Raw genomic sequence first — 288,358 nt, forward strand, 5'->3', positions numbered from 1 at the left:
CCAACAAGGACTTCCCCTCGGTTGTCCAAAGTTCCACCCGTAACTCCCCCTCCCGCTGAGGCTGAGAGGGTGGTACAACCCTGTGTGGTAGAATTAGACTCTGAAGAAGAGCTAATGGAAGGCCAGGAACTCATTGGAGATCTGGATCCTGTTGACCATCCTGAGCTGCAGTCTTTACTGGCAGAAGGTGGACCCAACAGGGCAGACTTCAGTAAGGGACAGAGAGAATGTCCAACTCCGGAAGGTCTTCGCCACCAGGCAGAAGCTCAAGCTGAAGGGCAAGAGCCTGGGAAATATCGGTTGCACTGGGAAGATGGCCTCTTCTACAGTGAACCGACCGAGTCTGCACCTGGAGACTACAAACGACTTGTAGTACCCCAAGAGAACAGACAACAGTTCTTGCAGTTAGCCCACGAGATTCCTTTGGCTGGTCACTTGAGTTTCAAGAAGACCAAGGATACGCTCTCTCTCTACTTTTATTGGCCGAAGATGGAGGTCGAAGTAGAAAAACACTGCAGGAGCTCACACACCTGCCAGACCTCTGGTAAGGTTGGCTCCAAGAATGTGGCACCTTTAGTGCCTCTCCCAGTTGTGGGAGTCCCATTTGAGAGAGTAGGGATTGACATTGTTGGTCCCCTTGATCCTCCAACCTCCTCAGGCAACAGGTTTATACTTGTTGTAGTAGACCATGCTACTAGGTATCCTGAGGCAATTCCTATGAGGACTGTTACAGCTCCGGCTGTGGCTAAGGCCCTCCTTGGTATTTTTACCAGGGTCGGGTTTCCTAAGGAAGTAATCTCTGACAGGGGGTCAAACTTTATGTCCCACTACATGAAAGCCATGTGGAAAACCTGTGGAGTTACTTACAAGTTCTCAACAGCTTATCACCCACAAACCAATGGGTTGGTAGAAAGGTTCAACCGAACCATGAAGAGCATGATAGGTGCTTTAGAAGAACCCCTTAAACGGAAGTGGGACCTTCTACTGCCATGCCTTGTCTTTGCTTATAGAGAAGTCCCTCAGGAGGGAGTAGGTTATTCTCCCTTTGAGCTCCTCTATGGTCATACCGTCAGAGGCCCATTGGCCCTGATTGAGAAGGGGTTGGAGAGTGCTCCTTCCCCTAAGCCAGTCAGAGTGACTGACTACGTGATAGGTCTCCGGAGGAGAATGTCGCACATGATGACAGAAGCAAGTGATAACTTGAAAGCTGGACAAGCATTGGTCAAGCACTGGCATGATCAAAAGGCTAACATGGTTGAGTTCACTCAAGACCAGCTAGTTCTCGTTATGATCCCAACAAGGCAGAGGGCCTTGCAAGACAAATGGATGGGACCCTTCAGAGTTGTGGGTAAACTCGGTGAGGTCAACTATCAGGTGGACTTGGCCAATCCCAAGGAGGCTCCGACAGTCTTCCACACCAACAGACTCAAAGCGTATGTCTCGAGACCTGATGTAGAAGCGTTGCTTCTAGCATCATCAGAGGAAGAAGAAGAGAGTGAAGCTCTTCCTGATCTCCTCAGAGGCTTACCTTTAGACGAAAAAATTTAAGGAGTAAATCTCTCTTCAAATCTGACACCTGAGCAACAAGAAGAGTGCAAATCTATGTTGAATCAGTTTGCCTCTCTGATCTCACTTTCACCAGGCTTGACCCCTTGGGGGCAGCATGACATACTCACTGGTGACTGTCTGCCAGTCAAAAGCAAAGGATACAGAATGTCAGAAAATGTACAACCCTGTGTGGGTGAATTAGACTCCGAAGAAGAGCGAATGAAGGCCAGGAACTCATTGGAGATCTGGATCCTGTTGACCATCCTAAGCTGCAGTCTTTACTGGCAGAAGGTGGACCCAACAGGGAAGACTTCAGTAAGGGACAGAGAGAATGTCCAACTCTGGAAGTTCTTCGCCACCAGGCAGAAGCTCAGGCTGAAGGGCAAGAGCCTGGGAAATATAGGTTGCACTGGGAAGATGTCCTCTTCTACAGTGAACCGACCGAGTCTGCACCTGGAGACTACAAACGACTTGTAGTACCCCAAGAGAACAGACAACAGTTCTTGAAGTTATCCCACAAGATTCCTTTGGCTGGTCACTTGAGTTTCAAGAAGACTAAGGAAAGGCTCTCTCTCTACTTTTATTGGCCGAAGATGGGGGCCGAAGTAGAAAAACACTGCAGGAGCTGCCACACCTGCCAGACCTCTGGTAAGGTTGGCTCCAAGAATGTGGCACCTTTAGTGCCTCTCCCAGTTGTGGGAGTCCCATTTGAGAGAGTAGGGATTGACATTGTTGGTCCCCTTGATCCTCCAACCTCCTCAGGCAACAGGTTTATACTTGTTGTAGTAGACCATGCTACTAGGTATCCTGAGGCAATTCCTATGAGGACTGTTACAGCTCCGGCTGTGGCTAAGGCCCTCCTTGGTATTTTTACCAGGGTCGGGTTTCCTAAGGAAGTAATCTCTGACAGGGGGTCAAACTTTATGTCCCACTACATGAAAGCCTTGTGGAAAACCTGTGGAGTTACTTACAAGTTCTCAACAGCTTATCACCCACAAACCAATGGGTTGGTAGAAAGGTTCAACCGAACCATGAAGAGCATGATAGGTGCTTTAGAAGAACCCTTTAAACGGAAGTGGGACCTTCTACTGCCATGCCTTCTCTTTGCTTATAGAGATGTCCCTCAGGAGGGAGTAGGTTATTCTCCCTTTGAACTCCTATATGGTCATCCCGTCAGAGGTCCATTGGCCCTGATTAAGGAGGGGCTGGAGAGTGCTCCTTCCCCCAAGCCAGTCAGAGTGACTGACTACCTGACAGGTCTCCGGAAGAGAATGTCGCACATGATGACAGAAGCAAGTGATAACTTGAAAGCTGGACAAGCATTGGTCAAGCACTGGCATGATCAAAAGGCTAACATGGTTGAGTTCACTCAAGACCAGCTAGTTCTCGTTATGATCCCAACAAGGCAGAGGGCCTTGCAAGACAAATGGATGGTACCCTTCGGAGTTGTGGGTAAACTCAGAGAGGTCAACTATCTGGTGGACTTGGGCAATCCCAAGGAGGCTCCGACAGTCTTCCACACCAACAGATTCAAAGCGTATGTCTCGAGACCTGATGTAGGAGCGTTGCTTCTAGCATCATCAGAGGAAGAAGAAGAGAGTGAAGCTCTTCCTGATATCCTCAGAGGCTTACCTTTAGACGAAAAAATGGAAGGAGTAAATCTCTCTTCAAATCTGACACCTGAGCAACAAGAAGAGTGCAAATCTATGTTGAATGAGTTTGCCTCTCTGTTCTCACTTTCACCAGGCTTGACCCCTTGGGGCCAGCATGACATACTCACTGGTGACTGTCTGCCAGTCAAAAGCAGAGGATACAGAATGTCAGAAAATGTACGAACCCACATCAAAGGTGAGGTCAGCGAGATGCTTGATCTCAGGGTAATAGAGCCCTCTACTAGTCCATGGTCTAGCCCAGTTGTGTTAGTACCAAAGGCAGGATCTAAAGAACTTAGATTCTGCGTGGATTATAGAGCTCTTAATGCAGTCACCAAGACTGATGCCCACCCTTTGCCAAGAACAGATGAGTTGGTGGATAGACTTGGTTCAGCCAAGTTCCTCAGCACATTTGACTTGATGTCAGGCTATTGGCAAATAGCCCTAACAGACCATGCCAAGTAGAAAACTGCATTTTCTACCTCAGTGGGCTTATACCAGTTTAAGGCAATGCCTTTCGGATTGAAAAATGCACCTGCTACATTTCAACGGATGGCAAACCAGGTTCTGAATGGGATGGAGGACTTCTGCATGGCATACTTGGATGACATAGCATTGTTCAGCAATTCCTGGGAAGAACATGTAACCCACCTAAGAGATGTTTTGCAGGCTCTTGGACGAGCCAATCTGACCATAAAGGCGAGTAAATGCCGAATTGGACAGAGTAAGGTAGTCTATCTTGGACATGAGGTAGGAGGTGGAGAAATAAGGCCTTTGCTCAGTAAGATTGAAGCTGTGCAAAATTGGACAACACCTACTACTCAGACCCAGGTGAGAGCCTTCCTAGGCCTCACTGGGTATTACAGGAATTTCATTGAGAATTATGGAAACATTGCTTCTCCTCTGAATGTCATCTCCTCTCCAAAATTCCCTAAAAAGGTTAGATGGAACGAGGAGTGCAATCAGGCTTTTGAAAACCTGAAAAAGGCTCTTTGCCAAGCCCCAGTACTCAGAGCTCCGGATTACCACCAAACTTTCATTGTGCAGACAGATGCTTCAAATGTAGGAATAGGTGCAGTACTCAGTCAACTGGATGGGAAAGGTAGGGAGCACCCCGTTTGCTTCATCAGCCGCAAGCTGAAGGATCCTGAAACAAGGTGGGCAACAATCGAAAGAGAGTGCTTTGCTATCGTGTGGGCTCTGAAGAAGTTTAGGCCATACTTGTATGGTTCTACTTTTGTCATTCAGACTGACCAGCAACCCTTGAGATGGTTAATGCAAATGAAAGGGGAAAACCCAAAACTACTGAGATGGTCAATCTGCCTGCAAGGGTTTGATTTCACCATTGAGCACAGGTCAGGGTGTCACCACCAAAATGCTGATGGTCTCTCTAGGATGTATGTCATCGACTAGAGGTATGAGATTCATCCAGGAGTGGATTAAATCCTCCTGTCCCTTAGTCTGGGGGGGGAGAGTGTTAGGGATAATTCTCTGTTCAGGCTGAATTTCCTAACCTAAGTGAGTCCCCCAGCAGCTTTGCTGGATTTCTGGAGTTTGTTTTTTCCATCCTGCCAAGAGTGAGACTCTTTTCTCCCACTCTTGGACATGAATGTGGTTGATTCCTGTGAATGTCAATGTGTTCTATGGGTTATGTGGTCTTTTACTCCATAGGGTCTCATATGTTTTGCTATGTGTGTTACACCGCACCCTCTGTGTCGTAACACTGGGGTGTCCTAGAGGATCCCCACCATAGACTCCATACCCTGGGACTGACTACTGTCTCCCCGTGCATGTAAAGTCACCATTGGCTTTACTAGACCTAATTTTACTAACAGAACTAGTACAAACCATCCTATTGTGGACGTACTGGTAGGGGTAATTCGATTACCCCTGGGTCTGTTGTTCGAGGGGGCACTGTCCCGTCCCCCTCTTCGAGTTTAGGCTGGTGGCAGTGGAAACTACTTTTTATATTCGACCCCGAATATATTCCTATGGGATTCTTCCCATTGTTGGAGGCTTACACTTTTTCACGTTAGTCTCTAACCTACCGCCGGTTTATTTGTCTTTAATAAATCTACCGGTTGGTATTTTCTGCCAGAACTCGGTTTTTAAAATGGTGTAGGTGTTCGCCTCTGTAACTCCGAACCAAAGGTTGAGCCCTTTGTTCCACTTTTGGCTGGCTTCTGCACAGAAGCCCTCCAAAGTGGTGCCGTTCTGTCTGGGTACCACAGGGGGTGTGGGTGGGGGTTTAGGCACCCTGGACTGAGTTGCCTTGCCAACTCAAGTCGCACTCTGGTGTGATTGGCCCAAGTGGTGAGCCACCCCGCTCACCACTTAGCGTGTTTTGATTGACAGCTAGGCTGAATGAATGGGGGTTTTCTGCATAAAAGCAGGGCTTTTGGGACTGGATCTTGAGAAGTCGCCACAGGACCTAAGAATCCGACGAGGGTAAAGCTGAGCCGACCTGCAATGACGACACCTCCGGTGGAGCCCTGCTGAACCGACTCACCACTTCCCAACGACAGAGGAGATGTTCCTGCTGGAGAGTCTTCTTCTCCTGACTGGTGGGAACAACCAGTCCCTTTGCTTTTTCTTCGCTTCCAGGGCGTAGTGGCCGAATTGCCCGTGCTGAGCACCCCGGCACCGGATAGCCACTAGCCCGTACCGCGACCAAAAGGTGGTGCCTTGTGACGGAGCACTCCGCGGCTGGTCTCTTCCCTGGTGGTGCAACGATCTTCAACTTTCCTTCGACGACGAGACCATCTCATCTCTTGGCAAAGCCCCGACTTGCATCCACCACCAGGAACAACTGCCCCCGGCGGAGCTGTCCCTTCACTTACAAGGTACTGTGTCCGTCTGGCTTCCCTTGTGACGGTTAGCGTGAGGTGTCTTAAATCCTTACCTTTCCATTGGGTCGCCTCCAGACCTTCTTAACTTTTTGTTCTAAACTGGTCCAACCTTTCGGTGACAATTTGCTACAGAGACTCGAAGTGCATTTCCACTGTGATACTTTTTGGGACATATCGCCTTGCGTCTCTCCGAGTGGGCCTGGCCTCTGAACTTTGTGATCTACAGTACACCCTGCCTTACTTTCCTTGCATTTGCTTCGTAAAAGTGTTGGTACTGAGTTGGTTTCATACCCTGCCTTTTCTCTCCCGTGCTAATACTAGAGTGCCATCTAGGTTAAAGCATTCACCTCTGTCTGCAAATAAGTGGTGCCGTTGAACCTAGACGTGTCGAAATATTGTTAGGGGATTGATATATACTTATAGTAACTGTGATTGAAGTTGTTTGCCATATTAGTGCCAGAGTGTTTTCAGTAGATGTGTTTTTAAATAAATAATTATATATCTTTACACCAAAGCTCTGTTCCGTGTCTGCTTGTTCTACTGTGTAAATTGCCCTATCTTGTATACTCCACATACTGCCCAACTCATCTTGAGGGAAGTCTGACTGCTCAGCCACAGCTACCAGGTAAATCTGGGTGGTACAGACTGCTACCAAGTGGGTTTACTGCTAACACCTGTAGTCATAAGTCTTTTGCAGTGGCCCCAGAGGGAACTGCACAGGTTTCTGCCTAACACCCGGGCAGCACATCTATCACCACACACGCATCAACAGAACCGACTGCTACACCTCTGCAATCACCTCAAACATCACTGCCTAGGCAAATGCATCCGAGCACCATGGGCAGGCAAGACTCCTTTCTGGACACTAACGCTCTTGTATTTGCATTAGAAATAGAGATCATGGTACTTCCGGTGTGCGCTCAGCAACACAACAGCAACTCTATCATGCATTTTCCCTCCCTCCACGCTCACCTAATGCACGCCCTTGCCTTTCAGATCCACCCAGTTTGCTTTATTCAATGTATAATGTTCTTTTGCAGTTGTCATTTCATCTGGATTTTTCTTTAGAGGGAAACATCACAATATGATCTCCATCTCCTGGCAGTTCCTGTTTCAGCTCCAGCGCACTCCATCAGGAGGAATCATTAAAAATGTGCGTATTGAAAATATTGATTGAATAATGAGCAGAACCCCTTTTTTCTCTTTGTTAATAAATATTGATCAATGTAATTAAGTCCATTAACCGTCCTGTGAATATTTCAGTGCAGGAAGTGTACATTAGCGAACGAAGGGTCGAGGAGGGTACAGGGCAGGCAGTGCTAGATTTCCAGTGGTGCTCAGAGAATCACTCAAGCGTGATGCGTGCCTGGGGGTACTATAGCCCAGGGTCTTTTCAAGACCTAGCAACTCCCCTGACTCAAGGAGCCCAGTGTCAGGGCTCTGGGAAGTCATTCGGTTGGCAATTGATGCCAGAAGCCAGGTGCACCTGTGGCAGGCCAGTAAGGCTGGGGCAGAGGCAGTTGCATGTCAGAGGAGCCCTGGGCACAGCTCGGAGTTCAGCTGTGTGTTCAGAAATAGTGATAATGCCGTGGTATCAGAGTTACTACTGCATTACCACCACATTACTGCACCGCCACACTATGCGTTTGGAGGTACGGAGAAGAAAACAAATCATTCTGTCACCCTACTGCCAAAAAACGGCCATTTTGGAAGAATTACCGCTGGCGGTAATTCTGCTGAAATCCCTGTGGAGTCCTAAGGACACCATAAATGGGAACCAATACCTCCATAGCTCCACTGTTAACCCTGCGGTAATTCCGCCAGACCAAGTGGCAGTAACGGTAAATCCGTTCAGTGGAACCTCGCCAGATTTACCATCAAGATGCCAGCAAACTTGTAATGATGCCGAGTGCCGGGTGGATGGAAGTCAGGAAAAGCCGTTTCTTCAAAGCAGTTCCCTTTCTAATTTTTAAGACCTTTGCCTGGTGCAGACAGCGTTATCACGGCACTTTATCACAAAGTGGCCAGGATGTAAGTGGGTACGCCACAATGCAGAGAACCGGACGGGGCCTGTGTGGCAGGAGCAGAAGGAACTCGCCCCCCTGACCCCCCTCCCAAACACTGCCGGGCGCTCTGCTTCCCGCAAGCTCGTGTTTGCTCTCTTTCAAAGGGCCCTGCCTGGCTTTGATCCTCCCTGCACTGGGTGGGGGCCACGCGCGCATCTGCAGGTCCCAATAGTGCCGGCATGCGGGCATTTATAGGAACAACGTCACGCTGGCATGAGGAACTTGCTGTCGGATTCCTCCCTCCCCTTCCAAGCGCTGCAACAATAGCTATTAAAATGTGCCCTCCAGTACCACCTTTTCACATTTGCACTGAGACCAGTGGGCAGTGCTAGGCCCATCGAGTCAGCGGCATTGGGCAAAGCCAGAACAATCCACTCAGCCATGCTCTGCCCTCACGTGAGGGCAGTCCAAGATCTCGTCACAAGGGAATCCCAGGGCCATCCAGGGCCCGTCCACTCAGCCAAGGCCTGCACTCACGTGAGGGCAGCCCAAGATCCCCTCTCTACAGGCAAGTGACTCCGCCCAGGGCCAGCCCACTCAGCCAAGGCCTGCACTCACGTAAGGGCAGCCCAAGATCTCGTCACAAGGCCAGGGCCATCCAGGGCCCGTCCACTCAGCCATTCTCTGCCCTCACGTGAGGGCAGCCCAAGATCCCTGCTCTACAAGCACGTGAATCCATCCAGGGCCATCCAGGGCTCGTCCACTCAGCCAAGATCTGGACTCACGTGAGGGCATCCCAAGATCCCCTCTCTACAGGCAAGTGACTCCGCCCAGGGCCAGCCCACTCAGCCAAGGCCTGCCCTCACGTAAGGGCAGCCCAAGATCTCGTCACAAGGGAATCCCAGGGCCATCCAGGGCCCGTCCACTCAGCCAAGGCCTGTACCCACGTGAGGGCAGCCCAAGATCCCTGCTCTACAAGCACGTGAATCCAACCAGCGGCCACCCAGGACCCGTCCACACCAATCTAGACTTTAAGTGGGCTGGGGCTCGCACCTGGTAAAGTCCATTTCATTTAAATGTACCTTGTCCCCCGTACAGTCACGTAATTCTCCATTCGTCTCACTATGACCCTCATTATAAGTGAGATGAGTTACCAGCATCTTTCACGGAGTAGCTCACTTCGAGTATTCTTCTAGGGGCTGTGAACTACTGGCCGGCATGAACTCCCGGTACTTCTAGCCCCTACCAGCTGAGTTTTCACTGAAGCACCAGCACCGTTTCTAGCAGAACTACCGGCCACCATGATGTCCGGTACTTCTGGACCCTACCGGAAGATTTTTCACTGAAGCACCGCACCTGCACCGTTTCTAGCGGAACTACTGGCCGGCATGATGTGTGGTACTTCTAGACCCTACCAACAGAGTTTTCACTGAAGCACCTGCACCGTTTCTAGTGGAACTACTGGCTGGCATGACCGTCCGGTACTTCTAGACCCTACCAGCAGATTTTTCATTGAAGCGCTGGCACTGTTTCTAGCAGAACTACCGGCCGGCATGACTGTCCGGTACTTCTAGGCCTTACCAGCAGAGGTTTCATTGAAGCACTGGCACCGTTTCTAGCGGAACTACTGGCCGGCATGATGTCCGGTACTTCTAGATCCTACCAGCAGTGTTTTCACTGAAGCACCTGCACCGTTTCTAGCTGAACTACCAGCTGGCATGACCGTCCGGTACTTCTAGCCCCTACCAGCAGAGTTTTCACTGAAGCACCGCCACCGTTTCTAGCAGAACTACTGGTCGGCATGACATCCGATACTTCTAGACCCTACCAGCAGAGTTTTCATTGAAGCACTGGCACTGTTTCTAGCAGAACTACTGGCTGGCATGACCGTCTGGTACTTCTAGGCCCTATCACCAGAGGTTTCATTGAAGCACTGGCACCGTTTCTAGCGGAACTACCGGCCGGCATGATGTCCGGTACTTCTAGACCCTACCGGCAGAGTTTTCACTGAAACACCTGCACCGTTTCTAGCTGAACTACCGGCCGGCATGATGTCCAGTACTTCTAGACCCTACCAGCAGAGTTTTCACTGAAGCACCTGCACCGTTTCTAGCTGAACTACCGGCCGGCATGATGTCCAGTACTTCTAGACCCTACCAGCAGAATTTTCACTGAAGCACCTGCACCGTTTCTAGCGGAACTACCGGCCGACATGATGTCTGGTACTTCTAGACCCTACCAGCAGATTTTTCATTGAAGCACTGGCACTGTTTCTAGCAGAACTACTGGCTGGCATGACCGTCTGGTACTTCTAGGCCCTACCAGCAGATTTTTCACTGAAGCACCTGCACCGTTTCTAGCTGAACTACCTGCCGGCATGATGTCCAGTACTTGTAGACCCTACCAGCAGAATTTTCACTGAAGCACCTGCACCGTTTCTATCTGAACTACTGGCCGGCATGATGTCTGGTACTTCTAGACCCTACCATCAGAGTTTTCACTGAAGCACCTGCACCGTTTCTAGCTGAACTACCGGCCGGCATGATGTCCAGTACTTCTAGACCCTACCAGCAGAGTTTTCACTGAAGCACCTGCACCATTTGTAGCTGAACTACCGGCCGGCATGATGTCCAGTACTTCTAGACCCTACCAGCAGAATTTTCACTGAAGCACCTGCACCGTTTCTAGCGGAACTACCGGCCGGCATGATGTCTGGTACTTCTAGACCCTACCAGCAGATTTTTCACTTGAGCACCAGCACCGTTTCTAGCGGAGCCGGTGCTTCAGGGTAGCCATTCCCGTCCAGTCCAATGGGACTCTACGGGAATGGGAACATACCGTTCCTTCGCCGCCTGTAATAGCCTGGTGGCACCAGGTTATCAGGCGGTAGAAACAGTAAGGCGAGTCTGGGGTAACCTGCCGCTAGCACCAGCGCATTAGCGGCAGACTCGTGATGATATGTGCGTTGCACGATCTATCTGTAGCAGGTTTTGTTTGTTTCTCTCCCCACTCATCTCCACTCTAATCAGATTTTCACCCCCTCTTTCACTCGGTTGAAGCCCCTTTTTTCTGTTCTGAGCTTTGGGTCTTGGGACTCTGGCACACTGAAAGATTGCAATCAGTGATTACAACAGAAGTCTCAGTGTAATGCTGTGCCTTTGAGGCATGCACTTGACATGTGATCTGTCAGCCTAGTGCAGGCATCCCTCAAAGATGCGCAGTAATCACAGAAGGAACTTGCCCTCTTTTGGCAGTAGTATTGTGATGTATACAAAATGTCTAGGCTTTGCGAGAAAGGCCGGTCTGAAACAAAAAGAATACTCTCCTTACAAATAGGGGTGCCCGAGACAAAAGTCACGGATAAACTCTCTCAACGTAATCATAGAAACCACTCAAGAAACATATCCAGCAAAGTATCAATACACGTGTATTTTAGCCATCCTGACTAGGACATGACAACAAAATCCTACAAGTGCCGGAGTTGTTAAAACAGTTTTCTCAGTGAAAAGAAAAGTCCATGCATAGCCATGTAATTTGCGGCAGTCGTTATTTAACACAGTGTGAAAAGTTTTGTTTTTCTTCCTTTATTACCACCCCCATTGATTCTTCACCCCCTAAAGGACAGTAGTCCTTCCTCTGGTACCTGTACTCTCCTCTACCCTGGAGACATCCCGCCCCTCAAAATAACCAAAAATGAGAAGCGCAGGTACCGAGGGCCGGCTCGGGCCGGCTCACTTAAAGCTCTGCGCTTGTTCAGACCGATGCACTCCTTAAGGGCAGGCCAAGCTCATCCACTTAGCCGTTCCCCAGAGCAGTGCTATTCAATCCTTTTAATACTGTCCCCACCCTCCGTGAGTAAAGATATGGCCTCTGGGCCCCAAACAAGCTTCAGCTGCGTATAGATTGTATTTAAAGCTGTAAACCAGAATACCTTTCTAAAGAGCCCTGTGCCCCCACTTGACATCCCGCAGGCCTCCCTGGATGTGCCACCATGGGACACCCTGTCCTGCAGGCCTCCCTGGAGGTGCCCCCACGGGACATCCCGCAGGCCTCCCTGGAGGTGCCCCCACTTGACATCCCGTAGGCCTCCCTGGATGTGCCCCCACGGGACATCCCCCGCCACGGGACATCCCGCAGGCCTCCCTGGATGTGCCGCCACGGGACATCCCGCAGGCCTCCCTGGATGTGCCACCATGGGACACCCTGTCCTGCAGGCCTCCCTGGAGGTGCCCCCACGGGACATCCCGCAGGCCTCCCTGGAGGTGCCCCCACTTGACATCCCGCAGGCCTCCCTGGAGGTGCCCCCATGGGACATCCTGTCCTGCAAGCCTCCCTGGAGGTGCCCCCACGGGACATCCCCCAACCCTCCCTGGAGGGTGCCCCACGGGACACCCCGCAGGCCTCCCTGGAGGTGCCCCCACTTGACATCCCACAGGCCTCCCTGGAGGTGCCCCCACGGGTCATCCCGTAGGCCTCCCATGAGGTGCCCCCACGGGACATCCTGTCCCGCAGGCCTCCCTGGATGTGCCCCCACGGGACATCCAGCAGGCCTTCCTGGAGGTGCCCCCACTTGACATCCCGCAGGCCTCCCTGGAGGTGCCCTCACTTGACATCCCACAGGCCTCCCTGGAGGTGCCCCCCCTTGACATCCCGCAGGCCTCCCTGGAAGGTGCCCCACGGGACATCCCGCAGGCCTCCCATGAGGTGCCCCCACGAGACATCCTGTCCTGCAGGCCTCCCTGGAGGTGCCAGCCCCACCGTTTGAAACCCCTGCTAGAGACACATGAAGCCAATGCAGGCCCCTAGAATGAGTCATCATCTACAGATAACAGAGGCCAATACAGGCCCATTCACTCAGCCATTTCGGAAAATAAGGATGGTTGGTGCCCCTGGCGTGCGGGAAAATAAGGATGGTTGGTGCCCCTGGCGTGCTTATTTCCCTTCAGGTAAAGACCCCTGCCCCATCCAGTCTGTCTGCCCATCATGCCTGCCCATTACCGACCCCTGCCCCTTCCAGTCTGCCCATTACCGACCCCTGGCCCTTCCAGTCTGCCCATTACCGACCCCTGCCCCACCCAGCCTGCCCATTACCGACCCCTGGCCCTTCCAGTCTGGCCATTACCGACCCCTGCCCCATCCAGCCTGCCCATTACCGACCCCTGCCCCATCCATTCTGCCCATTACCGACCCTGGCCCATCCAGTCTGCCTATTACCGACCCCTGTCCCATCCATTCTGCCTATTACCGAGCCCTGCCTCATCCAGCCTGCCCATTACCGACCCCTGCCCCTTCCAGTCTGCCCATTTCCGACCCCTGCCCCATCCAGCCTGCCCATTACCGACCCATGCCCATCCATTCTGCCCATTACGGACCCACCCATTTAGCCTGCCCATTACAGACCACTGCCCCTTCCAGTCTGTCTATTACCGACCACTGCCCCTTTCAGACCGTCCATTACCGACCCCTGGCCCATCCAGCCTGCCTATTACCGACCCCTACCCCATCCTGCCTGCCCATTACTGACCCCTTCCCCTTCCGGGCTGTCCATTACAGACCCCTCCCCCTTCCAGTCTGCCCATTACCGACCCCTTCCCATCCAGTCTGTCCTTTACCGACGCCTGCCCCATCCAGTCTGTCCTTTACTGACCCCTGCCCCTACCAGTCTGTCCTTTACTGACCCCTGCCCATCAAGTCTGTTCGTTACCGACGCCTGCCCCTTCTAGTCTGTCCTTTACCGACCCCTGCCCCTTCCAGTCTGTCCTTTACCGACCCCTGCCCCTACCAGTCTGTCCTTTACTGACCCCTGTCCCTTCCAGTCTGTCCATTACCGCCCACTGAACCTTCCAGTCTGTCCTTTACTGACCCCTGCCCCTTCCAGACTGTCCATTAATGACCCCTGCCCCTACTGTCGGAATTGAAACAACATTATGCCTCCTATCGCAACAATTGTATGTGTATTGGCCTACGCCAAGTTGTCTAAACATCCTATGTGAACAAACTCCACGGCAAGGTCTTGACCTTAGAGAAAGTAATGTAAGTCGCCATCTTGGCTTAAGCCGCCATTTTAGGTTCTCTTGTTATATGGAAGTCACCCTGAACATCAAAATGGAGGCCGAATGACATTCTGAGTAAGATTCTGGCCGTTGTGACCTCCGTACACATGAATAATTAATATGCCTGCAGGCCACTTGTCGGGGTCGCGAACTGAGACCTTGTCCTACTGTTGACCTATGTGTAACTGTACAACTATATCAGCGAAACTAATCAAAATGCATATATTAAAGGATTGACCTGGCAAGGAACCCATAGGCCCGGCTCCCAGAATGGTTTACCCGCGAGAGGGTTGGCCAAGGGCTGGACAAAGAGTATAAAAGACCCAAGTATTCCAATGTACGGTCTCTCTCACTAACGCATTGAACTCTCGTTGAAGTTCGTTATGTTACTCTGAGAGCCGAATAGCTATCCGTTTGTCAATTGACTTTGGTAACTGTTGTAGCTTTTAAATAAAGCACTTCTATGTTCTTTGTAACCTGTGTTGGTGTGTTTCCTTTTTGGGCTTCCCGGCCTCATATTATTTTTCTGTTTCCACACTACCAGTCTGTCCATTACCGACCCCTGTCCCTTCCTGACTGTCCTTTACTGACCCCTGCCCTTCCAGTTTGTCCATTACCGACCCCTGCCCCTTCAGTCTGTCATTTACCGACCCCTGCCCTTATCAGTCTGTCCTTTACCGACCCCTGCCCCTTACAGTCTGTACATTAATGACCCCTGCCCCATCCTGTCTGTCCTTTACTGACCTCTGCCCCTTCCAGTCTGTCCATTACCGACCCCTGCCCCTTCCTGCCTGTCTTTACTGACCCCTGCCCCTTCCAGTCCGTCCATTACCGACGCCTGCCCCTTCCTGTCTGTCCTTTACTGACCACTGCCCCTTCCAGTCTGTCTATTACCGACCCCTGGCCCTTCCTGCCTTCCTTTACTGACCCCTGTCCCTTCCAGTCTGTCCATTACCGACCCCGGCCCCTTCTTGTCTGTCCTTTACCAACCCCTGCCCCATCCAGCCTGCCCATTACCAGCCACTGACCCCTGTAGCCTGTCCGTTACAGACCCCTGCCCCATGGAACATTCCCATTGCCACCCCCTGCCACATCCAGTATGCCCATTATCAACCCCTGCCAATTCCAGTCTGTCCATTACAGACCGTTGTCCCATGCAGCCTTCCCATTACCTGTGATAAATCAACTTCCGAGGCATCAGTGATCCAGGGATGAATATTTGTTTCTAAACCATCAATCAGCCTCACACCTCTAGTACAGCAGAACGGATCTGAACAGATTGGAAACACAATTAAATGATAACCCTCCTTGTCCAATTTTGGTAACGTGGATCGAACAGCAGGCTTATCTCTGCAAGGTCGTGGATCGCTGGTTACCTGTAACACAGTGAAAATACAATTATTGACCAATAATAAAAGGGACTGTTTAGTCAAGGTTGTATACAAATATTTACTTTATTATTATTACAACAGACAGTTCTAGCAACACTACAAAATACAACCCACCCTATAAAGGAACTCACAGGACAGTTTCATAAAGGATAGGGATGCACTCTGGATACTGACAGGAGGGTAGTCGGTAAAACAATCAGTCTTAACTGTTCAAGGTTACTTGGTTTCAGCACCAAGGGAGCAATTAGTCATAAATGTCACTAGGGACCTTGGGAGAAGAGCCATGGGGACAGAACCACAATGTACCTGGTGCTTGAGATGATCTGATGCTTGACAGCGCCAAGTCAGTTCCAGGATGCTTTGCAGCTTCTGCGACAGAGTTCAAGATGGGAGACAGCTGTGGGTATCAGGTGGCAGGCAGTTTGGCAATCAAGTCTAGACATACGGCTGCAGACTAGCCTACACAGCAGCTCAGGGTCAAGAATTGTCTCTGTGTTGGTTGGCAGATCTGGAATGCTGGTTTGAGGCGCCTTGGACTGCTTTAGTGACCGCAGCATGACACCAGTCATTGGTCCATCCGGTAGCGGTCCGAGGGCTTAACTGTCTCGAAAATATCCTTAAAAGATGGATGCTGGTTGATGCTTGTGTGGCACTCCTCCTAGCTTCTTGGCAGGGCTTGTGTCATCCTTTAAGGCGTTTGGCCCAAAGCTGAGGAGAACGTTTACAGGCATCAGCCGTGTCCTTTGTTCAGAGATGCTGTGGCATTTCCCACCTAAGAAGTTTGATGGTAGAACCTAGCAGGGTATGCTGTGTGCTTGCTGGGCACTGGTTCTGGGGCTGCAGGACTGGTCCTCGTGAGTCCAGTATCTCCTTCTGTTCCCTAGGAGATGTTTAGGGGAGGGATCTCTTGGAAATCCTAGTGTTCCTTCACTGACAGAACCTATAAGGCAGACTGTACCTTCAGCCAGGGTACAATTGAGTCCTTCATCTTACTCCTTTCAAAGTAGTCGGATGATCTGATAAGTGAGGCCCCAGTGATTGGTGCAGGCTAAGCCTACCTTAACAAACCAATCCTGGGTCCCCACCAACAATCGTCTGTTATGTGTGAGGTCATAACCAGTGTTTTGCAACTGAAAAGGTAAGGGGTGGCAATGTGTACTACTAAGTCTCACCCATCTTCCTGTCTGTTGTGGATCAAAGTGTCTATATGGTAAATTGAGCTCTCTGTGACTACTGATCAAAGGGTAGGTCTCTCTTGACGTTTGTGGTGAGAACAGACTTTCTGTCTCCATCAAATCACATACTTCTTCCAACTGAAAGGGGGTTCCAAGCAGGGGTTTCCTACAGTAAACAGTTGTCCCATACATGACATTCACTGCCTTCATACAGGGGGGTGGGAGCTAGCTTCAACCTGACACATTGCATATCAAAGAGGTGTTGGTGTTTCCTGTCCCTTCTTCGCAGGTCTCTTTTAATTTAACTCTCATTAGTATGCGCTGCCACCGCACAGGACTTTGACAATAGAACATGACTGATCCATGGAGACTTTGATATTTTATTTAGACTGGCCATGGCCGGAGGAAGGTTTTACCTTCCTCCTTCAAAGATGTGTTGATGTACCCGTGGCTGTCACATTCCAGCTAAATGTGACAGCGAGGACTGTAGTCTGTGTCCCCCCGGAGTACACTTGACTATGTGTTTGTTGTGCTGCGAGCATAGGAAAATGTGTGCAGATTAGCCCACACATTTTCTGATATTGATCTCGCATCATTAATTTTATTTACAGAACCACCACCATACTGAGGGTATGATTCATCATCAAGGCGAAAGCACTGGCTGAAGCCATCTTCATTTCCATGCTGGGAGCCTGGCTTGTGCTGGATGTCTATATCTAATCCTTGTAGGGATATGGCCCAACGCAAAAGGTTAGGGTTCTCCCCTTGCATGGCTATAAACCATCACAGAGACTGGTGCTCTGTCAGGATCATAAAGTGAGACCCAATGATGTAGGGTATCAGCTTCTTTATGGCCTACACGACCACGTAGGCCTCTTTTTCTATGACAGCCCAGTTTATTTCCCTTGCTGTAAACCGCCTGCTAATATAGGAGGCAGGTTGCTCTACCCTTGCAGAGTTCATCTGCACTAGCTCCAATCCCAATATCACTAGCTTCTGTCTGGTTAACAAACTGGCACTTTCAGAACTGGGGCCCTGCACAATCCATCCTTTAAATCCTGAAAGGAGTTTTGACATGCTGGGGTCCAAGTTACCCTTTTCAGCATCTTCTTGGAAGTTACATCATTGAGTGGTATGACAATGGTCCCATACCATCTGATGAACGACCAGTAGTACCCGGTGAGACCTAGAAAGGCTCTCGCCTGCGTCTGTGTGGTGGTGGTGTCCCAATCGTTCACAGACTGTATCTTTGCTTCAAGAGGTTGTTTCTTACGTCCCCCGACAAGTTGGCCTAAGTAAGTGATGGTACCATGCTCTGTCTGAAACTTTGTTGCCTTGATAGTCAGATATGCATTCTGTAGCACCTGAAGCACTTGTTTTAGGTGGGATAAGTGATCCTCCAAGGTGTAGCTTAACACAGCAATGTCATCTAAATAGGTGACTCTGAAGTTTTCCAGACCAGACAAAACCTGTTTAACCATCTGCTGAAAAGTGGCAGTGGCATTCTTCAATCTGAAGGGCATCACTGTGAACTGATGATGTCCTTCCGGGGTTGAGAATGCTGACCTCTCTCTCGCTCCATCTGTCAAGCCGACCTACCAATACCGTGCTGTGAGGTAAAAGATACTCATGTACTTGGCAGCACCGAGCTTGTCAATGAGCTCATCTGCCTGAGAAATAGGGTGAGCAACTGTCTTCGTGACAGAATTGAGCCCCATTTAGTCGGAACCAAAACAAACTTCAGTCTTCCCACCACTGGTCTTTTTAGGGTCCAGTACCACTGGGCTGGTTTATGGGCTGTGGGATGGCTCTATCACTCCTAGGGACAACATCTTGGAAACTTCCTCCTTGATGGTGTCTGTGACCTTATCGGACATCCAGTGAATCCTACTCTTCACCGGCTACTGTCTCCAGTGTCCACATCATGGTTGCAACAATTTGTGCGACCTTAAGTCAGAGAATACAGACCGGCAAACTGTCCCAGTAAACGGCGAGAGTCTGTCAGTCACTGTTCTGACAGGTCTCTTGCAAGGTTGACACCTTCAACTGACCCTTCTGTGGCTTCAGTGTACAAGAGGTCTGGGAGGGGATTGATTGCCTCCTCAGTCTCTCCATCAGTCACTAATGCCATGACCAAGTCATCCCGGCTATAATGGGGTTTTAGCCAGTTAGGGTGCATGAACCTACACATCTGTTTAAGTTCTTTCACGTCAATGAGATAATTCGCCTCAATGATCTTTTCTAGCGCACAGTACTGATGAGTCCACTTGTCCTGAAGAGCCCTGGGTTTGAAAGGCTCCATAATCCACGCTCACTGGCCTTGAGAATAGACTCTCAATATGGCGTTCTGGTCATGTCAGTGCTTCATCAGCTCCTGACTGGCCTTTTGGTTCTTTGTCGACTGTTCCATGTACTTTGCCATTCTAGACCGAAGGCCAAGTACATAGTCCACCACATCTCGTGTAGGTGATGAGGGTTTGTTTTCCGATCCCTTTTTCACTAGAGTGAGGGGACCTCGTACAGTGTGTTCAAACAGAAGCTCAATGGGGCTAAACCCTACTCCATTCTGTGGCACCTCCCTGTAGGCGAACAGAAGGCATGGCAGGAGAATATCCAATTTTCTCCTCAGGTGTTCTTCCAAGCCAGCTATCACACCTTTCAGGGTCTTGTTGAACTGCTCAACAAGCCTATTTGTTTGTGGATGGAAGGATGAAGAGAACCTATAGGTGACTCCACACTCTTCCCACATGGCCTTCATATACTTTAATATGAAGTTTGATTCCCTGTCAGAAACAACTTACTTGGCGAATCCAAAACAGGATAATATCCCAATCAGAGCCTTAGCAACCACAGGGGCTTTGATGCTCTTCAGAGGGACAGCCTCAACGTCACTTGTGGTGTTGTCTACCACCACCAAGATATATCTGTTCCGAGAGCAGGTTTGAGGATCCAAGGGACCCACAATACCCATGCCTATTCTCTCAAAAGGCAGCCAACCACGGTTAGTGGAATTAAGTGGGCCATTGTGGCACCATCTGACTTGCCAGAAGATTGACAAGTCGGGAAGTTCCGGACAAATTCCTTAATGTTTAGGCTGAACTGCAACCAGTAAAAGTATGCAGGCAACCAGTCTGATGTCTTAGTCAATCCCAAGTGACCCGCTAAAGGAATTTGGTGAGCCAAATGCAAAAGGAACTTTCTGTGGCATTGGGGAATCACCAATCTCCTGGTGCCCTCGCCCTCAGAGTCTTTTGGCTTGTTGTACAGGAGTCCATCTTCCCAGTACACTTTGAAAAGGCCTTGTGAAGATTAAGCTAAAATGTAAATCAAACTCAGTTTGGGAAGTGATGAACCTGTCGGAATAAAAAGTATATTGTGCCTCCTATTGTAATAAATATATTAATATTGGCCTACGCCAAGCTGCTCGAAAGTCACTTGCGAGATCTGTGTTACAAGGTCCTGACCTTTAATCTATGTAGGCCGCCATTTTAGGTCAGACCCCCATTTTAGGATTCATGTGGAAAAGTCACCCTGTGAGCTAAAATGGTGGACGATGTCATTGCAAAAATACAACATGGCCGTCTTGACCTCTGTACATCGCTAATGTGTAATCTGCCTGCAGGCTACTTGTTGAGGTCATGAACTGAGACCTCGTCCTACGTTGACCTATGTGTAAAAGGACTACCCACGTAATGAAACCAATCCACGAGTATATATTATGATAATGTATTTACACATTGAGCAAAGAACATCGGTTTTACTACATTGTATTAATGTTTAAGAAGACTTGCAATACGAAACTTAGAATACACAGTTAATGCATACGCTTATTGTTACATGTAATAAAGAACAAACCAGTTAGATGCGGTTATTTGAGACTCGGCAACAAACCCTAAAATTGGTGATGTATAAGGTAGAATATTAACCCGAAGAGGGGTTGGACATAATGCTCACAAAATGTATAGCAAGCGAATGCATTCTAATGTACAGTCTCTCACTGAACACACTGAACCACGCTGGAGTTCGTTGTGTTGTACTGAGGGCCGATAGCTATCTGACTTTGCACTGTTTTGTAATTGAATTCGATAGAGAATAAAGTATGTTGTATGTTCCTTTGTAACCTGTGTATGGTGAATTTCCTTTTGGGGGACTCAGCCTCGATATTTTGTTTCTGTTTTCACAAACTAGTGTGAATTGTTTTGGCAAGTTGAGTGGATACTGATAGGTATTTGCTGGGAAAAGAGAAGGAATTGTTTCCTGGAGTGTTCAGAGAGGTTATTGGAAGGCTCAAGGGATACTCTCATAAAAACAAGCTTTTAGATGGGTAGAGAACCCATGTCACATGCTGTTAGACATATACATATTGCTTTGACTGAAGAAGTGAAGGGGGAGCTCTGTAGGTTGAAGAGAGAAGGAGTGATTGAGGAAGTGGATGCATCTGAGTGGGTTTTGCCTATAGTCAGAGGCGTTGCTAGGGGGGGCTGAGGGGATGTAGCCCTGGGTCTTTTGGTTGTAGCCCCGGATAGAAGCTCAGGAGCTACAACCAAAAGACTAGCTATCCCCAAGTCTCGACAGTCCTGACATTAGTGTAGCCCCAGATCATTTCTAGAAAAAGCAACACCCCTGCCTATAGTTGTAGCCAGAAAGACAAATGGTAAAGGAAGAATTTGCATGGACCTAAGAGAGTTAATTAAAATGATTGTGGTGGAGATGTATCCTTTACCTGTCATATCTGAGATGCTCAACCTAGTAGCTGAAGCCAACGCATTTTCCACTATTGACCTATCAGCAGCAAATCACCAGATACAATTGCATTCTGAGTCAAGGAATTATGCCACATTTATTACAGCTTTTGGACTGTATCATTATGTATGTATGCTTTTTGGCCTAGCACTGGAAGCTACTGTTTTGCAAAGAGTTCTGGTCCGATAACACAGCGAGTAGAGCACTCGCTTTGACATCTTTGCAAAGCCTGCTGACGCAGGTTCGAATCCCGGCAGGGCCAAACTCAGCCTTTCATACTTCCGCGGTCGATAAACAAGCACCACACACTGTGGGTAATAATAAGCAGTGCTCAGATACCTGAGGGTTCGTAGTGCTATATAAATGCTAAATTATTATTATTATTAGTTATGACACATATGTAAGAAGAAATATCATGTGTAGAAGTATTGAAGGATGATATCTTGGTGTATTGGCAAGGTGAAAAGAAAGATAATGAGACGTTTTGTATGGTTTTAGGAAAGCTATAAGAGAAAGGATTGATGGTAGAACACAGAAAATGCAAATTTGGTAAGATTGAGGTAGATTATTTGGGTGGGGAGTTATGGTCAAGTCCAACCCTCCAGCACCTGATGTACCAGCTTGCGTGCTGCTAGCTAGTGGAAACAGGGTCCAAGCGTGCCAACCAATTGTAGAGAGCCACATAGCAAAGAGCCTTATAGTTTGAGAGCCAATGAAACATTGTGTATTTCATGACAACAAAGATGACTTGCACTAGGGGTGGGAATAGCTGTCCACCTGACCTTAGAGACCCAATCACAACCTGTCACTATATAGAAAGTATACTTAGATGCTCCCCTTAAGGCAATCCCGACCCTTAGTAGGTTTTCTTATTTTTCCACGTAGTATGACGTCACATATGACACATTTTTGCTGTAAAAGTAATGTTTTTTATTAAACGCATTGTGACTTATGCTGTGGGGTGTTAGTTGATGCCCGTTGTACTCCATGTTTTAGACAATTGAAATTAAAAACACTTATGTTTTGACAACTTACTCAGTCAGTCTAATTATTGGTGCAAGAGTAAAATCTGCATCACCATCCATCCCATAGAGCGCCACCTCTCTTAAAGGGCCTGCAGGTTCACATGGTAGCAGAGGGAGGATGGTTCAATAAGATCCATTGATTAGTAAGTCTCAAGATTTTCAGATAACCAAATACCCTTCGCCATTTAGCCGGAAGATTGTGAAGTTTCCTGTGGAGAGTGGCCGATATAGAACTCTTGAAAGAAAATCTATACAGGTGGGATGAAATCCCTCCTGGTTTCCACAGGCACTGAACGGACTGAAGGCGACAGTGTTCGATTGGAGGAGGGGAGATGATACAGAAGGCCTAGAGCTGAAGAACGAATGGTGAGTAGATTAAGGGGACTGGAAAAATAAGGGGATGGGATTGTGGTAACAGAGAAAAGTAATGGGGATTGTTTAATACAAACGAGGAATGTTTAAAAGAGGAACGTTTCATAAAGCCCGGTTTCCTAACTCATGGCAGGTCTAGAAGGAGTCATTTCAAAACCCCAAGGGGGTAATCAGGCGGCACATAAACAGGTTCATGATAGGGAATGACTCAAACTCCAATCGGGGTATTTTAGGGGCTAGGAGAAAGGGGGTTCCATGGTGAATATGTTTACAGTCGACTAGTTTGTCTGTTTGTATATTTTGTCATTAAAAAGAGGTGTCGAAAAGTGATGAGAAGTAAACTGTGATGTTAAAGAAGAGATAAAAAGTTGTTTTCTATTCTAGGTTATTGTCGGCGCCGACTGAATAGATGGATTAAGATAATTGGGAAGTAGAGGCTTTGAGCGGCATAGGTTGGAGCGTGCTCATATTTGTTGTTTTTCTGAAAACGTATCTGTGTACTTAACAGTAAGTATTAACAGTCGATGGAGACTTGTCACAATGGGGGATGTTACTCCACGATGCATCTGTGCAAGAAGCTCCCAGAACATGCGCCCAAGCTCAGACAGTATAGTGCAGAGTGGGTAAAGGGCACAGCAGATAAAATGTTCACAATGGCCACAAGGGAGATTGCTGTTAAAGGCGGGTTTGCAACACATGACCACATACTTGCACGCTGCGTACATAGGGAAGAAACTGGAAAAAATGTTAGCTGTTTTGGAGCTTTGGAAAATGTACCAGGAGGAGCGGGATGTAAGTGACTTCAAATCAGCAATCCAACTAAGCCAATGCCTAGTCTGGGATGCCCAATGGAAGCCCTTATTTATATAGTTTTATGTCAAGTTCTTAAATCTGGATGATGAACCCTTATATAACACCCCTCTCTTTGAATCCCCCTGACCTCACTGAGCCAAGAAGTAGTTTTGTTTTGCAAATTAAAAGATTTATTGGAAAAATTAAACAATATATATATATATATATATCACACTTTTATGAATAAATTAATATTTGATAGCACACTTATGAGTATGAACAGTGATCAACAATGGATAATATTACAGTAGCACAATTCCTTAATTACTTAGGAGTTGGTATAGAAAGGATAAGGTAGCAGAGAATACTTTGTATGGTTTCAAGGAAAAGCAATGATGGAAAGAATGCAGCACAGAAATAAACTGGATATGGTTTCAACAAGAGATAATCTGATCCCTTTTTCCTTTGTGACAACTCACTCCCCCCCTATGCAATATGAAGAGATGGAAATGAGGGCACACAGGTTTTCAGAAATACAATCAGAAGCAGTTCAGTTCCCGTTCCCCCCAGCAACACTGGCCAAATACTTTTAAATATGGTTGCAATGAAGTGAAAAGTATGCTAAAATTGATTTTAATGTCCTATAGAAGATTCAGGGTAGATGATAGCTACTTTGAATTAGTTCAGGTGAACACTAGCAATTATTAAGGAATGATTATCAGAGTGAAAATGAATTTCAGCAGTGGAAAGCAAGAAGCAGCTATTTTTACAAGTTGTGAAATTGAGTCAAATTGCAAATCGCGGCAGAGTTGGAAGGTGGAAAGCTCAGGTTCTTAGCTTTAAAATGACAGTTAAATATCGCTTCTAGGACATACGGTTCAAAAGATACAGACGTGTTTGTGGAGGTAGATTTTCAGAAATGACAGATGACACTTTTACAGCTTTGAAATCACAGGATGGACACACGATTTCTATGCAGTTCTAATTAGGTTGAAATGGATGGGATAGGATCACTTTAGACTAAGATATTGGTTCTGTACAGTTCTGGCTGGATACTCAATCCTAATTTTGGAAGGAATGCAACCACATCACAGATCCGGTCAGGTTTGGGCTGCGGTTCTCTCTCTGGACAGTCTCTGGCACTGGTTCTGCTCACAGCGGTCTGGTCTGGGTCTGCTATCGGCACTGCACAGTGGTCTGGTCTGGGTCTGCTATCGGCACGGCACAGCGGTCTGGATATGGTTCTGGCACAGGGTTCTAGCCAGAATCAAAACAGCTCGCCCGGCTGTTAAATAGTTTAGTTAGGTTGCTGGATTCTGAGGCCTGCTGAGAAGGATTCATCTTTTGGCTCCGGCCTCTCTGCTTCAAGTTCTGGAGTCTATCTGGAGTCTAAGTTCGGGATATGGTCGGGCAGCGTGCTGCGCAGAAATCGATTAAAGAGTGGAAAATGAATGTCCCTATCTGGGTCTCAGGGGTTCTTTTTATGTCTTTTGAAACTGTGTGGGAAGGCTGACTTTCTATGCCCAACCCTCTGAGGATCCTGATAGGTTAAATGATTTACTGTGACCTGACAGGAGAAGGGAATTGTGAGTCAGAATGAGTCATCCGGTATCATCTTTAGGGCTCAAACAAAGGACACTCCCCTTTGTGTCCGTACAACATATCTTCTTTTTCATAAAACACATAATTACAATATACCCCACTTGTTAATATTACCTAAATTGCGTGACAGATTGCTTAAGGTACAGTTTCGGTTCAAGTAACATGTTTCTACAAGCTTGGGTTGAGAAATGACAACATTTTGCGCTTTTAGTGGGTTTTGTCATATTGGTTTTTCATCAAATCTGACACGGAGGTACACACCCTCTCTTAGCATATTACTGGAAGTTTTTAGGTCTCTAGCATAAACACTGCATCCACAATATTAATAATTACAGGGCTTGGCCTCTGAACATCCCACAACGTCCAGCTTAGTCTCAAATCGTGGGTGCATTTTTCATATTAAGAATCCCCAAATTGTACATTTCTGTCAACTTGATACAATATTTTATAAGCAATTCAATAAAACATACATTTGCCTCCACTGCAGTACACCCATTGGTTTGTCCCCACCCCTAGAAACTTGGCTTGACTCAGATGTCTTGCTTTCCCCCAGAGCAGTGTTGACAGTTCACACCCAAAATCAGCATACCCTATTCAGCTGAAGGAATCCTTTGTCTGTTTTTTCCTGCTAGCAGGGCATCAGTCCAGGGTGCCACTCTCCATTTGATTAACAGAACCTTGTGATTTCCTGCCTTCTTGCTGAGATGACCAGGTGTGAAGACTTCTCATGGACAAGCAAGCCTTAATTGTTGAACAGCTCTGTATTTCTTTGTCTGCTTTTGTTCTGTGGGCAGCCAAAGGATGGGGCTGGCAATGGTCTCCTGTATTAACACTGACAGAGGCGAAAGAAGATGGCAGCCTGTCTGTCAGGTTCTCACTGCGTACTTTCTGGTGATTTCTGGCCAGCAGCATGCTTTCCGGCGGTCATTATGATGTTTCCCATGTCAGTAATGCACAATGATGTTGTATGGCTTGGATGCGTGGTTTGAAACATCGCACAGGGAGGATCCGCCTCCTGAGGATTGGATGCTTAATCAGTGTAGGGAGGAATGTGTTGAGCCTTCTGCTCCCCTTACCTCACCCAAAGTGAACGGCGATAGTACAGAAGATGCAGAATTATTTCTGTTTAGGGAACTAAAAGCAGCAACAGGATGTAGTAATCCGATATCTGAACCGCCTGCTTATAGCAATGACGATAGTCCAGAAATGACTAAAAGAAAGGAGAAGATCTTTAAGGTCTTACATGCGAAGGAGGAGAAAAGTGAATGACCGAATATATCCGCAGACATAGAACGAGAGATTAAGAGGTGGAAAGGAGAAAAGGAGAAAGCTGGAGAGGTAACGCACGTGCAAAATTAATGGTTGGGTGGACATATATTGCTTAAGCTCAATGGGAAAAGTAGCGAGGAAATTAGGCAAAGGGAAGATCAAGACGAACAGGATAGAAAAGACAGGGATCGAGAGAAAACATTGAAAGAAGATGAGCATAAGAGACAGAATAGACAAAAGGGAGAACAGGAAGTATGACAACAGGCAGAGAGCAATCGAAGAACCTGATAGGCAAGAAAAGAAGAGAGAAGAGGAGGGAGCACATAAATTAAGGGATAAAAGAATACAAAGACGAAGGGAAGAACAAAAGCGTTGAGCGAATGAAAGAAGGGAAGAGAAAAGACAAGAAGAGGAAAGGGTTAGATGCGAAGCAAGAAAGCAAAGAGAAGTAGACAAAGACATGGAGCAAAAAAGAAGGCAAAGGGAATGCGATATTGATCGCATTCAGAACAAGCTAATGGAACCGAGTCAAGTAATATCATGGGGCAATATAGAGGAGTCCCTCCCATCCCAGGGAGCAATGGCAGGACCATCTAGGTTAACCTGAGTGGAGAACTTTGACATAGGGAGCTTCGGTGGGAGACTCAATAAAGCCTATCAAGACTTAAGAGAAAACAGCAGAATTGGAAGCTGAGGGAAGGGAGAACAGTCCCTGCCCGTTCAATCATGAAGCAAAGAAAAAGACCCATTTAGTCTCGAGCACAGAACCTTGTCCTTAGACAGGCTGACTTTAAATAAGGGTGATGGGGATGAAAGCCATAATAGCTTGGGACTAGAATTGTCAGACAAAGATAGAGAAACCGTCCATGGGGAGGAGGGAGAAAGTACATGCAGTCCTGAGTGATGCCTGCAGACAGACAAGGAAGTGAGATGGTCTGATCTAGAACAGCCTAAGGATAGGACGCCAGATCCTATAACATATCCAGAGCGACCTAAAGGACGGTTGCATAGTGAGAAGGGAGATTCACCGCCATATGTGAGAAGGCTAAGGTCATTGCCAGGTAGGAGGCGATCAGGAAGCATTGTCCCCACTATGGATAGACAGATGATGAGAGATGATTGTGGATTTGGGTTTCCACAGTTTCCCTTATTGTAGAAAGGAGGGGCCAGACTGCAGTATATTCCTTGGGCACAAATGGATAAGGATAGTTTGAGATGCAAACTCCACAGCAGTTGCAGGGAAATTGATTTATGAGCTAGAAACGATGAAAGGAGGAAATATTCTGTCAATAGCGGACATTAAGTGTCTTCTAGCAGCCATTCTTGGGGAAAGGGCTGATGACATGTGGACGAGAGCAGGCTACTCAAATGTTACTGCACAGAACACAGCTCACAATGGAGCACCATTGAATAATTGTAGAGCAGATGTCTGGAGGGTACTCAGGGTGCAGTATCTTGATAGGTCAGGTGTAGATGCAATTATGGCACGTAAGATGAAAAGTGACGAGGATCCGCTTGCTTCCATTCAAAGTATTCAGAAACGGTGGACTCTTGAAACACGGGGGCCGTGGGGAAAATCTGTGGCAGTATTTTACCACATTTTGTGTCGGGGATTGCCAGAACAGGTACAGAGACAGCTGAAGAAATTAGTGGTAATGGAAGCAGAGCCATGGGCGGAGATAGAGTTGAATATAGCGCATCACTGCCAGCTGTTACAAGAGAAAAACAAGAAGAATGAAGATGCTAGAAAACTTGAGGCGGCCAAGTTAGTGCAGAAGAAATTGTCAAAGTACACCATAGAAGGGGCAGTATTGACAAGCAGAGAAGAATTGGGAATGCAGCAAGCAGTGGGTGCATCGCAGGCCAATAATCGACGCCAGATGGATCAAGGAGGGAATGGGTTTATCCCGAGAGGCGGTGGAATGGGCTACAGATGTAGGGGTGGCTTTCAGAATAATCAAGGTGGTTTTGAAAATATGTGGAATGATTATCAGAATGTGCAAGGAAGATTCAACCAAGGGGGATTGGTCAGAAGAGCTCTTCCTATATTTTGGACATGTTGCATGACAGGGCACATTGCACGCACATGTGGAAGCCAAGGGTATGTACAGAATGAGCAATTCTCAAGAGGGGGGACAGCTTAAACTCCAGCATATAGATGACAAGTTAGGGATGGGTTTGCCCAAGATCAGACACTGTGCCAAGCACAAGCACTGCAAATGTAACAGGCATTACAATCACAGCAAGCACCATTGAATCCGCTGCAAGGGCAGTCACAGCATACACCCATGCAGATACAGCAGAATGCAAACACGGTACAATTATTGACACCTAGAGTAGGAGGTGTCACAGTGGTGGGAGGAAGTACTTTTACAGGGTCAGAAATAGGCATATATCCACAATAGGACAGCTCACAGGGCAACTTGATGTGTTCAGTGCTATCGGTGGCACCAGACCACCAAGAGGAGCAAAGGGTTGATGTGACAATAGGAGGCAAATATTTTTCTTTTTTAATAGACACTGGGGCTACTCGTTCATTTATACGAGAGGGCAAATATCCAATGTCGGGAAATGCCATGAATGCGCACGTTTTCTTAGGAGCCACAAGTAGAGTTCCCTTTACTGATGAATTACCAGTCTCCATAGGAGAGTGTGATATGTCTGTTTCATTATTGTATTCAAAGTAGACACCAGTTAATATTCTGGGCTGAGATTTCATGACAAAGCTTAATATGAGGATTTTATTTAGTGATGAAGGCATAGTGTGTTCTACTCCAGGGATACATTATATAATTGTGGGTGAATTTGAATTGTCGTTTACAGGGCAAATGGCTCACGTGGAATGCCATTAGAGCCAAAAGTCTTTCTTTATGGGGTACTCATTTTGTTAACATGGCTACCATGCCTAGTGGGAAAGATTATGAGAATACCTGATGAATTTATGTTCAGGCCACAGATACCTATGGACGAGGCGGGGCAGACTATTTCCCTAGAGTTAAATGCAGCCATAGTACGAGGGGAATCGGCCATGCTCGAAGGAACCAATGATGAGGGCAGGCCATGGTGAACAGTGATTGCCATTGGGGAAGGGTATAGATTGACTGATGTCACTGATGAGGATATGTTTAGAGATGATCCAGCAGATGATGAAGTAATATTCGAGATGAGTATTACATATTGGATCAGAATAGAGAAAAGGGAAATCCCACAGCGAATGGTGATAGTGCAGCAATTCCCAGTATTTTTTTTAATGAAGAATTGGATAAAGTACCAAACTCTTTATGGACTACAGGCTCCTATGACATAGATTTATTAAAGGGGGTAGAGGAGGTTAGGATTAAGCTGAAGCCAGGAGCAATTTAACCCTGAGCAAGACAGTACCACATGTCTCCAGAGGCGGCAGAGGGTATTTTTAAGACTATTTCAGCAATAATGGAACAGGGTATCTTAGTGACGTCAGAGTAACTGTGTATAACAGCGGTGTACCCTGTGAAGAAATCGAAAGGAGGGTCATGGAGACTAATTTAGGACATGAGTCCAATTAGCAGAGGTTCCTTTAGTTCCGAATCCGGTGACAATACTATGTAGTATCCCCACAGAGGCATGATATTTCACAGTGATTGACTTGAAAAATGCATTTTTCTCAATCCTGTTGCCTAAGGACTCTCAAACTAAGCTGAAGAGCACTCGTTTGCCTCAGGGGTACTGTGTATCTTGATCGATCTTTAATAGGGTCCTGCAGATGGATTTAGGCAATATTGATTTGAAAAGTGTTGTGCTGCAGTACGTAAATGACATTTTGGTTTGTAGCACAACAGAAGATGAGTGCAGGTAAGATTCGATTCAGTTAATGATTATTCTAGCAGACAAGGGATATAACGTGGATACGGAAAAGTTGCAATATTGTCAAGAAGAGGTGTTGTTCATAGGTCAACTAATCTCACATGAAGGGAAGAGAGTCACACCTGAAGGAGAATAAGGAAAGAATTGAATGGACTGAGGGAATGGAGGAAGGATTTGAAGAATTGAAGAAAGCAATTTGTACAGCTCCAGTTTTGGGAATTCCCAACAATGATGAAGAATTCTTCTTGTTCTCACATATGAATGGGACAGTCATAACAGCAGTGCTTACACAGAGAACTACATGGGGTACAAACCCCAGGTGTATTAAAGTGGGATTTTAGATCCAGTTATAAGAGGGCACTTTCCTTGTGAACAGTCGCTGGCAGCTGCTGCATCCGGAATAGAGAAGTCTACTAGTATTTTGATGGGGTGTTCTATGACATTGTTTGTTGAGCATTCTTTGTTTGCCATTTGGAGAAACCTAAGGGTATATTGACATCTCAGATATGAGGTATTTATATAGACTCCAGTAATCAAAATAGTCAAGTGTAAAATAGTGAACCCTGCCACATTTGTAGTTGAGACTGTGGCAGAGGGGGAGCATGTGCATGATTGTGCTTATTACGAAGAGTTCTAAGATATAATCCTGTGAGTAAAGAAGAATGAGCCAGCAGGGTTGGAGGGGTCTTGATGGGTCTTCAAAAATAGATCAAACTGATGGGGAAAGGCATTCCAGTTGTTCAGCTGTGGTAAGACACAGAGCCAATTGTGAATTTGAGGTTGTAGCAAGTGCAAGACTACCAGGTCACTTTTCGGCACAAGCAGCAGAATTAGTGGCGCTTATTGTCGCGCTTGAGAAACATGCAGAGCAAGAAGTCACAGTGTACAATGACTCTCCTCCTATGTGATGTCAACTGTGCATGCAGGGCTAGCACGTTAGAAAAGGATGGGCTACTTCTCAGCGTTTGGCACTCCAGTGCAACACTCAGCATTATTGGACAGGCTTATCAAGGCACAACTCCCAGTAGCCATCGCAATATTTAAATGCGCAGCACATACTAAGCAAACTGACTTTATCTCTCGTGGGAATGAAGTTGCAGATAAAGAGACCAAAATGGTTGCATATTTACCAGACATTTCAAGTTTTTAAAGACCAGATGTAAAGGAAAAAGTGGTCACAATTATGATTGTAAATGAAGGGTTTAATCATTTATCAGGAACACAGTTGATGGAGGTTCAAGGCAGTGCTCCACAGGTAGAGCAGGAATTGTGGAAACGAAGGAGGTGTTCTTTATTCCCCTCTGAAGCATTGTGGCGACAGGACAGCACTGGAAAGCCGGTGATGCTTGTAGCCTTGTTACCGGTATGATATTATATGAAATGATTGTTTATTTATATAGCGCCTATACACAATGTGTTTCAAAGTGCTTCAATGCAAGGGAGGGAACAATGGAAAATACAATGACATTCTTACAGGCCATGAACAGTAAGGATGTGAAATTAACTATCATACTCAGCCTGACAACATTTCAGATAGTGCAAGAGCTAAGACATACATAAGGAAGGGAGGGGGAGAGTGGGAAGGAAATGGAAACAGAAAGGCGACTACTGTGCTTGGCCTGATGACATTTCTGGAAAAGCAAGAGAATACCAAAAGGTGGGGGAGAGGGGCGCAGAAAGGGAGGGGAGGAACAAAACAAGCGACTATCGTACTAGGCCTGACAACATTTCAGACAGTGCTGGAGGGGGGACAAGTAAGGGGGGTGAGAAGACAGACAATGATGCTAATGCTACTAATGCTACCATACTAGGTCCAGGGACAATTCTGATGGAGTAAGTGCATAGAAGAAAGTAAGGGGAGGAGGGGAGGAGATAGGAACAGTGAGAAAGGGAGAGGAGGAGAAAACAGAGAGTAAGCAGTCAAAAAGAGTGGAGAAGCAAGAGGCGAGAGTGAATACAATTACAGAGGCAGTAGTAATAATAATATTGCAAGCCAGGATACAAGATGAAGATGGGAACAGCATGATTCTGGGCCACCATGAGTGCAAGATGCAAAGGAAGTCCAGCATGAGAGTTGAGAAAGGGTGATACACTGTGAATCAATGAAGTCCATAAAAGTAAAATCCAGCATTGGCCACAAGACAGTGATGGTGAAACCAGAATGTATCAGGACAGACTCCTGTAGAGGTTGGCTGCAGGGGTTGGGACAGAGGAGGGGAGCAGGGTAGAAGAATCAAGCAAAATAGGCAACACCTGTGTGAGAGAAGGGTAGCGCTTGAACAGCTGCCCTACCCTGCTCATGAAACTAGAGAAAACCTTGCAGCAGCTCTCGGAGGACTGGTTCATACTGCGCCTGTTAGAACACGTTGCATTTTATGTAGTAAATTACATCATATGACAAAGGTTTACTGCTGGGCACACACTGTTTACAATCAGAGGAGTGATTCCTTGATCGAATGGTCCTTTTCAGCATTTACCTATTGACTATGTTGTATGCTGCAAGTATGCAGTGGATACAAGTATATGATAGTGGTGGTGTGTCCCTTTTCTTCGTGGATCAAAGCTTGTCCCTGTACGCACCTTATTGCCATGTGCACAGCAAGGTTTTTAGTCCAGGAAGTCTTTCCCAGATGGGGAGTATATGAGGTGCTGAGATCCGACAAAGAAGTATTTGAACAGATTAGCTTATTGCTTAGTATAAAACACACATTTTCTTCTGCTTATCACCCGCAAGTGAACAGAATATGTGAGAGACTCAACAGTCTTCTCAAAGAGAGTATTGCTAATTTAAATTTGACATTGAAGAAAGGATGGCTCTATTGCCTGCCCCTTGCATTATATGCATTCATGAATCAGCCTGGTATCTCTGGCATTTCAGATCAACTCAAGCGCAAGGGGTGTCGGTCTAAGGACGCAGATGAAGACCATTCAGCAACCAAGAACTATTTCCTGTACCTAGATTGTTTGTGGGAGATGTAGTCCTAGTGCGCAACTTCACGAGGGAGTGGCATGAGCCCTGTTTTAGTGGTCCCTATATTGCTGAGAACGTTACTTCCTCAGCAGTTAAAGTCCAAGAAAGACGCGCATGGATACACTTGGGTGATGTCAAACTGTATGCTGGTGAGACCGACACAGCCCCAACCGTTGATTTGGAAGCAAGACAAGAAGAAGAGATTCAGCACGTGCTGACTTGTTCGATGACGAGGCAGAAGGACGCTAAGATTTCTGATTAAATTAATGCAAGTATGCATTTGAACTATGACTCACCCAGACAATCTTGATAGATATTTTAGCAAGAGTGCTAAGAGTGCTAAGCAAAGTTCTCAAGTCACAGGAATCTTTGAATTGGACATGCCAAATCTAGAATTAGAGTTTGACAAATGGAAATTTGACAAATGGAAAAGGGAGCAGTTTCCCGATTGATTCCTCACTGAGTTTCTCTTTGGTCAGTCCCATGGTCAATCTGATGTTGATGTACATAGGCTCCTTCTCGCTATTTTCATTTTTATTTTGCGAGCTTATCCTGCTCTTGTTGGGTGCAGTACTAAGATACATGTTCTTCTGCATAATCCTAAAAATGGCCATGCACTAAGGAGGCCGCTTATGGCAATAGTTGAACAGATCCAGAAATTACCTGACCATCTAACAGAGTTGCCTGATTAAAACGCTTTTTTCCTTCCTTAAAGCAGTACAAAGGCACAATGAGGAATGTTGGAAGTGGTACAGTTTTCAGAAAGTGTGCAAACACAACGACGTGGGGAGGATCGCAAATGGTGGAGATTAATGTATTGGTTCATAATATATGCATGCTCAGCATTTATTATTGTTTTTCTGATTTTGCTAGTCCATACTGTTTACTTCATTGATCCAAAAAAGGTAAGAGTCCCTTTGATTCTTCCCACTCCAGTGACTTATGCAGAATCACCTGTTGAAAGGAGACTACAGCCATTTGTGATTATCCCTACAGCAGTGACTCATGTAAGGTCACTCGTTTCTCTGACAAATGTTCCTGTGATTCCTCCTGTAGGAACAACCCTTATTGATGTACTTCATGAGCATTATGCATGCATCCTCCTTGCAAGAGGGAGACACAGGAGAAGCACAAGGGAAGATGATTATGAGTTAAATAATTATCGAGACAGTACAGCACATTTGGGGAATAACATGTGGTATCAACACATGAAAGAGGTGGGAAAAAGTACATCCAAGGAGAGCTGCTATGTTTGTGCTCTCCTAACTTATGCTATGGGGAATTCCAAAGTATTCATAGCTATAGAAGTAGAAACCCAGAAAGCTCATTGCCTCACGTACCTTGGTCTCTGCCATATAAGAGGCCAGTTCCAGGGTCAAACAGCATCCTTGGTATGGGTAACCAAGTGGACAGCTCCAGAAGAAGGTTATTATTTGCAAGATTTGAAGAGAAGAGCGTGATAAGATATGAACAGTCTTGAATGAAGGGAGCGGGAATCAGATAGAAAATAAACAGAAAGCTCAATTGTCAAGGAAAAGATGATGAAGAAACACAAAGATGCAAGGAGAGAGGGCAGCATCAAATAAAGGGAACGGTACTTTCTGAAAATGGATGGGGGGAGGCCTGGTTATATGTAGGGCATTAGCACTTACAGGATATTATGAGCCAGTTATAAACACTGCAGAGAAAGAATACAGACATCAGTGGCTGAAGATAGCAACATTGCTGACATGGGTTGATGATAAAGGATGCCCGCTGCAGATAGTGCCTCTAGCCAGTGCAGAACTATGCTACAGAAACAATGGCACAAGAACGGTTGAAATGAACCAGCAGTGCTGTCAAATGCTTGATTTACCAGGAATGAAGGATAGAACAATAGTGATAATGGACCACTACTGGGCCTGTAGATCCAGAGCTTACATGAATCTTCTCATGGGTTCCACAATAGAAGGTGAATATCTTCAAGTTCATGATGGGGTGAGAGAAAATTTAACAGAGGTGGAGGAGCAAGTATGCAGAGTGACCATGGCATTGAGTGAAAAAGAATGGAAGATGCAGGGTAACGAAGATAGTTTGTTTAGTATGGTGAAGGAATGGATTATGAAGGGGTAGCCTGACAAAGAACATGTACTGGAACTGTTTATTGGCTACTATATGGTAAGGGATGAATTGTCTATGGAGGATAGTTGTATTTTGAGAGGTTCAAGCCTCGTACCTCTGGAAAAAGAAGAGAGTTCAGATCATTCAATTGGCGCATAAAGGTCATCCAGAGCTTACTGTTACTAAGAAAAACGATAGGGAGAAATGTGTGTGGCCAGCAATGGATACCCAGGTTGACAGAATTATTTAACAATGTGTGCCACGTGGTAATTGTGATAAGAATATGGTGACCATGATTTTACTGTCGACACTGATTCCAGTACCAAAAGGACCATGGATGGAATTGGGTATTGGCACATTGGGTTTATATGAACGTTTGGGACAAGGCAACCGTTTTTTTTTGGTAGTGGTCGATTGGTTCACACGTTGGCCAGAGGTGGCGGTTTTAGACATAGTTACATATTGATTTCTTGGAAAAACATTTAGAAAGGAGGGTGTAATGTAGGAGGTTTAGAGTGAAAATTTGATTCTAAGAAGATTGGGGATTTTGCAACAAACATTGGTTTCGGTTGGAAGCATTCATTAGTATACCACCAAGAAACCAATGGCATGGTGGAGAGGTTAAATAGGGTGGTGAGTGAGTGTATACAACTGACTTTGGCCAATGGTCATAATTGGAAGGAAAATGTGGGTGATTTGTTGTGGAGTATGAGAGTAACAGCACACAGTGCTACATCAGTGTCTCCTTTTCGGCTTATGAGAGGTAGAGAACCTAATAATAAATGTTCACCTTCATGGGAGAATGAGATATTTGGTATTAGGAGGGTATGTGAAGGTTTTGTGGCAGAGAAAATTATGGGAATTCGGAAAAAGAACTAGGAGTACCATGATAAGAAGATCCAAGGTAGTATTATTAACGGAGGAAAGGCAATGGGAGCTGTTGTAGTAGGTGATTTTGTAAGAGTGAGGAAGGGTAGAGATGGTAGGAAGGGTGTGTCAAAATGTTCAAGTTCCATGAAGGTGGTACAGTGTTTTAGGAGTGCAGTTAAAATGGCAGATGGCACGGTTATGAAGTGTGAAAAAGAAGTGGTGTTTGAGAGAAGTGAAAGGCTATGGAACCATTGGGATTATGTGTGGTGGAAGGAAAGAGGTGCAGACATTGAGAGAGGTGAAGAAAGAGAACAAATGGGTAGAGGGCAAAGGATGAGGCAAAGGGAATGAGAGGACGTGTGGGGAGCAAAAGGAGCAGAAATATGCCAAGCAAATGTCATGATCAGGAAGTTTTAGGAAATGGTGTTTTATAGCTATGCCTTCTTAAGGGAATTGCAAATAGTTGACAGTGTTTTCTTTGTTGTGTTTTTTTGTTTTGCTGTTTAGAGGGGATGTGCAGTACATAGCTTGTAGGTATGGAAAGTAGGTGTTCTAATGGAATGAGGACTGTGTGGTGAGAATGTTATGCTTCAGGGAAGTCAGTGAAGAGAGTAGTTGTCCCTGCTACTGGAGGTTGACCGAGCAGTGTCCGTGGGGTTTGTCATTCATGACTGACTAACAAATAAACATAATAAAAAAAGATAGCGCTGATCTATGACTTCCTTACTTCAGTGAGTTGTACTGCCTGGAGTGGGTCAAGGTCTCTGATGGGAATGTTTTAAATTGTTGGTATGTGATGGCACCAGGGTTTGTACAGGTGCCCTGAACTGGAAGCGCGGCAAGGAGTGTTTGATTTTACACAGCAGTATTAGTTGCTAGCAGTCCAAGTGGAAATTAGAGGTTATATGATATGATATTATTGTTTATTTATACAGCGCCTATACACAATGTGTTTTAAAGCGCTTCATATGCTGGCTGTAGCAGAAGTTGCAGTCAATGTTGTAGCCCATTGAATTGGTGCTTGCTGTTACTTTCAATAAGAACCCCTCGAGGTTCATGATGGCTGGCCATGGTTGCATGAGTCTTTTATTGGCAGAATTTCGGAGGACTGGAAACTCGGTTTTGATGGGTGAGTTTGTCATCCAGTACTGAAGAGCATAAGACACTGAAGAACATAAGACAGTGTTTGAGCATTAGATGCCACTGATGCGGGTGCTCTCCAGGCATACAGGGTTCAGGGGCCATTAAAGGGGGATCGTAGAGTCTCTATGTACAGAATGAAGCGACTGCTGATTGGATGAAGCCTAGGGGACCCAGCGTATGACTGGACTGCGCAGTGATCGGAAAAATGTCCCATTCTAACCCGTTGGCAACCGCCTAACACACTGGGGTTAGGTACAGAGTCTATGACCCCTATGTGTATGGGAGAAGTGGAAGAGGAGGAGCAGGATCCCGTGTGAAGGTCTAGAGGGCCCCGGTCACCTCAGCCGGTGTCGCGCAATACGTCATTGATGGCCTGCTGGCTGCTGCTTTCAGTCTCAGTACCATACCAGGGCCTTAATCAAGGCTGATAGCTCAGTAGTAGACCTCCCTGTAACAGAAGGCAACTGGTTATTCAATGACCTTTTCTAAGGAGGGATGGCTGGTAATAGGATTGAAGAGGGACCAGGGACGTAATTTGGGGGTCGCCAGAGGTCGCAACTGTGACCCCTGAGGTTTCCAGTGCTACTCCTGTGATCTCCCCTACAGCTTTGTTCGGTCCCATTTGACCATGTGTATATATAGGGCATGTCGAGGGGTTTTGGTAACTAAAGGAACAAGGTCAAATTTGGCATATAGCTCAAGCAACTCCACTCCTTTCTTTGTTGCTTGTGCTGTGTGTTTGCCCCGGACGCTATTGTGTGTGTTAAAAGAACAGTCTGTTTTAAAATCCCCAGTTAAGTTTTTTTAGATTTAGTTTTTTGGTTTTTATTTATTTTATTTATTTTTTAATCTTTTATGTATTTATATTTTTAGGTGAGCACTGTGTGCTAATCTGGTGTCTGTCTAGTGTTTCTTTTGGCTCCTGAGCCAGTTTTTCTGTGCTGGGCTGCATCCAAAGGGTGCAGTCTGTGGGGTGTAGTCTTTTGTTTGTGTCTGGCCTTTTCCCAGTCCCACCCTCTCACTCCAACCCGCCCACCTCCCCTGATTGGTACCTCCACCTGGTCATAACTGACCTTCCCAGGGCAGCCCTCTGCCCAGCCGCCCCTGCGGCTAAGGACCTAAGGCAAAGAGCGGCTCCTACATTGGCGGCTCCAGGACGTGTCTGCAGGTGTCCACAGGGGAAGCCAGTCAAGCCATCAGTCAACAGACACCAACGAAAACTGTGAGTATGGCATGGGTGGTTTGTAGCGCAGTTACTCTACTCCAGAAAGTCCCTGCCACTCTACCCTACCTTTCCATAATGTAGCCTGCCAAAGACTCACACGATGCATACGTAGAGAGATTTGTGACCACCAGCATAAATCTATTCATGGCTGGACTGTAAATGTTGCATTGGATTACACACTAACTTACTTGCCAATGTTAACTATTGCCACACCCAGAGAGAACGGTGAAGATTGCCCTGCATCGCATCTAGATAGGACTGTGAATTTTAGCATGTGCCACACTTAGATGGAATTAGATGGAATACTTATCTCTAACCTGCGTCACATCTGGATAGGATTGTGAATGTTAGCATGTGCCACACTTAGATGGAATTCTTAACTTTATCCTGCGTCGCATCTACATAGGATTGTGAATGTTAACAAGTGCCACACTTAGATTGAATTCTTAACTTTAGACTGCGTCGCATCTAGATGGGATTGTGAATGTTAGCATGTGTGTCAGGAATAAGGGCAAGCGTGTGTATACTGGGCTCAGAGGGCTAAAATACTGAAAAATCCAGCAAAACTACAATTCCCAGCAGTACTTGGGAGGCTGGGTAGTTTACTGCCATGCGCGCGTGGGGGCCAGCTGATCTTGATTGCTAACGGTTTATGAGCGGCCCACAGCGCACGGCAGGTGTGGCTTATTTTGTTTGGAGGTCGAAGCTGCGTCGGTCTAAGCTGCATCGGAGAGGTCAGGAGCCGCCCGCTATGGAATTGGTATGAACGCGGAGGCGGCGGGCGTGAGCACTTTGCAGCGGGGTGAGGAGTGATCCCGACGGCTGCTACGGGCAACAGCATTCAACGTCCGGGAAGGCTCAGGAGCTTCCCGGACACAAGATAAGTGCGGAAAGGGCTAATTTTGTCATTGACGAAATGCACACGTGATTACGAGCATGCTAACAGAAGTACTCAGTGTTTGTTAGGCGTATGCTTTGCAAAACGCAAAACTTGTTTGTCAAAACTATGGGCAGTACGCAGAGGTGCCTTTAGAATTGCATTGTCCCACATTGTTCCAACCCAGCAGGGGTTACTACGGGGTATTTATGGAGACAACTACATACTGAGAGACTGTGCATATCTTTCTGTTATGCTGCAAGGAAGCACTTGACAAATCTTTATGTTCTATACGTTTATGTGCTTGTTAGTAACTATAAGTGTTGCATATACCAGCCCAGGGGGCCATGTGTCCTGTCTTCATCTTGGGAGTATTCCCATTGTATGTTTCATCTGCTAACCATGCTTTGTTTTGTTTCATGTCAATGACACACAGTGTGTGAGATACATGTATTAAGGTGTTCTCAAGATATAGGCTATCAGGTAACAGGCAGTACTACCACATATGATATCAATTAATCAAAGTATTGCAGGTTATGGTGTTACAAGTATTACTAAGTGTAGGATTTTTCCCTGTACTTCCCCCAGTCCTATCCAAACTAGGTTTTCCTCTACCCTCTATCCGGTGTTCCTAAAACTCCTCACCCTGTCCACAACCTCTCCCTAACCCTCTTCCCCCCACTGGCTGCCACGTGGTGTCCTGTCTATATATATATCAGGTACCTGTGCCAACCACGGTGGGAGGGTCGACTTCATTCGGCTTCTGTGGTTCGGGGGAGAGTGCCGACCTCTCCTCCTATTATTGTGTATCTTGACAATGTGCCACACTTAGATGGAATTCTTAACTTTAGCCGGCGTCGCATCTAGATGGGATTGTGAATGTTAGCATGTGCCACACTTAGATGGAATTCTTAACCATAGCCTGCGTCGCATCTAGATGGGATTGTGAATGTTAGCATGTGCCACACTTAGATGGAATTCTTAACGTTAGCCTGCGTCGCATCTAGATAGGATTGTGAATGTTAACATGTGCCACACTTAGATGGAATTCTTAACTTTAGACTGCGTCGCATCTAGATAGGATTGTGAATGTTAGCATGTGCCACACTTAGATGGAATTCTTAACTTTAGCCTGCGTCGCATCTAGATGGGATTGTGAATGTTAGCATGTGCCACACTTAGATGGAATTCTTAACTTTAGCCTGCGTCGCATCTAGATGGGATTGTGAATGTTAGCATGTGCCACACTTAGATGGAATTCTTAACTTTAGCCTGCGTCGCATCTAGATGGGATTGTGAATGTTAGCATGTGCCACACTTAGATGGAATTCTTAACCATAGCCTGCGTCGCATCTAGATGGGATTGTGAATGTTAGCATGTGCCACACTTAGATGGAATTCTTAACGTTAGCCTGCGTCGCATCTAGATAGGATTGTGAATGTTAACATGTGCCACACTTAGATGGAATTCTTAACTTTAGACTGCGTCGCATCTAGATGGGATTGTGAATGTTAGCATGTGCCACACTTAGATGGAATTCTTAACTTTAGCCTGCGTCGCATCTAGATGGGATTGTGAATGTTAGCATGTGCCACACTTAGATGGAATTCTTAACTTTAGCCTGCGTCGCATCTAGATGGGATTGTGAATGTTAGCATGTGCCACACTTAGATGGAATTCTTAACTTTAGCCTGCGTCGCATCTAGATGGGATTGTGAATGTTAGCATGTGCCACACTTAGATGGAATTCTTAACTTTAGCCTGCGTCGCATCTAGATGGGATTGGGAATGTTAGCATGTGCCACACTTAGATGGAATTCTTAACTTTAGCCTGCGTCGCATCTAGATGGGATTGTGAATGTTAGCATGTGCCACACTTAGATGGAATTCTTAACTTTAGCCTGCGTCGCATCTAGATAGGATTGTGAATGTTAGCATGTGCCAAACTTAGATGGAATTTTAGACTGCGTTGCATCTAGATAGGATTGTGAATGTTAGCATGAGCCACACTTAAATGAAACTGTGAATGTTACCAAGTGCCACACTTAGAGGGAATTGTGATCACTAGCCTCACATCTAGATAGGATTTTGAAGATTAGCAAGTGCCACACTCAGATGGAATACTGAATGATAGCAAGCATCACACCTAGACATAACTGCAAGGACAGCAATGCCAATTAACCGATCCACTAACAATTTCTCCCCTCTGTATACACCTCTCAAACTCTAACCAAACACAACCACAAGCCTACAACAGAACAATCCACACAAACTTCACTACACTGCAACAACAAAACAAACCACACATAGACTTGCACAACAGCACACAACGACTATCGACTGTAAAACACCCCATGCCCAGTCAACTGACCCACTGGGCTGAGGCTGCCAACAGCACATCACTGCTCTCTTGCACTTTTCCAGCTTATTCCCACAAACTCACACTCCCCCTTCCCTTTTTCAGAGCCGCCAGAACGCCAGGGGACCACTCCGGTGGTGATAGTGCGCGGTACAAATATCCTTTAACATTAACATTAACCCCTAGAAAAAGTTTTAAAAAATTAAAAAAACATTTTTTTTTTTAATTAAAGCTCCTGGGCTGGCCAGTGCCATGTGGCTCTTTGTTTTTGGAGTATTGGGAATTTATGTTGAGGCCTCATTCAAAAAGAGGGGTTCCACAATGAGTAGTGACCCTAAATAAGAAAGAATAGGAATAACAAATAATTTGTCGTTCTGGAATTCTATAAAATAAGTGCTAGACTCATTAAAGGGATGAAAGGTCATGTTCTATCGCTTCACATGATGTCACTTCGGAGTGGGGTCAAAGGACATCACTTCCTGTGATTTCATCAGAGGTCAAGGGTCATGTGATGTCACTTCTGCTACCCCAGGCATTTTGGTGAAATGATGTCCCTCAGAAGAACAGGTCGCCCAGGCATAGAGTTGGTATTTTGAGAAGTGGTTTTCTTATGAAGGCTCTTTTGAGAGATGAGAGGAAGGGACGCATTAATGACCCGGGGGAGAGTAAGAGGCGCAGGACACTTAGTAAATCCGATGACGGTGGAGTGGAGATGTTATCCTCGTGCGCCATGTTCTGAGGGATGGAGTCATGTTGAGGAGCTCATCAGCCACTCTATACCTAAAATGCGAGCATCTGTGTACAGGCCAGGATAGGCTCAGCTGGGAGGATCGGCTGGGGGGCTTCATCAATGCCATGTTAGGCTAAGCATCTATAATACCACGCCCATCACCTTCTGCTGAGTTTTGAGATGTTATAGCACCACATGTGTGCACTGATTATAGAACTGGTGGTTCAGGAGAAGAAGGAAGGCTGCAGCAGGGCTGTGTTGCCTGGCAGAGGACTCTGCTGTTGTTGCCAATTCTGTTATGGTTGACTTATAGGAGGAGTCTTCTGTGTTTTGGGGGTTGTGCCCGATGTTGGGCAGTGCAGTACGTCAGTTGTTTCTGGGTCAGACTCGTCCCCCCTATGAGGTTCATGGAGTCCCAGGCAGTGGGGGGTGTTGTCCTGGCAAGGGGTTCTTCTAGTGGTGCATGGTACTCATGCATGTTCTGGGTCAAGGCGGCGAGGAGTCCGTCTATGCCTTCTCTTTGGGATGGTACGGCTTTCAATGGGCAAAGGCTCACCTCAAGAGCCTCTGGGGTGAAGTCTTTGAAGGAGCGGGGAGCAATAGATGTGGGTGGTGGCTGGGTATCACTCACGCCAGGTGGAGAGAGGTGGCGTCGTGATCTGACCAGTTGAGCTCGATGGGTTCATGATATCTAACGTGCTGGGTTGAGGCCTTGTCACTGGGGTGTATTGGGCCTACGATGGAACTTCAAGAGCCCCGTCTGCTGGCATGTGTGGCTGCTGAGCCCGAGAGCCTGAGGTCCAGAGGAGGACATTATTGGAGTTATTGGCCCAAGTTGGTGAAATGTGATCAGTTTTGCCACCCGAAAGCTACATGTGTTGTCCTGGGGATGGTAGATGAGATGAAATCTTGCCCTTAGGGTGTGGGGTGTAGGCAGTGGCAAGTGGCAGCTGTAGATTGGCACGGAAGAGAGTGGGGCATGACCTGCGACCCATGAAGTTGGTGACTGTCCCCATCTTCCCCCCCAGATACTACAAAAGCATTGTGTAAGTGTTGGCAATAAAAGGCCATGTTTTTTATTGCACACCTCATAATAATACATGACGTACACTTTTGGGCATGAGGTCCAAGGTTGTGTCTATGGCCCATGCCCGCTTCCTCTTTCCACGAAGGCGTGGGCCCTGTTTGTTGCCCTGTATCCCTTCTCTTTTCTCCCTTTTTCTTGGGTGGGAGGGTTCCTGGGAAATAGAAAGTATTCTGCGTTCGCAGACTCCATGTTTGGTGCTCCGTGCAGAGTGCGGAGCGCTAAACCATCGCCGATCGTACTTCTCTGCTGCTTGGTCAGCTCCTTATATTGCATGTGGACTAGCCCTAGGCTGTGTCGGGCCTTGTCCCACCCCCTGCCGGCTGGCACCGACGGCATTACCTACCTGGGTGTTTCCTGCTTCCCTTCACATTGCCCTATAGCGCCCTGCAGTTCCCTCATCCTGCCTGGCTCCAGGTGTCTGAGTGAGGTGAAAGGGAGAGGGGTTGTGCTTTCCCTGTGTCACTGGCTGGTGATCGGTCAGCCAGTGTCCCTTCCCTCTCTCTTCCTGTCCCCCTTGCCCCACAGGTTACTGCCCTCCCTCCCCCCAGAGGTCCTGCATTGCTGTCTAGTTTCCTGTGGGATTCAGGGTCATGCCAGCTGCTGCCGACACTCTCATGCTCCTGTTTGCAGCGCCTTGAGAGATGAATGCGCTATAACCACCGCGATGCGAGGAGAACGAGGCCCTTGTGCCAGGGGTGCACTGGCCTGGAGGGATCTCTGGAGAGTTCCGGGGGGCCTCTGCACCCTGGGCCTCTTTTATACGGTTACTATATTATTTCCAAATGTTCTCACAGGAAAAGGGTTGGGTTTGCTGAAAATGTGTAACATGGGGCCCCTTTTGGTTGCCAGTCCAGCCCTGACTGGCGCTCAGCTTCTGCGGGGCCACCGTCATCAGACACCCTGGTTCAGGAGGCGGCTGTGGGTCTATCAGACACGAGGATGCCAGGAGTGTGCAGGCAGCACTGGCACAGAGGGGGCAATGCTCCAGTGCAAGGAGCTGTCACAGCACTATTCATCCACATGTATGACATCAGCTGTTTGTCATGAAAGGTCGTGGATTGTGATGGACACACAGGACATACTTGCTTTTCACCTGGCCCCCTTTTGGTCCATTCTGACCATGTTCGCAAGGCGCAGTGCCCGGGGACCCCGCTGCTTGTCTTTCCCAGGCGCAGGTGGGCACCCTTTCACCCTGGGCACCGTCTGCCCTTGTGAATGCCGCCTATATCACCGCAGCACGGCGGCTCGGGTGGGGACGCCCTCGGGCCCCCAAAGCTACACTGTTTCGCTTGTTTTTTTTTTTTTCTCCGATATTCAGTTTTATTGCATTTCTCGCACGTTCGCGGCCGACAGCAAAAAGCACACGTCAAGTATGTCTTTGTTTCTCAAGGTGACCGCAGCGTTCCCACGTATGTCATAGTGTGTCCAACTTCCTGGCCCCGGGCCACCCAGACTATGCCCGCCACACTGCCAGCCGCAGACGCCTCCAAAAGCAACAGCCTGTTGGGGGGCCTGAGGAAGGGGCGGGCCGCGCCAGGCAACATGGCAGCTGCTATGATTACTCAATATGCAACTAAAATTATGCACAACACAGGCACTAGAAACCCACAAAGGCACAGACACATTTACACAACCTACGCATGCCCAAATACACACATACAGAGCAAAAAAACAGGCACACGGCCACGCAGATACACAATACACGCGCATAGGAACGCAAAACAAATCAATAGGATCACAACACGTGTGCACTGACGCATAGAGCACACGCAATCAGAAAAAAAGCACGCATGCGCACAGACAAACCAGGCATGCATAGACATACAAAGGCACACAGGACAAATGCACAGACACACAAAGTACACATGGCCAGATCAACAAACCCATATGCGCAACCACCAAAATACACAGACCCAACCACCAAAATACACATGCCCAACCACCAAAATACATATGCCCAACCACCAAAATACACATGCCCAACCACCAAAACACATATGCCCAATCACCAAAATACACAGACCCAACCACCAAAATACACATGCCCAACCACCAAAATACACATGCCCAACCACCAAAATACATATGCCCAACCACCAAAACCCATATGCCCAACCACCAAAATACACATGCCCAACCACCGAAATACATATGCCCAACCACCAAAGTACACAGACCCAACCACCAAAATACACATACCCAACCACCAAAACACATATGCACAACCACCAAAACCCATATGCCCAACCACCAAAATACACATGCCCAACCACCAAAATGCATATGCCCAACCACCAAAACCCATATGCCCAACCACCAAAATAAATATGCGCACCCACCAAAATACATATGCCCAACCACCAAAACCCATATGCCCAACCACCAAAATACATATGACTAACCACCAAAATATATATGCACAAAATACATATGCCCAACCACCAAAACTCATATGCCCAACCACCAAAATACATATCCCCAACCACCAAAATACATATGCGCAACCACCAAAATGCATCCTCACCACCACCAAAATACATCTGCACCATCACCAAAATACATATGCTCAACCACCAAAATACACATGCCCAACCACCAGAATACATATGCCCAACCACCAAAATACATATGCCCAACCACCAAAACCCATTTGCCCAACCACCAATATACATATGCCCAACCACCAAAATACACAGACCCAACCACCAAAATACATATGCCCAACCACCAAAATGCATATGCTCAACCACCAAAAGCCATATGTGCAACCATCAAAATACATATGCCCAACACCAAAATACACAGACCCAACCACCAAAACACATATGCCCAACCACCAAAACCCATATGCGCAACCACCAAAATACATATGCCCAACCACCAAAACACATATGCCCAACCACCAAAACCCATATGACCAACCAGCAAAATACATATGCCCAACCACCAAAACACATATGTCTAACCACCAAAACACATATGCCCAAACACCAAAATACATATGCGCACCCACCAAAATGAATATGCCCAACCACCAAAACCCATATTCCCAACCACCAAAACCCATATGCCCAACCACCAAAACCCATATGCCCAACACCAAAATACATATGCGCACCCACCAAAATACATATGCCCAACCACCAAAATACATATCCCCAACCACCAAAACCCATATCCCCAACCACAAAAACACATATTCCCAACCACCAAAACCCATATGCCCAACCACCAAAATACATATGCCCAACCACCAAAACCCATATGCCCAACACCAAAATACATATGCGCACCCACCAAAATACATATCCTCAACCACCAAAACCCATATGCCCAACCACCAAAATACATATGACTAACCACCAAAATAAATATGCCCAAAATACATCTGCCCAACCACCAAAACTCATATGCCCAACCACCAAAATACATATCCCCAACCACCAAAATACATATCCCCAACCACCAAAATACATCCTCACCACCACCAAAACACATCTGCACCACCACCAAAATACATATCCCCATCCACCAAAACACACATGCCAAACCACCAAAATACATATGTCCAACCTCGAAAATACACAGGCCCAACTGCCAAAATACATGTGCGCAGCCACCAAAATACACATGCCCAACCCCCAAAACACATATTCCGAACCACAAAAATACATATGCCCAACCACCAAAATACATATGCGCAACCACCAAAATCCATATGCGCAACCACCAAAATACATATGCCCAACCACCAAAACACATATGCCCAACCAACCACCAAAATACATATGCCCAACCACCAAAACACATATGCCCAACCACCAAAACACATATGCCCAATTACCAAAACCCATATGCCCAACCACCAAAATACATATGCCCAACCACCAAAACACATATGCCCAACCACCAAAATACATATGCGCACCCACCAAAATACATATGGCCAACCACCAATATACATATCCCCAACCACCAAGACCCATATGCCCAACCACCAAAATACATATGCCCAACCACCAAAATACATATCCCCAACCACCAAAACCCATATGCCCAACACCAAAATACATATGCCCAAAATACATATGCCCAACCACCAAAACCCATATGCCTAACCACCAAAATACATATGCCCAAAATACATATGCCCAACCACCAAATCCCATATGCCCAACACCAAAATACATATCCCCAACCACCAAAATACATATCCCCAACCACCAAAATACATATACCCAACCACCAAAAAACATATGCCCAACCACAAAAACACATAATCCCAACCACCAAAACCCATATGCCCAACCACCAAAATACATATGCCCAACCACCAAAACCCATATGCCCAACACCAAAATACATACGCGCACCCACCAAAATACATATCCCCAACCACCAAAACCCATATGCCCAACCACCAAAATACATATGACTAACCACCAAAATACATATGCCCAAAATACATATGCCCAACCACCAAAACTCATATGCCCAACCACCAAAATACATATCCCCAACCACCAAAATACATATGTGCAACCACCAAAATACATCCTCACCACCACCAAAATACATCTGCACCACCACCAAAATACATATGCCCAACCGCAAAAATACTCATGCCCAACCACCAGAATACATATGCCCAACCACCAAAATACATATCCCCATCCACCAAAACACACATGCCAAACCACCAAAATACATATGTCCAACCGCCAAAATACACAGGCCCAACTGCCAAAATACATATGCGCAGCCACCAAAATACACATGCCCAACCCCCAAAACACATATTCCCAACCACCAAAATACATATGCCCAACCACCAAAACCCATTTGCCCAACCACCAAAATACATATGCCCAACCACCAAAATACACAGACCCAACCACCAAAACACATATGCCCAACCACCAAAATGCATATGCTCAACCACCAAAAGCCATATGTGCAACCACCAAAATACATATGCCCAACACCAAAATACACAGACCCAACCACCAAAATACATATGCCAACCACCAAAACCCATATGCGCAACCACCAAAATACATATGCCCAACCACCAAAACACATATGCCCAACCACCAAAACCCATATGTCCAACCACCAAAATACATATGCCCAACCACCAAAACACATATGTCTAACCACAAAAACACATATGCCCAACCACCAAAATACATACGCGGACCCACCAAAATGCATATGCCCAACCACCAAAACCCATATTCCCAACCACCAAAACCCATATGCCCAACCACCAAAATACATATGCCCAACCACCAAAACCCATATGCCCAACACCAAAATACATATGCGCACCCACCAAAATACATATGCCCAACCACCAAAATACATATCCCCAACCACCAAAACCCATATGCCCAACCACAAAAACACAAATTCCCAACCACCATAACTTATATGCCCAACCACCAAAATACATATGCCCAACCACCAAAACCCATATGCCAAACACCAAAATACATATGCGCACCCACCAAAATACATATCCCCAACCACCAAAACCCATATGCCCAACCACCAAAATAAATATGACTAACCACCAAAATACATATGCCTAAAATACATATGCCCAACCACCAAAACTCAAATGCCCAACCACCAAAATACATATCCCCAACCACCAAAATACATATCCGCAACCACCAAAATACATCCTCACCACCACCAAAATACATCTGCACCACCACCAAAATACATATGCCCAACCACCAAAATACACATGCCCAACCACCAGAATACATATGCCCAACCACAAAAATACATATCCCCATCCACCAAAACACACATGCCAAACCACCAAAATACATATGCCCAACCACCAAAATACACATCCCCAACCACCAAAATACATATGCCTAACCACCAAAATACATATGCGCAAAATACATATGCCCAACCACCAAAACCCATATGCCCAACACCAAAATACATATCCCCGACCACCAAAATACATATCCCCAACCACCAAAATACATATGCCCAACCACCAAAACCCATATGCCCAACCACCAAAATACATATGCCCAACCACCAAAATACATATCCCCAACCACCAAAATACATATGCCTAACCACCAAAATACATATGCCCAAAATACATATGCCCAACCACCAAAAACCATATCCCCAACCACCAAAATACATATCCCCAACCACCAAAATACATATGCCCAACCACCAAAATAAATATGCCAAACCACCAAAATACACAGACCCAACCACCAAAATACATATGCCCAAACACCAAAACCCATATCCCCAACCACGAAAACCCATATGCCCAACCACCAAAATAAATATGACTAACCACCAAAATACATATGCCTAAAATACATATGCCCAACCACCAAAACTCATATGCCCAACCACCAAAATACATATCCCCAACCACCAAAATACATATCCGCAACCACCAAAATACATCCTCACCACCACCAAAATACATCTGCACCACCACCAAAATGCATATGCCCAACCACCAAAATACACATGCCCAACCACCAGAATACATATGCCCAACCACCAAAATACATATCCCCATCCACCAAAACACACATGCCAAACCACCAAAATACATATGCCCAACCGCGAAAATACACAGGCACAACTGCCAAAATACATATGCGCAGCCACCAAAATACACATGCCCAACCACCAAAACACATATGCCCAACCACCAAAATACATATGCCCAACCACCAAAACCCATTTGCCCAACCACCAAAATACATATGCCCAACCACCAAATTACACAGACCCAACCACCAAAATACATATGCCCAACCACCAAAATGCATATGCTCAACCACCAAAAGCCATATGTGCAACCACCAAAATACATATGCCCAACACCAAAATACACAGTCCCAACCACCAAAATACATATGCCCAACCACCAAAATACATATGCCCAACCACCAAAATACATATCCCCAACCACCAAAATACATATCCCCAACCACCCAAATACATATGCCCAACCACCAAAACCCATAAGCCCAACCACCAAAATACATATGCCCAACCACCAAAATACATATCCCCAACCACCAAAATACATATGCCCAACCACCAAAACCCATATGCCCAACCACCAAAATACATATGCCCAACCAACAAAACACATATGCCCAACCACCAAAATACATATCCCCAACCACCAAAATACATATGCCCAACCACCAAAACCCATAAGCCCAACCACCAAAATACATATGCCCAACCACCAAAATACATATCCCCAACCACCAAATTACATATGCCTAACCGCCAAAATACATATGCCCAAAATACATATGCCCAACCACCAAAACCCATATCCACAACCACCAAAATACATATCCCCAACCACCAAAATACATATGCCCAACCACCAAAACCCATATTCCCAACCACCAAAATACATATGCCCAACCACCAAAATACATATCCCCAACCACCAAAATACATATGCCCAACCACCAAAACCAATATGCCCAACCACCAAAACACATATGCCCAACCACCAAAATACATATCCCCAACCACCAAAATACATATCCCCAACCACCAAAATACATATGCCCAACCACCAAAACCCATATGCCCAACCACCAAAATACATATCCCCAACCACCAAAATACATATCCCCAACCACCAAAATACATATGCCTAAAATACATATGCCCAACCACCAAAACCCATATCCCCAACCACCAAAACCTTATGCGCAACCACCAAAATACATCTGCACCACCACCAAAATACATATGCCCAACTGCCAAAATACACATGCCCAACCACCAGAATACATATGCCCAACCACCAAAATACATATCCCCATCCACCAAAACCTTATGCGCAACCACCAAAATACATCTGCACCACCACCAAAATACATATGCCCATCTGCCAAAATTGTCACAACTCGCCTGCCGTGGAGACTATACCCAAGATGGAGACTCAAAAGGAGGTAGAAGAAGGACTCCTTCCTTGGACTCGCTGTGCGCATTCTAGTCTTTTGACTTTATATTCCCGGAAGTTGCTAACGCACTCGTGTTGCAACTTCCAGTACTTTGGAAAGTGTTTCCCAGCGCTCGCGTGTTATTTTCCTTTTTTCCTCCTGGCCGCTTTCCGAACGGCTTCCCCTTTCCGTTTCTGCCGTTCTTGGACGGCTGTTCCTCTGTATGCTGTCTACTGCTTACCTTCTTGGAAACTCCCTCTTTCCTTGCTCACAGTTCTTGCGAGGTACCTGCTATTCTTCTGCAACCTAGTCCCTCCGGACTCCTTGCATCCTGCTGTTGCTCTCTTCAGTGTTTATTTGGAGCTATTGTTTATTTTGCCTACTCCTTCAGTTTCTCAGTGCATTCTAGGACCAGTAGTCCCAGCTAGATATCACAACCTACCAGGGTTTTTTCGGCAAGGCTTTTTCCCTGGTCTGGGGTGGGCTCCCTGGGGTCCCCACTGCCAGGCAAATTGCATCTCAGGCAAAGTGGCCTCTAGTGGAGCCCATACCCATCGCACCAAACCAGGGGTAAGGACGCACAAGAAGCCCAGCGACCTTTGGAGACAGAGAAGAAAGGAGATACCAACGGATGAATCCTGGGACTCTGATTCAGACGGTACCTCTGCCATAAAGACGTCAGGTGAGGAGGGGGTTGGTGGAGATAACAAGGATCAGACTGAATCTGAGAGATTGCAACGCCCAGAGATAATGGCCCCCTAGAACAATACCAAGAAATGGTAAATGCCATCCAGGCACTGACGGCTGAAGTACAGTCCCTAAGAGCTGACAATACAGCATTACAGCAACAGGTTCAACAGTTGGGACAACGGGCACCTCAACGGGATGATAACAGAGGAGAACTACCTCCTCTTCCCTTGTCGTGTGGGAAATATGATGGGGACCCAAAGAAATTAAAAGAATTCTTGGATGCCTGCACAATCCAATTCACCTTTCGCCCCAGAACCTACGAGTTAGACAGAACTAAGGTTGGGTTCTTAATATCCAATCTGACAGGCAACGCTCTGGCATGGGCTAAGCCTTTTGTTACTACTTCAGATCCGGTTCTCATTGATTACGGCCTATTCACACAACGACTAAAAGAAAGGTTCGAGAGACCGGAGGTCTTGTATTCCGCCTTTGAAAATCTACTCGACATACGACAAGGGTCATCGGATGTTCAAACGTACCTTGTGAGATTTCAAAGGATAGCTGCAGAAGCAGGATGGCCCGAATCTGCCCAACAGACTATATTCCGAAGAGGACTCCACGAAGACATTAAGGACGAACTGGCGAGAGTTGCCAGACCTAATTCTTTCCAAGACCTGGTCTCCTTAGTCTTACAAGTAGAGTTCCGTATGGCAGAAAGGAAGGCAGAAAGAAGAAGACCACGCAATTTTGTATCAGGACCAAACCCCTCTTCGATACCTGAAAAGAGATCCACGGAAGAACCTATGCAAATTGGAACCACATGAGGACCTCTATCTACTGGCGAACGCAAGAGAAGAAGGGACCTCGGCTTGTGTATGTATTGTGGGTCAAACAGCCATCGATTAAGAGATTGCCCTGAAGTACCCCCCAGAAGACAGGGAAACGAAGGACCCCAACCTTAAACAGGGAAAGGGAAGGGGTGAACACCATAAATCCCTGTCACTTAGCACAGCCTTCGGCTTTGGACTGTTGCAGTCTTATGGTGATCAAGATACTAATAGAATGGGAACCGACAGGGTCCGTGGAGTGCATAGCCATGTTAGACTGTGGGGCGGCTGGCAACTTTGTGGACGACAAGTGGGCCAAGGAACATCTCTTACCCAGACGACCGAAGATCAGATCTATACCGGTGGAAGGAGTCGATGGTACCCCACTAACATCAGGGCCCATTAGTCACGAAACACAGGAGTTGAAGATAAAGATGGCTAATCATCAGGAATACCTCTCATTCGATCTGATCAGAGCGGCACATTTTCCGGTAATACTGGGAATTCCCTGGTTGAGAAAGCACAATCCCCTCATTGATTGGAGTTTGAACACAGTAGACTTCAAATCACAGTACTGCGATCAACATTGCTTAACTACAGAAATCACCCCAGTCATTCAAGCAACACTGCATCCTTCCTTCAGTGTCAACATGATACGAGCTCCATATCAGGAATTCATAGATGTATTCACAGACACACAGCCCCGTCTTCTACCACCACATCGCAGAGAAGATTGCAAGATTGATCTGACACCGGAAGCAGTTGTGCCTTTCGGGAGAATGTTTCCGTTGTCACTACCTGAAAAGGAAGCTCTGAAAGAGTACCTTGCCACCAACCTAGAGAATGGCCTTATTAGAGAGTCATCTTCCTCAGCAGGGGCTTCTCTCTTTTTTATTCCAAAAAAAGGAACAACAGAACTACGTCCCCGTATAGATTACAGAGGTCTGAATAGTCTTACGGTGCGAGATAGATACCCTATGCCATTAATGAAGGACATCATTGAAGCCGTCCAGGGTGCCCGGGTCTTCACCAAGCTGGATTTGAGAGGAGCTTATCACCTTGTAAGACTTCGCGAAGGGGATGAGTGGAAGACGGCTTTCCGGACACCTCTAGGACATTACGAATATAGAGTAATGCCTTTTGGACTGGTCAATGCACCGGCACAATTCCAACGATTCATGGACAATGTGTTTTCAGATATGCTCTACTCCTCAGTGGTCGTTTACCTAGACGACATTCTTGTCTTTTCTGCCACTCTGGCTGAACATCGTGTCTTGGTAACAGAAGTCTTACAACGTTTAAGGAGAAACAGTCTACTAGCTAAACCCGAAAAATGCATATTTGAGGCATCCACAGTACCATATTTTGGTTTTATATTATCTGCAGATAACATACAGATGGATCCAGCCAAGATGGATGCCATTACAAATTGGCCTGTACCCTCTAATGTCAAAGGAATCCAACGATTCTTAGGACTAGCGAACTTCTATAGAAAGTTTATCCCCAATTTCTCTGAGATTATTCTTCCTGTCACCAATATTCTGAAAAAGGGGGTGAAATTCCTCTGGGATTCCGACACTGAACAAGCCTTCCAAACTTTGAAAAGATCCTTTGTAACAGCTCCGATCCTCAGACAACCAGATCAAACACGCCCGTTCATAGTGGAAACTGATGCTTCCCTCGGTGCTATCGGGGCAGCATTACTACAGAAGGAGGAAGACGGCTTAGAACATCCTGTCTCTTATTTTTCACGCACATTGACCACTAGTGAACGCAACTATTTCGTGTTAGAAAAAGAACTCCTGGCCATCTGACAAGTGTGTGAGGAATGGAGACATCTGCTACAAGGCTCTGTAGTCCCGTTTTTGGTCCGTACGGATCATAAAAACCTTAAAGTCCTTCAAAAGATGGAATGCCGCAACTCACGACATGCTAGGTGGGCGTATTTCTTCTCACAATTTGACTTTGTGATCACCTATCTCCCAGGAAAGGACAACACTCTGGCAGATGCCCTTTCTCGGAGTATGGGTGAAGATTCGGGAGATCTACCAGAACAGGAACTCATGTTAGCAGGAAAGACATTCATTGTCACCATAAACACATTTTTGCGACGGGTAAAGGCGGAACAACAGAACAATAGGAGCTCAGAAATGGATTTGAAAGGGAAGGGCAACTTTCTCTTTAGGAAGGAAGCTTTGTATATACCAACCCGAGAACTCCAAGTACAAGCAATGTCCTGGTGTCACGATATTCCCTCTGCTGGACACAAGGGCCAAAGAGCCACACTAGAGTTAACATCCCGTCAATTTTGGTGGCCTTCCCTGGCTAAGGATGTGAAGGAGTATGTAAAGGCCTACCCTGTGTGTGCTCAAAACAAGTACGATTACCACAAACCCCTAGGACTTCTACAACAAGAAAAACAGCCCGAAGGACCTTGGCAACAGATATCCACAGATTTCATAGTGGAGCTGCCGGAATCCTGTGGACACACCGCCATAATGGTCACAATCGATTCCTTTAGCAAGCTGGCTCACGTTTCTCCTGTTAAAGGACTCCCTACTGCCAGCACGACTGCAGAAGTCTTTCTGAAGGACATAGTCAGGCTTCATGGGATTCCCACCAATATAGTCTCAGATAGAGGCGCTCAATTCACGTCCAAATTCTGGACAGTTCTGTGCAGAACATTAGGAATCAGGAGATCTCTTTCCTCAGGGTTCCACCCGGAAAGCAATGGGCAAACTGAACGTTTGAACGCCACTCTCGAACAGTACATACAGTGTTTTTGTAACCAAGAACAAGACGACTGGTTCCATCTTCTGCCCATGGCCGAGTTCTCTTATAACAACACTAGACATACCTCCCTAGGTATGAGTCCTTTCAAGTGCACCTATGGTTATGACCCAAAGCATATACCTCTCTCTGGTATCCCTCCTACAAACACACCTTCAGTGGATCATCTACTGGATACCATACAGAGGATGCACCGAGTATCAGAATCCAATCTCGCAAAAGCTCGACAAGACTGTAAAAGATGGGCAGATCAAAAGAGAAGCCCAAATCCTCAGTGGGAAGTAGGAAGGCAGGTGTGGTTATCCACCAAGTATTTACCCAGATGGGTTCATCTAGGAAAGTTTGCACCCAGGTATCTTGGGCCCTTTCGTATCTCAGCCAAGATCAATCCTGTGGCTTATAGACTGGACCTTCCCCCGATTCTCAAAAGAATTCATCCTGTCTTTCATACCTCACTTCTTAAACCATATATTGAGGACCCTCATTCCCGAAAGACAAAAAGCTCCCCTCAAAAGACCACAAAGACCACTGACGAATATGAAGTTTCCGACATCATGGATTCCAGATACAAAAGAGGTGTACTGCAATACCTGGTTTTTTGGAAGGGATACCCAAAGTCAGAATGCACATGGGAACCTGTTAAGAACATTTCTGCTCCTCGTCTACTACGGAGATTCCATCGCCTTCATCCCGGAAAACCAGGGGGTGGAGGCCTGAGAAGGGGTCATACTGTCACAACTCGCCTGCCGTGGAGACTATACCCAAGATGGAGACTGAAAAGGAGGTAGAAGAAGGACTCCTTCCCTGGACTCGCTGTGCGCATTCTAGTCTTTTGACTACGGCTTCCCCTTTCCGTTTCTGCCGTTCTCGGACGGCTGTTCCTCTGTATGCTGTCTACTGCTTACCTTCTTGGAAACTCCCTCTTTCCTTGCTCGCAGTTCTTGCGAGGTACCTGCTACTCTTCTGCAACCTAGCCCCTCCGGACTCCTTGCATCCTGCTGCTGCTCTCTTGAGTGTTTATTTGGAGCTATTGTGTATTTTGCCTACTCCTTCAGTTTCTCAGTGCATTCTGGGACCAGTAGTCCCAGCTAGATATCACAACCTACCAGGGATTTTTCGGCAAGGCTTTTTCCCTGGTCTGGGGTGGGCTCCCTAGGGTCCCCACTGCCAGGCAAATTGCATCTCAGGCAAAGTGGCCTCTAGTGGAGCCCATACCCATCGCACCAAACCAGGGGTAAGGACGCACAAGAAGCCCAGCGACGTTTGGAGACAGAGAAGAAAGGAGATACCAACGGATGAATCCTGGGACTCTGATTCAGACGATACCTCAGCCATAAAGACGTCAGGTGAGGAGGGGGTTGGTGGAGATAACAAGGATCAGACTGAATCTGAGAAAAATACACATGCCCAACCACCAGAATACATATGCCCAACCACCAAAATACATATCCCCATCCACCAAAACCTTATGCGCAACCACCAAAATACATATGCACCACCACCAAAATACATATGCCCAACTGCCAAAATACACATGCCCAACCACCAGAATACATATGCCCAACCAAAAAAATACATATGCCCAACCAAAAAAATACACAGGCCCAACTACCAAAATACATATGTGCAACCACCAAAATACACATGCCTAACCACCAGAATACATATGTGGAGCCACAAAAATACACATGCTCAACCACCAAAATACATATGTCCAACCACCAAAATACATATCCAAAACCACCAAAATACATATTTTTTTTATTTATTTGCATTTATAAAGTGCACAAGCGGCCCTGGGGCTTTGTGGCGCTGTTACAGAGTGCTTACTTAAACATATGAAGACACTTCACCAGTGACAAAGCATGGAATAAGGCAGATACAGAAGGAGAGTGTACCTTTGCTGTTGGTGGGTTACAGAGAATCAGCAAGTATATTCAGGCAGATGCAAATGCAGTGGGTACTTAACACAATTGCAGTAGATACATTTAACAGAACAATAGTGTTTTTAGTGTTTTGCGGAAAGTGACATAGGATCTTTAGTTTCTTAGTGTGGTGGGCAAGGCATTCCAGTTTTTGGGGACAAGGTGCTGACCAAACCACCAAAATACATATACCCAACAACCAAAATACATATGCCCAACCACCAAAATACATATCCCCAACCACCAAAATAAATACATATGTGCAACCACCAAAATATACATGCCCAACCACCAAAATACATATGCCCAACACCCAAAATACACAAGCTCAACCACCAAAAGACATATAACCAACCACCAAAATACATATGTGCAACCACCAAAATATACATGCCCAACCTCCAAAATACATATTCCCAACCACCAAAATACATATACCCAACCACCAAAATACATCTGCCCATCCACCAAAATACATATGCCAAACCACCAGAATACATATACACAACCACCAAAATACATACGCGCAACCACCAAAATACATATGCCTAACCACCAAAACACACATGTCCAAAAACCAAAATACATCTGCACAACCACCAAAATACACTTGCCCAACCACGAGAATACATATGCCCAACTACCAAAATATATCTGCACAACCACTAAAATACACAGGCCCAACCACCAAAATACATATACCCAGCCACCAACATACATATGCCCAACCACCAAAAAACATATATCCAACCACCAAAATACATATGTGCAACCACCAAAATACACATGCCCAACCACCAAAATACATCTTCCCAACCCCCAAAATACACATGCCCAACCACCAAAATACATCTGAACAAATGCTAAAATACACAGGCCCAACTACCAAAATACATATGCCCAACCACCAAAATACATATGTGCAACCACCAAAAGACATATGCGCAACCACCAAAATACATCCTCACCACCACCAAAATACATCTGCACCACCACCAAAATACATATGCCCAACCGCCAAAATACACTTGCCCAACCACCAGAAGAATACATATGCCCAACCACCAAAATACATATCCCCATCCACCAAAACACACATGCCAAACCACCAAAATACATATGCCCAACCACCAAAATACACAGGCCCAACTGCCAAAATACATATGCGCAGACACCAAAATACACATCCCCAACCACCAAAACACATATGCCCAACCACCAAAATACATATGCCCAACCACCAAAACCCATTTGCCCAACCACCAAAATACATATGCCCAACCACCAAAATACACAGACCCAACCACCAAAATACATATGCCCAACCACCAAAATGCATATGCTCAACCACCAAAAGCCATATGTGCAACCACCAAAATACATATGCCCAACTGCCAAAATACACATGCCCAACCACCAGAATACATATGCCCAACCACCAAAATACATATGCCCAACCGCCAAAATACACAGGCCCAACTACCAAAATACATATGTGCAACCACCAAAATACACATGCCTAACCACCAGAATACATATGTGCAGCCACAAAAATACACATGCTCAACCACCAAAATACATATGTCCAACCACCAAAATACATATCCAAAACCACCAAAATACATATTTGTTTTATTTATTTGCATTTATAAAGTGCACAAGCGGCCCTGGGGCATCGTGGCGCTGTTACTGAGTGCTTACTTAAACATATGAAGACACTTCACCAGTGACAAAGCATGGAATAAGGCAGATACAGAAGGAGAGTGTACTTTTGCTGTTGGTGGGTTACAGAGAATCAGCAAGTATATTCAGGCAGATGCAAATGCAGTGGGTACTTAACACAATTGCAGTAGATACATTAAACAGAACAATAGTGTTTTTAGTGTTTTGCTGAAAGTGACGTAGGATCTTTAGTTTCTTAGTGTGGTGGGCAAGGCATTCCAGTTTTTGGGGGCAAGGTGCTGACCAAACCACGAAAATACATATACCCAACAACCAAAATACATATGCCCAACCACCAAAATACATATCCCCAACCACCAAAATAAATACATATGTGCAACCACCAAAATATACATGCCCAACCACCAAACTACATATGCCCAACACCCAAAATACACATGCCCAACCACTAGAATACATATGCACAACCACCAAAATACATCTGCACAACCACCAAAATACACAAGCCCAACCACCAAAAGACATATAACCAACCACCAAAATACATATGTGCAACCACCAAAATATACATGCCCAACCTCCAAAATACATATTCCCAACCACCAAAATACATATACCCAACCACCAAAATACATCTGCCCATCCACCAAAATACATATGCCTAACCACCAAAACACACATGTCCAAAAACCAAAATACATCTGCACAACCACCAAAATACACTTTCCCAACCACGAGAATACATATGCCCAACTACCAAAATATATCTGCACAACCACTAAAATACACAGGCCCAACCACCAAAATACATATACCCAGCCACCAACATACATATGCCCAACCACCAAAAAACATATATCCAACCACCAAAATACATATGTGCAACCACCAAAATACACATGCCCAACCACCAAAATACATCTTCCCAACCCCCAAAATACACATGCCCAACCACCAAAATACATCTGCACAACTGCTAAAATACACAGGCCCAACTACCAAAATACATATGCCCAACCACCAAAATACATATGTCCAACCACCAAAATACATATGCGCAACCACCAAAATACATCCTCACCACCACCAAAATACATCTGCACCACCACCAAAATACATATGCCCAACCGCCAAAATACACTTGCCCAACCACCAGAATACATATGCCCAACCACCAAAATACATATCCCCATCCACCAAAACACACATGCCAAACCACCAAAATACATATGCCCAACCGCCAAAATACACAGGCCCAACTGCCAAAATACATATGCGCAGCCACCAAAATACACATGCCCAACCACCAAAACACATATGCCCAACCACCAAAACACATATGCCCAACCACCAAAATACATATGCCCAACCACCAAAACCCATTTGCCCAACCACCAAAATACATATGCCCAACCACCAAAATACACAGACCCAACCACCAAAATACATATGCCCAACCACCAAAATGCATATGCTCAACCACCAAAAGCCATATGTGCAACCAACAAAATACATATGCCCAACTGCCAAAATACACATGCCCAACCACCAGAATATATATGCCCAACCACCAAAATACATATGCCCAACCGCCAAAATACATATGTGCAACCACCAAAATACACATGCCTAACCACCAGAATACATATGTGCAGCCACAAAAATACACATGCTCAACCACCAAAATACATATGTCCAACCACCAAAATACATATCCAAAACCACCAAAATACATATTTTTTTTATTTATTTGCATTTATAAAGTGCACAAGCGGCCCTGGGGCATCGTGGCGCTGTTACTGAGTGCTTACTTAAACATATGAAGACACTTCACCAGTGACAAAGCATGGAATAAGGCAGATACAGAAGGAGAGTGTACTTTTGCTGTGGGTGGGTTACAGAGAATCAGCAAGTATATTCAGGCAGATGCAAATGCAGTGGGTACTTAACACAATTGCAGTAGATACATTTAACAGAACAATAGTGTTTTTAGTGTTTTGCTGAAAGTGACGTAGGATCTTTAGTTTCTTAGTGTGGTGGGCAAGGCATTCCAGTTTTTGGGGGCAAGGTGCTGACCAAACCACCAAAATACATATACCCAACAACCAAAATACATATGCCCAACCACCAAAATACATATCCCCAACCACCAAAATAAATACATATGTGCAACCACCAAAATATACATGCCCAACCACCAAACTACATATGCCCAACACCCAAAATACACATGCCCAACCACTAGAATACATATGCACAACCACCAAAATACATCTGCACAACCACCAAAATACACAAGCCCAACCACCAAAAGACATATAACCAACCACCAAAATACATATGTGCAACCACCAAAATACATATACCCAACCACCAAAATACATATTCCCAACCACCAAAATACATATACCCAACCACCAAAATACATCTGCCCATCCACCAAAATACATATGCCAAACCACCAAAATACATATACCCAACCTCCAAAATACATATTCCCAACCACCAAAATACATATACCCAACCACCAAAATACATCTGCCCATCCACCAAAATACATATGTGCAACCACCAAAATACATATTCCCAACCACCAAAATATATATACCCAACCACCAAAATACATCTGCCCATCCACCAAAATACATATGCCTAACCACCAAAACACACATGTCCAAAAACCAAAATACATCTGCACAACCACCAAAATACACTTGCCCAACCACGAGAATACATATGCCCAACTACCAAAATATATCTGCACAACCACTAAAATACACAGGCCCAACCACCAAAATACATATACCCACCCACCAACATACATATGCCCAACCACCAAAAAACATATATCCAACCACCAAAATACACATGCCCAACCACCAAAATACATCTTCCCAACCCCCAAAATACACATGCCCAACCACCAAAATACATCTGCACAACCGCTAAAATACACAGGCCCAACTACCAAAATACATATGCCCAACCACCAAAATACATATGTGCAACCACCAAAATAAACATGCCCAACTGCCAAAATACATATGCCCAACTACTAAAATACTTATCCCCAACCACCAAAATACATATCCCAACCACAAAAATACATATGCTCAACCACCAAAATACATATACCCAACCACCAAACACCAAAATACATATGTGCAACCACCAAAATACATTTGCCCACCACCAAAATACATATGCCCAACCACCAAAATACATATCCCCAACCACCAAAATACATATGCCTAACCACCAAAATACATATGACCAACCACCAAAATACACAGTCCCAACTACCAAAATACATATGTGCAACCACCAAAATACACAAACCCAACCACCAAAATACACATGCCCAATCACCAAAATACATATGCCCAACCACCAAAGTACACAGACCCAACCACCAAAATACACATGCCCAACCACCAAAACACATATGCCCAACCACCAAAACCCATATGCCCAACCACCAAAATACATATGCCCAACAACCAAAACACATATGCCCAACCACCAAAACCCATATGCCCAACCACCAAAATACATATGCCCAACCACCAAAGTACACAAGACCCAACCACCAAAATACACATGCCCAACCACCAAAACACATATGCCCAACAACCAAAACCCATATGCCCAACCACCAAAATACACATGCCCAACCACCAAAATACATATGCCCAACCACCAAAATAAATATGCCCAACCACCAAAACCCATATGCCTAACCACCAAAATACATATGCCCAACCACCAAAACCCATATTTCCAAGCACCAAAACCCATATGCCCAACCACCAAAATAAATATGCCCAACCACCAAAATACACAGACCAAACCACCAAAATACATATACCCAACCACCAAAATACATATGCCCAACCACCAAAACCCATATGCCCAACCACCAAAATAAATATGCCCAACCACCAAAATACACAGACCCAACCACCAAAATACATATGCCCAACCACCAAAATACATATGCCCAACCACCAAAACCCATATGCCCAACCACCAAAATACATATGCCAAACCACCAAAACCCATATGCCCAACTACCAAAATAAATATGCCCAACCACCAAAATACACAGACCCAACCACCAAAATACATATGCCCAACCACCAAAAGCCATATGCCCAACACCAAAATACATATGCGCACCCACCAAAATACATATGCCCAACCACCAAAACCCATATGCCCAACCACCAAAACCCATATGCCCAACCACCAAAATACATATGCCCATCCACCAAAACCCATATGCCCAACCACCAAAATACATATCCCCAACCACCAAAATACATATGCGCAACCACCAAAATACATCTTCACCACCACCAAAATACATCTGCACCACCACCAAAATACACATGCCCAACCACCAGAATACATATGCCCAACCACCAAAATACATATCCCCATCCACCAAAACACACATGCCAAACCACCAAAATACATAAACCCAACCGCCAAAATACACAGGTCCAACTGCCAAAATACATATGCGCAGCCACCAAAATGCACATGCCCAACCACCAAAACACATATGCCCAACCACCAAAATACATATGCCCAATCACCAAAATACACAGACCCAACCACCAAAAAAACCACCAGTTACCCCAGGGTTCGGCACGCGGTACAAACAAATAAACTAAACTAAACTAAACTAAACTAAAATACATATGCCCAACCACCAAAATACATATGCCTAACCACCAAAACCCATTTGCCCAACGACCAAAATACATATGCCCAACCACCAAAATGCATCTGCCCAACCACCAAAATACACAGACCCAACCACCAAAATACATATGCCCAACTACCAAAATGCATATGCTAAACCACCAAAAGCCATATGCGCAACCACCAAAATACATATGCCCAACTACCAAAATGCATATGTTAAACCACCAAAACCCATATGCCCAACAACAAAATACACAGACCCAAGCACCAAAATACATATGTCCAACCACCAAAATACATGTGCCCAACCACAAAAATCCATATGCGCAACCACCAAAATACATATGCCCAACCACCAAAACACATATGCCCAACCACCAAAACACATATGCCCAACTACCAAAACCCATATGCCCAACCACCAAAATACATATGCCCAACCACCAAAATACACAGACCCAACCACCAAAATACATATGCCCAACTACCAAAATGCATATGCTAAACCACCAAAACCCATATGCCCAACACCAAAATACACAGACCCAACCACCAAAATACATATGTCCAACCACCAAAATACATATGCCCAACCACAAAAATCCATATGCGCAACCACCAAAACACATATGCCCAACCACCAAAATACATATGCGCACCCACCAAAATACATATGCCCAACCACCAAAATACATATCCCTAACCACCAAAACCCATATGCCCAACCACCAAAATATATATGACCAACCACCAAAATACATATCCCCAACCACCAAAACCCATATGCCCAACACCAAAATACATATCCCCAACCACCAAAATACATATGCCTAGCCACCAAAATACATATGCCCAAAATACATATGCCCAACCACCAAAACCCGTATGCCCAACCTCCAAAACCCATATGCCCAGCCACCAAAATACATATCCCCAACCACCAAAACCCATATGCCCAGCCACCAAAATACATATCCCCAACCACCAAAACCCATATGCCCAGCCACCAAAATACATATGCCCAACCACCAAAATACATATTCCCAACCACCAAAACACATATGCCCAACCACCAAAATACATATCCCCAACCACCAAAATGCATATGTCCAGCCACCAAAATACATATCCCCAACCACCAAAACCCATATGCCCAACACCAAAATACATATCCCCAACCACCAAAATACATATGCCTAGCCACCAAAATACATATGCCCAAAATACATATGCCCAACCACCAAAATACATATCCCCAACCTCCAAAACCCATATGCCCAGCCACCAAAATACATATCCCCAACCACCAAACCCCATATGCCCAGCCACCAAAATACATATCCCCAACCACCAAAACCCATATGCCCAGCCACCAAAATACATATGCCCAACCACCAAAACACATATTCCCAACCACCAAAACACATATGCCCAACCACCAAAATACATATCCCCAACCACCAAAATGCATATGTCCAGCCACCAAAATACATATCCCCAACCACCAAAACCCATATGCTCAACCACCAAAATACATATGCCCAACCACCAAAATACATATCCCAAACCACCAAAACCCATATGCCCAACCACCAAAATACATATGCCCAACCACCAAAATACATATCCCCAACCACCAAAACCCATATGCCCAACCACCAAATTACATATGCCCAACCACCAAAATACATATGCCCAAAATACATATGCCCAACCACCAAAACCCATCTGCCCAACACCAAAATACATATCCACAACCACCAAAATACATATCCCCAACCACCAAAATACATATGCCCAACCACAAAACCCATATGCCCAACCACCAAAATACATATGCCCAACCACAAAAATACATATCCCCAACCACCAAAATACAAATGCCTAACCACCAAAATACATATGCCCAAAATACATATGCCCAACCACCAAAACCCATATCCCCAACCACCAAAATACATATCCCCAACCACCAAAATACATATACCCAAAAACCAAAACCCATATGCCCAACCACCAAAATACATATGCCCAACCACCAAAATACATATCCCCAACCACCAAAATACATATGCCCAACCACCAAAATACATATGCCCAACCACCAAAATACATATCCCCAACCACCAAAATACATATGCCCAACCACCAAAACCCATATGCCCAACCACCAAAATACATATGCCCAACCACCAAAATACATATCCCCAACCACAAAAATACATATGCCTAACAACCAAAATACATATGCCCAAAATACATATACCCAAAATACATATGCCCAACCACCAAAACCCATATCCCAAACCACCAAAATACATATACCCAACCACCAAAATACATATCCCCAACCACCAAAATACATATCCCCAACCACCAAAATACATATGCCCAACCACCAAAACCCATATGCCCAACCACCAAAACACATATGCCCAACCCCCATATTACATATCCCCAACCCCCAAAATACATATCCCAACCACCAAAATACATATGCCCAACCACCAAAACCCTCATGCCCAACCACCAAAATACATATCCCCAACCACCAAAATACATATCCCCAACCACCAAAATACATATGCCCAACCACCAAAACCCATATCCCCAACCACCAAAACCTTATGCGCAACCATCAAAATACATCTGCACCACCACCAAAATACATATGCCCAACTGCCAAAATACACATGCCCAACCACCAGAATACATATGCCCAACCACCAAAATACATATCCCCAACAACCAAAATACATATACCCAAAAACCAAAACCCATATGCCCAACCACCAAAATACATATGCCCAACCACCAAAATACATATCCCCAACCACCAAAATACATATGCCCAACCACCAAAATACATATGCCCAACCACCAAAATACATATCCCCAACCACCAAAATACATATGCCCAACCACCAAAACCCATATGCCCAACCACCAAAATACATATGCCCAACCACCAAAATACATATCCCCAACCACAGAAATACATATGCCTAACAACCAAAATACATATGCCCAAAATACATATACCCAAAATACATATGCCCAACCACCAAAACCCATATCCCCAACCACCAAAATACATATACCCAACCACCAAAATACATATCCCCAACCACCAAAATACATATCCCCAACCACCAAAATACATATGCCCAACCACCAAAACCCATATGCCCAACCACCAAAACACATATGCCCAACCCCCATATTACATATCCCCAACCCCCAAAATACATATCCCAACCACCAAAATACATATGCCCAACCACCAAAACCCTCATGCCCAACCACCAAAATACATATCCCCAACCACCAAAATAGATATCCCCAACCACCAAAATACATATGCCCAACCACCAAAACCCATATCCCCAACCACCAAAACCTTATGCGCAACCATCAAAATACATCTGCACCACCACCAAAATACATATGCCCAACTGCCAAAATACACATGCCCAACCACCAGAATACATATGCCCAACCACCAAAATACATATCCCCATCCATCAAAACCTTATCTGCAACCACCAAAATACATCTGCACCACCACCAAAATACATATGCCCAACTGCCAAAATACACATGCCCAACCACCAGAATACATATGCCCAACCACTAAAATAAATATCCCCATCCACCAAAACACACATGCCCAACCACCGAAATACATATGCCCAAGCGCCAAAATACACAGGCCCAACTACCAAAATACATATGTGCAACCACCAAAATACACATGCCTAACCACCAGAATACATATGTGCAGCCACAAAAATACATATGCTCAACCACCAAAATACATATCCAAAACCACCAAAATACATATCCCCAACCACCAAAATACATATGCCCAACCACCAAAACCCATATGCCCAAACACCAAAATACATATGCACAACCACAAAAATACATATCCCCAACCACCAAAATACAAATTCCTAACCACCAAAATACATATGCCCAAAATACATATGCCCAACCACCAAAACCCATATCCCCAACCACCAAAATACATATCCCCAACCACCAAAATACATATGCCCAACCACCAAAACCCATATGCCCAACCACCAAAATACATATGCCCAACCACCAAAATACATATCCCCAACCACCAAAACACATATCCCCAACCACCAAAATACATATGCCCAACCACCAAAACCCATATGCCCAACCACCAAAACACATATGCCCAACCACCAAAATACATATCCCGAACCACCAAAATACATATGCCCAACCACCAAAACCCATATGCCCAACCACCAAAATACATATGCCCAACCACCAAAATACATATCCCCAACCACAAAAATACATATGCCTAACAACCAAAATACATATGCCCAAAATACATATGCCCAAAATACATATGCCCAACCACCAAAACCCATATCCCCAACCACCAAAATACATATGCCCAACCACCAAAATACATATCCCCAACCACCAAAATACATATCCCCAACCACCAAAATATATATGCCCAACCACCAAAACCCATATGCCCAACCACCAAAACACGTATGCCCAACCCCCAAAATACATATCCCCAACCCCCAAAATACATATCCCCAACCACCAAAATACATATGCCCAACCACCAAAACCCATATCCCCAACCACCAAAACCTTATGCGCAACCACCAAAATACATCTGCACCACCACCAAAATACATATGCCCAACTGCCAAAATACACATGCCCAACCACCAGAATACATATGCCCAACCACCAAAATACATATCCCCATCCACCAAAACCTTATGCGCAACCACCAAAATACATCTGCACCACCACCAAAATACATATGCCCAACTGCCAAAATACACATGCCCAACCACCAGAATACATATGCCCAACCACCAAAATACATATGCCTAGCCACCAAAATACATATGCCCAAAATACATATGCCCAACCACCAAAACCCGTATGCCCAACCTCCAAAACCCATATGCCCAGCCACCAAAATACATATCCCCAACCACCAAAACCCATATGCCCAGCCACCAAAATACATATCCCCAACCACCAAAACCCATATGCCCAGCCACCAAAATACATATGCCCAACCACCAAAATACATATTCCCAACCACCAAAACACATATGCCCAACCACCAAAATACATATCCCCAACCACCAAAATGCATATGTCCAGCCACCAAAATACATATCCCCAACCACCAAAACCCATATGCCCAACACCAAAATACATATCCCCAACCACCAAAATACATATGCCTAGCCACCAAAATACATATGCCCAAAATACATATGCCCAACCACCAAAATACATATCCCCAACCTCCAAAACCCATATGCCCAGCCACCAAAATACATATCCCCAACCACCAAAACCCATATGCCCAGCCACCAAAATACATATCCCCAACCACCAAAACCCATATGCCCAGCCACCAAAATACATATGCCCAACCACCAAAACACATATTCCCAACCACCAAAACACATATGCCCAACCACCAAAATACATATCCCCAACCACCAAAATGCATATGTCCAGCCACCAAAATACATATCCCCAACCACCAAAACCCATATGCTCAACCACCAAAATACATATGCCCAACCACCAAAATACATATCCCAAACCACCAAAACCCATATGCCCAACCACCAAAATACATATGCCCAACCACCAAAATACATATCCCCAACCACCAAAACCCATATGCCCAACCACCAAATTACATATGCCCAACCACCAAAATACATATGCCCAAAATACATATGCCCAACCACCAAAACCCATCTGCCCAACACCAAAATACATATCCACAACCACCAAAATACATATCCCCAACCACCAAAATACATATGCCCAACCACAAAACCCATATGCCCAACCACCAAAATACATATGCCCAACCACAAAAATACATATCCCCAACCACCAAAATACAAATGCCTAACCACCAAAATACATATGCCCAAAATACATATGCCCAACCACCAAAACCCATATCCCCAACCACCAAAATACATATCCCCAACCACCAAAATACATATACCCAAAAACCAAAACCCATATGCCCAACCACCAAAATACATATCCCCAACCACCAAAATACATATGCCCAACCACCAAAATACATATGCCCAACCACCAAAATACATATCCCCAACCACCAAAATACATATGCCCAACCACCAAAACCCATATGCCCAACCACCAAAATACATATGCCCAACCACCAAAATACATATCCCCAACCACAAAAATACATATGCCTAACAACCAAAATACATATGCCCAAAATACATATACCCAAAATACATATGCCCAACCACCAAAACCCATATCCCCAACCACCAAAATACATATACCCAACCACCAAAATACATATCCCCAACCACCAAAATACATATCCCCAACCACCAAAATACATATGCCCAACCACCAAAACCCATATGCCCAACCACCAAAACACATATGCCCAACCCCCATATTACATATCCCCAACCCCCAAAATACATATCCCAACCACCAAAATACATATGCCCAACCACCAAAACCCTCATGCCCAACCACCAAAATACATATGCCCAACCACCAAAATACATATCCCCAACCACCAAAATACATATGCCCAACCACCAAAACCCATATCCCCAACCACCAAAACCTTATGCGCAACCATCAAAATACATCTGCACCACCACCAAAATACATATGCCCAACTGCCAAAATACACATGCCCAACCACCAGAATACATATGCCCAACCACCAAAATACATATCCCCAACCACCAAAATACATATACCCAAAAACCAAAACCCATATGCCCAACCACCAAAATACATATGCCCAACCACCAAAATACATATCCCCAACCACCAAAATACATATGCCCAACCACCAAAATACATATGCCCAACCACCAAAATACATATCCCCAACCACCAAAATACATATGCCCAACCACCAAAACCCATATGCCCAACCACCAAAATACATATGCCCAACCACCAAAATACATATCCCCAACCACAAAAATACATATGCCTAACAACCAAAATACATATGCCCAAAATACATATACCCAAAATACATATGCCCAACCACCAAAACCCATATCCCCAACCACCAAAATACATATACCCAACCACCAAAATACATATCCCCAACCACCAAAATACATATCCCCAACCACCAAAATACATATGCCCAACCACCAAAACCCATATGCCCAACCACCAAAACACATATGCCCAACCCCCATATTACATATCCCCAACCCCCAAAATACATATCCCAACCACCAAAATACATATGCCCAACCACCAAAACCCTCATGCCCAACCACCAAAATACATATCCCCAACCACCAAAATAGATATCCCCAACCACCAAAATACATATGCCCAACCACCAAAACCCATATCCCCAACCACCAAAACCTTATGCGCAACCATCAAAATACATCTGCACCACCACCAAAATACATATGCCCAACTGCCAAAATACACATGCCCAACCACCAGAATACATATGCCCAACCACCAAAATACATATCCCCATCCATCAAAACCTTATCTGCAACCACCAAAATACATCTGCACCACCACCAAAATACATATGCCCAACTGCCAAAATACACATGCCCAACCACCAGAATACATATGCCCAACCACTAAAATAAATATCCCCATCCACCAAAACACACATGCCCAACCACCGAAATACATATGCCCAAGCGCCAAAATACACAGGCCCAACTACCAAAATACATATGTGCAACCACCAAAATACACATGCCTAACCACCAGAATACATATGTGCAGCCACAAAAATACACATGCTCAACCACCAAAATACATATCCAAAACCACCAAAATACATATCCCCAACCACCAAAATACATATGCCCAACCACCAAAACCCATATGCCCAAACACCAAAATACATATGCACAACCACAAAAATACATATCCCCAACCACCAAAATACAAATTCCTAACCACCAAAATACATATGCCCAAAATACATATGCCCAACCACCAAAACCCATATCCCCAACCACCAAAATACATATCCCCAACCACCAAAATACATATGCCCAACCACCAAAACCCATATGCCCAACCACCAAAATACATATGCCCAACCACCAAAATACATATCCCCAACCACCAAAACACATATCCCCAACCACCAAAATACATATGCCCAACCACCAAAACCCATATGCCCAACCACCAAAACACATATGCCCAACCACCAAAATACATATCCCGAACCACCAAAATACATATGCCCAACCACCAAAACCCATATGCCCAACCACCAAAATACATATGCCCAACCACCAAAATACATATCCCCAACCACAAAAATACATATGCCTAACAACCAAAATACATATGCCCAAAATACATATGCCCAAAATACATATGCCCAACCACCAAAACCCATATCCCCAACCACCAAAATACATATGCCCAACCACCAAAATACATATCCCCAACCACCAAAATACATATCCCCAACCACCAAAATATATATGCCCAACCACCAAAACCCATATGCCCAACCACCAAAACACGTATGCCCAACCCCCAAAATACATATCCCCAACCCCCAAAATACATATCCCCAACCACCAAAATACATATGCCCAACCACCAAAACCCATATCCCCAACCACCAAAACCTTATGCGCAACCACCAAAATACATCTGCACCACCACCAAAATACATATGCCCAACTGCCAAAATACACATGCCCAACCACCAGAATACATATGCCCAACCACCAAAATACATATCCCCATCCACCAAAACCTTATGCGCAACCACCAAAATACATCTGCACCACCACCAAAATACATATGCCCAACTGCCAAAATACACATGCCCAACCACCAGAATACATATGCCCAACCACCAAAATACATATCCCCATCCATCAAAACCTTATCCGCAACCACCAAAATACATCTGCACCACCACCAAAATACATATGCCCAACTGCCAAAATACACATGTCCAACCACCAGAATACATATGCCCAACCACTAAAATACATATCCCCATCCACCAAAACACACATGCCCAACCACCAAAATACATATGCCCAAGCGCCAGAATACACAGGCCCAACTACCAAAATACATATGTGCAACCACCAAAATACACATGCCTAACCACCAGAATACATATGTGCAGCCACAAAAATACACATGCTCAACCACCAAAATACATATGTCCAACCACCAAAATACATATCCAAAACCACCAAAATACATATTTTTTTTAATTTATTTGCATTTATAAAGTGCACAAGCGGCCCTGGGGCATCGTGGCGCTGTTACAGAGTGCTTACTTAAACATATGAAGACACTTAACCAGTGACAAAGCATGGAATAAGGCAGATACAGAAGGAGAGTGTACTTTTGCTGTCAGTGGGTTACAGAGAATCAGCAAGTATATTCAGGCAGATGCAAATGCAGTGGGTATTTAACACAATTGCAGTACATTTAACAGAACAATAGTGTTTTTAGTGTTTTGTGGAAAGTGACGTAGGATCTTTAGTTTCTTAGTGTGGTGGGCAAGGCATTCCAGTTTTTGGGGGCAAGGTGCTGACCAAACCACCAAAATACATATACGCAACAACCAAAATAAATACATATGTGAAACCACCAAAATATACATGCCCAACCACCAAAATACATATGCCCAACACCCAAAATACACATGCCAAATCACTAGAATACATATGCACAACCACCAAAATACATCTGCACAACCACCAAAATACACAAGCCTAACCACCAAAAGACATATAACCAACCACCAAAATACATATGTGCAACCACCAAAATATACATGCCCAACCTCCAAAATACATATTCCCAACCACCAAAATACATATACCCAACCACCAAAATACATATGCCCATCCACCAAAATACATATGCCAAAACGCCAAAATACACATTCCTAACCACCAGAATACATATACACAACCACCAAAATACATACGCGCAACCACCAAAATACATATGCCTAACCACCAAAACACACATGCCCAAAAAACAAAATACATCTGCACAACCACCAAAATACACTTGCCCAACCAGGAGAATACATATGCCCAACCACCAAAATATATATCTGCACAACCACTAAAATACACAGGCCCAACCACCAAAATACATATACCCAACCATCAACATACATATGCCCAACCACCAAAAAACATATATCCAACCACCAAAATACATATGTGCAACCACCAAAATACACATGCCCAACCGCCAAAATACATATGCCTAACTACCAAAATACTTATTCCCAACCACCAAAATACTTATCCCAACCACCAAAATACATATACCCAACCACCAAACACCAAAATACATATGTGCAACCACCAAAATACATTTGCCCACCACCAAAATACATATGCCCAACCACCAAAATACATATCATCAACCACCAAAATACATATGCCTGACCACCAAAATACATATGCCCAAAATACATATGCCCAACCACCAAATCCCATATGCCCAACAACAAAATACATATCCCCAACCACCAAAATACATATCCCCAACCACCAAGATACTTATGTGCAACCACCAAAATACACATGCCCAACCACCAAAATACATATTCCCAACCCCCAAAATACACATGCCCAACCACCAAAATACATCTGCACAACCGCTAAAATACACAGGCCCAACTACCAAAATACATATGCCCAACCACCAAAATACATATGTGCAACCACCAAACACCAAAATACATATACCTAACCACCAAAATACATATGCCCAAAATACATATGCCCAACCACCAAATCCAATATGCCCAACAACAAAATACATATCCCCAACCACCAAAATACATATCCCCAACCACCAAGATACTTATGTGCAACCACCAAAATACATTTGCCCACCACCAAAATACATATGCCCAACCACCAAAATACATATCCTCAACCACCAAAATACATATGCCTAACCACCAAAATACATATCCCCAACCACCAAAATACATATGCCTAACCACCAAAATACATATGCCCAAAATACATATGCCCAACCACCAAATCCCATATGCCCAACACCAAAATAAATATCCCCAACCTCCAAAATACATATCCCCAACCACCAAAATACATATGCCCAACCACCAAAACCCATATGCCAAACCACCAAAATACATATGCCCAACCACCAAAATACATATCCCCAACCACCAAAATACATATGTCTAAACACCAAAATACATATTCCCAAAATACATATGCCCAACCACCAAAACCCATATCCCCAACCACCAAAATACATATGCCAAACCACCAAAACCCATATGCCCAAAAACCAAAATACATCTGCACAACCACCAAAATACACTTGCCCAACCAGGAGAATACATATGCCCAACAACCAAAATATATATCTGCGAAACCACTAAAATACACAGGCCCAACCACCAAAATACATATACCCAACCACCAACATACATATGCCCAACCACCAAAAAAAATATATCCAACCACCAAAATACATATGTGCAACCACCAAAATACACATGCCCAACCACCAAAATACATATTCCCAACCCCCAAAATACACATGCCCAACCAACAAAATACATCTGCACAACCGCTAAAATACACAGGCCCAACTACCAAAATACATATGCCCAACCACCAAAATACATATGTGCCACCACCAAAATACACATGCCCAACCGCCAAAATACATATGCCCAACCACCAAAATACATATGCTCAACCACCATAATACATATACCCAACCACCAAACACCAAAATACATATGTGCAACCACCAAAATACATTTGCCCACCACCAAAATACATATGCCCAACCACCAAAATACATAGCCTCAACCACCAAAATACATATGCCTAAACACCAAAATACATATCCCCAACCACCAAAATACATATGCCTAACCACCAAAATACATATGCCCAAAATACATATGCCCAACCACCAAAACCCATATGCCCAACACCAAAATACATATCCCCAACCACCAAAATACATATCCCCAACCACCAAAATACATATGCCCAACCACCAAAACCCATATTCCCAACCACCAAAATACATATGCCCAACCACCAAAATACATATCCCCAACCACCAAAATACATATGCCTAAACTCCAAAATACATATTCCCAAAATACATATGCCCAACCACCAAAACCCATATCCCCAACCACCAAAATACATATCCCCAATCACCAAAACCCATATGCCCAACCACCAAAACCCATATCCCCAACCACCAAAATACATATCCCCAACCACCAAAATACATATGCCCAACCACCAAAACCCATATGCCCAACCACCAAAATACATATGCCCAACCACCAAAATACATATCCCCAACCACCAAAATACATATGCCCAACCACCAAAATACATATGCCCAACCACCAAAACCCATATGCCCAACCACCAAAATACATATGCCCAACCACCAAAATACATATCCCCAACCACCAAAATACATATGCCCAACCACCAAAACCCATATGCCCAACCACCAAAATACATATCTCCAACCACCATAATACATATGCCTAACCACCAAAATACATATGCCCAACTGCCAAAATACATATGCCCAACCACCAGAATACATATGCGCAAGCACCAAAATACATGGTTGCTTTTTAGGCTGCAACATCTATCATATGTATTTTGGTGGTTGTGAATATGTATTTTGGTGGTTGGGCATATGTATTTTGGTGGTGGGCAAATGTATTTTGGTGGTTGCGCATATGTATTTTGGTGTTTGGTGGTTGGGTATATGTATTTTGGTGGTTGAGCATATGTATTTTGGTGGTTGGGATATGTATTTTGGTGGTTGGGAATAAGTATTTTGGTAGTTGGGCATATGTATTTTGGCGGTTGGGCATGTGTATTTTGGTGGTTGCACATATGTATTTTGGTGGTTGGGCATATGTATTTTGGTAGTTGGGCCTGTGTATTTTAGCGGAGCGGTTGTGCAGATGTATTTTGGTGGTTCGGCATGTGTATTTTGGGGGTTGGGAATATGTATTTTGGTGGTTGGGCATGTGTATTTTGGTGGTTGCACATATGTATTTTGGTGGTTGGATATATGTTTTTTGGTGGTTGGGCATATGTATGTTGGTGGTTGGGTATATGTATTTTGGTGGTTGGGCCTGTGTATTTTAGTGGTTGTGCAGATATATTTTGGTGGTTGGGCATATGTATTCTCATGGTTGGGCAAGTGTATTTTGGTGGTTGTGCAGACAAATGTGTTGTATCTTGGTGGTTTTCATGACTCTATGAAAGTGTCATCAAAAATACATATGCCTAATCACCAAAACACACATGCCCAACAACCAAAATACATCTGCACAACCACCAAAATACACTTGCCTAACAACCAAAATACATCTGCACAACCACCAAAATACGCATGCCCAACCACCAAAATACACATGCCCAACCACCAAATTACATATGCCTAAAAACCAAAACACACATGCCCAACCACCAAAATACACATGCACAACCACCAAAATACATATGCCCAACCACCAAAATACATCTGCACAACAACCAAAATACATATGCCCAACCACCAAAATACATATGCCCAACTGCCAAAATACACATGCCCAACCACCAGAATACATATGCCCAGCCACCAAAAACCATATCCCCATCCACCAAAACACACATGCCCCATCACCAAAATACATCTGCCCAACCGCCAAAATACACAGGCCCAACTACCAAAATACATATGTGTAACAACCAAAATACACATGCCCAACCACCAAAATACATATGTGCAACCACTAAAATTCACATGCCCAAACAACAACATATGTATTCCCAACCACCAAAATACATATCCCCATCCACCAAAACACACATGCCCAACCACCATAATACATATCCCAATCCACCAAAACACACATGCCCAACCACCAAAATGCATATGCCCAACTGCCAAAATACACAGGGCCAGCCACCAAAATACATATGTGCAACCACCAAAATACATATGCCCAACCACCAAAATACAAATGGGCAACCACCAAAATACATATGCCCAACCACCAAAATACATATGCCCAACCACCAAAATACATATGGGCAAACATGTGTGTCAGTTGAGTCTTTTGCCGCCACTTTCTCACCCCCACCCGCTATGGCTGACCCACACCCTAACACAGCCCTTTCCATTGTCCACTCTGCTATACTTGATACTCTTGATGTCCTTGCCCCTGTCACAAGGATCTGCTTGAAGCCCAAAGCCAAGTGCAATTCTTGGTACGACTCTGACCTCGTCACCCTCAAACGCAAATGCAGGGTGGCTGAGATGAAATGGCGTGCCGCTTGTACATCCTCTGACAAACTGGCCTGCCGCTTGCTCCAAAGGCAATACCGGCTCTCTGTCCGCACTAAGAAGAGAGCTCACCTCCATGCCGGCATCTCTGCAGAATCTAACAACTCTTCCGAACTCTTTTAAAATCTGCAAGGAATTGGCCAAACCTGCTGCAGTCTCTACCACTTGCACGGCTCTGGATTCTCACTTTATCTCTTAAACTCAGGACATCCTGTCCGCTCTCTCTTCCTCTCCCTCTGCCCCCTCTACTCCCTGCTCTTCCTTTGGCCTCTCTTCGGCCACCTCTCCTCCCTCCTTATCTGCCTTTCCCTTTTTCTCCCCAGACAAGGTTTCTAGACAAGTCTGATCTATGAAAGTGTCATCAAAAAAGGTTCACCCCTGTTCCTTCAAAACCATCAAGGACCACATTGACTCCCTGGCTCCTGCCCTGGCTGATTTCTGCAACCACTCCTTCGCCAATGTAGTCTTTCCTTCCCCCCTGAAGCACTCCCTTGTGGACCCTCTTCTTAAGAAACCGTCTGCCGACCCGTCCTGCCCGGCTAACTATCACCCAATCTCCAGCACTCCCTTCCTGGGAAAACTCCTAGAAAAGATGGCCATCTCCCAGATTAATCTCTACACTGAATCTGTTGGTTGTCTTCATGAACATCAGTCTGTCTTCAGAGCTGCCAGAAGCATGGAAACTGCTCTCCTGAACATCTGTGAAGACCTGCTCTCAAACCTTCATTCCAACACCCCCTGTGTCCTCATATTACTTAATCTCTCTTCTGCCTTTGACACGGTCAACCATGCCACCCTGCTCAACCGTCTACGTGATAACGTGGGTATCACCGGTCAGGCCCTGAAGTGGCTGACTTCTTTCCTCTCTGATCAACCCTCCCAGGTCCAACTTGGGTCCTTCCTCTCCTCTATCTTTATCTCTGACTATGGTGTCCTCCAGGAGTCTCAACTATCACCCTGGCTGTTCAACCAATACCTGGCACTTCTTGCCCACTGCATTGCCACTCTCTGCCCCAACTTTCAGTGCTATGCGGATGACAGTCAGCTAATTTTCAGGGTTCCTTCGGCCACCTCTTCTCTGTCTCTCATCTCTGACTGTCTGTCTGCTATCCAAGAGTGGTGTGCCGCCAATTATCTTTGCCTTAATGCCAGTAAGACTGAGATTCTCCTCATCGGCACACCAGCTCCCTCCTTTCCTGTCACTCTCTGGCTGGTCTCTCTTGGCCCTCTTCCTTCTCTCACCTGCGAGGCTAAAAACCTCGGGGTCATCTTCGACTCATTGTCTCCAGAGCTCTGGAGCTCTCTATGCTGGATTATTGCATCATCCTCTTTCTAAATCTGCATGCTTCTATTCGCCGCCCTCTGTAACTCATCCAGAACAGGACTGCGGGACTTGTCCTTGGCCTCAAGCCCAGGGACCATATCTCTCCAGGACTGAAATCTCTGCACTGGCTCCCATTGGCTGCGAAGATTAAGTTCAAAACCCTCTGCATTGTCCACAAGGTCTACTGGGGCTCAGGGCCTCAATACCTTCACCTCTCTGTTCCTAAATATCTTCATTCTAGAGCTCTTCAATCATCCGCCTCCAACTCCGCCAGGGTCAGTCGCTTCTCCAAGCAACGAGTTGGTGGTAGATCTCTTTCTTCGGCTGGGGCCTCCCTCTGGAACAGCCTCCCTGAAACTTGAAGAGAACCAACTACAGTTCCGGGAGCACCTCAAAACCTCCCCTTTGCCTCTGCTTTCTCTCCTCCTCTCTGTTTGCTGATTGTATGGCTGAAACTGTACTGGTAACCTTGCTACCCTCTGATCTCGGGCCGGTCTCCTCCCCTGCCAGTTACACACCTGCATTGCCTCCCTTGCAGCCCCTGCACTTGGGGACTGTTTCTGTAACCCTACAGTCCCCTACCAGCACTTGACACCTTATGTCGGCACTTACCCTTGCACTTGCTAGCATCTGGCCCTCCTTCTCTTACTGTTTATTTATTCTATTACCCCTTGTACTGCACTTTCCTTGCCCCCTCCCACTCTGCAATTTTCCACCTCCCCCCTTCCCCTGCACTTGCACGATCTGAATGACACTTGGCCTAGTAGGATCGCTGTCTCTGTCGTCCCTCTGGGCCCCCTCCCTTGCTGCGTTGTGCCTTGAAGCACTTGTGTATAGGCGCGTTATAATAGCCATATCATATCATATCATATCACCAAACTACATGCGCACAAACACCAAAACCCATATGCCCAACCACCAAAATAAATATGTGCAACCACCAAAATACACATGCCCAACCACCAAATTACATATGTGGAACCACAAAAATGCACATGCCCAACCACCAAAATACATATGCCCAACCACCAAAATACATATGTGGAACCACAAAAATGCACATGCCCAACCACCAAAATACATATGCCCAACCACCAAAATACATATGTGCAACCACCAAAATACACATGCCCAACCACCAACATACATATACCCAGCCACCAAAATACATATGCGGAACCATCAAAATACACATGCCCAACCACCAAAATACATATGCCCAACCACCAAAATACATATGCCCAACCACCAAAACACACATGCACAGTCACGAAAATACCTACACCCAACCACCAAAATACATATGCGCAACCACTAAAACACATATGCCCAACCACCAAAATACACATGCCCAACCACCAAAACACACAGGCCCAACCACCAAAGCACACATGCTCAGTCATGAAAATACATACAACCAACCACCAAAACACATATGCCCAACCACCAAAATCACATGCCCAACCACCAAAACACATATGTGCAACCACCAAAATACACATGCCAAACCACCAAAACACACAGGCCCAACCAGCAAAACACACATGCTCAGTCATGAAAATACATACACCCAACCACCAAGACACATATACCCAACCACCAAAAATCACATACCCAACCACCAAAATACATATGTGGAACCACCAATATAGACATGCCCAACCACCAAAGTACATATGCGCAACCAGCATAATACATATGCCCAACCACCAAAATACATATGCTCAACCACCAAAATACATATGTGCAACCACCAAAATATACAGGTCCAACCACCAAAACACACAGGCCCAACCACCAAAACACACATGCTCAGTCATGAAAATACATACACCCAAACACCAAAACACATATGCCTAACCACCAAAATACACATGCCCAACCACCAAAACACATGTGTGAAACCACCAAAATACACATGCCCAACCACCAAAACACACATGCTCAGTCATGAAAATGCATACACCTAACCACCTAAACACATATGCCTGCCCAACCACCAAAATACACATGCCCAACCACCAAAATACATATGTGGAACCACCAAAATACACATGCCCAACCACCAAAATACATATGCGCAACCACCAAAATACATATGCCCAACCACCAAAATACATATGCACAACCATCAAAATACACAGGTCCAGCCACCAAAACACACATGCTCAGTCACGAAAATACCTACACCCAACCACCAAAATACATATGCGCAACCACCAAAACACATATGCCCAACCACCAAAATAAACATGCCCAACCACCAAAACACACAGGCCCAACCACCAAAACACACATGCTCAGTCATGAAAATACATACACCCAACCACCTAAACACGTATGCCTGCCCAACCACCAAAATACACATGCCCAACCACCAAAATACATATGTGGAACCACCAAAATACACATGCCCAACCACCAAAATACATATGCGCAACCACCAAAATACATATGCCCAACCACCAAAATACATATGCACAACCATCAAAATACACAGGTCCAGCCACCAAAACACACATGCTCAGTCACGAAAATACCTACACCCAACCACCAAAATACATATGCGCAACCACCAAAACACATATGCCCAACCACCAAAATAAACATGCCCAACCACCAAAACACACAGGCCCAACCACCAAAACACACATGCTCAGTCATGAAAATACATACACCCAACCACCAAAACACATATGCCCTACCACTAAAATACACATGTCCAACCAACAAAACACACATGCTCAGCCACGAAATTGCATTTGCCCAACCAACAAAATACACATGTCCATCCACCAAAATACATATGCCCAGCCACCAAAATACATATGTGGAACCACCAAAATACACATGCCCAACCACCAAAATACATATGCGCAACCACCAAAATACATATGCCCAACCACCAAAATACATATGCCCAGCCACCAAAACACACATGCCCAAGCACCAGAATACATATGCTCAACCACCAGAATACATATGCCCTCGTTATACGATTGGCCGATATATTGGCTCGATATCCACATGCAATAATTCCCATTACTGCTGAAACTAGGAAACTGTACGGTATGCGCATTATCACAACCGTATCTCGCAAACATTAAGATTTTCAGAAATACTGTATTTGGTGGTCTTGTGAAAAATTCCCTGTTCTCTTTTGGAATCACAACATGATGAATGCCCCTCCCTGTTCGAGGGATGGAAATGTATTAGATACTTTAGTGGGTCGTGCTGCTCGTGTGCCATGCAGCAAAATGCACAGGAGGGCCAATAGTGACCCTTCCGTGCATTAGATGCAAAGAGCTGACACAATGGGCTGCTCAGGTGCTATGGTATAGTAATGTTTATTTGTAACACGCCTTTACACAAGGCAAGTGTTTCAAGGCGCTCAGGAGGGAGGGAACAAGGGGAAAAAAACAACAGCCATTCAGAGCCCTTGAATTTCTGAACGATACATGTCTAAACAGGCAGAGTAAGTGCATATAACACAAATAGGTCTGACGACGATTCTGCAGTTTTTCCAAGTGCATAGAGGCACATCCATGCAAGTGGGGGGGGGGGCAAGGGCGACAGATGGACGATATTTCAGGCATGGTATTTCAGATCGTGCAAGTGCACAGGCGGGAGACAGGTGCAGGGTGCCTACTCCTTCACACTCTTCAGTGTCTCCCCCTGCACGATGCATTCTACCATGTGTAGGGACCTGATGCCGCATCCCTCCACCAAGGGAAAGACAGTTTCACAGGTATGTGCAACCTTTGGAAAATGAAATGTTAACTCCACGTATTAGTTGAAAATAAAAAGGGGTGCATTTCGGGAACCCCACATTAAATAGTTGCTGACCCACAATCGTCTGGGAGCAATAAAGCCTCTTTTTGCATTACCACCTGACCCACAATACAGATCATAGACGCCAAAGATATATACATCAACACAACACACAGACAGGGGCGTAACACAACATTTGGGGGACCCCATGTGAGCCAAGCAGAGGGCCCCATCCACCAACTCGCCAACAAATCAAGGGTCGTGCCACACTCTGGGATGGCATAGATTAGCACTCTTTCGCAATACACATGAACATTCTGCTGCAGATGTATGCCGCAGACTGCACTAGTAGAAAGATAGAGCATATGTGTTTTAATGCGTTATACAGCACACTTTCTGTGAAAAACTGGCTAAAAGGCCAGCCCGTTTGCAGAACATGAATACTTTAATTAATATAATGCTTTACTATTAAAAATGCCATGCCACAGTGAAAACATGTCCAACTGGCTGCACAGTGAAGACCAGTCTAGACACATATTAAGTAGTAAGTAGTAAGTAGTAGTAAGTAGTAGACATAGTCATTTGAATCGAATTTACACATCTGCCGGTAGGCGGATACGCCGGTGGCCACCGACGAAGGCTAGACAGCGGCCCTGTTTGCCTCCAGGACCCCCAGTGCAGCAGTCTTCGCTGAGGGAAGAGGGCAGGAGCCCTTTCCCCCATTCCAGGAGCCTCTTTGAGCCCCATCTTGTGAATGAGCAGCGACGCATCCGAGATTCCTGTGCCATCAGCACCTCTAACATTGATTCCATGCAATGGTGAGGGAATCAGCCACCTCTAACATTGATTCCATTGCAATGGTGAGGGAATCAGCCACCTCTAACATTGATTCCATTGCAATGGTGCGGGAATCAGCCACCTCTAACATTGATTCCATTGCAATGGTGAGGGAATCAGCCACCTCTAACATTGATTCCATTGCAATGGTGAGGGAATCAGCCACCTCTAACATTGATTCCATTGCAATGGTGCGGGAATCAGCCACCTCTAACATTGATTCCATTGCAATGGTGAGGCAATCAGCCACCTCTAACATTGATTCCATTGCAATGGTGCGGGAATCAGCCACCTCTAACATTGATTCCATTGCAATGGTGAGGCAATCAGCCACCTCTAACATTGACCTCTTCTTGAGATATCCTATTCTCACTTTACTGTTCACTTTAACAGCAGCATTATATTTCGACCCACTTCCCGCGAGTAACCCGGCCTGCCTGACCCTGTCCATCTAACTTGCCTGACCTTCTCATGCCAGGCGCAACGTGGCACCATAGCGAGACTGCGCCTCGTATCTGAGCAAATATTTGAATTTACACATCCGCCGGTAGGTGGATACGCCGGCGGCCACTGATGAAGGCCAGACAAAGGCCCTGTTTGCCTCTGTTCGCACCAGGGCGCACTCGTACTCACCCAGAACTCTCCTTCGTCTGAAGTTCCTCCTGCTGAACAACGCCCCTCGCCGAACCCTCTGTATGCCAATGGAACCATTAGATAGACTCAGGAATGAGCATGGAGAAACGCAAGCATCAAGTCCATGAATGAGTGTATCTTTATGTCGTAGCTATGCTTACCAATTGCTGAGTCTAGCAACCCCCCCTCTACAAGCTGCGTGAAACTAGTCGCCAGTATTCGTTGCTTAGACCCACATGGTCACTACCTAAACAGCAAGCATGTAACCCCTAACTCACCAATATTAAACTAAATGAACTTATACTGAACTAGCTTATCTCTCACTAGCTCAATGTGAATGTATGCCCATTTTTACTACCCTGCACCAGCATTAGCTCTGCATTAACTTTGGAATAGCCCATTTCGAATGCATCTACCTTATGTCGGTCTTGCCTATTTTGTCTTACAACTGCTCTGCTTTGGTCGCATGAATTAATTTTGATCTGCATCTGCCCTGCTCTGCCTACTCTGATCTGCATCTACTCTGCTCTGCCTAGTCTGATTGGCATCTGCCCTGCTCTGCCTAGTCTGATCTGCATCTGCCCTGCTCTGCCTAGTCTGATCTGCATCTGCCCTGCTCTGCCTAGTTTGATCTGCATCTGCCCTGCTCTGCCTAGTCTGATCTGCATATGCCCTGCTCTGCCTACTCTGATCTGCATCTGCCCTTCTCTGCCTAGTCTGATCTGCATCTGCCCTGCTCTGCCTAGTCTGATCTGCATCTGCCCTGCTCTGCCTAGTCTGATCTGCAACTGCCCTTCTCTGCCTAGTCTGATCTGCATCTGCCCTTCTCTGCCTAGTCTGATCTGCATCTGCCCTGCTCTGCCTAGTCTGATCTGCAACTGCCCTTCTCTGCCTAGTCTGATCTGCATCTGCCCTTCTCTGCCTAGTCTGATCTGCATCTGCCCTGCTCTGCCTAGTCTGATCTGCATCTGCCCTGCTCTGCCTAGTCTGATCTGCAACTGCCCTTCTCTGCCTAGTCTGATCTGCATCTGCCCTTCTCTGCCTAGTCTGATCTGCATCTGCCCTGCTCTGCCTAGTCTGATCTGCAACTGCCCTTCTCTGCCTAGTCTGATCTGCATCTGCCCTTCTCTGCCTAGTCTGATCTGCATCTGCCCTTCTCTGCCTAGTCTGATCTGCATCTGCCCTGCTCTGCCTAGTCTGATCTGCATCTGCCCTGCTCTGCCTAGTCTGATCTGCATCTGCCCTTCTCTGCCTAGTCTGATCTGCATCTGCCCTGCTCTTCCTAGTCTGATATGCAACTGCCCTTCTCTGCCTAGTCTGATCTGCATCTGCCCTTCTCTGCCTAGTCTGATCTGCATCTGCCCTGCTCTGCCTAGTCTGATCTGCAACTGCCCTTCTCTGCCTAGTCTGATCTGCATCTGCCCTGCTCTGCCTAGTCTGATCTGCATCTGCCCTTCTCTGCCTAGTCTGATCTGCATCTGCCCTTCTCTGCCTAGTCTGATCTGCATCTGCCCTTCTCTGCCTAGTCTGATCTGCATCTGCCCTGCTCTGCCTAGTCTGATCTGCATATGCCCTGCCTATGCCTAGTCTGATCTGCATCTGCCCTGCTCTGCTAGTCTGATCTGCATATGCCCTGCTCTGCCTAGTCTGATCTGCATCTGCCCTTCTCTGCCTAGTCTGATCTGCATCTGCCCTTCTCTGCCTAGTCTGATCTGCATCTGCCCTTCTCTGCCTAGTCTGATCTGCATCTGCCCTGCTCTGCCTAGTCTGATCTGCAACTGCCCTTCTCTGCCTAGTCTGATCTGCATCTGCCCTTCTCTGCCTAGTCTGATCTGCATCTGCCCTGCTCTGCCTAGTCTGATCTGCAACTGCCCTTCTCTGCCTAGTCTGATCTGCATCTGCCCTTCTCTGCCTAGTCTGATCTGCATCTGCCCTTCTCTGCCTAGTCTGATCTGCATCTGCCCTGCTCTGCCAAGTCTGATCTGCAACTGCCCTTCTCTGCCTAGTCTGATCTGCATCAGCCCTTCTCTGCCTAGTCTGAGCTGCATCTGCCCTGCTCTGCCTAGTCTGATCTGCATCTGCCCTGCTCTGCCTAGTCTGATCTGCATCTGCCCTGCTCTGCCTAGTCTGATCTGCATCTGCCCTTCTCTGCCTAGTCTGAGCTGCATCTACCCTGCTCTGCCTAGTCTGATCTGCAACTGCCCTTCTCTGCCTAGTCTGATCTGCATCTGCCCTTCTCTGCCTAGTCTGATCTGCATCTGCCCTTCTCTGCCTAGTCTGATCTGCATCTGCCCTGCTCTGCCAAGTCTGATCTGCAACTGCCCTTCTCTGCCTAGTCTGATCTGCATCAGCCCTTCTCTGCCTAGTCTGAGCTGCATCTGCCCTGCTCTGCCTAGTCTGATCTGCATCTGCCCTGCTCTGCCTAGTCTGATCTGCATCTGCCCTGCTCTGCCTAGTCTGAGCTGCATCTGCCCTGCTCTGCCTAGTCGGATCTGCATCTGCCCTGCTCTGCCTAGTCTGATCTGCATCTGCCCTTCTCTGCCTAGTCTGATCTGCATCTGCCCTGCTCTGCCTAGTCTGATCTGCATCTGCCCTTCTCTGCCTAGTCTGAGCTGCATCTACCCTGCTCTGCCTAGTCTGATCTGCATCTGCCCTTCTCTGCCTAGTCTGATCTGCATATGCCCTGCTCTGCCTAGTCTGATCTGCATCTGCCCTTCTCTGCCTAGTCTGAGCTGCATCTACCCTGCTCTGCCTAGTCTGATCTGCATCTGCCCTGCTCTGCCTAGTCTGATCTGCATCTGCCCTTCTCTGCCTAGTCTGATCTGCATCTGCCCTTCTCTGCCTAGTCTGAGCTGCATCTGCCCTTCTCTGCCTAGTCTGATCTGCATCTGCCCTTCTCTGCCTAGTCTGAGCTGCATCTGCCCTGCTCTGCCTAGTCTGATCTGCATCTGCCCTTCTCTGCCTAGTCTGAGCTGCATCTGCCCTTCTCTGCCTAGTCTGAGCTGCATCTGCCCTTCTCTGCCTAGTCTGAGCTGCATCTACCCTGCTCTGCCTAGTCTGATCTGCATCTGCCCTTCTCTGCCTAGTCTGATCTGCATCTGCCCTTCTCTGCCTAGTCTGATCTGCATCTGCCCTGCTCTGCCTAGTCTGATCTGCATATGCCCTGCCTATGCCTAGTCTGATCTGCATATGCCCTGCTCTGCCTAGTCTGATCTGCATATGCCCTTCTCTGCCTAGTCTGATCTGCATATGCCCTGCCTATGCCTAGTCTGATCTGCATATGCCCTGCTCTGCCTAGTCTGATCTGCATATGCCCTTCTCTGCCTAGTCTGATCTGCATATGCCCTGCCTATGCCTAGTCTGATCTGCATATGCCCTGCTCTGCCTAGTCTGATCTGCATATGTCCTTCTCTGCCTAGTCTGATCTGCATCTGCCCTGCTCTGCCTAGTCTGATCTGCATCTGCCCTGCTCTGCCTAGTCTGATCTGCATCTGCCCTTCTCTGCCTAGTCTGATCTGCATCTGCCCTTCTCTGCCTAGTCTGATCTGCATCTGCCCTTCTCTGCCTAGTCTGATCTGCATCTGCCCTGCTCTGCCTAGTCTGATCTGCATATGCCCTGCCTATGCCTAGTCTGATCTGCATCTGCCCTGCTCTGCCTAGTCTGATCTGCATATGCCCTTCTCTGCCTAGTCTGATCTGCATCTGCCCTTCTCTGCCTAGTCTGATCTGCATCTGCCCTGCTCTGCCTAGTCTGATCTGCATCTGCCCTTCTCTGCCTAGTCTGAGCTGCATCTACCCTGCTCTGCCTAGTCTGATCTGCAACTGCCCTTCTCTGCCTAGTCTGATCTGCATCTGCCCTTCTCTGCCTAGTCTGATCTGCATCTGCCCTTCTCTGCCTAGTCTGATCTGCATCTGCCCTGCTCTGCCAAGTCTGATCTGCAACTGCCCTTCTCTGCCTAGTCTGATCTGCATCAGCCCTTCTCTGCCTAGTCTGAGCTGCATCTGCCCTGCTCTGCCTAGTCTGATCTGCATCTGCCCTGCTCTGCCTAGTCTGATCTGCATCTGCCCTGCTCTGCCTAGTCTGAGCTGCATCTGCCCTGCTCTGCCTAGTCGGATCTGCATCTGCCCTGCTCTGCCTAGTCTGATCTGCATCTGCCCTTCTCTGCCTAGTCTGATCTGCATCTGCCCTGCTCTGCCTAGTCTGATCTGCATCTGCCCTTCTCTGCCTAGTCTGAGCTGCATCTACCCTGCTCTGCCTAGTCTGATCTGCATCTGCCCTTCTCTGCCTAGTCTGATCTGCATATGCCCTGCTCTGCCTAGTCTGATCTGCATCTGCCCTTCTCTGCCTAGTCTGAGCTGCATCTACCCTGCTCTGCCTAGTCTGATCTGCATCTGCCCTGCTCTGCCTAGTCTGATCTGCATCTGCCCTTCTCTGCCTAGTCTGATCTGCATCTGCCCTTCTCTGCCTAGTCTGAGCTGCATCTGCCCTTCTCTGCCTAGTCTGATCTGCATCTGCCCTTCTCTGCCTAGTCTGAGCTGCATCTGCCCTGCTCTGCCTAGTCTGATCTGCATCTGCCCTTCTCTGCCTAGTCTGAGCTGCATCTGCCCTTCTCTGCCTAGTCTGAGCTGCATCTGCCCTTCTCTGCCTAGTCTGAGCTGCATCTACCCTGCTCTGCCTAGTCTGATCTGCATCTGCCCTTCTCTGCCTAGTCTGATCTGCATCTGCCCTTCTCTGCCTAGTCTGATCTGCATCTGCCCTGCTCTGCCTAGTCTGATCTGCATATGCCCTGCCTATGCCTAGTCTGATCTGCATATGCCCTGCTCTGCCTAGTCTGATCTGCATATGCCCTTCTCTGCCTAGTCTGATCTGCATATGCCCTGCCTATGCCTAGTCTGATCTGCATATGCCCTGCTCTGCCTAGTCTGATCTGCATATGCCCTTCTCTGCCTAGTCTGATCTGCATATGCCCTGCCTATGCCTAGTCTGATCTGCATATGCCCTGCTCTGCCTAGTCTGATCTGCATATGTCCTTCTCTGCCTAGTCTGATCTGCATCTGCCCTGCTCTGCCTAGTCTGATCTGCATCTGCCCTGCTCTGCCTAGTCTGATCTGCATCTGCCCTTCTCTGCCTAGTCTGATCTGCATCTGCCCTTCTCTGCCTAGTCTGATCTGCATCTGCCCTTCTCTGCCTAGTCTGATCTGCATCTGCCCTGCTCTGCCTAGTCTGATCTGCATATGCCCTGCCTATGCCTAGTCTGATCTGCATCTGCCCTGCTCTGCCTAGTCTGATCTGCATATGCCCTTCTCTGCCTAGTCTGATCTGCATCTGCCCTTCTCTGCCTAGTCTGATCTGCATCTGCCCTTCTCTGCCTAGTCTGATCTGCATCTGCCCTTCTCTGCCTAGTCTGATCTGCATCTGCCCTGCTCTGCCTAGTCTGATCTGCATATGCCCTTCTCTGCCTAGTCTGATCTGCATCTGCCCTTCTCTGCCTAGTCTGATCTGCATCTGCCCTGCTCTGCCTAGTCTGATCTGCATATGCCCTGCCTATGCCTAGTCTGATCTGCATATGCCCTTCTCTGCCTAGTCTGATCTGCATATGCCCTGCCTATGCCTAGTCTGATCTGCATATGCCCTGCCTATGCCTAGTCTGATCTGCATATGCCCTGCCTATGCCTAGTCTGATCTGCATATGCCCTGCTCTGCCTAGTCTGATCTGCATATGCCCTGCCTATGCCTAGTCTGATCTGCATATGCCCTGCCTATGCCTAGTCTGATCTGCATATGCCCTGCCTATGCCTAGTCTGATCTGCATATGCCCTGCCTATGCCAGATGAGCATACACTAATTTACATATGCTCCACACCTTGAGAGACTAGCCAACCGAACTACACTGCTGCGTCCTAGCCACCATATTAACAGACTCCATCCTATACGTACTTAAAACTATGTCCCTTAGTACGACCATGGTGTCCCTTCTGCTGTTGATTACCTCACCTACTATCTACTCAACCATGACTATGTATGCACCTTCTCCCACTCTTGACAGAAACATCATACTTCGAGCCGGATTACCTTATCTCTACAAGCCTAGATCTAACAGTAATAAGGACCTAAACTCCTGCTCAAGCCACAAAATAATCACCTCATGCCGTGAGCAAGCTCCCACACTAACGACGCCCAACCTAAACTAGCCATTAGGGAACCCCAGAAACCATCCAACACTACCACAATATCTGGAGCCTTCATCAATGCCAGATCCTTAGTGGCTCATGCAACCCGAAATTGCTGACATGCTAACTTCCGATGAGCTAGACCTCCTAGCCATCACGGAATCCTGGCTGCATGAGGCAGCGAGCTCAACCCTTACACTAGCCATACCAGATAATTATCAACTAATCAGAATTGATAGACCTAATGCCATCTCCCATTGCTGCACCTTAACAATTTACCTAATGTACAGGCCACCAGGGCCTATTGGCACCTTTGAGGAGGACCTATCGAGTCTCCTAGCCAATAACACCAAATACTCTTCTCAATTACTTATTCTGGGCGACTTTAACTTAGGATTCAATGATTCAGAGGACAAACAAGCCCAAATAATAGCGACTATGCTTGTTGAATATGGTTTAACTCAAAATGTCCTCACTCCAGCACACAACAAAGGAAGGACCCTAGATTGGGTTGCCACTCTGAACTGCTCTACCACGATTACTAAAATTACCACTCAACCATGAACTGACCGCCACTTAATCGACTTTTCCATCACCATAGATAAACAAATACCGTAAGACAAAGTTATGGCACCTCCTCTCCCTACTAGATCCAAAAAAGATGTCACATCTAACAAACTCCTACCACTCCTCCTTCCTACTATTAATGCTATCCCGCACAACTCACACCCCGATCTCCTTGTGCATCTTTATAACAACACCATGATTAAGGCCCTTGACACCATCGCGCCACTCAAGCTACCCAAGAGTAAACAGAAGGCACGCCTCAACACCTGGTTTACCCCCACCTTAAAGCACTAAGACTGCAAATGAGAAAATTAGAATCCCTGTGGCGACACCCCACCACCGAGGAAAACAAATTGCAACTTAATCACTTTGCAAATAAGTACAAAAAAGAAATTATCCGTATTAAAAAGGATCTTTTCAACAAAAGGATCTCTAATTCCAGCTCCAATACCAAGGAACTATTTGTGACCTTTCGGGAATTAAAATCCCCTATACCTCCTCCTCCATCGGCATCGGCGGACCTAATCCAAACAGCATGCAGTGTCCCACAAAGCTCTTGTGTCTCACCAACTCTGTATAATATATTTACCAAGCCCTATTTGACAAATTGGACAGACTGGCTGTCACCTACACGAACTACACAGATGACACCTAGATCCTCATTCCCCTTTCGGGCAACTTTGTCTATGATACAGCCTTGGTAAATGAAATATACCTCCTCATTCAGGCCTGGGTAGCAACCCATGGCCTCTGGCTGAATGATGATAAAACAGAGATTCCGATCCTTGGCTCCACCACAAACCTAAAAAAAACTAGATGCCAGCTATTCTGCTTTCAATATCGATAGCAACATAATCACAGTAGCCAAAGAAGTGAAAACACTAGGATTTTACTTGGACTCCACCATAACCTTGAGAAAACAGGTAAACTCTCTGGCATCATCTACTGCCTATACCTGTAAACGTATTAGATCATGCAGACCTTTCCTAACACAATCTAGCCGTATTATCCTCGCCAATGCCCTACTACTACCAAAGCTAGACTATTGCAATGCCCTATACCTAGGAGCAAATACATCACTAACAAAATCCAGACACTGCAAAATAACACCGTGAGAACCGCCCTGAACCTACCTACTAGAGAACATGTATCTAACATGAGAAGAGACCACCATTGGCTAAAAATAAGTGACAGGATCACACTAAAAACAGTCTCGCTAACTTTCAAGTGTCTCAATAAGGCAGCTCCCCTGTATCTTACAGAGAGAATAGTCAGAGAACATCGACCCGCTCCTCCAGAGCGGCTAACTCACACTGTCTACAGATACCCAGATTCAGGTTAAAAAAAACAGGCGGAAACAGCTTTCCAGTAAAAGCTGCCCAATATTGGAATACACTCCCACTCGATCTTAGAACAGACTAGTCCTACAATAGCTTCAGGCGCAACACTCTCAACTGGCTACGATCCAACAACCAGTATGACTAACCAATATGCACTTGCCCCTGAAACCTTCTCCTGCACTTGTCTGTACCCTGATTCAATGTATGCATGTATGTACTCTCTACTCTGTATGATTCAATGTATGTATGCAGGTACGCTTCACTCTGTAACTAAGCCTTAAGCATCCTTTGTACTCTGTTGCACCCAGTTACCTAAGGGTTTGGTGCACCCTACAAATTAATAAACAAACAAACAAACAAACAAACCTATTACAGTAACGCATGCCAGGCCACATTTAAACATAGCTAGGCTGGTTACACCAAAATGGCAGTCAAAGCAATGACAGTTATCACGGTTATTTTATCACAGATGCCCAGTAAAAGATACAATGCTGTAGTAAGAAAAGGCTAGATTGGAAGCACCCAAATACCAGTCTAGCCAGGTAATTAGGCTTAGCTTATTATTATTTTTATTGTTTGTTTGATTATGTATTTATTTGTTAATGCGCACCAAACCCTTAGGTAGATGGGCGCAACAGTACAGGAATTCTCAAAGCTTAGTTACAGGCAGGTACATACATATGAGAATGATACAATATAATACAATGCGATATAATACAGTGTATAATACAACATATGATACAAGATATAGCTGATCAAGGTGCAAATCAGGACCAGACTGGGCCTTAAAGAGTGTACATACAGTGTACATACATATGGATGCCGTGTCTAATACAGGATCTAGCTGATCAGGTGCAAATCGGGGATCAGCTCTGACCATAGTCTAAGTATAGGGTGATGGTGGGGTGTCAGAGACGGAACGAGGAGGTTATAGGTCATTGGTGCGTAGCCAATTGATAGCCTTGTGTCTAAGTCTGGCGCAGCGTAGTGGGCGTCTGAGGTCAATAGGGAGAGAGTTCCAGGATTGCGCAGCTTTGACTGGGAAACTGGTTCCTCCGGCCGTAGTCAGCTTGAATCGAGGGGTTTCAAGCATGAATGAGTTGGCAGATCTGGTGGGCTGGGTCGTAGTTCCCTTTGAGATTTTATCCGCTAGGTACGAGGGAGCGAGGTTGTTTCGGCATTTGGATGTGATGGAGATGGTTTTTAGGAAGATTCTGTCTTTTATTTTTGGCCAATGTGTCTCTTTCCTGAATTTCGAGATATGGTCTCTATTTGGGATATTCAGCGCTGCTCTTAGGGATTGTTTTGCAGTCGTAGTTTGTCAGTGACATATTTGTTGGCTCCAGAGTGCAGGGCATTGCAGTAATCTAATCTGGACATGATTAGAGCGTTGGCCAGGGTGATACAACTGGCCCTGGAGAGGAAAGGTCTGGCAGCCCGGATTAGCTTGCAAGTGTAAGCTGTTGTGGAGACGAGGAAGCTAGCTTGCTTTTTAAGGGTGAGGGAGGAGTCTAGATAGAAGCCTAGTGTTTTTACTACAGGCATAACTGTAATGATATTGTTATTATTGTTAAAAGATGCATAGTTTGGGGATAATTTATTTAGGTTAGTGTCGGATCCGAGGAGCAGTATCTCAGTTTTATCATCATTCAGGCAGAGGCCGTGGGTCGGCTTCCATGCCTGAATGAGGATGTATATCTTGTTCACCAAAGCCAGGTCCGTTTCATAGTTGCCCGAAAGCGGTATGAGGATCTGGGTGTCATATGCATAATTTGTGTAGGTGACGCCCAGTCTATCCAATTTATAGAACAGTGGCTTGGTGAAGGTGTTATACATGGTGGGTGAGACACAGGATCCCTGTGGGACTTCACATGTTATTTGGATCGGATCAGCGCAGGTTGAGGTTGAGAAGACTCTCATAGTTCAATTAGCTAGAAAGGATTGGACCCATGCTATGGCTTCCCCAGTGAAATTGGCAGCAAGCCTGAGTTGCATAGAACTGCATGGTCCACCAGGTTAAAGGCTGCAGACAGGTCCAGTAGAAGTAGCAATGCCATTTTTTCGCTGTCCTTCAGCTCCTTAATTTTAGTCTTGAGGTCTAGCAGGGCTGTTTCGGTATCATGGAGGGGACGGAAACCAGATTGCCGAGAGCCTAGCAGGTGGTTGGCTTCCAGGTAGTCCTGGATTTGTAAGTAGGCCACTCCGTCAATGATATTGAGAAGGAAAGGCACGGTAGTGATGGATCTGTAGTTAGTTGGGATGGATGGATGAAGGGTTTGTTTTTCGAGTAGGGGGAGGACCCAGGATTCTTTCAAATTGGTAGGTACTGTGTTTGATTTAAAAGAGGAGTTTATGAGCTTCGATATAAAAGGGGCTAAGTCCCTCGCTGCATCCTTTATTATTTGCGCTGGGCAGCTGTCGCCTTCGCAATTGGACGGTTTCAAGGAGAGAATGACGTTTTCAGTGTCAATAGTGTAAATAGTTTTGAAACTTAAGGGAGGGATAGTATTTGGCTTGGTAGGTAGTGGTGGTTTTTGAACAGAGATGGGCAGAGAGTCATTTTTTTTGTTATTTTGTGTTGAAGGGTGGTGATTTTGTTGGATAGGGCGTTTTGTATGTTGGAACACCATGTCTTGTCCTTGGGAGTGGTATCTACCGGTTGTATGGGAGATTCCATTTCCCGGAGGATGGAAAAGAGTTCCTTGGTATTGGAATTAGCTTTTGTGATTCTGTCGTTAAATAGATTTTTTTTTTGTATTGATCATTTCTTTCTTATGGAACTTGGAGAATTGGGCTAGTTTAACTTTGTTGTTTTCGGTGGGTGAGTTGCGCCAGGTGGCTTGGAGCTTTCTTTTTTTTTTTCTTAAGTCCTTACGTTGGGGTGTGAACCAGGCATTCAGGTGTGCTTCTTGCTTACCTCTACGCAGTTTGGATGGTGCGATGGTATCTAGTGCCGTGGTCATAGCTTTGTTGAAGGTATCCACTAGAATGTCTGGGTTGGTATTATTGTCCAAGTTATTAATAGCTGGGAGGATGAGGGGGGATGTGTTTTTCGGCAGTATTATATTTTTTACTTCTGCTGGTGAGGGGGGGTGCCATGTTGATAGTTTTGGGGCTAAGAAGATCAAGTGTGGCGGTAAAGTTTATTAAATAATGGTCCGTCCAGAGTTGTGGGACAATGTCAGTAATGGTAATGTTACAGTTGAGGTCTGAAAACCAGTCAAGGGTTCTACCTTTGATGTGGGTAGGGGCGAGGACTTTTTGGGTAAACCCGTGGTCATTGAGTAGAGCTGCAATTGAATTGGCGTGTTTATTATTTGGGTCGTTAAGGCCAATATTGCAAGTACACAAGTAGTGGGACGAGGAAGAATAGGGCTATGAGTAATGAAGATTACCAATAAGTAACCAAGAAATTAAACACAAGTAGTGGCATAATACCATGAAGCTGACTGGGCTTCAGCCCTCCCCACAAAAACCCTCCTGAAATTTTGGGCCATGTTGACTTGGCATGGCTGACAGACAGAGCCGTTGCCGGACAGAACAGGACACAGATGTTAAAGGGCACTAGGGTTTCACTGTTAAGAAAGGCCCAACAATTACTGAAGTAAAGCATTTCAGGGTTAGTACCTGCATTCAAATGCATAATTCTTTAGACAATTGAAATCTTGATGTGGGTTTAGTACTTGCATGCCAGGGTAGTGATTGGAAGGGTATAGAGGGGACAGGAGACCGCTTATTCTCACAGCAGTCCATAAGTGGATGCTTTCAGACTTAAAGGAGAGAGTTTACTGCTTGTAATACTGAAGCCGCTCTAGAATAGTCTCATTAGAATGCATAAAGGAGTTAGATACCCCCACACAAATAGGTTTGCCCCTCCCCCACCACCTGTGAAGTTAGCACCTCTCCCAACATTTAAAGGGTTAGCACCCCCCGAAATGTAGGTTGCATCCTGCCCCTGAACACAAGCACACACACCATTCACCATACACACACACGCATACACACCCAGCCACCTAGACATTTAAGTGTGTGCCCTTTCACGATACAGGCACACCATAGGTGATTTTTGAAGTAGCCGGAAGACACTATTTTTTTAAATCAAATTTGTGCCTCCAATCGGTTATATTTGTGGTTTAACGTAGATACAATTATCATTGAAACTGTGGTTACCTTCTGTGCTAGAACACACTTGCACTGTTGTACGCAATTATACTAATATATGAGTTCATGCTACTGCACATTCCCATGTAGACAGGTCACCATTCTTGTATTGCTTGGTCCATATGTTCATGTTTGTTCTGATGTTGTGCAATTGATGAAAAACAATAATTTAAAAAAAATATTTCTACATTGTAAGTAGTATAATAGAAATATTGATTTATTATTCCAGATTAGCTTTTTCTCTTTTTCATACACAGGGAGCCACCCATACATTTAAGTGTGCACCCTTTCACCATACACTCACACAGGCAGCCACCTATACATTTAAGCGTGCACCCTTTCACCATACACTCACACAGGCAGCCACCTATACATTTAAGTATGTACCCATTCAGCATACACTCACACATACACCAAGCCAACCATACATTTCATTATGCACCCTTTCACCATTGGCAGCCATCTATACATTTATTTGAAAACCCTTTCACCATATACTCACACACACACATGTCATGGAGTTGAGGGGAGTCCTATTATTTCAAAAAGAAATGGTAACTTTTTGAAATCTCTCTGACTTCATTAAGACATGATCTCCTTTAAGGACCGAACCACAATGGAAACACCTTCTTCATGAAGGCAGAGTGACTTCAAAAAGTAACTATTTCTTAATGAAATCACAGAGCTACCCCACCCCATTGCATGGTGGCCTCCAGCTTAGAGACTTCTGTGTCATGGGGTGGGGAGAGCTCCCAGACTTCAAAAAGAAATAGTGTGAGAGTTAGAAGTAGGTTTTTGACACAGGACGTTGGACAATTGATTTATACAGACATCTTGACCAATCCATGACGCCTTTTAGTTGAGGAAAGGAAACCCCTCTTAGAGTTAGGTAAAGCTATGTTTTCTTTTTATTTTCTTGACTAAAAAAAGTCTCTAGTAATCACCATGCCACCTGTGCGCCAGTCTCCCCCCCCATCTGCACCCTTAGATCACCCCTCCAGTGGTGCTGGTACTCGTGGTGCATGGGGTGCTGAGGGAGACCTTGGATTTATGGAGGAAGATAAGGAGAGGAGACACAAATTGTGCTTTTCATGAAATGTTTCTTTGTTGACAGTGAGAATAATATCTTCCAGCTAAATATTAATAATTATTCTCATCTTTCAGATCTGTTTGCTTAGTTGCAGTGGGCCACTGTGGTAGGTGCTCATAGTGGCATTAATGCTGCACCCACGGGGCACTGCCAAGGTTCCCAGCCCACAAAGGTGTATGGATAGGTGACATTGTAAAGACTGGAGGGGGTGTCTGTACCCATACCCTCTATATGGCAGAGTAGAAGCACAGAGCACCCCAGCCAAGATTCTCTATATGGTAGAATGGACAAGCAACCAAGGCTTAAGCTCTCAGGAGGTGATGCGGGCTGGTTCTTAAGTACAGTGTAGTGCCCAAGCCCCCACAAAGGAAGGTCCACACACTACGTTATGTGCTAACACAGTTCTTAATATAAAAATAAGGTTAAGGATATACACATCAATTAATAACACACTTTGTACTTTGGCAATTCTAATATGGCAAATATATACAATGTCTATGTGGTACCACATTTAACTATTGACTCCTTTATAATGCATCAACTGCTGACAGTTATAATGGCACACAAATCATATAACAATGTGTATCAGCATAGATCATGGGAAGGAAGACAAGTTGGGTTAAACCATGGCAGAATGATGCTTTAGCTACTAAGACGCAGTTCTGTGTGAGGATCCCCCCAGTTGGGCAACTTGTAATAAAGTGTATTAACAAGCCTAGTTCATTAATGTTAAAATAGACTTGTTTCCTGGTCACTAATGTTCCACTACCCCAATGCACCTGAGTTTAGCAGAGTTGTTTTGATGGTTCGTTTACAAATCCCTCGAGGGTGGACTCCCTTTAAAGCAGGAGCCACAGGGTGTCGAGAGTCCTCGAAGAAATGTGAACCTTGGCGTCAAGAGCCCTCGAAGAAAAGAGTGTGTTGCCGCAAAGAAGACTTGCTGAAGAACGTAGGCCAGGTAGCTGGTGTCGATTGTCGGATATCGGCGTCAGCGTCGATGATCAGTACTCGACCATGGCTGGATTTCGGATCTTCACTTTTTGGCGTCTTTGTGGACTTCGGGTGGCGGGAAACCCACTGGCGGGTTCTTCTCGGCCATCAACAACCTCAACTTTCTCTGGTGGGACAAAACGGTCAACAGTGATGGCAAGGGAGCCCTTCTTTCAATGTTCTTCTGAAAAGCAGTGCAGTAACACAAAATAAGGGGACCCCCTGCGAGCTATGCTGAACCCCCCACCCTCAACTCAGCAAAAAATCACAGGTCGCGCCACACTTTGTCTGTCCTAGATTATCACGCTAGCACAATATGCACAAATGTGCTGCAGAAGGGGTGTGCCACACACTACTAGGAGAAAGTTATAAATATGTGTTTTAATGCAATGTACACCATCGTTTCTGAGAAAAATTGGCTAAAAAGCCACGGAGTGTTTGCAATTGTTTTATAGGGTAACACCAATCCAATACATGCAAGTCACCAACGGTGCACAGGAACATTAATGATTTTCTATTAATAAGCTATGCCACATTGAAAACATGTCCAACTGGCTGCACAATGTACACCAGTGTAGACAAGTAATAACATTACTGTAAAGCATGTCAGGCCACAATTAGACATACCTAGACTGGTTGCACCAAAATGCCAGTTGAAGCAATAACACTCATCAAGAAGAGAGCACACATTAAAGCATGGGTCTCTGGGGCCTCTAACAACACGGCCCAACTCTTTAAAATCTGCAAGGAACCTACCTCTCCTATTGCCTCCCAGGCTTCTGTAAGGCTCTGGCCTCTCACTTCTCCACTAAAACTCAGGACATCCATTCCTCTATCTCCTCTTCGTCTCTCTCGTCCTCTCTACGCCCCCCTTTGGCCATTTCTACCTCTCTTCCTCCTTTCTCCTCTTTCTCTCTGACAACACCTGACGAGGTTTCTAGACAAGTCTCATCTATGAAAGTGTCATCCAAACAGGTGTTCCCCTGCTCCTCCAGAACCATCAAAGACCATATTGACACCCTCGCTCCAGCTTTGGCCGATGTCTGTAATCACTCTTTCGCCATTGGAACATTCCCCTCTCCCCTTAAGCACTCCCATGTGCACCCACTCCTCAAGAAGCCGTCTGCCGATCTTACCTGCCTGGCAAACTATCGCCCAATCTCCATCACTCCTTTCCTGGGCAAACTCTCGGAAAAGCTGGCCATATCCCAGCTTACTCTCCACACTGAATCTGTTGCCTTCATGATGATCAGTCTGGCTTCAGAACTATCAGAGGCATGGAAACTGCTCTACTAAAAACCTGTGAAGATCTGCTCTTTAACCTTGATTCCATCATTCCTTCTGTCCTCACCCTCCTTGATCTGTCCTCTACCTTCGACACAGTCACCCATGCTCTCCTGATCAATCGACTACATGGAAAACTGGGAATCACGGATCAGGCCGTGAAGTGGCGAACCTCCTTCCTCTTGGTCTGCTGTTCCCAGGTCCAACTTTGTGCCATTCTCTCCGCCACCTCTCTCTACTTGTGGCGTTCCCCAGGGCTCTATCCTCTCACCCCGGTTTTTCAACCTCTACTTGGCCCATTTGGCTCACCTGATCTCTACCTTCTCCTCTAACTTTCAGTGTTATGCAGAGGACACTCAGCTTTCCTTCAGGCTCCTCTCCTCTCTCGCTCATTCCCTACTGTCTATCCGTGATTCAGGATTGGTGTGCCTCCAACAATCTCTGCCTTTTATGCCAGTAAGACAGAAATCCTTCTCATTGGGACCCCTGCCCTGCGTTTCCTCTCTCACTCTGGCTGCCCACCTTGGGCAATCTTCCTTCGCCTCTGAGGCAAAAAAACCTTGTGTGTTTGTTTGTTTGTTTTATTAACTTCTAATGCGCTCCAGACCCGTGGGTAGCAGGGTGCAGCAAGTAGGATAAATCAAAGCGTACAAAGTTACAAATTATACAAGATACAATAATATACAAGAATCATAAAATAACACTGTGAATTACATAAAAATGGTACAGATAACATATCATATTTCAACAAGGAGAATAGGATCAATATCAGGTGTCAGAACCTAGAAGTAGGGTGGGGAGGTGCAGATGGGTGACTAGTGGTCATTAGAGATGAAATGTTGGATGACGTTCCTTCTGAATAGTAGGTAGGGTTGATCTGCTCTCAAGTTGTTTGATAGTAGGTTCCAGGTTTTAGCAGCCTTCACAGGGAAGCTATTACCACCAATTCCAATTATGGTTAGCTTAAATCTAGATACTACTAGACAGTTAGTGTTGGTAACTCTGGTTGGTCTAATAGAGGTTGTTTTCTGTATTTTGTTCATGAGGTAGCTTGGGGCGGCATTGTTAAGAGCTTTGTCTGTCAAAGAGATCATTTTTAATTGTATTTTGTTTTCTGAGGATAACCATTTTTGTTGACGTCTGATGGCAGATATGTGTGTTCTTTTATTTATGCCAAGCGCTGCTCGCAAGGCACTATTTTGTAGTGTTTGTAGTTTCTAGATGGTCTATTTATTAGCACCGCTGTAGAGGGCATTGCAGTAATCGATCCTGGAGAGAATTAGTGCTCTGGCCAGGATCATGCAACTGTTGTTCAGGAGGAATGGCTTGCCAGCTCTTATCATTTTGCAAGTAAAGGCAGTGGTGGAGGCCATGGATTTTAACTGTTTATCAGATGATAGATTGGAATCCAGGAAGAAGCCAAGGGTTTTACTTCCTTGGAAACCCTGATAATATTTCCGTCAATGTTGAAGGAGGAGAATTCCTGGCCTAGTTCTTTGATGTTTATGTGTGAACCCAAGATTATCAGCTCTAGACGTAGAGATGTTGCTTGCACTAATGGTTGTAGAGCCTTGTCCACATACACTGCCAATGGGTTGAAGATGCTATCCGTCCCTGCTACTATGGGCCTAAGTGGTGGGGTCCTCAAGTTGTTATGTATTTTGGGCAATCCATAAAAAATCGGAGTGATAGGGTGTTTATTTGACAAACATTGTTTGGTTTTGTTGGAAATCCATCTTTATTCCATTGCTTTCTCAAGTGTTGTCTCAATGATCTCTGAAATTTGCTGTACTGGATCATCATTGATTTTAATATATGTATTCTCATCTGCTAGTAGTTCCTTGATCTTCTCCTCGTACTAGGTGGTGTCCATGATTACTATGACGCCTCATTTGTCTGCTGGTTTGAGTGTCAGACTTCTTTCGTCTGCTAGATTTTTAATAATTTCATGTTGACGTCCCCTTGTGTTGTAGTTTCTAGACCTGGTGAAGTTTACTCTATTCAGATCCCTAGTCATCTGTTCTTCAAACATTTTGATGGTTATGTTGTTGACTTGAGGGTCAAACTAACTCTTGGGCTTGATTTCCAAGTATTGATGTTGTTCTTGTTCAGTGTCCACTGCCATCTGTGTGTCAAAAAAGACTTTTAATCTCATTGTACGCGCTAATCTATGTAGATCAATTTTCTCTTCCAATAAATTGGAGTTCTGGGTGGGTATGAAGGATAGGCCTAAATCAGTTGATCTTTTGTCAGTTGTTTAGATGAAATGTTCACCACTAGTTGTTTGGTTTGTTTTGCGGTCTTAGCTTTCTTATTGCTTCTTCGTGTTGACTTTTTTCTAAAAAAGAAGTAATTGGTTGTGCCTTAGAAGTTGCAGCTTCTTGTGATGTATGTATGGTTGATCTTGTGTCCATGTTTTCGAAATGGATAACTTTGTCTCCACTGGTTGGTATTTCACTGCTTGATCCACTTTCCTCTTGTCCTGATGTTGGTGTTTTCCGATTTGGGTGTGGTCTTCTATTTGGTGCTGATTTAGTTTGTGTGTAGTAGTCCTACCAGGAAGATACTATGTCCTGCAGGTAGTCCAATGTATCTCTTCTGAATTTCTGGACTTTCAGTTGTTAAATGTCCTTTTTATAATCGTCTAATGTTTTGTTAACTTCCTCTACAATGGTTGTCAGTTCCTCCTTGTTCTTAAATTTGGAAAGTTGTTCTGTCAGGTCCTCAATCTCTTTGTCCAGTGTGTTAACCGATTTAGCCAATTCTTCAATCGTCAGTAATATTAGGTCCAGTGAACATTTATTTAGGATTTGCTCCCATTTCTTTACAAAATCGGGGTTTTCCTTGCACAGAGAAGGTCTTAAATAGACTCCTAAACCTCTCGGGATTCTTTGGGCACGATAATATTGCGCTAGTGTGGTCGCATGCAGTTTTTGTGCTATTTCTCTGCTGATGACTCTTTCCAGTTGTGTTATTAATTTCTCTGGACTGGTTGTTGTGGGAATGGTAGTTTCAATTTCTTTTAAAAGGCCTAATATCCGTGAAGCCTCTTCTTCATTGAATGCCAAAGTAGTAGCATGTTTTTCTGTGATTGCATTAATCTTTTAAAATGACATACCTTAAGGGTAGATGGGTTATTAGATATTATGCTGTGTGCTGCTATGGCTGTTGTGTCACACCCTAAAGAAATGTTTTAGGGGACGTAATCTAAATTCAAATACATGTGTTGCACAGAGCACCACAAAGTAAAATTAAATTGATCATTTTTTTGTTATAATTGGTTTCCAAAGTATTTATACACACATTTTTTGAAGAAGCCACTAAATAAGACAAATGGGTATTGATTGTATTTACAATTGAAAGGGTGTGCAGGGGACGGAGAGTTCCACAAGTGTGTGGACATCTGCTGGTTTTACATTGGTTAACACAACCCAGTGTCAAGGTTGTTTTTCTCCCGGCACCCCACTAATCATCCTTCATATTCCTAGAATGAAGCTACTTAATAGGTGTGCTCTGGGCAACACAGGTAGTTGGATGTATCTATATTAGAAGAACAGTGAACGTGAGAGGATGAGTCATCCCTTGTTAAGGTGCCAAGAAAGAACACTCTGAGTGTCAAGTTTATTAATTTAATACAATTAAATGCTAGAAAATGAGCGGAATTGCCGTCTCCTGTCACGTGAGCTATGGATAGAAATAGAAGTTGGCCATGCAGCTCTAGACTTAAGATAGCGTGTGCTCACACTCTCACATATTCCCAGCAGCGAGAATACAATACAAGGCCAAGTTCAAAGGCAATCTCCATGGCAGAAGGCATGGACAATGAGAGATGTTGGGCTAACTGGGTGGAGCAACACTGTCAAAGTCCACCCACTGACACCTGTGGTACCAGCTTACATGCTCCTAGTGAGCCGGATGTTCTGTATGGGCACAGGCATGCCAACCAATCATAGAAGGCCATATAATGAAGAGCTTTATATTTTGGTAGCCAGTGATGAGCTGTGTGTCAAATAGCTGTTGACGATGACTTGCACTAGGGGTGGGTGTGAGTTGTCCACCTGACTGTAGAGACCCAATCACAACCTGCCTCTTATAGAAAGTAGACTCAGATGTTCCCATTGAGCCAATCAGAATCCCTCATAGGTCTTTCTTATTTGCCACGTAGGATGACATCACGTATGATGAATTGTTACTATAAAGGTATGCTTTTTTATTAAATGCTTCGAGAGAATGCTTTGCGATGTCCGTTGTAACTCCCTGTATTAGGCAATTGATAATATAACAGTAAAACGACTTTGCCATCTTCCTCAGTTGGTTTGATTATTTGGTGCAAGAGTTACTGTTCATCCCATCTACTGCACAATATGCTACTTATTTAAGGGCCATATGTTCAAGCCACTGAACTGTGAGGTGGAGATGAGCCACTGGACTGTGAGGGGGAGACGAGCCACTGGACCGGGAGGAAGGGATGAGCCACTGGGCTGTGAAGGGGAGATTAGCCATTGGACTGTGAGGAGGGGATGAGCCACTGGACTGTGAGAGGATATGAGCCACTGGACTGTGAGGAGGAGATGAGCCACTGGATTGTGAGGAGGGGTTGAGCCACTGGACTGTGAGGGAGAGATGAGACGCTGGATTGTGAGGGTATGAGCCATTGTACTCTGAGGGGAGATAATCCACTAGACTGTCAGGAGATGGGCGACTGGACTGTGAGGAGGAGATGAACCACTGGACTATGAGGGAGAGACGAGCAACTGTACTGTGAGGGGGGATGAGCCACTGGACTGTGGGGGGAGATGAGCCTCTATACTGTGAGGGGGAGTTGAGCCACTGGATTATGAGGGAGAGAATAGCCACTGGACTGTGAGGAGGGGATGTACCACTGGACTATGAGGCAGAGATGAGCCACTGGACTGTGAGTGGGAGAAGAGCCACTGGACTGTGAGGCAGAGATGAACCACTGGACTATGAGAGAGAGACGAGCCACTGGACTGTGAGGGGGAGATGGCCCACTGGACTGTGAGGAGGGGATGAACCACTGGACTATGAGGGAGAGATGAGCCACTGGACTGTGAGATGAGCATATGGGCTGTGAGGAGGAGATGATCCACTGGACTGTGAGGAGGAGATGAGCCACTGGACTGTGAAGAGGAGATGAACCACTGGCCTATGAGGGAGAGATGAGCCACTGGACTGTGAGTGGGCGATGAGCCACTGGACTGTGAGGAGGAGATGAATCACTGGACTATGAGGGAGAGCTGAGCCACTGGACTATGAATGGGAGATGAGCCACTGGCCTGTGAGAGGGAGATTAGCCATTGGACTGTGAGGGGGTGATGAGCCACTGGCCTGTGAGGAGGAGATGAACCACTGGACTATGAGGGAGAGATGACCACTGGCCTGTGAGGGGGAGATGAGCTACTGGACTGTGAGGAGGAGATGGGCCACTGGCCTGTGAGGAGGAGGTGCTGTGAGGGTGAAGTACTGAGGAACTGCAGGGAGCCTGTCTCTCAAATGCATTGACATCTACCACTGACGTTTTAATGAAATACTATGACGTAATGATGCACCGAGCGCTCGATAAAGGTGTGTGTGGGGGGACAGTGGGGCCAGAGTACTGCACAGACTGGCCATTCCGCCTCAGCCTCTGGTCCTGTGCACTCATGTGAAGGGCCGTCGCCTCGCCCCTCTCACCCCTCCCTCAGCGCCCTTCCTCTCTATGCTTCCTGTCATGGAACCTAAGGCAGAGCAACTCTCAGGCATACAGAGTAATGCTCGGTGTGTGCACACACCAGAAATTCCGCCAGTTGCCCCGGAAGCGAATCATTAACTCGATGCACCTGTAAGCGGTCTTTAGGGCGGGCCTGTAAAACTTTATTTGCCATTAGAGCGCTCTTAATGGGCTTCTTTGGGAGCAAGGGGCAGCACTTTACAGTCCCACTGAGTGATTTATGCTGCCAGGGAACGGTCTTTAAAACAGGTGGAAGAAGTCACGTGGTCTGCCGAGAGGCGCTGTAAGGGCATCTGTGCACCCTGTCTGTCACTTGGGTGTTCACGGGACATATGACACAAAGCTCTGTTTAGTGAATGAGAATGTAGTGCTTTAAAGGGGGCCACTTTATAGCGCTGTTAAGTTATACATCAACACAAAAAAGGCATTCCAGGGACCAAGGAAGACTTTATACCACAGACATTGATAGGCGGACAATAGTTATTTGTTTATTTAATTGTTTTTTTTTGTTCCGCGTCTAATACCGCGTTGCCCCTGTGTTTTCCGCCCATAATAGAACGTTATTGTACCCACTCAGGGTGGTGGGGCAGAGGGGGGCGATAACTGGGTACCAAAAGAGGTCCAGCAGGTTTTGCTCAAAATGACCCAGGAGGGTTTGGGGACATTCGGCAAAACAAGAAAAGATGGGCACGTGTGTAGAAATGGGCACGCGTGTTTGTACACGAGGATTGCAGAGACAGGCAACATAGGAACAGCCGAAGATCGAGGGAGGAAATACGCTGGAACCTGTTGGCGAATTCTTCGGGGGCAAGAGGAGGGGGCAAGGAAGGGAGTGGGGCGGTTGGAGGAGAAGGTAAGAGTAGCAGGAAAAACAAGTTGCGCTATTCGTAGTTTTCTGATGTAGTGCTTAAAACAGCACAGGGGTTACCCCCAAGCGCTAAAGGCGAAGAGACCACAGTGGAGTTGGAGTGGACGAATATTTGGTTCTGGGAAAGAGCCTTCGCAGGTGGGACGGGAGTGTGTGTGGGGGGTCGGGGGACGGGGGGGAGGGGTGGCTGATTCTAAGTGTCTGATAGTCCTCGCCCTAACCTTCAAAGCGACCTCTCAGCGAACCTGTGGGCAGGGTCGGACTGGGCCATACAACTGTCTAGGGCACCAATGAAAAAGTGGCCCACAGTTGCAAATGACAATTCAATCCTTTTGTGACAGACTGATTGAGTAGTACCCAAGGGGGAGGTTTTTGATAAACTCTGATGCACATTGCGCATGTGAAAGAATATTAATTCACTAATACTGGTCAAACTCATCCAACTGACCCACATTGGCCAGAAAAGTGGCCCACTTTGACAAAAAGCATTTTGTGTTTTTGTTTTGGGCATGGGCCCATTGCTCTATAGGCCAGTCCGACCCTGCCTGTGGGTGGTAAACTCTGCCCAAAGTTGGTGCACATCACAGCAGAGGCTGGTGAGAACGAGTTTGAGGGGGCATTGCGTAGTGGGGGCAGCCTGCCGTCCGCGAGTCCCGCGGGACGGGGGGAGGGTTCGTGCCCAGCAGCAGAAGCTTCCATTGGCTGCATGCCACGTGTGCCACGTGTGGTAAACAATTTAACATATTTTACATGTATACACAGTTTCCTTTAGAAGACTCGTTTGCCACGGAGTAACGCTCGCATGAGTATCGTGTCGGCACAGACTGCGAGTGCGGGACCTGCCAATGGCCGGCTGTGGGTGCGCGAGCTCAGACTTCTGTTTGGGCAACAAATGATGTCATTGGTGGAGATTGGAGGCACTCGCTCACTTGAAATAAGAGAAAGACCGGGCATGTGTGTGCGGTACGCGTTTGGCACTGAGAGAGTTACAAGTGCCAACAAAACATAACCCACTCTGGTGCCAACAAAGCATAACATACTTTGGTGCAAACAAAGCATAACACACTCTGGTGCCAACAAAGCATAACATACTTTGGTGCAAACAAAGCATAACACACTCTGGTGGGGACAAAGTATAACACACTCTGGTGGGAACAAAGTATAACACACTCTGGTGGGGACAAAGTATAACACACTCTGGTGAGAACAAAGCATAACATACTTTGGTGCAAACAAAGTATAACACACTCTGGTGGGAACAAAGTATAACACACTCTGGTGGGAACAAAGCATAACACACTCTGGTGAGAACAAAGCATAACACACTCTGGTGAGAACAAAGCATAACACACTCTGGTGAGACCAAAGTATAACACACTCTGCTGGGAACAAAGTATAACACATTGTGGAGGGAACAAAGTATAACATACTCTGGTGCCATCAAAGTATAACATACTTTGGTGCAAACAAAGCATAACACACTCTGGTGCAAACAAAGCATAACACACTCTGGTGCCAACAAAGCATAACATACTTTGGTGCAAACAAAGCATAACACACTCTGGTGCAAACAAAGCATAACACACTTTGGTGGGAACAAAGTATAACACACTCGTATGCCAACAAAGTATAATGCACTCTGCTGGGAACACAGTGCAACACATTCGGGAAGGAATAAAGTATAACACACCCTGGTACCATCAAAGTATAACACATTGTGGAGGGAACAAAGTATAACACACTCTGCTGCCATCAAAGTATAATACACTATGGTGGGGACAAAGTATAACACACTCTGCTGCCATCAAAGTATAACACACTCTCGTGGGAAGAAAGTATAACACACTCTCGTGGGAAGAAAGTATAATACACTCTGGTGAGACCAAAGTATAACACACTCTGCTGGGAACAAAGTATAACATACTCTGGTGGGAGCAAAGTATAACACACTCTGTCTCGCTGTGGTGCTCTGCTCTATGGCGTTTTTCTGCCTTCCTGATGACTCGTGGGGCCATTATTGGCAGATTCTTCACGTGGACTTTGCTGGCCCGCCCCTTTTGCAGCCTGCCCCTCCATCCAACTCCAGCTGCCCCCATATCATCACCACCCATGCCTGTTCGGCGCGTGCGTTCAGAGGAGTGGTGCTGTCTCGCTGTCTAGCTTCCTAGCGAGCAACAAGGCCCCTCAGACTGCCCGTATTCATCCCTCAATCAAAGATGAAGTCCCATTAAATCACAATATGCAATCCTGGCTTCCTCCGTTAAAAGTGGGAGTGCCGGCCTCTTTACTCCAACGTGATCTCAAATCATCCTTAAACACATGTCAACTGCCCCTAAAAAGAAAATCGACGCTGGCACTTTGTTCTACGCCAGTAATGGATCGTGGGTGCAAAGGATTTCAGAGGTTCGCCTGTGTCTGATATTCGGCACTTTTACAAAGATATTCCCAAATGTAGTGCCGTAAACTCACCCAAAGTTGTATCCGGGGTTAATGGTCCATACCCTGTGTGCTCTAAGCGGTCTACTGCTAATCTCCCCAGTGCATTGACTGCAAGTATGCTGCCTCGGCAGGATGCATTTAGCACTCCAATGGAAAACCAAGCTGCAAACAACATTGTTAACCTACCGCACTGTGACTCTAACACCCATGTCTCAGTGTCGATAGTGTCATGTTGCACAATATGCCGGCGTCGGCCCCCGTAAATGTCGAAATCAGTTCTGAGTTGTGTACACATTCAGAGGTAGCAATAATCGATCTGAACGTCAGCAAATCAGGCTTTTCGCCACATTTACTTCCTGATGGCATGCAACAGAACTTTTCCCATTCACCGGTGATGTTCTCTGATATTGACTTAAATTGCTCTGCCATTGAAGTTTCATATCTTGCGCCAAATCCCCGACGACCATCCTCTTCTCCACCTATTCCGTGTAATAAAGGGGATGTGGTCGCGGATACAAACTTGGTCAATACTATTTTAACTTCTATGAATATAGCATTGCAAACCTCATACAAATTGTTTGAATCTCTAAATGGTAAATTTCAGGCCCAAACAAAACAACTTCATAGGATTATAGCCTGCAAACAGATGCAAGCATTTTGTTACAGCAAAGAATGTCTGGTTCACCTTCAACCGCTCCTAGAATAAAGCCCCCTGCCACAACGGTGTCACCTGGAGCTCAAACTATCTGAGAGATACCGGTACCTCGGCATCTCTCTCCACTGAACCCTGCTCTAACATTAGCTTTACCGTTGATTAAAGGTATTATCAAACCTGATCTCGCCCCAGCGATCAATACAGCTTTATAGGATTTCACTCCCAAAACTCCAATAAAATCGGTCCCTCCTTCAAGGAACCCGTTCACAATATTCATCAAGAATTTCGAAAGGGGCGACAAGCAACGCTCTGCTGAGAATTCGTGCAAAAAATAGAAAAACTTGCAAGCTCCGAGGAAGGTTAATTCATCCAGAACCAAAAACGTTTTAAAACATCTTAAAACTCCCAAGAAGAGTACGCTAATTGCTTCATCTGCTGTGACTAAAAAATACCACCAATTAGCCAAGCTCCGTACTGCCTCTAATCTTCAATCTGGTGTAAAATCTATAATTCCCTACGCTTCTCTTGATGCGCTAATTTGAGAAGTTGAGGGAACTAGCACCCATACATTTCCCCCTTCCAATTCAACAAATGCTGCTCGAACCAATGATAAACATCCAAATGATGCATCGGCGCGCCTGATCACTAAATTACACCAGTGTTAGGAAAGATTTCATAATTGTAGGTAATTTTCCTTCCATGTGGCAACCCCTAAACTTTTTACTGTTGTTTTTCACCTTGTTCTTGACTTTGCCAGAGAAGTGCAGCCTTCTGCGGCACTCCTCTGGGCTTTCGCTCCTTTCTTACGGGGAAACTGACATGCCCTTAAGACTGTCAGTACCGGGGAACGCTGTTTCCCGTAGTTTCTTTTATCATGTTGCGGCTTTCGTGCAACATGACACAAGAGGGCACTGTAAGCTAAGTTACAGCTCTCTTGGGTCTCTAGCCTTCTACAGGTCCTAGATACTCGTTTAGGATTGTATCTGATCGGTGCAAGTGATTCAGGGACGGGAATGGTGGCAGCGATCGTTTCTTGTGTTTTGAGCTCCTTTTGGCGTTCTAAGCGTGTTTTCCGCGCTTATCCCAAAATGGTGGCCTGGCTCCCAAAATGGCCAGACCACGAGGCTCCTTTGTCCTGTCCGCTGACCGTCTTGCTCCCTTCACCTTCCCCAGGTCGAGCCGACCCGGGGCCTTCCTTATTTGGGCATGTACTTTCCTGCGAAACACGGATGCTTTCGCGGGCTTCTACATGTCTTGTGTGTGCCTCCAGGATGTGGGCTGGGATGTCTGGTCCCAATACACATCCTGGGTGCCAGAGAGTCTAGGGTGGTGTGAATGCCTGGGTCCAGCGTGGTCCGTGATTGGTCCACGAATGGTGTGAGTGTTGATGAGCGGATCTCCCATTGGGTCCCCTCCGTTTTGGCGCGAAGGGAACCATGGATAAGAGGGGGCTGGAAACACCACTACCATGTCGATCTCCTGAGTTCCCACGAACGAAGGAATACAGGAGCCAAGTATCCTGCAACCAAGAGGCTGGACCGAGGAATCGCTGGTGACCCGCTGAAGGACTTCTCCTCTGCACTGCTGTCGCCTTGTGAAACCCTTTTCACGTTTGATCGAACCAGAAGGCCTGTACTGGTACTTCGACCCTTGGAATAGCGGGAACAGCTATTCTCGGCATCTTCACCATCTCCTGCCAGTAAGCCTTCGGAAGTGTCTCTGGGCCATCCAGCTGACTGACCAGCTTACACGGGAGTCTTGCTCTGTAACCGCCGCCAGGTTGTGTAGTATTTCGAGTCCTTGTCACTCTCACACGCTTCGTACACTTGGCATTCCCAGGTCTGAAGTGAGTAGTGTACATTTGGCTCAGATACACACGGCCGCTCCGTTGCCCTGCTGTGGTAACAAACTGTGCGGGTTTCTTCGATTGGGACGTCTTTTTACTCAACACGACGACGAGGCGTTCCCTGCTCTTCTGAACCTGCCAGCTACTGAAACGGACGCGGAGAAGACTGGGCCTGCTTGCATCGGGGACCGGTGAGTGGCATAGCCAGGATCTGGTCGCCCTCCTGCAGGAGCCCATTGCTTTTCCCCGCTGTGTCAAACAGCACCCTTTTCCGTACTCGCGCTCTGCTTGTGCCCACTGTGGAGGCTGCGCTTGAGTCGCGGAACGTGTTCTTCTTCTTTTGTGCACTAAACTGAACTGCCTGATTTCCCTCGAAGAGATTCTCCTTTTGCCCGTTGGCACCAGCGCGTGCAGGTACTTTTGAGCACAAGGCTCCACTCTTCGCAGGGCTCGGACTTCCATCTAGTTAGGTGCCTCTGAAGGCGAACTGGGTCTAAGCATTATTGCGCACTGCCTGTTTTCCCTCCCTTTTAGGTAGACTACACATTTCGTGCATATAACGCTTGAGACTTGTTGTATTTGTATATATATTGTGTTGATATGGTATGTGTTGGTTTACTATCGTTATATTGTGATTTTCTCGCTACGGTCATTGTTTTAAAGGCCTTGAAATAAATGTGTATATATTTTTAATATAACAACTGTTTGGAGTAGTTTGTAAGCGATCTTGCTTTGTGTGCTCATTGCGGGCTTTCAGTCACCCTCACCCCTCTTGAGACCTAGTCTTGACCGCCGCGATCGCTACCTTGATTGGTCTGGCTCGACCAGAGGTTACCCTGTTCCAAGTAATTAGGTTGGCCTTCTGAACTTCTGCGCCACCAGGACAGAGTTCAGAAATCCGTCTTAACAACCGTCAAGAAATTAGACGGGCGGTAGATGCATACATGGATAGACATCACCCAATTGAGCCGAGACCTAGTCTCTCTCTAGAGGGTACTGCCTCCAAAGCTGCACCTTCCCAGGCTCTATAGAAACAAGTCTTGCTGGTTCCAAAATCTACTCTGCTTATTTCACAAAAACCAACTCCAGCAATAGTGAATCACAGTAGTGAAGCCCACCAGCATCACTTGATTCAAGAATCCCCAAGGGAAAAGAAACGTACGTTGCTAGCAGAACTTGCCCCTGAAATATTAGAGCTGTTACAAGGATTCTAAGCAATCAACCTTCACAACTCCTGTTCCGACAGTTATTGAAAAACTAAACTGCCCACATTTGCAAATCAAAAACCTTTGACCAACTATTCTTTGATCTTGTCATGTCGACCAGCTCCAAGTGCACAATATGCATTGAGCCGCAGATCAATATTGTCTATATTCACTGATGTACCACAACTAGAAGATATTAGCTCTGAGGATGTAGATTTGGGGGAATTTTGTAATCATTCAAACTTTCATGCAGGAAGAATCTGGATGCAATCCAGAGTTATTTAGAATGCCATATGGGCTGCCAAAAAACGACTTTTTGATTTGGGTTTCGAGCTAATTATGGATGCTGATTCTAAAAACCAGCCTTTGACGCATCAAATGATTGTTAAAGTGCCCCACCAAAACACTTGCAAAAGTCTGTCCCAGAACAAGAAAGGTTCCCGATTTCCAGATAACCAGTTTGATCAACAGTAACTAGTCTTACCCACACCTCCTAAAGAATTTGCTTTACTTAGTTGGAATTCTAGAGGACATACACATTTATTAAATATTAACAACCGTGGTTTAGACAAATTCCAACTAGTAATACTTCAAGAGACTTCGCTCATAACTTCTCCAATTTGGGAAGATCATGATGTACTCATCATTCCCTCCAAAAATAAATCATTGTGGCAGACCTTCAGCCAGTCTACTTGTAGCTATACAATCTACTGCTAACACCTCTATTACACCCTGGGCTTCTCCCAATATGTTCATCCAAATGGTACGACTAAAAGTACATGCAACCATCTATGCCATCATTAATGTGTACTGGAATCCGGTGAGGATCACGGACGGATGCTTCCTGAAAGATCTAGACAAAGTCCTCAATTTAATCATAATGGACACCTCAGTCGCAAAATTCCTGATTGCAGGTGATCTAAACTTGGATTGTATTTCCAATAGTCTTAAAAACAACCCGAGTAGACTGTGTAAATGGAACCAATTTTTGAAACACCACAATTTGCTTAGACTGAATGGAGCCTTCCGGTCTGATATCACCCCCCCCGGTCCAACTTGGCAGCGAGGCACAACTTTGTCCATCATTGACTATGTATATACCAATGCCAATTATTTTCCAGATTTTGTTGATTTTAAGATTGTTAATTCTTCTGTGAGTGACCATAAGCCATTAATTGCTAAATGGACATACCCTTTTGTACAGAGAGACAAACTCTCCAAAGGTTATCTTACGTTGAACAATGCAGGTAACAGACTGTGATGGACAGAAAACTCTCTAAGTAATTTTCACTCATGTCTGAATAGGGAAGCTGCCAGAATATGTTTAAACAATGGTTCTAACGATGTTGTATATTCTGATATGATGCATGCCTTTCAAATTTCTTCGCTTCCCTCCTCCCAAAATAATGGTAATGGTACTCCATAACTGCACGTATTTGACGCAGAATTAAACACTCGAAAAAGGCTGTATCGAACCCAAAAAAGAGAAGCAATGAAACTTCCAAATGACATTAGGTTCAAAGTTCTAATAAATATCAGAACCAAATATAGAAACTGGCTTAAGTTCAAGCGTGCTAATCTCTACCAATCGGTTGGCCAGCATTTGCTAAGTGCCGTACAAAACAAAAACGTAGCCAGAATTTGGTCTTTTCTTAATCAAGCTACCGTAGGGTCTCAAGTCATCTCCCAAGCGAATGAAGTCTCAGAATCTGCTTGGATTGCACATTTTTCCAATCGATACAAAGTACCTGATGGGAGCACATCCTTAGACTCTGTTAAAACCCCATTTAAATTCCATCTTCACTATGAGCTAGATGACATCTGTTATTTCATTAAAAAAGCAAGAAAGTCAGGGGCGTGTGGCCCGGATGGTTTATCAAATAGGATGCTGAAAGCTCATCCAGCGATCTGGGCGAAATCTTGATTAATATTTTTCCATCATCAACAAAACACAAACCCTACCCCAACATGGACCCATTCAATCATAGTCCCTATTTATAAAAAAGGAGACAGAAAAGAGCCCTTGAGTTACAGACCAATTGCGCTATTGGATGCACCGGGAAAAATATTCTCTCGCCTAATTCTGAGGGAGTTGAACAAATGGACTGCCCAAACACATCATAATGATCCCCTTCAGGCAGGCTTTGTCACCAGTTTGGGCACCATACCAAACATCATAACTTTGCATATGCTTTAGTCTGACTACGCAGCCAGAAGACATCACCTGTACCTAGCCTTTGTGGACTTTAGGGTTGTTTTTGATCCAATTGATCGGCTATTACTGTATAACAAATTACTCAAATACAACTGCCCTCCATCACTTGTGGCCCTAATTGTTCTCTTACACACCAACACCTCTATACAGGTCAGATTGTCTAATGGAGGCACCATGACTACTAAATTCAATACGTTTAGAGGGCTAAAGCAGGGGTGTATTCTTGCTTCGACTATTTTCAATTTATTTATATATGATTTGGGAGTGGCTCTGGGTCTCATTCAGAGCGACGCGCCATCCCTGGGTTTACATAAAATTGCATATCTCTTTTATGCAGATGATCTCGTTCTTATCTCTGAAACCCCCATAGGTTTGCAGAATTTATTAAATGGCTTGGAAACCTATGTAAACGAGAACCATCTCATTATAAAAATAAGTAAAACCCAAACAATGACTTCCAAATGGAACTCCAGCGCCAAAGTAAAATCATATAATTGGAAGCTACAGGAGGACACCCTTGACAAAGTTGTGCAATACAAGTATCTAAGCCTAACATTTTCAGCATCTTCAACTTACCCTTACTATGAACCAAATCTGCGAGGCAAACTTCGGTCCTTAATCTCCCAAGCTAAAATCCTTTTGGGCACATTTGGAAAGTTTACTATAAAGGATGTATTATGCTTTTACCATCAAAAAATAATTCGATATTGACATATGGCTCCGAAGCAATTCCTCCTAGAGATGCCTCATGGTGGGACAGACTGGAATCTTTATTTTGGAAGCAAGTATTGCATTTTCCGATCTGCACGACTCTTCCTTTAATTCGCTATGAGTTAGGATCTCTTTCATTGCATTTGCATGTCATTTGGTAATGTTGTGCTTTCCTACAAAAATGTCTGTTATCGTTAAACCATCCAAACACCCCCAGCAAAGTAGCCATTTATTTACTGTCTCGACATTTTATGTTTTCCAAAATCTGGTGTAAATTTACATTGAATGCCTTGGCGGATGCCGCAATAGACCTACAACTACTTTTAACCAACCAAGCCCATGCCAAAATCAAGATCCATCAATATGATTGGTGTGTTAACCAATCCAAGTGCCTAGCGTATAAATATTTTGATCGCAGGCTGTTTGGTCATAAGTCTTACAAAACTATGGCCGATTATTTGCTCAAATTTCCATCATCCAATTTTCGCAACAAGTTTCTCTGTTTTCGACTAAACCTATGGCCAACTTTAGATGTTGTGGCCAAGAGGAAACAAATTGTGATGGAACTAAATATCTGTCGATTCTGTAAAACACCTAATCAAAAGGAAACTCTGGAACACTGTTTGGTTTACTCTTCTCAATTAGACTCTTTGCGAAAAGTCCTTTTCAAAAATTACTTTGAAGAACTAAACCTGCTTTTCCAGTCAGATATATGGCCACAATTTTTTTCTTTTCCTAGGTTGGCCATAAAAGTGGCAATTGTATAATTTTTGGATGTGATATTACTTCAAATTTAACTTAATAATGTAAACCATTCAGGAAATGAATTTCCTATTTCGCTGTGCCAAGTCTGAGAGTATTTGATACTGTGTTGCTAGTTGAATTCTAAATGTATTCCATTGTTATTGTTTTAGTTGAAGTACAACTAATTTCTGTACTTTGTATACTGCACTAAGTGAATATTTTTATTTTTTATGGTTTATTTTGTACAAAGTCGAACGATGCAATTTGTCTGATCAATTTATTCAAGTTGAGATGTCAATTATCAATTTTTATCCATATTCTTATTTGCTTTATATTCGTAACTGGAATTTTTAATTTTGTGTGTCAGGTTATGCTTGATTGTAAACAATTAATTCAAATTTTATCTACATGGAATTGAATAACATTTTGTAAATTTGAAAGGTTGATTTTATCAGCTAAACAAAAAAAAAATAACACACTCTGGTGAGAACAAAGTATGACACACTCTGGAGGGTACAAAGTATAATACACTCTGGAGGGAACACAGTATAACACACTCTGCTGAGCACAAAGTATAAGAGACTCTGGTGGGAAAAAAGTATAATACACTCTGTTGAGAACAAAATATAATGCACTCTGGTGCCATCAAAGTATAACACACTCTGGTGGGAACAAAGTATAACACACTCTGGTGGGAACACAGTACAACACACTCAGGAAGGAATAAAGTATAACACACTCTGGTGGGAACAAAGTATAACACACACTGGAGGGAACAAAGTGTAACACACTCTGGTGAGAACAAAGTATAACATACTCTGGTGCCAACAAAGTATAATACACTCTCTGGTGGGAACAAAGTATAACACACTCTAAAGGGAACAAAGTATAACACACTCTGGTGAGAACAAAGTATAACACACTCTGGTGGCAACAAAGTATAATACACTCTCTGGTGGGAACAAAGTATAACACACTCTGGTGAGAACAAAGTATAACACACTGGTGGGAACACAGTACAACACACCCGGGAAGGAATAAAGTATAACACACTCTGGTGGGAACAAAGTATAACACACTCTGGTGCCAACAAAGTATAACACACTCTCTGGTGGGAACAAAGTATAACACACTCTGGAGGGAACAAAGTATAAAACACTCTGGTGGGAACAAAGTATAATACACTCTGGTGAGAACAAAGTATAATTGTCACGCCTTCTCCCTGCCACACCATTGCTAGACAACCTTCCAGATTCACGTCCACCACCCCTAACCATGCACGCTTCATACGTGTATCCCATAACATTCATCACACTCAGCAACTGAATTACCAAGGACGGCTACGCCCTTTCCTACATTGGAATCTGCCATGGCACTTCTCTCCAGGACGGCACCCGTCCACGGGCGCCCGGAGACTACAATTCAGAGCACGTAGTGCTTCAGATCAGGTGATCAAATGCCGGCAACAGACGGCCAATCGCTGGCAGACTTCCCGTGCAGCGTCGAGGGTCACATGACGTGGACCCACGTTTCCCTCGTGACTGTATCACGTGACCATTTCAACACAGTCATAAGGACAGGGGAAAAGCGGAACAGACGCTTCACAGCTGCTTTTCGGAGTGCTGCACGGCGTTTTGGATCTCGTTTAGAATTCGGATTTCTTTGACCACGGAACGTTTCAAGGATTGCTTTTGGTCTCTTCCTCAGGCTCAGGCGAACCTTAACCGTCAGACTTCACAACCTTTGGCTTTGCACAAACTTTTGAACTTTGGATATTGGACCTTGGTTATTGTTTTCTCGGCTTTCGACCCTGGACTGTTAACGGATTGTTTACGGATTATCCACTGGCTACCTGACCTACAGGTGTATTCCATCAAGAGTGCCCACAAGGACCCTTCTGTTCCCATAACCCTTTGAGGCATCCTGACCAACACATTTGGGTAAGCCCTTTAGCTTCTTCCACCATATTGCATTGTGATCATTGTGACTGTCTGCCCTAATCATTTATTGCCTTACAGCGGTCAGGGGGTCCTTCCGGTGTTCCTGGTTCCAGCTTGACGGCACTCCACACCTGTGGCCTCAAGAATTGCATTGGTAGTGATATTATTCTTACCAGTGTGGTACTTGGGGACGGAGGTATCTTCATCTACACGACCATCAAGATCACAACAGACTGTGAAGCCTTTTGGTCGCCAGATGGATACTTCTGCCGGAGACCCAGTGGCCGCTTTAATGCAAGCAGTCACAGCCCTTAGGACTGATATGGCCACAGCTACCACCGCTATTCACCATAGACTGGACGCCTTAAACAGCGTCCAACATCCTTTACCCGTTGATGCCGAATTTGGGGACGCTGCCCCCCCAGAACCCTGTTCCTCCCACAGTTCCTCCAGCTTCCTCTCTGCCCCCTCCTGTGGTACTCCCTAGCCCCATTCCCCTGGCAGCCCCCGAAAGGTTTCATGGAGATCCTAGGAAATACTGCACTTTCTTAAATCAGTGCAAACTCCATTTCTTGTGCCGGCCCTTGGCATTTCCTGATTCCGTCACTAAGGCAGCTTTTATACTCTCGCATTTGTCAGGAGTGGCAGCCACTTGGGCAAACCCTTTTTTAGAAAGCGACCATCCTGCCCTATACAACTTCGACCTCTTGGTTAATGAAATGGCAAAATTCTTCGACACCAGATATAGGGCACAATCCCATGACTTGGAACTTTTGGACCTCACTCAGGGCAGACAGACGCTTATAGAGTACATAACCCGCTTTAACCAGCTATCTGCGGAGACGTCTTGGCCTGAAAACAAAAAGGCGGTTGTATTCTATAGGGGTCTGAGTAGCACCTTGAAGGATGCCCTCTCAGTCGTCCCATCCCTTCCGGCTATCTATTCAGATCTGGTTGCTCTGGCTTTACAGGTGGATGCCCGAAGGACTGAGCGAAGGGCAGAAGCAGGTTTTTCTGGTCATCACACTTCCCCCTCAACTGATCAAACCCCAGAACCCATGCAAGTAGGCGGGATCCGTAGCCCCATTACTCATACTGAACAGGAACATAGACGTACTGACAATGCTTGTTTCTACTGCGGTATCAGCGGCCACTACGTAAAAGAATGTCCTCGCCGACCCAAAAACAAAAGTCTGGGTTTTCAGAAGGCTCGCCCCTGAGATCAGGGGTACGGGCGAGCATTCCACTAACCCCCTCTGATATCACTTTTGGTCCCATTAAACCAGTGCTGGTTCAGGCTATGCTGATCCCAGCCCGGGAACGCATGCATTCGGTTCACATTGTTATAGATTCAGGTGCCACTGGCTGTTTTATTGACATCTCACTGGCTCAACAACTCAACCTACCATTGATCACCAAAGAACGTCCTGAACCAGTGCAGGCCGTCGACGGTACTTCTCTCGCTTCTGGCCCCATCAAGCAACAGACTGCTCCTTTGGAAGTAGTAATCCAAGGTACCCACAGAGAAACATTAACTTTTGATCTGATCACTACCCCTCAGTTCGGGATTATCCTCGGGATACCGTGGTTGAAACAACACAACCCTCTGATAAATTGGAGTACCGGACAAGTGTTTTTTGAATCCGAGGTCTGTCAGCATTTTTGCCTGGTAGAGTCGGAATCTTTGTCCAGTCCCGCAAGAGTACTAGGAGCCGTGGCTTCCCTAACCTTGGAAGACGGTATTCCCACAGCCATTGCCACTTTATCTCATACTGTTGGGGCCGTCACAGCTGGGATACCCTCAGTATACCAGGACTTCCATATGGTGTTTGATAAAGCCTCAGCAGAGGGCCTACCGCCTCACAGGCCATATGACTGCCCCATCGACTTAATACCGGGAGCTCCGGTACCGAGGGGTCGCATATACTCACTGTCCCAATCAGAAGAACAGGCCCTGAAGGATTATATCCAACAGGCTTTACGGTTAGGTCACATCCGTCCCTCTTCTTCTCCAGCAGCAAGTCCCATTTTCTTTGTTCCGAAGAAAGAGGGTGATCTGCACCCTTGCGTCGATTATCGGCGGCTAAATTCCATCACCATTAAGAACAGATAACTCATCCCGCTCATTTCCACGTTGTTGGACAGATTGTCTCACGCATCTATCTACACAAAACTAGACTTACGTGGGGCTTACAATCTGATCCGTATGGTAGAAGGGGATGAGTGGAAGACGGCGTTCTGCTCTCGACAAGGACTGTATGAATATACGGTGATGCCCTTTCGGCTTTGCAACGCCCCAGCCACCTTCCAACATTTCATAAACGATTTGTTCAGTGATATCCTAGATGTATATGTAGTGGTCTATCTAGACGATATCCTGATCTTCTCCCCCACTCTGGAAGAGCATGTCATTCACGTCAGAGAAGTCCTGTCCTGTCTCAAAAAGAATGCACTATTTGCTAGACCTGAAAAATGTCTGTTTCACGCCACCGAAGTTGAGTTCTTAGGATTCCATATTACACCCGGGGGCCTCACCATGAACCAATCTAAGGTCCGCGCTATCACGGACTGGACCGCTCCGGTTACACTCAAACAGCTGCAGTCTTTTCTTGGGTTCGCGAATTTCTACCGGCGTTTTATCGCTGGTTTCTCCTCCATTGTTGCGCCTTTGACTGCACTAACCAGCCCTTTGGTCCACTATCATTGGACAACGGAACATCAAACAGCGTTTGATACCTTGAAGGAGAGGTTCACCACTGCCCCTGTTCTTCAGCACCCCGATCCTGAACGCCCTTTTGTTCTGGAAGCAGACGCTTCATCGTTTGCATTAGGTGCAGTTCTCTCTAAAGCCTGCCCTACCACAGGTCAACTGCACCCGGTGGCTTTCCATTCACGGAAGTTCACTTCATCCGAAATACACTATACCATGACGGAGAAGGAACTATTGGCCATTAAAGACGCTATGCAGACATGGCGGCATCATCTTCTAGGGGCTAAACATCAAACCACCATTTATTCCGACCACAAGAACCTACAGGATTTGGCTTCCTTGAAATGCATGAATAGCCGTCAAGTGCGTTGGCATCTGTTTTTTGCTGCATACGATTTTGTAATAAAACACCGACCCGGGGTGGTTCATGGTAAAGCAGACGCTCTGTCCCGCTCCCCAGGGGGGGAATCCCTTCCTTTGTTCCCAGATACCTTGCTAGGAGAAGGCCATGTTATCTGTGCCTGCACCCCCTCACCGTCCATGTTAAATACCATACGCCACTGGGTTGTTCACAATAGTCATGCAGTCAGTGAATTGGATCTTATAGTTCAGGACGGCTTACCGTTTATACATGGGAAACTGTTCCTGCCCACAAGTGAAACGCGGACCCAGGCTCTGAACTGGTCGCATGACGCTGCGATCAATGGCCATCCGGGACAACGCCGTACCATGGATCTATTGAAACGCTGGTGTTGGTGGCCATCAATGAGACGGGATGTAGAGAGTTACGTGAATACCTGCTCAGTATGTGCCCAATGTAAATCCTGAAGGGGTCGTCCTTTAGGTCTACTTCAACCACTACCCATACCCCCGAAGCCATGGCACACGGTTTCGATGGACCTGATTACGGACTTACCTCGCGTACAGGGGTATGACACCATTTGGGTGGTGGTGGACTCTTATACCAAGATGGCCCGTTTCGTACCCTGCACAGGGATTCCCACGACACCAACACTGGCCCGATTGTTTTTAGAATCCATCTTCTGTCTCTTTGGCCTGCCACAGGTTATAGTGTCTGACCGGGGTACCCAGTTCACTTCTCGTTTTTGGCGAGCTTTGACCAAGTTGCTGGGCATTGATGTGCATTTCTCTTCCGCTTACCACCCTGAGAGTGATGGTCAGACAGAAAGGGTAAACCAATCCCTAGAACAGTACTTGCGATGCCTTACCCTCCAATATCAGGACACATGGCTAAATCTCTTGCACTTGGCGGAATTCACCTATAACAATGCTCTACACTCTTCAACAGGCTTCTCTCCATTTTATTCCCTTTATGGCCAACTTCCTCGTACCCTTCCTTTCCCAGATTTCACACCTACAGCCACCCCTGCTGCCAATGCCTGTGCTCGCGATCTAGTCACTGTTCACGCTCAAACCCTTGTCCATTTGCGGGAATCTCAAGTCTCCATGAAGAAAGCGGCCAATAAGAAACAGTTGGTTGCTCCGGAGTATCGGGTGGGGGATCGGGTGTGGTTGTCCTCCCGGCATTTACACATTCCTGTTTCCCGTAAAATGCTCCCTCGCTTTGTCGGTCCGTACCGGATCTCCAAAGTCATTAACTCAGTGGCTTTTCGCCTCTCCGTTACCGCCTCATGGCGGATCCACCCAGTGTTTCACTCTTCTCTGCTCAAGCCCTGCCCTGCTCCTACCCGTATCATTACACCGCCTGCTCCTGTCTCAGTGTCATCCCCTGAAATATTTGAGGTCAGTGCCATCTTGGGTTCCCGTCTTTATAGGGGTCAGTTGCAGTACCTGGTGGCCTGGTTGGGGTATGGTCCTGAGGATCGCTCTTGGGTTTCCTCTCGGGATGTACAGGCCCCGCTTTTGGTTGCTCGTTTTCATCGGGACCATCCTTCTAGCCCACGGGGTCGTGGGCCGTTGGGGGGGGACTCTGTCACGCCTTCTCCCTGCCACACCATGGCTAGACAACCTTCCAGATTCACGTCCACCACCCCTAACCCTGCACGCTTCATACGGCGTGTATCCCATAACATTCATCACACTCAGCAACTGAATTACCAAGGACGGCTACGACCTTTCCTACATTGGAATCAACCATGGCGCTTCTCTCCAGGACGGCACCCGTCCACGGGCGCCCGGAGACTACAATTCAGCGCACGTAGTGCTTCAGATTAGGTGATCAAATGCCGGCAACAGACGGCCAATCGCTGGCAGACTCCCCGTGCAGCGTCGAGGGTCACATGATGTGGACCCACGTTTCCCTTGTGACTGTATCACGTGACCATTTCAACACAGTCATAAGGACAGGGGAAATGCGGAACAGACGCTTCACAGCTGCTTTTCGGAGTGCTGCACGGCGTTTTGGATCTCGTTTAGAATTCGGATTTCTTTGACCACGGAACGTTTCAAGGATTGCTTTTGGTCTCTTCCTCAGGCTCAGGCGAACTTTAACCTTCAGACTTCCCGACCTTTGGCTTTGAACAAACTTTTGAACTTTGGATATTGGACCTTGGTTATTGTTTTCTCGGATTTCGACCGTGGACTGTTAACGGATTGTTTACGGATTATCCACTGGCTACCTGACCTACAGGTGTATTCCATCAAGAGTGCCCACAAGGACCCTTCTGTTCCCATAACCCTTTGAGGCATCCTGACCAACACATTTGGGTAAGCCCTTTAGCTTCTTCCACCATATTGCATTGTGATCATTGTGACTGTCTGCCCTAATCATTTATTGCCTTACAGCGGTCAGGGGGTCCTTCCGGTGTTCCTGGTTCCAGCTTGACGGCACTCCACACCTGTGGCCTCAAGAATTGCATTGGTAGTGATATTATTCTTACCAGTGTGGTACTTGGGGACTGAGGTATCTTCATCTACACGACCATCAAGATCACAACAATAATGCACTCTGGTGCCATCAAAGTATAACATACTCTGGTGGGAACAAAGTATAACAAACTCTGGTGGGAACAAAGTATAATACACTGTGGTGCGAACAAAGTATAACACACTCTGGTGCCATCCATGTATAATACACTCTGGTGGGAACAAAGTATAACACAGTGTGGTGAGAACAAAGTATAATGCACTCTGGTGGGAACAAAGTATAACACACTCTGGTGGGAACAAAATACAACAGACTCTGGTGCCATCGAAGTATAACACACTGTGGTGAGAACAAAGTATAACAGTCTCTGGTGAGAACAAAGCATAATACACTCTCTGGTGGGAACAAAGTATAAAACACTCTGGAGGGAACAAAGTATAACACACACTGGTGGGAACAAATTACAATACACTCTGATGAGAACAAAGTATAATACACTCGTGTGCCATCAAAGTATAACACACTCTGGTGGGAACAAAGTATAACACACTCTGATGTGAACAAAGTATAACACACTCTGGTGCCAACAAAGTTTAATACACTCTCTGGTGGTAACAAAGTATAACACACTCTGGAGGGAACAAAGTATAACACACTCTGGTGAGAACAAAGTATAACACACTCTGGTGGCAACAAAGTATAATACACTCTCTGGTGGGAACAAAGTATAACACACTCTGGTGGGAACAAAGTATAACACATTCTGGAGGGAACAAAGTATAACACACTCTGGTGAGAACAAAGTATAACACACTCTGGTGGGAACACAGTACAACACACTCAGGAAGGGTGGGAACAAAGTATAGCACACTCTGGAGGGAACAAAGTATGACACACTCTGGTGAGAACAAAGTATAACACACTCTGCTGCCAACAAAGTATAATACACTCTCTGGTGGGAACAAAGTATAACACACTCTAGAGGGAACAAAGTATAACACACTCTGGTGAGAACAAATTATAACACACTCTGGTGACAACAAAGTATAATACACTCTCTGGTGGGAACAAAGTATAACACACTCTGGTGGGAACAAAGTATAACACACTCTGGTGAGAACAAAGCATAACACACTGGTGGGAACAAAGTATAATACACTCTGATGTGAACAAAGTATAACACACTCTGGTGCCAACAAGTATAATACACTCTCTGGTGTTAACAAAGTATAACACACTCTGGAGGGAACAAAGTATAACACACTCTGGTGAGAACAAAGTATAACACACTCTGGTGGCAACAAAGTATAATACACTCTCTGGTGGGAACAAAGTATAACACACTCTGGTGGGAACAAAGTATAACACATTCTGGAGGGAACAAAGTATAACACACTCTGGTGAGAACAAAGTATAACACACTTTGGTGGGAACACAGTACAACACACTCAGGAAGGGTGGGAACAAAGTATAGCACACTCTGGAGGGAACAAAGTATGACACACTCTGGTGAGAACAAAGTATAACACACTCTGCTGCCAACAAAGTATAATACACTCTCTGGTGGGAACAAAGTATAACACACTCTAGAGGGAACAAAGTATAACACACTCTGGTGAGAACAAATTATAACACACTCTGGTGACAACAAAGTATAATACACTCTCTGGTGGGAACAAAGTATAACACACTCTGGTGGGAACAAAGTATAACACACTCTGGTGAGAACAAAGCATAACACACTGGTGGGAACACAGTGCAACACACTCTGGAAGGAATAAAGTATAACACACTCTGGTGGGAACAAAGTATAACACACTCTAATGCCAACAAAGTATAATACACTCTCTGGTGGGAACAAAGTATAACACACTCTGGAGGGAACAAAGTATAAAACACTCCGGTGGGAACAAAGTATAATACACTCTGGTTCCATCAAAGTATAACATACTCTGGTGGAACAAAGTATAATACACTCTGGAGGGAACAAAGTATAACACACCCGGGAGGAAACAAAGTATAACACACTCTGGTGGGAACAAAGTATAACACACACTGGAAGGAACAAAGTATAACACACTGTGGTGGGTACAAAGTATAACAAACTCTGGTGGGAACAAAGTGTAATACACTGTGGTGCCAACAAAGTATAACACACTCTGGTGCCAACAAAGTATAACACATTCTAGTGGGAACAAAGTATAACACACTCTGGTGGGAACAAAGTATTACACACTCTGGTGCCATCCAAGTATAATACACTCTGGTGAGAACAAAGTATAATGCACTCTGGGGGGAAACAAAGTATAACACACTGTGGTGGGAACAAAGTATAACAAACTCTGGTGCCATTGAAGTATAATACACTGTGGTGGGAACAAAGTATAACACAATCTGGTGCCATCAAAGTATAACACACTGTGGTGAGAACAGAGTATAACGCACTGTGGTGGGAACAAAGTATAACACTCTCTGGTTGGAACAAAATATAACACACTCTGGTGGGAACAAAGTATAATACACTCTGGTGAGAAAAAAGTATAATGCACTCTGGTGAGAAAAAATTATAATGCACTCTGGTGCCATCAAAGTATAACACAATCGTGGGAACAAAGTATAATACACTTTGGTGAGAACAAAGTATAACACACTCTAGTGAGAACAAAGTATATCACACTCTGGTGGGAACAAAGTATAACACACTCTGGTGAGAACAAAGTATAACGCACTCTTGTGACAACAAAGTATAATACCCTCTCTGGTGGGAACAAAGTATAATACACACTCTGGTGGGAACAAAGTATTACACACTATGGAGGGAAAAAAGTATAACACACTCTGGTGAGAACAAATTATAACACACTCTGGTGACAACAAAGTATAATACACTCTCTGGTGGGAACAAAGTATAACACACTCTGGAGGGAACAAAGTATAAAACACTCTGGTGGGAACAAAGTATAATACACTCTGGTGAGAACAGAGTATAACACACTCTGCTGCCAGCAAAGTATAATACACTCTCTGGTGGGAACAAAGTATAACACACTCTAGAGGGATCAAAGTATAACACACTCTGGTGAGAACAAATTATAACACACTCTGGTGACAACAAAGTATAATACACTCTCTGATGGGAACAAAGTATAACACACTCTGGTGGGAACAAAGTATAACGCACTCTGGAGGGAACAAAGTATAACACACTCTGGTGAGAACAAAGCATAACACACTGGTGGGAACACAGTGCAACACACGCTGGAAGGAATAAAATATAACACACTCTGGTGGGAACAAAGTATAACACACTCTGGTGCCAACAAAGTATAATACACTCTCTGGTGGGAACAAAGTATAACACACTCTGGAGGGAACAAAGTATAAAACACTCTGGTGGGAACAAAGTATAATACACTCTGGTGAGAACAAAGTATAACACACTCTGCTGCCAACAAAGTATAATACACTCTCTGGTGGGAACAAAGTATAACACACTCTAGAGGGAACAAAGTATAACACACTCTGGTGAGAACAAATTATAACACACTCTGGTGACAACAAAGTACAATACACTCTCTGATGGGAACAAAGTATAACACACTCTGGTGGGAACAAAGTATAACACACTCTGGAGGGAACAAAGTATAACACACTCTGGTGAGAACAAAGCATAACACACTGGTGGGAACACAGTGCAACACACTCTGGAAGGAATAACGTATGACACACTCTGGTGAGAACAAATTATAACACACTCTGGTGACAACAAAGTATAATACACTCTCTGAAGGGAACACAGTGCAACACACTCTGGAAGGAATAAAGTATAACACACTCTGGTGGGAACAAAGTATAACACACTCTGGTGCCAACAAAGTATAATACACTCTCTGGTGGGAACAAAGTATAATAAACTCTGGAGGGAACAGAGTATAAAACACTCTGGTGGGAACAAAGTATAACACACACTGGAAGGAACAAAGTATAACACACTCTGGTGGGTACAAAGTATAACAAACTCTGGTGGGAACAAAGTGTAATACACTGTGGTGCCAACAAAGTATAACACACTCTGGTGCCAACAAAGTATAACACATTCTAGTGGGAACAAAGTATAACACACTCTGGTGGGAACAAAGTATAACACACTCTGGTGCCATCCAAGTATAATACACTCTGGTGGGAACAAAGTATAATACACTCTGGTGAGAACAAAGTATAACACACTCTGGTGCCAACAAAGTATAACACATTCTAGTGGGAACAAAGTATAACACACTGTGGTGGGAACAAAGTATAACAAACTCTGGTGCCATTGAAGTATAATACACTCTGGTGGGAACAAAGTATAACACAATCTGGTGCCATCAAAGTATAACACACTGTGGTGGGAACAAAGTATAACACTCTCTGGTGGGAACAAAATATACTACACTCTGGTGAGAAAAAAGTATAATGCACTCTGGTGAGAAAAAATTATAATGCACTCTGGTGCCATCAAAGTATAACACAATCGTGGGAACAAAGTATAACACACTCTGGTGAGAACAAAGTATAACACACTCTGGTGAGAACAAAGTATATCACACTCTGGTGGGAACAAAGTATAACACACTCTAGTGAGAACAAAGTATAACGCACTCTGGTGGCAACAAAGTATAATACCCTCTCTGATGGGAACAAAGTATAATACACACTCTGGTGTGAACAAAGTATTACACACTCTGGAGGGAACAAAGTATAACACACTCTGGAGGGAACAAAGTATAACACACTCTGATGAGAACAAAGTATAATACACTCTCTGGTGGGAACAAAGTATAACACACTCTGGAGGGAACAAAGTATAACACACTCTGGTGAGAACAAAGTATAACACACTCTGGTGAGAACAAAGTATAATACACTCTCTGGTGGGAACGAAGTATAACACACTCTGGAGGGAACAAAGTATAACACATTCTGGTGAGAACAAAGTATAATACACTCTCTGGTGGGAACAAAGTATAACACACTCTGGAGGGAACAAAGTATAACACACTCTGGTGAGAACAAAGTATAACACACTCTGGTGAGAACAAAGTATAATACACTCTCTGGTGGGAACGAAGTATAACACACTCTGGAGGGAACAAAGTATAACACACTCTGGTGGGGACGAAGTATAATACACTCCGGTGAGAACAAAGTATAATGCACTCTGGTGCCATCAAAGTATAACACACTCTGGTGGGAACAAAGTATAACACACTCTGGGGAGAACAAAGTATAACATACTCTGGTGCCAACAAAGTATAATACACTCTCTGGTGGGAACAAAGTATAACACACTCTCTGGTGGGAACAACGTATGACACACTCTGGTGGGAACAAAGTATAACACACTCTGGTGAGAACAAAGTATAACACACTCTGGTGGGAACACAGTACAACACACTCAAGAAAGAATAAAATATAACACACTCTGGTGCCAACAAAGTTATAATACACTCTCTGGTGGGAACAAAGTATAACACACCTTGGAGGGAACAAAGTATAACACACTCTGGAGGGAACAAAGTGTAATACACTCTGGTGAGAACAAAGTATAATGTACTCTGGTGCCATCAAAGTATAACATACTCTCGTGGGACAAAGTATAATACACTCTGGAGGGAACAAAGTATAACACACTCTGGAGGGAACAAAGTATAACACATTCTGATGGTAACCAAGTATAACACACTCTGGTGGGAACAGTTGAGGGTTGGGTATTGTTTTAACGCGGGGCGCTTCTCAGGCCCTGTTGGGTTTCTCCCTCTTGATCCAGCGAGACGTGTTTGATTTTATCTTATCTACTTGCAGAACACTGGGTGTAGTTTTTTTAATCTCTTTTTTTATTTTGGAACACTGATCAAGTTTGTTGGAAATTTCTTAAAGGCAAATATATCAATACTTATTTTTTTTCTATACGTGTATTTTAGACATGTTATTGCAAGTGTTGGATATATTTCTTGTTTGCATAATGGCGCAACGTCTGCAAGAAACCAACGGCCAACAGATAGATCTGCTGTCATGGAAACACATCCGATGAAGGAGAATAACTGCCCCACGGGCCGCCCGGAGCATGTCACCGTGGCAGCCTTGATACACAATGCATGGGAGGAACCTTCCATTACTTTATCTGCCGATCAATCCGGGAAAGGACGTATGAAGCAGGGATTCACTGTTTGCTTCCGGGTCATCATAGAAGTGTAGTCCCATTAGAGATTCTTTCCTTTAATAAACTGGCACAAGTGCAGGCATGAAATGAAGAATGCAGGTTAAGGGCATTGCACGGTTGTTAATGGCGGATAGCAATGCTCCATCTGCGGGAAGCCATGTGCCTGACCTCAGTACTACTGAGTTTCCAGATTCAGCTCGCCTTAATAATGGAAGTGTAGAATCAGACTCGGTGGTACAGCGTGTGATACAACAAACATGTGATGCACCCATGGAGGCCTCCACCACTGAGTTAACTAATTTTATTGATAATGGTACTGCTAAGCACTAGCAGCTCAGATCGAACGTGGAAAATCCTGAAGACTCTTCAATACGCCGCACCTTGAGGGAGGCAGATGAGAGAATTAGATTAATCCAACCTACAGTCTGGGCGCTCAATATGGTTCTCAGTTCCTTCGTCAATCTATATTAAAAAAAAATGCATTGTAACATTTATTTTTATGACCACATCATCATTTCCAAGTCCATAAAGCCTTTGCCATCCCCCCTAAAGAACAATGGCTCCAAGAACGTAAATCCAAGCTTCGAACGAATTTCCTTATTCGGTTATTAATATCTCATCGAAATAGTCAATCCCTGTGCACGTTAACTTAACGTTCATTGCCTGCTAGAACCGTGAACTACCAATCATCCATATTTTCATTTAGGGGGCACATTTGCTGAGGAAAGTATTCTTTTCTTGTTCAGCTTTTGCAAACCTCGTTGGTGGAGGTGTTGGGTATTGCCCCGCTGTTACAAGAGGGTGGGGACAAGACCAAGGAAACCCCGAATGAGGGAGATCAATCGCTCGCGATTGCGACAGAGATCATAGTCCTGACTACTTCAGAGGAAGGAAGGATGGGAGATGCAGAGATCATAGACCTTCCTACTTCAGAGGAGGAAGGGTGGGAGACGGAGAGAACATAGACCTCACTACTTGGGAGACGCAGAGATCATAGACCTTACTACTTCAGAGGACGAAAGTGTGGGAGATGCAGAGAACATAGACCTTACTACTTGGGAGACGTAGAGATCATAGACCTTACTACTTCAGTAGAAGGAAGGGTGGGAGATGCAGAGGTCAAAGACCTTCCTACTTCAGAGGAAGAAAGGGTGGGAGACGCAGAAATCATAGACCTTCCTACTTCAGAGGAAGGAAGGGTGGGAGACACAGAGAACATAGACCTTACTACTTGGGAGATGCAGAGATCCTAGACCTTACTACTTCAGAGGAAGGAAGGCTGGGAGACGCAGAGATTATAGACCTTACTACCTCAGAGGAAGGAAGGGTGGGAGATGCAGAGATCATAGACCTTCCTACTTCAGAGGAAGGAAGGTTGGGAGACGCAGAGAACATAGACCTTACTACTTGGGAGACGCAGAGATCATAGACCTTACTACTTCAGAGGATGGAAGGGTGGGAGACGCAGAGATCATAGACCTTACCACTTCAGAGGAAGGAAGGGTGTGAGATGCAGAGATCATAGACCTCACTACTTCAGAGGAAGGAAGGGTGGGAGACGCAGAGATCATAGACCTTACTACTTGGGAGACACAGAGATCATAGACCTTACTACTTCAGAGGAAGGAAGGAAGGCTGGGAGATGCAGAGATCATAGACCTCACTACTTCAGAGGAAGGAAGGGTGGGAGACGCAGAGATCATAGACCTTACTACTTGGGAGACACAGGGCTCATAGACCTTACTACTTCAGAGGAAGGAAGGAAGGCTTGGAGATGCATAGATCATAGACCTTACTACTTCAGAGGAAGGAAGGAAGGCTGGGAGATGCAGAGATTATAGACCTTACTACTTCAGAGGAAGGAAGGCAGGCTGGGAGACACAGAGATTATAGACCTTACTACTTCAGGGGAAGGAAGGATGGGCTATGCAGAGATCATAGACCTTAGAGGAAGGAAGGGTGGGAGAAAGGGGTCTGTAAATAAGACAAAACAAAAGAAAAATTTAAAATTACCTAAAAAAGAAATACCTCCTCACGTAAGTTCCTATTTAACCTGACAATATCTGATTCTATGTCTATGGGTGGAAACAATAAGAACCAACTTACCCGGGTTATGACCCGGTCTTAGAAGAGAGTATGTGCTTAGGTGAGCGCACTGAAGCGGGGGAGTGTGGTATTGTGAATTTGGAGGAGGTTCAGGAAAAGATGCATGTACTCTTACTCGACCATTTAAGGAAGGCGGAATGGGTAAATCCGTGGTACGACTGGAAATGGGGGTTCAAACAGAGGCTATCCTGGGGACGATGGGGTTGCAAACGGATGCTTTAGTAGGTATGCCGGCTCCCGTAAGGATGGAAGATAAGAATTGGCAGGAATTAGTGAGGGATGCGCCTTTGGCATTATTTTCATGAATGGGGCTACGGGCAACAAATGGGCAGCTGTGTGTGGATATTCCTGGCAAAATTGCTTTCTCGTCTGCAATAGGTAGCTCCACGATTGATTGTTTCTGTGTATCAGTGGAACAATGGGGTCTCATAAAGGGCTTTGGGGTATTGGATAATATATGCAGTGACGATTTCCCCATTAAATTAGAGATTGAGTCAGCGCATAGGTATATTCCTCAAACGTAACCCTGGACTTCTTGCGGTGCAGCCTTAAATGGAAGGAGGAACTATTGAGAAAGGCAGTACTGTGAAGTGCACTTGATCTTGAGAAACAGGGCTGTGTACAGTATCGCCCTGCGTTGATATACTGGCTGTGGGTGGGCTCTCCACGCGTGGCTTGCGCCACAGGACATGTTTGATAAGCACAGAGTCATAAAATGAGCCAAGACACACCGCCAGATGAATTCTATGTGTAACTCTTTCTAGATGCTATTCTTCATTGGGGTTGTTTCTTTTACTGGATGTCTGTTTTATTGTGTACACATTGTTAAGTATTCTTGTGTTGTGCACTGTTTTTATGGATTGTTCATGCACATCCGAAATTCACATGATGATGATGATGAGTGATTCCTCCTAAAGATGTGATGGGATGTTCCAAAATGTGGGGAATAACCAAGGCTTGATCACCAAAAAGGAACGGCGTCCTGTTATTTTGCGTACCTCAGAATCTACTTGCGTGGAGGATAATTATTTTTCTAAACATGGTGTCCTCCGGATGCAGGGAGGGACCACACTGTTGGCACATTCTCTGAAGGGGTTAATCACCGATTGGTAATCCTTTTGCAAACTCTGAGGGGTGCTCCAAGGAGATGGGGTGTGTCCAGGCAGGCTTAAGGCCATGTTTGGGCTGCGATTCATTTTTGCATGCGCTGCATGTTCCTAAGGCAGCTCAGAATGTGGCTGTGCTGGCAAATGCCCAGGGTAATGGGGCTAGTAGACCTTTCAGCACATTGAAAGATGCCTGAGGTAGTGAGACTTTGAAACTCCCCAGACAGGAGTCTCAGTGTGCGCGTAAACAGATGTCCAATGTGCATAGACGTACCAAGCAAGGTGGCTTTACCAGGCCGGCTGGTGAAAGTCACGCACTGCCTGCCGGTACTAATGTAGGAAATAGATCCGCTCAAAATGAGATCGATAATCAGGGTAAAATACAGGCTCCCCATGCAGTCCACCTGTCAATCTCATTGGCGCAAACGCGCCGTATGTTTGAATCGGGAAATGTTCTCATGACTTTTTCTCAGAGGCCTTGCCTCGGAGTTTGTTGACTTCATTTGACTTGAGTAGGGTACAGTTCCCAGAGAGAGGACGGGTGGAAAAGACCAATCTCTACTTTCATTCCAGAACAGTGATGGAAGTGGGTCGTTCTGAGAGGTCAATTTTGAACAATCTTGCTTTCAATATTCAAATGATTGCCGATCAGCCAAATTTAAATTGATCAAATTTTGGTGGAGGTTTGAAGACTGTCATAAATTCTGAGGGGACGGTGTTGAGACAAACAAGGGAACATCTTCCCCCATGACATCGTCATTGCACAGAAGACCAGAACTATGAATCTGAGAGGGCTGTTGGTTTGGTCCAGGGGTATACAGCTCTGTCATGGAACTCGAGGGGGAGTAGTCACTTATTTACGAGCAGTGAAGTTGTTGCTATGTTAAATGATTGTACTTGTCTTCTCCTCCAAGAAGCATGGCTATAAGACTATGGGGTGTTAGATGTGCGTGAGGTCTTCTCGCAGTTGGCTAAGACCAGTAGGGCGGGTAGAGCCCCAGGAGGGTTGGCAGTTGCTATTGAATTCACTTTGGGGGTATCATCTATACCCATTCCATATGTACCCTTTGGGATGATGGCATTACCAGTTTTGTCACTTGAAGCACGGCTGAAACTATTACTTGTGAACATTTATTGTCATAAAGGAGTGGCCGGCTGTGATCCTTTCTGAAAATGATTACCAAAACAATCCAGCGATGGTAAAACTCCGTAGTGGTAGCGTCATCCTGGTGGGTAACCTTAATTAAGATTGTTCTATGCTGGATCAGGAGGATGAACCCTCTGAGATCTTTATCGAAGGAAATTGTAGTCAAAGCCTACCCTTGTCATTGACTCTATGGTAGTTTGCTTTTGTCGGCAGTGGAGCTTCAGATAGCATTTATCAGTTAGCTCTTACAGGAAAAAGGGAAGTGAATTCCTTTCTAAGCATTAACTAATGCAATTGTATTAGTTCGCATAAGAAAATATGTTTAAAACAATGACATATGCCATGCTAGGCACAAAGAAAAACATTGCATACAAATCACAACAGATTATGCACATTTTGGTGTGTTTTGGTGGATTAGTACATCTAAGGTGACTATAATTTTATGTATTGCTATGTTTAGCAATACATAAAATTGCATTATTTAATGCTTAGAAAGGAATTCACTTCCCTTTTTCCTGTAAGAGTTAAATGATACATGCTATCTGAAGCTCCACTGCCGACAAAAGCAAACTACCATAGCGTCAATGACAAGGGTAGCCTTTGACTCCATTTTCCTTCGATAAATGTGTCCCAGCTCTCTGGAGTCAGGCCCCCATCAAAAAAGAGGGTTCCTTGCCTTTACTTTACACACCCTCTGAGATCTTGCCAGACATCCTTTTATTCACCTTAATCAGTGGGTGGCCACGACACAACTTTTGAACAAAACACAAACCGGCTTTTGACGGGGCCATTCAACAATTAATGGCGTAGCGTTGAGGGCCATTCAGGAATCAGCGTGGCGTGTACATGTGTGGCGTCAATCGATCTCTCAGCAGCCTTTCACCAGGTTAACTGTAGTCTTCTTTGGTTTAGGTTGGCTGATTGGAGGTTGCCGGGGTCTTTTGAAGCTAATTATAGCCCTTTGAGAATACAGGAGTACGTATTGGATTACATCGTGGCGGGGACACGTCACGAAGAATCGCTACTAAGGTAGGATTGAGGCAGGGATGCATACTTGCTCCCTGCTTCTTTAATGTATACATCTCAGATATTGAGGGGTACTTGTCTGAGTGCGGATTGATTTCTCCTAACCTCAGAGATTTCTGTGTCCCTTGGCTATCATATGCGGGTGATATCCTGCTTCTTGGCAACACCAGAGCTGGTCTCCAGCGGTTGCTTTCTACGTTCTCTAATTATGCCATGGAGAATGGTTTAATTGTTAATAGAACCTACCCAAGATGTCTAAGGATCTTTGATTATTACACTGGAGACCAGTTGGTCTTAACTCAAGTAAAGACGAAGAACCAGCGTGGCAAATGAGTGAAGATAGAAGTGACCAGTCGGCTGCAAGAGGTGCAGAGAAGAAGGAAAGGAACCACTGTCCCACACACAAGTAAGTCCCATCACCCAAGCACAAGAGAGAAGAAAAGGGTACAGTTTCAGGTTACAGAGACATTTTGTAGAAGAGGAGCCAAAAGCCCCCACTAGAAGCCCTGCCCCTAACCTACCTATATGTTGGGAACCAGAGATAGTGACGAAGGTGACACCTGTAATGATGCCGATAACACGAGCAGCCTTCAAAGCAAAGCATCCATTGAGAAAACCATTCTTTATGTATCCACGAAAAGCTGACATCCTCTTAGGAAAGATCCCTGAAGAGCGAGACAAGATGAATGAAAAAGCAGACTGGTGACGTCACATGATGCAACGTGACACACTGAGAGGAGATATTTGTGGAGAATGTAAAGAGAACATATAGAATCCATTGACGAAGTAAAGAATCGAGTAAACTGTTACGTGTAAAAAAAGATTACACGTGTGAAGAGCACGGTAGAAAATGCAGAACCGTTTTATAATTGTACAGAGCCAGTTACACAAGTAGACTAAGTGATCATATAAGCTAGCTATTGGTGGTATATAGACTGCAGGCGCTGCCGCCAAGGTATATATAAGCATGAGAAATCTGGATGTTCCACATCGTGTCTTAGCAAACTGGGATTCCATGGACAGAGAGCCTGAACGTGTGTCGCAGATGATAAACAATAGCTGAGAAGCAAGAGGGAATCAAGGAGGCTTGGCTGGCCGAGTGACAAGAAAGGCCAGGGCAGCCGAGAACTGGTTGTCTATTCAAAGGATACAATTAATACAAGAGACAAGCCAAGTTCCAGCCAAGGTGCAGCTGAGAGACAATGAGTGCCAAGTTCTATTCGTTTTAATACCATTTAATATTGAAAAGAAGCGTGAAACCTGGTTGTCAGTCATGTGACCTGGATGGAAATACACGTAAGCAGACTTTGCAGAGGCCAGAAGATAAGGGCATGCACACACTCCCTAATATTCCCAGGAGTTGTGAAGCATACAAGGCCATGTTCAAAGACTAATTGAATGACAGAAAGTAAGAGTGATGATAGATGTTGGGCTAATTGAGTGGCCAGGTATAGTCAAGACCAAACCCACCAGCTCCTGGAGTACCAGCTTGTGCGCTGCTAGCAAGTGGAATATTCTAGAAGGGTATAAGTGTGCCAACCAATTATAGAGGGCCATGTATGAAGCAGTCCTATAGCTTGAGATCCAATAGATCGTCGTGTATTCTTTAACAATGAAGATGACTTGTACTAGAGGAGGGCTTGGCTGCCTACCTGACAGTAGAAACCCAATCACAACTTAAACCCCCATAGACAGTATATGTAGATGTTCCCTGTTACCCAACCACAGCCCCACATATGTGTTTACAGTTTGCCACGTATTATGACATCAATGATGTTATGTTATGTTATAGAAATGTATAAAGCGCATGGTCACCCAGGGGTATCATGGCGCTAGAGCGGAAGGTATGGGGTCCACATGCCCATCAGCAACAGTCATTTAAAGCCTTTCTAAATGCCAATGGAAGGCGAGCGCCCACCAAAAAGGCCCGACCACCAAAGCGGGTTCCGGCGGAAGGCTGGCACACAAAGCAAAAGTGCCAAAGCTGATCACAATGACCGATTTGGGAGATAGCGGGTACATTTTGTCCGTAGGTATTCTGCCCCTTGATTATGCAATGCCCTGATGGACAATGCAGAGCGCCTTAAACCCGATGAGCTGAGTCACAGGCAGCCAGTGAAAAGAACAGAGAACTGGCGAGATATGGGCCCCATAAGGGGAACCAGTTGCCACCCGAGCAGCCAGGTTTTGCAGGCGCTGTAGCCGTTGGACTATGCCCTTAGGATAGGCCAAGTAAAGGGCATTACAATAGTCCAAACGACTCAACACCATGGGCGCAACCACCGGTGGTCGCAGGATGGCCGGTAACATGGGAAGCACCTTTCTCAATATTTTGAGATGAAAATGGCCGGTTTGACACACCGTTGATACTTGAGCATCCATAGAAAGCAGACATAACCACTCCTAAATTCTTCACTTTTGCTGCCGGGGCGAGAAGAGGACCAAGAGAAGATGGCCAGAAGGAAGACACCCAGAGTGAAGGATCAGGGTGTGGGGGGTCCTACCACCAAAACCGTCGTCTTGTCTCCATTTAACTTTAGCCAATTGTGGTTCATCCGATCTCCCCTGGCCATCAGGCACTGGTAAAGACATGATGACATCTCAGCTTGATCATGGTCTAAACGTATCAGGATCTGATTGTCATCGGCATGAAAATAGCATCTGACGTCAAAGGAGAGGATGAGACACACTAATGGCCAGATATAAATGTTAAAAAGAATGGGAGACAAGGCGGAGCCCTGTGGCACCCCGCAACCAAGGTGGCAGGAATCAGAGAAAAAAGGAGCGAGAGAAAGGATTTGAGTTCTGTCTGCCAGGAACGAAGAGAACCAGGCAACACTAGACCGGAGATTCCATTATGGGCGAGGTGGGTCAGCAGGATAGGATGGTCTATGATATCAAAAGCCGCCGAAAGATCAAGTAGAATCAGAGCTCCAACCCCACCAGCATCAACCAGCCTGGCCATATCATTCGGGACTGAGACCAAAATATTTTCTGTATCCCGGTCGGGCCTAAAGCCTGACTGAGCGGGGACAAGAAGTTCAGAGGACTCCAAGAAGGAAGACAGAAGTGGGGAAAACAAAGACTCCAGAAGCTTCATAAGGAAAGTCAGGAGAGAGATGGGACGAAAATTGGAAAGAAGTGAAGGATCAGCGATGGCTTTTTCAAAAGGGTAATCACCGTAGCAACCTTAAGCTCTGGTGGGATGCACCCCAACTGGCAGGAGGTATTAATAGCCATTGTGATCTCCCTCAGTAGCTCGGCTAGATGTCCTTCAGTACTGCCAATGGGGCCATATCCGACGGAGTGCCTGACTTAATTTGTTGAATAGCAGTGCATACCATCGACTCGGTAACAAGTGGAAAGGACGACCAACCTCCTGATAAAGTCGAGTCACTAGGACCTAGTGATTCAATCTCAAGAGCAGATACCATTGCAGCCACTGAAATATTGGCTCAGATGGTCTCAATTCTGGTGGTAAAAAACTGTGATGCAGAGATGACTCCATTTTCTGCACCATATAGGATTTCTTTGCAGCCGTAATAGCCGCAGAATAAGCTGCAGAGTAGGCTTTGTACTGGACTCTGATATCAGATATCCGAAAGGAGTCTGTGTGGTTGGATAAGCCCTAGCGGGCCACTGCATCTGCTGCTTCTTGTAGTGAACTAGAAAGCACTGAAAGGGCAGAAGCAGGGGAAGCCCTACATTTAGCTTTGACTTAAGAAACAAAACCCTGCAAATCGGCCGAGAGCCAGCAGCGCTGCCACACTCTCGGAGGGGGAGTCTTAGACTGTACCCGAGCTATTTTAAGCAGAAAAGTCGCCAGATAGTGATCCGACCATAGTACAGGCTCAACAGACTGAAAAGTTTCTAAAGCTTCATTCACCAATACCAGGTTAAGCGTATTCCCCAGTTTATGAGTGGATCCTAAAACAAGTTGCTGCAGGCTAAGGTTGATCATGCTATTGAAAAATAGATTGAGGGTTGACGAAAAAAGATGACAAATATTTGTTGGAAAAGGATGTTTTTTATGTAAATCAGAGAGAATTTGCTATGAGACATCAATCGATGTCTGTTGTTCTCCCTGTTTTAGATAATTGTTAGTAAAATAGCGTACACCTTGCCAACTTCTTGAGTCGATCCTTATTATTGATGTTTGAGTAATTTCTGCATCCCCATCCTTCCCATTAGAGCACCTTCTCGGCTCAAAGATCCTGTCAGTTTCAATTTCCTCCTGCCTTTGGGATACCCATAGCAAAGGGGTGGCTGGCCATCATTTGGAAGAAAGAAGAGTGCATCCCAGAACCAGTGCCTGACAAGTATTTACTGAATATGATTCTGGTATGTGCCTCACTCCTCCTTTATCCATTGTCCATAGTGGAAAAGCATATCCATGAGAGGAAGATGTGTAGGGGGAAGCAAGTCACTGGGAGATGGGTACTGAAGAGCGTGAGCATCTACACCCAGGTTATATAGTAGGGACGTGGTGAAGGGAAACTGTTAGGCAGAATCACATGCAGTACCCTTGGGGAACACAACATGTAATTACGACTAAAAGTGCCAGTTCAATTTCACCTTTGGTACAAGCCTGTACTACACAGTAATGTGGTAGCAGTGGCTGTGCAGCCAGACTTGTCTCAAAGGTTGAGTGAGCAGTAGAACAAGTTACACAAAGGACCAACAAATACAGTGATTTAAACAAACACTTACTCAAGGTTTCTTGGTAAAACAATATACATTTATTTACTCAGTCAGTTTGAATGCATTACACTAGCAAGAGCAGCTCAATATCATACACTTATTTACTACAAATACACAACCAATAAGTTACTGAACAAGTTCAGCTCCCCTGAAGTGGGAGCAAAATGGCACTTCAGTTACTTTAAAAAGGGGTAAAAAGACAAGGTTATAAGAAATGAAGCACACATACTTTCATAGGCAGGGCAAAGGGTTTCAGTTAACTACAACCAGCAATTCAGTTCATAGGCCTGAGCCAAAGTCAATGGATCGGTGTCTTGGGTAGGGTAGCACAGTTTTGGTAGTATACGGTTAAGTCTTTGCCACGGATCTTAAAAGAATTTGGTTAGACGAAAATTTAGATGTTGGTTCAGGGAAGAACAAGCCTTCAAAGTCGGGAAAGATTGACAAACTTTCACCATTGCTGAAAATATTTCAGAACCGCGTTTGTACAGTACCTTTAAAGTGAAGAAGAGCTTTAGCTGAGGCAGTTGTTCCTGGCAGTTCGAGCAGATCTCGCTGTTCCTGAGATTCAGTCATGGGGACAAGAAGGAGGACATTGGGAGGTTCCTGCACTGCCCAGGGAAGAGGTCACAAGCTCTGGCAAAACATTGGTTTAAGGTGTGAATGTCTTAAAGACCACAAACTAGTATGCTTCCCACTGGCTATCTGGTTTTCCACAGCACCCTGCAGAAAATTCAACGAGGAGGGGACGGTGTCCAGGCGGCTTGCCAGTTGGTTGTTCCCACCAAACTCAAGGGAAGAAGTTAACCTTGAAGGTCTTCTCTGTCGATGGAGTTTCAGGCAATTCAGACCTGTAGCAGGGCATCAATGGTTGTCCAGGAGTTGCAGCAGTCTCTTCCTTCCTCTCCTCTTCGGTTCTTTCGTTCCAGTGGTCGACTCTGCTTTCCAAGTCCCACAGACCTGCTTTTAAACAGTTTTCCCCCATTCATTCCAGCCTGGCTGTCAATCACACAGCAGGGTGGCTGTCCTTGCCGGACAGCCAGCCGGCCAATCACGCCAGAGTGCATTCAGGTCTCCTAGGAGACTAAGCACAGGGAGTTCCGGGCACCTCCCTCACATCCTGTCCACCCCAGACACTCAGGCGCCAAAGGAGGGCTTCATCACTGAAGCCCGCCAAAGGCCAACGAACAAAGGGACCAAACCTGGTTTGGCATGCAGAGAAAACACAAGAAGGACATTTCCAAAAAGAAATGGTTAAAAAAAGTTGACCGGAGGGCGCCATATTGAAAAACATGGCTGACCCGATTTTTAGCTACCGTTGTTCGCGGTCGAGAAAAATCATGGTAGTTTGATCTAAACAACTGCCACCAGTAATTTCAAGTAGAAAAGGGTAACATTTGACTGTTAAATGAGTGTTTTGACTCAGGGGATGCTAGGCAACCCCTCCAGCACTCTATAGGAATATAGTGTGTGCTGGGTTTGTACATTTAAAGAGACTAGTAAAGTCAATTTAACTTTACATGCTCTGGGAGACAGTAGTCAGTCCCAGAGAAGGTATTTAAACCTTGGGAAGTCTGAAGGACACCCCTGTGCCACTGCACTGAAGGTGCTGTGTGACACACAGAAAAAGATGATGCCTATGGAGTTGTTTGAAAACTCCATAACCAAAGAACACAAAAGTAAAACACACATCAAAATACATGGGAGAGTGGGAAAAAAGGCCCACACTCTTCCCAGGTAAAAAAATCAATCCTAGAAATCCAGCTAAGTTGCTGGGGGGGTCTCAAAAGGTAAAGGAAATTAGTACATTCTTGAGAATTCTCCCTAACACTCGTCCCCCCCAGACTAAGGGACAGGAGGATTTAATCCACTCCTGGATGAATCTCCTTAATCCAGTCAGTCAAACATCCTGGAGAGACCATCAGCATTGTGGTGGTGACACCCAGACCTGTGTTCAATGGTAAAATCAAACCCTTGCAGGCTGAATAACCATCTCAGTAGTTTAGGGTTTTCCCCTTTCGTTTGCATCAACCATCTCAAGGGTTGGTGGTCAGTCTGAATCACAAAAATAGATCCATACAAGTATGGCCTAAACTTCTTCTGTGACCACACAATAGCAAAACATTCTCTTTCAGTGGTTGCCCATCTTGTCTCAGGTTCCTTCAGATTCTTGCTGATGAAGCAAATGGGGTGCTCCCTACCTTTCTCATCCAGCTGACTCAGAACTGCATCTATTCCTGTATTTGAAGCATCTGTCTGCACAATTAAGGGTTGGTTGTAGTCAGGAGCTCTTAGGACTGGAGCTTGACAAAGGGCTTTCTTTAGGCCTTCAAATGCTTGAGTGCACTCCTCATTCCACTACTCCTCTCCCAAATTTTTAGGGAATTTGGGAGAGGTTACCACATTCAATGGTCCCATAATTCTCTATGAAGTTCCTATAGTAACCAGTGAGGCTTAGGAAGGCTCTCACTTGGGTTTGAGTAGTAGGGAGGGGGGCAGTTTTATACAGCTTTGCTAGGCAATGCCCTGATTTAACCTCCTCCTACCTCATGCGCAGGTTCACTTCACTTTACTCTGACCTCACTTTACTCTGACCAATTTGACATTTGCTTGCCTTTATGGTCAGACGGCCTGTTCGAGAGCCTGCAAAACATATCCTAAATGGTCAACATGTTCTTTCCAAGTAGGGCTGAACACTGCAATGTCATCCAAGTATGCCATGCAGAAGTCCTCCATCCCATTCTGAACTTGATTAACCATCCTTTGGAATGTAGCAGGTGCATTCTTTAGTCCAAAAGGTATTACCTTAAACTGGTAGAGGCCTGCTGGGGTTGAGAATGCAGTCTTCTCCTTGGCATAGTCTGGCAGTGCTATTTGCCAATAGCCTGAAGTGAGATCAAATGTACTGAGGGACTTGGCTGAACTAAGTTTGTTCACCAGCTCATCTGTCCTTGGCAAAGGAAGGGCATCAATCTTAGTGATTGCATTTAGAGCTCTATAGTCCACTCAGAATCTCAACTCCTTGATCCTGCCTTTGGTACTAGAAGAACTGGACTAGACCATGGACTTGTAGAGGGCTCTATTACCTCGAGATCAAGCATCTTGTTGACCTCCTCCATTATGTGGGATCTAGGTTTGAGGTTGTTATGAAGGTAAGATGGAGGTTTGAGGGCGGGGGTGATGTGTCATGTTTTGCAAGGTAAAGGATGAGTCTGGCTGCTGCATTTTGTGTAGCTTGCAGGGGGCTGGGGGTTGCTGCTGGGGTAGTCCAGTGAGGAGAGCATTGCTGTATTCCAACCTGGAGGGAACCAGTGCTTGGACTTAAGTGCAGAAGTCATCAGGGGGAGAGATAGGTCTGATCTTTCATAGAAGGTGGGCACCTTGAAAGTAATCCTGCACAGGGATTGGAAGGTGGGTTTCACATGATCAGAACTTTAGAGCCCAAGGATGAGCCTAGCTGCGTAGCTTTCAACCTGTAGCATTGGCTTTAGACCTTTGTAGGCAAGTCAACAAAGACACCCTTGCCATAGGGTTTATTTGTGATGTGAATGTTTCTGAGGCATCAAAAGGGAGCCCACATGTACCTGCCTTTCTGTTTTGGTTTAGGGACTGCCCAGAGTTGGTGGCCAAAGGAACAGAAGGTGCTCTAGGCTGGGTTTGACAAACAGCAGCCCTACTGTCGTGGAACCAGGGCAGTGTACATCTCTCAGCCTCCTCTGTTCCTGGACGGGGGACTAGTAATGCAGGCAGTTTTACCTCTGGATGCATGTGTTTCCCTATTTATAGAAACATGTGGTTGTCAGTGATATGTAATCTCATGTTACTGGGTCAGGGTGAACGCAGTGCCAAATCGAGACTCTGGTGAGGGTGAAAGCATCTGGCACAGGAGTACATATGGTGAGTGTGAAGGATTGGGATCTGGCACAGGAGTAAATGCGGTGAGTGTGAAGGATTGGCATCTGGCACGGGAGTACATATGGTGAGTGTGAAGGATTGGCATCTGGCACAGGAGTAAATATGGTGAGTGTGAAGGATTGGCATCTGGCACGGGAGTAAATGTTGTGAGTGTGACGGATTAGCATCTGGCACGGGAGTACATGTGGTGAGTGTGAAGGATTGGCATCTGGCACAGGAGTAAATGTGATGAGTGTGAAGGATTGGCATCTGGCACAGGAGTAAATGTTGTGAGTGTGAAGGATTGGCATCTGGCACGGGAGTAAATATGGTGAGTGTGAAGGATTGGCATCTGGCACGGGAGTAAATGTTGTGAGTGTGAAGGATTAGCATCTGGCACGGGAGTAAATATGGTGAGTGTGAAGGACTGGCATCTGGCATGGGAGTAAATATGGTGAGTGTGAAGGATTGGCATCTGGCATGGGAGTAAATATGGTGGGTGTGAAGGATTGGCATCTGGCACAGGAGTACATATGGTGAGTGAATGATTGGCATCTGGCACAGGAGTACATATGGTGAGTGAATGATTGGCATCTGGCACAGGAGTACATATGGTGAGTGAATGATTGGCATCTGGCTCAGGAGTACATATGGTGAGTGAATGATTGGCATCTGGCACAGGAGTACATATGGTGAGTGAATGATTGGCATCTGGCACAGGAGTACATATGGTGAGTGAATGATTGGCATCTGGCACGGGAGTAGAACCTCTGTTTTTAAAAATTGTATAAATAATAAAATGATGCAATTTTATAAAAACTAAAATGATGTAAGTAATTCTATCTCAGAAAGGGTGGTCTGCTAACCCCTGCCCCCTTTGATAAGCTCCATGCCAAAAGCATAGTGCACACCTGTGCCCTGCTGCATCAGTATCCTGATCAGCAGCACCTGTTCTCCAGTGGCACAGAGCAGGTTCGGGGGTCACATGTCCCATCCTGACAGCTGCAGTGACAGCCAAGTCCCTTCCACACATGGGCTGCATTTAGGATATTCACCCCTCTTCCCAAATCCACAAAGCTGCGAGAGTTACTATCCTGGTGGGGGTGCTACACTTTAAATATAAGCCCTGCCAGAGTTTAAGGTATGTTGGCTAGTATCTCTCATAATTATAAAAGCCACATCAAATTGATGTAATAATAATGCTAGCCTTGTGAGCCCAGCCCAGCCATGACCAGGCTAAGAGTATTCTCCCTAGATTGGCTGTCTTGCTGAATCAAGCACAACCGAGGCTAGCAGGAGCTGCCTCCCTTTTGATCCTTTGAGATGTCGGGTAACACAGCTCTCCGGCAAGACAGCCCCTCAGCAGGAGCTATCCTGGGGAACAGGAATCAAAGGGCACACCCTACACAAAAGGACTAACCTCACACCAGTATGTTACATACATAGAGGACCTTTGCTGCTGTGGACAAGGAACTTGTGTGGGGTTAGTGAAGACAGAGGGATCTCAGCAAAGGTGGAGGATACCACCATCTTGTTTCTCTCTGTTACTCTGTTTCCTTCCTGTCCCCTCCACTTACTTTAGCACAAAGCACTTTGGGTATAATGTGAGCAGACACATATCACTTGTTTTAAGAACAAGGATTGGACCCCTTCAAGCAGGTTTGTCTTAGCCCAATCTCCAGTGGACTTCTGCCTATAAATGATGAGGTCTCCAGCACTATAATGTATCATTTTAGATTTCAAGACTGAAGGAAGAATTCATGTGGACCTCTTTTGGGAGAATTGACCTTTCCAAAGTCTCAGCCATTGAGGAAAAGAAGAAGTATTCCAATGCAGAGGCAAGCTCTTCTCCCTACCTACTCCCAGGGTAATTAGGGGTGACTCTTGCTGAGGACCAGGACCTGCCACTCTACACCAAACCGTCCTGGGGTTTGAGAACAGCACCTGGAAGTGCTATCCCTGTGCTAGAGCCTCTACACTGGGTTTCACAGCATCCCGAGAGCCCGGACAGCCAGGATCCTAGTTTTTACAGTCGAACCAACTCAAGCAACATCCGAGCTCCCTTCGAAGTCACCAAGCCAACAAAAACTGCCACTGCTGCCTTTGGCACTCACTTGACTTTGAACAACCATGCTGCCATCATCGAATGGCTCGGCACTGTGCACTAAAGCAGAATCTCGTCTCCTGCCTGGCTCTAGCATCAGGATAGCCCAGTGGCAACAAGCCGCCTTAGAAGCAAGACCACACAGAGCCACACAGGTTAAATCCCCAGGTCCGCGCTTAGAAACCGCTGGGGATTAAGCACGTTATAATAACCTATCATATCATATCAGAACAATGAACACTGAACTCTGGATCTCAGCATGAGACACAGCATTGAGTCATCAGGACTTCACATTGCAGCTTCAGTCGAACCAGTGGATCATCATATCACACGCCAACCCGCACCAGCGGCACTTATCACCTCACAGCATGGCTCGTGCTGATCTCTTCAAGCTGCACTGCCTGACCCTGCTTCAGATCTGCACGGAGCACCCAATCAACCCAACTCAGTGCTGATTTGCCACCTGGGCCGGCACAACTGAAAGCCGTTGACACCACTTCAAGCTGCAGACAAAACCGCTCGAATGGCTAAGTACCATTTGCAGATGTTACCACTAAAAGACAGAATGTTTCATGAATTGGGGTTGCTGATTACCTTTTCATCACCCGCAGTGCTACATCTTTCTATATTTAGCATATTCTGTGTCCTCTCTTACAGGGGTGGGTTTTATAGGTATTCTATACTTATTTGTACATTGGTGAGTTTAATTAAAGCATATATATGTTTACAGAACTTGATTGGACATTCTTTATTTATTTTGTACTGTTTTTACTTTGCTGTTTGGGGCACTACTGGACCACAGTCACACCCTTCTAAAGTAAAGCCTTCCCTCTTCCCACATTCCCTCACATTGGCTGTGCCTGTTTCTCCTTCATAAGTGGGATCACACTTGGTTTGTAGAAGTGTGGGGGCTGGGCAGGTGGCTTAGCCACTAATCATCCTTATGCTCCTGTAGAGCAGAAGAAATGTTATCACAGTGAAGGGCCAGACCCCCGGGTATCTTTCTGGACTCAGAGAGAAAAGGACCCAGGTTAAATTGTTTTGTGAGTGGTTCTGTATGCAAATTACAATATTGTAGAGGAGCAGCTGCATGCGTCTGCAGGAAATATCCATATGTTGGAAGCCTCAGATCGTGCCGTGTTTGACACCAGCAGTTGTGCCAATACTGCAACGTATGTTCGAAAGAAGATGCACATTGAGACAATCCTATTGAATACATCCCCAAAGGGATTACAATTTGAGGGAGGAACTCCCTGAAGGAATATGAGAAAAGAGCAAAGAAAGAAGCCTGTGACATCATAAGAGAGTATGAATGGCGTCTCAGGATAAAGGCTGTAGAAGATGCATGGATCCTACAGAAACTAATGACAGAGTGAAGAATCAAGTGAACTTTTAAATGCATAAAAGGAGATTATACATGCACAAAGTGCTGCAGAGAATCAACCATTCAATAATTGTACAGACTCTGAAACGTAAGTAGACTAATTCATCATAGAAGCTGGCTACATGTAGAGAATAGCCTGCAGGCAAAGCCGCCATTGTATAGAAGCTGGACATCAGTATCATGAATTTTAGTAAGTCAGGACCCATGAAGAGGGAAGAGAAAACTATGTCGCAACAAGGATAGGCTGAATCGTGGAGCTGCATGGCGGGCCTGCCTGGCTTGGAGTCAAGACTGAAGCAGCCAAGGTCAGCTATCTATTTTGGAAAGGAACAAATGTATGAAGGATGAATCATCTGTTGTTAAGATGCAAAGAAAGAACACCGACAGTACCACGTTTAATTCATTTAATACATTTTAAACCGGCAAAATGGACCAAATTGTGGTCTTCTCTCACATGAGACAAGGATGAAAATAGAGTTCCAACTCGGAGTCCCATAACAACAATACTGAGTGCTCTCACTCCCATGCATTCCACGTGACAAGGATACTTGGCAAGGCCAAGTTCAAAGACAATCTTTATGGCAGAAGGCATGGGCGAAGAGAGATGTTGGGCTAATTGGGTGGGGAGGTAGAGTCAGGCCCAAATCCTTGCATCTGGATCTGGGCTTACGTGCTTCTAGTGAACCGAATGTTCCAGACATGGCACAAGCGTGCCAACCAATTGTAGATGTCCATATAACGAAGGACCTTGTAGTTTGAAAATCAGTACGAACCCATGTACCTAATATTTTTGAAGATGACCCGTTTTAGAGGTAGGCATAGGTAGTCCACTTGACAGTGGGCAGCCAATTACAATCCCAATTCCTATATAATGTGTACTTAGATGTTCCCGTTAAGCCTATCACAACCACCAGTAGGTGTTTTATTATTTGCCACGTAATATGACATCACATTTTTTTTAGTATTTAACCATATTTTTATGAACAGATCGTTGAGAGAAATCGAGCGTATGTCTGTTGATGTTCTTAAACTCCCTGTTTAAGATAATTGTTAATAAAACAATACTTTGCCATATTCCTGAGTTGGTTCGGTTATTTGGACTCAGAGTTATTCTGTGAACCCATCAATTGCATGCACGTTCCTAAAGGGCCCTAAGCTCAATACAAATCAGTCATGTGCCCGTAATCCCCATATCTTATTGTGGTTGCTGGCCATGGCTTACCAGGTCAACTGTGCATTACATAATTCCATGTATAATTCTCCTAACTCATGATGTCTGCACACATGTTTACTACATGTGGACATGTTGCCTGCTGGCCCACAGAGTCTGTGGGCCTCATTACGACCCTGGCAGTACGGAGTGAACGGCGCCGTAAAAGGTGCCGGCGCCGTTCACTCCGTACCGCCGCATTACGAGTTCCCCTCGTGGGACACGGTAAGCACGCCTGGGAAAACCAGGCATGCTTACCGGGTCCTGCGAGGGGAAGAGGGAGCAAACAACGGGCCATCTCGTAATGGCCCGTTGTTTGCTCCCTCTCCATTCCCATTCAGCCCTATGGGGGCTGAAATGGGGAAGGACCGTGTCCGGGTCCTTGGAGGGCGGAATTACCGGGCCTTCTGAACTCAGAATGGCCCGGTAAATCCTCATTCCGAGGACCCGAACCCAGACGCGATTTCGGCGGCAGCCATGCCACCAATAGGGGCATGGTTACCGCAAAACTCGTAATGAGGGCCTGTGTCTTTTGTCCACTGTGGCCCTTGATCATGTGTGTGCCTCCCCTGTTTGGCCTGTAGAGATCTCCAAGGGGAAGTCCTTCCCCCAGCCCGTGGGATGTATGTATGGTCCTCGCTCTCGATCATCCACCCCAGATGTGCATAACAGCCCTTTCTTGAAAGGCATGGTGTCAATCAGTACCAGTACATACTAAGTGCTCATGCTTGCACATTACTCTGCCCCTGACCGTTAGACGGTTACTTAGTGCCCATGTTTGTGCTGGCCCTTCCCTGTCCATCTCACTGCTGTTGGTACTAGGTGCGTTTGTGGACACATATCACTTCACTGTCCAAACAAGTAAGAGACCTCACAGCCAGTTTATCCTCACTGTCAAACCCTGAAGCAGTTTGAATGAATATATACGTTTTTATGCTAGGATGAGCGTTGTCAAAGATAAAATTAGCAACACTCCCATATGTGATTCAAGCATCCAGCCCTGGAGTCCCAAGTCGCTTGCCTCTTGGCCTCATCCCCCCATATGCCTCTCCAGGCTTCCACAGAAAATGGCCACATGCACCCCCCTGTACCCCTCTCACCTGCTCTTGCTGGTCGGGTCCTCATGCCTTCCTGAAAGGAACCTCTTCTATTCCATGGTGGTCATCTTTGAAGAACATTATTCAGGGAAATTGGAAATGCGCAATATCCATAGGGCCAATTTCCCTTCAAGCAAAAACAAACCATGATTAGCAACTCAGAGAGCTTTGCTCAGGCCTACTAAGGCCCCGGATGGCCGTTACCAGCCCCCCTACCCAAAAACACAGGAGTTATCACTATATTCGATTGCGGTCATCAGGCAAGAACTGAACATATCAACCCTGATTCTGCTTAGAAGCTAGAGGAGTCTGTCAGTACATGCAATATAAATCCCCAATTATAATATACACCTCCTCCTTTCATCCATTGGCTTCTCTGATCACTGCTTTCCCGATGCCGCCCTGATCATCTTCTCTTTGCCCTCTATCTTTTGTGACGTCACGAAGTGCATCACCACCTGCCCCCCACCCCCACCCCCCGGCTGCCCCTGCTGCATCGCTGGATGCTGCTTCAGCTTCTGTGCTGTATGAGAAACCTGAGGGTGCGTTCACATGTATTCCCCTTAGGTCCCCTTTCTCAGGTGGCCAGGTAAGGCCATCGCTCTAGGATCCTGACCATGGGGGAGGAGAAACGAGGGAGGATCACCTGGGTGGAGGATCCATGGGGAATGAGAATGAAATGTCCTCAGGTGAGAAGAGGTATTTCCCCATTTCATGATGAACCCCTAGTCCCCGAAGCCTCTGTGGGATACTGGTCAGAGTAACATCAGGGAGTATGATAAGCCTCGAAGACATAGAAGAAGAGTAAGAAAGAATAAGGGACCCAAAGGTGAGACATGGTATCCCCATTTTCCCATTGATGATCACCCCAACCTTTCCACAACCTTTATGGGTTATTGGAAGTCAGCTCCCCTTACTTCCCCTCATGTGACACTTGACAGTCCTGAGACGAGGAAGAGGTAGCTGAGATCAGAGAACACTACACCATTTTACCATTTTGGTACTGGGACGAAGCATATGCCTGTTAAGTGTTGGGAAGGTCAGGCATATCCCTTTAATCATGGTCAGGCAAGTCAAATCAGAAAGGACACCTGCAACCTGTTGGAGGGTCGCAGTTGTATAAAATGAGAAGGAGAAAGCAACACAGGGAGGAGCAGCTTGGAGGCCGATACAAGCAGCAGGAAATCTTGTCTTAAGAGAGACAAACAACTGGGGAAAACTACTACGGGTAAGACTACCATATGCAGCATGCCAAGATGCTGAAGACTGCAGAGAGAGGCGGTCTGTGAAAGCGTGGAGTGGGAGGTGGGGCTCCATGGAGCAGACTGAACACGGAGATGTTACCTGTGTGGGAAGGCTGTCTCGTTCCCTTGTGTGCGAGGTGCTCGATCCCCTTTGTCGAGAGGTCCACCCAGGAGTGTCTGAGAGGCAGGAGCTGGGACCCTGACATCAATAGCAGAAGGCCATGTTATCTACGCTGCTGGAAGAACTGTTAAAGTGACCCGTGAGTTTCTGCCGAATGAGAAACTGAAGCCTGAGTATTTGTACAGTTCAATTGTGAAGGAACACTTTGTATCGGAGTGGTTGCATGTCTTAGAAGAGCACATTTTCAAAAGCCTCTGGTGTAAACCATTGGCGATTGTTAAACTGCCAGGAACACTTTGTATCGGACTGGTCGTGTGTCAGTTAAAGTAAATCAAACAAATATTGAACATCGGATTGAATTAAAAGTGACTAACGGGCAAAACCCATATCTATTGAATACCAAACTGAATGCAAGATTTGCAAACAAACAGAGCTATTACATGTTGAATCCAGAAGGGAACAGAACTTTTAATTCAAGTAAAGCCACTGCAAGCTGTGTTCTGACGTGAATGTAACTTTAAAGAATAAGTGGAAACAAAATTAACACAATTACACTGAAGCTTGATTTGAACTGGAACTTTAGAATGAAACCGAAGAGAGGGGTATTGGATACCAAACTGTGTAAATGCTGCAAACCACAGAAATATACCCGTGGAAAAAGAATTAATTGAACTTTGGAAAGGCAAGAATATTTTTGTGGAAACAAAATGAAGTCTTGGGGATGGACATCCTTGCGATTCGAGACATTTGTTGACTTGAGGATGGAGCCTCAATGTTCTTTTGTGTTTAAACGGTGTTACTTGGAACATGTGGAACTTTGGGAAGGGAACCCAGACACTTGATTAAATCTATAGCACCTTGAATCTTAGCAAGGACATCTTGAGACATGTTGTGGAATCTTTGGAAGCTTGGGGAAGGGAGCTGAAAGAAATCTCAGAACTTTATGTTGAACACTGTTTCTGTGGGTTGGTGACATTCCTACACATTGTATAGATGTAGTTGTGAGGGCAAGTATAGGGTTTTGACAGAGACAGATTCTTAAGTTGAACTCTTTGACTTTCCTTAGTTTCATTCAGGTAGGGAAATCCCACCTTAGCAAAGGACCAGTTAGGCCTTTTTTAATCCAGATATTTAACTTAAATAAAGTGTTTTATTTTTAACTCTGAATCTGTTGTCTGTGTCTTGCTTCATGATGCCTTCAGAGCTGTCTGATGTTAAACTCCTCGAAGATGGAGGCCATCCTCCCACGTGCCTCCAATTCCATCTCCACTCTCCCATTGCATCCCTCCTTTCCTCCTGAACACATCACTACATCACTTCATTAACATCAACAAGAACCCAGCTATCTACCCAAACTCAGATCTCCGCTCTGGTCCTCAGCCAACCTGTCTACTGCTAGGTCTACCTCAACTCTTTCACTTCCCTCAACCAAGTACTCAACTTTGCCATGTGCAACCTCTACTTACCACCTAGATCCTCTGTGTCCTATCACCATACGCTGGGGGCTCTTTCTTTTCAAGACTAGGCTTCATGTATTTATAACTGTACATGGCCTCACCCCAAACTGTCTGAGGATCTCATCGCCCTCTAGTGTATACTCTTCTTCCAGTTCTGCTCGTTTTCTTCACTGGCCCGTCACGACTGGAATGGACACACGCCACCATCGACCAGTAAATTATTGGAACTATTTCAGGTGAAGCTAAAACTTCAACTACTAGACACCGAAGGGGTCTCCTCTACTGGATTACCCTTCCCACAACCACTCTACTAATCATGCCCCATTGATAACCAACCATAATTAAGTAGATTGAGCTCAATTAAATACTGGCCAGCAGCCAAAATACACATTCTTTTTATCCAAATCCCGCAGTCATCAAAGGCCCCATTTCTTTGTTCTTACTTTGACCACTTTTTTAAAAGTTCACATTTTAGTCAACTTAATTTGGTCGACCTATTTTTGAACATTTTTTTATTCTGTGGTTTAATACCATGCCCAAACCCATCAGCCCACCTGTGAGGAGTCAGAAATGAAGGCCGGACAGAAAGTTGTCATGTTTTTTAAAGAGTTCTATTAACTTAAACGGGGTGGGAAAATGCCTCTCTGACCTGTTCTAAAGACGAGGTTCCCTACCTACAAACCAAAGACTAAGGCTCTGTCTGTGTCAGGATGTCAGAAATCAAAAGCCGTTCTTGTGTCCAAACATTCTATCATGACTCTCACACTAGAAACAAAAATAATAAAGTACGAAGGGAAATGTGTTTTCGTGGTATTGGCAAAACGTTTTCATAAATGAAAAATAGAATGGCTCCAATGTAAATGTTTTCCAAAATGAAAAGACCTTTGTTCCAGAGGGTTGTTCCCTTCCCCGGGATTCTAAAATGGGATGGAAATGCCTCTTCCTCTAACAGTTCTTTGTGTCTGTCCTTAGCCCACAACAAAGCCTTGTATTTCCTATTTTCCCACAAGTTCCTTCTTTGTTTAACAAACACTGCCCTTTCTTGACATTTCTTGTAGGTTTGCAATTTACCTGGCATCCTTCTCTTGCCAGGACTCCTCCTCTAGTACTTTAAACGGCCTGGTATATTCTTGCCAGGAATTCTCTCTCGCGTTACAGTTCCTCTTTATATCCTAATCTGCATATAGGGTTCTTGGTTCAGTATATCAATCGGTTTCAATACTCGTTCAAGCTTTTCCCCACATTTGCATTTCATGTACTCATAAGTTATTGGGGTTTGGGTCTGCACTGTGCCCTCTTTATTTGCAAACAATCTTCGTATTGTTTTTGTTTTGTCAATTTCATGATGTTCAAATTGTCAATGGCGTGGTTGCTGAAATACCCTGGGGTCCCCACTTGGCTTGGGTGGACTCACCGGCTCTCACCGGCTCTCACCGTCTCTGTGTAGTGTCTTCGATCCCGTTAGCGCTCAGGCGGCAGAGTGCTGCTTGCTTCCAACTCTGGGCTGCTCTGACGTCTCTCTGGCTTTCTCGTGGCTCTGCTCCTGCACGCCTGCTTTCCTCATGGGAAAAGGAGGGATATTGCGCCTCATCCAATGAGTCCATGACATCTCTGCGGTAGTTGTCTCCGCCATGTGATCCTCCCTCACATAGCCGCCCCCAGGGGCAGGATCAGGTAGTGGCTGCTGTCCCCTGGCCACATGGGAGGAGGTCACTGCCGGAGAATCTGTGATGACTTCATTGGATTCATCACCCCCCCGACTGTCCCTCTAACCCTCCCACCCCCACGCCTTTACTCCCCTACCCCAGAAGCACCCATCTAACTTTAATATTGATAATGTGTGTATTTGATCCCCTTGACGAATTGAGTCAATCAAAATGTAAACTTTAAAAAAGATGTTCATATTACAATGGCATGCCCTATGCAGCACCACCTGCAAAATGTTACATGGACATCTGGACAAGGCTCTCTTCCCTCTGCTGCCTGTTTTTGGTGCTGCAGGTAGGCATGCCTGACAAACCAACCAAATGAACGCAGAAGCCTGTCTACCCAGGACTATACAGGGTTGCATTTGTGCCCTCATGTTAAGTTAACCAAGCATTGCCAAAGCCAACAGTTTGGGCTTTCATTTAGCTATGTTATAGGCATTTGCTCGGTACCGATATTATGATACTACCTGGTCATGAGATTTCAACAGTTGGAAAATGGTGTGATAACCTGGACATATGATAGCAGTGCTTGACAAATATCACTGTAATGCCTATACATAAGCACCAACTGCTGGATTTGTCAAGGCTTGTTTTTAACTGGGCTTCAGTGTTAGGAACAGGTAATGCAACTGACGGCATGCTTGGTTAAAACATGTGTATTACACTATTAGCTGTTTACTGCTTCGATTAAACCATTAACTCTCAGCAGACTGCTTAGAAATGTCTGACAGGATAAAGTTTGATGTTAGAAATTGATAGATTGCCCTTAAAGAGTTACCACGAGGAGGTGTTTTGGGTGGAGAGTGACAGGGAGTGGGTGGGAATGGCAATAGGGATTAGCATGGTCAGTCAATGGGTGGGTAATTAATCATACAACACTTACAGGCTGTGTGTCCCTTCTCACATACCATCTCCCACGTAGCTGTGCTGTAATGTCAGGGGCAACACACTCGCCTTCTAAACAAGACCACGCAGAGCCACACAGGATCGATCCATGGGTCCGCGATTAGAACCTCTGGCTATTAAGCGCGATATATATAAACAAAGTATGACTTATAGTTGGCGCTGAAGCCAAAACAACAACATGTGCCTAATTGGGGAATTGTGGTGGGGAGAAACTGAAGCCCCCTGCACCCTACTGGTAACCCTCTGGGGGTGCCCCCTAACCCTACTGTAACCCTCTGGGGGTGCCACTTAACCCTACTGGAAACCCTCTGGGGGTGCCCCCTAACCCTACTGACAACCCTGTGGGTGTGTCCCCTAACCCTACTGGTAACCATCTCGCCGTGCCCCATAACCCTACTGGCAACCCTCTGGGCGTGCCCCCTAACCCTACTGGCAACCCTCTGGGTGTGCCCCCTAACCCTACTGGTAACCCTCTGGGGGTGCACCCTAACCCTACTGGCAACCCTGTGGGTGTGCCCCCTAACCCTACTGGTAACCATCTCGCCGTGCCCCATAACCCTACTGGCAACCCTCTGGGTGTGCCCCCTAACCCTACTGGTAACCCTTTAGCTGAATAGCATTAACATCATACATGATAGTATGGGTAATAGGAGCAATGGGATGGGAGCAACCTACCCCTGAGAATTGGTAGTTAAGTAGCCATTAGGGCGACTTTACCCTGCTGAGCCCTGAGTATAGACTTGCTAGGCAGGGCTAGATGTGGGGGTGCCTGAGATCCAGGGATGGAGCTGGGCAACGGTTGGGGAGGGTGTTGTGGGGTGTGGGTGGGGATGTGGGTGGGGGGTAGGAGGGGAAGTTTGTGGTGTAAAAGTTTTGGGGAGTTTTAGTTTTGGTTTGTGTATGAGCCTACAGGGAAATGACAAACAAATCAATGGCATCGGGTAATCTCAGAATTGTGACCTGGAATTTGCAAGGCCTTAATAGCTATCTAAAACGTAGCAAGAGGATGATGTAACTAAAGAGGGTGCGGATTGACATAGCTCTGCTACAGGAAGCCCATCTCACCAAGGAGAAGGTGGAGGTGATTAGGAGGAAATGGAGAGGTAATGTCATAGGGGCCACATACTTCGGCATATGCAAGAGGGGTGATCACATGAGTGGCACCGCATGTGCCATTTCAGCTGCTTAGCTCGACAATAGACCCAGAAGGCAGAATGGTGGTGGTGGCGGGACTCCTGGAGAACAGAGAAGTGAATATCATAAATTTGTATGCCCCTAACCATGATACAGCGGTATATATCAGGTCTTTATATAGTAAAATTAGCCCCCTGGCTGGTAGCGCGATGGTGTGGGGAGGGGACTTTAATTGCACTCTGAACCCCAGGATAGATAGGTCAGATGACAAATCAGAAAAACCGGCACCAGCAACTAAAGCGCTGAGGACACTGTTGATGGACCTCGGCCTAGAGGATGTGTGGAGAAGGCTACACCAATGGATAGGCAATACTGACACTATGCAGTGCCACACAACCTGCACACAAGGCTAGATTACGTGTTCGCATCTGCCGAGATAGTTGGAGAAATGGTGGGGGTGGAACACAAGGCCCGGGTACTCTCCGACCATTCGCCTTTGGTCATAGAGTGGCGACATCAACCCCCCCGGAGCGCGGATCCTGACGTGGAGGCTCAGGACTGAGGCTCTACAGGATGCAGGCTTTTGAAAGGATCCGAGGGAGGCCATCGAGGAATAGTTTTAAATTAATACGGGCAGTGTAGGTTCTGTAGGGACAGTATGGGAGGCATTCAAGGTGGTGGTGCGGGGAGTAGCAATATCTAAATCCAAAGGGCTCCAAGGGGGTATTGAGCGGGAACTGCAGGAGACAGAAAGAGAGCTACAGGGCCTGATACGAAACGAGGGGACGACCCGTGCGAACAGGGTTAAAATAAAGGACTTACAGCTAGCTTGTAGTGAACTTTGGGACAGATTATGCAAACTTAACTATAAGAAATACACAGAGAGGCTGCATGCTGAGGGGGATAAGCCGGGTAGGTTATTGGCTTGGTTATACAAGAATGGGAACCCCCGCTCGGTGATCAGAGAGGTCAGGGACGTAGAAGGTCAAATCCATAATACCCAGGAAAGGGTAAATGAGGAGTTCCTCAAGTATTACAGACGATTATACCAGGACACAAGAGAGGACATGAGTCAAGATATACTAGATACGATAGAGGATATAGGCCTGCCCACCTTAGATGACCTAGAATGAGCGGACCTAGACGCCCCCATCACCGTGGACGAATTGGAGGCGGTGATCCAACACCTGCCCACATGTAAAGCACCCGGGTCGGATGGGTTACCCAGCGAGTTTTATAAAACGTACAAGCAGGAGCTACTCCAGCCGCTGCTGGCCATGTTTAATGAAGCATATGAGCGGGGGGAACTGCCGGCGTCCCTCCGCGAGACATTGATCATCCCGCTCCTGAAACCAGGCAAACCGGACGCGGAATGCGGATCCTATAGTCCCTTGTCTATGCTCAATCAGGACAGCAACATACTCACGGCAGTGCTGGCCAATAGGTTGAAGAGAGTAATTGGCAAGTTGATACACCCAGACCAGACGGGTTATGTCCCCGGTAGAAATATCACAGATAACCACAGGAGGCTACACCATATCATTGATCAAACTGAGGGGGACTCGAGAGAGCTGGCTATCGTGTCATTGGACGCAGTGAAAGCTTTTGATTCAGTGCAGTGGCCGTGGTTGAAAGCGACTCTGAAAGGATACGGGATGGGACCTGGATATATTAGATGGGTCAAGATGCTATATAGTACCCCGATGGCGAGAGTTAAAACCGGAACCACAATCTCAGATAAATGGCAACTTGGTCACCCATGTTATACATCCTAGCATTAGAGTCGCTGGCAATATGCCTGCGGCAACAATACTGTTGCTGCAGGCATACTGGGAGGTGGGGATCCGCACGCCAGGGGGCACACACCTGATATCATTGTAAGCAGATGATGTGCTTTTCTACTTGCGCTACCCGGAGTTGAACCTGCAATATGTGTTGGAGGTGATGGGTCGGTAAGCCACCCTCTCGGGCATATCGGTGAACCCCGGGAAGTCCAGTTTGTTCCCCCTGGGAAGGTATAAGAGCACCCCATTGGAGAGGCTGCCCGTCTTGCAGATACCCTGGCAGACCGTGACATTCAGGTATCTGGGCGTAAATGTTTACCACAAAATAGAGACAGAGCACAAACAGAACACAGAGAAGGTGATGGAGGGAGTTAGACTAGCATGGTGTTCTGGTCTAAATGACCACTAGCCATGATGGGGAGAGCAGCTTTGCTCAAAATGGTGGTCTTGCCCAGACTCTTGCACTTTTTTGTGAATGTCCCGTACTTAATCCCCAAACAATTTTTTGTGAAACTTCATGGCATGTGCAGGGGCTTCATATGGGGCAACTCTAGGAACAGGGTGGCCCTGTGGAAACTCCAGAACCCATGTGACAAGGGGGGGCATAAACCTGCCGAATTTTGAGCTGTATTATATGGCAGTTGCATGTGGCTAGGTGGTTGTCTGCAGAAGACTCAGCAGGAGCTAGGCTTTTGCAAGGGGAATCAGCTCCTTACTTTTTGAGGGAGACAGTGTGGCTGCATAAAACTAAAATAGCGAGGATGGGGAGACTATTGAAGCTGGGCTGCGAGATCTGGCGCAGGACATGGAGAATGGTGGGTGACCCAGATCCGCTTTCCCAGCAGGTCCCGCTGGCGGTGCTATACGGGGACGACTCCCAATTGTTTGAAGCGGTCCGTAGATACTGGGAACCAGTGGGATTGGCCTCCCTTGGAGACATATGGCAGGAAGGGGAGGCGTTGGGATTCCAGAGGCTGCAGGATGAGAAAGGGGTGCATACAGCCCAATTTATTACCTATACCAGGCTCATGAAATGGGTGAGAGAGAGGTGGCCTGAGACTGTGCTAGAGGAAGAACCCGGTGCCTCCCTAGAGACGATGTATGATGTCTCGGAGGGTGGGCATGAAATATCTAGGATATATGAGCTCCTGAGGGTGAAGGCGGGGGAAGGAGCTGCTCCAATTGAGGCATGACTGGGAGGAGGAGGTGGGGGAACCCATGACAGAGGGACAGTGGGACAGAGCCCAAAGGTACCATAAAAAGGTGTCCCGGAATGCGAGACTCCAGCAGATCCAGCTGTATGTCACTCATAGAGCTTACCTGAATCCCAGTAGAATAGCTAGGTTTGGAGGCTCAGCTGTACAAAAATGTCCCAGGTGCGGGGAGGAGGAGGCAGGGTTATTACCCCTGTTCTGGGCCTGCCCTGAGGTGCACAGATTCTGGGAGGAAATAAAGATGAAAATGGCTGGTGGGGGAGTGGTACTGGACGTAGGATCTGCTTGGGCTTGCATGATTGGGAATTTTCCCAGGCCACGCCATTCGAAGCATAGCAGTAAAATGAAGGACCTGGCCTATATTTTGGCTAAAGGCAGAATCGCAATGTGCTGGAAAGCGGCCCACAGACCCAGAGTGGAGATATGGTGGGCGGACCTCTTGAGATGGGCGGAAGCAGAAACTGTGGTATGGTTTGAAGCTGTCACCAAGGGGGGGGGGAGGAAGCGGGCCCCCTGATAGCCTGGAGGCAGCTGTTGACCTCAATGGCAAGCCCCCACCAGGTCAATCATGATACAGAAGACTCAGATGAGTCAACGAACACAGAGATTCCCGAAAACGCTCATGTCGATGATGAGGCTGTGATGGCTCGAGTTGGTGGGGAGGGAGGGAGGGGGGAGGACGGGAAGCGACACTGCATAATGTGATGTTTTGATATTGATTATGTATGTCCTAAAAAGTTACCATGGTTGATGTATTTGTTATAAAATAATAAAAATTGTTTTAAAAAAAACAAACCCTAATGGTAACCCTCTCGGTGTGCGCCCTAACCTTACTGCTAACCTCTGGGTTGCCCCCTAACCCTACTGGTAACCCTCTGGGTGTGCCCCCTATGTACAGCTCTCCGTTGCTTGCCAGCAAGGTTCTGCTTTTTAAATTCCATTCACACATATATACATAAGAGCGCTTAGAAACAAGCCTATTTCAGCCTTAAACTACATGAAAGCTTGGGCCTTTACAAACATGAAACGCTGCACAGGGGGCAGGGCTTTGCGCATTATAGGTTTCCCTCGGTTGGCATGGCGACCTGCACAACATAGGCGCTGTATACAGGGGGTGGATGAAAAAGGGGCCCCCTAAGAAGTATGCTTACTGTGTTCAGATTCTGTCTGTGCATTCTAAATGAGACAGCAGTGTGCCGTGTGTGCAGTGTTGATGTGGCTGGAGATGAGCCATGGTTGGCTTTTAGGTCATGGACATGGGCTGCACCTCCGCAACACCTAGGTTGATACCTCGCACCGCCTGACTCGCTAGATTCCACCCACCTTGTTCCTCCCCACCACCTGGTACAGCTGTACCCTTCCTCTGCACCCCTCCATATCCTACACCACTCTGTACATCTGTGCTGTTGTACACCTCTGTAAAGCGCCCCGTTATGCCTCGGTAATGTTGTACACCTCTGTAAAGCGCTCTGTTATGCATCTGTAATGTTGTACACCTCTTATGCATCTATAATGCGCTCTGTTATGCATTTGTAATGCTGTACAGCTCTGCAAAGTGCTCCGTTATTCATCTGTAATGTTCTACACCTCTGCGAAGTGCTCTGTCATGAATCTGTAATGTTGTACACCTCTGCAAAGCGCTTCGTTATGCATCCGTAATGTTGTACACCTCTTATGCATCTATAAAGTGCTCTGTTATGCATCTGTAATGTTGTACACCTCTGTAAAGCACTCTATTATGCATCTGTAATGTTGTACACCTCTGCAAAGCACTCTGTTATGCATCTGTAATGTTATACACCTCTGCAAAGCGCTCTATTATGCATCTGTAATGTTGTACGCCTCTGCAAAGTGCTCCGTTCTGACTCTGTAATGTTGTACACCTCTGCAAAGCACTCTGTTAAGCATCTGTAATGTTGTACACCTCTGCAAAGCGCTCTGTTATGCATCTGTAATGTTGTACACCTCTGTAAAGCACTATGTTATACATCTATAATGTTGTACACCTCTGCAAAGCACTCTGTTATGCATCTATAATGTTGTACACCTCTGCAAAGTGCTCTGTTATTAATCTGTAATGTTGTACACCTCTGCAAAGCGCTCCGTTATGCATCTGTAATGTTGTACACCTCTTATGCATCTATAAAGCGCTCTGTTATGCATCTGTAATGTTGTACACCTCTGTAAAGCACTCTGTTATGCATCTGTAATGTTGTACACCTCTGCAAAGCGCTCTGTTATGCATCTGTAATGTTGTACACCTCTGCAAAGCGCTCCGTTATGACTCTGTAATGTTGTACACCTCTGCAAAGCACTCCGTTATGCATCTGTAATGTTGTACACCTCCGCAAAGCGCTCCGTTATGCATCTGTAACGTTGTACACCTCTGCAAAGTGCTCTGTTAAGAATCTGTAATGTTGTACACCACTGCAAAGTGCTCCGTTATGCATCTGTAATGTTGTACACCTCTTATGCATCTATAAAGCGCTCTGTTATGCATCTGTAATGTTGTACACCTCTGCAAAGCGCTCCGTTATGCATCTGTAATGTTGTACACCTCTTATGCATCTATAAAGCGCTCTGTTATGCATCTGTAATGTTGTACACCTCTGTAAAGCACTCTGTTGTGCATCTGTAATGTTGTACACCTCTGCAAAGCGCTCTGTTATGCCTCTGTAATGTTGTACACCTCTGCAAAGCGCTCCGTTATGACTCTGTAATGCTGTACACCTCTGCAAAGCGCTCTGTTATGCCTCTGTAATGTTGTACACCTCTGCAAAGCGCTCCGTTATGACTCTGTAATGTTGTACACCTCTGTAAAGCACTCTGTTATGCCTCTGTAATGTTGTACACCTCTGCAAAGCGCTCCGTTATGACTCTGTAATGTTGTACACCTCTGCAAAGCGCTCCGTTATGCATCTGTAATGTTGTACACCTCTGCAAAGCGCTCCGTTATGACTCTGTAATGTTGTACACCTCTGCAAAGCGCTCTGTTATGCCTCTGTAATGTTGTACACCTCTGCAAAGCGCTCCGTTATGAGACTGCAATGTTGTACACCTCTGCAAAGCGCTCTGTTATGCCTCTGTAATGTTGTACACCTCTGCAAAGTGCTCCGTTATGCATCTGTAATGTTGTACACCTCTTATGCATCTATAAAGCGCTCTGTTATGCATCTGTAATGTTGTACACCTCTGCAAAGTGCTCCGTTATGACTCTGTAATGTTGTACACCTCTGCAAAGCGCTCCGTTATGCATCTGTAATGTTGTACACCTCTGCAAAGCGCTCCGTTATGACTCTGTAATGTTGTACACCTCTGCAAAGCGCTCTGTTATGCCTCTGTAATGTTGTACACCTCTGCAAAGCGCTCCGTTATGACTCTGTAATGTTGTACACCTCTGCAAAGCGCTCTGTTATGCCTCTGTAATGTTGTACACCTCTGCAAAGCGCTCCGTTATGACTCTGTAATGTTGTACACCTCTGCAAAGCGCTCCATTATGACTCTGTAATGTTGTACACCTCTGCAAAGTGCTCCGTTACGCATCTGTAATGTTGTACACCTCTATAAAGCGCTCGATTATGCATCTGTATTGGTTTATACCTCTGTAAAGCGCTCCGTTGCTCCTCGAAGCCAGGTTGGCTCTCCGTAAATACAATAATAATAGTAATAATAATAATAAACTGCACTGTGGGTAGTGCAGTGCTTTTGTGCAGTGCTTTTGTGCAGTGTAAGGGATGACTTGCTAGGGTGGATTCTTGGAAAGTGGTGCAACCAGAAATCTGTAAACGTAGCTCCTGAGGTTGAGTGACTGTTGCAGAGATGTTCATGGAAGCCTGTAAACGGGACGGCCTGTTCCCCAATCCCTGGTGGAAATTCGCTGTTAGATGCACGGTTTCCAAGCACGCAGGGAGAAGGCCTCGCTCCCAAGTCACTTGCTCTATTCTGGGCGGAGAACAGAACATCATTCCCTATCCCCTAAAGCCCCCATCGCCCCCTCAAGTGAAGATCGAAGGTTTGTCGCCAGCTGCACAGCGAACCTGTCGATTTAATGACCTGCAAGATGGACGCGCATTTGAGACATAGGAGTTGGTTCGGGGGTTGGGGGGTGGGGGTGGCGGGTGGGCACCGTGTGGTGCATTCCCACATATTCCAGGACAGGATACCCTTTCCAAGCAGCGCGGGCATTCGGGGAGTCACGTACACGGCCCCAGACACAATGAGGAGCGCAGGGGCCGCCCTTTCAACAAAGCATTGGCCATCTTTGGAGACGGCATCCCCACTGAGGCGGGGTCAAAGGTGAAGAGGGAGCAGGGCGGTGACGAGGGGTGAAGGAAGTGGAGTCCATTGATATTCAGGGCTTTGACCCAGGAACAATATCCGTGCCCGTGGGGGTCACGGCAGCTGTCACCCCCAGATCGCCTCTCACGGCCTCAGGAGGAAGCCTGGCGCTCGGGCAACGCGCCGCTCCGTTGCCATGGGTGGACTGGCTGCCAGGGGCATGGGCAGACGCAAGGCCAGTAGGGCCGGGGCGGAAGCACTCAGGGAAGAGCCCCTCCAAGGCGCATCTAAAATATCATGGAAGCTCCTAGTGGGCTTTCGACTGGATCCACTTACAGTTTATGGGTTTCTACTGGATCCACTTGCAGCTTATGGGCGTTCTACTGGATCCACTTACAGCGTATGGGGGTTCTATTGGATCCACTTACATCTTATGGGGGTTCTACTGAATCCACTTGCAGCTTATTGGGTTTCTACTGGATCCACTTACAGCTTATGGGGGTTCTACTGGATCCACTTACAGCTTACAGGGTTTCTACTGGATCCACCTACAGCTTATGGGCTTTCGGGACATTCAATTATTAACAAGAGGACCATTCGATTGGTTGAACAACCAAGTAGATGTTGGGCAGCACCCAACGGTTGCCAGGCCTCTGCTATTAACCTTTCTTCATTGCAGATGACCCCTGCGTGTGGGTGGCCCCCCATGGGCCGTGTGAAGCCGGTGGGGGCTGTGGGTTGTATGAGACAAAGATGGCGCAGGTTACCTCCTGGTGCCTGCCAGGAGGAATGGGCCTGGCAGGTAAAATGCTGTGGAATTCCTAAACCCATTGAGTTCCGAGAAGATTGTTCTGGGGGTGTCCCATTGGGACTTGGGCCGCTTGTGGGCTGGGGACACTTGACAGAGGCTACAGCGCCCTGAAGATGCGAGGCGGTCCTGCGTGCACAAGGAGCCCTTGATGATGGGAGGAAGGGCCTGGGGAGGTTGGAGGAGCCTCTGAGGTTAGACTCGGGACCTGACAGCTCTAGGAGCCCCTGAGAATAGGGTGTGTAGGGCAGATGGGAAGAGGAATGCTGGAGTCCCTGAGGATGCAAGGAATGCCCGAGTTTAAGGTACATGATCTTATGGCCCTTTAAGAACGTGCATGCAATGGATGGGTTCACAGAATACCTCTGAGTCCAAATATTCGAACCAACTCAGGAAGATGGCAAAGTATGGTCTTATTAACAATGATCTCAAACAGGGAGTTACAACAAACATCAACAAACGTACGCTCGATTTCTCTCAACGATCTTTTCATAAAAAACATGTTTATATACTGAAAATACGTCAGAGGTGATGTCATACTACGTGGCAAATAATGAAAAACCTACTGGTCATCGGGATTGGCTTAAGGGGAACATCTAAGTGCACATTACATAGGAACTGGGATTGTGATTGGCTGCCCACTGTAAGGTGGACAACACATGCCTACCTCTAAAACATGTCATCTTCAGAAACATTAGCTATACAGTTTCTTATTGGTTTTCCAATTGTAAGGTCCTTCATTATATGGGCCAATATAATTGGTTGGTACACTTGTGCCATGTCTGGAACATTCAGTTCACTTACTAGCACGTAAACCCAGACCCAGGTGTAAGGAGATGGGGCATGACACTACCTCTCCCCTCCCCCCAATTAGCCCAGCATCTATCATCACCCAAGTCATCTGCCATGAAGATTGTCTTTGAACTTGACCTTGCAGAGTATCCTTGTCTGTTGGAATACATGGGATTACAGGCATTCACTACCACGTTCTAGGACTCCAGGTTTGCATTCTATTTTCATTCTTGGCTCACGTGACAGCAGACAACGATTTGGTCAATTGTCTTGGTTTTAAATGTCTTAAATGAATTATACTTGGCACTCTTGGTGTTCTTTCTTTGCACCTTAACAAGAGATGATTCATCCTTGCACGTTCGCTCCTTGGCTGCTTCAGTCTTGACTTCAAGCCAGGCAGCCCTGCCATGCAGCTCCAAGATTCAGCTTATTCTTGTTGCAATTCTCGTCCCTCTTCATGTGTCCTGGCTCACTAACATTCATGATACAGATGTCCAGCTTCTATACAATTGTGGCTTCACCTGCATTCTATTCTCTACATATAGCAAGATTCTATGATGACTTAGTCTATCTGTGTTTCACCATCTGTACAATTATTGAATAGTTGATTCTCTGCAGCACCTTGACCATGTGTAATCTTCTTTTTCATATTTAAAAGTTCTCTTCATTCTTTACTTCATCATTAATTTCTGTAGGATCCATACATCCTCTTCAGTCAGTACCCTGAGAAGTCGTTCATACTCTCTTATGACGTCACATGCTTCATTCTTTGCTCTTTTCTTATATTCCATCAGGTATTTCCTTCCTCAAATTGTTGTCCCTTCGGGGATATATTCAATAGGGTTTTCTCAATGAGTATCTTCTTTTGAACATATGTAGTGGTATTGGCAGAACTGCTGGTGTCAAACATGGCACAATCTCAGTCTTCTAGCATATGGGAGGCAGGGGGTGGGATTTCCTGCAGAGGCATGCAGCTGCTCCTCTATATTCCCCCCTCTGTCCTCAACCACCTCCTCAATTGTTTCCACATCCTATTTTCTTTTGAAAACATTTTTCTTTGGCGTCCATATCTTCATCACCCACTCAGGGTGGCGGCTGATTTGACGTGTTCATCTACACTGCAGGTCATGTAGTTACATTGTCCTTTCGGGGTACAATATACCTATTGTCCCACGTACTTCTTATGATTCTTTGGATACAGGAACTTTGTTCCTTCAGGTGCTATGATGCTGGCCTCTTGTATTTCCTGACAACTTCATCAGTCAGCTCCTTGGCTTTAGGTTCAGGTTTGACATCGATCATGATTTTGATTCCTACCGCTTTCTTTGCTGTTTTATTGCATTGGACAATCACTATCCTGCCTACACAGAATCCAAACATTACCAGCACCAATATCACTCCAAGAATTTTGAATAGATTTGCAAACACTGCGGGATCTACTAGAACAGGGAGGCAGACCAACTGTCATCTTCAATGTCATCCGGCTCGTCTTCCATCTTGTTATGCAGACCTGTTAACAATGTTAGGGCCTCGGTCAAGGTTCCATTATGTTCATTGTTAGAAGTTGTTAATGTGCAACACGATGGCCCGATTTTGGCACAAACTCCTCCTTCCATCACTGCGATCATATCAAGGATATATCAGTTCTGGAGGGTCATCAGTCATATGGCCCTCAGCTCTTCCTTAATGGCATTGAATCCCTTTATGGCAGAATTGATTGTCTGTAAAAGCTCCTACCTAGTGATCTGTAACCACTTGGTGTTTGCTACTGTTTGGATCCCAGCCATGAATATGATCGTTAATATTGTGGCAGTCTTGCTGAACAGCCTGTGCTCCTCAGGAATGGAGTCATACGCTGTTATTGATTTGGCTGAGAACTAATATTATCTTTTTGTCCGATGGAGCAGTTCAAGCGATCTTCCTTTTCTCAAATGGACATCCACCTTTGGAAATTCACCAATGTTCAGGTCGCTTTGAGGAATCACTAATGCTGGAACAAGGATGAGCACCATTGAACATAAATGGGGCATTCAAGTGATAATCCACTAAAGGTATTAACTCTAGGCATTTAAGAGGAGTATCTTGATAGTACCATTTCTGTTCAACTCTAGTAGCTACACGGACAGACTCACTCCATCCACAACTGTAAATGCAGAATTAATCAAAATGTATCTCTCATCAAGTGTGTTAGTTTATATCCCTCACTGTCGGATTAGACAGTCTTCTGTCTATTCCCCTCATTTATGCTGATCCAAAGATTGTCCTTTAGAAAGCTTTTTTTTTCTTTCCTTCTAGAGTTGAACAGAAATTGTACTATCAAGATACACTATGGGACGATGAGAACAATAACCCAAGAGAATATCTCTGATATAAGAACATATCACCATTGTCAAGTCCTGAGGAAGATGGACATCAGCTCCCATTTGGTTCCTAGATGTTGTTTCTGTTGAAACTATTAATAAGGGAGATTTAGGAATTACAGATAGAGGGGTTCGCCCATGTCCATACTCCTCTTAAATACCTTTCATTAATAACTTTAGTTCACTTTTACTTGAATGACCCATATAGTTTGAGCCCCACAATGGTGTGCAAAAAAGCGTTTTAACTTTTGGAAGTTTTTCTTCCATATTTCTTCACAGCTGAATGTATTAGACTGGTGTATTAATTGCTTAGTGAATTCGCTAATTATATGCATAGTTCATGCCTTGAAACACTTGTGTAAAGGTGAGTTTTAAATGTAATATCATATCATATCACATGTGAACTTTGCACTTTGTCTGGAGACTAGTTTTGCACATTATAAAGAATACATGTATTTTTTGATGTATGTATTGTCATGTTTTAGAAACTAGAAGTATGGAAAGGGAGAATTTAGACTTACTCAGTGGTGTTTATAAATTGCTTTTTATAAAGTATGTATAATTCAAAATAAAGAATATGGATTTTTATTAATGAATTAGTCTACACTGATCCTGTGCTTATCTCACTTGGTCCAGAGCCCTCTAAAATGAAGTTAATCTAAATGAATTCCATGTACCATGAAGCATCATACTCTGTGGTTTGCATAATGGGTTCACCATTTTACATCTTACAATTTTAATCGCTGGGTTAGAAATCATTACCTCATAAACTGAAGCTCTTTGGGGTGTCAATGTCCCTTCTCGATTGAAAATGCAGCAGCTGCCAAAGATTGTTCACAAGGGACGTGTCCTCTCATAACTGGGTCTAAAATCCCACTGTAATACGCGGGGACAAACGTCCAAATGAACGCTGAATGCAGAGCATGTAACTTGCGCTGGGACTAACATTCAAAGGAACGCAGAAGACAGTGCAGAGACAAACAGAGAATGTAAACATATGAGTGATAGGCAAGATTTATGTTTGTTCAATACCTAAGTGAATGCTGAATGCCACTGAGAATTCAACAAGCATTGAACAAATAATAATGAGGGTGCCTCGTAGCTGGACAGTAGCTCAGAAGTTGCAGTCGTTGGGGCCATGTTTATGAATGGAGATGATTGTAAGAAGTGAGCATGGCAAACAACTAATAGTGTTTTAAAAAACTGGTCAATGTAGGGAGAGTCTATATTTTATTGTACAGGTTATGTTGATGTATTACCTTATATGTGTCTTTTGGTTCCCAGCCTTACCAAGGGGTAGCTGACTGGAAAGTAAGAAGGCAAAGCCGAGTGGGCTGGTAGCAACTTTCCATGATTGAAGGGGCAACTGATCTATACAATAGAGGTGCTTGAGCTGTACAGAACAGGTTATAAAAGCATGTTTAATGATATGATTATATTTATTTTGGATGGATTGTCATTTTAAGTGCCAGAGTTTCAAAAAGAATTCATGATAACCGCACCGCTCATGTGATTGGACAACAGAAGAGACTGCAACAGGAGAGTGGAAAAGTGAGTGAGTTCATATTTGTTCCCATCGATTCACATGTTTGAAGAGTAGCGATAAGATGTGCAGCTACTAGAAAATATATTAGTGAAGAACTGTGTTTTTTTGAGAATAAATAAATGTGGAAATGTGCAACATTGGGTGCATTGGCAGTTAAGGGCATTGTGAAATAGTGGTTATACTAAGAGTTAAGCGCAGGAAAATCATAGTTGAGGTGGGGAGTTGTGTAATTAGATAACAGTGATCCCAGAGTATCCCCCCCAGAAGAAGGTCTGAGTATTCCATAGAAGGGGGACCGAAACATGTAGGGCAAAATGTAATCTGGTGATCAGCGTATTGATGAATCAGCTGGATAAGGGGTGAGGGATCTATGGAATGCATGAGTAGGAGGCTACTTGATTCATGATGTGCAGTAAAGTTTTTTTTTTTCATGGTAATTGTGTAACATGTGTTTTAGATACAAATATGCCCTGTCCAATTGTGTATTAAAACATGTCTATATGATTCTATATTAAAGAGGACATGTATATCATCATCAATAACTTTATTCGGCCTAAAAGGCCATCAAAGTACATCCTAACAAAGACAATCTCTAAACATACAAAGTCAAATTTCATCATAACATAACAGGAAAATGAAGGGCACAAAAAGATGGCAGGTAACAAAGAAAAGCTGGCCCAAAGCAAATTTACATCCGAACACCCAGTTCACTTTAACCCAGAGAGATTAAATTTGCACCTGTTAGAAGGGTATTAGCTGAAAGATACCCCAAACGGCCATCAGCATTTTGTAGGGGTCAGTGGCTAGATGAAATCCCACCTTGTGTCACCCCACCAACCCACCCAGTTCTTTCCAAAATCCCGTTGGCCACTCTGCCATCCCAGAGGACCAACTTCACAGTATCTAGGGAGTTCAAGCCCTTGCCACGAATTCTAGAGCATCCCACCATAGATTCTCTGGAAACAAATGTGCAGCCTCGCACAGACTGCAGCCAATGCAGGAACTTATTCAATAGAGCGTCTCTTGGTTCAGGCTTGGACTCTAGTAGTTTTGGTACCCCGTGGAGGTAAATTGTAGCAGGTCCGGACCCGCCCATGGCATGTGGCCCTGATGTGTTCCCTTTGTGGTGATCTGGGAACATATGGGCTTTGGCCAGATGGAGGTCGTCGAGGGACTTGCTTCACAACTGAAGAAGGCAATAGCTTGATGGGAGATACAGTAATACAATTCTGGGGCTTGTTTCTGGTATCCACATACCCTGGAGTAGAAGCCAATCTGTTGTGAGCCCAACGGTGATGGGGAGCGTGGGCATTTATAGATGCTGGATTCATGGGGACCTGGGTTTTAAGACACTCCCGGGGAGGGTTTATCAGACCCTTAGCCAATTGGGGAGTGGTGACAATGACCTCCTGTTCCCTTTCGCCTCCTTTCCCTTGGTTATTTGCTAACACCAGGAGTACGTTCTTAATGACTGTCAGCTCGGCCAACACCTTAGTGAGCACCAGATTGCAATTGCACCTCCCAATTAAGCAGACGTCGTCAGTTAGCCGGTTGGGACTATGATCTGCCGCCTGGCATATAAAGTTATGTGCTCGGAGTGAAGATAGACAAAGAAGAGAGTTTCCCCCAGAGCTAATAGAGGGGGACTGCTCCCTCCAAACACAATTTGATGAGCCCAAAGCCCCCAGCGCCCCCGATGAGCTGGAAGCAGAATTTACAACACCTGTGGCACAAACCTCTAGGTCCATACGATTTGGGGCTTCAGTAAACAAAGGATGGTTGGCCAGTGTGCCAATGGTCACTGGGAGATCAGGGGCCGAGGTTTGGGACTCAGAAGTGGGATCTGGAGGTTGAACGAGCCCCACTAGGCTCTCCAGTGGCAAATTCCCCAGCACTGAGGCTAGTGATTTTGCAAGTCCAAGGCAAACAGAGTCAAGGGGCGAGTTAAATGTGGGCACAACCAGAGAGTTGGCCAGAGGCCTGAGGGGATCAGGTGTGTGGTCGCGTGCGTCAGCAGATGGAGTTAAAGGTGGAGGGAGTCCAACAGTATCCTTAACAGTGTCAGGCCCAGTAAGTGACTTTGCGATAGAATCTGTTTTGGCCTCCCTTAGTGGTCCGAACTGGCAGCACTGTCTCTTCAAAGTCAGGGTCTTGCGCTGAGATTTTGGAACAGGGGGAGGTTGTTCACCCAGAAGGGCCGGACAAAACAGGAATGGAGGGAGAGGAGAAGCGAGGGGAGACTCCATGATAGGAGCAGATTGAATTCCAAAAAGGACCGGGAAAGGCACGGCTGCAAAATGCACCTGTTCACCGAAACACAACAGAGCGGGCTTTTGGAAAACAGTCTCAGTCTCAGTGCATGCAGGGTTTCTCACCTCGAGCTTCTATCCAAAGATCACCGCGCACCTCTTCGCCGAACACCTGCGGCGCCAAACACCGAGCCCTTGCCCCACCGCGGGCTTCACCGCTGCGGGGTTGGGGCCGGTGCTATCAAACCCAGGGGGCGTGTCCAGGAGAGCAGCAACTGTAGAGAGACCCAGGAGGGGTCCAAACACCGGCAAACATGGTAAAGTAAAAAAATAATTTGAACAAAGTTACTAATTTTGCTGATTGTTAGATGACAATACACCTACAGGCATGTTATTAAGTGAGTCTTTTGTTTATGTTTATTATATCTGGCAGCATCTCATTCAAATGTACCCTAGCGTCCCTGAGAGTTAAATATGAGACAAAGGTGGACTGCGGCAAAAATAGACTGGCACAAAAGGAGGTGGGGGCAGGAATTGGGTCCTCTCTGATGCCACCATACAGCTTGTGGTAGGACTGGCTCTGGATAACTCCCTGGTAGGTCACCCGCCGCTGGCTGAGAGGAGTTCCTGTCCCACTTTGACAAGTGCAGGGCACTGACCTTGTCACAGTATTGAAACAAATCTGATCAAATAAAATCCTCCTTGAACTGTTCCACTCAATTCAAAAAGTGCACCTACCATCTGCGCTCTGCCCGACAGATTACACCCCACCTCTGCTTCACACACAGAGGGCTGGCCCTCATATCCCTGAAGAAGATCAACAAGACAAGCAACATTTACCTATGTATGTTGGACAACCTCATAAATAATAAAAAGGAACCAAAACACAGCAGTCAGACCTCTACTCTGACTCAACAGGAGGAAACCTATACCACCGGCTCTCAGACCATTCCACTGGCTTCCAATCAAAAAAACGATCCAGTCTAGCGCCCTCTGCATCATCACAGAGCACTGAAGGTCGAGGAGCAGAATTCCTCCAAAACTAAACCTCACTCTACCAAACAACCAGACACTTAACATCGAGAGACAACATACTTTTAGGAACCAGAAGGTTTTGCACAGAAATACACAGATGCTCTGCCTTTTCCACTATAGTGGCCAAACAGTGAACGCGCTGTCAAGTGAAATCCACACCCTAAAGGACCACCGAAAATTCAGGGAAATTCTAAAAACTTGAATCTTCAGTGCTTAACAGACTGAAAGTGTAACCTACCCCCATCAGGCAGCAAAAATGGCACATCTCAATAATCGGCCCTTCACCTAAAACACTTTGCAAGGTAGTCAGGAAGCTTCAACGAATGGAAGACATCACATCAAGTCACAGCAAAAACCCTACTAGAACGTCTTCCTGTTTCTCAGAATATCTACACCTCAACAAAGGACGTCTTCACACATCCACCATTAAAGCCAATCACCTCTCATGTTAGTGCAAAATACAAGAAGACTAGTCATGTGAAAGCCACATGTAAATCCAAAGAGCACGCCCCATCATATGACCACACACGTCAACCAGCCGCTTGCACACAGCTGTAAAAAAAAATAGCCCTCTGTCCAGACTTAAAACATCACAAATGTGTAAAAGCAAGAGGAAATATCGAGGCTGAGTACCCCAAAAGGAAATATACCAAACATGGGCTTATAAAGATTCACAGATCTTTATTCTAAAACTGTACAGTTACAAAGAAACAAAGTATCAGATAGCTATCTGGCCCTCAGTACATCACAGCGAATACCAGCCCTTTCGGATTGAGAAGTGAAAGGTACTGGACTTCTAAAGAGTTGTACATTTTATACATTTCCAATCATAATGTTCAGCCCTCTGCAAGCTAATAATACATGATCTAGAGTTTGTGCCGAGTTCACTTCTGGCTTGTCCGACAATATGCACATGGATCATTCTCAGTGACATACAAACAAGTCACAATGGCAACAGTGTATTCTTGGATTTAAAAATAAGCCTTAACATATGTCCTTTACAATACAGTTCAGATAGTGTCCATGTTTAGTATTTGTTCAGCATTGTGGTCGATGTATGTCTGCGGATCAGACTTATTGGTGCAGACAATCCTCTGTCTACAAGTCAGGCATGGGACAAGGTCTCTTTACTCAACCCAAACATTCGGCCAACGGACAGTTCATACATTAACTAATGTACAAAGTGCAGGACGGCTCAGTTACAAGTGGGAAACACTGTCCGCCATTTTAGAACACAGAGTTACATTGGAATAGAAATCAAAATGGCGGATGGACCTAAAAATGGTGGCGAAGCCAATCTAGAATCGGAACTTTGCAACGCAGTTTTCTTCGCAGAACGACTGGGCTTAGGCCAATATATACAATAAAGGAGGCACGATATGATATCCCGTTTAACAAAGTACACCTCTAACTACAGCTGGCATGCTCAGAACCAGGCTTGCACACTCCCACAGTGCAGGCATGAGGCCAACCCTCTGCACTCAAGGACTTGTATGTCTCCCACATCATCTAGTAAACTTACAAGCACACAGAGCCCATGGTATGTCTGATCTGCAACCTCAACACAAAGCACTACAATCTTCCCTTTCCCTCTCCTCCCAACTATCCAAATCGAGCCACTCTCTTCCAGCTCTGCCAGAGTGCCTGGAGACCATGCAGATGCCAGCGGTGCACAGCATAAATCCTAATGGCATAAAATAACCAGACAGGATCCATTAGAAAACATCTGCAAATAGTTAAGAAGGATTTAATCCAGGACATCATGCCTTTAGGCGAAAAGCATGAGCAAAATACTCTACCTACAGCAAGGCTGGGATGTGCCATTTCACTTCTACAGGATCCAGTTACTGACTTTTACTTTATTTGACAATCAGGCAACCTATACAGATACATACATACTTAACATTCACACTTTCATAACCTTTAATGTAGTTCCACAATAATGTCTTTGCTGTTCCTAAACGTAATGCAAATAAGTACACTTTCTATTTCCATGAATATCCAAAATGCATTTAATCTGTGGTGGCCCATACGTAATTGCTAAGGGGCGCAGCACGCTGCCCATTATGTAGAAGCCACCAACAGCTGAGCCTGCAAAACCAGAGAAATGTGGTTTCCGTTTACATTTCACGGTTCTCTGACATGCATGCACAATGGGCCGGGCAAGGACTGGGCGTTTTGCTTCTTCAGCCTTCATTGACCATTGGGCAAGCAGGCTGGGGAATTGCATGAACACATATGCATTGGAGGTGCTGAGTTGGTCTTCATTGGAGCACCTTGAGTCGTCATTTTGCAGGACATGTGCTCTAATAGTACTGGCATTATAGTCAAAGCAAAGAAGAGTATGTTTTTATGTGTGAATACTGGTACATATTGGTGCAGCCAGCATGGACATGTAAGACATGTAAGAGGTGGTTCTATGTGATTTTATCGCAAACAGTTACAGAGAGGGATTTTACAACAAACCCGAAACAGTGAAAAAGTACTTATTTTTATATTCCTGTTTGGTGATTCCCTAACAAGCCCTCTGTTTCCCTGTGAGTTTAAGCTTGCTCCAACCCCCTCATCACCCACTTTATATCATTATCCCCCCCATATATACTTTTTTTAAAAAGTGGTGTTTTTTTGTTGCTGTTTTGGGTTTATTAAACAGTTGTTGGTTATAATAACTGGATTCCGTAAGAGCACGTCACGCAGGATAATGTTTTTCCATCCTCATGATTATGTCATCTCTTACTGTTATGTACTGCCAGTCTTCCCCACAGGATGTGGCTGTACAGAGCTGCATTTGAGCATGTTATTTTATTCTCTGGGGAGGCGAACCCTCCTCCGCCCTCCTTTGTTGTTTTTGGCTCCCGTGCTCTACTCGATCACCCCCTCATTTGATAGGAGATGTTCACGCCCCCCCCAATCTCCCCTTCGCAAGCTGCCACTGCTTGCCATGAAGGTCTTCACCAGATTCCACTGCATGCAATGAAAGTCTTCGCCAGCTGCAACTGCATGCAATGAAGGGCTTCACCAGCTGCCACTGCATGCAATGAAGGGCTTCGTCAGCTGCAACTGCATGCAATGAAGGGATTCGCCAGCTGCCACTGCATGCAATGAAAGGCTTCGCCAGCTGCAACTGCATGCAATGAAGGGGTTCACCAGCTGCCACTGCATGCAATGAAGGGCTTCACCAGCTGCCACTGCATTTAATGAAGGGCTTCGCCAGCTGCCACTGCATGCAATGAAAGGCTTCACCAGCTACCACTGCATGCAATGAAGGGCTTTACCAGCTGCCACTGCATCCACTGAAGGGCTTCACCAGCTGACACTGCATGCAATGAAGGGCTTTGCCAGCTGCCACTGTATGCAACAGGGCTTCGCCAGCTGCCACTGCATGCAACAAAGATCTTCACCAGCTGCCACTGCATGCATTGAAGGTCTTTGTCAGCTTCCACTGCATGCAATGAAAGGCTTCGCCAGCTGCAACTGCATGCAATGAAGGGCTTCGCCAGCTGCAACTGCATGCAATGAAGGGCTTCACCAGCTGCCACTGCATGCAATGAAGGGCTTTGCCAGCTGCCACTGCATGCAATGAAGGGTTTCGCCAGCTGCCACAGCATGCAATAAATGGCTTCGCCAGCTGCCACTGCATGCAATGAAGGGCTTCACCAGCTACCACTGCATGCCATGAAGTTCTTCGCCAGCTTCCACTGCATGCAATGAAAGGCTTTGCCAGCTGCAACTGCATGCAATGAAGGGCTTCGCCAGCTGCCACTGCATGCAATGAAGGGCTTCAACAACTGACACTGCATGCAATGAAAGGCTTCGCCAGCTGACACTGCATGCAATGAAGGGCTTCACCAGCTGCCACTGCATGCAATGAAGGGCTTCACCAGCTGCCACTGAATGCAAAGAAGGTCTTCACCAGCTGGCACTGCATGCCATGAAGGTCTTCGGCAGCTACCACTGCATGCAATCAAAGGCTTTGCCAGCTGCAACTGAATGCAATGAACGGCTTCACCAACTGCCACTGCATGCAATGAAGGGCTTCACTGGCTGCCACTGCATGCAATGAAAGGGTTCGCCAGCTGCAACTGCATGCAATGAAGGGCTTCACCAGCTTCCACTGCATGCAATGAAGGGCTTCGCCAGCTGGCACTGCATGCAACGAAGGTCTTCGCCAGCTGCCACTGCATGCAACAAAGATCTTTGCCAGCTGCCACTGCATGCAATGAAAGGCTTCGCCAGCTGCAACTGCATACAATGAAGGGCTTCACCAGCTGCCACTGCATGCAATGAAGGGCTTTGCCAGCTGCTACTGCATGTAAGGAAGGGTTTTGCCAGCTGCCGCTGCATGCAATGAAAGGCTTCGCCAGCTGCCACTGCATGCAATGAAGGGCTTCACCAGCTTCCACTGCATGCCATGAAGGTCTTCGCCAGCTTCCACTGCATGCAATGAAAAGTTTCGCCAGCTGCAACTGCATGCAATGAAGGGCTTCACCAGCTTCCACTGCATGCAATGAAGGGCTTCACCAACTGCCACTGCAAGCAATGAAAGGCTTTGCCAGCTGCCTCTGCATGCAATGAAGGGCTTCGCCAGCTGCCACTGCATGCAAAGAAGGTCTTCACCAGCTGCCACTGCACGCAATGAAGGGCTTCACCGGCTGCCACTGCATGCAATGAAGGGCTTCACTGGCTGCCACTGCACGCAATGAAGGGTTTCACCAGCTGCCACTGCATGCAATGAAGGGCTTCACCAGCTGCCACTGCATGCAATGAAAGGCATAACATTTACCCACGTGTTCTGTGCGAATATCTTTGGAGGTCGGTTCCTGGTGTACATATTTCTTGCTTGCTGACTTTACTAATGTAAGGCTTGCGGGTATTTTTGTATGAAATATAGAATGGGAAGACGAAGGCAGACACATTGTGGTTTGTGATGCTGCTACAGTTATGTGCTAGTGTGCTGCAGTTTCTACGATTTAATAAGTAGAATCCCCTTTTTTGGCTTGCCAATGTCAAACCCGCATTCGCTGCACCAGAGCCCAGTAGAAACCAATTGTAAGTGGCCACTGCAATGTCCACCAGGCCCGCCTCAAATCCAGGGTGCTGTCTTCATGGCACCATTGCACGGTGGCTGCGGCCAATTGACCGAATTACAAGGACTACAACGCAAGGATCAGAGAGGTTTCTAGACAATGGCGGAGACTGCCTTGGATTGTGAGAGGCTTGGGCGGCCTGTGCGCCAAACGCAGCAGGGTTCCTTTAAATGCAATGCATGTGTGCTCAGGGCGTACACAGAATCTCTGCTTACATGTTCACACGCCTTAGTCCCCTCCTTGGCCATTTCTCAGGCTTCTTCCATGAATCCCACGCTGAGGAGACCCATTGCCATGGGATGTTGTTTGAAAAGACCTTTCTCCATGTTCCCTTCCTTGTGTGGCTCACACATATTTCACATAATTCACAAAGGCTTTTTCTGCCATTATTGTTATATATGGAATTGTTATTTTCATTTTGAAATGGGACCCTCCACACCATATACGGGATTCAAACCCTGTCAGTGAGTTACTCCTGAAGTGAAGGATGCCCATGGAAGGGACCTGCCAGTACTGTCCAGGGGCCATTTATCACCAAAGCACAGTAGCCAAGGCCAACAATGAAAGCAGAGCCCTGTTCAAAGCCATCAAGCATCGCATCAACCCTCTGCTCGACCCACACATGCCGCGCTCCACCGAGACTCTTCATTCATCAATAAAACCAGCCCAATCCACCCACCAATACATAGACACCAACGCTTCAACTGACAGCACAAAACCACAACCACCTCGACAACATTCAAGACACTCACTATGGAAGACCTGACTTCCACCCTGCACCCCCAAGGCCACATCATATGCGGACGACACCCTCCCCACCTCTGAACTCAAGACACTTCCGACTGGAAAAGCTCCTCACTTAACTGACAACCATCAACAGCTCCCTAACTCAAGGGACCTTCCCTACATCCCTAAAGACCAGACACATCCTCCTGCTTCTCAAGAAACCATCAGTGAACCCTGATGACCTCAGCAGCTACCTTGCAATCACCCAGCTTCCCTTCCTAGGTAAGATCATTGAGAAAGCAGTAGCCATGCAACTCCAACACATTGGGGACCCACAACCTCCTTCAGCTTTACCAATCTGGCTTTAAACCAAGATGCAGCAGGACACGGCTACTATCAGGTGATCGACAATGCCCTTAAAATCCTTGATGATGGCCATCCTTGCCTCCTGGTTCTCCTTGACGTCTCAGCAGCATTTGAAACAGAAGACCACCAGACACTCACCGACAATCTACATTGCTACTTTCGCTGCATGGGGAACAACAAGATCGTCCTCAGCTAGTTGAAACCCAACCCTGCTAAATGCAAATAGCACCTTAAAATGGATTCCTCTAAATAGCCAACTCTACCCCCATCACCTACTGAGGCCCACAAGTATCCATCCTCTCCCCTGTGATCATCAGGCTCTACATGTAACCGCTTGGAAACCGCCATGCTCCATACAACATCCACATCCACCAATATGCAGATGACACACATCTGTACCTCAAGATATCCTCCATCGAAGAAATCCACAAGCTCAAGCCTGTCTCTCATTGATCCAGTCGTGGATGTCCCGTGTTTACCTGAAGCTCAGCCCCTCCAAGATTGAATTCCTACAGCTGACCAGTAACACCGAACACCCGGACATCCAGATCTGGCTCTATGCTATGCACCTCAAGGGCTTCACATCCCAGCATGCCCCCTGTGCCAAGTCCTTGGGTTTGACATCGACAGACATCTCTCCTTCAAACAGCACCATAGTACGGAAGACACAAACGGCTTGATACAAACTTACTCTCCTGCGAAAAATCAAGCCCCTCATCTCAGACAACTTCACATTTGTTGACCAAGCCTTGGTCCTCTCCCACCTGGATGGTGGCAATGGACTTTTGGAAGTCCTTCTGGAAACTACCCTGGCTCCCCTGAGAAGTGTCCTCCATGCAGCAGCATGACTAAATAAAGGTCTCTGCATATTCGACCACATCACCCCGACCCTTATCCAACTTCACTGACCCCCGCTACAACCACCTATCATCTTCAAATCCAGCTACATCATCTGCAAGGCTGTCACCCTTAAGTCCCCAAGCGACCTCACTGAGAAACTCTACATCTCCGGAGGCCTATGACCCACCAGAAGTAAGGACAGACTTGAACTCTGCCGGTGAAGGAAGGAATAAAAACAAAGACAGACCTTTTCCTTCCACACCCCAAGACTTTGGAAGCTCCTCCCCATTAACATCCAACTCACCCCCTCGCTTCGACAGTTCAGGGAGGAGCTCAAATACCGCCTCTTCAAGGAATGGCTCCTCCCTAACACCTAGGTCCATAGTCTGTCCACTTCCTGCCTTACCATAGACTGGCTGATCTGATACCCACAGGGTCCTCCCCTGGAGACTCTTAGACCCATTGCTGACTATTGCCCACCCTCCTGGAAGGAGCCAAGTACCCCGACTTCGCCCATATATGCATATATGTTGCGAACCAGAGTGTGAGACACGTGCAAAACCATTGAAAATACAGATACTGAGGAGAATCCTGGAAGCGAGGATCCCATTGAGAAAACCATACCTGCATACAAGACAGTATGACGGCCATTTGAATGAAATTCCAGAAGAAACAGAGCAGATGTCTAGCAGAGAAGAATGGTGACATCACACATGAAGCTGGATTGACGTACATAGAAGAGATGCAGAGACAAGAGAATGAAGATATTCTATAAGGCATCAAGAAAGTATCAAAGATAAGTGAGATCTTGGGCTCAAGATGAAGAGGCTTATGCTACAGAAACGATGAAGATATCAAGTCATTTTACACATGTACATATGCAAAGAAATGCAAAGAGACAAAGTATTCTTGAGGTTTGCTTTATAGTGAATAGATTGCGGCATGCACCAATGTATATATATATAGGAGCAAGGCACCAATGTATACATGTATAGGAGCAAGTAAATAATGGATGTTTCCACTACGTATTATAGCAGAGCTGGAATAAAAAAGGAAGGCCTCTTTTCCAGTCGTGCAGTGAAACACTTGTGCATAGGCGTGATACAAATGCCATATCATATTAGTGTGTCGCAGTTAAAAATAATTGAACAAATTAACAGGAGTGAAACTCAGAAACGCGGGGCTGCATAAGTCCAAGAAGCCCAGGCCGTATCAGGCTGGGGTGAGCAGACATTGGATAAAAATCTAATGAAAGAACAAAACTCCTGTTCAGAAGGCACGGAAAAAAACAAGGAAGACGTCAGAGGTCTATTAAAAAATTGTATTTTAAAGGCCCTAGAACTCAATTTTGAGGTCTTCAGTCATGTGTAAGGATGAAGTTCGACAAACATGATGAGCCACACCTACGCATGGAGGCAGAGCGTGCCTTGACTCCCCTGAATTCTCCGCAGCAAGGAACATTTCCAAGGCCGAGTTCAAACCACTGAGGTGATGATAGATGATATGCTAATTGGTGGGAATCTATGGTTAAGACGAGCTCACCAGCACCTGGAAGTCTAGTCTGCGTGCTACTAACGTGGGTAGAAAAGTACTGACGGATATAAGAATGCCAACCAATGGTAGGGGGCTACGTAATTAAGGGTCCTATAGTTTTGTAACCAATGGGACGTCATGTATTTAGTGATGTTCATAGTGACCTTTTTTGGGGAGGGCTTAGTTGCCCCACCTGATGTTAAGGAGCCTATCACTCTCTTAGAAAAGTATGGAACGTATACTTAGATGTTCCCTTAGACCCAATCACAATAGCCACTAGGTTTTTGTAGTTTGCCATGTAGGATGATGTTAGTAAATACGTAGGTTAACGTCACCTATAACGAGTTTTTGTTATAAAAGTAAGCTTTTTTTAGATGCATTGAGAGTTTGTACGCTGAGACGTCCGTTGTACTCCCTGTTTTAGATAATTGATCTTAAAACAGTTATCTTTTTTCCAACTACCTGAGTCGTTTTGATCATTGATGTTTGAGTAACTTCTGCATCCCCATTCATCTCAAGGGTATTGCTACATCGTCTTAAAGGGCTGCGGGATGTTTTTACCCATGCATCCAAGCCCTACCATAAAACTGTGCATTACTGGCATTGAAAACATCATGATGGCCAGAACTCCCCAGAGAGTGCACAGGGAAAACATGAAGAATAGGCTGCCACCTATTTTTTCCTATGTTGTGAGCACAGGAGGGAACTGCCTAAAACCACCATTGGGCTACACACACAGTAGCCTGAAACCATTGGGAATGGCAATGCTGATTGCCAAAAGCAACCCAGAACTGTAGGGAATTCATTTTCTTAATGTTAAAAATTGATGCAATACTGGTGCTCACCACTATCAGAAAGCCGGCGTTTTAAAACCACCAGACTTTTGTGTAAAACTGAACAAATGAACCCAAACCAGGCCAAGGAAAGACTTGCTAAGAGGTGGATACAATGTAAAGCTATATTCTGAAATGACTTGAAGGAAGTCATTATTTAATGTATATATAAAAAAAATAGCTGGGGATGTCAGCAGCTTAAGTGAATTTGGGTTTAAAGCCACTAAAATCGAAATGTTTAGAATAAATGAGTGACCTACTTGTGAGTGTCACATAGGTTGCAATTGTTTAAATGTCATAGTTTTGAACTTAGAATCAGCATTCTAGCTGCATGTGCAAAAATTGTAAGTTGGATTTGAATGTAGAAAACTTGGAACTAAAGTGACATTTAGCTGAATTCTGCCTGACAACTACCCCGACAGGAGTTGAACTGGCTCAACAACTCTTCCCAGGCCTGGCTGCATTCTGCTGCCCCTGCCAAAAGGAGATGACACCTCTCTGATTGGATTAGGGGAGGAGCACCTGGGGACTACAGGAAACTAAACAAAGCACTGTCCCTTGCTCAGGCATATGTTATATTGGGGGGGTCGTAAAATGGCTTGCTCTTGGGAGAAACTGGGAGGGGCAGTGCCTGTGAGAGCAAGCTGAGCTTGGGGGAAGTGGATAAACCAGAAATTCCACCATGTGCTTTGGAAAACCACACCTCTGTGGGGCCAGAGCATGATTTTAAAAAGATGGATAATTCACAGTGCGGACTTGTCAAAATTATATAAATAACATCATCATTCTTGTGATTTTTCTGTGCACATTTTAAGAGGTATTAGGACCCTGTGGTATGTTCTTGGGGATAGTAGCGGAAAAAAAGGTTGTTACTCCAAATGTATGCATGTTAAAAATCTGACACTTTATCATCTGAAACCCATATCCCTGGTGCACATTTGTGTAAAATCTGGAAAGGTTTAGAGGTCGTTATCTGGATGAAAAGGGGAGAAATCTGTCATCAGTGGACACGACATCGTACAAAGACAGGGATCGGATGGTTTGGTGCTACAGAAAATATGTTAACTGGAACTATAATATGAGAAAAATGGTACATAGATAAATATGTATTTGGGTCACAAATAGATTTGTGTGCAATTTGACAAGGGGAGGTTCCTCTGACCATAAAACCTACAGCATCACTCTGACACTCCATTTCTTTCCCCCAATCAAGGGAGCGAGGAAAGCTTGGCCAATGATAAGTGAGAGGGGCAGGCTTAGCTAGGCCCAGGCACACACCCATGTTCAAAACACATAAAAAGGAACATTGAAACCCAGGTAGAGACATTCACTTTCCACTTTCTTGCGGGACGCTTTGCCGGGGGACTTCAGACTTCACATCCAGAGATCCAGACTTCAAATCCATCAATCTCCAGAGACCAGAGATTAACTCCAGAATTTGTAGCAGAGAGGCCTGAATCCACAAGCTGAATCCTCTTCAGCAGGCCTCAAAACCAACCAAACTATTCAACAGCCGGGCGAGCTGTTTGAATTCTTTGCCAAGAACTTTTGCAAGAACCTGTAGCAGTATCCAGAAAGCAGTGCTGTATCGGGAACCAGAGAGAACCAGAGACCAGATTGCTGTGAAGAACCGCTAGCAGAAGTCCAGCCAATCCTGACCCGATCGGTGACGAAGTCGCATTCCTGTCCAAAATCTAGTGTGAGTACCCAGCTAGCACTGTGCTAAAACCAATCTCTTAGTTTAAAATAATCTAATCCAAACTATTTTAGCCTATTAGAACTGCCTCCTAGAATCGTGTCATTCTGTCATCTTTAAAACTGAAAACTGTCACCTGTCATTCTGAGCTTTAAAATTTAAAATCCGAAAAACTACCTTTACTAAATCGGCCGTATCTCCGGAACCGACTTCCTACTCCTTATAGTGTCTCCGTAATTGCGCTCGACTGACACGCGACAACATTTGCTGTGATTTGACATTTTGCTTAATTTCAGCCACGTGTAAAAATATTTGTCCTTGCTTTCCTTGCTGAAATTTGTGTGCAACCTGACAATCATTCATAGAGCATTGCTAAAGTGATCCTGAACTAATACCAAGTAGCTGTCGCCAACCCTGAACCTCTAGAGGGAATTAAAATCATTTTAGCATATTTTTCACTTCTTTGCATACCACATTTAAAAGGATTTTGCCTGTGTTTAAAACTCTTACCTGTTTTCCTCTAAGCTTGCTAGGGGGGAACTGAATTACATTTGATTGCATTCCTGAGAACTGTGTGCTTTCTTTCCATTTCTTTACCTTGCAAAAAGGGGGGGGGGGGGGGGTGAATTGTCAAAGAAAAGTGATTACATTGTCTTTTGTCGAAGTCATATCAAGTTATTTCTGTACTGCATTTTCATTCATCATTGCATTGTCCTTGAAGCCATAAAAGCATTCTCAGCTACTTTATCCTCTCTATATCGACTCCTAAGCCATTAAAAAGAGTGTACCACTGTAACATTATCCATTGTTGATCACTATCATCTTCACAAGTGTGCTATCAAACATTAATTTATTATAAAAGTGTGATATATATATATTGTTTAATTTTCAAATAAACCTTTTAATTTGCAAAACAAACCTACTTCTTGGCTCAGTGAGGTCAGGGGGATTCTACGAGAGGGGTGTTATATAAGGGTTGTCATCCAGAGTAAACGAACTGGACACACAAATATATCAATAAGGGTTTCCCTCAGCATCCCAGACTAGGAATTGACTTAGCTGTAGTGTTGAATTGAATCCGCTTACAGGGCTGGGGGACCCCCAGTTTACTCCCCTGTTGTTAGATCTCACTCCCTTGTTTTTCTGCTCTCTAACCCTATTCTTCCCCTTATGATTTTAAAGTGCCCTGTTGCTTCCAGAAGCTAGGTCTGCGCTCAATAAATACCTAATAATACCCCAGTAATAATGGTCAGCATGTTTCAGATGTGTTACGTTCCTGGAGCCCAATCCTATTGGTGGATGGGGCGGGGGAGGCAGAGTGCGCTGTACATAGAGAATACACCCAGGGGCTACAGGTAAGGTGTGAAGGTGGCAGAGAAGCTGGAATGGGTGGGAGAGCTGGAATGGTGGGGGAGCAGGAATGGGTAGTGGGGAGCAGGAATGGGTGCGGGGAGCTGGAATGGGTAGAGGGAGCTGGAATGGGTGGGGGGAGCTGGAATGGGTAGAGGGAGCTGGAATGGGTAGGGGTAACATGAATGGGTAGTGGGGAGCAGGAATGGGTGGCGGGAGCTGGAATGGGTAGAGGGAGCTGGAATGGGTAGAGGGAGCTGGAATGAGTGCAGGGAGCTGGAATGGGTAGGGGGAGCAGGAATGGGTTGGGGGAGCAGGAATGGGTGGCGGGAGCTGGAATGGGTAGGGGGAGCAGGAATGGGTAGGGGGAGCAGGAATGGGTAGGGGGAGCGGGAATGGGTGGCGGGAGCTGGAATGGGTAGGGGGAGCAGGAATGGGTAGGGGGAGCAGACATGGGTGGCAGGGCTGGAATAGGTAGAGGAAGCTGGAATTGGTAGGGGGAGCTGGAATGTGTGTGGGGAGCTGGAATGGGTAGAGGGAGCTAGAGTGGGTAGGGGGAGCAGGAATGAGTAGGGAGATCAGAAATGTGTGCGGGGAGCTGGCATGGGTAGAGGAAGCTGGAATGGGTAGGTGGAGCAGGAATGGGTGGTGGGACCTGGAATGGGTAGAGGGAGCTGGAATGGGTGCGGGGAGCTGGAATGGGTTGAGGGAGCTGGAATGGGTAGGGGGTAACAGGAATGGGTAGTGGGGAGCAGGAATGGGTAGAGGGAGCTGGAATGGGTAGAGGGAGCTGGAATGGGTGGCGGGAGCAGGAATGGGTGCAGGGAGCTGGAATAGGTAGGGGGAGCAGGAATGGGTAGGAAGAGCAGACATGAGTGGCAAGGCTGGAATGGGTAGAGGAAGCTGGAATGAGTAGGGGGAGCAGAAATGGGTGGCGAGGCTGGAATGGGTAGAGGAAGCTGGAATGGGTAGGGGGAGCTGGAATGGGTAGGGGGAGCAGGAATGGGTGGGGGAGCAGGAATGGGTGGCAGGAGCTGGAATGGGTAGAGGGAGCTGGAATGGGTAGTGGGGCTGGAATGTGTGCCAGGAGCTGGAATGGGTGGGGGAGCAGGAATGGGTGGGGGAGCTGGAATGGGTAGAGGGAGCAGGAATGGGTGGGGGGAGCAGGAATGGGTGGGAGAAGCAGGAATGGGTAGTGGGAACTGGAATGGGTAGGGGGAGCAGGAATGGGTGGCGGGAGCTGGAATGGGTAGAGGGAGCAGGAATGGGTGGGGTGAGCAGGAATGGGTAGGGGGAGCTGGAATGGGTAGGGGGGAGCAGGAATGGGTGGCGGGAGCTGGAATGGGTAGAGGGAACAGGAATGGGTGGGGTGAGCAGGAATGGGTAGGGGTAGCTGGAATGGGTAGGGGGAGCAGGAATGGGTGGCGGGAGCTGGAATGGGTAGAGGGAGCAGGAATGGGTGGGGTGAGCAGGAATAGGTGGCAGGAGCTGGGATGGGTGGCAGGAGTTGCAGTGGGTAGGGGAGCTGGAATGGGTTGGAGTAGCAGGGGTGCTAGGGCCACCGGAGAGGGAGCAGTAGGGCTGAGTGGTGTAATCCGTGATTGGTGAGATGTGGGTAGGATCCTCAGGTATAGGACGGAGGAGGGCCTGTGTTATCTGTGTTGGTCACTTGGCCCTAAACGATCTGGTAAAAGACAGCGGCACCAGAGCACTTAAGAATCCAAAGTGGGATTTGTTTTGAGTGGAGCCTTGAGGATTTTGGGGTTCAATTAGATATATGCCTCTTCTTAGGTGAGGTTTAAGGGGTGCAGCTGAAAGGGAAGGGGGATGCCTCGGAAATGCCCAGTTATGAGGCAAGCGAGTGTTTTCTCCTCTCTAAAGATTTGGCTGGGGTGCATGGCACTGCTCGTAGACTGCGTGGTTGCCTCTGACTGCGACTGCTCAAGGCTGTCAGGTGAACCCCTACAGAAGATATTGGTCCTCAGTTTCAGTTGGTAGAATCCCAGATAACCAGTTGCATCTTCTTTTTACTGGATTCGCTTGAGTGCACGTGGGTTTTGGGCAGGGACGTCATTTAGGTTCGTCAGAGGTCGCAACTGCAACCTCTGAGGTCTCCCTTGCACCTCTAAAAAAAATGAATCTTTTTTTTTTTGTAATGCAATCTATGTGGCTCTTTACTTCTGGGGAGTGGCTGGCTTTCTTGTTCAGGCCCCTTAAAAAAAGAAGGAAAATAAGAACAGGAGGGCCACAAGTCTAACACTTTCATCACTGACCCTAAATAAGAAAGAACAGGAATACCAAATAACGTGTCTTCCTGGAATTCTATGCAATAATTCCTGGACTCGCTAAAGGTTTATTTCAGGCACACTTCAGGAGGTGAGTCACTGATTTAATCTGTTCTTAAACACCATGACTTTCATCCTTCTGAGGTCGATAAATGAGTACCAACACAGGTTGGGTGATATTGGGTGTATATTTCTTATATGTAAAGCGCTTAAGCGTAAGCGCTATATAATAACACACTTTTATCATTTGGTCATGGACGTCTGCTTGCATTCACAGTAATTTGGTAATATGGACCTATACACATTGATCTTAACGATACATATGGCGATACATTCTTGTACGAAATGTACATCACATTATAGTGATATCGTAACCACATTTTTCGTAGTGTACAATGCTAAGTGATTCCACTTCCTGTTTTGTCAACAGGTGAAAGGTCGTGTTCCATCGTTTCCTATGATATCACTTCAGGGTGGGGTCAAATGACATCACTTCCGGTGATGTCATCAGGGGGTCCAGGGTCGTGTGATGTCACTTCCGCGACCCCTGGCATTTTGGTGAAATGAAGTCCCTGGTTTTGGGTTGTCGAACCCACCATGGAGACACGAAAAGTCGATCCCAGTTGCACTGCTGTCAAATGATTGACATTGCAGACACTATTGGCCGCCCTTGATTGGCTTGAACGTGGGTTTCTTTTCTTTCACAGTTTTGGCCGCTATACTCACAAGGCAGCTTCTGGGCACTTCATCCATAAACGGAGCCGGTGCAAACTACAGAGCGGGAGCTCACCACATGCTAGGCCCGTGCTTCACCCCAGCCCTGATAGCCCGCACAGCAGAGCTCGTGCTGCAGCCTGGCGTGGTGATACTCTGCACGGATCCCACACCACCCCTCACTGGGTGGCTGCTGTAAAAGGAGATCTCCCCGCTCGCCAGGCACTGTCACAACACAGGTGCGCCCAGAGGCCGTCCCGCTCCCGCTGGACGCTTGCCCAGAGCCCGGAGGCTGGAAGAATGGCGCGCCTTGGCAGCCGCTTCTGAATGTGCAGCTCAGAGATAATTAACTTTATAATATTTTTTTCACACGGGGATTTCATGCCGCTGGAAAATAAAAGGAAAGAAAGGGGCATTTACACAAAAGCAGTGTTTGTTTTATTCCGTTCAAGGATGTAATACTTGTGTTAACGAGGCACAGAAGACGGCAGCCCTTGAAAAGTGTGTCTACAATGCAGAGCAAACAGGCTTCCTGGCAGGAGCCAGGAGGAGTAACGCGGAGAGAGTGGCATCGGATGCAAGTCTGTGAAAGCAAAACAAAGCGGCTCCGGCGGCTTTATGTGGGCTCGGCTGACGCGAGACTGACTCTGCCCCAGCCAGTCCACCTTATGCGGGCTCGGCTGACACACGACTGTCTCTGCCCCAGCCAGTCCACCTTATGCGGGCTCGGACAACGCAAGATTGATTCTGCCCCAGCCAGTCCACCTTATGCCGGCTCGGCTGACAGGAGACTGACTCTGCCCCAGCCAGTCCACCTTATGCGGGCTCGGCTGACGCGAGACTGGCTCTGCCCCAGCCAGTCCACCTTATGCGGGCTCGGCTGACACACGACTGTCTCTGCCCCAGCCAGTCCACCTTATGCCGGCTCGGCAGACAGGCGACTGACTCTGCCCCAGCCAGTCCACCTTATGCGGGCTCGGCTGACAGGCAACTGACTCTGCCCCAGCCAGTCCACCTTATGCGGGCTCGGCTGACACACGACTGTCTCTGCCCCAGCCAGTCCACCTTATGCCGGCTCGGCAGACAGGCGACTGACTCTGCCCCAGCCAGTCCACCTTATGCGGGCTCGGCTGACAGGCAACTGACTCTGCCCCAGCCAGTCCACCTTATGCCGGCTCGGCTGACAGGCGACTGACTCTGCCCCAGCCAGTCCACCTTATGCCGGCTCGGCTGACACGAGACTGACTCTGCCCCAGGCAGTCCACCTTATGCCGGCTCGGCTGACAGGAGACTGGCTCTGCCCCAGCCAGTCCACCTTATGCCGGCTCGGCTGACACGAGACTGGCTCTGCCCCAGCCAGTCCACCATATGCGAGCTCGGCTGACACGAGACTGACTCTGCCCCAGCCAGTCCAGCTTATGCGGGCTCGGCTGACACGAGACTGACTCTGCCCCAGGCTCGGCTGACGCGAGACTGACTCTGCCCCAGGCTCGGCTGACGCGAGACTGACTCTGCCCCAGCCAGTCCACCTTCTGCAGGCTCGGCTGACACGAGACTGACTCTGCCCCAGGCTCGGCTGACGCGAGACTGACTCTGCCCCAGGCTCGGCTGTCACGAGACTGACTCTGTCCCAGGCTCGGCTGACGGGAGACTGACTCTGCCTCCACCTTCTGCAGGCTCGGCTGACACGAGACTGACTCTGCCCCAGGCTCGGCTGACGCGAGACTGACTCTGCCCCAGGCTCGGCTGACGCGAGACTGACTCTGCCCCAGCCAGTCCACCTTCTGCACGCTCGCCTGACACGAGACTGACTCTCCCCCAGCCCATCCACCTTATGCGCGCTCAGCTGACGACTGGCTCTACCCCAGCCAGTCCACCTTATGCGAGGTCGGCAGACACGAGACTGACTCTGCCCAGCCAGTCCACCTTATGCAGGATCGTCTGACATGAGACGGGCTCTGACCTAGCCCGTCCACCTTATGCAGGGTCGGCTGACACAAGACTGGCTCTTCCCCAGCCAGTCCACCTTATGCAAGCTCGGCTGACACAAGACTGACTCTGACCCAGCCCGTCCACCTTATACAGGGTCGACTGACACAAGACTGGCTCTTCCTCAGCCAGTCCACCTTATGCAAGCTCGGCTGACACAAGACTGGCTCTTCCCCAGCCAGTCCACCTTATGCAAGCTCGGCTGACACAAGACTGACTCTGCCCCAGCCCATCCACCTTCTGCAGGCTCAGCTGACACGAGACTGACTCTGCCCCAGCCCATCCACCTTATGCGCGCTCAGATGACGACTGGCTCTACCCCAGCCAGTCCACCTTATGCAAGCTCGGCTGACACAAGACTGACTCTGCCCCAGCCCATCCACCTTCTGCAGACTCAGCTGACACGAGACTGACTCTGCCTCACCCAGTCCACCTTATGCGCGCTCGGCTGACACGAGACTGACTCTGCCCCAGCCCATCCACCTTCTGCAGGCTTGGTTGACACGAGACTGACTCTGCCCCAGGCTCGGCTGACGCGAGCCTGACTCTGCCCCAGCCCATCCACCTTCTGCAGACTCAGCTGACACGAGACTGACTCTGCCTCACCCAGTCCACCTTATGCGCGCTCGGCTGACACGAAACTGACTCTGCCCCAGCCCATCCACCTTCTGCAGGCTTGGTTGACACGAGACTGGCTCTGCCCCAGTCAGTCCAATTTATGCAGACTAGGCTGACACAAGACTGACTCTGCCCCAGCCAGTCCCGCTTATGCGGGCTCAGCTGACACAAGACTGACTCTTCTCCAGCCAGTCCACCTTATGTCGGCTCGGCTGACACGAGACTGGCTCTGCCCCAGCTCGCCCACCTTATGCAGGCTTGGCTGACACGAGACTGGCTCTGCCCCAGCCAGTCCACCTTACGTTGTCTCGGCTGACATGAGACTGACTCTGCCCCAGCCAACATGCGACTGACTCTGCCCCAGCCAGTCCACCTTCTGCGTGCTTGGTTGACACAAGACTGACTCTGCCTCAGCCAGTCCACCTTATGCGCGCTCGGCTGACACGAGACTGACTCTGCCCAGCCAGTCCACCTTATGCAGGATCGTCTGACATGAGACGGGCTCTGACCCAGCCCGTCCACCTTATGCAGGGTCAGCTGACACAAGACTGGCTCTTCCCCAGCCAGTCCACCTTATGCGCACTCGGCTGACACGAGACTGACTCTGCCCCAGCCCATCCACCTTCTGCAGGCTTGGTTGACATGAGACATACTCTGCCCCATGCTCGGCTGACACGAGACTGACTCTGCCCCAGCCAGTCCACCTTCTGCAGGCTCAGCTGACACGAGACTGACTCTGCCCCAGGCTCGGCTGACGGGAGACTGACTCTGCCTCAGCCAGTCCACCTTATGCGCGCTCAGCTGACATGAGACTGACTCTGCCCCAGCCCATCCACCCAATTCACGCTCAGCTGACACGAGACTGGCTCTGCCCCAGTCAGTCAAGTTTATGCAGACTAGGCTGACACAAGACTGACTCTGCCCCAGCCAGTCCCGCTTATGCGGGCTCAGCTGACACAAGACTGACTCTTCTCTAGCCAGTCCACCTTATGTCGGCTCGGCTGACACGAGACTGGCTCTGCCCCAGCTCGCCCACCTTATGCAGGCTTGGCTGACACGAGACTGGCTCTGCCCCAGCCAGTCCACCTTACGTCGTCTCGGCTGACATGAGACTGACTCTGCCCCAGCCAACACGCGACTGACTCTGCCCCAGCCAGTCCACTTTCTGCGTGCTCGGCTGACACAAGACTGACTCTGCCTCAGCCAGCCCACCTTATGTGCGCTTGGCTGACACGAGACTGACTCTGCCTCAGCCAGTCCACCTTCTGCGTACTCGGCTGACACAAGACTGACTCTGCCCCAGCCAGTCCACCTTATGCGCGCTCAGCTGACACGAGACTGACTCTGCCCAGCCAGTCCACCTTATGCAGGGTCGTCTGACATGAGACGGGCTCTGACCCAGCCCGTCCACCTTATGCAGGGTCGGCTGACACAAGACTGGCTCTTCCCCAGCCAGTCCACCTATGCAAGCTCGGCTGACACAAGACTGACTCTGCCCCAGCTTGTCCTCCTCTATAGTAGAAAGGCGTTTACATAAAGGGCATTGGGGCATTACATTTCATCCAGAGCTATCGAGTGCTCTTTAGGTTTGGCTATTAGGTGGCACTTATGCACCACCTAGAAGACACACCTATTGAATCGGGGTAGGGCTAGGAGGGGGATGATATGTGAGGGGAAATAGACCGGTTGCCATTTAGCATGCCCAGGAGCAATGTCCATTCCGACCCACTACCTGCCTTTCCTCGCCCAAATCACACCCTCCTTGGTCATTTTGTGCTTGTTCTCTTAAGCATTAACATCAAACCTTTGCCTGTTTGTGTTTTTATGTTTAAGCAGTCTGCTGGATGGCTTAATTGCAGCTGTAAAATGTGCAACTGGTGTAACACTAAAGTGCTAACAACGTGTATTCAGCCACTTCCTGCATCTCTGTTCCTTGCACTGAAGTCCTATTAAAAATAAGCATTGGCAAAGCCAATAGTGTGTGCTTGTATATAGGTATTATAAAGGCATGTGCCAGGCACTAAATATTAAGAAAATAGAACCGTGATCGACAGGTCAGGTAGGGGACTAATCACATTCAATATCTGAAAACCACAACAATTTTAATAAATTAGGACATAGATAAAACAAGTATTAAATCAACATACATAGGTATGTTTTCATGTTGCATTTTTCCTACTCTACATCCTAGCCGTATGTAGGCTTCATGTTGTGATATTCCCATGTTATGAAGTATCAGTGAGAATACTTGCATGTTCATTGTTGAACTATATGTATGTTGATTTAATATGTGTTTTATCTATGTTCTAGTTTATTAGAATTGTTGTGCTTTTTAGATATTGAATGTGATTAGTCCCCTACCTGACCTGCTGTTCACGGTTCTATTTTCTTAATATTTAATGTCTATCCCATCCCGGATCAGATAGAACGGACACTCTCTACATGGTGTTTTTCAGTGTCCACTGGGTTTCCTCTCATATCTTTTGATGTGCCAGGCACTGCCATCGTTTGCCCAGATAAACACACCATATTCCAGCTGTTGCCACCCTATGGCCAGGTAGTAGCATGATAGCAGTGTCTTGCCAGTACCCATCTCGTGCCTGCATGTTGGCTTTCCGAACACTTCCTTTTACTGCCATGATGAGTCAATGAGTAAATGTTTTTGTTCCCAGATGAGAAGGCATTTTCTTTGTGTCTGTGGGTATAGTTTTGTCTTTTGCATTTGTTGAGATGCATAGCACTCCCACTTAATGTATCATACGCCTTATGGCGCTCTCGCGTCATGCAATGCACCCCCTATTGCTTACCCTATGCTTCTCTGACCTTTTTGACTCTACTGCCCTGTGTGTTGCACCCTTTGTCTCTCCCTCTATGTCTCTCTGCAAATCCCTTTCATTGTCACCTCTTATGTCCTATCACAGTTAGACCTCGCGGAAGCATCGCTCTCCATGTCCAAACAGCCTTGCTTACCATGACTGTGCCACAGTGACCGCCTCCATGCTGCATGAAAGATAGAACAGAGGAACGCTAACTTACATTATTTACAAAGAAAGAGCGAACGCTTAGTAGAGACCACAGAAGCCACCATAAACCCCCAGCCTCAGCCTAAGAGGATTCCTGCCTCACAGACCAATATTACCTGTACCTTAGAGGCCCTAGCAGGACTCGGCAGCAGGCCTGTGAACCTCAAGGAAGGCTGGACGGGGCTTCTGCTCCCAAGGAAGCTGTGGTTCAAATCCCACCCGTAGTTAAATGTGCCAATATGTCCTTCGAGCTGTTCCATGTACAGAACCGGGGCTTTCGTGGCCGATCGGGACTCAGGGGAGTGACTACGTGGCTTTGACTGCTGTGTTTTCTTGGGCATGGTTTCTACGCGCCTTCGCTCACCATGACACTGTGGAAGGCTTAGAAGTCCAGCTCGGTGGTCTTAAAGAAGAACTTCTCTCAGGAATGTTATTGCTCCAATGGATAGATATTACATTTTTGAGCATAAACCAATCGATCACATAGTTTTTTTCCAATACATCTTACCGTTGATTTTCTGATATTTAGACACATGAACCGCACGGGTCAGAAATCGCCATCTTGTGATAATCTTATCTGTTGATCAATTGCACTAAGTACTAGTACCTGGTGAGAGTAAATCATGACACACGCCCCTCAAGTGGCCATTGCCATGTCAAGCCGATGTGCAGCCCTTTGTCATGAAATTCGTACACAGCAGCCAAACCTCCATTGTCAACAACTATGCCATAGTGTTACTGTAGAGAAGTTGTCATAAAATAGAATGTTGAATGTCAGCCTGCTCCCTGCCGCGCGACCTGTGATTCTTCGAGTGAGCGGAGGTCGCACCTACCCAACGCCTCGAGTGTGATTCCTACAGTTACCTAATGCAGAAGATACACACACACAGTAAATGTTTACTTGCTTTTCACAAAAAGAAGATCATTTTCATTTTTGAATAATTACTCATTGTCGTGAATTTACTAAGTCGTTATATGTCTTACAAAGGAAACAGCGGAATACATTGAACAGAGCCATTGCAGCTTTTGTCGCACATAATCAACGGAAGAACAGATTGTTCACTCCAAGCCAAAGTAATCCTGTTCACGTCGACTGTCGCATTCCATGCACTCTTTCATACGCCATTCTTCAATATTTTAATCCCAGTTCTTGAATTGTGTAAGGGGACGATACGTGGAGTAAAATGGAATTCAATGCAGTTCATGGTCCATTTTCTCTAGAAGGACATGGCATTTCAGGAGGCAAACGATTCGATACTCATTGGTATAAACGTGGCTCTCGGTATGTCTTCATTGATGAAACGTGTCCATGTTGGTCCTGATAACAGGCTCGGCAAATTAGCAAACAGGAGCTGAATGAATTTTCTGGAATATCGATAGAACCGTTCCATTTGTGATGGTGATGCTCCAGATTTGATTGAAAAATCCACCAACGGGCAAATGGAGACCATGACATAGACACAGTTTCACGACATAACTATTTAGATGTAATAAAAAAAAGAATTGTAGTTCCCATTGTGAACTAAATTAACACCATTCCCTGCATTTAAATGAAACTTGCACTTTTATGCATTCTGGTCCAACAAATGATTTCTATAAGTGCACCAGATATTGATGTGTTCTCTTCAGTAAATATATATGGTTTACATCAAAGTAGGGCAATCCATTATCTTCTAAATATGTAACGTTTACTGCATACCTCACATTTTTCATATTGAAGTTGTGTTTGAGCAAGTTTTGATTTGCAATGTGCAATTATAATTTGCCAATTAAACTACAAGTTCCATCATTCAATTCAAACTCAAAACCACAATGTACAATTCGACGGCCACATGTAAGTTCTAACATTTTGAAGATATGACACAGCCTCACTTGCGACAATTACACACATGACACACAAATCATCTACAAGATCAACACAAGCAGAAAACAAGACACACACTTCATCAACTGCCTCACAGAAATAAACCATTGGAGGAGTGCCAGCAGCCTTAAGCTCGACCCGGACAAAACGAAAATCATGATCGCGCCCAAAGACCCATCGAACCAACACCAAATTCCATGGCCTACTGAAATGGGAAATCGGCTGAAACCATCCAAAGTGGTTAAGAATCTCAGAATATTAATGAACCACGACTTAACACTCAAACCGCAAGTCAACACAGTAGTAAAGAAGTGCTCCTTCCACCTACACCCAATCAAGAAGATTCTACCTTTCTTCATCTTCCCACAGAGTACGCTCACCGTCGTTTTTCTCCTCATATGAAGAATAGACTACGCCAACAACATATATCTCAGAATGCCAGACTACCTTACCTTAAAACTACAATGAATACATAATACAGCAGCAAAAAACTACTCCAGAGACTAAGAGGGAACACCTCACACCAGCACTGAGAACCCTACATTGGGTACATTTCAAAGCACACATTTTCTTCAAAACACTCTGTGACGAATCAACTTCCAGGGCACCAGTGGTCCAGAGATGAATATTGGCTTCTAAACCATCCATCAGCTCCACACCTCTAGTACAGCAGAAGGGATCCAAACAGATTGGCAACACAAGTAAATTATAAACCTCCTTGTCCAGTTTTGGTAACATGGATGGAACAGCAAGCTTATCTCCGCAGGATTGTGGATCGTTGGTTAGTTGCAACACAGTGAAAACAATTTTTACCCATTGATAAAAGGGACTGTCCAGTCAAGGTTGTATAAAAATATCTACTATTATCATTTCAACAGACAGTTCTAGCACACTACAAAAAACACCCCACCCTGTAAAGGATCACAGAGGACTGACCGTTACAAATGAAAGGGATGCACTCTGTATACTGACAAGAGGGAAGTCAATTAAACAATCAGTCTTAAAGAGGGGACATAAATGTCATTAGGGGCGTTTGGAGAAGGACCAGAGGGACAGCACCACAATGAACCTGGTGCTTGAGATTGTCTAGATTCTCGACAGCATCAAGTTAGTTCCAGGACACTTTGCAGCACCTGCGACAGAGCTCAAGACGGGAGACAGCTGTGGATATCAGTTAGCAGGCAGTTTATCCAGTGAGGCTGGACGGATTGCTGCAGGCTGGCCTGCACGGTGGCTCAGGGTTAAGAGTCATTGGGCCTCATTACGAAGTTGGAGGTAGCCATGACCTTAATAAGGGCATGGCTACCCCCAAACTCGGGTCCGGCTCCGGGTCCCACGAAAGGGGAATTACCGGGCCATTCCGACCTGGGTGGGCCCGGTAATTCCTCTTTCACGGGACCCGGAGCCGGTAGGTCCCCATTCCCAAGCAGTACCTACAATCCTGTTCTGCTGGCGGGTGCCACTCTGCACGCCTGGTCTGACCAGGCGTGCAGAGCGGCACCCGCCAGCAGAACTCGTAATGTGGCGGTACAGTGATAACAGCGTCAGCAGCACTACTGGTGCCATTATCACTGTACCGCCACTGTTGTAATGAGGCCCATTGTCTCTTTGCTGGATGGTGGATCTGGTTTGCTCGCTGTGTCAAATGAGAAATTATATCGTGCCTCCTATTGCAATGAATATATGTATATTGGCCTACGCCAAGCTGCTTATAAATCGCTTGCAAAGAAATCCGTGTTGCAAGGTCCTGACCTTAAAATCAATGTAAGCCGCCATTTTAGGTCAATCCGCCATTTTAGGTCCGCTTTGTAAAGTCACCCTGTGAGTTAAAATGGTGGACGATGTCATTCCGAAATACAACATGGCTGTCTTGACCTCTGTATGTAGCTAATATGTAATGTGCCTGCAGGCCACTTGTTGAGTTCGTGAACTGAGACCTTGTCCTTCTTTGACCTGTGTGTAAAGGATTACTTGTGCAATCAAACTAATCTGCAAGCATATATTAAGAACAATGTATTCAAATACTGAATGTAGAACACTTGTTTAACTACATTGTATTAATGTTTGAGAAGACCTGCATAGGAAATCCCAGAATACACAGTTGCCGTATAGACTTGTTGATATATGTATTAAAAGCAAACCAGTTACATGTGGATGTGCGAAACTCGGCATGAACCCTAGATCAGTGATGTATTAGCGGAATATTAACCCGAAGTAGGGCTGGACATCGTGCTCACAAAGAGTATAAAAGACCAATGCATTCTAATGTACAGAGTCTCTCACTGAACACACTGAACCACGCTGGAGTTTGTTGTGTTGTACTGAGGGCTGATAGCTATCTGATTTTGCTCTGTTCTTCGTAAATGGATTCAGTATAAAATAAAGTACTTTGTATGTTCCTTTGTAACCCGTGTTCGGTGTATTTCCTTTTGGGGTACTCAGCCTCGATATTTAGATTTTTGTTTTCACATTTGGCGCCCGAATAGGGACCCTCAAGAATGATGCCAGATTGTTGAAGGTTGATGCAGGCTATCGGACCGGGATCGGACGGTGTGACAAAAAGGGGCCCCACTGAACGAGACACGACACCTCAGCAGCGCTGCACAACCCGATCCTTGGAGGATTAGCTTGTGGTCCGAGACGGCATCTTGACGAGGGTCCACTTATCGAGGCTGGCAGATTTGCCGAAATCACCATACACGAGGTAAGATTAGTTAGGTAAGATTCTTTGAAATTCGATCGGACCTCCTTAGGTTTGTTCAGGTGAGTCGTGACCCGACTCTTAATTCAACCCTGATAATTTGAATTTGGCGCATTGTATCTGCAGGCACAATTATTGACCAGGTAACACCAAAAATTTGATATGCCTGGGAAATTGTCTACCTGCTTCAGGGCGTTGTTCCGCAGCGATAGACAATCTTTGGAATTTAGCCATCCCGCACCACAGGAGGGGTCGCCGGCATGTACTATGTACTGTAAGGATGGCATTTGAAGTATAGTATTTAATGACATTTGGCACAGACAAACCAGACATGCCGCCGAACTTCAGTGGCCAATCAATGGTAGTTTTGAAATCCCTCGTATTGAGTATTTAGAGTCAATTCTATTAAAGAAAAAGGCTAGACCTGCAGCATTTGATGTTTTGCAGAATTGGAAAAAAGAAGCGTTGCAGCAACTTAAAAGTAGAGAAAAACATGCGCGCCGTCATAAGACGAACGCTGAAAAGGCATTATTGTATGACCAAGATAAACATTCTGAATCGACTAGGAATATGGATAGGGCTTTCTCACTTGAAATTCAGAAAATCTATCCTTCCAAAGACCTTCGTGTTTCCGACGAATTTAGAGACAAATTGTTAAATGAATGAAGGCCTGTTGCCTCTGCGCCACCTCTGTATGTTCTTCTTCCTGCTGCTTTGCCTCTTCCTCCTGCTCCTCCTGCTCTACCTGCTGTTGGTCCCGTTGTTCTTGCTCCTCCTAATGTTCCCCTTCCTCCAGCCCCTCCACCTCTTCTAATCGCACCAGTTACAGTACCTCCATTGAATTTGCCTGCTCCCTCTCTTGCAAGTGGTCCTGAGCCGCTTGTAGTCGATCAAGGTGCAGGGTCGAAGGTTGTTACTCGCAATACTGTACCACCAGAGAAGAAACGTGATTTGATTGCATGGGCTAAGCATTGTATGGAAAGGGATGATCAAGCTAATGTTTTTGCCACACTCTATAATATGGATAATTTTCCTGAGAAAAATGTTTTTATTGAAGGTTTAGGGATTCATTTATGTGTAATGTGGGGAAAATTAAATAATACAGATCTCCTGCAAGGGTTAAGAGATCTAAATACTTTAGCGTTTTCTAGAGACACTGTGGAGAAAGTAAATGAGCATGTCGAGAGGTTGTTTGGGTATAGAAAGGAGTTAGAAAAGTTGCAGAATGAGGATGATGAGCGGGAAAGTATGTATGTGCAGAAACGGTTCCTTCCTTGTCGTAAATCGATATCTGAGGAAGCACGAATTTGTACGAAGGACACACTTAGATGGATTTCGGATATGTCGATAACTCCAGTTGAAGTATATGACACATATAGTCAGTATACGCCAGAAATGCAGAGGAAAGTGATACAGGTAATGATAGAGTACCTACAGGGTGATTGTGTAAAAAGGAAGATCATTTGCCCCACAGAGTTATTGAGTATTTATAAGAGATCTTTTCACTTGACACTTCTTCGACTGCTTTAACGCTCGACTTAGCTCTGTTGCTTAGTAAGCGTTCGGAGTCACCTACTTCTCAGTTGCCCATTAGAGAGTTTCCTCCGACATTTGTCCCGAAGGTTGAGATTGCGGCCAATGCTGCACGAGGTATAGTCGCTGTGGACATTCCTGCACATTATGTATCGCAGTTTGTTCATGTCCCGTTCTCAAGACAGGAAGTGAATACTATTAGACAATCTATTCCTGACATTAGGAAAAATCGGACAGGATTCTATAAAGAAATAGAGTCCATCTTGCAGTCCTCTGTGTTCACCTTAGGAGATATTGACTTATTATTTCCTGTACTCCTGCCCGTAGATTTGTGGAAACAAGTTAGAACTATAGACGACGTGCCAGGGTCGGAAGATACATAGGTGAATATAACTAGACTCGATGGAGAAAGGCCAGCTGGTGAAAGACCGCCTCAGGTGATACTAACTTTGCCTGATAGAATCATTGCAAAATTGAAAACTATAATTGCAGAGAAAATAATTATTTGGGACAAACTTACGGCTTGTGTCCAAGGGAAGTCTGAGGGTGCTACCGAGTACTTTAATCAGTTCGAACAGGTATTTTCGAATTTCAGCGGACAAGACCTAGGCACAGAGTCTGGGAAAAGGTTATTTGTGGACAAATTTGTGCGTGGATTGCTGCCTGACATCCAGTCACAAATTATGTCTTCTGAGAGCGCTTGGCAGGCGAAGTCCCAATCAGAAGTACTGCACATGGCTCAGTACTACGAGAATCGTGTCAATAATGAAAAAGATAGAGTTGAAAAATGAAAAGGTGATTTGAAGACTCAAGTGCTATTACAGCAAATTGTTAGAGGCCCCAGAGGGGATAGTTCTCAGATTACAGGTCAGTATGTCCCGCAAGGGAATGTGCCCTTGGGTCCTGTGTACATTAACCAGTGCGCCTATTGTCGTCAAGAGGGTCATTGGCGTGCACAATGCCCGTGCTTCAACAAAGGTCGAATAACACATTGGGAATATGGGTAGACGATCCAGAGGTCGCCCGGGTGTAGGGGGCCCTGGTAGAGGTCAGTTTGCACAGAATCCTCAGCAACCTTTTTCACAGGATAATCAGACTTCAAGTGTGGACACCAGGAACATATTTGATCATCCTTCTGCTGCATATTTATCTGAAGAGCTTCCTTTTGATGACATTCTGTTTCGTTCGGATTGCCCGAAGCAGGGTTTGGAACCTACACCTATTCCCGTCAATCAGAAAGGTCCCTACATTGAAAAGGTGGTGGGAAATAGGAAACATCAGTTTTTTTCCATTGATCATTCGCGGGTTCCAAACATTCCACTGTCAGGGCAAACCAATGTTTCTGTAGGGTTTTCTGGCACACCAGTTATTTGTCTGGTTTCTTCGTCAGTACCCATTTCTTTGGGTCCCTTTACGGACCACTGGCCATTTTTGTTGACTTCGAATTGCGGAGAGAACTTGCTGGGGTTGAACCTGTTAAAATAATTAAATGCAGTGATTTATTGTTCTCCTGATGGAGTGCGCTTGACGATTTCACCACAGCAATTTTCTGTCTCGCAATTCTTGACTAGACCTTTGCCGCCAGAATTCATTGATGTACCAGAGAGCTTATGGGCTCTTGACGACAATTATGTCGGTGTCTTACAGATTGAACCTGTTAAGATAGTTTTGAAACATGGAATTGAGCTGCCACGCATTCCCCAGTATAAGATTTCAGTTGAGGGCGAGCAAGCTTTGAAATGCATTGTTTCCGATTTTGTGCATCTCGGGGTGATTGAAGAAATTTCAGGAAGTTTGTGTAATAGTCCTATTTTACCCGTGTACAATAAATGCGATAATGCAATTCCATTCCTTTTCATAATTGATTTACGTGCCATTAATAAGGTCGTTGCTCCGCAATTTCCAATTGTGCCTGATGTGACAATGATATTAACCATGATTCCAGCTACAGCTACTTACTTTAGTGTTGTGGATCTAAAGAATGCTTTCTTTAGTATTCCTATACACAAGGATAGTAGATACCTGTTTGCGTTCACCTTAGGGGGACGCTCGTTCACATTTACTTGTGCACCTCAAGGGTACACAGAGAGTCCTAGCATCCATAGTAGGGCTTTGAAATAACAGCTTGATACCCTTGAATTGCCCTCTACTTGTACATTGCTTCAGTATGTTGATGACTTGCTTTTAGCAGCTGACTCTGAGAGCGCCTGTAAGGAGGGCACTGTGTTATTGCTTATCCATCTAGCTAAGCATGGTCACAAAGCTTTGCTTAAAAAGTTTCAATATTGTTGCCAGGAGGTCGCCTATTTAGGCTATGTCCTGTCAAAGGAAGGAAGAAGATTGACACCTGAAAGAATAAAACACATTTCTGGCATGTCTGTCCCAACTACACAGAAGGAAGTTAGAGCTTTGATAGGTATGGCTTCTTACTGTAGGTTGTGGATCCCAAATTTTTCACTAGTGATCAAACCAATGTTGGCTTTGACAAAGAAGGGCATTTCTTCGGCATTGCCATGGAACGCGGAACACCAGCAATCGTTTGACTTGCTTAAGACTGCATTATGCTCTGCCCCAGTTTTGGGCACACCAAACTATGAAAAGGCCTTTGTGTTGTTTGTGGATGAATGTGATGGATGTGCTTTGGCTGTATTTACACAGGAACATGGAGGGAAGAATAGGCCGTGCGGTTACTTTTCTTCCGCCCTTGATCCTGTAGAATGTGCTTTGCCAAGATGTTTGCGGGCTGTTGCTACTGCTGCTGCATCTGTAAACAGAGTGAGGGAATGGTCCTAGGCCATGATCTAACCCTGATGGTGCCTCACTCTGTAGATGTTCTACTGAACCGAACCCAAAAGCAACACCTCACTTCTGCACGGTTGACGAGATATGAATTGATCTTGTTTGCTCCTCACATTCAAATTAAGAGGTGTTGTGTTCTTAATCCGGCTGAACTCCTACCTTTCCCGCAAGGCACTACTTGCGGCGATGAAGAGTCACATGACTGTCTGTATACTACTGAACAAGAAACAAAGGGTAGAATTGATTTGAAAGACACTCCTTTGGATAATCCGCAAGGAGAGCTGTTCTGTGATGGTTCTTGCTTCAAACTTCCGGATGGTACATCCACAGCTGCTTATGCATTCACCATATTAAGCACGGTCGTGGAAACCAAGAGAATCATGCATAACTCTCCACAGGCCGCAGAGATTACAGCATTGACCCGAGCTTGTGAACTTTCCGAAGGGCTTGCAGTAAACATATATACTGATAGTCAGTATGCCTTTGGGGTGGATCACAACTTTGGGAGACTTTGGACAGAGAGAGGGTTCTTAACTTCACATGGCTCCCTAATAGTACGACTACTCTCAGCGCTTGCACTCCCTACTCAGTTAGCAGTTATGAAATGTGCAGCACATCGAAAGATTACAGATGACATAGGGAACGGTAATGCTTTCGCTGATCAGATAGCTAGACAAACTGCTGCCGATCCCCTTACGGAGATGTATGTTTCAAGGGAGACTGTAAATGCTTATGCAATGGATGAGGGTGTTGGGTCTGTAGGGGATATCCAAGCTGATGCCAGGTTAGAAGAATCCAAGAGGTGGGCTGAAGGCTTGGTGCTAAGACGTGTGCCGGCACTAAGTTAAAATGGCCGGACGCTTTACCGATCGTGTTATTATCCATGCTTACAACCACTCAAACTGGGCTCTCTCCATTTGAGGTGGTAATGGGGAGACCTGCCAATATCTAGAACCTTCCTAAATGTAATTCGTTAAGAAATGTTGAAAATGTATTACTTTCAAACTATTGCAGCCAGTTGACTAAAAACCTGTATTTGATTTATCACCAGGTATGAGAAGCTTTACATGTGCGATACAAGGGCCCGGCCACAGTATACGGCCTGGAATTTGGGTGCTCATCAAGGCATTTGAACGCTCTTCCTGCTTTGCGCCTCGCTGGCGTGGCCCGTTCCAGGTCCTGTTGGTCACCCAAACTGTGTTGCCGGTCTCTGGAAGAAAGAACTGGATCCATGCATCCCATATCAAGAAACTTCCTCGCCCAGTACCACACGTTACAGACGAAACAGAACCCCTCGCTAATGCTGCAACCAACGATCCCAAAGCAGTAAATAGTGCGGAGAGTGTGTCGGAGAATCTTTCTGAGACCGTGAGACTTGAAGAAGCCGCCATTTTGTCTCCCCACTCTCCGAAAGTTTTGCATCCGGAAACTGCCGTTCCAATTTCGGCATCTTCACTTGTCTCTGATATGTTGCTTCCAACGGGAAGTGACGGCACATTGTTTCTGGATCAATCGGTACCGGGAAAAGCAAGGTACAATCTGCGTCCAAGAAAATAGGCTTACGGCACGATTTTGCTGTGCATCTGATAGACTTACGGCACGGTTCGGCTGTGCATTCGAAGAAGGAAAGGATCATCGAGGGCTTGTTTTTGCCCAAATTTGAGAAAGGGGATTCTGTTGGCTAGAGTTGTGGAAGGACTAAGAAGTCACACGACCGGAAGTCACCAGCAACGAACATTGGGGGTTTCCGTTTGAAGACTACAATGCCTGCTACCGTTACCGCTTGTATGGGACTTGTATAAAAGGGGGTGACCAATCGGGACAATGGACAATATGCCTGGGCCCCAAAAACGTATTGCTGTGTTTTTTAAGGATATTTGGGTTTTTAATAGTCACTGTCTTAGGATTGTGGTACCTTGAGGAAATGCATCCTTTAGAATCCTTGTTGCCCACTGAAAATGTACCTGCTGTTCCTACTCCCTTCGTACATTTGCATACTCTGTCCCCTAGGGACTCTCTCAGCATAGACAAAGGTACCACAATAATACTCTGCTACTTATCATGAATGCTACGCATGCCATTTTTAATAAGTCTAACTGTTGGGTCTGCTCACATTTGCCGCAACACGGGGATAAGGGGCTAGGTTGGTATATTCATCCTTTACCATTGACAACTGCTTGTTATGCTTCTCTTAGAGCACTGTTCTTTGGCAGTTGGAATAATAGCATCTCAGGGAACTTTGATGGCACCAATTTGAATAGTTTTGAGAAACGTGTTTTGACTCCCCTGGGATGCTTGCTTTTCGCAAACAGGAGTAAACCTAACATTGCTTCTATTAGGCCTTCTGATAGACTGTCTCGTCCTTTTCAATCTTTGATTTCCTTTAAAATGGGTCCAATAGGCAATAAGGATGCCATGCCTCCTTCGTACATTGTTAATCATAGCCCCGATTTAGTTTCTTTTTGCATACAGAGGAATGGAACTCAGTCAATGGGAGATTTTCTAGGTTGTGCCAACGTTGCAAATTCGACTGGGGAAAACAGACCTTTGTATGTAGGCAAATCTGTCTACTTTGTCTGCGGTAATGTAGCATTCCCATGGTTGCCCAGGGATTGGCAGGGAACCTGTTATTTAGGGATACTGTTACCTGGGGTGTTTATAGCTAGTACAAAAGAAGTTTCAAAGGCTCGTCCATGGCGAGACGAGAACGGTGATACCACAACACAAATCTTGGGAGATATAGCAAAATCAGTAGTGCCATTTTGGGGGCAGACAGCGAATTCCGAAGATATCAGAAGACTAGCGTGAGTACTGGAGACAACCATCAACCGAACCACGGACATACTCTATAATATGACATTAGAACAAAAGGCGATAAGACTAGTAGCACTTCAGAACCGGATGGCATTAGATGTCATTCTGGCTGAACGTGGTGGAGTGTGTAAATTAATGGGGTCCGCTTGCAGTGTTTTTGAGCCAGATTCCTCCCCAACCATCGTCAAGGCAATATAGAATCTGCATGTCCTTAGTTCAGAAGTGCATGTTCCCGAGGGAAACTGGGATCTTAGCGCTTGGTTCTGGGACTTCTTGCGATCTTGGGGTTGGAAGGTACTTTCGGTCTTGCTGATTATTCTGGGAATTCTGTTGTTTCTTTGTTGCTGTATTCAGTGTCTACCTAGTATATGTTCGATGCTAGGGGGATGTTGCGCAAAAGCAATAGGTTTGATAGGACATAAAGTGTATGCCCCAGATAAAACTTCCAAAGAATATGTGTTGGAAGAAATTTTAGCGAATGCCCTAATGGCAATAGATATTTCCGACAGTGATTCAGGGTGCCTGGACGATGATGCATGGAGTTATTTGCAAGGAGATCCAAAGTAGTTTTAGCACTTGGCAAAGGCCAAAAGGAGGGTTTGTCATATGAGAAATTATATCGTGCCTCCTATCACAATGAATATATGTATATTGGCCTACGCCAAGCTGCTTATAAGTCGCTTGCGAAGAAATCCGTGTTGCAAGGTCCTGACCTTAAAATCAATGTAAGCCGCCATTTTCGGTCAATCCGCCATTTTAGGTCCGCTTTGTAAAGTCACCCTGTGAGTTAAAATGGTGGACGATGTCATTCCGAAATACAACATGGCTGTCTTGGCCTCTGTATGTAGCTAATATGTAATGTGCCTGCAGGCCACTTGTTGAGGTCGTGAACTGAGACCTTGTCCTTCATTGACCTGTGTGTGAAGGATTACTTGTGCAATGAAACTAATCCGCGAGCATATATTAAGAACAATGTATTCAAATACTGAACGTAGAACACTTGTTTAACTACATTGTATTAATGTTTGAGAAGACCTGCATGGGAAATCCCAGAATACACAGTTGCCGTATAGTCTTGTTGATATATGTATTAAAAGCAAACCAGTTACATGTGGATGTGCGAAACTCGGCATAAACCCTAGATCGGTGATGTATTAGCGGAATATTAACCCGAAGTAGGGCTGGACATCGTGCTCACAAAGAGTATAAAAGACCAATGCATTCTAATGTACAGAGTCTCTCACTGAACACACTGAACCACGCTGGAGTTCGTTGTGTTGTACTGAGGGCCGATAGCTATCTGATTTTGCTCTGTTCTTCGTAAATGGATTCAGTATAAAATAAAGTACTTTGTATGTTCCTTTGTAACCCGTGTTCGGTGTATTTCCTTTTGGGGTACTCAGCCTCGATATTTAGATTTTTGTTTTCACAGCCGAGGTGTCTCGGATGGCTTTAGTGACTTCAGTGTGACAACAGTCAGTGTTGCAGCTGGATGTGGTGGTAGGGCTCGACTGCCCTCAAAAATGTCCTTAAAAGATGGACGCTGGTTGATGCTCGTTGTGGCATTCCTCCTAACTTCTTCGCAGGGCTCGCATTGTCCTTTAAGGTGGACGGTCCAAAGCTGAGGAAAGTGTATGCAGGCTACAGCCTTTTCAGAGGTTCAGAGACTCTCAGGCATTTCCCACCTAGGAAGCTTGTGGGCAGAACCTAAAAGGGCCCACTACGTGCTGGCTGGGCACTGGTTATGGAGCTGCTCGACAGGTCCTCTGAATCTCGTATCTCCATCTGTACCCTGGGAGATATTTTTGAGAGGGGTCTTGCTTCCCTCTTGGCAATCGTGGCCTTCCTTCAGAGGCAGAAGCTGTTCTGTAAGGCAGGCTGTACCTTCAGCCAGGGTCCAAATGGGTCCTTCTTCTAACTCCTTTCAAAGTTGTCGGATGATCTGCTAAGTGAGGGGCTCAGCCCTTCTTTAAAGCCAAATGGGTCCCAGTGATTGGTCATGCTAAGCATACCTTAAGGAACCCATGTGGGTCCCTACCAACAGTCTTCTGTTCTTCATGAGGTCATAACCAGAGTGCTTTGCAACAGGAAAGGTAAGGGGTGATAAAATGTACTACTAAGTCCCACCCATCTTCCTGTCTGTTGTGGATCAAAGTATCTCTTTGGTTAATTGAGTTCTCTGTGACTCTTGATCAAAGTGCAGGCCTCTCTTGAAGTTTGTGGCGAGAACAGACTTTCTATCTCTATCAAATCACCTACTTCTTCCCTCTGAAAGGGTGTTCCCGGCAGGGGTTGCTTACTGTAAACAGTTGTCCCAGACCTGACATTCAACGCCCTTCATACAGACGGGTGGGAGCTAGCTTCAAGTTGACACATTGCACATCGAAGAGTTGTTAGTTTCCTGTCCCTTGTGTTAGTTCTGTGACCCGGCCTCTTCGCAGGCCTGCTTTCATTTAACTCATTAGTGTGCAATGCCACCACGCAGAACCTTGACAATAGAACAGGGCGGATCCATGGAGCCTTTGATATTTAATTAGGCTTGCTATGGCAGTAGGAAGGTGTTGCCTTCCCCCTTCCTGAGATGCTTTGATGTACCAGTAGTGGCTGTTACATTCCAGCTAAATGCGCTCTGGGCTGAAGGAGGACAAGGACAGTGGGCGGGTTCCAACAGTATCCTGGCCCACAGAGACAACAAGGAGGACTACAGCGAGGAAGAGGGGGATTTCGAGGAGCAAGAGATTAAGGTTTTGGACCCAGAGGGGTTGGTTTTGGACCATCCCAATGTTGGAATTGTTTAAGGTGGGGGAATTTTGCAACAGAATACAGGAGCAGGCCTGCAATGGGGTATAGTTGTGGGTCACAGCAGCAGGGCCAAGGACCCCAAGGGCACCAAGGCCTAGGGTATTCGCAACAAGGTCAAGGATATCTGAACGAAGAGTATCCACAGGGGCAACACCAAACATATAATCAGCAGCCTCAAGCATCTGGCATGCAAGGGCGGCATCCACCACATCAACAGCAGAGCGAGGCTGCCCTGGTGAGCAGGGTACCGAGTGAGGCTACCACTCTCTTTGTATGAGCAGCAGTGATGGGGGCAACCCCTTCTCGTTACCTGGAACTAACACATATCCTGATTAGGACAACCCACAGAGAGCACTTGCATGTCTGGTCTTGTCAACGACCATCCACCCTGAAGAGGAGCATTTGGTGGGGGCGCAGATAGGAAACAAACAGTTCATATTTATGGTGGACCCAGGTGCAACTAAATCATGCATCATGGTGGGAAATGTTCCCTTTTCAGGAAAATATCTTGACGCGCAGGGATCCTCTGGGGCTATTTCCAAGGTTACATAAACTGAGGAGCTGGACGTAAAGGTGGGAGGGAAGGTAGTGTGGGGACCCTTACTATATTCTGAATGTTCCCCTGTTAATTCTCTGGGCAGGGACCTGCTCAGCAAATTAAACATGGCGATATCATTTACAGATCGTGGTATAGTTTGCTCCAAATCTGGGGTGTGCGCTATAAGAGCAATGCTGATAATACACACAGTGACAAGAGAGGTGGTGGTCCGCAGGATTCCAGTTGACCTTATATGTTAATTTAAGGTATTACTGTACTCATGGAGGCGGTGACCCAGATCGCTAAACAGTGTTGGTGAGTGCCCACAGATTTTATCTTTTGTCCAGCAGTGTCAACCGGTGATGGTGGTGGGAATGATATTGTTGCTGGATTTGAAGGTATTGTTGGTTTCCGACAAGAGCGTTGTCATGTTAGGAATTGACAGGAAAGGGTGTAATGGACAAGAACACATTGAGTTGTACATTCACATATGCAACTGCTGGCCCAAAACCCAACCCAAAGGAAAAGACATGGACACAGTGATAACAGTGCATTGATAAGGGAGAAGTGTTTGGATATATTATGATCGACTGTGATTAATATTGGAAACTTATTGAGTGCAGTTCCAAAGACCTTTGCTGATCTTGCTGGTATAGCATACTGTTTTTATTAGTAGACTTGGTGGTGTTGGTGACTTGGACAAACACTTTCATTCACTTGTCATCATATCTCTTCATTGCTTTAATTTCCTATGACTGTCAAAGTTTGAGGATTGTTAACATTTAATAAAAGACTTGTGTATTCCCAAATACAATTGAATGAAAATTAGAGTACTTGAAACATAGAACTAACATGTGAAGAAATCATCAGAATTAGATATACAATCCCCCTTATAATGCAAGTACTGCGTATTTGGTATTGTGACTTTATTGTTTGTGCCTTGTTGTATGTTGTTTGGGAACAATTGAAATTCATCAGGAATGCTAAAAACTTGAAATCAAATGCACTAACTTGAAATAATTAGAAAGTAAACAATTCAAAATAATTGCAGACATATTTTTATTCAAAGTAAAATATTCTTAAAAAACTGCATTTTTCAAAATATTTTTTATGGTATATACAAACCAAAAATTGTACAGATCTGGTAGTGGTACTGTCTGGTACTGTCTGTACAAATCCTGTTTATTGTCTGGATGCACTGGGAAATTGTTCACGGATGCCTCGAACAACACAGGCAAGAATGACGCATTGAGCGCGTAATCCCAGTCTTCCATGAATCCACCAAGTAAAGCCTTGGTAGGCCTCACGCGTATACCCTCTGTGTAAAAGATAGAGGCATAGTTTTGCTGAATGAATCAAATAATTGCATTTATCTTGTTTTGTCTTTCTTGGAATAAATAAGGCATAGGTAAGAATTCAAAAACATACTTTGTGCGTAAAGTAGTCACAGTCTAATATTTTTGAAATAAGTGAATAATAAAAATGTGTATGTGGTTTGGAAAAAAAAGTTAGGAAGATCATTTGGTCATCACTTGTAATAGACATAAATAATATTGTTGACTCTCAAAATAGAAGATGGAATTGTTAAGCATGAACAAAGACCAACCAATTTTTCAATATATAAAAATATATATCTTTTAAAAATAATGATTTCAAACATATGGTTTATCACAAACCTTTGCCTTGCCTTTAACAACCAATATCTTAAAAAGAAATACTAAAATTCATTCCATCTGCTCAACATTTCTTTGAATCCTTTAAAAATGTCCTTTACAAGATCCACATTTATTTGGTTAGGTTGTGGCAATCAACGTCCCCAAGTGTATGCCAGAAAGCACTTCCTCCAGAAATTTGACCAAGGCGAAGGACAATGCTAAATGTTCTCCCAACAACAAATCTTCCACACTATAGTTATTTTGTTTTTCATTTCTATGAATTGTCCTATGTATAAGAGCCTTAGGACTGTGAGGCCTGAGTAGAAATGTATGACATGTTTCAAGGTTTGCACCTCCCCCTCTCGCCTGGAGAATCTAGAGTTTACTTTAGTCTCTGATTGTTTATTCCACTCTTCCAAAATAGCTGCCTTCTCGAGCTCTATGCTCATCCGTCTCCAATTCCCTCATGGTCAGTCTCTTCTCCAAGCAACGAGTTGTTGGTAGATCTCTTTCTTCAGCTGAGGCCTCCTTCTGGAACAGCCTCCCTGCCTCCCTGAAACTTGAGGAGAACCACCTTTGGTTCCGGAAGCACCTCAAAACCTTTCTCTTTGCTTCTGCTTTTTCTCCTCCTCTCCTCTGCTGACCTCCTGGCTGTAACCTGAACTGCACTGGTTACCTGGCCACCCTCCGATCTCGGGCCCAGGTCCCTCCCCTGAAAGTCTCACACAACTGCCCTGCTTGCCTGGCAACCCCCGCACTTGTGGACTGTTTCTGTATCCCTACAGTCCCCCTGCCAGCACTTGACAATTTATGTCTGCACTTTATCCTTGCACTTGACACTTGCTGGCCACTACTTTGACTTAGTGTTTTTATCTATTCCCATGTATTTCACTGTCCCTTCCCCCCATCCCATGCACTTGTACGATCTGAATGACACCTGGCCTATTAGGATCATTGTCTGTCCTCCCTTTGTTCCCCTTCCCTTGCCTCGTTGCGCCTTGAAACACTTGTGTATAGGCGCGTTATAAATGCCATATCATATCATATCATAGAGCGACATGTTCTGCTTAGTTTGATAGAGATTAAATCCAAATTTAAAAAAGCCGTGTCTAGGTCTAGGGCAGGAAAATGTGGTCAGGTATTTTGGAAAATATTTGGAAGCCTTTATTTCCTGCTTCAAGCTCTCATACATCAGGAAATTATGTTTGGCTTCCAACGTCTGTATCCAATCTTTCTGCCATTGCTTTTTTTAACCTTATCTGGAATTAACACCAATGTCTCTTGGTCCATCCCTATCTGTTCCAAAGTAGAGAGGCATTCCAATTTCCAAAAGGAAATGAAGCTCTTATTACTCTTTGCCAATGTATAAATATATATTGCGAGTGAACCCATGATATCACAATGGGCTTGGAGAACACATAAAAGGCTATAGTGCAAGGATTGAACGGACAAAACAGATACACACAATACTTACTCATTACTAGAAACATGAGGGATAACTATTACAATAAGCTCATGTATCTGCACCATCAGCATCCTCAACATGGATCTTGTGAGGCAGGCTACCCTGAGATCTTGCTGCTGGGTCATGAATAGTGGTGGAGGCTCTTCTTTGGCTAGGTAGGCCAAGCAGCCGGAGTGTATTGGCAACAAATGTTCTCAACCACAGTTGCCATTACTTCACATCGATAGCATGCACACCAAGTGGAAGCGTCTTCCATGCGATGAGGATCAGGGTCCTGCGAGCAATCGTGTGCAGATGGGCCATTAATCACCTTAACCCCGACAGGCCCACAACTTAAGAAGTGAGTACACGGTTTTACATAAAACAAGTTCTTGTACAATTATCCAGGGAGCAGTTAGATGGTGTTGCAGGACCAAACTAATCCAAGTCTCAACAAACCACATTAGTTGACATCTTTTATACAATTTTGCAACAGTTAAAACACTCCTAAATACTTCATTGCAATCACCCACCAAACATGATTGGACATAAACCTCTTCAAAGAAATCCCATCTTTTCCCAATTCTTACTTTTTCTTTGGCCAGTTTTATCCTAATAGTCAACTTCACCTCTTCTTAGGATTTGTTTGTGGTGAGTCATGGCATCAGCACATGGTTAAACATTGGTATTGGAACATAATTCACTACTAGTAATAACTGGGCTAAGCCGTCTTAACCCTAACTCTTGATTTGCACATGGTTTGCATGAATATTCCCAGTGATATGAGGAAGGCTAGGTGAATGATTTTTCTTTGACTTAGTGATGCTATCTGATTGCACAGGTAATGGTGGTGGTAATGGTAATGTTTATTTATAAGGTCATTAGTCTAAGTGGAAAAGTCTAATCTAAATAGCCTGCATTACTGTGTCTAGGAGTCTGCTGCAATACGCTAAAGGTGTATGGCCTAGTGATGTTTGCTGGATTAGAACCACTGCCATCACCTGCCCATTGGAATGGGAAAACAGATAAAATGTCTTCTTGTTATTCAGGGTCGCCAAGACTGGAGAATTGCTGATTGCAGCCTTGAGTTCCTGAAAACAAGACCACATTTCCTCAGATCATGCTATCAGACCATTCACCTTCTGTGCTTCCTTTAGTTCCTGCAGTAAGGGCCTCACATAACTAGAGTAATCTAAAATCCACAATCTACAATAGTTACAGAGCCCCAAAAACTGTTGCATCTGTTTCACTGTAGCTGGCTGAGGCGCACTCTGAACTGTGGTGGCTCTCTCCGGCTTTACCTTCCTTCCTGCAGGCAATATTACTTCCTTCAAATATACTACCTCTGTCTGGAAGTACTGCAGTTCTTCTTTATCCACTTTGTACCCCTTCTCCGCGAGCAGGGTGCGAAACGTTGTTGAGTCTCCTCGACACTGCTCCTCTAAAGTGCTACAGACTAATAGATCATCCATATACTGAGTTACCGCACTGGACATGTGCAAATTCCCCAAATCCTTTGGAACCACTCTGTTAAGTCGCTCAGAGATTCAGAGTACCACTGGGGCAACCTTGTGTGCTCGAATCTTGGACCACGATACGTAAACGCTGTGAGGTACTGAGAATCGGGGTGTAAGTGAACAGAGAAAAATGTGTTTTTCTGGTCAATCACTGTGAAGTGGGTAGGCCCAGTAGGTATGATACAGAGAATGGTGGAAGGAGTCGGCACCACTGGAAATTCTGCCTCAACAACAATATTGAGGGGGCGCAAATCCTGTACTATCCCCCAGCTGAACCCCTTTGCTCTCTTCAGAAGGTAGATGGTCATATTGCTTGGGGACACAGAAGGTTGTAGTATGCCTTGCTTTAACAACACCATAAGGTCTCATAAATACATTTTTCCACTTTCTAAGATATTATCATATTTTTTTTTATTTGTACATCACACCAAACCTGTAGGCATCAGAGCGTTGTTACAGACAGTCATAGGTTACAATAGGAACTTTACACTTAAGGGTCAAGGACGAGGTACACAGTTTAATTACAGAATAAACACATTACTATTTCCCAGTGCTGTGCTCTGAGGGGATGTGCTAATATTTAGTTATTTTGTAATATTTAGTTTTCATGGGGTAGTACATGGGGTACTTCTTAACCCATGGTAATACCGTACCAGGTTTCAATGTTATCCTCACCACTTCAACACTCTTTAACAGCTCCACATCATGAGGATTGCTGGTCGACAAATGGTCCAGCACTTTTCCCAAATCCTCCATTTAATGATGAGCATGGTTTGTGGTACTTCCCTTTGCTCTATCCCTTTCTGGCAAGGCACCCAAATCTCAAAAACCATTTCTCATGTGTCTTCGGTGTCTTTGACCAATTACTTGTCAGACACATCCTTAAGCAAAATGGTCAGTTCTATGCTCAGAACTGTGTGCCACTCTATGCTTTGCTCATCTGTGCCTGAAGAAACAACCCTGTCCTTCTTGACCACTACAGCCTCTAAGAGAATCGTAACATTGGTGCCTGGTTACCTCCTGCGTCACATCAGACTGAAAGAAAAACTCAAATGGTACCCACCAGGGCTGATTTCTGATCCCTGGGACACAAATTACAAAACCATCTCCCCATAAAGAAACAATGCTACATGGATGGGAAACCCCCTAATCGCGATGTTGCTACAATACGTCTGAAAATGCACTGATTCCCTTACTGGATACAACCCTGGAACCAAACATACAATACCTTCCTCTGTAAAGGCAATTGACATCTAAAACTTGCTCAGGATGTCCTTCCAACAGATTTGCTGGGGTGTCCGTACAATACAACAAAGGGGCCGATAAATGTTGATTAGCCACCTTGACATAAAGATCTTCAGTATAAGAAACTGACAGGACAGCCCCAGAGAATCTCTGTGTGTCCATCATTTTACCTGACAAGGGGAACTCACCTTCCTTGATGCAAGATTGTCTTGCCCCAGTGTCAACCATGAATGAGAACATTGGGCCACCTACCTGCACACCTACCTGGGGTTCTTCTTCTGGATTGCTGGTAACGAACAGGACTGGACACATCAGAGACCCCTCTGGGCTGTCCTACTCCTGGTACACATTAGCACCAGGGAGAGAAAAAATATTTCCCCTGAAAACACTTGCTCCAGTGTAGTGCGTAATTGTTCCTTGGGGTAAAGGATTCTTGTCCCATGTCTGCACCGATGCTTGTGCTGGCATGGTTGTTGGGATCCCGAAGGTCTGTGCAGCCCCAGTCACTGGGTTCTGTTAAACCTGTGCCTGCTGCGATTGCACAGAGCCCGAGGTATATGGCAGGGTAGAGGCATGCATCTGTTGAGCTCCGATGTCAAACTACTGTGACATGTGTCTCAATCTTCTACACAATCAACACTGAATCCATTAGAACCCTCCATAACTGTTTCCCATCGTCCCATTAAACCGCGGACCCATTCCCTGAACTCACCAAATGACCAACTTCCCCGTGGAAATCCTCCTCTGCCCCTAGGAAACCCTCTCATCAGAATTGGACCGGGGATATACCTGTCCATCCACCCCTGTGTAATACCCAGTTCACTGTGTCCCTGTTGTCCCTCCATAGAATTCGTAATTACTGACTCTTGTAGACAAATCTTGGCCAATTTCATTTGAACAAGTTTAGCCTCCACTTTGTTGTGCCTGCTCTACACTCTCCCTCTCTTTTCCTGTCTTCTTTTAGTGAAATGCACAATATGTGCTTGAAACTCTGGCCATCCCTTGGCCTACATTATCTAAATTGTGCTTGACTTGTTTGAGAAGTCCTTTCTTTAGCATGTGGTAAAAAAATCACCAAATTCTGTCCCATGCTTCTCCTGTTTCTGCCTCCACACCTCCTGAATTACTTGGATGTGTTTGGCAGGATCATCATCCAATTTCATCGTTTTGGCTAGACTTGAATTGATATCAGGCATATAGGGAGGCATAATCTGCAAGCCCCCCCTCATACCTATGATTTAAGATTATTAAAAGCTGCTCCATCATGGGTATTTGTATCCAACTGTACTCCTGGATACTCCGATCTCTTCCAAAGCTTGTCTGACCACTCCCCCATTAGAGTCATGAATAAGCCCCTGCAGTGAATGAAGGGAGTGTCTTCATCAAGTTACTCCGGTCCATGTGTGACCACAGGACATCATACGCCCTTCCCAGGCCCTTCTGGAACAATGGAAACTGAGTTACACCAGGTTGTTCTTCTGGGGCTTCTCCCATTTCTCTCCTACTACTTCCTATAGCCATGGAAATATCGGGGGGAGTCTTATGGCTCTATGGTGTGCTTTCTATCACAACTACCAGAGTGGGTGGTATTGTGACTACACCCTGCTCTACCTGCCCAACATCTGATTCCCCTCACTCTTCATCTTCTACTCCAGTTTCCACATCCCCTGACCCTTCTGCAGGCACAGAAGCATAATCAGCATTACCATAGAGTGCCATCTCCTGTCCTCCATGCTCAGCCCCTGAACCTGTAACCGCATCCCTGTTCTCCATATCCACCTCAACCCTACCAATAACTGATTTATCAAGCCTCACAAGACCCTGCCTGTGTCTCCACCTTTCGTTGTCTACATCCCTTAGCTGTCTTCTCTCTTCCTCTGTCTGCCTTAGTGCTTCCTTCATTTTTTCCCGCTCTTGTGTCTCTACCACTCTTCGCAGCCTATCCTCTATCCTAGCAGGAAAATGCCTAACCTCTTCTTCCTCTCTCTATTTCATTCCTTCATCCACTCTCTCTTTCTCGCTCCTCCACCCTTAATCTATCTGCTAACCTAGCAGTCGGGGGAATTACCCCTTCCCGCTCTCTGTTTTTCAACCTCTCTGCCACCCTAACGATTGCTGAAGTTACCCTTCCACTTTCCCCAAAATTCCATTTCTTAGAAATCGTCACTGATGGAGGCGTTACCTGTGTCCATCTTGCAATCACTGGAGTAGCAGCTGGGGAACATGGTGGTACGAACTCAGGGTCTGTGTACCCCTCTGTGGGTGATAAAGGAAAGCCCCTACATGGGGGCGGTGCAGAAGTAATTCCCACAGCCTCCTTTTTCGGCCCTCTCCCCATTCAACATTATGGCCTGTCCCACCATTTTCATGCAAACTCCATAATTCCAAGATGTTTAACCGCTTCACTAACTTTTATCCCTTGTGCTTTGTAGTTAAAAAGGTGTGCAGTTCTCCAATGTCCCTGTATCATAGGTTCCCTCAACGAGCAAAGAATTTATATTTTCCCCATACTTTCCTGCAACCACTCCCTGTGGTATTTTAGAATGTTCACCTCATAGCCGAGCAAGACCTGGCATAAATGATTCTATGGAGTTTACATACTTCTCCCCAAGTTATCAAAAACATTTTCACAGAAACAATGTCGAGCCAAACCTGTTGCACAAAATGTGTTCACCCAACGAAAACCCTTTTTATCCTTACCCCTTTTTAAAATTGTTCTCCTGAATCATTCACCACCATACTCATGTATACCACAATTACCTCACTCAACTTCTTACTTCAATTCTACTTCTCACTTTTACACAAAAGACTGCATCGTATCAAAAACACTCACCGCCCAGTATGTCCAAGATATCACCACCACTTGAGCATAAAAGGGGCGCAATGCTTTCCTCTACAGTACCACTGCCATCACTCTCTTTATCACTAGTACAGTCTCTTCCCTACTACAAAACCGTCTTTATCAACAGTTAAGATACCATCCCACCTGCAGGTGAGGGCTCCAGCTAACCAGACAAGAAAACTAAAGGGTATCAAGCCAAGCCTCCCCCTGTGTGTGCGGGTAAGATACCCCCTCACACCTCTAAAATAACAAACTAGGTAAAAAATATATATAGAGGACTTACAATATACAAAGAACAGTTCAAAAAAGAACTCCATCAAAAAAATCCCCTTTTCCAATTCCTCCAACCTCAACTAATTTCACACCCACACTACAAGTCTACCCTTACAAAAAAACTTTCATCAAAGAAACAACCATTTTTTACTGCTATTTCCCCTCTTGCCTTACACCCCAAATGTGCACTCACATGAACCTAAAATGCTCAAATGTGGTTCTCCATCAAGTTATCCTGCACAACTGGGCCACAGCACTGCATCTCTGGGGAGCAGAGAGACATTTAACCAATATGGCGTCCACAAACCTCTTTATCACCATGCATGGAAGCCTGGTCCCCGTAGTGAGGTGCCACACCTGAGTGGTGTAGACAAGAGACCCTTAACATCTCACAAAGCCAGGGGCCCACCTAAGAATGCAAAATGTGCAGTTGGGCCTTTAATCACCTTAACCCAAACAGGCCCACCAGTGAAGAAGTGAGTACACAGTTGAACATAAAGCAGGTTTATTGTACAAAGCTCCAGGGAGTGGATAGATGGTGTTGCAGGACCAAAGTAACCGAAATATCAACAAACCATATCAGTGGACATATTTTATACAATTTTCCAAAAGTTAAAATACTCCCAGATTGCAATCCACTCCCAAAACATGATTGGACAAAACCCTCTTCAAAGAAATCCCTTAATTTCCCAATTCCTATGTTTCCATTGGCCAGTTTTTATCTTACTTGTCATCTTCAGATCATATTCATAACACACCTCTTCTTAGGATTTGTTTGTGGTGGGTCACGATATCAGCACATGGTTAAACATTGGTATTGGTACATAATGCATTACTAGCAATAACTGGCCTAAGCCATTTAAACCCTAACTCTTGATTTGCACATGGTTCGCATGAATATTCCCAGCGATATCAGGAAGGCTGGGTGAATGATTTCTCTTTGAGTTAGTGATACTATTTCATTCCCCAGGTCATTAGTCTAAGTGGACAATTCTATTCTAAATACTCTGCTGCTTTATCGCACATTGCGCATCTGATAATAAAATTGCAACTCCTGGTTTCTTATTATTTTAGCCTTGGTCTTTGGCTCACCCCGTTTAACTGCTAGCTAAAACAAATAATGAAAACCCCATCTATCACGCACCTTCTGCCGTCTGTGATACTGATCAAACCATAAACCTCATGGCCAGTTCCTACAGCTGCACTGAATGCACAGGTTGTGGAGTTACTCATTAACGCCTCCCCATGCATCTAAAACATCACAAAATCAGTAATTTAACAGTCAAAGTTCACCTTGCAAAGCAGCCCTTGGCTACCGTGGGTTTCATTAATTTATAAAAGCCCACTATATCCCTATGTATTTGTATTAATGTTCATGTATGTTTTTGCATTTTGGTGGGTTTGATATATTATCTTTCTACGCATGTGCAAGCTAATATGTATACATTTCTAAACAAACAGTAACATATCCTATCCATAATTAACTACACTCTGATACATATGAAAATGAAAAATAGTGCCCAGTTTGCCACCACCCCAGTCATTAATATGGCGCGTGCAACATGAACCCCTCGTAATCATGAGGAGCTGTCCTGACCACCCCAACAATCATCACCACTTTCAATTTTCAGCAACTTTCTCTCTCACACGTTTCCTCTTGGGTATACTCAGGCTGGTAAAAGAATTATTGAGGACCGAAGAAGGAGAAAATTAACTGTGGGAAAAAACTGCAGTTACTTAGATTAAAGAATGCATTTATATTTTATTTTAAAAAGGCCTATATTAGAAAAGTAAGAGGTGAAGACCACTGACATGTTATATATACCCATAATGCAAAGACAACTGGAATAGGCCCACATTTGGAAAGTTCTCATGGGCACCTGAAAAAAACAACTGATCTAAGAATACAATTTATATTAGGTTTAGCAAGGACATTTGTCATTTATACAATCATTATTGAAAGTCAAAGTCATTAGAGCTAATCTAAGTACCTTTTTTCGGTTCTGTTCATTGTAGTTGTTAGGTAGCGGAACAGAGCAAAAAAAATGTGTTGTGGAAACTGGTAATGAAATAGACGACACAAAGGCAGGCGAAACTCCAATGTTGTCTGATCAGTTGTCTGATCAGAAAAGGTGTGTTGATATTTATCGAGCAAAGAGGCGTTTTATTATTTCCATGGAGGCATGTGAACAGATAGTGCACAGAGGACGTTTGAATGAGACAAGCACTGGAGTGGTGACAAGGGGGTAAGCTCAAAGTTATCATCTGCTGAAGTCAGCTTGGAGGGCATGGTTTATGATTTGCTGCCACCCGGGCACTTGAACTTACTGCAATTGGTCAACAGATACGATGATCACAAGATGACGGTTTACAACCCATGCAGTTTGCGTGTATAAATGTCAGAACATCGAATAGACTGCATTAGGATTTCAAGAGTGCTGAGGCTTAGTAAGCAGCAATGGATGCCAGTGAGCAATACATGCTTTTAAGGTCCTTTTATTTTGTTTTATATCCTTTTTGTTTACTTTGTATGAAAGAGATACAAATTGTGAATAGTTAGTCATTATATTTGCATTGAGTATATTACCTGTGCACTCATCATTACCATTGAACTTATTCACCAGCCATCTTGCATTCTGACCATTAATAGGTTACACTGATCTCTTTTTTATTTATTTGTATTTATTTATTTTAATTCTTGTTATGTGCTGTACGCCCGTGGGCCTGAGAGGGCAGAAAAGGGAGAAGTGAAAATTAGAGCTAGGAGGGGAGGGTAGGCTAGGGTAAGTGAAGGATCTTCACAGATTTCTAGAAGATGTTGAACACTACTTGCCCGAAGGCTTTGAATCCCAGAAGAAAGAAAGGAGAAAGGGAAAACTATCGAGGAGTGGTTAGATTAGGTTAAAGAGAATGGTCTTCATGGATTTCTTGAAGGTAAACAAGGAGGGAGATTCTTTGACATTCTCGGGCAGCAAATTCCATTCCCTAGGCGCTTGAATTGATTGATCGTATCAAAGGAAGGATGGTGATTCCATTGTAAAATACTTGAGCACAGGCATTCTTGTTTGTTCATATATGTATGTATGTTTGTGTGACTATGTACAATTCATTTGATGGTCTACCTCAAATGGTAATATTAGTGAGGCTAGCTTAGAGAGGCTCCAGTGCATTCATTATAATTGTACTGTTAAGGCAGCCCAAAATCCCAAATAGACCCAAAGGAATCAGAGTAAGTCCAAACTAGACTTAATGACGGATTAGACAAAGTGCATAGCAAAACTCAACTTTATTCACATCGAAACAAAGTCGGGAAAGCATACAAGCATCAAAATTGGTTCCATGTGTTAATATCCCTGCAAGAATATTGCCATACAAAAATATTGCCATATTTTGGCAATATTAAACCATGGAACCTGCTGGGGACACCCCCGAAATCCCCATAACATTTTTAATAGAGCGGGGACACCCCCTCATCCCCATGTCCCAATAACCCCACTAATTATCCCCACTAATAATATTGCCTATGGCCTTACCCCAAGGCCATATATATGGCAATATTATTGGTGGGGATAATATTACCTGAAACCTTGAAATCTTGTCGCTCTTGACATACTTATCAAAAACAATTTCTTAAGTACTTCAAACTCATCCTCAACAACATCATAACATAAGATGAATGTACAAAACCTACGGGGAACGTGGATAGGTTAGTGGGTTTGGCCACGTTTGTATTCCATACAGGTTAAACAGTTAATTGTGTTACAAGTATCTGATAGTTCCACTTAGAATGCCCCTATATTGATAAAGGTTAAACTACATCCTCTTCATGACAAGAGGTTGGTAAGCGGCTTGTTTCTAAGGGGTTTGATAGGTTGGCACATTGCTAAACATTCTTGGACACTTGACAAGTCATCAGGATATGAGCCAGACATTGAGTAGGGGGAGAGAGGCCCATGAAGCGTCATCCTTCAATTACAAGTTACCATTCCTCATTCTCAGCCCATGAGACAGGACAATCTCTGTACTTGACTGTGTTTGGCTTCTCATGTCTACGTGTCCGTTTAGGGATTACGGCAGGTGTCCGATCTGTGTTTGGCTCGTGTTTTACAATTATGGCTCAAGTGCTAAGAGACCATGTTTGGAATAGATTTACATTCTCTTTACTAAGATTTCTGCTAATATTAATGCGTGTGCCATCTTTTCTCTTACCACTGGGGACACTCTTGGGCTGTGCGTCATAGAGTCTTTTGGCTTACTCTTGTACTGCACTTTACCATCAAATGTTGTTTGTGCCCTTCTGAAATGTTTAATTAACCTGGGAGTATACTGCATGTTTGCTTTGTGTCTAATGCATGCATTTGTACTGTTACCTTAGTTTGAATGATATGATGTGATATGATAGGTTATTTATAACGTGCTTAAAACCCAGAGGCTTCTAAGCGCGGACCTGGGGATCGAACCTGTGTTGCTCCATGTCGTCTTGCTTCCAAGGTGAGCACGTTGCAGCTGAGCTATCCCCCCGAGAATGCTTTTGCCATCTTCACCTCACATTGTCCCCAAGCCCTGCTGTACCTGTGTGGGATACCGGCAGAACGGCTGTCTCGCTGAGGGATGTCTTTCACCTTTGCGGTATTGATGTGGAGGAGGGGCAAAAGCTATGGGTGGCATATTCATCTGTCTCAGAATAGTACTCTGAATTAATTTGTAGCGTTTTCAGGGGACCTTCTCAGCCTTGTTATTTAGGGGACTGCCTGTTTTTGAACTAATTTGTTATTTGTAATACAATGAAAATATTCTGATTTAAAGAGCTTGTTTCTTGTCCCAGATTGTGGAGTGGGATTATGCTAGCAGGGTTATCATATTAGCATAATTCTCCTGTTTGTAAAAGAACCATTATAAAATAATTTAAAATCCAATAGAAAAGCTCTTATAAGTGAATGAAACCATCACTGATCTATGAGTGGCCAGGGCAGACACGAGGAATGTTAAAGATATACCCATTGGCGTTATTTAGGCAATAAGCCCCGAGCTGTGGGCCAGGAGGTAGTACAGCTTCAGGTAATGCCTCAGGGCCTATGTTAAGGCCTTCACTGCACTTGGGCATGTATGCATAAGTGTACAGTATGCCTCCCAATAGTTATAATTTAATATGTTTAGTAATGTTCATTAGTACCCATTGAAGAACAATGAGCTTGTTACAAGCAAGCTCATTGGCCCTTTGCCAGGTCATTACCAGCCCGTAGCAGGCCAGAGGGAATTGAGGGACTTAACATAGGCCCCGGAGCATTACCTGAAGTGGTAATGTACCCCAGCAAGGAGCTTATGTCTATTAGTACCCGGTCCCGTAAAACCTGGGTACTAACAGTGTATTTTTTAAGTTACGAGGCGGATGCAGTGTTTAGCAATAAAAAAAGAAAAAGAAAACAAAGATGGCCACCACAGAACCGGGAGAAGGGACTACATGCAGTCCCTTCTCTCTTTCCATGTCGGCCAGGACGCAGATGTAACCGACATACAAATGCTTTGTCGGGCTGGTAATGACCCAGTGAGGGTCAATGAGCTTGCTTGTAACAAGCTCATTGTCCCTCCACGGGTACTAGTAAACATTACTAAACACATTAAATTACAACTGTAGGGAGGATTACTGTACACAAATGCATACCGTGGCCGGAGAAGCAGGGTTTGAAGATTCTACATCTGGGTCAGAGATGTTTTGAAAATACAACTTCCAAATGCCCTTCACATTGAATAAGTGCAGCTTGGGGCTGACAGGAAATTAAAACGGCCACTCTCATTGCCATTAGTAAAGATTATTAAACACAAACGCATGACATTACTAGTGTACACTGTGCTGGGCTAAGCATAGGAAAGCCGTGGATGCATGTGTGTGGTTCAAGCGTTCTGTGCCTCCCTACCCCACTCACAAACCCACTATACAATTCAGAGGAAGGCTACTGTAGAGAGTTATAGGTTGCTGTTTCACTCTTGTGCTGCTTTCGTGTTCTGACCCTCGCCACGGCCACGCGGTTCTTGTTGTTGTTATTGTTCAGATGGGGACCGCGTGACTGAGCCGAGGTGGTTGCTCTGTGGGGGCTCCGCAAATAAAAGCTTGGTCTAAAGCTTACCTGTGCCGCATGATTCCTTCATTGGTGACGAGGAAACCCACATCGCGGAGACCGCCACGGAGTACCAGCGGCGGAAGGCACGCCCTGTCCTCATCAGTCTCCAGGGAAGCGGAACAGACACTGGGCCGCACGACAGCTGATGCCTCAGAGGTGCGCTCGGATCAGTCCGTGATCGATCGGAGTGGCACAGCCAACAGCGCGAAGTGGCGCTGCAGGGGGAGGGTCTCCCCGCTACTTCTCCGAGCTGCCGGCGCTGACACACAGCTGCCATTGTTGGTGCCACCCACCCCGGCTCCTATTGGACATTCAGGTGAGGAGCGAAATAGGGGATTGGGCAGGGCGTAGCTACAGGGGGAGGTCCACTCAAGGATTGGCAGGCTGCTTCCCATTGGATGACTGATAGGGAAAGGAAGAAGGAAAGCCCTATTGCCACAAACAACGAAGTTAAGTGCAAAGTGATAAAGGAAAACAATTTTGCTAATTGAGGGTCTAGAGGAAAGAAATACTGTGAATACAGTGTGGGACTAGCATACGTGTCCTATTGATATACAGAGCTGCACAGGGCGGAAAGAAAATAAATCCTAAAGCATAGCATATACACACAAAAAAAGGAAGGTGTTGCTGTATTGGTCACAAAGCACAAGAGCATATCCAATAAAAATGGCTGCAGCCAGTATGTCTCCACCGCTACCTTTTCTATCAGAACCAGGCACTCCACCAATTAGGTGGGATAGGTGGAAAAGAGAATTTGATACTTACCTGGTTGCTGCCAAGGGGATTTGGATCAATATACTGTGGCTGAGAAGAAATTGGGAATTCATTTTGAGGCTAAAAAAACATTACATTTGAGAGACACCATTTTTTTCAGAGGGTACAGGATCCACAGGAGCCTGTGGAAAATGTCATTGCAGCTTTAAGGTCCCTCAGCCACACATGTGAGTTTGGACTCCTAACAGACTCGCTTATAAGGGACCAGTTGGTCCGGTGCACTTATATTATAAAGATACAGGAGAGACTCTTATCGAGTGATATGTCATTTGAATTCGCTGTGGAGACGGCTAGAAGTATGGAACAGACTCACAAGAATATGTTGTCTATGAAAGGTGACAAGATGCCCCCATACCTGCAAAGGTACATAGGAAAAAAATCCTCTGCTAGAAACCTTCGGTCTAACAACCGGAACTTGCTTCAGCAGCCCAGAGTCAAAAGCAAAAAGGCACAATGTGGTGCTTTTTCCTCAGTGGCACCGGAACTTTGGAATGCTCTGCCAGACCAACTGAGAAACTCATCTTCTCTGAATTCATTCAAGAAGGGCCTTAAAACCTTCCTCTTCAAATAGCTGCCCCTGGTTTATTAATTCTGCTACCCCTTAGATCGTTTTAGCCTTTCTTTCTTCCTTCTCTGCTTTGTTTTTGTTTGTCTGCGCCCTCACACCTATGGGTTTATGGTGCGCCATATAAATGCAATGTAATGTAATGTAATGTAAACAGGAGGGAGAAGTGGCTGCTGTGAGAGGATTTCGTAAGGGAGTCCCGAACAAAGAAATTAAGTGCTACAAATGTGGGAGCAATCGCCATATTTCTACAAGTCAGTTCCGTCCTGCAAGAAACATTTCGTGTTTGAAGTGTAAAAAGAAGGGACTTTTCGTGAGGGTCTGTCGAGAGTCTGGACTGGTGCAGAACACTGAGTTTGGCGGAAGAGTGCCTGAATAGGAGGAGAATCCGGCAATGCTGCAAAACAACCAAGCAAAACATGTGCTGGAAGTGCCAGAGGTCTCAAACAAGGGAAGTGCACCAATGGATGTGTTCATGGTCAACGGAAGAGTGGTAACTATGAAGGTGAATAGTTGTTCACCTTGGACCCTGATGTCGAGAGCAACTTTTGAAGGTTGCTTGCAAGGGGATGTGAAGCTATTAAAGAAGCATTCAATAGAGACTTATGCATATGGCAATGTGAGAATTGGAATTTTGGGGAAGTTCCAAGCTTCCATCAAATACAAAGGGAGAAGTTGTGATTCAGAGGTGTATGTTACTCAAGAAGGCTCATCTCTCCTTGGATGGGGTGAACAGCGTAAATTGGGTATTAGAATACAAGCATGTCCCAAAGATCCTATTGCGGTAGCTGAGCTGAGAGACAAGTGGGAGAAGGAGTATCCGATGGTGTTTCAGGAAGGGTTAGGGATGCTGAGAGGGTTTGAACATGAAATTCGCTTGAAGGCTGGCTCCTGTCCTAAGGTACACAAGGTAAGGCCAGTACCTCACAATGTGAGAAACTTAAATTGGAAGTGGAGTCATTATTACAGGAAGGAATCATAGAGAAAAGTGAAAGCTCAGAATGGCTTTCACCTGTTGTGGTCGCTGCTAAAGGGAATGGAGACATTAGACTTTGTGTAGATCTGCGAGATCTCAATAGGAACATCTTAGTAGATAGCCATCCCTTACCAATTATTGGTGACAAGTTGGCAGTACTTAATGAGGCCAAGGTGTTTTCAGTGATTGATCTCTCTCAGGCATATCATCAGATCCCTTTGAAAGAAGACTGTCAACATTTAACATCTTTCATAACTGTCTTTGGAACATTTAGATATTGCAGGATGCCATTCGGGCTTGCCTCAGCGGCAGCCGTGTTCCATAGGGCGATGGAGACTGTGATGGAGGGAGTGAAAAATGTTTTTGTCTTTCATGATGATATATTGTTATATGCAAGCTCCATGGAAGAACATGATCAAGTTTTGGGACAAGTATTAAGTAGATTGAGCCAGGCTGGGTTGACAGTGAAAAGGAGTAAATGTAAGATTGCTGTTGACAGAGTGAAGTATTTGGGGCTTGTGATTGGTAAACAAGGGGTGAGACCTAAGAGAAGTTTGGTGGAAGCTGTGAAGTGCGCTCCTGTGCCAGGGGACAAGGACCAAATGAGATCATTTTTAGGATTAGCCAAATATTACCATAGATGTGTGAAGGATTTTGCAAAGGTGTCCAACTTTTTCTTCTGCTGGATGTTACCTTTAATGTGGGTGTGCCAAGAAGGATGTTGTTGATATCACTGTATTGGAATCCTCAATCTCTCCCTCTTATGAATGCTATTAATATGTTGAATGATTCGCTTTTAGAATTCTTCCAGATACAGCCTACGATAGAGTTATTGATCGGGGGCGATTTTAATTCTTATTTAGATGCATCCTCTAAGATCTCCATTCCTTTGGAATCCTCGCAACATTTTAAAACATCGTTTCAGAATGGCCTAAGTTGGTGTAATTTTTTATCTAATTGGCACTTGTGCATTATCAACTTTATCCGATCTAAATCATCTTGCACTTGGCATAGGGGTAATGCCTCTTCGACCATTGACTATATAGTGTGTTCTAAAGAGCTTTCGGGTTTACTTTCCTTGGTTAAACCATCTTTCCTGCCTTATGGAGACCATGCCATTTTAGAATGCACGTTGTCAGGGCCAACTGAGTTATTTGATAGGGCCCATATGTTAGCTTTGGCCCAGGGGGATAGATCGTGCATTTCTATCCGTTGGAACAAGTCCATCTGTCGTCGTTTGACCTTTTTAGTCAATCGTGATTGGTGGCCCGACATGTTTGTTGGTAACACGTTGTTTGGCACAATCCTCGAATGGAACATGCAGATGATTCAGTTTCATCTTAAGGATCTTGCTGATGAAGCTTTGGATCATACCCAGAAGTCACATTCATTTAATGTATTGTCAAATAAACTTTTGAAATTGAAATCTGAAAAGAACACTGCATTACGTGCGTTAAAAAAAGAATTTGGGATCAAGAATAGGATATTGGCTTTGAGCGCAAAAAAGAAGGTGCTCAGATTATATAAATCTAAGATAAAGGCTACACGGTGCGCTTTTCACTTGTCTAATAATCAAAATATGGTTCAGCTCTTATGTAATCACAATATTCGTGATATTTGGAAAATGCTTAGAACACCAGACAATTCAAACGTAGCCCATATGGAACCTGCAATTGACGGTATTACATGGTTTTCATTTTTTGAACATAAATATCGTCTTCCGACAAGTGTTTGTGAAGAAGATATGTCATATCTATTGAAATTTATACCCGAGCACTGTCCGTGGGTGCTCAATGATGTCATAGCAGCAATTGAGACGCTGAAACCGTCAAAGTGTGCTGGCCCGGACGGTTTACCGCCATGTGTCATAAAAGATGATCCTATCTTTTGGGCTACTGTCTTTTTGAGGATATTTAGATCTATTTTTTCAACCAAAACTCTTCTGTGTTCTTGGGTCAAGTCGATTATTATTCCCTTGCATAAAAAAGGACCCTGCACTGATCCCAATTCTTTTAGGCCAATTGCCCTTATTGATGTCGCTGCCAAGATTTTTGCCCTTCTTCTACTCAATGAAGTTGAGAAACACATCAAAACAGAAAAAATTCTAAATAAAGTACAGACGGGCTTTAGAAAAAATATGGGGACTCAACTGAACGCTTCAGTTCTTGCTCATCTAATTGCGGAAGCTCATAATTCTGCACATGGTCCGATTTTTATTGCATCACTCGACCTATCTTCAGCATTTGATTCAGTAATTCGTAATAGGTTGTGGAAAAAAATGATAAATCTTAATTCTCCCCCAAGTTTGGTGGCGCTTATTGCTCTTTTGCATCAACATACTTCCATTAGAGTACGTATTTCAAGCAAAGGCATTTTATCAGATTCTATTCCAACGGCAATTGGAGTTAAACAGGGTTGTAATCTTGCAGCAGTGCTTTTCAATTTATACCTACACGACATTGAAGGTATTTGGGATTCTTCTAAATCTTACACTGTGAAGTTGGGGAAGATTCATCTCTCGTGGTTGGCTTATGCCGATGATATACTACTATTTGCTAGTACGCAATCTTGGCTGCAAAATAAATTGGAGACATTTTTGTTGTATTGTAGAAAAAACAATCTTACTATAAATCCCTCAAAATCTAATATCCTGATACTTTCTTCGAAAAAAAAGATTCGGAAGTTTCGGTGGCACTTGGAGTCTTCTATTATTCAAATTGCAGTCCAGATAACCTATTTGGGATATAATCTGGCAAACAATTCATCTGCACTTTTTTGGCAACGTGCGATTGCAGAAAAAGTGATACCTTTACAGAATCAAATGAGAATTATTTGTCGTAAACTTTGTAAATTTTCTTTAAGTCCTCTATTTGAATTTTATTCAAAAAAGGTTGAATCCATCATTCTTTATGGTTTGGATATGAATTTAAATGATCTAGCAAGCTTTTTGAATAAATTGCAAGCCAGGCTATGGAAAACAACACTATGTCTTCCTTCTTCTCTTCCGAATGCAATACTTCGTCATGAGTTAGGTTTAAACTCATTGGCAGCACGATATAATTGGCGTCTTTTGAAAACTTATTTAAAAATGAGTTTCCCAGAGGAAAACTCGCTGTATGAGGACTTTTGTTATATGCTAAGAGCATCGCAGCCAAGATCAATTGCTGATTTCAAGCAGCGTGTATTGTCTGTCCTTGGAAGTATTAATATTTCCGTTGAAGATCTTCAAAGCAGATTCCACATTGCACATAAGCGTATTTTTTTGAATGACTGGGCAGAGACTTGTACTCAAATATCGAGCTATTCTTCTTTTTCTGAATATGCACGTTTTAGGCACGCTCAGGTGCCTCTGCAACAATATCTTATTCTTATTCCGAGTGCTGAAATTCGTTCAGGTTACATGCGTTTTCGATTAGACTTATTGCACACTAGAGTAAGAATGAAATATTGGGGCACCAGAGACAGAGAAGAGGTTGATACTAGTTGTAGATTTTGTAAAAAACTTGAATGTACAGAGACTTTGAAACATCTTTTTTTGTTCTGTACAGCCTTTGAAATGGTGAGACTAAAAAACATTTCACTATTCAGTACTACTAACACCCTCATGGGAAGAGAATTAATCTGGACCCGTTGTATGTGGGGTTCTAGTAATTCCTTAATGTTGGCAACGGTGCGATTAGTGAAAATAATTGAGTCCGCACTTCTTTTTGGTGTTGATGGTAAAGGTGTGGTTGGGACAATTTGAGGCCGTTGTTGAGTCTATGTGTTTCTGCGCTTTATGTTTCCATGTTTGATGTGTTTATAGGATGTGATGGGTTTGTGGCCTTTGTTTAAGTAAAGAATATGTTTATGGTTAAGGAACAGAAAAGGGAAAATAAATGTCTGATTTATGCAAATGCTTGTTTTTAAATGACATGTATTAATATGAAATGTAATTGGTTGCAATTGTTGTAAATTAATTTTGTAAAGATGCGTTTGCATCAAAAAAAAAAAAAAAAAAAAAAAAAAAAAGGTGTCCATACCTCTGAGAATGACTCTAAAGAAGGGTGCGAAGTTTGAATGGAATCCAGAGTGTAACGAAGCTTTTGAATGTATTAAACAGGCAGTGAGTGAAGCACCATCCATTGGAAGATTTGACCCCAGAGATAGGATTGTCTTAGTAGTTCATGCCAGCATGTTGGGGTTAGGTGCGACTTTAGTACAATATGACAGAGACAACACAGAAAGAGTCATTGTGTTTGCATCCAGGGCATTAAGGGGTGCAGAGTGTAGGTACTCTGTAATTGAAAGGGAAACGTTGGCAATGTTTTGGGCGGCGAGTCACTTTAAATATTTTTTGTGGGGGAGAAGATTTACTGTTAAATCAGACCATAAACCCAGGGTACAGCTTTTTGAGAGTGGTATTTGGGCCATGGGTTCCCCCAGGATAAGTACATGGGGATTAGGACTTCAAAATGTTAATGTTGATGAGAGTTATCTACCTGGGAAAAAGAATGTGGTGGCGGATTGTCTGTCAAGGTTGCCGGTTGGGAATGGTCCAGTTGATGAGGCTGAGAAGGAGCTAGAAGAAGAGTCTGTGGTAGCGGAGTGGCAAGGGACCAGTAATCAAGAGAGGTGGGCACAGGAAGAGCATTTAGATGAGGATCTTAAATTGATTAAAAGGTGGACAGTGACGGGATGGCCGGCCAAAAAGGAGCTTGATAGTAAGTTCAATGTGTGGTGGGAGATCAAGGAAGAGTTGAGTTTGTGTGAGGGGAAGTTAAGGAGGGGACATTGTTTTGTTCCTCCAGAATCTCTGAGATCTGTGTTGATAGAACTTGCACATCAGGGAAACCCAGGAGAAGGAGCCATGAAGCGGAAATTAAGACAGAGCTATTGGTGGCCGGGGATTGACAGGAAGGCGGAGAGGTATGTCAAAGATTGTTTGGCATGTCAAACGAGTGACAAGTGCAAAGTGATAAGAGAAGCCCCACTGGTACCCAATGTTATTCCTGACCAGCCTTGGAGCAAGTTGGCAGTGGACATCATGGGTCCGGTAGTGGGTTTAGGGGAATGCTTAAGATTTTTGTTTGTGGTGGTAGACTTTCACTCTAAATGGATTGAGTGGGAAGCTGTCAAATAAGTCACGGCTAAAGAATTAATTAGGTTCCTTGAAAGAGTTTTCCTTAAAGAAGATGTACCCGCGGAAATTGTATCAGATAATGGAGTCCAATTTGTGTCTGTGGCCATGAGAGAGGTTCTCCGGGGTTATGGAATAAAACACACTAGGGCAGTGTTATATAACCCCAAGGCTAATGGCCTTGTAGAGAGGGTAAACAGATACCTGAAAGGGGGCTTGCAAATGGCCATGAAATAGGGACAGCCTTGGAGGGAGGTGTTGAACATGTTAACGTGGAACTATCTTACTACGCCACATTCGGTGACTGGTGTTTCCCCATTTGTGTCCATGAAAGGTAGGGAGCCGGGGACAAGGCTCTGTCCAGGATGGCTAGGGATGGCCAAAGTTGTTCAAGTTGATCGAGATCGTATTATGAGGCTCATCAAATTGAGTCAGAAAAAGAACAAAGAGTTGTTTGATGCCAGAATGAGTGTGAAAGATCAGGAGTGGAAAGTTGGAGAAATGGTATATGTTAAAAATCCAAGGTTGGTGAATAAGTGTGTGGAAAGTAAATTCCTTGGTCTGAAAAAGATATGTGCTGTAAAGAAGAATGTAGTTATCCTAGAAGGGGGAGAAGTGTGGTCAAAAGGAAGATTGGCAAGAGCGGGAAACTTCGAAAAAGAACCTAGGACAACAGCAGTGCGAATGGACAATGGTGATGCCAATGGGGTGTGTGATGAGGATTTGAATGAGGGATGTTCCTTGAATGCAGAAAGTTATCGCTCTCAAAGGACAAGATCAAAACCTGTGTGGATGGAAGTTTATGAGTGTTAGAGTTTGGTCTAGAGTGACAATACCTCATATTCTTCATTGTGCTGTGTGGAAATTGAAATTCATCCACAGTGTAATAATCTTGAAATACTGTGCTGGTTTAGGAAGGTGAATTTTATTCATCATAATTTTATTGTATTTACTCATGTTTTAATGTGATATATTTAGTGCATAGTCATTGGTTGTTAGAGGGGGTACTGTGTTCTTTATTTTCTTAAAGGGGGAAGATATGTAGAGAGTTATAGGTTGCTGTTTCACTCTTGTGCTGCTTTCGTGTTCTGACCCTCGTCTCGGTCACGCGGTTCTTGTTGTTGTTATTGTTCTGATAGGGACCGCGTGACCGAGCCGAGGCGGTTGGAAGACGGAGACGCGTAGGGCTTCTTGTTGGTTGCTCTGCGGGGGCTCTGCAAATAAAAGCTTGGTCTAAAGCTTACCTGTGCCATGTGATTCCTTCAGCCACACCTACTGCACGGTTATAGCCACAGTACAAAGTGCGCCGCCAAGCTGCAGAATCAAGACATGGGTTAACAGAATGATTTCTGTCTGCAGGCAAACAGGAGTTGGCACCTCTGAAGTCAACAGGACTAACATGTCTTGCATGGACAGATTGGCAAATATAAGGGTTTGGTACATGGCATCAGTGGTAATATTTATTCCCCAGCATAGGCAGGTGGACAACGCATATCTGCCTGGGGAACAAGGGAAAACAAGCATTGGCAATGCCAATAGTTTTGGTGTTTACTACTGTTACTAGCATTTTGCATTTATAGGTACCAGGGCGCAAGGAGGAGCGTCTAAAGTTTTAAAGGAAGATGCACTAAGGGGCTCGGGTGTGGAAGAGAATGAGAAGGAAGGAGAATAAAGCAAGGGAGGAAATGACTAAGAGAGGGTGCCATTGCTGATGGGCAAGAAGACATAGAAGTGAGAAAGGTTGAGAGTGAGAGGGTAAGAAATAAAGCAGGAGTGTGAGAGGAAATATTTGAGGGGTAGAGAGTGGGTGAGTGGGTTGTACAGAGAGTTGGGTGGGTGGAGAATTTGAAATCACTGCAGCTGGTACTGAGGACAAGATAGAGGGAATTAGAATGACCCGGATGTGATTGCAGAAGTGCAGAAATATGGTCAGAGTGTTAAAGTAAACATCTGTCATAAAGGTCAAGCATGAGTAGGCCATGGAGATCTGTTTTCCTCTGTATTTCCTTCATGCAGCCCTGTGTGGGAAAGAGCAGAGCAAGTTCCAGAATGCAGATCAAGGTACATGACTGTGGGTTCCCTCACAAGTTGGGAAGGATACCAGCGGTAAAACCGCTGGGATACCACCCAATGCAAATTGCGTTACAGTAACTCGGTCTGGTGCCATTAGTGCCAGAACCCGAGGTGCCGGGGGCAGGAGGGTGGCTGTAAGTCCCCATTCCCATTACAATGGGATATTCTGGCCCCTATTATTGCAGTGCTATTAGTGCCGGGCTAACAACGCAGAGGTAAATCTCCAACTTCCACCCAAACTCAGGATCGCAGTAATGCAGTAGCTTTTTTTCTTTATTTTTTATAACACATTTTATTGTTTTTCTTTGGTGAAAACATCAACAGTCAACACATCAAAAACATACAAACATAATACACAGGTTATAAGCTTGATCCTTTGTTTGGGTATTTCAGCACAGCTCGATCGGGTATATTGCATTATGTGTACAAGTCAAAATATGTCTACATATTTACTAAACACCATGACAACTTTTGTGTTTCGCTAACATTCCTCCCATCTTTGCCAGAGCATCCTCTAGCTGTGTATACTCGGTGCTCCACTGCAATACACGCATCCACATCTGCCACTCACTGTTCATATTGTGGGGCAAGGTCTGAACCCCATAATTGTGCCACATTCCTTTTAGCGAGGCATGTGGCCGTTGAGAACAATAGTTTCTCAAAGCGCGACATCTCTCCATCCTCCTCTACCCGCAGCTTTATCAGTTTAGGATCCATAGGTACCACTGGGCCCATGACCGTCGATAGTCTGTCTCAAAATCTCATGCCAAAAAAGTTGAATTTGTGGGCATTCCCATAAGATATGGAAGAAGGTTCCCTCCTCTTGGTGGCTTCTCATGCAGTTATGGTCTGTAATTTTACCCCATTGGTATAGTGCCACCCTTGGGTAATATACCCTATGTCATATTTTAAGTTGTACAAGTCTGATTCTGGTCGATATAGCAATTTCTCTAGGGTACATTAGGGCTGTGGTCCAGTCCTCAGGTTGTAATAAGCCGAGGTCTTTTTCCCACTTGGTTTTCAAGCTACAGAGAGCTGGTGTTCCGAATGAGGAGATTGCGTTGTACATTACAGAGGTTGTTTTCACTTCTACCCGGTCTACGACAATGTTTCTTTCAATTGGTGTGCATTCAGGGATGTCAGAGAGTTTCGGCAAGTGCGCTCTCAGCGCATGCAACATTTGCCTGTAATGGTAGTGTTCTGTCAAAGGGAGACCAAACTTATTTGCTAGGTTCTCGAAGGGTATTATTTTACCTTCCTGTATTACATCACTGATCTTGGCTATTGCAGCCGCTTCCCAGTTTGCCCCTTATCAGGAGCACGTTGAGTTCAGGTAAGTATCTATTCTTCCACAGAGGCTGAACCGGTGTGATCTTCCCTTCCCAACCTAGATATCTGTGTGCTTCCACCCATATCTGTGTCGTGTGAGTTACCATTGTACAAGGAGGTGGGTGTTTTATGGTCTGGTAAAGGCTTTCTTGTGGGGAGGTTCCCTGCCTTGTGTGCATTTCTGCACGAATGTGTGGGAGTTCAGTGTTGCCATGTAGAATGTCATTTACGACTGCCATTTGGGTGGCCCAGTAGTATGTCTGTAAATGTGGGAGTCCAATGCCACCCTCCAATATGGAGCGTTGTAGGATGCACAGAGCTATCCGCGGGTGTCCTCCTCCCCATAGTAGTTTTCTAAGTATCCTGTCTATTTTGCGGAATTCCATCATGGAGACGTTTAGCAGTGTGTTCTGTAGGATGTATAGAAAGCGTGGGAGGGCCAGCATCTTGAACAGTACCGCTCTCCCCAGTAAAGTAAGACGTTGAGCTATCCAAGGCTCACGTCATTCGCAAATCTAACAATTGGATATAGGTTTTTTGCCACATAGTCCCTAAGGTTAGCTGTGATTTGTATGCCAAGGTACCGGAATTGCTCTGTTTCCACCCGACACGGGCAGTTATTCGGAATAATATTACCTATCCCCTTTAGCGGAAATAGTATTGCTTTGCCCCAATTTACCCTCAGCCCACTGAACAACCCATATCTCTTCAGTATCTGTGTGACAATGGGGCAAGAATCCGCTGGGTTACTTAAATAAATCAATAAATCGTCGGCGTACAGGGAAGTTCTATACTCCCAGTCGTGAGCCCAGTGGAAGCCCATCATGGACTGTGTATTCCTCACCAGGACCGCTAGGGATTCAATCACCAGTGCAAACAACATTGCAGACAGGGGGCAGCCCTGTCTTGTCCCTTTTCCCAAGTTAATGCTACGTGACGACCAACCATTCACCCTAACCTCTGCCGTCTGGGAGTTGTAGAGGAGTTTCACCCAATTTATGCATTGTTCTCCGAAGCCCACTCTACGCATTATTGAGCATGAAGCCTCCCAGTAGACAGAGTCAGATGCCTTCTCAAAATCGATTGCGAGTCGTGCAAGAGACTCCTGTAGTGCTGGTGTTCTCTCAATGGCCAAGTGAAGCCTGCGGACATTCATCCGTGTGGATATTTTTGTCATCAAGCCACATTGATCTGGGTGAATCAGAGACGTTATCACACCTTCCAGTCTGTTGGCAAGTATCTTCGCTAGGATTTTTGCCTCGCCCTTAATAAGAGAGTTCGGCCTGTAAGAGGTAAAAGCTACACTTATCTGAGGTTTACCCTCTTTGGGGATCACTATTATGCTTGCTTTCCTCAGGTCTGGAGGGAGAATTCCCAGCTCTTTCGAATGTAGAAACATATGGAACATATGTGGCACAACCTCACCACTCCCTATTTTCTTCCACGTCTCTATTGGAAACCCATTTGGCCCCGGGGTTTTCCCAGTTTGGAGTGTGATAGAGGAGCTAACAGTTCCTCCTCCATAATCTCTACTTCCAGGTTCACTTTCTGCATATCACTAAATAATGGCAAAGTAATCTCATCTAAGATTGTAATATCAATGGGGCCTGTGGGAGCGCAGTGCAATTCCTCATAGTAGCCCGCAAAGCTCTCTGCGATTTCCCGATCGGTTGAGGCCTGCCCTGCCCTGCAGTTTCAGTGGTTATGTGTCTGACCTGCTGATGTCCTTCATCCCTCCTCTCCAACCATGCCAGCAGTTTGCCAGCTTTGTCACTCGTCTCGCATAGCCTTGCACGCATTGCTCTATGTGCTAGTTTTGCGCAGTTTAATGTCACATTTTGTAGTTTATTTTGGGCCAGAATCAGGGTTCTCTTATCCTCGGGTAAAGTCGTGTTTGTGTATAGTGTTGCAGCCTGCCGCACTTCCAGTACAGTGTCGTCCACATATTTCCTGTGTGCTTTCTTGTGTGCCACCGTCCACCCAATGATCTTGCCCCTAAGAAACGCCTTATAGGCTTCCCAGAGTAACACAGTGTTGTCTATCAAGCCTTCATTCAACTCAAAATTTAAGGATGTGACCATTTGGATTTTCTCCACCAGGTCTGGGAAGCCCAGATAATAACTGTTTAGTCGCCAGGTTGGTGGGGCGTGGGGTCTTTCCCTTTAAAAAAGTATCAAAAGTGGGGAGTGGTCCGAGATGCCCCGGGGGAGCAGGGTTGCCTCAGTTGCCTTATGGATGTTTGCTGCATGCAGGAAGAAATAGTCCAGCCTGGAGAGTGATGCGTGTGCCCCAGAGTGAAACGAATACTCGCGCTCAGTAGGTTGTAGGTCATGCCACACATCTTTCCGCCCTAGTGCCGATGTGGAAGTAGCTCGTTTGGTGGGTACTGTAGGGTTTCTTCCTCTTACGTGTGTGTGGTCTACTTCAACGTTCATGACCTCATTGAAGTCCCCCCTATTATCCAATTATCTGCTACATTGTCAGCTAGTATGGGTGTTATAGCCTCTATCAAGGCCGACATGAGTGTTGGGGGTGAGTAAACTGCTAGAATGGCAAAGGTTTGTTCCACAGTGTGCTGTGTGTGTTACAAATCTCCCCCTGTGTCTTGGGTTACATTGGAGATCTCAAAGGGAGTTCTCTTGTGCAGTAAGATCAGTACACCTCTCGACCCCATGGAGAATCCTGCATGTACCGCTGTACGGTAGTTCATTCTCTTGAAAAAGTGGCATGTTGTGGCAGCCAGGTGAGTTTCTGTAAGGAGACCTATGTCTGGACTGTGTATGTTTAAGAATTATGTCACCAGTCTCCTTTTGCTACTCTTACCTAGACCGTTTACGTTCCACGTTAGGAGCCGTAATTGTTTAGTGGTGGGCCCAGCCTGAGTCATCATGGGACGTGTAAGCAGCTGTGTCCAATATGTCACGCCCTCTGTGGGAGGTTTTCTGTTCTTTGAATCTTCAGTACCCATGTACAACTTGTGTCTGGTGCAAACAATTGACCCGTGCTTAGATCAACAACAACAACAAACTCAATTCCCCCTTCCCCATACTCCATCCCAAACTGAAGCATCTGTTGCCCGAGTAAACTAAATTGTTAAACTAGTAGGTTAATACTCTACATTCCGATCTACCCAACATACAAACACAGGTGTACAACAATCAGACGAGAGTGTTACTTATCCTATTTGCAAAGTAACAGCAATGGGGGTCCGTGTGGTCTGGGCCGCCAGCTATTCTAATAGCAGGTTCTACAGCAGCGCTGGCGTAGTATTTACGTGGCATTTCATGATGCCCCTTCTTAGTGCACATCATATTATATTTATGTTGCCACTTTCGCATCAGTCATCGTCTCCGTTTGGCAGCGCTTCCAGCTCCTGTTGTGGGCGCTCAGGTGGTGCTCTCTCCGGTCGTGGCCGATGTCTGCCATTGTCTTGCCTCTGATTCGGCATCCATTCGCCCTCTAGGTGTCTTTCCGCCCAGCTCCATGCTTCTCTGGGATCCGTGAAATGCACACTTGCTTCGTTATAGTACATTTTCAGTTGTGCAGGGAATAACAGTCCATATTTTATGTTAAGATTCTGAAGGCGTTTCTTGAGTGGGTCAAAGGACTGTCTTGCTTCCTGAACCTCCCTGGTAAAGTCCGGGAAAAAGGCGATTTTGGAGCCATTATATGTTTTGGAGCCTTTAGTTCTGGCCATCTGAAGTACGGCATCCCGATCCCTGTAGTTCAGAAGCTTTGCTATTACTGTATGCAGGGGAGCTCCGGGGATTTGTCTACCTGATGGGTATACAGTGAGCTTGTTCGATTGAAAAGAATTTTGATAGGGCCTTGGGAGCGAATAGATCCGCAAGCCACTGCTCAAGGAAGAGCTCCATGCTCGGGTCTTTGGACTTTTCAGGCAAACCAAGGATCTGGTTATTTTTCCGTCTCGCAGTGCCTTCTCCCTCTTCCACTCGTTCTTCCAGTGCCTTGAGGCGTGCCAACGTTTTGGTCATTTGGTGGTATACAGTCCTCAGGCCAGCTTCTGTTTCTGATATGCGGCCCTCAGCTTCCCCCGTGCGGGCTGTAAGCTTTTGCAGGTCATGCCGCAGTAGTGACACCTTTGTACTTATGCAGTCCATCTTTTTTCCATGGAGGTTCTTGAGTTGACGATAGCATTCATAACATCTTTTGGGGATATATCATCTTCTTCCATTACCAATGTGTCGCCAGTTTTGGCCTGTTCCTGTCGTGGAGTTTGGGCAGAGGTTGTGTACTGTTCCATTTTGCTCTCCGTTGTCGCATTCTTTACCCTGTCTTTTCCCATGGTGGTGAGGCCAGTGTTGATTTGCAGTTATTTCGTTCCTTCACAGCCGTCGTTTAGGTCAGTGGGGTGTTCGCTTTGGGTGCAGCGATTTGGGCAGGCACCATCTAGTTGTCGCTGTTGTTCCAGGATCTTTGTGGGAACTATTCAAGCAGATGTCTGAAGATACTTGCTCCGCTTTGCTGGTGCACTGGTCAGCATTTACTAGCATTCAGCCGTGTTACAGTTTCATTGGCAGTTTGGTGTGCTGTGAGGTTAACACTCCAACCTTAGTGTTCCGACATTTATCTCCCCTCCTTGCTGGCAGCTCACTGTACGTGTCAGGCTTATTTGCAGTTCTTAGTGTCAGTTCCTCTACCAGGTTAGTACTGTGAGTGCTTGAGGCAGAGAATCGTGCAGTGCTGGATTAGGGGTGCTGTTGCTGCGTGGCGCCAAAGTCAGCCAGGTCAATACTGCTGTTTCCTTCTTGCATGGGCGATGTGTTCGTTTCTGTTGCCCCCAGTAAGAGTTTGTGTTCGGGGCCGGTGGTGTCAGAGGAGGTGCGTGCTCGACCTGTGTTGAGTGCTTCTATTTGTGCTCCGTAGTTCTGTAGACTCTGTCCCATGTGCTTTCATTCAGAGAGGCACTGCGTCTGACTGCAAGTTCGCGTTCCAGTAAGGGCCACATGCGGCAGTATTCCAGGCCTACAGATGATTTCAGAGAGACAGTCATTCCCCACTATTGAGTGTTAATGCCATGTCATCAATATATGGGCAGGGTACCTGCTTTACAGTGTAGTTCCTGGGCACCCAGCACTCAATCGTGTCATAAGTCACTGCCAGCTTGGTGCGCTGCTAGGTCAGTGCGCTATTTCCATTTGTCCTGCACCGGACACTCACACACCGCAGGCAGTTCTCAGCTGCTCTGCAGACCTTGTATCGTAATTCACGATCCCAATAACACGTCTAGGGATGTGTTGTGAGGGTTTCGATATAGTACTTTGTCATGCCAGGGTAGAGGTGTTTCTGCTTCGTATTACTGTTAACTCCGGCATCCGTCCACCTATGCCCAACATATAGCATAACACCATCACTCTTTGCCCTTTCCCCCCCAGAAAGTGCAGAAAGAGACTTGCTTGTTTGTTGGCATAAGAAGGCCGCAGAAATTTATTCCACAATACAACACCCAAACTGTACATCACTTGTGGAAAAAACTTTGTCTGCCAGGTGCGGCGACTACTCCGTGTCCCAAGGACCTGCTTCCCCCTTTTCCTTTCCCAAGAGTCCATCAGTAGGCCCAACTCTCCCTGCTTTGGTAGTATCCGAGCCTGTCCTGCCCCTGTAGGTGCTCCTGAGCGGGGAGAGTGCCGTTTCCTTGGGGGAAGCTGAGCCGTAATAGTCCTTCCCCGCCGCCCCTGCCGCTTAGGCTCCCAAGGGGCGTTGGGTCTGGGAAGAGCGAGGACCCTTCCCGCATTCTCCTGGCTCTTCCGGAGTCTGTCTCCTGTGTTTGTCTGGCCAAACACCGCCACACCGCCTAGACGTCCTGCGACGCCGACGACCAGGCGTTTCTTGAGTGATCTGTTCGTAGGGTTGGTGGGTGGGAAAACGAAAAAACCTTCCACTGCAGACCTGTGCACCGAGCACGGGTGTCCCTCGGCTGCAGTTGTTTGTGTGCTGCTGCTGAAAGCCCCGCTCCTTATGAAGAGGGAACCACGCCCCCACCCTTTGTTGCCTTTCGCAGGCTTTCCTTGTTTTTGCCGCGCTACCTTTTGGCGGGCAATTCCTGTTTTTGCCGCGCCTCTTCTTTCGCAGGCTCTCCACTTAGCCGCCCTGACCCAGCACCCCCTCCCCCTTACGAGGGGGAGAGGGGGCTGGGAACCGAAAAGGACGCCGCCCGGGTTATCGGGGGTGCCTCCTCCAGTTCGCCTGGCTCTGTGTCGTCGGACCTGGCATAACTCCGGCATCCGTCCACCTATGCCCAACATATAGCATAACACCATCACTCTTTGCCCTTTCCCCCCCAGAAAGTGCAGAAAGAGACTTGCTTGTTTGTTGGCATAAGAAGGCCGCAGAAATTTATTCCACAATACAACACCCAAACTGTACATCACTTGTGGAAAAAACTTTGTCTGCCAGGTGCGGCGACTACTCCGTGTCCCAAGGACCTGCTTCCCCCTTTTCCTTTCCCAAGAGTCCATCAGTAGGCCCAACTCTCCCTGCTTTGGTAGTATCCGAGCCTGTCCTGCCCCTGCAGGTGCTCCTGAGCGGGGAGAGTGCCGTTTCCTTGGGGGAAGCTGAGCCGTAATAGTCCTTCCCCGCCGCCCCTGCCGCTTAGGCTCCCAAGGGGCGTTGGGTCTGGGAAGAGCGAGGACCCTTCCCGCATTCTCCTGGCTCTTCCGGAGTCTGTCTCCTGTGTTTGTCTGGCCAAACACTGCCACGCCATGTCTGGGTTTCCGCCCAACGTGGCTCCCCCCTTTGCTCCTCTCTCACATCTCTAGTACCTTTGTGCATATGTTCCAGAAAAATAATTCCATCCCCAATGGAGATAGGTGCACCCCGTCGTTTAAAAAATACTCTGGAGATTTTAAGTTAATGAGTCCGTGCCTAATCTGCCCAAAACCCCTACCCTTGCAAAATTTTGCCATCGCACAATTCAGCTTTCGCCTAGATTTTTCTACTGCGGCGTGGTTATCAGCCCCCTTCCATTCCTTTCTTGGGATGATTTCAGACCATAATATTTCTGTTTCCCCTAGCTGGCTTGCAATTTCCTGCAGTGAATACATCATCTCCCTCATGAGAGCCCCTCTCCCCAGCCTTGTTAAATCGTTCCCCCCCAAGTGAACGATCAATATATCAGGTTTCCTTTTGTTGCTTAAGAGTTTGTGTAGATGACCATGCAATTGTGCCCACCTCATGCCAGGCACCCCGTGCCACCTAATCCTGAACTCCCCTGCTGTTAGTGCTTCCTGCTCCTCTGACCAGCTGGCCCCCGCCCTGGACACAAAAGAGTGTCCTACTACCCACACGGCTGTCTTCTTCTTCCGGGCGGATGCTAAAAAAGGAGAGGGGGGGGAGAGAGAAAGAAGAAGGCGTGTCACCCTTACAATTTTTCGGGCCTAATGTATTTCTTAAAGCACCCTGACTTCCATCTACCTATCTGCTTGATCGTAACCTCACTCATCCCCATTGCCGCTGCTGATGTTGCGGCCCCTATCCTGAATGAATGCGTACCAAACACTCCCTCATTCTCCCCAATTTTTGCCAATGCCATTTCCATCACCCTCTTAAACTGAAATCGACTTAGTGTGGAGCCATCCTCGTGTATCAGAAACGGTGCTCCTTTCTCGGAAGGAGGCCTTACTTCAAGAAATGCAACCACGGCCCGGACTGGGCACACCGTGGATCCTGCAATGGGTTGTAACGCCACCGTACACCCCTTACCTTCCTGATCTGTTTTGGATTTTTTCAGCCATAACGATAGTCCACCTTCAGAGACCTGAACATCCTGCATCTGCAAATATTTCGAACCCTTTGCGCCTTTGTTCTCTGGGACTACTTCGCTTACCCTAAAGGCCCCAAAGAAGGCCAACGAGAAAGCAGCTTTGAACAATGTTACCTCGAAATCCCCGTGACAGGTCAACCTTAGATTGGCCACCACCCTTTGTAACTTGACATAATCTATGGGGCGCCTCTCATCTCCTATTGGTATTACCTGTCTGGCCCATCCTTTCATGGCCATACAAATATAATGCTCCTTAGTCAGGTCGGGCTCCCCTTGCAATTTTGAAAAATGAGCGATGGCTGCCAGGTGATGTGCCATCCATGACCTGGACTTGCCTGCTTGCCATCCCCAACCCACAAACGCCCTCACAGGCTTTTCCAACATGGTATTCCCCAGCTCCTCTTGCTTGAAGCTTAGGTACCGTTTCCAGCATGCCTGATACTTTGTGTTCGTGCCTGGAGCTAACGCCGTCTGAATCAGGGCACTTAGATCCCCCAAATCATGTCCCACCACTTTGCATGGAATGGCGTCATCCCTTTTTCTGCTCCCGGGCAACACTCTCGGAATTTCCCCCACTGCAAACGAGAGAGAGCATCAGCAGCTGTGTTATGTTCCCCTGGGACGTGTCTAGCGCGCACTTCAATATTCCACTTTAGCATGCACCTGTTGAGCTCTCTCAATAGTCGTAACACCTTGGAGCCCCGTTAAAGATATCCAAGAACTCATCCCACATAGCCAAATCCTCCTCTATATCAGACCCTAACCTGACATGTTGACCAGCATGTTTCAAACCAATCATTTTCAACTCAATGCCCCTAGCAAATGTCCTCCCCACTGGAATGACCTTGCCCGCAAAATTCAGGTTGCCTGCCATGACCTGGAGCTCCCTCAACGTTGCCTTCTTCTTGGACCTCAAGCTCGCAATAGCTGATTTCATCTTGTGTACCTTGTCCTGTGGAAGCCTGCACAGCCCTTGAACTGAATCAATCTCAATCCCCAAGAACGTTAGGCAAGTCACAGGACCCACCGTCTTGTCTTTAGCCAATGGTACCCCCATCAACCCCATTACTTCGTGAAAGACCTGCATGATTTCTTGACATTCATCTGTTCCATCTCTCCCCATGAATAGAAAATCATCCAAATAATGCAACAGTGCCCCTTTGTCACATTCCTTTCTGACCGCAAACTCTAAAAATGAGCTAAAGGCTTCAAAATAAGAACAGGAAATGGCACACCCCATTGGTAAGCATTTGTCAAAATAATATCCTCCTTGGACCTTGAAACCCAACAGATGCTGACTTTCTTGATGAATGGGCAGCAGCCTGAACGCTGATTCAATATCTGCTTTTCCTAGGAGAGCCTTTTTACCTGCCGCCCTTACCATGTCAACTGCATCGTCAAAGGAGACATACTGAACCCTGCATTTGTCCTCCTGGATCCCATCATTCACTGACTCCCCTACTGGAAAGGATAAATGATGAATCAAGCGGTATTGGCCCGGCTCCTTCTTGGGAACCAGTCCCAGAGGAGACACGACCAAATTCGGGAATGGGGGTTGTGTGAAAGGCCCCGCTACCCTGCCAAGAGCCACCTCTTTAGCGACCTTCTGGCGCACCACTTCTGGCATCTGCAAGGCAGACCGCAAATTGCGCACCTCACTGCCCTTTTTTCTTTCTGTACATGGGATCTTAAAACCCCGCCTAAACCCCTCCCACAGCAGTTTAGCGTGCTCAACGTTGTGATACATATTTAACCATGGAGTCATAGCCTGGATGTTAACTGGAGTAGGTAGCCCACATTTAATGGATGCCTTACCAACTTTGAGTGGCGCATTTTCTGGCAACAAGACATGCATTTCATTCCCTTTTGCCCTTATTCTTTTCTTTGGGACTGGGCTTGTGCTTGCTTTCGCTGGCGGAGGTGTTCTGCTCCCTATAGCTCCCTCCCCTTGGATGTTTGAATCTGCAGGATTTGCCAAACGGGCAACCTTCTTCCGAGTTGACCCTCCAGCATTCTGCCTGCTCCCCATGGTAGCTGGTTCTGTTATTCCAGGAGGAGTGCCCGCGAAAGGACGCCCTTCCCCTTCGCGTAAAACCACCTCTGCCTCTCCATACAACTTGGGATTTTTCACCGGTGGCCTGGTCACCCCCTTCCTTGCTAAGTACCAGTTTGTCCACCACACCCTCTACATCCATCTCATCCCAGGCTAGAGCTGGCCACACTTGCATCTTTAGACGAAATGCCCTGTCATATTTAAGCCAGCCCTCCCCCCCTCTTTTCAAGTAGATATCTTGGATGTAGTGGCAATATGCTAACATTGCTGAGGCATCCTGTGGGTGTTTCTCAATCATTACGGAGGTATAAATTAAAAAGGCTTTAATCCAATTGTGTATGGTCGCCTCAGGTTTAGGGGTCTCCCTCTCTTTCTTCTCCTTCTCTTTCTCTGATAACTCTTTTAAACCATTCCCCATTGGCTCCATCTGTATAAATTCCAAAATCTCCACAAATTCCTTTCTCCACACCCTTTCCTTAACTGTGAGGGGTATGTGCCAGGATAGGGAATTTACTGACACCCTTGCTGGGGCGAAACCAGGCATGGTCCTTCCGTATGGAGTCATAGTACCCCCTAAACCCCCTTGTCCATTATCGGTGACCTGAGGTGTCCCCAAATTAGCCACCCCTTTAGCCCACCATGGTGACGCCTGTGGCCCCACTCCTGCTGTTGTCTCACCCAATGAGCCACTACCTCCCAGACCTGACCCCCCAAATGAGCTTCCCGGATTCCCTGCCGTGGCCTGCTGACATAAAGAGACCTGTAACGCCGCAGGATTCCCTATGTAGCTCCCATAATTAGCCACGACAGACCCTTGACCCACTGTCGACTGAGCCCCCGCATTCCCCGACAGTGCGTTAAACCATCCCCTTGGGCTTTGCACACCTGTGTTGGACCCCTCGTTTGTCAGAGAGCCTCCCATTGACTGCCCCGTGGCTCCTCCCATTGAAACCGGCTGTACTTCCCCTTGCAATACATTCGCCCCCTGCCCCAACTGATTAAAAGCATTCACATTACCACTCAAGAGTGGACCATTACCCCCGTTACCCAAGGCTTGTATGCATTGTAACACTATACCTTTCATCACCTCCATGGAAGGTGATCCCATCTCCTTCACTGCCGCCGGTCTGGCTTCAGGTGTGTTGGATGCCCCTTGCGTCCTGGGCACAGGAGCAGGCGCAGGTGCCAGTACGGCTGCAACCTGCTGCGCCCGTCCTTTACCCTTGTTGTTGCCTGGTTTCCCTTTCTTGCTGCTCGTGGCCTGTTCTCTGATAGCTTTGGCTTTTTCTGTCAGCACTCTTTTTCTCTTCCTTGTCGGTTCTTCCTCTTCTTCCAATGTTACTTCCTGCTCCTCCATGAGGTTCTCCTTGTCCTCTTGAAACATTAGAGGCGAGTGAGCTCTCTCCCCGACACCCGTGTGATTTCTTCCTGCCTGACTGGTCAGCGCCTCCATCCAGTTTGTGCCATGTTGCGCCGTGACCAGTTTGGCCATCGCCATGAAGGCCTCCATGTCCATGCTCCCCGCCGCTTGCGTACTACACAATGCTCCCTCGATGCTCTCTGAAGCGGAAGCTTGCCGTGAGCCTGCAAGCTTGTCAATGGGTCTTTGCTCTCTGAGCCCGAGCTCCCGCACCGGCCTCCGATCCGCACCGGCACTCGTGCGGCTCACAGCTGTTCCTCCCCGGCAGCGGCGTATACCCGCCTTGAATGGGTCTCCGCTCTCCGAGCCCGAGCTACAGAGCCGGCCTCCGATCCGCACCCGCACTCCTGCGGCTCAAAGCTGTTCCTCACCGGCAGCGACGTAGACCCGCCTTGCATGGGTCTCCGCTCTCCGAGCCCGAGCTCCAGCGCCGACCTCCGCTCCGCACCGGCAACCCTGCGGCTCACAGCTGATCCTCTCCGGCAGCGACGCAGCCCAGCATTGAATGGCGTTTTCTGAGCCCGGGCTCCAGCACCGGCCTCCGATCCCCACCGGCAGCGACGCGGCTCTTCAGCTGGTTCCGGCAACACTGCGTTCCAAAAACGAAAAAACCTTCCACTGCAGACCTGTGCACCGAGCACGGGTGTCCCACGGCTGCAGTTGTTTGTGTGCTGCTGCTGAAAGCCCCGCTCCTTATGAAGAGGGAACCACGCCCCCACCCTTTGTTGCCTTTCGCGGGCTTTCCTTGTTTTTGCCGCACTACCTTTTGGCGGGCAATTCCTGTTTTTGCCGCGCCTCTTCTTTCGCGGGCTCTCCACTTAGCCGCCCTGACCCAGCACCCCCTCCCCCTTACGAGGGGGAGAGGGGGCTGGGAACCGAAAAGGACGCCGCCCGGGTTATCGGGGGTGCCTCCTCCAGTTCGCCTGGCTCTGTGTCGTCGGACCTGGCATATTATGCAGTTCTATTTTTCCTGCTCCTTGCTTGCAGGGAAGACGTGTTTATTCATTTTTCCCTCGGTAGGGAAGCGACCGCCGGCGCTGCGGTAATGACTGCACCACAATGGGTGTGCACCGGTGGCAGGTCCCGTCTCTACTCGGCGCTGGGACAGTGACAGGGCAGATGCTGTGACACCCCTCACTGCTGTGGTGCTCGCGGAAAACTGGCGTCTTCTGGCCGGATTGCACTGCCTCACCCTGCGCAAGAGAATGCCAGCAGTTGTCCACTTTCTTAGGCACTCTGCACGTCCTCACACTGATCTGTCTTAGGCTGGAAACAGTTTAATACGTTCGCCTCAAGCAGCCGGAAGCGCCGCACTGGCACTTAATGCTGCAGGGCGTCTGGAGCGGTGGAGTCGCACCCGAACTGCGAGCCTTCCTCTCAGCACACAGTCCTGGGGTCCATCTTGGTTGCCATTCGCAGGCGGCTCTCAAGCCACGCTCCGGTTCAGGCCCACATTACAGCGACCCCTTGTGAAAGAGTTCCACTGCTTGTGGGGGTTGTTTCCGAGGGTTTAACAGTTTAGGATTACAGGATTTATGGCAGGATCTAGCTGTCGGCCCGGGAGCAACAAGGAATAACGTCCTCATTGCACTTCAATTGACCAGGGCCCCTTATCGATGCATTTTTACTTACCTGGATCCAAGTTATTGGCGAGACTGCATACTAAATAAATGTGACATTACTTACCTGGCTCCAAGTGATTGGCGAGACTGCATATTAAGTAAATGTGACATTACTTACTTGGATCCAATTGATTGGCGAGACTGCATACTAAATAAATGAGACATTGTTTACCTGGTTCTAAGTGATTGGTAGTAGTTCACACTAAATAAATATGAGTTTACCTACCTGTATCCAAGTGATTGGCGAGACCACATACTTAATAAATTTGTGATAACTTATCTGGTTCCAAGTGATTGGTGAGACCACATACTAAATAAATGAAACATTACTCACCAGCATCCAATTGATTGGTGAGACTGCATACTAAATAAATGCAACATTACTTACCTGGATCCAAGTGATTGGTGAGACTGCATACTAAATAAATTCGACATTAATTACCTGGATCCAAGTGATTGGCGAGACCACATACTAAATAAATATGACTTTACTTACCTGGATCCAAGTGATTGGCGAGACTGCATACTAAATACATGTGACATTACTTACCTGGATCCAAGTGATTGGCCAGACTGCATACTAAATAAATGCAACATTACTTACCTGGATCCTAGTGATTGGTGAGACTGCATACTAAATAAATTCGACATTAATTACCTGGATCCAAGTGATTGGCGAGACCATATACTAAATAAATATGACTTTACTTACCTGGATCCAAGTGATTGGCGAGACTGCATACTAAATACATGTGACATTACTTACCTGGTTCCAAATGAATGGCAGTACTGAATACTAAATAAATATGACTTTACTTATCTGGATCCAAGTGATTGGCGAGACTGCATACTTAATAAATGTGACATTACTTACCTGGATCCAAGTGATTGGTGAGACTGCATACTAAATACATGTGACATTACTTACCTGGTTCCAAATGATTGGCAGTACTGAATACTAAATAAAGGTGACATTACTTACCTGGTTTCAAGTGATTGGCCAGACTGCATACTAAATAAATGCAACATTACTTACCTGGATCCAAGTGATTGGTGAGACTGCATGCTAAATAAATTCGACATTAATTACCTGGATCCAAGTGATTGGCGAGACCACATACTAAATAAATATGACTTTACTTACCTGGATCCAAGTGATTGGCGAGACTGCATACTAAATACATGTGACATTACTTACCTGGTTCCAAATGAATGGCAGTACTGAATACTAAATAAATATGACTTTACTTATCTGGATCCAAGTGATTGGCGAGACTGCATACTTAATAAATGTGACATTACTTACCTGGATCCAAGTGATTGGCGAGACTGCATACTAAATACATGTGACATTACTTACCTGGTTCCAAATGAATGGCAGTACTGAATACTAAATAAATATGACTTTACTTATCTGGATCCAAGTGATTGGCGAGACTGCATACTTAATAAATGTGACATTACTTACCTGGATCCAAGTGATTGGTGAGACTGCATACTAAATACATGTGACATTACTTACCTGGTTCCAAATGATTGGCAGTACTGAATACTAAATAAATATGACTTTACTTATCTGGATCCAAGTGATTGGCGAGACTGCATACTTAATAAATGTGACATTACTTACCTGGATCCAAGTGATTGGTGAGACTGCATACTAAATACATGTGACATTACTTACCTGGTTCCAAATGATTGGCAGTACTGAATACTAAATAAATATGACTTTACTTATCTGGATCCAAGTGATTGGCGAGACTGCATTCTTAATAAATGTGACATTACCTACCTGGATCCAAGTGATTGGTGAGACTGCATACTAAATACATGTGACATTATTTACCTGGTTCCAAGTGATTGGGGAGACCGCACACTCAATAAATGTGACATTACTTATCTGGATCTAAGTGATTGGCGAGACCGCATACTTAATAAATGTGAAATTATGATTGGTGAGACCCCGGTTTGGAAAGGGGACTTCTTCCTACTTTAAAAGAAGCCATTTGTGGTGTTTTACTTCAATATCTTTGCTGTCTTAATTTCTAAATGAGAATAATAAAACAATTACTGATCAGTTTAATAAAACCCACTGAACTAACAGTTTAAGGTACTAAATACATCTTAACAAATGTAATTGCAAAACATTAAAACCGTATAAGGGACATGATTAAGTTCTCACCAAACATAAACTGATTTGATTGCTCTAAAGAGAGCAAAAATTAGTGATTTCTGATTGCCCACTTAGAACCGTTCACACAGTATTTCATTATTGAAAAAGTCCAAATCTGAAACAAACTGATCAAAGCAATGACGTCAAAGGAGCTAAATTGCCTTGCACTCTAAAATAAGGCAGCAAGCCCCATTAGATTGAGGAATGCCTTGGCGAGGGCCCTTGTTATCAAGGGTGCTTAAGATGTTGAAAAGGAAGTGCACATGTGCCATGTCAAGTGTCCAATCAGTGAACACATGCAAAGGTAAGTATTGTATTTCCTTATGATGGCGTTATAGTGTGTATGCACCTTGTATTCCTTTGTAGTATCAAGGATTTGCTTATATGTGGATGTTCAAAATTTTCTTAATATCACACATGAGTTGGAAGTTTGTATGAATCTATTACTACAGGCCTTTCACGCAATATATTTTATTGTGTTTCTTTAAATACTGAATGTATATTGGTGTAAAAGAGGGGAGAATTGTCGGACGTTCAACAATGCTCTGGACCTAACAGGTTTCTATTGGGATGTATACATGGGTTGCTTTAGCAAGTGATTTGTGTAGTTCATAAGTAAGCTCTGTAAGACGGTATTATTGTAACTACTGCAAGTCAAAACTTAAGTATGTGTACCAACTAGCTAGGAAAGTATGTTGGCAAATGCAGAAAGGGATTAAAACACAGCTTTGGTTTTTAAACAAAATGTGAGATGCTGGTCCCTAAGAGCGATTCGCGTCACATTATTTGACAACAGCCTCCCTTAAAAATGGGGAAAATTTAGTATTTTAGGGACAATATAGTGTCTGTCCACGGCATGCCGAGCTCCCTGATGGTGGCCTCCAAGTCTGGCAAGTAGAATTGTGCTGCTGTGGCACAGTCCTGCCTCGGTCCTGCATTGCTGGATTTAACAGGAGGGTATATATTCTCACCAGCAGTCACTGCAGAAGAGGTTGTAGTCTAGAAGATTAAATGACGCCGAATCCACATTGTTTCCCCCCCCTATTGCTGCCAGTCACCAGCATTGCCTGGGCCAGGCAGAGATCTCCCCCACAGGCAATGCTGGGTCATTTGGTTGTATGGAGCACAACCTCTTGACACTTGAGGATCTGCACGGTCTTGGCTAGAGGAGCAACGCAGGAGCAGAGGGAGCAAGACATTATTGTTTTGTGTCAATGCTATGGCGTGCAGATCTGAAAAGTGAGGGCCCTGCATGGTTTGCAAGTTTCAGATATGTATCCAGTTCTTTGGCGCAGCGTTTAATGTGAGCTTAAGATGAGTCATATACATAGTTTGGTTCTCTATGGTGAATGGCAGAGTGGTGGTAAAGGAGAGTCACGAGAGTTGTGATGGTGTATCTGTGGTGGGTTAGTGTGCAGTTTAGGAAAGGTTAGTGTAAACTGTGAGAAACCTGAAGGTGTCTCACCCGCTATTCCCCAGGGATCTGTCATCCAGATGCCCAGGACACGGCCATCACTTTTGGATCCAGTTCCTGGGGTGAACCAGGGCAGGAGGATCACCTGGATGGGAGGGTCTTTGGGGAGTGGAAGTGGGACACTGCATGGCAAAACAAGGTATCCCCTTCCCTGTAACACCTTTACCCCATCCTACCCAGTAGGAACTTAGGAATTCAACTCCCCCCGCCCCTTTTCCAGCACAAACACTTTCCCATGGACAGCTCACTGTAAAAAAAATGAAATAACACCCAAGCCATATACCTGATGTGTCCCACTACCATGGTCAGGCATGGTCAGACAATTACTGATTATTACACACACCTGACTTCCATCACACTTCCCCACATGGATAAAAGGAGGAGCATGAAAGCACACTGTGAGCGAGGCAAAGCACACAAGAATGTAGAAGTTCCAAGATGGCAGTTTAATACAAGGCAGAAGACGGTGAGACCGAACGCCTGTATCTTTCCCGAGCCTTCGAGAATAAGAAACGTAACACCTAGAATGAAAGCTAAAGAACCCTGGATTGTTTGTCCGAGGTATCCGGGGCTCTCCCACGTCGACAGTCAAGGTGAGGAGAATCGATTGCTGCTGTGGTACTGTCCTTGGCTCGTACAAAAAAAGCAGCACCAGTGAAGCCAGCACAGCCCGTGAGTTGGGGAGACTGATCCCAAACCAGTTTGTGTGGAAACCAAGATTGCAAGCAGTAACATTGTGTAAAGAATATTGAAGAGAACAGTTCATGAAGCATATGTGGCAAGTGCCACGAATATAATTAAAAAAGCAGATGAGTGATGGAACTTTGATGCTAAGATACAATACCATAGACGGCTAGTCTGGCACCACATGGGTGGTCATTCGATAGTCTCTGTTAGGCATCCAACGAAAAGGTAACAAAGGCTAAAACAAGTGGAATTGTAAAATTGAAGTGCTCCTGCAATGGAGGAGACCTTATTGTTTTGGCACTGTATGCTCCTGCTAAAGCCGCAAGAGACTGTGCTACGCTTGAGTGAACAGCCTTGTCCAGTGCTGAAAACGTGGGGAAGGGTGGCCAATGGCCTGAACAACATGACATTTCAAGACTTCATTCTTTTCATAACGGTGTTCACCGCACTATTTGCATTTAGAGGAGAGGATTGGCAATCGTTTGTTTTTTAGTATAGGCCCTTCTATTTTGACGACAAGACACCACTAGGACTGCATTATTATTATTTGATGGTCGTAGCCTGCTCCCATCGGTAGATTTAGGCTTAGATAGGTGTTTATCTCACCCTTGACTGTAATGGTGTGTCTGGCCCCCAGAAGGTAGCGCCTCCAGGCTTTAAAGGTGGATTTGATAGCCAGGAGTTCCTTGTCCGTGATGGCATAATTAATCTCTGGAGGTGAGAACTTTTTCGACCAGAAGGCCACAGGATGTAGCTGGCTGGTTTCTTGGTCTCTATGTGAAAGGACAGCCCCCATTGCTAGACTGGACACATCAGTTTCAACGACATAAGGGAGGTCTGGATGAGGATGTCGCAGGATTGGAGCAGAGGTAAACCTGCGTTTAAGTTCCTGAAAGGCTTCTTCTGCTTCTTCGGTCCAAGCAAACTTTTTATTGTTTTTTGGTACTAGTACTGTGATTGGGTGCACAACCTGAGAGAAGTATGGGATGAACCGATGGTAGAAGTTCGCAAAGCCCAGCATGCTTTGTACCCTTTTCAGAGATGTCAGTGAAGGCCATTTCAGAATGGCATCTACCTTGTGCATGTCAATTCTGATACCTCCTGGAGTGAGGATAAAACCAAGAAATTCTACTTCAGTGACGTGAAAAAAGCATTTTTCAAGTTTTGCAAACAAGCGATGTGCACGGAGCTTGGTTACGACTGAACGAACGTGCCTGACATGATTTTGTACCGAGGCTGAGTATACTAAGATGTCATCTATGTACACTAAGGCGCACACATCAATTAACTCCCTTAAGACGTCATTCATGAAATACTGGAATGCCGCAGGAGCGTTGCATAACCCGAAGGGCATGACTTGATATTCAAACAAGCCGTACTTAGTACGGAAGGCGGTTTTCCCTTCATCTCCTTTTCTGACTCGGACCAGGTGGTACGCTCCTGGAAGGTCCAATTTGGTATAAATCTGGGCATCTTTAACTTGGTCTAGCATCTCAGGGAAAAGTGGCAAGGGGTAGCAGTTCTTCGCGGTGATCTGGTTCAATGCGCGGTAGTCAATACAGGTTCTGAAGTCTCCTTCCTTTTTCGGTACGAAGAACAAAGGACTGGCTGAGGGGGACTTTGAAGGACAGATAAATCCGTTTGCAAGGTACTGGTCTAAATAGGATTTCAAATGAAGGTTTTCTGGTTCTGTGAGAGCGTAGATTCTGCTGCAAGGTATTTGTGCACCAGAAAGAAGGTCAATCTGACAGTCATAGGGCCTGTGCGGCGGCAATGTATTGGCTTGGTCCTTTTGGAAAACATCCTGGAAATCATGGTATTCACTTGGCAAGGTATTAGTTGCTCCCAGGGTTGATACTGTCGCTCCGGGGGTCATGGGGATACAGACATCGGGTTTCTCCTCTTGGTAATAGCAGGCAGGGGAGCAGTCACCGGGGAAGGTTAATTTTCGTGCCCTCCAGTCTATCAAAGGGTTGTGAGCAACCAACCATGGCATCCCTAGTATTAGCCTGAACTGAGGTGCCTTGATGAGTTTGAATGAAATAGACTCCCGATGTCCATCCTGGCACAGCAAGGTTACCCTGGCTGTGCACTGGGTTACTGGTCCAGAAGCGATTTCTGTCCCATCCACAGTGGTTACCTTGTCCATAGTTGGCTTAGATTACAAAGGAAGCCCCATCTCTGCTGCCAGTTCTTGATCAATATCATTTCCAACTGCTCCGCTATCGATGTATGCTTCAACGGCATGCATTCTTGACGACTGTTGGTGGTTAAATAAGATCACTGGTATTGCAAAGTGCGAGGTCAGCAACTCTTTTTTCTCACTCGACAAACTACATTTATCGAGCTTGGTAGTTTTCCGATTCGTTAGCTTCATCCTTCTCTGTGGCCTTGACTGTTCTTCTTGGGGGTTTTACTGGAAAGTCCTTCAGGAAATGTCCTGGTTTCCCACAATACAAACAAAGCTGTTGTTGTCTTCTTTTGTCCCGCTCTTGTTTTTTTAATGGAGGTCATTTCCCTCCAATCTGCATGGGTTGTACAGCATTTTCAGGTACACGGGGTGTGTTTTCCCTTGGTCAAACATACACGGTCCGAGGGTCCGTTTTAGACCGGTCTGCCTTTCGGTCCTGCAAATCGGTGGTCTAGCTGCATGACCAGATTTATGAATTCTGCACAGTTTCTGGGTGGATAAACAACCTGGGCTGTAAGAGGATTCAATTCAACACTACAGCTAAGTCAATGCCTAGTCTGGGATACTGAATGGAAACCCTTATTGATATATCTTTATGTCCAGTTCATGCGTTCTGGATGACTACCCCTATATAACACCCCTCTCTTAGAATCCCCCTGACCCCACTGAGCCAAGAAGTAGGTTTGTTTTGCAAATTTAAAAGATTTATTTGAAAGAAATTAAACAATGTATAGATATATCACACTTTGATAATAAATTAATAATTGGATATCACACTTAATCTGATATGATAAAGATTAACAAAGGAGAATCTGGCACTAGCACACTTGTGAATAGGAACAGAAGAAGAAGGTGGTAGAGAATGCTTTATATAAGTTCAGATGGATGTAATGTTGAATGAAAATGCAATACAGAAAATACTCAATATGATTTCAACAAAACAATGTAATCACTTTTCTCTGGCAATTCACCCCCCCTTTATGCAATGCAAGGAAATGGAAGGAAAGCACACAGTTCTCAGAAATGCAATCAAATGTAATTCAGTTCACCCCAGCAAGCTTAGACTACAGAAGTTGGAAACACAGGCCCAAAATGCTTTTATATGTGCTGGCAATGAAGTGAAAAATACGCTAAAATGCTTTTAATTCCCTCTAGAGGTTCAGGGTGAGTGGTATCAAGTTAATATTAGTCCAGGCTCACTTTAGCAAGGATCTAGGGTGTAACTAGCAGGTTAAACGAATTTTTGGCAACTGAAAGCAAGAAAACTGCGGTTTTCACACGTTGAGAAATTTGCAAATCGCGGCAAAATTCGCGAGTGCGTTTTTCGCGATTGCGGCAAATGTATCGGGCATAGGAATGCGGTTCTAGGTTCGTAGAAAAGCCACAATTCCCAGCTTTCAGAGGAAAGTTACTGCAAGTCTCTAGCACAAACGGTTACGGAGATATGAGCGATTAAATAAAGGTCGTTTTTCAGATTTGAAATTTTAAAGTTCAAAAAGACAAGTGCAGCTTGCAACTAGAAAATGACAGGTGACAGCTTTACAAATGACAGGTGACAGTTAGGAGACAGTTCTACTTAGATTAAAATAGGATTGAATTATATTATTTTAACTAAGAGATTGGTTCTGCACAGTTCTACTAGGTACTCACACTATATTCTTGAATTAGAATGGGCCTCGCCACGGATCTGGTCAGGTTTTAGACTGGACTCTGGTCTGGTCTCTGCACTTCACAGTGATCTGGGTCAGCTCTCTCTCTAGCCTCTCTGGATTCTGGAGATTGATGGATTTGAAGTCTGGATCTTTCTGCACAGCTTTCTCTAGAGATTGATGGAGGTAAAGTATGGGTTTCCCCGGCAGAGCGTCCCGCAGCAAATGGATTTGAAGGTCCCTATCTGTCCTGTCTGTCTGCTTTTATCTGTTTTTAAAATGGGCGTGTGTGCAGCATCACTAGGCTCTACCCCTCTCCACTTGTCATTGGCCAAGCTTTCATTTCTCCCCTGATTGGGGAGCTAAGTTGTGTCAGAGTGATGTCATTTTACAGCCTGCAGAAAGTCCACTCCACCTGTCAACTTGCACACAAATCTAGATTTGAACCAAATACATATTTGCAGAGGTACATATTGTTTTAAAATCATATGCACCCCTCACATATCACAGGAGGTGTACCCTGTCCAAATCTGCTCTTCCTGGGAGCTTGCATTCAAAAATGGCGACATTTGCACTTTTTAACTGGTTTCGCAATATCGGACATTAACCCAAATTTACACACTTGTGCGCAAGGAGTATGGACATTAGTTGATGAAGTGTCAGATTTTTCACATGCACACATTTTGAGTAATATCCTCTTTTCCGCTAAACCCCCCCTGAACATACCACCGGGTCCTAACACGTCTTAAAATGTGGGCAGAAAAATCACAAGAATTATGGTATCATTTAAATAATTTTCACAAGTCCGCTCTTTGAATGATCCATCTTTTTCTAAAACCATATTCTGGCTACAGGGTTGTGTCCTTTCAGGTCACATGGTACAGAAACCAGTCTTTCCAGTTTCTGCCAAGCTCAGCGACCCTGCCCCTCCCAGCTTCTGCCAAGAGGAAGCTGTTTTACGACATCTGCAATAAACCATCTGCCTGGGTGAAGGGGGTTGCATTGTTCAGAGCTCCTGTATTCTGTGGGGGCTCCACTTAATTCAATTATCAGAGAGATGGCATATCCTTAGTGTGGCCAGCAGGAAACAGCCAGGCCTGGGAAGTTACTTGTGAATCAAGTTTCACTCCTGATGGGGGTAGTTGCCAGGCAAAATTGGAATCTCTTTAAGCAAGTTTTTAGCCACATGTCGTTTCTGTTCCCCAGTTTTCTGCATTCAAATAACTAACAATTTTTTACATATGCAGCTAGAATGCTGATTCTAAGTTTAAAACTATGACATTTAAACAATTGCAGCCTATGTGACACTCAAAAGTAGGTCACTCATTTCTTTTAAACATTTAGATTTTTAGTGTCTTTCAGTCCAAATTTACTTAAACTGCTGAAATCCACAGCTCAGCCAGTCTTGTTATAAACCTTCAAGTCACTTCAGAATATAACTTTTCATCCTCTTTCCAGATTTTGTATGCCCACAATACTTTATTCTGCCAGATGTCCGCTGGTGTTCAGTGAGATTTTTGGATGTGTTGCAAATAGGCATTTTGAGCTGGCATTCAGAGAAACAAAAGGTGATTTTAAAGTGCGGTTTTTCCTTTGGCACACATTTCACTCATGGCACCCCGGCCCATCCTGCTCACACTGGTGGGTGGCAAGTTAGGCAACCATTTTAGTGTGCACAACTGCGCGGTTTTCATAGATTCTGGCGCACATGTGGGCTTTTTCGGCCATCTTGGATTTCCTAAGCCCACAGCACCAAATGTTGTAGCATAATAGTCCAAACGTGGGTGAGGACCCCCAACAAATCCCCCTGCCCGACGGCACTTGGATTGAGTCGAGGGGATGTCGGGTGCACAAGGGTTTTGAACCACGCACTGGTATGTCCGCATAATCTTCTTCCAGTTCAACATCTTTTCCTCCATCCGGTCGGATCGATCGGTTCTCCTCTCCGGTCCTGATGGGAGTATTGGGCGGTACACTGGGCCCCTTGCGTCTCTGCTCCCGGTCTCCGGATCGTCCTCCTTGGCCCGTCTCCCGGTTTTCTTTCTCCTAGGACGACAAAGGAAGAGCGGCAATACCTACTCATAGACATTTTTCCACCACTGTTGAGATAGTGGGGCAGCATATGCATTTCATCATAACGAAACATTACATTCTTATTTTGAAAAAAAAAAACAGTATAACTAAGAGACAGTTTCATGCAAATCACAATATTTTAGAGACTAGATGTGGTATGTTTTATGGTTGGAACTGAATTAGTCTGAGACAGTACCCGCTAGGATTCCAGAGGATTCCTCCAGTTGTTGCAGAGTGTGCCTGGGATGGCAACATTTCAACTGGTTTATGTGGACCCACTTGTCTTCCCCCTCTGCCAAACCGCCTTTGGGGATGCGGATCTTGTAGGCCACAGGGGAGATTTTGTCTATAATCTCAAAGGGTCCCTTCCATGTAGGCAAGAATTTCCGCTGTTTTGCCTGGTTTCTTTGGAAGTTGTATAGATAGACCCGGTCCCCCACCTGTTATTCCTTCCTGGAAGTCTTCAGGTCATAGTGGGTCTTCATGCTATCAGCCGATCTTTCTAGATTCCGCTGAGCGTAAGCAAAAGCATGTTGGAGGTGTTTCCTTAAATTCTCCACATACTCATGAGTAGTGGAGGCATTTATCAGTGTCTGCTCTTGGGTCCTGTAGAGCAAATGCTGCGGAAGCACCATCTTGCGCCCAGTCATAAACTCAAATGGTGACATTTTGGTTGCAGATGAAGGGGTAGATCTGATGGCCATTAGGACCAGAGGTAATCGGATATCCCAACTTGGCCAAGAATCTGCCACAAACTTTTTTAAGATGCTCACAATTGTCCGGTTGTAGCGTTCCACTGCTCCAGAAGAAGCTGGCCTGTAAGCAATATGTAACTTCCTTTTGACCCCCAGTATCTCCCACATCTTTGTCATTACTTCACTGGTGAAGTGGCTACCTCTGTCTGACTCAATCCTTTGAGGTAGACCAAAACGGGAAAAGATGTGGTTAATCATCAAGGCAGCTGCCGTTTCTGCCTTGCAGTTTGGGGCTGGGAGACATTCCACCCACTTGGTAAACAAGCATGTCACAGTCAACATGTACTTATTCCCCTTAGCAGAGCGAATCACAGGGCCTACAAAGTCGATTTGTAAATCTGACCATGGCAGTGTCATCCCCCTCTTTTGGAGAGGCGCACGGTGCGTGAGGGATGATGGCTGAAATTGTGCACACACAAGACACCCCTTCAAGTATTGGTCGAGGTCCTGCCACATGTGTGGCCAGTATGCAACCTCTCTTAAGATTTCCAATGTTGTGTGAAACCCCCTATGACCGGCGGTGGCCGCATCATGGGCGTGACTTAACATCAGGCTTCGGAATGAGGTAGCAACCACCCACTGATCGTGGCCAGCTTTGGATTTCCTTACCAGCAAACCGTCTTGGATCCGGAACATTTTTTGGACATTTCATCAACACCATTAGGTCCTCTTTCCCAATGTAATCGGTATCCGTCAGGGGAAAGTTCTCAGGGTCCTCAAGGTGCTGGTAAAACTTACCAATAATTGGATCCCCCTTCTGAGCTGTAATCAAATCAGCATCAGGGGTCTCCTTGCTCCATTGTGCAATTGAAAGGTCGTTGTGAGCATTTGTCTGGGACCTAGTGATAGCAGTTACCTGGATTTCCCCCAACAGGGACTCAATCTCAATTAGATCCTCTTGGATGGCCCCGGTTTTGGCCAGCTGATCAGCTAAGTCATTTCCAGTTTTGTCTGGTCCCTCTACTTTGGAATGACCCTTGATCTTTTTCCAATAGATGGTCATCTCATTCGAGGTGACCAGATCATCAATGTTTTGGATCAACTTCCCATGTTTCAAGGGTTTGTTGTTAGCACATAACATGCCTCTGGTTTTCCAATTAACCAGGTGCTCCACGAACCCGTTCCGTACATAATCCGAATCTGTGATTATGACCAGTTCGTGGAGTTGATGCTGGACAGCAGTGAGGATGGCCTGATGCATAGCCATCAATTCTGCCACCTGACTACTTCGGGGACCAATTTTGTATCCAGCGGAGGGTTCTGGGGACTCATTCACCCATGCATTCCCTACGCCGGCCACCAGTTCTTTCTCCCCGTTGTTGTCAACATGGTAAGAGCATCCATCCACATAGACAGTGGCCATTCCCTCACACTTGTCCTCTTCAAAGACATTGTGTGGGGAATTAAGGTATGCCTCCGTGTTGTCCTTGATTTTTAGACTTTCGTCCTCGAGACAGTTTTCTCTGGCACAATCATGCAAGTCAGCCAGACCTTGCGCGAGGGGACTCTTCTTGTTTTGGCCATATCGGACCTCCACAGGAAAGCCTTGCATTGACAGAATCCAGGAAATAATTCGGGAATTACTCACATTTCCGGCCCGGATTCTGTCACTTTGGAGATATTGCAGAGGCTGGTGTGGAGTCTCCACTATGATGTGTTCCCCCTGGATAAACGGGCGGTAATTCTTCAATGCCCACTCCGTCGCCAGGAGTGCCTTCTCACAATCGTTGAATTTTTCCTCCACAGAGGATAAAGTTTTGCTCGCATAGGAGATTACTTTATTGACCTTGTCATGCTTTTGGTATAATACTGCCGTCAAGCACGTATTAGAGAACCCCGTCTCCAGGAAGAACTCCTTGTTTCTGACAGGGTAAGCTAGGCAAGGCGCTTGTGAGAGGCTTCTTTTGAGTTGTCTTACTGCCTCGGCTTGTTCTGGACCCCATTCCCACTTGACCCCCCCCTTCAGGAGATGAATCAGGGGTCTGGTGATCTCTGCGTAGCCCTCAATGAACTTTCTGCTGTAATTCGTCAGTCCAAGGAGGCTCCTTAGTTCCCGCAGAGTTGTGGGGTCTTTCAGTTTCTGAAGTGCTTCCACTTTCTTTTTCTGGGGACAGAGACCCTGAGGAGTAATCTCATGCCCCAAGAAATTAACACGGTTCGACACCACTGTGCTTTCTGAAAGGAAAGTTTTGCTCCGGCGGCCCTCAACTGCGTCAGAACATAACGGATCTCCGCTATGTGTTCCTCCACAGATAAACTTTTGATGAGGACATCATCTACATAAGCCAGGTTACCCCTCGCACCCAGGTCGGGCATGGCCTTATGTAGGAAAATGTTGAACTCATTACCGGAGTTAAGGTATCCGAAGGGAGTCCGGGTCCATGTGTACTGCTGGCCCCCAAAGGTAAAAGCCAGTTTGTATTGGTCCTCCCTACTGACCGGCACGGTCCAGTATCCATTGGTCAGGTCTATTGCAGTGAATACCTGTGACCCCTGGATCTGGGCCAGCCCTTGGTCAATGTAGGGAAGAGGCCATCGGGAAGTATGGACCCGTTTGTTGAGCTCCCTGGGGTCGGCGCAGAGTCTCCACTGGCCGTTTGGCTTTAATATTACCAGCACCGGATTATTGAAGGTGCTGTGGACTGGACGGATTATTCCCCGGGACTCAAGGTTCTTAATTATTCCAGTAAGGGACTCCATTGATGCGAGAGGCAAGCGATATTGCTTCACAAACACTGGAGTCATGCCAGGGTCCGTGGGGATTGTTGTTGTGTGGATGTCAGTGCGACAGCAGTCATATGAGTCTACCGCAAAGAGATCTTGGAAATCCAAGAAAACTTGTTTCAACTTTTGCTTTTGTTCCAGAGTCACACAGGCATCAGCTAGGTTGACTCTCTCTTCCACCATCTGCCTGAAGCCTGGAAAGACTTCTGGTTTGGCTATTTCAGCGGCCTCCTCCAGCTGGGTGGAGAAGTCCCTGGTCAGAGTGCTGATTTGGACTGGAGGCTTCAGGTGGGAAAGGCAGCCCTCATGGACCTGGAAAATCACCTCATCCCTCCTGAAGTCACAAGTCACATCTTCCTTACCATAAGGGCAAGAAGTGTACACCAGGAAGTTCCCACCATGCCGGGTAAAAATCCTATCTGGTGTCGTTTTGTCATCACTGTCACTGTCAAAGCATTCCTTGGGGATTGGCCCTAACAGTTCATTACCTAAATCGATGGAAAAATGTCGGTCATCAACCGCCATTCCAATAATGGTGCCTGCGGCTAGAGTAATACTCTTTAAGTCGCTGTTATCCACCTCTATTGGAATGGTGTCATGTTCTCTGTTGACTAATGGAGTTGGGTTTACCCCCAACCCTTGCTGTTGGAGAGAAGCGTTTAGATGTATATAAGCATCAGGGTTTTGCAAATGTTGTCCTCTTTTAACTTTCACTTCCAGGGAGAATTGTCGGGTCCTTTCTGGGATGGTGACTTCCTCTTTAATCTGAATTTCAACTGCATAAGGTAGCAATTGAGCTGACCTAAATGCTTTTTCTGGATCATCAAAGCCCATGGGATTATCCGCTAATCGGGACCAAGCTTTGAAGTTTATTAGGTCCAAACTAATGGCAAAGCGATTGAGAATGTCACTGCCTAAGTAAAAGGTGGCAGGGACGTCTCGCACGACCCAACAATTATGGACTATGCTCTTGTTGCCAATGGAGATTTTGAACATACACCTGCTTGGCAGGAGATGTTTGGAATTAGGCGCTTCCAGGTCCATTTCCCATTTGTCTATCAGTTTGAATGTGGGAATGACTGGATCTTTTGGGAGTTGGCGGAACATGGCTTCGCTGATGAAGCTCTTACCGTTGTTCACACACACTCGAGCGAGAACAGAGTCCTTCCCATCATTTAATTGGACAGGGATGAACAACTTCTCTCCAATTTGCTGAATATCAGCCAGGCTCTGAGCTGATTTCACATCTTTCTGGACTATAGGAGTGGGAGTTTCTGATTGTGGATTAGTAAAGAATCTCAGAGAGTTTCCTTCCAGCGTGGAGTACCACTTTAGACTGGAAGGAAGGTTGATTTTCAGAAATAGAGAGGACCCTCCATCACCAGTCTGTTGTCCTACTGCTATTACTGTCACGTCTGGAATTTGGCTATTCTGGAAGTAAAATTCTACTTGGTCAGATTTTTGTTCAACCATGTGGCAGGTGCCGTTTAAACTAACATGGTTGACACTCTGTTTTAATTTTATTGGCCGGCTAGTCTGGGTCCAGAGGACCTTGTTTACGCAATCTATTAAGGGTGACAACCTCCTCAGGAGGTCGTTCCCCAGTAAACAAGGGGTGCCCTCTGGAGTCACTACTATGACCGGGTGTTTAACCTTGTGTCGCCCGATCTTAATGTCCAAATCTGCCGTCCCCTTGACGGGAATTTCCTTCCCGTCGAAGTTCTGGAGTTGTCCAGGAAGTGAGGTGAGAGGAATTTGGCAATTCCCTCCCCTTCCTGCATTCAGTTCGTCAAAGGCCCTTCTGGACAGAAGGGTAGCTTGAGATCCAGTGTCCACCAGTGCCAAAATTGTACCCTGCCCCTGTACTTGTACCGGGGCATAGTATCTTCCCTCCTTCTCCTCAAGGGGGCACAGATAATGCACATTTTTGGACAACTGGTGGGCTAACTTTCTGGTTTTGGACATCGCTAGCGAAGAGATTTGGGCAGAATTCTGTGGAGAGCCTTGGGAATCTGAAAGAAAAAGTTGGCAACTGGAGATCAGAGCCATTGTGGGTTCCCCTGGCTCCGGTTCTGGGCCGCCCCCCCTTTTTGGAGGCAGTCACCAGGATGGGTTTGAACCAGGGGATTTTCTTGCTGTTGGTTCTGGGATGAGATGGTGGGCGGCGGTAGCTCAGTCTCCACATTTCCCCAGTCTGGATTTGCATCCCTAGGGACCCATTTTTCTTTGGGAGGAGTTCCCCCCTCTCTGAAGGAGAAGATCCTTTTCCCAGGATCCTCTGAGGATCCCTCTCCCCCAAATTGGAAGATCTGTACCTCCTCCTCAAACTGAGTCTGTTTGGGTCTTTTGTTTCTCCTACCCCCCCTCTGCTCCTTAGGAGGCAGACTTTCAGGGGCAAGAGATTTTGTTTCCGGTTCCTGGGTTTCCAGGGGCTGTTTACAAGTGAGGAAGGAAGCTTCCTCCAAGGCTTTACACCCCCTTTCCCTTTGTGCCTCCTCCGTGGGAACCGGTGAGTTATCGGGGTGCTGCCCCCGTCATTGTTCTGGAGCACCAGGTCCAGAGTTGGGTGCGTTCTGCGCCGGCATGCTGATCTGAGGGTTCTGCTGAGCCCTCAGTATGTGACCCAGATCCCGCGCCATGTTTTGAACCTGGCGCTCCAACTGGGAAACCCGCTCAGGCTGATACGGGGCCCTGTTTTCTCCCCTAAGCTGATCCCGTGAAGGGTAGCTATCCCTTCTTTGGTAGTACCCCTGGTTAGGAAGATTTGGATACCCCTCCACCCTTGGCCTCCCCTCTCCCGGATTCGGTTGTCTGGGCTCAGGGAATTGGGGAAAGAAGGGTGGAGGATTTTGGGGCTGGAAATTGGGTGGATACCTGGGGAAGAAGTTCTGCCCAGGATTTGGAGAATTTCTGCCCTCCGGTGGGAAGTTAGGAGGGAAGTTCCCTGGGTTAGGTGCTTGGCTGGATCCCCCCCTTGGGCTGGAGGAGTCCACACATAACCCAGGATGGGTCTGTTTCCCTTGTAACGGGGGCTTACATAATCAGGAGAGCGAGGGACCCCATTTGTGGGGCTGCCTCCCTGGCTCCCTGTCTGTGACTGGCCCGAGGACCTTCTGGGCCTAGCATTATTAGGTGCAGGTAGGTTTTTAGGCCCCCCCATCTCCAACACTAAAACGGGGGTGACCTTTACCTCTGCCACCTTGGCAGCAGCAGGGGTACTGTTGGTTTTGGGATTTTTGGGCGCATTATTTTTATTTTCTATTGGCTTCTGCACCTCATAGATCCGGGTCGCCTGTTCAATGACCCAGTCTAAAGATCTTTTCTCGTGAAAATCCCTCACAAGCTGGGTCATTATGTATTTGGGCAAGGCATGGAAAAACGTATTAATAAATTCTCTGCTATCCGTGCGCACCCTTCTTGTGGTCTGTGCAAAAGCACGCTTTAACTCCTGCACAAATTCTTGTGGGGCCTGATCCTCCCCACATTGTAAATTGTAGGCTGCCTTGCGAGCCTCTTGGGGATTTCTGTGAACAGAAAAATGTTTCAAGATGGCCGCCTTATAGGTGGACCATCTTAAATGATTTTGGTCCTCCAGCCCCGCAAAGAAACTGGAGTATTCCGGGGAGAAGGTCCACTTTACATATTGAATTCAGCTTTGGCTGTCTTTCAAATGTAAAGTCTCCATCATTTGCTCAAACAACTCTAAGTGCTCCCAAACAGAATGCTTGGTGTTCTTATGATAAGGCTTGATGACGCTCCTGATTGCCTTAATCTGCTTTAAGGGGTCCTTAAGCAAGGCCCTTTTTGCCTTATTGGCCTTTTTGGTTCGGGTAACCCTTGTCCATTCATCTTCTGACTCAGAGGCACTGCTCCCAGAGGTTCCCGTCTGTTCTTCCAGGTTTTCCCGGATTCTGAGAGCCTGGGAATGGCTGGCAGAATGTGGGGACCTGGTCTCCTGTGTCCTGTACCGCTCAGAGGAGTCTTCTGATCCCTCCTTGCTGCCAGGATTTGATGGGTACCCCCCCCACTGACCTAACTGGGCAGAGGTTTTCAGGATGCCCTTAATGGGCCTACTCACCTGGGGCTCCCCATCAAATTGCACTGTGCTTGGGTGCCCATACCCGGATGCCTGCCCCTCCATTCCTGGGTGGTACTGGCCTATGAGCCCCATGCTTCTGGCTGGATAGTAATCTGCCATCCCTGTGGCCCTGTGCTCATGTGCGCCAGGGGACATGGGGGTGGCATAGTCCAGGGACTGAGAGAAATAAAGGCCTCTGGTACTAGGGCTCCTGGGGTTATGCTCAGGAGTTTCTCTTTCCCAGCGAACCTCATCTCTATCCGCCCCTGCTCCCTGTTGCAATGCAAGAGCCTGTGCCTTCAGTTCCTCAGTTAAGGCCTTACTAGACTCTATCAGTCTCTCCTGCATCGCTACCTGTTGTTGGAGCCTATCATTGTGCTGGCAGAGAGCCTCATTCTCTCTCTGCGTTTCCTGATTGGTCCTGGAGCACTGGGCCAGTCTTTGCTGCAGGAGGGTTACCTCCTGAGCTGTGTCCCTATTGGCCTGCTCCTTTCTTGCCAGAGCATCCTCCACCCTCCTGGTGTGCTCTAGCAAGTCCTGGTGTTCTTTTTGGAGGTCACCCAGTCCCTGGTGGGCCAGGTGATTTTCTTCCATTTTTCTCCTTAAGTGGCAGACTTCCTGGCCTAAGGTGTCCCTTTCCTGACCAAGAGCTTGAATTTGTGACGCCAGGTCGTCCCTTTGCCTTTGGAAGGCACCAGCTTTCTGGCGCTCCTGATCAAACTCTGCCTGGGTATCCAGGTCTTTCAGGATCAGTTTATTGCTCTCCTCTTTCTCTCTGTCTAGTTGGATTTGCAGGGTGGCTACCTGCTCTGTGCATGCCCTGTTGAAATTGATCTGTTGCTCCAGCTTTTTCTGGCTCTGCAGTAGGGAGTCCAAACTGTCTTGGCGTTCCTTCTGCAAAGCCAGAAATCTGGTATCCTGGTCAGCCTTTTCCTGTTGCAGGATGTCCATATCCCTCTTTATTTTAATGATGTGCTGTCTACTCTCATTTTCTGACTCCTGGCTCCCCTGCAGCCTCTGCTCAGAAGAGACCAGGTCAGATTGGACCTTCTCTAACGCCATCTGTCGCTTATTCGCCAGATCTTGGCTTTCAGTACATTTATCCTGCATGTCTCCCATATATAGGTACAGGTATGCCGCTATCCTAACCATCTTGTCTTGTTCATCCTTAGCTTTAGGAGCCATGTATAGTTCACTCAGGGCCACATGTAAGGGACCCTGATCTCTCCATTTATCTGACCCTGATTCTGTGACCTGTTGCGTGATGGCCTGCAACCAGACCGTCTGGTCCTGGTGAATCCACTCACCTCTCACAAATAACTTATGTAAGAAGTGCTCTCTGGCTATTTTCATGTCTACTAAGGTCGTCATTCTGGAATTTGAGTTCCTTCCTGACTTACAGAAGTTTGTATTTTATTTTTGCAAAACAGCCCTTTTCCTTAGAGCGTTCCTTTGAGGAGTGCTTTACAGCGTAACACAGCGTGTGATCCGACCGGATATGTGTATCTGGTCAGCTGGCACGCTGTATTAATCTGCACAAGTGATAAATCTAATCCAAACGTCCGGCACGAGCCCCCAATTTGTAAGAGGATTCAATTCAACACTACAGCTAAGTCAATGCCTAGTCTGGGATACTGAATGGAAACCCTTATTGATATATCTTTATGTCCAGTTCATGCGTTCTGGATGACTACCCCTATATAACACCCCTCTCTTAGAATCCCCCTGACCCCACTGAGCCAAGAAGTAGGTTTGTTTTGCAAATTTAAAAGATTTATTTGAAAAAAATTAAACAATGTATAGATATATCACACTTTGATAATAAATTAATAATTGGATATCACACTTAATCTGATATGATAAAGATTAACAACGGAGAATCTGGCACTAGCACACTTGTGAATAGGAACAGAAGAAGAAGGTGGTAGAGAATACTTTATATAAGTTCAGATGGATGTAATGTTGAATGAAAATGCAATACAGAAAATACTCAATATGATTTCAACAAAACAATGTAATCACTTTTCTCTGGCAATTCACCCCCCCCTTTATGCAATGCAAGGAAATGGAAGGAAAGCACACAGTTCTCAGAAATGCAATCAAATGTAATTCAGTTCACCCCAGCAAGCTTAGACTACAGAAGTTGGAAACACAGGCCCAAAATGCTTTTATATGTGCTGGCAATGAAGTGAAAAATATGCTAAAATGCTTTTAATTCCCTCTAGAGGTTCAGGGTGAGTGGTATCAAGTTAATATTAGTCCAGGCTCACTTTAGCAAGGATCTAGGGTGTAACTAGCAGGTTAAACGAATTTTTGGCAACTGAAAGCAAGAAAACTGCGGTTTTCACACGTTGAGAAATTTGCAAATCGCGGCAAAAGTATCGGGGCTAGGAATGCAGTTCTACGTTCGTAGAAAAGCCACGATTCCCAGCTTTCAGAGGAAAGTTACTGCAAGTCTCTAGCACAAACTGTTACGGAGATATGAGCGATTAAATAAAGGTCGTTTTTCAGATTTGAAATTTTAAAGTTCAAAAAGACAAGTGCAGCTTGCAACTAGAAAATGACAGGTGACAGCTTTACAAATGACAGGTGACAGTTAGGAGACAGTTCTACTTAGATTAAAATAGGATTGAATTATATTATTTTAACTAAGAGATTGGTTCTGCACAGTTCTACTAGGTACTCACACTATATTCTTGAATTAGAATGGGCCTCACCACGGATCTGGTCAGGTTTTAGACTGGACTCTGGTCTGGTCTCTGCACTTCACAGTGATCTGGGTCAGCTCTCTCTCTAGCCTCTCTGGATTCTGGAGATTGATGGATTTGAAGTCTGGATGTTTCTGCACAGCTTTCTCTAGAGATTGATGGAGGTAAAGTGTGGATTTCCCCGGCAGAGCGTCCCGCAGCAAATGGATTTGAAGGTCCCTATCTGTCCTGTCTGTCTGCTTTTATCTGTTTTTAAAATGGGTGTGTGTGCAGCATCACTAGGCTCTACCCCTCTCCACTTGTCATTGGCCAAGCTTTCATTTCTCCCCTGATTGGGGGAGCTAAGTTGTGTCAGAGTGATGTCATTTTACAGCCTGCAGAAAGTCCACTCCTCCTGTCAACTTGCACACAAATCTAGATTTGAACCAAATACATATTTGCAGAGGTACATATTGTTTTAAAATCATATGCACCCCTCACATATCACAGGAGGTGTACCCTGTCCAAATCTGCTCTTCCTGGGAGCTTGCATTCAAAAATGGCGACATTTGCACTTCTTAACTGGTTTCGCAATATCGGACATTAACCCAAATTTACACACATGTGCGCAAGGAGTATGGACATTAGTTGATGAAGTGTCAGATTTTTCACATGCACACATTTTGAGTAATATCCTCTTTTCCGCTAAAACCCCCCTGAACATACCACCGGGTCCTAACACGTCTTAAAATGTGGGCAGAAAAATCACAAGAATTATGGTATCATTTAAATAATTTTCACAAGTCCGCTCTATGAATGATCCATCTTTTTCTAAAACCATATTCTGGCTACAGGGTTGTGTCCTTTCAGGTCACATGGTACAGAAACCAGTCTTTCCAGTTTCTGCCAAGCTCAGCGGCCCTGCCCCTCCCAGCTTCTGCCAAGAGGAAGCTGTTTTACGACATCTGCAATAAACCATCTGCCTGGGTGAAGGGGGTTGCATTGTTCAGAGCTCCTGTATTCTGTGGGGGCTCCCCTTGATTCAATTATCAGAGAGATGGCATATCCTTAGTGTGGCCAGCAGGAAACAGCCAGGCCTGGGAAGTTACTTGTGAATCAAGTTTCACTCCTGATGGGGGTAGTTGCCAGGCAAAATTGGAATCTCTTTAAGCCAGTTTTTAGCCACATGTCGTTTCTGTTCCCCAGTTTTCTGCATTCAAATAACTAACATTTTTTTACATATGCAGCTAGAATGCTGATTCTAAGTTTAAAACTATGACATTTAAACAATTGCAGCCTATGTGACACTCAAAAGAAGGTCACTCATTTCTTTTAAACATTTAGATTTTTAGTGTCTTTCAGTCCAAATTTACTTAAACTGCTGAAATCCACAGCTCAGCCAGTCTTGTTATAAACCTTCAAGTCACTTCAGAATATAACTTTTCATCCTCTTTCCAGATTTTGTATGCCCACAAGACTTTATTCTGCCAGATGTCCGCTGTAACGCTCACCTGATTCTCGCAGAGGCGCCGGTCTTGACTGGGCGACTACCGTATCTTCAAAGGTGATGTGTAGCACCCGGTTGGCGCTTTGGGCTGGACCTCTGTACACTGTATGCCTGACGTGAAGAGTAAGATGTCTTAGGTAAGTGAATGCCGAGCTCTCCATCTGCTCGGGGCAGGGTGCTGTAACCAGTTTCTTCACTGGATAGGTAGCGCAGGCCTCTTGACTTCAGAGGACTGCTGTCCGTCGTTTACTGCACGAACGGTAAGTTTCGAGTAATTCAAATGTCTTTAAAGTCTTTAATAATGATGTCTCTTGTTTTGCAGGGTTCCGGCAATGGCTGATTTCGGGCTGAAGTGAGTTGAAGATGGAGCCCGTGTGATGAATAGAAGCGCCTGGAAGCACGTAAGTAAGCGCTTGTTGCCTGCTTCACGATGCGCTCTAACTGTCTTTTTATTTTGCAGGTACAAGTTCGGAGCGGCTGCAGGGTGCCGGAAAACCCACTGGGTTAGATGTGGAAAGAAGTAATGGCACGTGAGTATTAAAGTTCCCCAATGTCTTTAAACGCACCTTGTTTTGTCTTTCAGATGCGGGATGCAGCGCCGACGGCCTCCGGAGCGTGCGAAGAGTTGGTAAGCTTTTGTCTTTCAGATGCCGGAATGCAGTGTGAAGACCTCCGGAGCGCACGAAGAGTAGGTAAGCCTTTGCCTTTCAGATGCCGGAATGCTAACCTGTTCTTTCTTGTCTTTATAGGTGTTGCTGAAGACTGGATTCAGGATGGTAAGCCTTTTTCCTTAGGCCCAGGACCGGATGCAGAAGACACGATGAGCGTTCTGCTGCAGAGGGTGCAGAATAACGCAAAGCAAGATTCATCCACCGGGTGTGGTTTAAATAGCCTCCTGTAGTGCTTAGGTGTCTCCTTCCACAGCCACGCCTAGGTAAGAAAAGAGTTCCTGCTTTCCAGAAGAGTTCCAGTGTTCTGAATCTAGGGAGTGGCTCCAGCCCCACCCAACAGGAAAAGTAGTTCCAAACAGAAGGGGATCAGAGGCTCAACTGGCAGGCAACCCAAGCATTATGAGCCCGGCGCTTCCAGCGCTGGGACTGGGCATATTTATGAGCCTGGTGCCACTGGCGCCAGGACTGGGTCCAAAAGGTCCCAATTGGGACTGGTTGGCACTCGGAACCTGGGTTATGGATCTGCTTCCAAGGGAGTTGGGAAAACCCTGACCTTTTGGAAGCAGAGATCATGACAGTACCCCCCCTCAAGGCCCCTCCCAAACCGGGCTTCTCCGGGGGTTTTAGCTTGTCAGGAAATGTTCGGTGAAATCTTTTGATTAGGCGAGGAGCGTGGACATATTCAGCAGGTTCCCAGGATCTCTCTTGGGGGCCGTATCCTTTCCAGTCCATTAGGTAGAATAGTTTAGATTTGGAGATCTTGGAGTCCAGAATACTTTTGACTTCAAACTCGAGTTCTCCATCAACTAGGATAGGTTTTGGAGATTTGGTTAGTCGGGTTTGAGGTTGCACGGGTTTTAATAGAGAGACGTGGAAGACCGGATGTATCTTCATGTGCGGGGGCAAGTCCAACTTGACCGCTACTGGGTTTACTATGGTAGTGATGGAATAGGGACCAAGGTATCTTGGGTTGAATGTGCGTGGCCCTTTTAGAGATAGATATTTGGTGGATAACCAGACTTGATCCCCTACTTGATAGTGAGGGGCTTCCTTCCGATGTTGATCTGCTCCTTTCTTGTATTGTTCTTTAGCCCTTTGAAGGTGAGAAACAGCTTCCTTAAAGGCTTGGGTGATTGTAGAATGCAGGTAGTCTACTGCTGGTGTTTCAAGATCTTGGAGGGGATCCAACTCCGAGGTTCGAGGGTGACTGCCGTACAAAAGAAAAAACAGGGTTTTCCCAGTTCCCGAATGGACAGAGTTATTGTAGGCATATTCGGCTATCCAAAGGATATCTTTCCAAGTTTTTTCAGTTTGTTGCAGCATGCAGCGTAAATACTGTTCCAGAGTTTGATTGGTCCTCTCGGTTTGTCCGTCGGTCTGAGGGTGGTGACTGGTCGATAGTCTCACATCAATTTGAGCTGACCGACAGCAACTTCGCCAAAAATGAGAAATAAATTGACTACCTCGATCCGAAATTAGAACCGAAGGAAAACCGTGCAGTCGGACGATGTTTTCGAGAAATTCTCGGGCCAGAGTTGCTGCCGTTGGCAAGCCTTTGAGCGGAATGAAATGCGCCATCTTGGAGAATAAGTCCACGATTACTAGAATCGTATTGTATCCGGAGCATGGAGGTAGATCGGTGATGAAGTCGATAGAAAGCGTATGCCAAGGGCGAGGTGGGATGTCAATAGGGCGTAAGAGGCCTGCTGGTCTTTCCTTTTGACTCTTGTTTTGGGCGCATACTCCACAGGACATTATAAAGTCTCTGATATCTTTTTTCCAAGACGGCCACCAGAAGTAGCGCTTGATCTTTTCTGAGGTCTTGGCCATACCGGGATGACCTTCCATTAAAGAGTCGTGATAACAAGAGATTACTTTTTTCTGTAAATCTGTGCTGGGTAGGTATAATCGTTCTTGGAAATACAATAAGTTGTCCTTTACTGCAAAGTCCTTTCCCTGCAGATGCCAATTCTGTATGTCTGCTGGAGTTACAAGTTGCCTGGCTTTATCCTTAACTTCCTCTATGGATTCTGTGGCGATTACACCCAGAATTCTTTGTTCGGGAATGATTGGTACAGGTTTAGGGTTGATCAAGTGTTCTTCTACTCCCATCCGAGAAAGGGCATCAGCTTTACCGTTCTTTGTACCAGGTCGATAGGTAATTATGAAGTCAAACTCGGCAAAGAATAATGCCCAACGGAGTTGTCTAGAGGATTGGGCTTTTGCGGTTTTCAAATATTGCAGGTTTCGGTGATCCGTAATCACAGTAACGGTGTGTCGGGCCCCCAGCAGATAATGTCGCCAAGCCTTAAAGGCAGACTTGATAGCCAGAAGTTCCTTGTCAGTAATCGTGTAATTGATTTCAGGAGGCGAGAATTTGCGGGACCAAAATGCCACGGGATGCAACTGATTGGTTACCGGGTCCTTTTGTGATAGAACTGCCCCCATGGCAAGGCTTGAAGCATCAGTTTCCACGATGTAGGGGAGTTTGGGGCGAGGGTGTTTTAAGATTGGTGCAGAGATAAATTTAGTCTTCAAATCCTGGAAAGCTTTTTCCGCCTCGGTAGACCATTCAAAACGTTTGTTTTTCTTTAACAAGGCATTGATGGGCTGGACTATCCGAGAGAATTCAGGGATAAACCTGCGGTAAAAGTTAGCGAAGCCTAACATGCTTTGCACACCTTTTACGGAGGATGGTGATGGCCATTTGAGAACTGCATCGACCTTCTTTGAATCCATACGCACTCCGCCAGGTGATAATATGAATCCCAAGAATTCAACTTCAGTCACGTTGAAAACACATTTTTCCAACTTAGCGAAAAGTTTGTGTTGACGCAATCTTTCGAGGACCATTTTCACGTGTTTCCGATGTTCAGATTCCGATGAAGAATAAACGAGAATGTCGTCAATGTAAACAACAACACACACATCTATGAGTTCTCTGAGGACATCGTTCATAAAATATTGAAAGGCGGCCGGGGCATTGCAAAGTCCGAAGGGCATGACCTGATATTCAAATAGCCCATACTTGGTGCGGAAGCCGTCTTCCATTCATCGCCCTCTTTTACTCGTACCAAGTGGTAGGCTCCTCTAAGATCCAGCTTTGTATATATGCATGCTTTTCTGACTTGGTCCAGGAGTTCAGGGATCAAAGGTAACGGATATCTATTCTTAACGGTGATCTGGATCAGGGAGCGATAATCGATACAAGTTCTAAGGTCTCCTTCCTTTTTTGGAACGAAGAACAAAGCTGAAGAAGCAGGGGACTTGGAAGGACGAATAAACCCATTTGCCAGGTATTGATCCAGGTATTGTCGAAGGTGAAGGTTCTCAGGCTCGGTGAGGGCATAAATTCTACTACAAGGAGGAGTAGATCCAGGTATCAGGTCTATCTGGCAGTCATAAGACCTATGAGGAGGTAGAGAGTTAGCCTGCTCCTTCCGGAAAACATCTTGGTATTCTAGGTATTCGGGAGGTAACTGGGGAGTCTCTGAAGAAATTGCTGCCAGTGCCACACCAGGTGGAGGGTGACAAGTAGAGACACATTCTGGAAACTGGACCGTTCTTGCTCGCCAATCGATCAGAGGATTGTGTTTCTCTAACCAAGGTATTCCTAGAATAATCGGAAACTGAGGGGCCTTGATCACATCGAACACGATCTTCTCATGGTGTCCATCTTGACTTACTAGCGTCACCTCTTGAGTGGTATGCGTTACTGGCCCGGAGGCTATCTCCGTACCATCCACCGTAGTAATGACGTCCTTTACAGCCTTGGGACAAAGAGTTAGATTCATCCTCAAAACCATTTCATGATCCACATAATTGCCGATGGCACCGCTGTCGACGTAAGCTTCAATTGCATGTAATCGACCCGGATTATCAGGGCTAATGAGGACCATAGGTATCACGAAATGCGAGGTCACGGAACTGGTTTTCACGCTCGGCAAGAGGACCTCTATTCTTGTCGGGCGAGGTCGTTTCCCTGCTCAGAGTTTGTAACTTTGGTAACTGCAGCTCCTACTGCCTTCTTGGCAGGTTTCACCGGACAGTCTCGAAGAAAGTGCCCTGAGTTTTCGCAATATAGGCATAATTGCAACTGTTTTCTCCTTTCCCGCTCCCTTTGTGTTAGAGGACCTTTCAGACCCCCTATTTGCATGGGTTCCCCGGAGTCTACTCCTTTGGAAGGAGTTGGCGGTTTGGAAAGTACTCGAGCATCAAACTTGGAACGATCGGCCTTCCTGTTCTGCAGTCTGTGATCTATTTGAACGACCAAGTCTATATAATCCGAACAGTCTTGTGGGGGATTCACTACTTGGGCTAAAACGTCTTTGAGCTCTCCACGTAGACCTCTATAAAACAGCGTAATCCTTTTGTCCTCAGGCCATTGAGTTTCCACTATTAGTCTATTGAAAGATGCAATATAAGCCAAAAGGTCTTGATTACCCTGTCGCAACGAAAGAAGCTCATTGTCCAAGGCCTGCCCCTGTGCATGTCTTGCGAACAGTTTTTCCATACTAAGCTGAAAGGCTTGAAAATCATGGAGAACCGGATCATCTTGATTAACTAGAGGGATCGACCAGTCTGCCGCATTGCCACTAAGGTACGAAAGTACAAAAGCTACTTTAGCTTGATCAGTTGGAAAGGCTGCTGGCCGGCATAAGAAGTGCAACCTGCACTGATTGATAAATACTGCAAACCTCTTTGGGTCACCAAAAAATCGTTCGGGCGGAGCCAGAGGTACATTCCCAGGTAGGTTGATCTGCACTGGATTCATAGAGGATGTTGAAGGAAGATTTGCCCCTGATGCGGGTAACGGGGTCAGTCCGGTTTTGTGACTGTAGCAATTGTCAAGCAAGATCATCTGTTCTCTCCTTGGAAATAATTAGTTCCCTTCTTAGAGCATTCGTTTCCTGACGAGCTGCATGCACTTCTGCCCCTAGTTCCCCAAGTAACCGGGCTAGGTGGTCAGTATCCGAGGTTTCCATAGCGCCTGGGCGAGAGTTTTGCGGTAGGCTTTGCGTTCTGTAACGCTCACCTGATTCTCGCAGAGGCGCCAGTCTTGACTGGGCGACTACCGTATCTTCAAAGGTGATGTGTAGCACCCGGTTGGCTCTTTGGGCTGGACCTCTGTGCACTGTATGCCTGACGTGAAGAGTAAGATGTCTTAGGTAAGTGAATGCCGAGCTCTCCATCTGCCTCGGGGCAGGGTGCTGTAACCAGTTTCTTCACTGGATAGGTAGCGCAGGCCTCTTGACTTCAGAGGACTGCTGTCCGTCGTTTACTGCACGAACGGTAAGTTTCGAGTAATTCAAATGTCTTTAAAGTCTTTAATAATGATGTCTCTTGTTTTGCAGGGTTCTGGCAATGGCTGATTTCGGGCTGAAGTGAGTTGAAGATGGAGCCCGTGTGATGAATAGAAGCGCCTGGAAGCACGTAAGTAAGCGCTTGTTGCCTGCTTCACGATGCGCTCTAACTGTCTTTTTATTTTGCAGGTACAAGTTCGGAGCGGCTGCAGGGTGCCGGAAAACCCACTGGGTTAGATGTGGAAAGGAGTAATGGCACGTGAGTATTAAAGTTCCCCAATGTCTTTAAACGCACCTTGTTTTGTCTTTCAGATGCGGGATGTAGCGCCGACGGCCTCCGGAGCGTGCGAAGAGTTGGTAAGATTTTGTCTTTCAGATGCCGGAATGCAGTGTGAAGACCTCCGGAGCGCACGAAGAGTAGGTAAGCCTTTGCCTTTCAGATGCCGGAATGCTAACCTGTTCTTTCTTGTCTTTATAGGTGTTGCTGAAGACTGGATTCAGGATGGTAAGCCTTTTTCCTTAGGCCCAGGACCGGATGCAGAAGACACGATGAGCGTTCTGCTGCAGAGGGTGCAGAATAACGCAAAGCAAGATTCATCCACCGGGTGTGGTTTAAATAGCCTCCTGTAGTGCTTAGGTGTCTCCTTCCACAGCCACGCCTAGGTAAGAAAAGAGTTCCTGCTTTCCAGAAGAGTTCCAGTGTTCTGAATCTAGGGAGTGGCTCCAGCCCCACCCAACAGGAAAAGTAGTTCCAAACAGAAGGGGATCAGAGGCTCAACTGGCAGGCAAGTAAGCAGCATGGTCTGCTGCAGGTAAGTCCACCCAAGCATTATGAGCCCGGCGCTTCCAGCGCTGGGACTGGGCATATTTATGAGCCTGGTGCCACTGGCGCCAGGACTGGGTCCAAAAGGTCCCAATTGGGACTGGTTGGCACTCGGAACCTGGGTTATGGATCTGCTTCCAAGGGAGTTGGGAAAACCCTGACCTTTTGGAAGCAGAGATCATGACATCCGCTGGTGCTCAGTGAGATTTTTGGATGTGTTGCAAATAGGCATTTTGAGCTGGCATTCAGAGAAACAAAAGGTGATTTTAAAGTGCGGTTTTTCCTTTGGCACACATTTCACTCATGGCACCCCGGCCCATCCTGCTCACACTGGTGGGTGGCAAGTTAGGCAACCATTTTAGTGTGCACAACTGCGCGGTTTTCATAGATTCTGGTGCACATGTGGGCTTTTTCGGCCATCTTGGATTTCCTAAGCCCACAGCACCAAATGTTGTAGCATAATAGTCCAAACGTGGGTCAGGACCCCCAACAGGGCTAAGACGTCCTTTAGTTCGCCTCGTAAGCCTCGATGGAATAACGTGGTTCTTTTGTTTTCTGGCCACGTAGCTTTGGCAACCAGTCTGTTGAAGCTAGCAATGTACGTTAACAAGTCCTAATTCCCCTGTCGGTGGGACAAGAGTTCATTGTCTACTGCTTGTTCCTGGGTATGGCGAGCAAAAAGTTTTTCCATTTCTCTCTGGAACCCACCAAAGTCATGTAATAGAGGATCGTCATGGGTTACCAACGGCACCGACCAATCTGCTGCACTACCACTCAGGTATGATAAGACAAAAGCTACCCAAGCTTGGTCGTTTTGAAATGCTCTAGGCCTACAAAGAAAATGAAGGCGGCACTGATTGATGAATGCTGCATACTTCCGTGGGTCGCCTGAGAACCTTTCTGGTGGTGCCAGGGGCACTGTTCCAAGTAACGTGAAATGTACCGGAGTGGGTGGTATGGCTGGGTTTTGCAGCGTTGAATTGCTTCCAGGTAAAGGCGTCTGTCCTGCCTGTGATTGCAAGTATTGCCTGCTAATCTCTACAGTGCGTTCTTTGGTCACTATTAGGTCTCTCCGGAGGGCATTAGTCTCTTGTCTGGCAGAATGAACCTCAGCACGAAGGTCTCCTAGTAATTGGGCCAATTGGTCCATTTCTGATGTCTCCATGGCGCCCAGGTGGATTTGTTATGGGAGACTTTGCGTTTTGTTAGGCTCACCTGGTATCCACAGGGACGCCACCCAGCCGGGTTACTCGCTGGTATGCTTCTCAGCTTTGCCGTGATGTGGTCTGCGGGGAAGGTTCTGCCTGAAAATACAGGAGGACTGTGTTCAAGACTGACCAACTGGGGTAAGTATTCTCCCTCCACCCCAGTATGATTTCAGTCCCTCTGGTGCCCTCTCCTCACCTTGTGGTAGAATTAGGCGTGCTCTCCGTCCTGCCTTCTTTGCAGGGGTGCATTGTCTTTCATGGGTGAGTGCGGTCCATTTACTTCACTGACGCCGGCCCGTTTGATATTGTTCAGGTAGGTCTTATTGCTGTTCTTTAGTTTTGTTGCTATCCTGCATGCCTTTCTTTGTTTGAAATGTCTCTTTTTTCTCCCTTAGGTATGCAGAGCTTCAGCGTGGCGAACTGGCTTGGTTGAGCCCCGCAGGTAAATGATGGCGCATTAAGAGCGCTATGATGCGGTAAGTAAGCGCTATGCGCAGCGCTGCAAAGTCTTGCCTTTGCTAACCTGTGTTTTCCTTCCTTGTAGGTCGCGGTGTCCGGAGTGGTGCCAGCCGAGAGGCGACCATGCAGGTAAGCCTTTTGTGCAGTTCGTAATTTGTAAATGTCTCTACTGCTTTCTTTAATGTTGCCTCTATCTTCCTCTTTCAGGTCGTTCTGTCCGGGAGGCGTGCAGATTCGAGGAAGCTGTTCTCAGGAGCTGCGAGTGTTTAAAGATGAAGACTGGAGGTAAGATTCTGCTGCTAATGATGTTCCTTTTGTGTCCTTGCAGGTTCTGGTTCTCCGAGGTTCGAGGGAATAGCTGGACACAGTGAGCGTCACGTTGCAAGCTGCAAAGTAACGCAAAGCGTGTTGTCTTGCTCGGGTGTGGTTTAAATAGCCCCAATAAAATAGTCCAGGAAAAGTAGTCCCTAGGCTACCCCACCCAAAACACTAGACCACATAGCTTGGTTCTTAAGAACCAGGCTATGTGGGTGCCTCCATGTTGGCTGACAATAATAAAGTAGTTCCCAAGCACATTGTCTATTCATGGTGTATGAGCCTGGCACCATAGGCGCCAGGACTGGCCCCATGAGGGCTTTTGAAGAGGATGCCAGGCTCTAGAGGCCCGAGTCCTGACTCCACCTGGCCAATAGGTTTGCCAGAGGGGGTTTTGGGTGAGGGTCGTGACACACACATGCCTACGGAACTCAGAACGTTCGGCAGCAGCCGAGTTCTTTGCTGATGCACTTCTACTTTGTAGAAATACATACTTGTTATCTTTGCAAGCATGGCTTGGGCCTTTTTCCCTAGCAGGCTGTATTTTCTCTGGTGTGAGCGTGCAGGGGCATGCCTTCATTTGGTGACCCCGATGTGATCCCAGTGACCCCCGCACTGACAAAGGCTTCCAGGCTGCTTTTCCCAAAGGGCCGCCTGCAGCGTCCAGTCCCAGACGCATCAGACCCAGAGGTGTGCAGGAGCCATTTTTACAGAATTCCTGTCTGTTCTTTGAAGCTCGCCATGGTTCTGGAGAGAGTACAGGATGCTATCGGAACCCTATGACGGAAGAGTTTGGGTGAACATGCACATATGAGTATACCCTTGTAAGTGATAACAAGTAGGGGAGGGGTATATGGGAAAGAGTGTGAGCTGCGAGCGAGTGGAGAACAAGGTTGTTTCTGTGGCGTGGGTGTTATTTTGATGCTTTTATTATTATTGATTATTTAAGGAGAACATTACGGAAAGGAAAACAGGAGTGTAGGGAGCCTCCCAGAGGAGGGGAGAAGGTGGTACCACTTATATTGTGTAACAGAGGAAAAGGAAATAATTAGGAGCCCTGCATAATGCTTGGGCTCGTAAATAGTAGTAATCATTATTTAGCTTATTTTTTTTTAGCTTATGGTTCAGTGTTTTGCGATCTTTCTTTTTGTGTAGGGTGAAGGCCTGAGGAGGGGAATTTGGTAAAATAGCAGTGTGGAGTGCAAGAGTGGGTGCATGTAAAGGGGAGGGGAGGAGAAATAACTCGAGCTGGTGGGGAGCTGATTGACAAGAGTAAACTAGGGATGCTCATGCTGCTGGATCTCAGCACAGCGTTTGATCTAGTGGACCATTAACTGCTCCAAGCTGCACTAGATAAAATTGCAGGCTGCTCTCCTCCAGCATTGGCTTGGATAGTGTCCTTTCTGAGTGATAGGAAGGCAAGAATCTACTGGGGAGATAAATTCTCAGAAGCGGCCCTTATCCTATTTGGAGTTCCTCAAGGAGCCAGTCTGTCTCCTCTGTTATTTAACCTATACATGCGAAGCCTCTGTGACTTATTGGAAAACATCTGCATGTTTTTCACAAATTACGCCGATGATACACAGCTGTTTTTTTAATTAACAGGAGATTATGTCACAGATAGCGCCAAAATAGAGGAGGTCTATAAGGTCATCGACATCTGGATGCAGAAACATTTGATGTGTCTTAATAATAGTAAGACAGAACTTATGATCTTTGGATCTCGGCACGTAAGAACCAAGTTAGGAGATCAATACAGGGAGTTTGTGATAAAAGAAGCCAACATCCCAGTGCTACCACAAGTCAAAACACTAGGGATGATGGTGGAAGCATCTGTGGGTGCTGAAGCCCAAGTAAATTACTTAACTAAAAATAACTCGTATTACCTGCGCTTGTTAAGAGCCATCAGACCCTACATTAGCAAGGCAAATTCTGCCAATATTGCAAGGGCGATTATACTGTCTCGCCAGGATTACGGCAATGCGCTGTTAATGGGAGCTACCAAGAGGGAGTTACAGAGATGTCAGGTCATGCAGAATGATGCTGTTCGTATTGTTAAGAGAACTAAATACGGAGAACACATATCGGCAGGGAGGAAAGATCTTCATTAGCTTAGAATCAATTTTAAGGCCATGATGATTGTACATAGATGCCTATATGGTGTGGCGCCAAGCTACTTCAAAGAGAAGTTCTTGCTTTACACACCTATGAGAAACCTTAGATCAGCCGATGTAGGCCTCCTGGCAATCGCAGAGGTTAGGCGGGCAGCAGGTAGAGGTAGAGCTTTCCCGGTCAGGGCAGCCAAGTTGTGGAATAATCTCCCAGTGAACCTGAGACAGGAAGGGAATTACATAAATTTCAGGAAATCACTGAAAACTTACTTATTCCAGTAATCACCAGGTTAATTAGGGCATTTCAAGGTATTGCTACAGCAAGCCTAGAACCCCTTTTCCCTCTTTCAACCATCACATTTCATGCAAATCTTTTCCTTTTAGGTTTCTCCGCACCCTGATGCCTGCGGGCTGTCGGCGCGTTACAAGCACATAGAAATAGAGAAAATAGAAATAGGGGAAGAGGGAATATCAAAGTGATTATTTGGTTGTGACACTTGCTGAATGCGCAGCGCGCTATTAGAAACGGAGGGGCACTTTACAGCGAACGCATCGCTGCAATGGGAGGTGAGACCCCTTTAGAGTACATGTACAAGGCCTTGCCCTTGTACCGGGAGAAAATGGAGACATACCATAAGCAGTGGGTGACAGAAACACAAGGGGAGATGCCCGGCTCATGGCCAGAGCAGCGCACCCATAATAACGGAATTCTGGAGCATATCACTGAATTGCTAGTCGCAAAGTACAAGGGTAACCAACTACAGAAAGGAAAAGGCATTTTAGACTTATGGAAGATGATTGAAGACATGGAAGACACCAATGAGTGGGACAAACAAGCAGAAGCGGGTGGGACACAGACAGAGTACAAGGGAATATATCCACTGGCAGCGCTCTCAGTGATGGGATGCACTAGCCTAACCTATGTATCCACTCGGGCCACTGCCCCTTTACCCCCATATATACCCACTCAAGTAACCACTCCATCTCAGGGGTGTGCAGGGCGGAGGGAATTAGAAGGGGCACTAGGCAGAGCTTGCGCGACTATGAACAGCACAAAGCAATGCAATGGGGAGGAGAGTGTGGGTTATTTTGTTTGGATTGGACAGTACGGCAATAAAGGATATGCATATAGAGAAGAAAAAGGACGATCGAGCAGCCAGCACAGGGTACAGAACTCTACGGACAAACAGAGACTTAGGTGGAGATCCGGGTGAGAATGGGTGGAGTACCGTGGATGAGTTTGAGAATGACGGTGAGGAGGAGGTGCAACAGGCACCAGAAATAACACCTTGAGTGGAATATTTGTGGGATGAGAGGGTAAGGAGGTTTGGCCGGATGACAGTTGTGAGGTAAAAGGGAAGTGCCAGAAGAAAGGAAGGGAAGAGAGTAGGTAGGGAACAGTATGTGCCCTGGGTGCAGATGGACAAGAACAATTTTAGCGAAGCGCTACCACCGTTGACAGCAGGGGCGGTTGAAATAGCTATACATATTTGAAAAACACCCTTGCCGTGGGTGATATGAAAAGTGTATTAGTGGCGATAGTGGAAGATCAGTCTGGGGCCATGTGGATTAAAGCAGGAAACCCAGGAGGGAGGCTAGACGATAATGCGTATGATGGCGCACCATTCAATAAGAATGCAGATATGGACGCGTTTCCGCGTTTGTACCCTGACACGCCAGACCTACAGTCCACTATGCAACATACTATGAGTGATGGCGAAGACCCCGCGCAGTACATTATTAAAGTTCAGGAGATGTGGTGGGCGGCGACTGGCGGCCAGTGGGACCGATCAGGTCCTCTTTTTTATTTCATTATCAAAAGGGGTTTACCAAAAGAAGTGCAGAAGACACTAAGTCAAACTGTGGGCATTGAAGCAAAAGTGTGGGCAGAAATTCAGACTATAATAATACACCACTGCAAACGTATACAGGAACATGAAAGGGAAACGGAAGAGCAATTGCTGGCAAATGAGGCAAAATTGGTACAGAGGAAGCTGGCTACGATAGCTGTAGAGGGGGCAGTTTCCACACCTAAACAGACAGAGGCAACAGCAAGCAAACAGGGGTCAGCCAATACCGGAATAGCTGCGTTTTGGCCGAAGGAGGACAGGGGCAGTGGGGAGGTGGACAGCAGTACACCACCCAGGTGTGGGAACCAGGAAGTCAGCAACATGGGGAGGACAGATTTACGGGGGGGTAGAGGGGCCTTTGGATGCATGGCAGCAAGAGGGGTGTATATGGGTTCCTCAGTGTTGGAACTGCAGGAAGTGGTTACATTTTTTTGAGCAAGTGTAGAAGCAGGCCAGGGATCGGATGTAAAACGTACAATATTTATCACCCGAACCACAGAATCGACAACAGATGGCGAAACCATCATCATCATCATCATCATACACTTTATTTTGGTTAGTCAACCATAAAAGTACACACAGATAAAAAGACAATGAATTCATGTTGATGAGATGCTGACTCCTATGAAATACACCGAGCACACATGCAGCTCCCACCCTGGACCCTGGGGACTCAAGCACAACAACAGCAGCACCAACAACAGTTGTACCCACAGCAAATGATGCCCCAGAAGGGTAATGGCAACTGGAACCCACGCAATGAAGTATCGAATGGCACCACAGAGCCCTACTGAAGGTAAACAAGCCTTTCATGTTCCCCGGGTCAAATACACACCCAGATTAGGATAGCCCACAGAGAGCGCTTGCATGCCCAGTCCTATCTATGGCAGTCCGGCCTGATGAGGAACCCTTGGTGGGCACAGAGATAGGAAACAAACACTTCATTTTATGGTTGACCTGGGTGCCACCAAATCATGCATCAGTGAGGGAGTTTTCCCACTATCGGGCCACACTCTTGACACGCAGGGCTTCTATGGGGCTGTCTCCACGGTTCCATTTGTAGAGGAGGTTCCAAGCACGACCCGTACTCACATCTTTCATTATGAAGTACCAGGAACTTTCACATCAAAATATTTGACTTATGATGAGCAGATAAACCAGCAGAGAGCCGCAGTGGGGCTCTGCCCAGTACCTATCAGACTGTCAGCACCTATTGAAGTACCTGCACATAAGAAACCTTGGACAGTAAGGTACCCATTGAGGAAACCATATCGACAAGTGAGACAAACTGACGATTGGCAAAACACAATGCCTGAAGAAGCCAAGAAAGTCCTAAAGGAAGACGAATGGTGACATCACAAGAACCCGGACTGACTCACATATAAAATATATGAGGACCTGCGAATGACTAAAAGAGATAAAACACCATGGATAAGTGACATCCTGAGTTTAAAGTGAAATGAGTGATGTCAAATGTAAAAAACTTATGCCATAAGCGTGATGAAGACATGCAGCCAGTTTACACGTGTACATATGCTTGGAACTGCAAGAAAGCTGAGAAAATCATGCAGCTTGTTTATGCTTAGTAGTAAGATAGACTATGTAAAGCACCACCTATACATATCTACCTCAAAAAGGAGCATTTTAAATAAGTATACTTCCACTAGGCACAAGTGCAGAATCAACCAAAGGTTACTAAAAGTCTCAGGAGAGGAGCCCCTCAGCACATAAAATGAAAACTAAAGATGAGGGAAACTCAGACGCATGCAAATCATGCCAAGAAGCCAAGGTCGTATCGCCTGAAATACACTAACAGAAGATACAATTAATGAAGCAAAGAACAGAGTATCCTGTTCAGAGAGGTCAAGATAAGCCGCAGAAGGCAGGTGGTGGGCAAAACTAAACAAAATACATGAATTGCATGGAGAATGAGATGATTTCACGGTATCTGAATCATGTGACCAGCCAACCGAGAAGAGATGGAGCTTTCACACCTACGCGTGGCCTTGTGCCATGCACAGATATCTGAACCTTTCCAGACAGAGATGCAGTCTCGAGGCCAAACACAAAGAAATAATTGACACATGACCACTGAGGTGATAATTGATTGTAGTAATAATTGGAGGATGGCTGGGGGAGCAGGCGAGCACCCTGCACCTGGCCAGCTATCCTGCACACTGCTAAGCTAGTGGAAAAGAATGAGTGGAGTTGGTGCTAATCCAATCATAAAGGACAAAGTAATCTAGGGTCCTATAGTTAGTAGAACCAATGAGACGTCATACTTTTAGTGATGTCCACAGTGGTCTTTTTGAAGGAAGAGCTTAGATGCCCCACCTGACACTGTTTATCCAATCCCCTCACTCCGTTACCATATACAGATATAGCACCTATATTAAAGTTACCTTCCTATAACCAATGGAATTACATGCAACATTTTAAGCGTAATATGGCAGTGATGACGAGTTTTTAGTATAAAAGAGGTGTTTTTTATGAAGTTCGTTGGAGTTGTTAAAGCGAGAAGGAAGATCAAGCAATAGCTGATTTTCATGAACTCCCCCTTTTTTTGTACTTGTCACTAAACAGACTCCATTTGCCAAACCACTGAGTTGTCATTATTGATTTGATGCTAGAGTATTAATTTGCATCCCCATCCATCTCACGGGTGCTGCTAGTCTTCTTAAAGTGCTATTGGGCAAACCCCAGCTTTATGGGCCGGTTGGGGTCCTAGAGCACACTTGGTAGCAAAGGATGGTTTATCGATTATCTATTAGACAAGACACCCATTGACCATCGACATAAAGTAACTCTAGCTCCTCAGCAATATCACAAGTCCTTTTGCCATCTGGCTAAGTAGACCGAGAAGCTCCCCGTAGATAGTGGCTAGATTACATTGTAAAACCTGCAGGTTGAGGTCTGAAGGAACCTGTGTTTCACCCATGAACCCCTTCCCACTTCTACGAGCAGCCGATTGAGCAAAAAGCAGGAGAGGCAGTGACGAAGGCGGTGATTCCGAGGATCCAGAGAGGAAAACATGCGGAACAGTGAGTGAAAAAGACTGAACACTTTGGAAAAAAGTTGCATGCCTTAGAACAAGAAGGGGAAGGTAACGGTGGGAGGCGGGACAAAAATAAATGTAGGGATAGAGTAGAATGTGTATATATATATATATATATATATATATATATATATATATATATATATATATATATATATATTGTCATGATGCCTACCCCCGGGCATCCAGACCAAGCCCATCAGCCCCGGGAGCAGGCATCCAGGTGCTTACTAAAAGCCCAGCAGCACCGGCTAGGGGCTGTCTGGGTACAGTCCTGGCGCCATTGGCACCAGGCTCATAGAGGAAATCAGTCCTGGTGCCATAGGCGCCAGGCTCCTGTACATTACTTACCTCATGCAGACCATGCTGCAATGAATCCCAGCCAACGTGAGGCCTGAATGGGACTACTTTACTTCAGGGACTATTTTTTTACTCGGGTGTGGTTCTGGGGGAACTTCTTACCTGGGACTACTTTGAAGGCTATTTAAACCACGCCCGAACAGCAGCACATGGTTCGCTTTATTCTGCATCCAGCAGCGTAACACTCACCGTGCCTGCAGTTAGCATCCAGTCTTCTGCCACGCCCGCCTCGAATCCAGAGCTCCTAGAAAAAGAGGAAAGAAGAAGGAAAGGTTAGAACACAGACATTATTTTAATTCATTACCTGATTCCGGATCCATCACGTCTTTGAACTTGGAAAGGACATTATTCCTGCACGCGTCGCTTCGCCAGCTGCAGCGCCACGCCATACTCACCAGTCCTCACAGCATTTTTCGATTCGGCGCTGCCTCCATCATTTTCCTCGCCGAACTCCATCATCTAGGGGACAAAAGAAATATAAGGTGAGCCGAGAGAGCCAAAAAATACAATCTCTTTTTAACACCATAGACTTACCTGATTTACCACCAGAGGCATTATTCTTTAACATCCCGCAACTTCTTACGCCGCACCTGTAAGGAGAGAGAAAACAACACGCATCTTTTACCGGACAGTGTTGGGTAATACAGACTCTTATCTGAACGCCATCAGCTGCCACAAGACAATCTTCTCTTGGACCCAGCTGCAACACAAGAAGGGAATGGGGCAAGAGTGAACATAGGACATATTGAACTCTTTGGACTTCATACTTACGGGTTCTCGCCAGGAACCTCTGAGTCAATATTCATCCGGAACTCTTCCAACGCTTTTGAACCAGTGAAGTAACTGGTATCTACACGCTCCTGCAGTCCACGCAGGATGGAGAGCTCATCATTCAAAAACATAAGGTGAGATTACTGAAAGGGAATATCGGAGGTGATTAGTGGGGAGAACAGTGGGGTGCCATTACTAGAATCCACGGGTGGCTAAATCCCTTTATCCACTTGCATGAGAATACTTCTACGGGTCAAGCAGACGAGATTAGGCGGGCCAGTCCAGTCTGTCATCTCTGCACTACGCTTCACGTTGAAGGAGAGCACAGCTGTCCGGGTCCGATCGACGCCCCAGGGGGAGCCAGGTGAGCGTAACATATATAAGGGGAAGGAAATAGTGACTTGAGGGTGACCGAGCAATACATACAGGATAACGGGAGGATACCCGAGCATAAATGAGGATACCAGGAGGATACCTGAGCGGAGAGAGGATACGCCCAAATACCTACGCTTTAATATAGCAGTTAGAAGAAGCCTGCATTCAAAGTCCTGAACAAAATAGGGCGAAATAGGAGACCAAAGCGGTTAAAGACGTTTTTGAAAGGAATGGGTTTACACTCCATGTCGGGGTAAATCATAGGGGCAGGAGATCTGTGCAGACGGCTGGAGTCTGTCTAGTCTGTCACAATTGTTTTATGTTTTTTTCTCTCCTTTCTGTCTCTCTTTATTCTCTCTGGCGTCTTAAAAAATAAGAAATCTTGGAGGAATTAGCATGAAAATTACGTGAGTGTTTAACTAAGACACTGTATAATATGAATCGATGATTGTTTTGTGAAAAGCAAAACATAATTTTTTGTGGAAAAACGGGATTGGAGCTTGCATCGATTGGTGCTCGCTCAAATTGTTGGAGTTGGTTAAGAAACGTAAAAGCATAACAAAGTGTTATGTAAAGAGAAGGTGAACAGATTTAAGCATGGAAGACATTACACCATTAATACACTTGTGCAAGCAGTTGCCAAAACATGCACCTAAGCTGAAAAAGAACAGTGCAGAATGGGTTAAAGGAACCACCACAAAATGTTTATGCCATGGACCCAG

The sequence above is a fragment of the Ambystoma mexicanum genome, chromosome 10, assembly GCF_040938575.1.
Source record: "Ambystoma mexicanum isolate Mex_15411 chromosome 10, UKY_AmexF1_1, whole genome shotgun sequence".
Lineage (NCBI taxonomy): Eukaryota > Metazoa > Chordata > Amphibia > Caudata > Ambystomatidae > Ambystoma > Ambystoma mexicanum.